General features: G+C 38.8%; 1 protein-coding gene across 4 annotated transcripts; it reads right to left on the bottom strand.

Moving 5' to 3' along the window:
* Nucleotides 1-28,766: 28,766 nt before the first annotated feature.
* On the bottom strand, nucleotides 28,767-187,070 carry LOC117411327 (disrupted in schizophrenia 1 protein). 4 transcript variants are annotated; one of them, XM_059025425.1, is made up of 15 exons: nucleotides 186,411-187,070; nucleotides 163,664-164,649; nucleotides 160,238-160,307; nucleotides 135,278-135,431; nucleotides 134,744-134,870; nucleotides 131,210-131,442; nucleotides 117,539-117,593; nucleotides 115,032-115,134; nucleotides 110,825-111,013; nucleotides 78,160-78,220; nucleotides 50,453-50,702; nucleotides 45,500-48,395; nucleotides 43,540-45,051; nucleotides 41,558-41,602; nucleotides 28,767-32,771 (listed from the first exon to the last, which is right to left on the bottom strand). In XM_059025425.1, the coding sequence occupies exons 1-11, from the start codon at nucleotides 186,514-186,516 to the stop codon at nucleotides 50,591-50,593; spliced, it is 2,196 nt and encodes a 731-aa protein (XP_058881408.1). In that variant the 5' UTR covers nucleotides 186,517-187,070; the 3' UTR covers nucleotides 28,767-32,771; nucleotides 41,558-41,602; nucleotides 43,540-45,051; nucleotides 45,500-48,395; nucleotides 50,453-50,590. The 4 variants fall into 4 exon arrangements, with proteins under 4 accessions (XP_058881408.1, XP_058881407.1, XP_058881409.1 ...); XM_059025424.1 differs by having other exon boundaries at nucleotides 43,540-48,395; XM_059025426.1 differs by lacking the exons at nucleotides 43,540-45,051; nucleotides 45,500-48,395 and having other exon boundaries at nucleotides 50,453-50,635.
* Between the last annotated feature and the right edge of the window lie 15,817 nt (nucleotides 187,071-202,887).

Genomic DNA, 202,887 nt, shown 5'->3' on the forward strand with positions numbered 1-202,887 from the left:
ATAACGGGCCCGATTTTCGAAAGGGGCTTCATTTTTGGTGGAAATGGCAAAAACCTGTTAATAAGTTAAAAAATATCCATCTATTTTCTAACTTGATCACATTTCATGCATAATTTTCTGTGGTGCTAAATGAATAAGAAGTGAGCATTTAAGCAGTGTTATCTGCCAAAATAATACTTCCGGTTTAATTGTGTTAGCAAATGCTACATAAACACAATCGAAAATTGTACCAAACCAGCGGAAAAATTAGTCAAAACGCAAATGCAAACACAAGAGCAAATTCTTATTTCCATTCAGTCTTACCAATCGCTTGTTTAATTAGGACAACATAAAACAAACAAACATGATCGGAACAGATTATGGAGTTATAGGTTTGAAAGGAGGTATAATTGCAGTGCACAAAAATGAAAATGAATGAAAACTTGTTTTTTGGATGTACACAAAAGGTTTAAATTAATAATTTATCATTTATTTCTGAATGCTTAATTTTTTCTCTTTACACAGATGAAGACAGGCCTGAAATAAATAATTTTTTAATCATGTAAACCTATTGTGTACATAATAATAATAATAATAATAATAATAATAATAATAATAATAATAATAATGAGGACCGTTCAAGTGACATTATTAGAAAGTCAAGGTCTTATTCGGCTTGTGCAAACAATTTACTTTACCAAAGACAACCTGAATTAGAACAAATACCAGAACAAGGTCTGACCACCCCTTTGTGTCAAAGTGAGACTAGTTTGAATTATTTTCACATTAGCCCCATATGTGTCAAACTATACTTTGGAAATACAAATTTTAAAAGTAATAAATACATGCATTGCAGGCATATGTTTTTAAATAAAATCATCAAATCCAGTTTATTTATTTATATATTTCAGAAGTACCAATGTGAGTATAACTAATGAACCAAACTAGCGAATAGAGTCCTGCTGTGTTTTCCACAGCTTTAGAAAATACTGAATTGGTGGGAAAAACAGGGGTGCAGAAAAAAAATAGTCAAAATAATGCGATCTTCCAGCGGATCTCCTTTGAAAATAACCCCCAGTATGTTATTCTGTGTCTACATTTCAAGCAAGTGGAATCCCAGGAATATTCACATGCATATTTTCTCTTGGGAACATCATTTTAGTTTGGAGGTCTAAAACTTTGAATTCCTTTTTTGCCTTTATATACCTGCAATTAACAATACATCTTGTAAGTGATTCATGTTGGGATATGGGGTGTACAGGGCATGGATTCTTTTATACCTAGGATTTCATTTTATTAATGGTACCATTCTCTTTTAGTGGCAAATAACAAAACAAGCAACAATGGTGATAAAAATAACTGATGATTTTGGACACTTTAAGCAGTAATAGCATTAGCAAGGGAAGCAAATTTGTCAAGGACTGAATCACCCAACCATGCCACAGTAGACCCTACTGGCCTGGAACTGGGAAGCTGAACTGGACACTTGCACTTGTCCTCTTGTGGCAGATGGTTTGTCGACATCTGCTGCCGAGCTCCTGGGAGTAAACAACTGATTGGCTTGGCTGTGGTGTTCAGTTCTCCTAAGCTGTTGCAGGGAGTTGCTGTGGTGAGGGAACATAAGTGGGCATTCAAAATTTGGGACAAAAACAGGGGTAAAATAATTGGGTACTCTAAATTATATAAAAATACAGCAGCATGGCTTGAACAAGGGATTTAAATGTACATTTACTGGTATTATAGTGGAATGTTGCCAAAATACAAAATCTTATGACTTACAGATTTTGAAAAGGCAAACAGTAAACGCTATTGTCTATAACTGATGTTTTATTGCTTTAACATTCACTAACATGAAGTGTGCTTCATGGTTGTTTCATGCCTTTTGGATTACACCCTGCTAAGCGTCAACAATATTTAAGTAAGTTTAATGTAAGATTGATGTTTAGCTAAGAATTAATTTCCAGTAGTAAGCAAGTATGCAGTGCAACTAATGGTAAATAGAACAGCCTGATACTTTTTGAAGGCTTTTTTTATGGATGACTGGTGGTGAACATACTGTATTTGGAAAATAAGACCATGCTGCAATAAAGGCAATACAGAATCTATGTAGATAGATTTTGAATAACTAAAATCCAAGTATGGGCATTGATAATCCTGCTAATTTAATTCCAAAAATATCTTCAGTCACAACATATGGGGCAGACCACAAGTGTACCTCTCACAATATACCAGTACAGTGTTGTTTTTCTTTTCTTTAAACATGCTTATACATGAAGGAACTCTTCAATACATCACTATTAGCTTATTATACTGTACATGGACATTTTACTTAGTGAAAAGTTTTAGTTGGCAAGTGTTTCTGTACCCCATACCCCATTGACCAAGCTGTTCTATTCCATGCTTCTGTCCCTTAAAAGGAGAAGATTCGTTTTTGATCCAGAGCGAATGAGATGTCTCCTTCAGGATACTTAAATTATGCTAATTTCTTTTTGCTGTAAACACACTTGTGGATACGAACCAAACCTGAGACTTACTGCTCACGTCCATGCCGCGAACTATTTAGATAATGGTCACTGTACCATGAAAAGTTTCCTTGAGAGAGAAACAATGTGATACATATTCTTTCCAAGAATGAATTAAAGAGCTATACCTCTCATTCCGATCTAATAACATTCTATAGTATTTATTCTCCAAAACGTTAAAGTTTACTATAGTATTCTATTTACTGTTGTATACTATAGTAAGCTATTGTGTTATGGCCACGACTATAAAAAAAAAACAAAAACACATGGGTTAGCTTGAAACAACAATCTCTCCAGTCATTTTGCTGAAGATGTTTTCCAGAATTTTCTCTTGGCTGATGCCCACTTTTCCTGGCACAACACAAATACATTTGTGAACATTCCTTTCTTTGTTCACTTGCTGTGCTGTTATTAGAAATCTGCCCGACCTGACCCCAGAGTCCCATCAAATACAAAAAACTATAACAATTTAACAATGGAAAAGGGCATTTTATATTTGTATCTTAGTCTGCAACATCTGAGCCTAATTAGATAAACTGTTGGTCACAAGTTCAAGTATGTCTAGTATCCCTCAATTCCTTTCCTGTTCACTAAATTCCCCATAAGTTAAATGCTCTTGCAATAATTCAGGTGAATTGCTTCTTGCACAGTATCTCACTCACAGATTTGTATTAATACATCTACTCATCATTCCGTAACTAGATTTACGAACTGAAGGCCTATGTGTTATGCATAAGTAAAGAAACAGTTTTCTTAACCTTAAAGTGAAAAATAATGAATACTCTTGGGTATGCTGGACTTCTCCCCTATAAAATTGCCATGGGGACCACTTCCAGAGTGCTTCTGTAGACAGTTGCCTCCAGCAATATAAGTCCATCAAAACTAATTATCAGGAATCCTAGGAATCAGTTTGCTGCGGAACAACGTGGAAAAACAGATTTTCTATCCTGTCAGAGAATTTTTTGTTTTACATTTGCAAAAAACATGCAAGGCTATAAAAACACCTACTCCGGGTTCAGACAGAGAGTTGTTGTGAGGAGAAATAAGATAAGGATAAAAAGAGTGAATGCTACCAAGCCAGTGAACAAAGGTACTTGTTTTATGTAGAGGAATTATTTGTTATTTACCTGTTTTGTTTAGCCAACGTGCCCTTTTCTTTGTGTTTTGTTAAACTGTTTGTTTTATTTAATAATAATAAATGAGCGCAGCCATAGCAACTCCGTTTCACCTGAACATTCTGTTGTTTGTTTTCATTTCCTGGTCTAACGTCACCACCCACATGCACCACTCTAGCCATCTGTGACACAGAAATAAAACTTTCACGCAACATCCTGAGGTGGATCACTGGGTCCTACCCAGGTACCTGGTTTCACACTACGTGGGATTGTGACCCGGTTAGCCAAGACCCAGAGTGCCAGTGTGAAAGGGGCTTTAGTCAACCCACCTTCATTGTTAAGGTGCTGGCTGAAGTTTCATGATGTTAAACCAAAAAAAAATTTATTTAAATTTATTAGAACAGATTTTGTAAAGGAAAGAGAGAATTGCTTGGGTGGCTTACAAATTGCAGGGCATGGAGAGATGTCACAGTTTCAACTAACTACATACGGATATAAAAAGGGTTGCTTAGAGTTTACTCTCAGAGGAACGGCACTGGTAGAAAACATCAGATTTCCTCCCCAGCCATTTATTTGAATCAAAAGCGATCTGATCATTTTGCTGAAGAACTTTCCAAGTTACAGTACTATTAATTACACTCAGTTACCTGCTTGGTCTCTTTATACTACTTCCCATTGTGAGTATCTCTTGTGAAATACATCAATAACTTTTGTTTGTATTTTGTATTTGTCAGTCACCAGGTTCACATTAGTCAATTGCTTGTTTTTCTCAATGAAAGCCAATCACTTTGAAAACCAACATAGTATTTATATCATGTTTTTCTAACACTTTTACAAACAAAAAGTACTGGAATTGAAAATTCATCATTTTGAGTGCATTTGTGTGACTAATAGTCATGAATTTTTGAGATCCATTAGGCCTTATATATATATATATATATATATATATATATATAGAGAGAGAGAGAGAGAGAGAGAGAGAGAGAGAGAGAGATCTATATATATATATATATACAGACGTGCTCAAATTTGTTGGTACCCTTACAGCTCATTGAAATAATGCTTCATTCCTCCTGAAAAGTGATGAAATTAAAAGCTATTTTATCATGTATACTTGCATGCCTTTGGTATGTCATAGAATAAAGCAAAGGAGCTGTGAAAAGAGATGAATTATTGCTTATTCTACAAAGATATTCTAAAATGGCCTGGACACATTTGTTGGTACCCCTTAGAAAAGATAATAAATAATTGGATTATAGTGATATTTCAAACTAATTAGTTTCTTTAATTAGTATCACACATGTCTCCAATCTTGTAATCAGTCATTCAGCCTATTTAAATGGAGAAAAGTAGTCACTGTGCTGTTTGGTATCATTGTGTGCACCACACTGAACATGGACCAGAGAAAGCAAAGGAGAGAGTTGTCTGAGGAGATCAGAAAGAAAATAATACGCAAGCATGGTAAAGGTAAAGGCTACAAGACTATCTCCAAGCAGCTTGATGTTCCTGTGACAACAGTTGCAAATATTATTAAGAAGTTTAAGGTCCATGGAACTGTAGCCACCCTCCCTGGGCGCGGCCGCAAGAGGAAAATCGACCCCAGATTGAACAGAAGGATAGTGCGAATGGTAGAAAAAGAACCAAGGATAACTGCCAAAGAGATACAAGCTGAACTCCAAGGTGAAGGTCTGTCAGTTTCTGATCGCACCATCCGTTGCTTTTTGAGCGAGTGTGTGCTCCATGGAAGAAGACCCAGGAGGACTCCACTTTTGAAAGAAAAACATAAAAAAAGCCAGACTGGAATTTGCTAAAATGCATATTGACAAGCCACAATCCTTCTGGGAGAATGTCCTTTGGACAGATTGAGTAAAAACTGGAGCTTTTTGGCAAGTCACATCAGCTCTATGTTCACAGACGAAAAAATGAAGCTTTCAAAGAAAAGAACACCATACCTACATTGAAACATGGAGGAGGCTCGGTTATGTTTTGGGGCTGCTTTGCTGCGCCTGGCACAGGGTGCCTTGAATCTGTGCAGGGCACAATGAAATCTCAAGACTATCAAGGCATTCTGGAGCGAAACGTACTGCCCAGTGTCAGAAAGCTCTGTCTCAGTCGCAGGTCATGGGTCCTCCAACAGGATAATGACCCAAAACACACAGCTAAAAGCACCCAAGAATGGATAAGAACAAAACATTGGACTATTCTGAAGTGGCCTTCTATGAGTCCTGATCTGAATCCTATCGAACATCTATGGAAAGAGCTGAAACTTGCAGTCTGGAGAAGGCACCCATCAAACCTGAGACAGCTGGAGCAGTTTGCTCAGGAAGAGTGGGCCAAACTACCTGTTAACAGGTGCAGAAGTCTCATTGAGAGCTACAGAAAACGTTTTATTGCAGTGATTGCCTCTAAAGGTTGTGCAACAAAATATTAGGTTAGCGGTCCCATCATTTTTGTCCATGCCATTTTCATTTGTTATATTATTTACAATATTATGTTGAATAAAAAATCAAAAGCAAAGTCTGATTTCTATTAAATATGGAATAACCAATGGTGGATACCAATTACTTTTGTCAGTTTCAAGTTATTTCAGAGAAAATTGTGCATTCTTCGTTTTTTGTGGAGGGGTACCAACAAATTTGAGCATGTCTGTATATATATATATATATATATATATATATATTAGGGCTGTGTGGAAAGGTGGTGGGTAATTCACTGACACAGGGGTGACAGAAAGGTGAACTTGAAACATAGCACAGGTGCACAGTTTTATTAATGGTGGTAGACAGGACCACAGTAATACCAGAGACGGTACAAAGTTCAAGGGAGGGCGCACTCACAGGTGCTCAAAAGAAATAAACAAAAGGTGAAAGGAAAAAGGAAAATAAAAGACAGTAATCGAAATACAAATAAAAGGTGCTGCACTCAGTAGCGTCACCCCGACCGTCGCTACCCGCTCTGTCCTACACTTGCTGCTCCCTCAGCCTGCTGTAAAAATACTTATGGGGTCTGCCCAAGGTTTTCCCCGCTACCACTACTTTCTTTTGTTTTCTTTTCTGTTGGATTTCTTTCCCGGCAGTTCTCGGTCCTGGACCAGAGCTTCCGCACGCTCAGTACGTCTCAGAGGGCAGACCTGAAGGAACAGCAGAATGTTATTTTATAGGGCCAGCAATCCCCCCAAGACCTGCCTCTCAGCCATTCAGAGAGAAGGAAAGCCTGCACACCCTCTCTCCCACCTCTCCGTGTCACTGCCATGACCAACAGCCGGATACTGAACAGCTGCTGCCCTCTTCCTGTAGCACTATGAATACACCAGAAGAGTCAGGAACAGATCGCCCCCTTGTTACAGGCTGTCAAGTGAAAAAATGAATCTCGATTAAAGAATTTAACCTTTGCTAATCTTGGTTTTAATCGCATATTTAATTAATACAATTAGTGCATCCATCTAATTCAAGTTTGCTTTATTACTGATGCTATTATTATTATTATTATTATTATTTTAAAGTTATTCTTTTTATTACCTATAAGGCCTTATATGATCTGGGACCTTCTTATCTTCGAGATATGCTGACCACATATGTCCCCGATCGTTCCTTCAGATCGGAAAATGCTAATCTTCTGACAGTCCCTAAAATCCATTCGAACTCTGTAGAAGCCAGGGGATTTAGATATAATGCGCCTCATCCGATTCATATCAGGAATGCTAGCACAAACATTTGCTTAAATTATTTGAACCAACTACTAAATCACAATGGAGTCAGTTTATTAATCACCTTGATGCATTTCAAATTATACTGTAGAGTGTTTCCTTTAAAAGAATATCCTTTACTGATGGTTTTCATTGCCGTTTAAAAAAAAAGTGTATTTTGAGAACTGAAAACATGTTTAGCACACAGGTGGTACTTCAGATTAGATGAAGCCTATGTTTGTGATACTGAAAGTTTCAATTTGACAGTAGATACGTCAGAACGTTTTTTTTTAAAATAAACTTCCCATTCACAAGTCCTTCACTTTTAGTACTTAGCTCCATAATGCAGTGTGATGGATATGCGGTCGAGTTTCAATTGAATAATGAGAATCAATTGAAACTTGGCCGCATAAAAACATCACCAGCTCCGCTCAGGAAGGGAGATAGGAGTTAGCGAGAGAGACGGAGAGACAAAGGAGAACGGGGATCGAGATCCAGATCCCGAGTAATTATATACCTATGCCTTTGTTTTGGTCATCGAGCCCTTTTGTTTTGTGTTCCTGTTTGTTTTGTTTGCTGCCTTTTCTTTTGTATGTTTATTAAATATGCGTTATAAAAACGCATTCCCCTACCTGTGTGTCTTCTGGGTCCGTCAGCAAGGGCTGACGTCATCACAAAACCTTCACCCCGCCACATATGGTTGTCAGAAATAGGAGGTAGCAGACCTTGCTGTACCGGGAGAAGACCATAGGCAAGAAAAAAAAGAAACGGGAAGGAAAAAGAGAAGAAATGCAAAGAAAACTAAGAAAAAGCCGGCCACAACAACCATAGCAACCAAGAGGGGGAGGAGCCCTGGGACATCTGGCCCGCGTGCACGTGGTGTGGCCAGGAAGAGCACCGCTGGAGGAGATGTCCAGAAGTTCCCCCAGACTGGTGCACCCGCTGTAATGGGCATGGGCACAGCTGGACGGATTGCCCCTACTAAAGACCCATCTCGGCAAAGCAACACCAACCAGAAGCAGCGCCGTGGTACCTTGCTTGTGCCGACTTCGTGCACACAACCCCCAGCTGCCCCTTCCCTTGCGGGGCGGTGGAACAGGTTGCCCGAACAAGGCTGGGCGAGGCACCAGAGAGGGAGGAGCCATCGCTGCCGTCCCACGAGCCAGAGGGGGAGGAGCCATTACCGCCATCTCCAGGGCCAGAGGGGGAGGAGTTTCAAGCTCACCCCCCTGAATTTTTTTGTGGGGGAGAAGGGCAGGATGCTGGTGTCCCCCAGCAGCCTCTGTTTATGCTGCTGAGGGGAGCACGGCGCAGACCAGCCCAGCCGCCACAGCAGAGGGAGCCAGCACTGCCACAGCCTCCCTCTGAGTGGCCAGCATTAGCCCCACCACCACTGCCGGAGGAGCTGGCAGCCTTTCCACCACTGACGGAGGAGCCGGCAGACTTTCCAGTATTTTTAAATACAATTAATTTGGATTTTAGGAGTAAAAAGCTTGCCCCGCTGCTGCTCTTGCTCACAGTTCATTTTTTGTTATTCAAAATTTGAACGAGGAACAAAAAAATAACGGGTTTGTTGTTCATTTTTTGTTATTCACATAACAAAAAAAGAAGGGATCCCGAGTGGTGCATCCAGTAAAGGCGCTCCACGTGGAGTGCAGGATGCGCCCTATAGCCTGGAGATCGCAGGTTCGAATCCAGGCTATGTCACTGCCGACTGTGACCGGGGGTTCCTAGGGGGCAGCGCACAGTTGGCCAAGCACTGTCCAGGTAGGGAGGGTCACTTAGTAGTCACTTGCCTTTTCCTTGTGTGTCTTGTTTTTAAATAATAATATACCAAATACATTCCGATCAGACCACGGCACAGTTTAACATCTAATTATCCAAGCCCCAAGTGCACAAGATTACAAGCCCATTCAAAATAGGCAATTGAGCATAATTGGTAGTTTTTCAAGAGGTCAGAAATGGATAAATTAAACTATGGGCAAAGAAACACTAGTTCAACACTACACAGAATCTAGGAGCTTTGCCAGCTTTGTCTGCACACGAAGGCTTTGAGTTTTGGTGCTAGTGTCAACTCTAGATTTCAGGGGCACCACATCTTTTCAAGTACCTTCAAATGTCACGTTCTTCTCCTTACCTTTTTGTGCTGTTTTCAATCATTTTTACAGTATTGAGTAACTGATATACAAACCACTCAGAATGTTAGTAAACACCAAACAAATGTAAGGGAAAAGAAAACAAAAACAAGGTTATGTTTAATTTGAAGCAATTTACTCTTTAAATGAAAATTATTCCTGCATCTGTTTTGCTTCTGTTCTCTGAATTACATTTGGTGATGGGACACTGCATAAGGCTGGGCAAAAAACACATATTTATGTAGCATACACTTGTTAATAACTGAAACATTTGTTATGCAAATAGAAACCCTGATCTGTATTCTGTAATGAATACTTAAGCTACATATTTCTGTTGTAAGTCAGCTTCAGTCATGATGGGAAAAATAGCAGATCTGACAGACTGAAAGAACACTGATTAAAACACTTGGCTTGTCAAACGGACATTAGTCACGGTGAAACATACAAATACCTGGATTTCTTAACAAATTGTGTGAAATGATATGGAGCGTAGAAGTGTACTTGAATATTCATCAATCAGGTATTTTATTAAACATTATTAAGCCACAGAAATACTGCTGTAAGGAATATGAGACACATGAGGAAACCATGAATTATCTACTGCACAATTCATTTTTATTGTAGTGGGACGATGGGGGTATTAATTTTTACCAGATACAGAGCGAGAATTGTATTCAAGTGTCATGTTCTGCTTGATTTGTTGTGATTCTAGGTGTGACAGAGCTGTCATGTCAAGTCTGTAGTCTTGGTGTATTATACAGTATGCATTTGGTAACTATAACATTGTTTAAAGAACTAAAGATAGCATGCTTTCTGATTTTGGAGAAACCACGACTCTTGTGAAGCTCACTGTTGTGAGATAATGTACAAAATCTAGCTTTCCATAATATAATAAGCAAAAGTCCACTTTTAGTTAAAACAAATATACAAAATGATTCCAAATGGCTATTGAAATGGCCTGAAAGCCAGTTACAGATTGCTATATTTAGCTTGAGATACAGCCAATCATATTGTAAAGCTAGAGGTAAGCTTGGAGCTTTTAGTGGTTGTCTGTGCTGCCCTAAATACAAATAATTTTCACAAACGTCAACAAAATGCTGCTTATTATTTATTTCTTAGCAGATGCCCTTATCCAGGGTGGGTTACAAGATATCACATTATTTTTTACATACAATTACCCATTTATACAGTTGGGTTTTTACTGGAGCAATCTAGGTAAAGTACCTTGCTCAAGGGTACAGCAGCAGTGTCCCCCACCTGGGATTGAACCCACAAACCTCCAGTCAAGAGTCCAGAGCCCTAACCTCTACTCCACTCTGCTGCTTATGTTGCTAAGCAATTATGTTGCTTAGCCACATAATTGCTAATTGATAATCATCATCAGTATTAGGCATTTCATTTTTTTCCAAGGTTCTTACAATTGACCCATTCATACATATTTTGAATTGCTTCAGCTTTACTGAAAGGATTTGTTGCACATTTTCCTATCTGTTTCTAATTCATTTTAAAATTCTTGCTACTTTGTTTTTGTGCAGATGGTATAATTAAGGATTTAACATTGAGAAAAAAATGTTTATAGAAAAATAGATTCGATATAGAAGAGGGCAGATGAATTTTACATTCAGAAAGGGAGTGTGGTTTGAATATTTTAGTATTATTTTGTCTATCTAGCTTCCAGCACATTCTCTCTTTACAAGTCCTGACTACCTGGATGGCCAGAAAACTACATTTTTATAACGTGGTCATACTGGTTGTTCCTTGCCACTGTCTGAGAAATTTGCAATGTTTACTTGGGGACTTCATTACACACCAACAGCTTGATATTATTATTATTATTATTATTTATTTCTTAGCAGACGCCCTTATCCAGGGCGACTTACAATTGTTACAAGATATCACATTATACATTATTTCACATTATACAGATATCACATTATTTTTACATACAATTACCCATTTATACAGTTGGGTTTTTACTGGAGCAATCTAGGTAAAGTACCTTGCTCAAGGGTACAACAGCAGTGTCCCCCACTGGGGATTGAACCCACAACCCTCCGGTCAAGAGTCCAGAGCCCTAACCACTACTCCACACTGTACCTTATGTAAGGGGTATTTTTAATAATAATCTTTAGACATTTACTAGGTTCCATATTAATAGCTCCAAAAAATGCTGGACTAATTAACTATTAGTCAATTAATTTATTGACTATTAACTAATAAATCCTGCTGTTAAAGTAAAAAAGGAATTGTGTTTTACCTTTTGTCGTTTTTCAGATTTGTGCACAACCTTGGACAAATGCTGCTTCACTCAGTGTGTATAGTTGTTAGTGTGTTTGTGTTTTTTTGTTTTTTGGAGCTGTTACGGACTGTGTGGTTTGCTAATTACACATTAGAAATTGAAAGAAATCGGCTGTCATTTTTCAATTTCTAATGTGTAGTTATATTCACATGCTCTTCATAACCTTAATAGTATTTAACTCTGTAATCCTACACTTGCATTTTTACACTCTGACGAAGGCACTTTGTGTCGAAACGTTGGTGATATGTTTTTATGAATTAAAGATATACATTTTTGGAGCGCAATTAAGTGTGTGGTTCTCTTTTTTTCTACATGAAAGTTATAACACCAGTTATTGCAAAGAAAACTTTGTCAGAGATATCAGTATTACAAATGCACGAGTCCTGGTGTAAAGGGGTAAAGATGTCAAATATATTTGTCACTTCTGCTAAAAATCTGGGGGAAATTTTAGGCATAATGTGAGCAGTATAAGTAAAACAAGTGAATAACATTTCCATTTATCAAACTTTAGACATGGGATAATGTTCCTGAAGATAAATACCAGATGTGACTGTAAACGAGGAGGGCATTTCCTAATGGAAACCCAACAGAAAAGTTGACATCTTGAGGATTCCGGGGCCTTTACATTGGAACAATAAAGAAATTAAAGAAACTTCAGACTGCAATAATAAATGCAGTATACAGTAACATTCAAGTACCAGGCCAGGACTAGACTATGAATGTGGTATACAGGCTTCCTTTGCCAAATCTCAATGTTTCCAGACTTCATCAGCTCTCATGTAACTGTTATTGCACTGATAATACAAGCACACGGCTGTTGAGAGCTGTTTTTTTTTTTTTTTTTTTTTTTTACTGTAGAATGTGAGAGGTGCTGATTCTGCTATTTAGAATCTTTATGAGACTCATTCAGACTGGTTGTGGTAAACCAAGGCACCAGGAAGGTGAACAGTCAAATATTTTACAGTAAATAATGGTAAAATGGAAAATAAAAGTGACGGAAATACAGGACAAAGCTTAAATGTTGATTTAGTTTTGTGATTTTGTAATATATGGGAGGGTGAGATGTTATGAACACCTTTAAAATATATAACATACAGTACTACACTGTACTGTAAATACCAGAGACTGAGGCCTGGTCAGCCAATTTTCTATGGCAAAAGAGCACCACACACAATATGTTGAGCATGGCATTTACTGTACATAGTTATTACTAATTTATAAACATGCAACTGCAATGTACTTACACAGTACTTCATGTATATTAGTTTGCTCTATTTATAATAACAAAATATGTCTGTGGTTAGCTGACTTAAATTGATCAAATTAGTACTTCCTCAGACTCCGTTACCAAAAACATTAGGAAAACCCCTTACTTTATTTGCAATATAGAGGGTCCCCTACATCTCATTCCAGCTCTGTGAAAGGCCTTCTGTAGACTGTTTTGTGAGCACATAGACTGGCGTTCCTAAAATCGTGTCAGTCCAGGATACATAACATCATCAAGAAGTCAAAGAAAGTACTTTATTTCTGTGGAATGGAATGTTTTGGTGAGTTATACAAAATATAAAAAAATTTATTATTTATGACACTTTAAAAGGAAAATGTCTGTTCAATTACATTTTAAAAAGGAAATAGCGAGTTTCTGTTCCAAGAAGAATGCACCGATTCCCATGCTTTTGGGGATTTTTTTGTTCATTATTAATGCACAAAAGATAAGACAGCAACTGCATGAAAAACGCTGATGTTAGAAAATAGAAATCATCTACAGGTCAATCCCATCAAGGCAGTGGCAGGAAAGCAAACCCAGAGACAGAAGCTGCAGTTTTAAGCGCTGTTGCACAGGTTTATTATACATCTAAGATCTGAGTGGCAATTACATTATTTAACAACAGGGGGCACTCTGTGGAATGCAATAATCCCACAATAAATGGGAAATTGCAGCTATGATATTCAGATTTGTTGCACTTGCTAATAATCCTGTTATCCATTTATTTATTTATTTTTAAACTGCAGTTCTCTCTGGGTCGCTAGGGGTCGCTATTTCACCGCTGCCACCATATGTAGCAGGGGAGCATTGCTGTCAAGGCTGCTCAGTGGCAGGTTTACTATACACAACAGAAAAACAAAACAGATCAGTTTAAACAGATACTACTGCTCAGGGTGGGTGTTGGCCTTCCCTAAACACAGTACCAGCACTTGGCCAAACCTCCACTTCCCAAACAAAGGATTTCTCTTGCTTTTATACCATGTGGCTGGGTCTTGATTGATGTTCAATTATTCAATCAAACCCATCCCTGCCAAACTTAAATAAAAAACACATCCCCACACTGTTTACATCGGCAGGGCTTCTGACCTGCCACAGAGACCTACTAATATACCTGTGGCTAACAGAGGAGAGGGCTGCTTCCAGCCTGCATTCAGATGTTACACAGTGAAGACAATTTAAAATTGAAGTAAACAAAGGTTCTGGGAAAAAGGTACTGCAGTAATTAAAGTAAATATTGCTACACATGCTATATATATAGTTTCATCATAAGAACATAAGAAAGTTTACATATGAGAGGAGGCCATTCAGCCCATCTTGCTCGTTTGGTTGTTAGTAGCTTATTGATCCCAGAATCTCATCAAGCAGCTTCTTGAAGGATCCCAGGGTGTCAGCTTCAGCAACATTACTGGGGAGTTCCAGACCCTCACAATTCTCTGTGTAAAAAAGTGCCTCCTATTTTCTGACCTGAATGCTCCTTTATCTAATCTCCATTTGTGACCCCTGGTCCTTGTTTCTTTTTTTATGTCAAAAACATCCCCTGGGTCGACATTGTCTATACCTTTTAAGATTTTGAATGCTTGAATCAGATCACCGTGTAGTCTTCTTTGTTCAAGACTGAATAGATTCAATTCTTTTAGCCTGTCTGCATACAACATGCCTTTTAAACCCGGGATAATTCTGGTTGCTCTTCTTTGCACTCTTTCTAGAGCAGCAATATCCTTTTTGTAACGAGGTGACCAGAACTGAACACAATATTCTAGGTGAGGTCTTACTAATGCATTGTAAAGTTTTAACATTACTTCCCTTGATTTAAATTCAACACTTTTCACAATATATCCGAGCATCTTGTTGGCCTTTTTTATAGCTTCCCCACATTGTCTACATGAAGACATTTCTGAGTAAACTCCTAGGTCTTTTTCATATATTCCTTCTTCAATTTCAGTATCTTTCATATGATATTTATAATGCACATTTGTATTGTCTGCGTGCAGTATCTTACACTTTTCTCTATTAAATGTCATTTGCCATGTGTCTGCCCAGTCCTAAATGCTGTCTAGATCATTTTGAATGACCTTTGCTGCTGCAACAGTGTTTGCCACTCCAGCTATGTTTGTGTCATCTGCAAATTTAACAAGTTTGCTTACTATACCAGAATCTAAATCATTAATGTAGATTAGGAATAACAGAGGACCTAATACTGATCCTTGTGGTACACCACTGGTTACCTCGCTCCATTTTGAGGTTTCTCCTCTAATCAGTATTTTCTGTTTTCTACATGTTAACCACTCCCAAATCCATGTACATGCATTTCCTTGAATCCCTACTGCGTTCAGTTTGAGGATTAATCTTTTATGCAGGACTTTGTCAAAAGCTTTCTGCAAATCTAATTAAACCATGTCATATGCTTTGCAATTATCCATTGTCAATCGAATGTATGGAGCAGCTTTTTGGCTTTGTGGATGCAATACTTCTGCATTATGGTACATAACTCAGCTGTATGCCTCAGGAGATGCAGTGTGATTTAAATATGTGTATTAAGAACCTAATATAAGTATGCGAGTTGTGAACTAAGCTTGCATCTTAGTTCACAACAATCCTAGCTTTCTCACATTGGTATACATGGCACATTCTTTTATGGATTTGCTGATATTGTTCAAAATTAACCTGAATCCCTATTATGATTTTTTTTTTCATATTGCTGACATAATAATATATAGAAAATGAAATTGTTTAGTAATTGTCTTTATACTTAATTTTTCACAACCCATCAAGACAAAGTGAATTGAAAGTGTAACCATAGCAACAGTCTGTGCAATGGCTCAGATTTAAACAATTTCATACAAAATTGATAGTTTATCTTGAATACACCTCTAGTTTAGGCTGAATATAGCTCTTTGTTTGCAGTTTAATTCTGTACAGGGGGTGCTTATTAGTGACTTGTTCTGCCCATTCCAATACAGGACCTGGTTTCAACCAGTAAGTAGCATCATTTTTTTTTTGCTTGGTCTTTGTTACGATGCTTTGACCTTGAGTTCAGTAGCTCTTCTGTTCTAAAGGCCAGCCACAGACATATGATATGTAGGCTACAGTAGATCCACCAAACAATATTTATATTAGTAAGCAGTACCATCTTATGCACAGCTGTGTATTTCCAGAAAAATAAACGGAAACGTGACTTTGAATGTTACATATCTGTATCTAAAAGTTCAGGTGACCAGACGTCCCGTTTTGGACGGGACAGTCCCACTTTTGGAACACTGGTCCCAGTGTCCCCATATTTTACCCCAAGTTGTATTTCTTTAAGTATACATGTTATGTTGTTTTTAGTAATAATGAAATACAATAGTTTCAGGTCCCCTGGTGCCAATTTAATTTAAAAATATATATATATTTACATTGATAGTTAAAAACGGGGACAGTTGTAACATTTTTTACCTTTCTCTCCATTATGCACAGATGATTTGAGCTAGTTTGACCAGACTTTGATACAAACAACTTACATCTGTTCTGTACCAATCCCCATAGTTATCCTGTTTTAAGCACTGATATACATATTATTATTATTATTTATTTCTTAGCAGACGCTCTTATCCAGTGCAACTTACAATTGTTACAAGACATCACATTATGTTTACATACAATCACCCATTTATACAGATGGGTTTTTACTGGAGCAATCTAGGTAAAGTACCATGCTCAAGGGTACAGGAGCAGTGTCCCCCACCTGGGATTGAACCCACGACCCTCTGGTCAAGAGTCCAGAGCCCTAACCACTACTCCACACTGGGGAATGGCAGGGTGAAACCTGTTGTCACCAGGGTCCAGGCCTTGGTGGACGGGGCAATCCCCAAAACCAAGGCTCAGGTGAGGTCTCTACTGGGGTTAGCCGGTTATTACCGCCGCTTTATCCCCAAGTATGCCACAGTGGTTAATCCCTTAGTTGACATATGGCAAGAGGGCTTGAAATGTAAGGTGTCCGATGTTACAATTGACCCCCCATGGCCAGGGTCAGTTGTATCGGGGGGTCGGGTCAGATATAACATTCTGTGAAGAATAATTAAATAAATAACAACACATTTCATTTAACTCAAGAATGTAATGTTTTATTAAGATCAATTTTCACATGAAGCAAATATGTTTGTTTTTTATTTAACTCAAAAACTGAATATCTTTATTGAAAAATAAAAACGTTCACATAAGGGATTTGTTTTGTTGTTGTCCTACTTTTAGAACCTAAAATTATAGGCCTTATCAAGCAAGAATTTGTCACGCTGAGTCACGATTGTGATATGTGAACATTTTGTTTCCTTCAGTGCAAGATTCATTTGCCCAAATATAGTTCAGCTAATGGTATATGGGGTCAATTGTAACACGTGTTAAAACTGGTCCCAACCCAGGGAGCCATTACCAGACCTCATGTTCCAGCAAGAAACAACAAAACTAAGAGCAATCAATTGTGTCAATTATAAGTACAGAGATCAGGGATGAGAATTCTAAAAGCCTGGGTCCATAAACTGGGTAACACAGGAATATAACACAAAACGAAAACTGGGGGAAAGAATGTACTCTACTAGATCAAAAATCGATTTTTGTAGATAAAATCTCAGGGCTTTGACACAGACAGCTCCTCTTCCACAGGCAGACAGAGACCTGAACTGAGCATGTGCGAGTGAGTGATGGCACTCTAGCTTGTTTCTGATTGGAGAAATTCAAGGTGTTACAACCGTACCGTGTTACAACTGTCCCCGGTCTCCCCTACTGTATATGATACAAATAGTTTAAAACAATTACAAAAAAAAAGAACCACATGCTCGTTTCATTTGACCTTTCTGTAAAAAAAGATGTAATAAGCTGCCTTAGAGGCATCTCTTTTTAATTTGTTGACCCCTTATTTTTATTTCTGTGTTAAATGTATTATAGAAGAAGTATATTTTATCCTGCAAAGTTTAAGAAGAAAAATAGAGACAATGGAGTAGTCATATTTAAGATGAATGCTATCTGTTGCATAGGTGTGATAGCTCTATAAAGTATTTTAGAAGTATTTTACATTACTTTTAGTTAAATAGAAGAAAAACAACACATTGATAAAAACATGTTTGTCCTTCAGTAAAAGAGGCAAATGTCAGGCCTCAAATTACTGGAGATCCCTTTAAGTTTCTACAAATAGTTTTATTTCCAAATTTCCTTTTTAACATGTTTTAAGCCAACAGATATCACTTAAAACAGAACGGATCCTGTTAAAAACGTGTTAATTGTATGGTGACATTTCCTGCCTTGTCTATGCAGTCTATATCAGTGATAATGAGAAAGCGAATAGGCAGGAAATGTCATCATGCAATTAACATGTTTTTAACAGGTTCCTTTCCATTTTAAGCGATATGCCCATCAGTTTACAACATGTTAAAGGGGGAATTTGAAAACACAACTATTCTGAGAAACTTAACGGGTTTACCTACATGGATTACTATTTACCATACTTAATAAGTACTTTAGAAGGAAATTCCTGTTTCTGCAATCAGGGCAGCTTCTAAACAAAACTCAGAAAGGCTGATTAGTGGGCTTCATTTATTGCACAGTCAAAAGAGGATATTTAACACATTTAATCACCTTAATAGTAATAGTTTAATAGTAGAAAGTGGCTAAAAAAATCCTAGTATCTATTAATAACTGCACACTAATGATCCAAGCAGAAACTGCAATAGAAAAAATATACAGAACAAATACCGTGTCATATTAAATGGTAAGAAATTAAATATTTTGAAAAAAATAGATTCTATGAAGTAACCATTCAATAAATAGAAATATTGAGATATGTAATGTTGTCATACAGGAAGGGCCTGGTTTGCAGATTGGACACTGGAGGACAGCATAGAGATAGAGAGAGAGCAAGATGCAGTAGAAAATCAGAGAGAGAAGATGCCGTTTCTTAGGCAAAAAAGGGACTATATTTGCAGCATAATCAGCAATAAAATAGAATCTCAGAATTTGATATTATTGAATTGCTACTGTGTAATATAATGACCATAACTGTTGTGTAGAAATGGCATTACAAAGACAGTAAAATCATTTATTCACAAAAAAAGTTTTTGAAAGTAAAAGATTCCACTCTGAAGATCACCTCTGCATTCACTTTCAATATGATTTTAGATTAAACAAAGAAAATAAAAGTCAGAGATCTTCCCCATAGCTTGGACATTGGAAGTTATGCACAATATGTCCATACTGTCCCAGTTTAAGGACTTAAAAATCTGGTCACCTTACTTAAAGTGATTGTAGCAAAGAAAATAATCCCATAAATCTTACCTGTTGTGCACTACTATTCTTTATATAGGTCTCAAATGTGCCGCTTTGAAGGAAACGTGTGATTATAAACATGCATTTTTATTTTAAAACATGTTGGCCCGTATTCATGACAGTATTTCATTGGGTGATGCATAAATGCTATTTACTGTCAAAAACTCACCGCAACGTTAGAATAACATGTCCTTAGAGACCAATTTTCTCATTAAACATATTATTCGTCTGATTCATAAATCTGTATCGTGCCGTTAACTGACCCTCACCGGCATTATAAATAACACGTGGCTCAGACCAGGTGGAGAATGCAATTTAATGTATGTGTTACAAATAACAAAATACTGTAATAGGCTTTCTAGGTCTTTCTTTACCTGACTTTGAGCATGCCAGAACTGAACAGGCTTCCTCATTTAATTGAAATTAAGTGACAAAGTGACCTTTCAGCTCAGCTGGCCTGATCTATCTCTCAGTAGAGTCCGGTACGTGGTGCCAGCAGAGTTGGAAGGCCACATTATTTGAATGAAATGAGGAAGTCTGTTAGAAGTTCAGGGCCAGGTAAAGGCAGATATTTAAGAAAACTGATAATAATACAATATCAGAGCAACATAATCCAAACCCACGCAGAATAATTGCAAACAGCACAAAACAATAAAAGGAATGTTAAAAAAAAGGAAATAATATATAGATAACTGATATATTTCAACCTGTGGTTTACTCTATTTTATAAATGATCTAATTTGACTTTTAATTTGGGCATAATGTGAATTTTTTTATTCAACCAAAGATCCAAATATTTGTAATTTTTCACTGAATATATACAAGATCCACCCAGTGCAAACAACTGTAAATGTTCTGTAACATTTGGTACATACCACCGATTCTGTTTATCGGAATTTACCACAAGGTTTAAATAAATCAGATTATGCTGGACTGAATTAAATGCAATTTTACTGATTTTATCCCGAGGAGCCACAGGTATGTGACATTTGCAAAGTCTTTTGTTTCCAATATTGTAAATGTAAGTTGTTAACAGAACCTGCCCAGGGGAAGCCCTTTGTTCATCTGTATGAACTCTTATACTCACCAGTTGTAATACTGTTGGTTTTGTACTTTGGAAACTAGCCAGTAGCTTTACATACCAGTCTTTGAATCAGTAATGCAAGATCTGCAGTGCCAAAGGCTTAAGAAAGGTCAGCAAAAGGCATTTTAATGTCATCGACTGCACTGCTTTCATGGCTGCATAGAGTAGATTAGTTACAACTGAACAACTTCCATATGCACAGAGCATTTTTGACTGTACCAATTTCTCAAACTGGGGTGTGAGGAGATGATGAGAAGATTTCAGGGGACCCTCAGCACATACAGTGCAGAAATATTCTCCCCCCACTGACCATGACACCTAACAAAACAACTTTCCCTAGGTTGGGCAATTCAATTATTTACGTGAAAGTTACTTAAGTTTCCTGCATTTCCAATATAACACTTACTGTATTGATATTGTATTTATAATCATTTTTTAGACCCACTTTAACAGTATGTACCAAAATGTCACATTTCTATGGATTCATAGAGTCCTCAGCCAAGATGCCTAATGTCATGGTGGACAATTACATTTTGGGAACCTCTGTAACATACAATATGTTTTGTATGGTTTTGTATTATTTTATTTTATAAATGGATCAGATGCTCAAGTAAATCATTTTTAATGAACTCATCCTTCAGTAGTAGAAAATATAGGCAAAATACACATTTGTTTAATATTGAAGTCAAGAACAGGACATCATATTTGAGACCAAATTGTAAATATATAAAATAATAAAAGTAAAAATCATCAGTCATCTTAAATCATTCATAATTTTCTGCTGGAAGCTACTGGAATTTGCAAATGGCAATTGCCATACAGTAATTCAAGTAATATTTTTTTGGTGGTGGGAGAGCATCTGGTTATTGAACAATACCTATTCAGCAGGACGATTTCTATTGCTCTTTGGTTTGGCTGTTTTTTGTCTTTTTTAAATTTTAATTAATTGGCAATTGGATTGTGAACAGTGATTAAAATGAATTAATTGGCAATTGGATTGTGAACAGTGATTAAAATCAAATTCAGTTCCTTGCTCAGAGAATAGCTTTCCCATCTCAAAGTGGTATCTGTGTCTTAAGTAGCTTTTGAACAGATGGTTTTAAATTTGCTTTCAAAACATCTACTATTTGATGGCCCTGTTTACACTTTTTCTTGATGTAATGAACACAGATGCCATACTGTGAAGTGTAAGAATGGGATCTTGCCTATGAAGGATATATCACAGCTGGCCAATTACGGTGAAACAAGTCAAAATGCCCTCAACCCTTGGCATGCCTTTGCCAGAAAAAGCAAATGGACATTTGTATAAATAAGCATAGGGTAAGTGCCCTTTGTATGCCACATTTTAAGTCAGTCATGTTAAGCTGTCACGGTGGAATGCACACACATACTAGACTGAATTCACAAATTTAACAGCCTGTTATTTGTATTACATTGTAGTAAAAACGATTCAGTACCATCAGCCAATCAGCTTCCAGCTCTAGCAGACTTCTGTCAGGCGGTAGATGCCCACTCCTACGTCACGGCATCAACTGTGAATCAAATTTAACATAAATCCTCACAAGTACCAGCTTTTTCATTTTGACTTGCTGTAATGAAAGCTCAGTTCACATCTATTGGACAACAAATACTAAAGACAGAATTGGTCCAAATTAATTTTATTATCCACCAAAACCAGCCAATCAATACTGTAAGGTTAGTTAGTTAACAATAATAAGTCAGTCTTCTTCAGGTGATCTTCAATCAAAAGAGTTTTATTCAGGAACAAATCAAATCCAAATACAATACAGGATGCAATCACAGGATCATACCGTAAGCAAAGCTACAGGTCTCAGCAGGTGAAATATTGAGCAACACAGCTGCAGGTCTCAACAGGTGGTCTTCGAGCCCCGAAACAATAGTTACAGACATTAATATACTGGGCTGGTTACTGCCCACTGGGAGTGGAGCTCCACCAACAGGAAGTGGATTAGAGCCAGTTTTAGCTGGGTTGATTGTGGTTTGCACCTGTGGTTAAAATCAGCTTTTTATGTAGAAACAACTCCTGCATAAACAAGAGTCATCAGCTCGAGGTCACAACTGCTCTTTGAGCCATAAAAAAAAAGTTTCTTATCATGACTCTCAAACATGAAGGCACCCCGAGCTGTGTGCAAAGGACAGGACAACATTAAGCAGTATATTTGAAAAGCCTTACATTAAACACAGGAAAATCACACAAAAAAATGAGTCGTTGCCAATTAGTTTTTATTGTTTTCTCCCCAATTTGAAATGCCCAATTATTTTTAGGCTCAGCTCACCGCTACCACCCCTGCGCTGACTCGGGAGGGGCGAAGATGAACACACGCTGTCCTCCGAAACGTGTGCCTTCAGCCGCCCGCTTCTTTACACTCTGCAGACTCACCGTGCAGCCGCCTCAGAGCTACAGCGTCGGAGGACAACGCAGCTCTGGGCAGCTTATAGGCAAGTCTGCAGGCACCCGGCCAGACTACAGGGGTCGCTGGTGCGCGGTGAGCCGAGGACACCCTGGCCGACCTAACCCTCCCTCCCCCCGGGCGACGCTCGGCCAATTGAGCGCCGCCCCTGGGAGCTCCCGTCCACGGTCGGCTGTGGAATAGCCTGGACTCGAACCGGCGAAGTCCAGGCTATAGAGCGCATACTGCACCCTAGCGAGTTCTTTTACTGGATGCACCACTCGGGAGCCCCAGAGACAGAGTTTCAATGATTTTTCACTTCTCTGCCATTTAAATGGGCACATAAAATTATTACAAGTTATATAAAACCTTGCCATATTTTGTTCCAACAAAAGCAACCAGTCCTGTACCCATAACTGATGAATCAGCCAGTCACAGCCAGTCAGCTCAACTGGAGCTCCTCATCTTTCAACAGTAACAATCCAACACATGGACAGTGCAGTAATATTGCTTCATTCACAACTCTGACAAGTAAAAAGTTATTTGTTTATAATGATTTTTTTCTCTCATTATGTATGTAATCCTTTATGAACATTTTCAGGTCTATTTTCCTACATTTTCTCTCAGCGGAAAGGTACCCTAATGAATTACTAGAAGTTCAAGGTAAATCTAGGGTTTGATGAGAAATAATGAGATATTTTCTAATAGCGATAGAGCTCTCTTTTTGTTTTATTTCAAAATTTAGACTGTTGTAAAAGCTTAATAAATCTGGCCTCATATGTCATTAGATAATTTGTTATCCACTTTTAGATACAGGACAATTACGTTTCTTTTTCCCCACATGGGCTCAGTCATTGGGATAAAACAAATGTTTCCTTTATAATAGAAAATGGGCTTGAGACTGTTACAGCTTTTTGGCAGTCGATTTGATATACTGTGCCTCCACAGCTCTAATCATCAGGAGTGTTATCAGTCCCTCAGAGTGGCTCTCTTTTATTATGTAAGTAAATCATTGTTTTGAACAGTACACAATACACAAAAATGTACCTTCAGAATTCCAAATGAAACCCACATTCCCTGTAAATATCTCAATTCAATCATAAGTTGTATTTTTCAGGATATAAAAACAATATCCATAAATACTAAATACTGATTGTACCGTACTTACTGGTTACAAATTGACATGCAGAACATGATTATTAAATGTGTTTGTTTGTTTGTTTACTGTTAAGGTATTATGACATACAGTGGTAGTACCCTTCATAATATTGCTCAATCAAATATTACTTAATTAAACCACAAAACGTAGTTAGTGTAATTAGTGTAAAAAAATACAGTTTTAGGGAATATCACAGAATGCCATATTTGACTTAAAGAAATATATAGTTTATAAGATTGGTATACTGTACACCTAGGGGACTGTGATGACCCCACAAGCTGGGTGATAAGCATGAAGCAAAAATAAGGTACCCATCAGTGGGTAAAATGTCATGGGAATTATGACAAAGGGCCCTAATCAGCAGAGGCAAAATAAAAGATTTTAATAATATAAAGCTAGCAAGAACCAACTTAGTTGCTATGGGTTGATAAATCATTGTCTGGATCAATTTTCTGCTAGCTCTATGTTGTTAAAATGGTTTTATTCCTTTAAAAAAAATGTTGCCCTTACACTTGTTGCTAAATAGGGCCCATGATGTTTGAAAGGCATAAGTGAGTTGGTGACCAATGACAACCATCTGCTAAGCCTGACTAACATACATATAAATTGTTTACTTATAAGAAATGTTACAGGTCATACATTTTACAAATCATAATTCCATTAATGTGGCGCATAGATTATATAAAATATATACAGTTAAAGTGTCCTTTTATATTTATATAAAATGATCACTCTTCTGGTAAAGCATAAAACATCTTACAATCCTTAGAATATTGCCAGCAACTCAAAGCCCTCCTCACCCCGTGCATAAGAAGCTAGACATTCTGCAATGTCATAATTCATTTCATGGCACAGTTTTGGGCAATGCTTCAAGCTTCTTAGTATATTGAGAACATTACTTAATCACAGACTGCTACATCTGATTTTGATTCATTCAAGTTTTGAAATAACACAGTGCATTGCTTTGCAGAACTGTGTAATCTCATCCTAGGAATGTTTATCCTTTTGCATTTATACAAAAAAGCTACCTGATACAAACACTTACACAAGGGATTATCAACATAGTGGGATGTGGTTTGAGCCACAAAGTGGTTACCGTCATCAAAATATTTAACTTTTTCAATATTTTTTATTTAATTTTATTAAGCATCCATATTTCAAGACACAGTACTGTTTCTTTAATCCATTCAAACCGTCTTCCAAAAAAAAATTCTAAAGGAGAGCCAACCAATTACATTTCTAAGCTTTTATTTGCTTTATTATCTCTATTACTGGCCCACCTGTTATTGTGTTCAGAATCTTTGGCTCTTTTTTTTCAAATATTTCAAACATAGATAAACTGCTGCATGGTGTGTGCCTTTGCTGTAGGTTACACGGTGGACAATTACAAAGAGTCTGAAATACATGAAGTGATTAGGCTGAAGCAGGAACCTTTCAGCTATAGCATATAGACTTTGAGGTATCTGCATTTTCCAAACTGAGAATCTAAAGCATTTCAAGAGAAGGGGGGCCAGTGATAATGTAGCTGGTGATAATAGGTTAGCACTCCTTTAATAACTAGTTTTGTGAAAAAGGCAAGATATTTCCAACAATGCTTTAAAAGACAACAACCAAATATGTCAGAACTATTTTTAAAATGTCGGCACTACACCTTTATGTTACACACCCTGAACTTTAAAACTGAAGTTTATACAAACGCTGTTCTTTGATCATTCATGCTGTACAGAATGAATAGATACATGCACATTAAGATACTCCAAGAAATGAGGCTGTATCATTTTATAGTGAGCCAATCCATTAAAAGAAGCAGAACTTCTGAACACACCAGCTGAAAAAGCCACAGTAAAACATGTGCTGGTGTCAGCAAGTGCAAATGATTGTGCAGGGCAGTGCTGTTAGACACCACGGCTCATTTTCTATATAATTGATTCAGCTGCTCTACCCGATGCTGGGTCAGGCCCCTATACTAGTTCCATGGGGCTTGAAAAAGCAGTGTTTAGTTACTAAAAACTGTCCCCTGTGCATTGCTATAAAATATGATGCAGTGCATTCATTCTCCCAGCCCCAGTCACCAGCTGTCACTGAAGAAGTCTTCCATCTCCTTTTCCCCTTCCTCGGAGGAGGCCTGTAACTGCTCCAGCATTGCCTGCAGAGTTGCTTTCACCATCTGGATCTCCCTCTGCAGAGACTGTGCTTTCCTTATTAAGGAAAATATCGGGAGATGATTGGCACTTTTTTCTGTTGGAGGTACAGTATTTAATGAATTGCTGCTCTGCCATTCCGAACAGATGGGAGAGGCTACCTGATTGTACTCTCAAACACTTCCCAATAATTCTGATTACATTTTAATCGCATGTGAAAGTGTCGGTGTGTGTATGTCATGCCATCCTTTAAAATCCCTCTATAAGATGATAGTTATGATTTATGATTTGATTTTTAAACATATTATTTGGCAGCATCTGGTGCAACCTGGACATTTTCTAACAGTGCCCTGAATCAGTGCTACTGTATATCTAAGAATAATATTGATTCTTATGACAGCTATTACAATAATCTTCATTAATTAAATAAATGATACAATGAACAACTGAATGAAAGTAATATATTGTATAACATTATATCTATATATTACACCTCTAAGACAGATTAAAGGGATGTTTAATATACTATTATTGTATGTGTGTTTTGTATAATTCTATATTGCTTTTTGTTTAGACCATTATATACCAGGAATAATGTCATTTTCCAACCTTTTAAAAATATTTCTAAAAGCTGAATTTATTTTATAAAAAGTTTGTTTAGCAGAAACAGGATATTAAACAGATAAATCTAGCGTTACACATCCCCATGTGTTGCTACACCTGTTTAAATAATGTACCTGTAATTTTTCTTTTCATTATTAACATCCTGACAACTTTTTACACTTATAACTGTGAAGTCTATTTCAAAGCTCTTTTCAAAATGGCCGCTCTAGTGCACTGATAGCATAAAGATTATTGCCAGCAAGAACGGTCCATGATGTGGTACGGAAAAGAAAAACCAGAGCACTTATGTTTATATTTATTATGTTTTTTTTATTTTTTATCACACTTCCTGCAGTGATTTAGAGAACAGATATCAAACCCCACCTTTGAAAGAGCTTTGAAACACACTTTAAAGTTATACGTGTAAAAAGCTGTCAGGATGCTAACATTGAAAAGAAAAATTACAGGTTTTAAACAGTTGTAGCAACACTTGGGGACGTATAATACTTTTCAGAACCCCGCTACTTACTCTTTCAGAAATATAATTTTCATCAATGTAGATGGCATATGGCAGGCCTGTCCTAGGGATGGCTGACTGAGCTCCAAACATCATGGTTCTTTTGATTTATCTCATTTAAGGCTGTTAATGGATTTGAAAAGACTGCAAAGGTTGGTAGAAGCAAGTACAGTCAAAGGTATACTCATGTGTTTAAACCTGCAACATGTTTAACGAATACAAAACTACTAAAGCTGTGTCAGCATGTACTATTTTCTACTATAGCCTTTAACCCCATTTACTGTATATACAGGCCCGAGAGGTTAATTCTGTGTAGAGTGGGGTTGAAATGACACAATGTAGGCACGTAGACAGAACACACACTCGGATTGTTCATGTCAACATACTTCATCATACTTGACCTACATGTCCATGTGCTGTAGTATCCAACCATCACTGTAGGTGAGGCGAACCAACCCCAGCTGATTTCCCTGTCTGGACCTTGGAAGTGCAAAGATCAATGCTGTGCACCCTGTGGGCCCCCAGCCAAAATCGACCTCCTGATCACATGACTCACCCCGCAAACCATGCAGCAGTGCATATATTAATAAGTGAGCCACTAGACACTGGGGGACTGTGACAGGATGGTGAGTCGTGTGACAGAAAGTAAACAAAGGAAAAGGCAGCAAAGGTAAGTACCCGGAACGAGACACGTTTGCGCTCTGCTTTTAATAATAACAAAATAATAAACAAAACACTTACAATACACAGAACAAAAGGGCTTGGGGGCCAAAATAAACCAACTAACAAATACCGTGTGGTACAGCGGTAGCAGTTGTTTCTGTTATCTATTCGCCAGCTCAACACAGTACTCCCGTCTCTGTGACTCAAATATCCCCCGATCAGCCTGGAGCGGGTTCTCTTAAGCTGTGGCTGGAGCCTTAATTATCAATAAAACAATTACCTTGTTGAGGCTCCAGTCACATTCTCACGGGTTTAAAAAAACAAACAATAAAAACACAGCTTTTTCGCCGTCATAAATACAAATAATAATACAGGGGCGGGGTGTACCCCGTCACAGGGACCCATGTGCAAACATTAAGGTTGCTAATACTGTATATAGCACAGACTATGGCCAGTTCTGAATCAGGTAGAACATTGCTGGATCCATTTGAAGAAGAATTTCAAATTCATCTGTTGAGAACAGTAGCAAAAATCATCTAAAAGCTCTAATAAATTCAAAGGATGTTATGCCAAATTTGAATAATTGAATGAGTGACAGTACTTTAAGTTATGTTTTTAAAAGTAAATTAAATACAGTATTTAATTAACTAGTATTTTCAGACAGCTGAAACTGCTAGGTGTCAACACCTATGCACACCACTGTATATTTATACTGTGCAGTAATCCTGAACTAAGCAGTATACCCCAATATATATATATATATATATATATATATATATATATATATATATATATATATATATATATATATAATCAATACAATGAATGTCAGAGACACCTTGAATGTTCTGTCCCTTTGGACATGAGTTAATTATAGTTTCACAGACTCAGCTGTCATGTTAATTAATACTGGTATATCTATTTTAGTTAATATTGTTTGCTATGATCAGTTTCAGATGTAATGTCCTGACTAATTAATCCATTTCTAACAAAAATCCTTATAAAAATGTAGGCGACAGCTTGGTTTAGTGGTTACTGGAAAAATAGAGTTCAGTGTTTACTATCTGTGGAACTATACTGTTAGAGTAACTAAGCAAAAGCTAGACCAAGTTGTAAACTAAAGGTGACGTTACAGTTGGCCTAACCTAGAAAAGTAACACATATCTTACCTCATTAGAACTACTTCAAAATAACTACATTTACAAAACAGTGTTCTTGAACAAAAGAGCTTCAATGACATACAGACACTTTAGGCAATAATCCATTTTTTTTTTTTTTAAATGTGTTCAACGAACAAGATACAAGTTGCATCAAAGAACCGAAATATTTCTGCTAAAGATGGTTCTGTCCAGTACAAGAAGGGGAGATTTATTGTTATTTATATGTTATTTATGTTATTATTTTGTTTGTTAATTCACTGATGGTGAAAATAGAATGTGGACATAAAAAAACAAAATATCAGCATTTACTGTTTTTCAGGTAAGCATTTAAATATTTAGGAACATTTGTTGTCTAATAACTCTAGAGAAAATTACACATTTTGAATGTGACAATGCTATTTTTTCTGTTTTAATAAATATTATGTTTAATCATGAAATATCTTGAAATACCTATATTTAGACCATGAAACGCTGTGAAATAAGCAATTTTTTACCATGAAAAAAATAGAGCCCTAGTTATTATTGTTATTGTTCTTTATGGCTGTGTTCAGATTGATTTCAAGGTTTAAGTTTTAGCTTCAAAAAACTGTAATTGTAAAGCACTGCAATTGTAAACCCATTAAGGAGGGATAATGAATATGACAGCATGTTAAATGTGGAGTCGGCCTTGTTTATGTGTTGTTAGTTGTTATGGGAATGTTTGACAGAATGTCTGGAAAGCAGCTGGAGGTTTTACGAGTGGGTGTTTAATGACAGTCATCCAAGGGCCTTTAAACAATCAGCTCTTTTGGTAGGATGGTGGGTATTTAGGTGCCTTTGTAAAAACTGTCATGCTCTTCCATTCATTATATAGGTCTCAAATGTGTACTTTCATTTTAAAATGTGACATTCGGTACTACAGTTTTAAAAAAGAGGTCACTGATTGCTAGATCTCTCAGAAGTTATTCATTGATAGATCAAAAAAAAAAAGTTCTGAGGTTGCTTGCCTTCCTTTCCAGGATATCTGTGTCACTTGCATGTCTTATATTACAGTATTTCCCATCAGCTGTATCTTAGGGGTCAAGCTTCCTACAAAGCATGTGAGATGTTAAGGGAAGCAGCTGGTTGGTTACTGACAGGGAACAAGACCCTGACAATCAAAGTGCAAGACTATCCGAAAGCAAGGCCTTCAAACAGAGATTTATTTAACCCTTAACCAGATACAATTTAAAAACATGTATGCTAAAACAAAACTGTATTTCAAAACTAAGCATTTGAGACCTACACAGTATGAATGAATGCCCCTGATGTGGAAAATGTATGAAAATATTATGTTAGTGCATCAGCTCATCCTCCCTAAAATAAAATAATACTTTCCCATAGTGTGGTTATTTCAAAACCAAGCACAGCATAAAGAACTGCATTCAAGATAACATTTACCAAATTAATCTTTTAGACTTTGTATGTGGCATACATCTAATAACTTTAAAATATGTGTTTAGGTCTTGTAGTGCACGCTTGGGGGCAGGTCCGGTCTATTGAAGGTAAGGATGTTGATGGCGCTAGGGCGCTAGTATATCCACACTTCAGTATCAAGGGGCAATAACTATATAGGGTAAATCTAGCCGCAGACACAGGACAGCCTGTAACACAATTATTGGTTCCCCTGTCTTGTCGGACCGAGGTCATGAGGCTGGTGCATGATATCCCTTTTGCGGGGCACCTCGGAGCTGACAAGACAAGGGACCGGATATTGGCTCGATTCTATTGGGTAGGTCTTCATACTGATGTGTCGAAATATGTAGCCACATGCCCAGACTGCCAGCAAGTAGCGTCGGGTCGAGTGCGCCCCGCCCCTTTGGTTCCACTGCCAATTATTTCCACTCCTTTTGAACGCATTGCAATGGACATAGTGGGCCCTTTGCTACCTTCTGACTCTAGGTATACGCATACATTAGTAGTGGTAGATTATGCAACACGATATCCAGGGGCAGTGAGGTGCACTGAGGTGCACTAGTGTTGCTGCAATAGCCACCAAGTTAGTACAGATTATGGCTAGAGTAGGGATCCCCAAGGAGATCTTGACTGATCATGGAACCAACTTTCTGTCTAACATGCTACAGCAGGTGTATAAAATATTAAAAATACGTCCCATCAAGATGTCTGTTTATCATCCACAGACGGACGGTTTGGTGGAACACTTTAATCAGACCTTGAAGTCGATGCTGAGACAGTTTGTAACGCAAGAGCAGAAACATTGGGCATCGCTTCTTCCCTAACTCCTTTTCGCAGTGAGAGAAGTGCCGCAGAGTTTAACAGGGTTCTCCCTCTTCACCTTGGCCCGGTCCTGCCTGATTTTCTCCAAGGCATTTACTGCCAGCGGGTCCCCGCCTCCTGTTATGGAGAACCAGAGGGGACAGTGGGTTGATTCCTGGAAGGCAAAGAGATCTATCTCTGCTCTCCCAAACCGCTCCCAAATGAGACTCACCACCTTGGGGTGAAGCCTCCACTCTGAGGTTCTGGGAACTCCCCTTGAGAGGAGGTCTGCTGCCCAGTTTGTCACCCAGGGCAGATTTACTGCCCGCAGTGAGAGGTTCTCGTGTACCCAAAGGAAAAGCTTGCGGGCCGCACGATGGAGACTGGGCAACCTGAGGCCGCCCTGGTGGTTGATGCAAAAAGTAGTTACCAAACCAGCAGCAAGATACTGTAGATGAGCTTGCAAGCAATCGCAACTGAAGTACATATCTTGGTCCTGCGCAGCGCTGCTGAGTGAAAAAAACACATAAACACAAAATATTTCTCCACAAAAAACTAATTCAACAATTACAGTTAGTAATATAAACGGCTTGTATTTTAAAATAAAATACCTCCAGCTGGAGCTCTGCAGGCTGGGGGGAGAGCACACAGTCAGCTGACTTATTTTGCTGGATCCCTGGGAACGAGTGACTCAAGCCGCTGGCTTCACATGGGGCACAAGGCCACAGTGGGATGTAACAAACAACAGGCTGTAGTGCACAAAGTACATGTAATTAGTAAAAATGAATACGGCGATGATTTTAATATCACATATAATTTGTGTAAAAACACAATAAATGCGAAATATATAGCAGAAAAAGTAACAAGTCCAGGCTCTCATGTCAGGCCAGTTCTTGAAAAGAAAAATGGCGCTGAGATTTGTGAGTGTAGTACTTTTATGCCCTCGGGGGCGGGCCATAACAGGATCTGCGAACAGCTTTGCTAGATCTTATTCAGGTTTCGGGTCTTTAAGAGGTAAATACCCATATGGTAATGGTTATATTTCGTACTTGAAACAAAACCAGGTGTTCTTTTCCTTTCCTGTAAACAGGAGTTATTTAAATCCAGGGGTAAACACTTATGGACGATTTGTATCATGTTGTGGAAGGTAGCCTTGAAGCAGTTTTATGTTTCAGACTGTCAGCCTACTGGTACAGTTAAACCTGCAGTTACTAGCACCTAAATTAACCAGCCAAGACATAATTATCTTCAATACATGTGAATGATAGAACAGCAGCAGATACACATGTTCACACCCTTTGGAGAAGTGGACAAACTGTCCTTTTGTTTGTACCTGGTTTAATGTGAAGGCCCTCGCTATTCTTTATTAAAACTGAAAGGATATGAGTAAGGTCTTCATCGCGGTGTAGAATAGCTGTTTGCAGCTGGTCCTCCAAGGAAAGCAATTTCTCGCTGATTGATTCACACTGCTCTGTTACATGGGCTGGGCCACAGCAGGCATCCTAAGAAATAAGGAGAGCAAACATTATAACATCTTTATTTTAAACAAATAACGGCTGGGAGCTTTTCCTAAACAACAACCCTATTTTTAATTTCTGTCTTCTCTGTGGGTTACGGTTTCTAATTAATTTACTGATTTTGGCCTTTTTATATTTTTGTATGCTTCTGAATGGTTCTGAATTAACAGCAGTGGAGACTTAAACAATCTGCTAATAGAGGGGGAGCTGTAATGAGGAACATAAATTGCAAATGGAATTCAAAACTTCCCTTGAGTACTCTGCCACCGTAGTCTCATAGTAATTCACAAACAGACCACAACCAACAATCCAGGAACAACATTCAGTAACACATAACACTTACTAATAAAAACGCTTGATATGACAACAACAATACAATAACAATAATACAATAATTAACAGCAATTTAACAGACAATAGACCGTTTCCCCATAACCCTGCAGTCCTAGCAACCTTTATATGCAAATGAGCTAATTGCTGCTGTTACTGATAACTGTTTTTGTTCTCATCATATATTTTAATCTATCAGCCAAGAAGAACATGCACAGGGCAGGGCAGAAAAGCCCTGCTTTTGATTAATGTGTTGGTGTGGGTTGATTTAAAAAGAAAGGGATTAGTTTCGAGGTGTGTTGAAATGATTAGTTTTATTTAATGTATTGTTTGGTTTGTGTGTTGGTAGTGGTTGGCAGGGATGGGGTTAATTCCTATCCTTGCCAGAAACATGTGAGAATGTGGCTGGAGCCTTTATTGAATAATTGATGATTAATTAGGCTCCAGCCACATGGGATATAAGGGGAGAAAAATTATTTGTCTGGGGTGGGTGTTTGGAAAAAGGTGTGTGAGTGTGAGTATGAGTGTGAGAAAATGAAACAGAAAGTAAAAAGTAAAACTATTGCTACGCGTGCAGGAAGCACGGTGCTTGTTGGGTGGAGGTATTATTTAGTGTGAAAGATTTGCTGTGTGCAAACCTGTTATTTTGGTCTGTGAGCTGTGTTTTTGTACATCCCTTTGATTGATTTTTGTTGTTTGAATAAATACGCACGCACCAGCGCTTTCAGCCCCACAAGTACCTGCCTCTGTGTCAGCTTCCTAGTCTGGGTACATCACTACTCGAGCCAACCTGTCACATATGGTGTCCACCGTGGGATTGTACCGCTTCCACGGACCCAGGCCAGAACAGGTACTGTGGGTATACTTTTTTTTATTAAGAATGAGGATTGTTTTTTTGTTGGAGAAAATTGAGAGATATGAGGGCTGGCTGAGGGACCCCAGCACCCCCCTGTGGCTGAGAACAGAGGAGAGACACCTACTGGGGGACAGCCACCTGGATATCCTCTTGGACTTTATTAGGCTGAAGCCAGAAATCCAGCTAAAGAAGATCAGCAGAGGATATCCAGGGCTGATGGAAGCAGTGGAAAGGATGCCCCCGGTAGTAGACGGAGTACGGCACACCGCTGCTGTTGCCGGAGTGTCCCGCACTGAGGGCATCATTACCGCTGCCAGTGCCACCATCACGACTGGTGTTTCCCGCGCTGAGGGCAGCATGGCCGCTGCCAGCGTCAAGGCCACGTCCGGAGTGCCCAGTGCCTCTGCTACCACCGGAGTGTCCCGTGCTAAGGGCAGCATTGCCACTGCTAGCGCCACCGCCACGCCTGGAGGGTGACAGAACGCTGTCAGCTTTTCCACTGCCAGCCGTGCCGCTGGCAGCATTTCTGCTGGAGGAGCCAGCATTGCTGCTGCCAGGATTGCCTTGGCTGGAGGAGCCAGCCGTGCTGCTGGCAGCATTTCTACTGACAGCATGGCCTTAGCTAGAGAAGCCAGCAGTGCCGCTGTCAGCATTTCCACTGACAGCCTTGCCTTTTCTGCTTACAAATGTGCAGAATCAGTATAATTATAAATACATTCTAAACACAAAGAACAAAAGGGGCTACACTCCTTATCTCTCTGGTTGTCATACAGAGAGCAGACCAGCTGCCTCCAGACATCTTTTGAATTATATGAACCTGTTATGTTCCTACAAGGAGTAACAAGCAATATATTGCAGAACTTTCATGGATTAACTTGAGCATTCCTGCACTCAAAACTGTACTTTTATCAGTCAACAATAACCTGTCACTTCCAAAATCCCCTTTCAAAAAGGAACGTGCCACTTTACAAACCCAACCAATATGGGCCACAAAAGCATGTCCGTCCCCCCTCCCCCCGCGCGCCATATCCACCAATTATATTGGTTACTTAACATAGGCAGAAAGAATCACACTTGACTTTACATATTTCATTAATGCGCCATGCTGTTTACATGAACAATATCAGCATGGAACTGATGCTGTAAAATCAAAGGAACACTATTTTCACTGTGGAAAACTAGATGTCATCCTGGGGAGAAATATGCACAGAGCCGGATTCCCTGTTATGTTGCAATTATGAACAGAATTGATTACCTCCAAGGATAGTTTCATTTGGAATTCATCCAGGTATGATTAAGAACCCCTGAAAATGAGTCTTTGTTGAGGGCTGGATTTTATATAACATTCAAATTAAGCCCTCTGCTGCTTTATTTAAATTGCAGGTTATCACAGCTTAACATAGGAAATTAGTCCTGAAATCTACAGGATATACATTCAATGACAAAATACAGTCCAGGAAGCAAGAAATGAAAACTGGAGGTAATTATACGACACTCAAGTATTCACTCCTTTACAGACCATGATTACTCTCTTCCGGTGTTTGTTTTCAATTGTTTGCAGGGAACTCTTAAAAAACCAAAAGCAATTTGGAAACAGAATCACTAAGTACCTAGGAGACTGTTAAGGGTTTCCAAGCAAGATTACTTTTTGTTTCCATTTTTAATTAACTTAAAAAATGAAAAGCTTCAACTCTATTGCCTGTTTCAGCACACGTAGCATCTGCATGATGCAATGCTGTTTATAGAAAAGCAGGACATGAATTATATTCCTGACTTGGCTTTTAAGACTTAAGACTTAAAAGATGTCTTTGGCTTCCAAACACTTGAACATACTTGGCAGGAGCTTTTTTAATACACAATAAATCATGTACTTCTGCGGACGACCTTTCAGAGGTGAGAGCACTGTTTCATTACTGCAACAAAAATAAAAACCCAGACAAATGTGGTAATACAAGCTCCTAAATGTACTTTTACATTTCAGAATGCTTTCTCCTGGAAGACTAAACAAGCAATTATACAGGCCTTCACTGCAGCCTGTGCAGAATGGCTTAAAGAATACATACAAAATAGGCTGACATGAGCATATGTCCTTGTAACCTTGCAAGTGAGAGCTATAAATATGAATGAGTTATTGATCCAAGTAATTAACAACTGTAATAAAATACTTCATTACAGGGAAAATGTAATACACATACAGCATAGGAAAACCTTTTGAACTGCGTTTTCAAATAAAAATACACAACTTCTATTTGTGTTGAAGATTTTATTTAAATGTCTCAATGAGACAAATAAAATAGTGCGGTCTCATGTTACCCTTTTACTGATTTTTGTGCAAACAGTCCTAGAGCAGGGGTGAGTAGAGCTAATGTAAGGGTGAAATTTGCAGTCCTCAAAACCCAAGAGTAGCAAGACCCCCTTATGACATGTTTTAGAAAAAGATGATAAAGAGCAATACAGGCCTGCAAAAAGTCAGTAAACTAATTTGGAGTTACCCCACTGATTCACAAGGAGTGCACAGGGATTTGTATATGTTGTGATCAGTGAAAGTAGTACAAATGTACTTTTAAATAAATCTGTAAACTGTTCATAACGCTTGCATAACATACTTTATATAGCAAATTGTTTTTGTTAATACATTTTAATAGCATCAGCTAATTTTCAACCCAATGTAGCAGCACTTCAATTGAGTGATTATTCAGTCAGTTCTTCTGGTCTCAGTTTTGCTTGTGTTCCTTTTTCCAGTCTGACCCCTACTGTATTTTTGCGTAGTCTAACACATACACACATGCAACTGGTAACGTGAAGAAGAAGTTGAGAACAGCCATCTCAATCACCAAGGTCAGGTGCAACACAGCAATGGTGAGCCATATGGCTCCCTATTAATCGATCCAAACTTCCTCGGACAGATGAATACATGCAACTGGGAATGGGGCATTTGTTGGTGGTTTTACAACTCTGCTCACTACGAATCTTCGTATTCCTGAACAGATAATTGTCCTGTCTTCAAATACAAGCATAATTTTTCATCTGCCCCACAAGCGCAGTGGTATTCCAAATATTATCCATTAACCCTTGTTCTTCATTCTACAGCACAAAATGAGTCTCTGCAACGGTCATCTCCAACACCGGCACCACACTGAATGCTGTAGAATGCTGTATATCTCAATGTGAGTTTACTGGATCTTCTCCAGGAGTCTTCCATTTCAGCATCAACAAACAATGATTTTCAAACAGACACCTTTTAGTTTTCATTTAAGAAAACTCTTTGCTACAGATGTAAGCATTGTACACACATTGCACAAATAAAAGTAGCTTTTTATTGTTTGCCAAGTTTGCTTTTTTCCCACTGAAATGTAAAGATTGGCGTGTAAAACAGCTAATCCAAATAGTGTCTGAAAATACCCTCTTTCCCAGAAGTAACTGTAAACATCAGTTTCAGCCAAACTTCCAAGTATTTGGACCTATGGGCCCATAACATTGCGTCATACAGTTTTGTGGTGGATGTAATTTTATTGTAATACAAAACTAAGAACTGAACTTCCCTAAATGGGAATAACCTCAGACTCAACCAATGAGTTCACCGCATTCAATCATATGACTGGAGACAAACATGCATGTATTCTCTATCTATTCAAAATATATATACAGTACTGTGCAAAAGTTTTAGGCAGGTGTGAAAAAATGCAGTACTGTGCAAAAGTTTTAGGCAGGTGTGAAAAAATGCAGTAAAGTAAGAATGCTTTCAAAAATAGACATGTTAATAGTTTATATTTATCAATTAACAAAATGCAAAGTGAGTGAACAGAAGAAAAATCTACATCAAATCAATATTTGGTGTGACCACCCTTTGCCTTCAAAACAGCATCAATTCTTCTAGGTACACAGTTTTTGAAGGTACTCGGCAGGTAGGTTGGCCCAAACATCTTGGAGAACTAACCACAGTTCTTCTGTGGATTTAGGCAGCCTCAGTTGCTTCTCTCTCTTCATATAATCCCAGACAGACTCGATGATGTTGAGATCAGGGCTCTGTGGGGGCCATACCATCACTTCCAGGACTTGTTCTACTTTACGCTGAAGATAGTTCTTAATGACTTTCACTGTATGTTTGGGGTCGTTGTCATGCTGCAGAATAAATTTGGGGCCAGTCAGATGCCTCCCTGATGGTATTGCATGATGGATAAGTATCTGCCTGTACTTCTCAGCATTGAGGAGACCATTAATTCTGACCAAATCCCCAACTCCATTTGCAGAAATGCAACCCCAAACTTGCAAGGAACCTCCACCATGCTTCACTGTTGCCTGCAGACACTCATTCGTGTACCGCTCTCCAGCCCTTCGGCGAACAAACTGCCTTCTGCTACAGCCAAATATTTCAAATTTGGACTCATCAGTCCAGAGCACCTGCTGCCATTTTTCTGCACCCCAGTTCCTGTGTTTTCGTGCATAGTTGAGTCGCTTGGCCTTGTTTCCACGTCGGAGGTATGGCTTTTTGGCCACAAGTCTTCCATGAAGGCCACTTCTGACCAGACTTCTCCGGACAGTAGATGGGTGTACCAGGGTCCCACTGTTTTCTGCCAATTCTGAGCTGATGGCACTGCTGGACATCTTCCGATTGCGAAGGGAAGTAAGCATGATGTGTCTTTCATCTGCTGCAGTAAGTTTCCTTGGCCGACCACTGCGTCTACGGTCCTCAACGTTGCCCGTTTCTTTGTGCTTCTTCACAAGAGCTTGGACAGCACACCTGGAAACCCCTGTCTGCCTTGAAATTTCTGCCTGGGAGAGACCTTGCTGATGCAGTATAACTACCTTGTGTCTTGTTGCTGTGCTCAGTCTTGCCATGGTGTATGACTTTTGACAGTAAACTGTCTTCAGCAACCTCACCTTGTTAGCTGAGTTTGGCTGTTCCTCACCCAGTTTTATTCCTTATACACAGCTGTTTCTGTTTCAGTTAATGATTGTGTTTCAACCAACATATTGAATTGATGATCATTAGCACCTGTTTGGTATAATTGTTTAATCATACACCTGACTATATGCCTACAAAATCCCTGACTTTGTGCAAGTGTACCTAGAAGAATTGATGCTGTTTTGAAGGCAAAGGGTGGTCACACCAAATATGGATTTGATTTAGATTTTTCTTCTGTTCACTCACTTTGCATTTAGTTAATTGATAAATAGAATCTATTAACATGTCTATTTTTGAAAGCATTCTTACTTTATAGCATTTTTTCACACCTGCCTAAAACTTTTCCACAGTACTGTATATATACACACACACACAAGGTATTCCATTGGTTTGTATATAATGTCTGTGTCGATAACTTTTGAAAACAAGCCCTCAGCCCCATAAGCATTGTACTGTTTAACTATTAGACAAAATATTTCCAGAATACTTAAAAACTGCTGCTATAGCCATGATAATATTAATAGCATTTTAATTAAATTATACCAAATCAGGTTTTTAGAGTGCTCTGGCATTTTGCAGGGTGTCAATAACCCTATTGGACAGACCCAGGCGGCTCAAATGCAGCCATTCAGGGGCCAGACCCAGTGTTGCAGGCTCGATTGGGTTGGGGTGCCATACGGTCCCCGTGCCTGACTGAGCAGGTCACGACGCTTGGGCAGTCTCCATGGCTGGCCGCTCAGGAGCTGCATCAGGGCTGAAAACCACAGCCTCCTGGGCCAGTAAGGAGCTGCTAAAATCACCCTGGCCTGCCTGATTTTCTCCACACACGCAGGAACATTGTGAGCGGTGGGAAAGCATATAACAGTTGCCACTGGTGTGCCAAGGCATCTATCGCCAGCAGGTTCCCACTTCCTATTATGGAGAACCAGAGGGGACAGTGGGTCGATTACTGGAAGGCAAAGAGATCAATATCTGCTCTCCCGAATCTCTCCTAAATGAGGCTCACCACCATTGAGAAGAGATCTGCTGCCCAGGCTGTCACTGACTGGGCGACCTGAGGCCGCCCTGGTGGTTTATATACACCACCACTGTTGTGTTGTCCGTACGGACAAGCACACGTCTCCCTTGAACCTCCTGCAAAAAATTCTGCAAGACTCGCTCCAAAACACTGATCTGGAGACCCTGCCAAGGGGGGTTCCACACCCTCTGCTCCCCCCCTGCCATTCCACAAAGCGCCCCAGCTCAGGTGACGACCTCCCTTCTGGTGACACTGCCCAGCGCTACACCGAGGCCAACAGAGTGTCTTTAGACAGTGACGAGACACTGTCAATTGGCGGTCGCGGTTCAATGCAAGCTGAAAAACCCTGCTGTTGAACCAGACCTGCAGAGGGCGCATACGTAGGAGACCCAAAGGGAGGATCGGAGAAGCTGCTGCCATCAAGCCCAGAAGTTTCTAGAATGTCACTACCGTGAGTACTCTGTTGAGCTGAAAGAGCTCTAAACAGGCAGCCATTCTCTGCACTCTGCCGTCTGACAGAGTGGACAGCATGGACCTGGAGTCCAAGCACACTCCTAGATAGGAGGCTGTCTGAGAAGGTGTGACCTGGCTCTTCGCATGATTCACCGTTAGGCCCAACCGTTGAAGGTGGCCGGTGACAAGTTCTGTGTGGGTGTCTGCCTGTGCTGGAGACTGGGCACAAACTCTGATGCCTTTGAGTCTCATTGGGGCCAGGATAGCTTTCATGCACTTCAAAAAGCCACAGAGAGCTAGAGAGAGGCCAAACGACAAGACCCGGAACTCATACACTGTTCCCTGAAAGGCAAACCGCAGGTACTTGCTGTGCGCTGGTTTTATGGGGATGTCAAATTTTACATTTTTTGTCAGGTTTTCATTATTATTTGGAAAATGACATAGCGGTATGTAATTCAATATGTTAACGTAACATTGATCAGGAGGCTTTATTTGACTTTATGAAGAAAATTATGTTCATTCTATAAGGTAATGCAAAACGTCTGGCCACAGCTGTATGCCTAATGTGCAGATTTATATTTGAACAGAGAATACATTAATGTTATTTCAGCACAATAATTTATATATTTAAAATAAACCAAGCACTATAAATATGTGTGTGTGTGTGCAATTTATTTTAACTTTTTCTAACCTGACGTCTTGATATTTCAGACAACCTGTCTCCAGACATGTCCCGTAGCCATAACGTGACTGTACAAACAGACGGTGAAGTAGGCGACACAGCTCATTTGCATACCTTTGGTTAGATAAAATCTCTTGGTAACAATCTGTGATGTTAAATCACATCTAAAACCATTACTGGCCAGTAAAATAACCAGGCAGTCATTTAATAAATCACACTTTAAATACTGCCCAGACATGTTTTGTTAATGGCCAGAAATTACTGCCATCTTTTATGCACATGGGCCAATGTCTACAAATAATTCTGGCAAGCCCAAGATTTTTTTAATGATCAAACTTTGACCAATCAACACAAAATCGTTTGGCTAGCCATTAGTTTTATATCGATAAGTTATCAGAGCAACAAATGTACCTTTCTACTAATGTAATGTTTTCCTTATTAATTTACCACAACAATAAATATTATTTTAAGACTAGTTAACATTATTTAAGCATTAACTATACATAAACTAGTATGTGTCACTCACCTCAGGATGATTGTCTTCTTTGCCGAAAATAAACCCTTCCACTGTCTGCAATAAACAATTATGATTTAATAAATATTCTGAGCTACCTGTTTGATATACAATTATACGAACCATAGAAGAAGTTTATATAAAATACTAAATACATTGCCAGTTAAAAACAAATACAGATGCAGTACTGCTCACATCAGGTATTATCATCAAAGAAATCACCAGAGTTGGTTTTAGCTCAGCTCATTGTATCCTATTCTAGCAAAAGAATGGCCCTTCATATAACAGAGATAATTATTACAGTGCATAACCAACTTATGTTTTGATAGCTTTTCAGGTTAATGTAATTGCTAAACAGATTGACATTTTATTTTAATGCGTTTATAATAAATTAATTACCAAATATAGCAATGTACTTTTTGTCAACTAGATCATTTTATCCCCAGAGAGCTGTTAAAAATAGACTGTTTGTGGAAAGCTATTCAAGTTCCAAAAACAGCTTGAATTATAGTATCATCTTTTGAAGAGCACTGCAAGGTAGGAAACTCTTCAAAGGAAAATTAAAGTGAAAGTCCTATCTACATTACATAGACCTCTTTCGAAGCCTGGCACTGTTATCACCTACCTCTTGGTTTCTGAATCCAAATCAACAGTTTTGCTCTGCTGTCAAAATCTCTTAATTTATTTCTGAACATGTCTTTGGTGAATGCATTTTGTGACAAAATCTTGATTTGTTGCCTTCTTACCATCTTAAAATGACAGTCTGCCGAAAGCTCTCCATAGACTGGATTTGCAATGTATTAGCGTGGGCACTGGCAGGCTTGTAACAGTGCAGATCTGTCATACTGTAACTGTCAAGGGCTATCCTCTTGCTATAGTGGATTGGTGTAGCAGCAGTGCAGGGGGTTGACATTTCAAATGGAGTAAAGAGATATGCTTTAATGTATAATGGACTTTTTTAGGCATTACAATTTATATTCTATATTGCATTTTAATGGTTGGTTGACTTTGAGAGTTTCTCGTTTAAATGCTATAAACTTTATATAAATTCTATAAACTAAACTACAGTAATCCGTCGCATATCCACCATGATCAGCCTCTTCAGCAACATTAGTTTATTATTGAACAGAGAAGATTAGTTCAGATATTGTAGATCCTGACAAAGTTTCCGTACACTGTGTTGTATGTGATCTGTGCACTGCCATTGCTGGTAGTGTCACATGACTTGTTCAGTGTGTTGACTTGTAAATAAATCCTGTTCACCTGGGGGGCGTAGCAACTTCAACTTCCATCTCGATCTCCTGCCTGTCACTCAGCAGCGAATGCATGTACCCACACGGCTACTCTGTCACAAGAATTAATACCCTGTATCTTTCTAAACAAGGGATTTAGGGGAGATCCCCAAAGCGGAATCTCAAAACAATAATTGTGTAAATATAGTAATTGTTACAGCTGTGTATAGTGGTATTTAAAACAGGATTCATTCATCTGACTTTTTACATATCTGCCCTTAGTCTGCTCGCAGTCGGATATGAGACGGATTATTGTACTAACTTATTTTTAATATCAAATCATGTTTTCTTTAACATTATCCAAAGTTGTTCCTGTTATTCCAGCAAACAAATTAAACCACTAAAGTAAGGTGGTTTGAAAGCTCGCCACTGCTAAAAACACCTTACTTCCGAAATTATGCTGTTAAGACTGAAAACATACATTTTTGCTGTCATTTTTGCATAGCAGAAACATCAATAGAGGTAAGAAATACAATATTTTGAAAAATGCAGATGTTATGAAGTCAAGAACTCACATGAATGTATTAAAAAGAAAAATGTTTTTTCAAATATTTTGTATTTTTGATCAATTGTACATTTGTAAGTTTTTTTGTGTGTGTGTGTTCTGTTGATTGTATTGCTCTGACGAAGAGCCAAGATAAAAAATAAACACGTATGAAACGTAGCAAGTGAAGAGAAGGTAACACCGTAATGGAGTTTTACCTTTCAGCTTTCCCCCCCTCACCTCCACTGGCTTAGAATTTAGTGAAGTTCCATTCTTCAGGAGGACAGAAAGAGGAGACATGCCGGACACACAGAAAGGGAAGGTGGTTACAAAGGCAGGGTCAAGTATTGCAACAGATAACAACAGTTATTTTTGGGAAATAGGAAAGCAAGTGCACCAGTTAGGCAGTCTACATAGTATAAGAAGAGAAAAGAAAACAGATAGATTGCATGCAAATACCCAAGGGATCAGACAATGTAGGACAAGTAACATACATAGCTCTTGCAAAGGATATAGATAACAAATGTGTTTCTTGTGTGTTGTAATCTACCTAAATTTTGAAATAATATATACAATCGCAGACAAAAGTATTGGCACCCCACACTTAACATAAGATCATTCAAGAAAATATGTTTAATAGAAGCATTAGCCAATAATGAATATGACAAAGACCAAAATACACAGTTTCTCGTAGTTTAACAAACAATCTTTATAAAAAAAAAAAAAAGCACTTAAGCAATTTCCAGTACAGTGTAACCCGCTTAATATCCCCATTACCGTGCAGAGTTATTTGGGGATATTATGCGGGTTGGGATATAAACAGGGTCTCATGTTGTCCTATGGCGCCACCACGCAGTATTGCAATATTGTACTAATATTACAGTACTGTAACATCAAATAGGTTTTCTAAAGAATGTTTACTTTAATTAAACAATAGCAGAAATTAATTATTTGTCTAGATAGCTCAAACAAACGCGAACAATTGCTGCATACTTTAATTAGCTAGCTGACATTATATCAGTGCAGGGGGAAACCAGTCCACTAAAACACTTACCGCACCATAGGCTTAAGTTTATTGCTGTAACTTAACATAATTACTGTAGCTAACAACTCAAACAACGCTATGTGTACAATCTAATAAAATCAGGAACAACAAAGCCAGCTACATTTACTATATTTAACGTTAACGTTAGTTACTGTTTCTTTCAATTTATTAGCTAGCTGTTGCTAGTGAAAATGATTAGCCTATACTAACGTTAAACACATTTAAAACCAATGTGTGTGGTTGGCTTGGTAACGCTGCAACATAGTGTACTTTACCATATAAAACAGTACAACAGATCCTACCTTAAATTTTTTGATTGTGAAAAGAGAACATTGGTTGAAAAACATATTGTCCTTATTTAAAAAATTCATGGAATGTTGCCTGGTGGGTGTTGAGGGGATAATAAGCAGGGTTCCTAATGATATTAAAAGAGTTAATTTAACATAGAAACCTATGGTGAGTGGCAAGTAGTTTTTTAAAAAAGGTGATAATAAGCGGGTTGGGATATTAACCGAGGGGACATTAACAGGGTTACACTGTATAAATGTTTTTGCTCAAACGAGCCAACTTGCGGGCTCCCGAGTAGCGCATCCAGCAAAGGCGCTCCGCGTAGAGTGCAGGATGCGCCCTACAGCCTGGATGTTGCCGGTTCAAGTCCAGGCTATTCCACTGCTAATTGGATATTCTAAATTGGGAGAAAATGATAAAAAATAAAAAAGAGCCAACTTCCCAACATTTTGATATGTTTAACATTCCTTTGTCAAGGGAAAGTGTGTTTGAAAACAAACAATATATATTATATACTGTATATATTATACAATGTAATTGGTTCCAGGGGTCCCTCGGATATGTGACAATATCATATCTCAGAGGGAGATGTTATACTATGTTGCAGTTGTTTTATTAAATTAACAATGTCAGGTACATCAGTGTGTCTAAAACACCAAAGTGCGGTACTGCATGTATACTATACAGTAATTTCATCATCCAAGCTCGCCATCTTCCAAGCATCTACAATAATGCAGTCATCCCAGCGGTACGTCTGACTCTCTGAGGAATCACTGAGAACCCCCCTCCCCCGCCCCCTGCATCTTCTACTAGACTTCCTATAATAGCTCCAAAAGCATAATTACCAGACACTGGTTCTCTTCCCACCTCTCTGCTCTTGTCACCAGAGTAGGTCTTTTGCTCCTATTCTACACCACACACTCCTTCAGGATTGGCGCAGCCTCTTCAGCAGCTACAGCCTGCATCAGCCATCACCTGATCAAGAACATGGGGCGTTGGTCCTCTTCAGCAGTCAACTCCTACATCCAATCGCTGCCATCTGATATCACTGCAGCTCACCAGTCTATAGCTAGTATGCCCGGAGTGGGGACGCCCTCTCCGCCAGGACCACCAGAGGTTTTCCCCTAATAGAGGGTTTTTTCCTCTCCACTGAGCGGATGGCCAACACATAGCTTGTTCCACTAACCATCTATTTTTAGTTGTTTTGTTTGTAATTGTTTGTCTTGTCATTGTTTGTCGCTTCTTGCTTTTATGTTTGTCTTCACAGGTGCGAGTTCAGTGGGGAGCCGGTGGTCCATCTTTTGGGGGGATAGTGAGTCTCACTTCCCCGACCTGGAGTTCCAGTAACTCTGCAGGTTCTTCGTGTGGTCAGAGGGGACCACTGGCCACAATATTCTTTCACAGCTCATGCGCCATATCTTGCCTCAAGAAAGAAGGCTTTGTCTTACTTCCTTCTTTACTCTCCAGGGATGTGGCCCTCTTACTCTTAGTGCTCGAGTCCCATAACTAACAATTATTTGTCTTCTTTCAGATTCTCTTTTCTTCCTTTCGTCAAGGCTTCGTATGAGCCATTCCGTTCTCTGAGGGTCGAACCCGGTCGCTAACTGGGACCCAGTCGCGAGGCCGAGCCTATAACGACTCTTCGAGAAGTCAGAGGACTGTCTTTTCAGGGGCCCGGAGGCCATTAGGGCTAGCCTCGACTCCATAGGGAAGGCTCTCTCGGTTGGAGTGCGGCATGTCCTCTCGCAGCCCTGGCTCCCGCCCCGTGGATTGATAATAATAATAATAATAATAATAATAATAGCTTGTTGTGAATGTTGTATGCATGTCAGTGTGGTCAGATACAGATGCAGCATAGGAGCTGGTTTACTAAACTCAGGCGAAACAGCGCAAACGCAACAGTGACTAATGTCTTTACAGACAATACCGCTTTGTATTGGCACAGTGTTTTCCTGCGAGTATATATGGAACAATAAAGCCAGACGCAATACATGTGCTAAATCATTACTTGTCATTTCATATTTTTCCTATTTTCTTTGCTTTGTGACAGTTTTGCTATTATGCTTCAAGAACGCGCATGTTGCTAGTAAATCTCAAACACTGGTATTAGCGTAAATTCATTGAATAGCACTGGTTGTGGCAGTTGATATATCAGCCCCATCGTATTTTTACATGTGTATGTTTTTGACAAGCCCTGCTTTGCATCTGTGCGACAAGGGGAGACACTTTTCTTGGTGCTTGCTGAAGTCACGTCCATGATTTGCTTTGCTGTATGGAGTGGTTCATTTCCAAGTGAACTGGAATACGTTTGGTTTCACATTGCAAAAAGTTGAAACAGAGTAAAGTGGCAAACGTACCGAGTCCACTTCCAGGCAAACCGATTTCAAGTGATCTCGGTTCCCTTGGTTTGATGTGAATCCTGGTGCGATTATGTGATGCTCAGAGGTTTCACATATCACTCAACAACACTTCAATCCACACCAAAGGGTCTAACAAACTAGGTGTGAAAGTACCCTAAGTGGGCAAGTACTGTTGAGTTACTATACATATTTTGACAGAAAAAAACTCAAGCATTTTGAAAAATAACCAAAAAACAATAATATCATACAGTATATAAAAAGCGAAAGCCCGAAATTGTTTTTTTACATAAAACTCGAAAATAGATCAAAATAAGTACTAAAAAATGTAATTAATAAAAACAGAAAAACAGAAGCTCTAAAATAACCAAGCACAGATGCTTGCCAACCTATAACTTTGTTATATAATGCTTTACTGAATTAAAAAATCCAGCTATCATTTTTTTATTTATTTTATAAGCAACCTTTACTTAGTTCACCGACATTTTCATTGAAAAGAGGGAAAAGGTTGATGAAGAGAATACTATTAAGTTGCTGATTTAAATGGCCGGCTGTGTTGTCACTGTTTTGAACTGACTTTGCAGCTAAAGCGAATTTTGATACTGAGAATAAAGCTGTAGAAACACAATAACGGTTAATAGTTTTTTTTGTGATGTGATGTAGCATACAACAAACTGGTGCTCTGATTGGTTGGAAGATCCTCGGCACTCTATATTATATTTAATACATAAAAGACACAGCTCTCTGTTGCAAGTCAGATGCAGTCACCATGGGCAAGGCAGACAGATTGAAGACTGATAGTAGGCTCTTGGTTGGCATATTGGAGACTAAACAAAAAACGGATGTTTCATGAGGAAATGTCACAAAAGTGATGACTCTATACTATGGGCCCTGGACAATAGGTTTGTTGAAGATGTCCACCCCCAACTTCCCTGAAGGAATTAGAGACATTTGAAGAGCTTGATAGGTCTAGCTGAGGGAATGGCATATGAGATCCCTTCAATACAGTTGATCTTATTTAAGGTAGATGTGGTGCTATCCTTTTTTTCCTGCCTCATTTGTCATGGGTCTGCAAATGGAACTTCAGTGCTGTCAAGATGGCACAGTGATTCAATGCGTGGGGTTCAGCAGCTATTAATAGTGGTTATAATGACTCACTCTCTGACCCTTGGGGGCTACAGTATGTACCTTCCAGTTGAAATGATTCTTGCGAAAATAGGATAAAGTCCTTCCTTCTTCCCCAAGGCATGCTAATGGATCTAAGCTAATAGAAAGATGAGAGACTTCAGACTAATCCAAAGATATTCTACTTCAATTTGCAAGCTGGTCAGTTTGCAAGCTGGTCTGGTCTTGGTTGATACTAAGATATGGTTTTCGCCACAAACTAGAAAGAAGTGACACAGGTGCATTTTAGAGTCCTATAAAATAATCTTAAAACAGTGTTTTCATACATTGGTTGTATATTGTAAATATTCCTATCACATATTCTCACCAATTTCCTTTTCTAGATTTGATTTTCACTTTTTCTCAGGTGAAGCCAATTCATCTTGCCACCTCACTCTCTGTGCAACAGGTATTAGGACTATATGCTAGCCTATACAGAGTCCTGGGGGTCTATTCATAAAGTCGAAATGTGAAAACAGGAGCACATGATTGGATTTCGTCCATAGCTGCCTATTTAACGGCAGTTGCTATTCATAAGAGAATTCAGATGCGTCGTTAAGCCCCAACGATTTTTGTCTATTTAGGCATGTTTTTAACAAATTGATAGAAAGGTTAACGGTGATCTCATTAGCATGAAGTTTTCATTGGTCCTGAGTGTCAAACTGCTATTCATAAGAGTGAACAACAGCAAAATGCTGTCGATAACTAGGAGTTATTGAACGCTTTCTACAGTCAAGTCTAAACAAACGACAGCCTTGGCAGACTATTTTTTTAAAGACATATTTTATTACTACACTTGATCTGTTATACAGTTTGACATACCCATGATTAACACTGCCTATTTTTAAAAAATAAATAAATAAATAAATAAATAATCTGTAGCTTTATATGAAGGAAAATGTTTAATATAAATATATACTCAAACAAGGACATATTCTCTGGCATAATCATTTTGAAACAGCGCTGTGAAGCAGACAGCAAGTGAGAGAATTGACAGTTATTTTATTATTATTATTTCTTTGCCGTGATCCACGGCTGACAGCGGTCCTTTTCTTTTTATTTATTTTACCTGTGTTCACAATAAACAGTTTGGACGAATACTGCTTGTGTGAACCTGTTTATTTTCATGGAGCGTTACAATATACAGTATACCAGTATTGCTGATGCAGTCGGTGGGAAATTTGGGCTTGCTTGCTATTGCAAAAAACACTGATTAAGCCTCAGTGCGAGGTTCGATCAGTGTTCGAAAGGGAGTCTTATTATTTTAATTTTTTTCGCGCACCACAAAACGATCCATTTTGTGTACAGTGTGAAATACGACTTAAACTTTCACTGATTCATAAACATAAACTCGCCCCTGATCGAGTCCCTGCTTTAAGCAGGGTTTATTATTATTATTATTATTATTATTATTATTATTATTATTATTATTATTATTATTAATAATAATAATAATAATAATAATAATAATAATAATAATAGTTGAGAATTTGTAAGATTAACATTTAAAGTTTTCAAAATTATTATTATTGTAATAATAATAATAATAATAATAATAGTTGAGAATTTGTAAGATTAACATTTAAAGTTTTCAAAATTATTATTATTGTTATTATTATTATTAGAATTACAGTATTATTCAAACGTCCTCCTACAGTGCTTTTTGTTTATTTATTTATTTATTTTTGGTCCTGCAGTTAAGAATGGAAATCTTATGTGTGCATATGGAAATGTGTTTACCAGCGTTGCCAAACAAAACGAAAATACTTTTCTTTTTCTAAATTATGACATCGGTAGTAGGCTACTGTCAGTGGATTCTGTTTTTCTTTTTGCAACAGCTACCGACGCCACCCAGGGAACATTAATAATGCTGATGATGTCATCAAAAACAGGCAGATTTTCATTCTTGAACGACTGTATACCCATTCATTAAGTGCTTTGCGACAGTCGCCCGTATTCAGATAATTTTATGAATAGCAATATGGACGACTTTCGTTAGTTTTAAACAAAATTTGTTTTATTACGGCAGTTAGCAAGTATTTTTATGAATAGGGCCCCTAGACTGGGAGTGTGAGGCTTACATGCTGCACAGTAAGGGGATGTATAGTGTGGTAGCAAGATACATTGCCTAAATCAAATGTGTTTTAATGCTTTAGTTATTACCTGCTCAAAATACAAATTAAAATCAATCAGACTCAATCACATTTTGTATTTTGTACAAAGAGGGATTCGACAAATGAAACAGTTTGTGATAATATATATAAAATGAATTATTACCTCAGTTAATTCATTGTGATTTTGTTCAAAGCATTCAACCGCTTCCCACACCCCCCGCTTTGGAAAATCACATTCTTTTTTGGTTTCAGTAACCGAGCATGGGTCATCCGTGGGCTCTGTGTCATCTGCTCGGCTCTCCTACCCCTCTGACATGCAGCACCCAGCCTCTTTCAGATGGAGCCCCTGGACAAGCAGATAACAGGCCTCCAAGTCAGCTTCCCACACTCTCTCCAGCAGCTGATTCCCACAGCTACAACGAAAGCCAAGAACACATAGCAAAGAGCAGACACAACAAACTTTGGATACAAGGTCAACCTATTTTAATGAATGCGAGGAAATTGGCTTTGCGTAACTGTTTCCTCAGTTATAAGTAACTCATCTTTTCCACGTAGTACATAAAAAATACATTATTTATGGACATTGAAGTAATGGGTTACAGTACCCTTTTGTACATTCATGCATTATTAGTGTTGAGTTTCCGATAAGAAACGCTGAAGTTTCCAAAGTGTATTAGACAGGAAATAGGGATTAATCAAGACAATTTGGACAAAAAAATATTTAGCTGCCACTTAAAATGCCAATAAGGCATTTTTTAAAGACAGGGCATCCTATAACAGGAAGGCTTAGGTTGGCCACAAAATATAAATTCAGACTATATAGGAGTACTGTACAACCACAGAAACTGCACTGCCACTATATAGTAGGTGTAGACTCTGCGAGAGTGTAAGCAACCCCAACAGATGTCCATAGTCATCACAACTGGGTAAGTCATTGTTTAAAAGTGATGACTCTGTACTATGGGCCCTTCTGGAGAACAGGTTTGTTGAATAAATAATTCTCCAAATATATGTAAGTATGGTCATTTTAGGGGATATGCACTGTTACTGGAGAAAACAAATATAATGGAATCATTGAGTCCATGCAATTAATCTAAACAGAGCCTGAACTGAAAAGTACCTTACTTTAAATGATTAAAAACGCATTACAAAGGTGGTTTACATACTTTAAAATACATAAAAAAACACTTTGATTTCCACAACCTTGGTATACAATTATCAAATGAATAGACTACAGTGTGTATCAATACTGTCCTGATTTTTATTGGTTGGTAATGTACATGTGCTACTGAATGTCAACAACAAGTTTCATCAACATTAGATGACCCATTCACTAGATACTGTATTCTACTGTAATTTGCAGGCAAAGTTCCATGGCCTGACTTCTGACAGCTCAGAGTTCTCCCCTCCAGGATCCTCCTGGCGGTCCAGGTGGTGAAATCTTGGGCCAAATTGTCTAAGACATTCCAACATACAATATACATCAACCATCGCTCTTCGACTACAACGAAAGTGATTACAGGCAACACAATTCTGCTTTAAAATCTGTAATTTCACTACAGTATTGGCAATGATGTACTTGGAAACAGGAAACTGGAACTACCTTGTTTAGGCTGAAGTCAAACCACCTGAAAACTATGTTGAGTCCAGTTCCTATATATTTGATGCATTGGTGCACTCATTTAGCTGGTTATGCTGTTTTTCCTCTCCCTTTTCCTTCGCACATGATTCTGAAGTGTGACATAGTTATTGTTTATACTGCCTTAATTAGCCTCATATATAAGAACTGGACCAACATAGTTGGGAGCTGGATTGACTTGAAAATAAAGCAGAATTACAGATTTTAAAGCATAATTACATGTCACCCGTAATCACTTTCATTGCATACTGTAGTTGAAGATTGCCACACACTGATGGCTGAGTGATATTGTACTGTATGTTGGAATGTTTTAGACAGTTTGGCTCAGTATCTCAACCTCTGGGCAGGAGCTTCCTTGAAGGGAAACTCTGAGCTGTCAGGAGTCAACCAAGGCCGGGTGATGGAACTTCGACCCCCACCCCCCTCTCCACCCGAAACAGAGATACGTCTACAACGGATGCAAGAGGGAGGTAGGAATTCAGGACATTTTGGGTAAGATAAGCTCTGTTATTAACCAGTAGGTTAAATCAATAGAAACCATGCAAGGGGGTTGTAGTCTTAATCACATTAAATCCTAAAGACTTTCCACGAGACCTCACACACTGGCTGACAAACAACCAGTATCTCCTTATAAGAGGCAACCAGAAAACCCAAAGGTGTTGGCGAGCTTTCAAACAAGTGTGTGTTGGAACAGCACAGCCACAACATATATTCACAACACATATACAGTAGATGTACAAGGCATATGAGTGACATTCTGATGCCTTTGCAAAGCAATCACATCAGGATTTTTATTTTTTTATTTTTTGTTGAAGTTATATTGAATATTATTGTTTATGTATGTTTTGCTACTGTCTCTGAACACGACCATCCCTGTCAGTATTAGACATTATTAATGGCTGATAACCCTGCAAAGGCATCTAATTGGATTGTCATCATTACAGTACAATATAAATACTTTTGAGAATCCTGAGTGACTGCTTTCATATCGAGCCCACTGCTGAATGATGTTTATTGATAGGTGAAAATACATTTACTCAAAGGCATTTTGCTAATCAAGCCTTGTTAATTAAACATGCCCTTTTGTATATCTTTCTCTTGATGGTCTTAAGCAAATAAATGAAACAACAGTTTTTGCTTCCTTTTTTAGGATGACCGTGTTAATTGAAGTTAAGGAGAAAGGTTTACTCAATACAGTATTTATCCCCTATATTCTTATACATATGATATTATACTGGTTAATCATGGAAAACTATTAACCCACAACGGTTAACCTTTTGTATTGCATACCTTGACTATGGAATATCCTGTCTCACAGTTAACCAAAGTAAAGTGGATGCTGTGGTTTACCAGATATTAGGTCTGTGTTATAAAGCACAAAGAGTACAGTGTGTATAACTAATACATTATAGGCTTTGTGGTTTTAAATTCACCCCAAAACACCTTATTGGGAGATTTAAAAGAAAGTAATAAGAATCTTGACTGCTGACAATGATTTTTCGACACACACCCACTCAGAAGACTTTACAGTTTAACTTTAATTAAAATTAGTAATGAAAGATGCATACTGTTTACTAGGTTATGCACTGACAATGTATGAAACCACCATTGTAATTCCAAAGTGACTGGACCTCCATATGTGACGTTGGGAGCTGAGAACTGCTGTTTGCTGTGTGTATTCTCACAAAAATAATTTTATTACATGAGGCTGTCTGTCTGGAAGCTGATAAAATGCTTTGAAAGTTCAAATGCTGTCTTGAAATGCATTTACTTCACACTGCATAATAACGTATGAATTTTGAGAAGCCACTTTTATTATTTATGAAAAAATTATAATTTAAACAAGATCACAGTGGTAAGGTTTACTATTTACTGTCAGAATGACTTCAGCTGACAATGCCTAACCTGAATGGATTCTGATTGACTGAGCTATATCATAGTTGCATCACAGAAGCACTCCTGTCAGATACAATAAATATCCAAAAAGGAATGAAGGAGATTGGGTATTTTCTTTTTAAAAGTTAACTTTTAAATGCTGGAAAATATCTCCAGGCTCACATTCTGGTTGGTTTAACCAAAACATTTTTTTTTGTCAATTCCCTTGGTACAATTTGTTCTTCTTGTATTAATATTTAACATTTTTGCTTTTCAATTATAACAAATTGAAAGAAATGAATGAGCCATGGTGATGTTAATCTTTTCACTTCAGCTGTGAAGATCTGGCAGGATATATAGCAGTAACAATATAAACAAGCACAAACTGAAGTAGACAGATTTGTTAGCATTTGGCTTGTAATGTTGTCTGTGAAATGTGTTATTTGTGAATAAAAATGAACCAGAGGTACAAAAATAAAACCATTATAGAATGGACTGACAGATTTTTTGTGATAGGGCTCTGTGACGGGGTACACCCAGCCCCTATGTATAGGTGCATTTTATTTTTGTATTATTATGGTATAAAGTATGACGGCGAAAACCCTGTCTTGTGTTTTATTTAACCTCGTGCAGAATGTGGCTGTATACAGATTGGATAATTGAGGGCTAATCTGAAGGCAGCCACATCTATAAAAACTGAGGTTTGGGCTGTGCAGGGAGAGAGAGAGTCCGGAGATGGCGTATTGTTGTGGTTCAAAGTAATTACAGAAAACAACTAATACCTGCACGCTCGGTATTTGTTTGGTGTTTTTGATTATTTAGTGTTTGTTTGTTTTGACCCCCACGCCGTTTTCTTTTGTGTTTGTTAAGTTTATTTTGTTTATAAATAAGAGCATAATTGCGACTCACCCAGCAACACTGCTGTCTGCCTGTGTGTTACTTCCTGGTCCTGACATCACCATAAGCCAACCTGCCACAGGCTCTTAGTAGAGCTGACACAGCTTACGGTACAGCAGGGTATTTGATCTAAACATTGGTGATTCTTAATAACTCGGCTCTAATAGTCCTGCTGGTGTTTCTCCCAAAGTTTAGTTTATTTTCCAACTTAACATTACGATGTACAATGAAATGCAGTGAAAAAGAAATTTGAAGACAGCTGTATATAGATCTGCCACTGTTAAGATAATTAAAATAGACACCCCAAAGTGTCATTGAGCTGGCCAGCGTAATCGCTACTATATTTTCCCAGTCAAACTGTATCTTAAGGGGTTGCTAAAAATGTGTAGTATTTAGTGAAATAACATAACAAGTATGTATTGTTTTCCCTAACCTGAATCACATTTGAATGTTATCCAAATGATGCAACATTCGTAACAGACCCATCATCCTCAGCCAAATGATGCGACACTGACATTCTTACCTCAACTGGCCAGGGACATTTTTTAAACTGTATAATTCATTTATGCAATATACATAACATTTGGCATTAATATTTTGAAAACTTATTTTAAATTCCAGCTGCAAGCCAACTTGACACAGCCACAGAACACGTGCATTAAAGATCTGATTTAGATCTGGTATTGAAAATATTGCACACTAAACTGGATACAGAGTTCCACAACCATTTACCACATAAATTGACTTACATTTGTCACACCAACCGAAACATTTAATTCTCTCATATGCTTATAGACAAAATAAGCTGCTCTATAATAGTTACCCTAAGCACCCCTTGGAATGCAAACAACTTCCATTAGATGTGTAGACACCGGCGTAGATTTAGCTAGGGACGGTAGGGACATGTCCCTACCAATGTCAAGGGACTGTTGAATTGTGCCAACCAATAATTTTGATAAATCTGAAACGTCTTTTGTCAAGTCATTTTATCCGCTCCACAAAGGGTTAACTCTCTCAAGATCCCATCATTGCTCCTCCCTCCTCCAAGAAAAAAAACAAACAAAAAAAAAATGCTAATTTGATTGGCTTAGGCCGTAGGTTCCTAAACGGGGGGGTGGGGGGGCGCGTGAAACCTTCCAAGGGGGCGTGGTGAACGTTTGAATAATAACGTACTAGTAATAATAACAGTGACGTGCTAAATGATACTCCCGATTTCGCCCTTTGAGTGCAGCGAGTTATTAAAGAGAGAAAAAGAGATACCTGTAGCTTTAAAAAGAATGGCACCCTGGTATTTGTAGGTGTTTGGTGGGGTTTTGGGGTGTAATCAGCAGACAAGAAAACTACAAATTCCATAATGCATCACTGTAACACTGACTCAGTGCGCGGCTGACGTCAGGGACCAAGGAGAGTGTGTTGTTTTCATTGAAGCGCGAAAGTGCACAAGGACTCGGGAGTGAAAGGTAATTATCCGGGTTTAAAATAAAAAAGATTCTAGTCATTCTTAAACGGTGTACATTGTGCCACAATTTTCACATTTATTTAAAAAAAATAAGAATACATATAATCAGTTTAATTCGATATTTAGTTTGTGTTTGTTGGTTAATGCGTTGTCACATTATTTCTATCCTCCTCCTTCCTCCCTTTGTAACTAACTTACTCCTTGCTTGATATTTTTGTATCGTGTGTGTAAAAAGCGAACACGAACATATGTATTTGATTGAATGGACAGTGTGACTATCCAGACGGCTAAATAGACACACTATATTATATAGGCAGTAATAAAAATATATATATTAAAAAGTCAAATTAAACAGGGGGGGGGGGGGGGCGGCGGCAACTATAAAAATAAATTTCAGTGGGGCATGAGTAAAAAAAGGTTGGGAACCGCTGGCTTAGGCTGGACTCTGGAAAGACATTCATCTGAAGCTGCCGCTTGCCGGTCAGTCTGATATGAGTGTGAGCCACTGACTGAATGAAAGCCAGGTGCCGGGGCTGAAGGTATTGTCAGGTTGTCAGCAACATAAGAGTGAATAAACCTACCTACCTACCTAATGGCTAGGTAAGTAGGTTTATTACGTTAGCGACCCATTGCTAGCTGCTAACCCCACATCCTTGGTGGCTAGCTAGCTTGTTTCACAGCTAAATCATTATATGTGTGTGTGTGTGACAGAGAGAGAGTGTGAGTGTGCGTGAGCATGTTTTGATATCGTCAACCAACTAATGTTAGCTAATCACTTCAGTTTGGCTTTAGGTGACTAAAGCATAATCGCAGCCAAAAAAAGAAAGATGGACATAAAGTTTTTTTTACAAAAAGTCAAAGTGTAAGTAGGATGATGTTATTAAAGTAATAAACACAATTGATAATGATTCTCATAGCAAATGTAAAAATAATTTACTAATGAAGTTAGCAGAGTGATACTTCCTCTCTAAATAGCATGCATCAATTTATCATTTTATCAGGCAAATGAAGCAGTGCAACCTGGTAAAAGCAGTACAGAGGCAGGTGGAGCAACAGGGTCGCAGGTGAGGTCTGTAATGACTTAGTGATTATAACAGTGAAAGTGTTAGACTCAGTTTTGAGATATATTATTGTTTGAGGCACATTGTGATATGATAGTAGGCTAATGCTGTATAGTAATACTCAGCAAATAAAGTTAGCATAGCCATATATTTTCTCTTTATATGGCATGCATCAATTTATTATTTTATCAGGTGAATGAAGCAATGCCCCCAGGTACGAGCAGCAGCACAGACACAGGAGAGGCAGGCCACGTAAGCGTGCATGTGCTCATGCTTGTAGCGGCAGGGGTATTGGTAGCTTACAGAAAGGCTGGGATAGGTTATAATTCAGGTTATTAGTAATTCTATAGCAGGGATGTCAAACCAGCTTCCAGGAGGGACACTTTATCATAGTGTTTTAATTGTATACCAGCCAACTTCATGTCAATCAGATTGTCCGCGATTCATGTCCAGCATTCATTTCAAGCCACCAGAAGTGACCATTTAACAGCTGTCTCCTAAAAAAATTCTTCCCTGGGGGGGCATGCCCCCGAACCCCCCTAGCAACCGCGACTCCGCCCCCCTAAAAAATGGTGTCCCCACCAATGTTCAAACCAAACCTACGCCCTTGTGTGTAGAATCTTCTTGTTAAAACTTAGCTGGAAACACATCTTTCATCCACATACATTTTTGGACACTACACACTATGCCTTAAGTAGTACAATTAATACTAATTAAGCTACACAATTTTGCCCATTTTGTTTTGCACTTCAAATGAATCGTTATCAGTTCTAAAAGGTAAATTGCTGACCATGCTGACTGCGTGATGCCATTTACTGTATGAAAGGCAGGACTTGCTAATTCTGTCACGCACACATGGCAGGTTACTGAACTTCTTAGGGCAGTGGTTCTTAAACTTTTTTGTTCACTGACCACCTACATTTTTGACCACACAATAAACATACAGCTTACTGAAAAATAAGTACATAAAAAAACACTATAATATTAAGAATAACCGTAGACTTACCTTTCTTTGTTTAAATACCATGTGTGGGCCTGTTATTTTAAGATTGGAGTTTTAAAGAATGGTTCTAGTTTACTTTTCATAACACAAATTTACCAAGAGGAAAAAAAAAACGGATTGTTTTATTTTTAAATTGATAATTACACAATAAATTGATTTATGTTAATTAATAATCTGTGAAGTTACATCCATGAGGTACCAGTATAGTCAGAGCTACGAATCTCCAGCTATAATCTTTATTTAGAAAACAGAATGTTTGGATGCTGCACGCTGATTGGCTGTTAAGGATTTTTTACCATGCAATTAAATACTACAATGCACGGCAGAACTTATTTTTTGCCGAAGCACAGTTCGATTAATAAATTAGCAATACACAACATATTAAACTGACAAAAAATATACACATTGTTGTGAGAGATCTTTGAAAGTTTTTAAAAATGAGTGACATTCCTTTCGTCACATTTGATCTTTTTGGAGGTATGTCAGTAGATAAGTGGCTAGAATTACACTTTTTAATTAATTACAACAGAAGGAAACATTGAAAACCTCCAGTTTAATGTTTACAACAAACAGAACCTTGTTTGAGGGGCTATTTTTTTCTCCAAAGCGGAAGGATATACAATATAAATATAATAAAATTGTTCTTTTTTTTTTTTTAAATAAAATTTTAAAAAAAAACATTTATTTTTAAATTGTGTCCATTTTATAAGTGGTATAACACACTCCAGGGCTTGTGCGTTGTGTGGCATTAAGATACAGCTTGGTTGGTTGAAGGCACTCAGCTTTGCTTTGTGCCTTCAACCCAATGCATGCCCTGTGACAGTAATACACGAAAACTCAAATTTTGGGTTTGCAATGGGATCTATAAACTTTGCTGCCACTTCCTTTCCGTAATTATGTAACCGTTCCACGGACCACCTGAAGAGAGCCGACGGACCACAGATTGAGAGCTGCTGCTTAAGGCATATCAGTAGTTTAATAGCTATCTTATATATCCCAATGTTGTTAGGTAATGCCACTTGTATGTGATCTGAAAACGTAAAAAAAAAATTAAATAAACTAATTAAACTTGTGTATAATAAAAACAAGTGGAGCTAGCTACTGTTTATTTCATTCCTGTTGTGAGTTCTCTAACCCGAGAATACAGTTTCTCATTTATCAATGCTTTAGTGCTGGTAATCTGGCACCTGCTACCCTAGATATTGTAAATTGTAAAGACACATATTTACATATTTGTGAACATGTTGGAATATGGTGTCAAAATTCCCCCAAAGTGTTGACAGCACTAATATTGTTATCTGTCCTACCATATCCACAACATTCAAATAGCCCTATAGCTAGGGTAGATACTAAATAATAAATGTACAGTCAAGCCTTCTTAAGATCAAGTCTCATTTAACACGATAACACTTGATCTAATGCAGGATATTCCATCAGCGCTAATCCAAACTAGGGTAATATACAAGTTACACAAATGCTGCAAACAGATGGCCGCTTCAAGTGTTTTTTTTTTAATGGTAAACTGGACTTGAAATTTAATGATGGATGCAATTACATAATACAGTATGATTTCACGAAGATTATTGGTACAATATCACTACAATATATGGTTTAAACTTTACAAACACTAACATTAATTCAATAATAAACCTTAGTTCATCTTAATAATTTCTTAAATTATGATGTTGCCTGGAAAATCTCTTAGACATCCAATCCCTGGATATGCCACTGTAGCCTAAAGACAGACAGAAGAACCTATTATGCAACAAAGTTCACGGTTCAAACAATCCTTTATCTGTTTTTATGTTGTGTTGTGTTTTGGTGTTCTCCGTGGCACCAAAACTAAATTCCCCGGGATACATGACGCGCCGTTTGCAAGTCAGTCTGATGCGCACATTTCAACCATAACACTTCTTGAAAGAAGCTCGACATAAACTCTGTTGGTCTGCCTTCCTCCATCCCCTCCGGAATTCCAACGACGCGCAGATTATTTCTCCTACTTCGGTTCTCCAGGTCGTCAATTTTAGCAAGGAGCTTGTTATTTTCAGAAGCAAGCAAGCTGCAGGCTGATTCAACCCCAGCAAGGCGGGCGTCAAACACATTCACGGAGCCCTCCACCTCTCTAACTTTTTCAGAGCACTCAGACAACGCGGCTTTAATGGGAGCAATTGCCAATTGAATTTCGGATCTAAGCATAGCAATCTCATCTCGGATAACTTCCCTGACGATCCTCCGGAAATCGTCAAGCATGGTGGAGCTGTAGCCAGGCCCCCCTCCGCTTTCTCGTGCAACAGCGCTCGGCCCAGGAGCAGGTGTACCTGGATCAGCAGCCATCGATTTTTTGCTTGACGGCTTTGGTGGCATTACAAAGTAAGTATGACTGACAGCCACGGATATATCAAATAAAATAGCAGATATAACGTTAAACTTATTAAAACAAACAAAAAGCGACGTTTTAAAAGAATGATTTTAAAGGATTGCTAAAGATTATTTTAAAAGATTCAGGAACTCCTGCTTTACACCTCTACTCCATATTAGGGCCCCTAGTGGTCCAGAATATGGTTATTTCTTGCAGCTACTTAAAATCCTCCCCCCCTCCCCCCCCATTAGAAACCTGTTTTTAATAACGTTGCAAATAATAACTGAATTACAAAACACAATTTATTTTTTTGTGAAGTCACAGAAATACAAAGCGCTAAAGTTATCTTACCTTTACATATGTTAAATCAATGCAGAAAAAATATGTTTTGTATAAAATTAAGCTTATATTTTGCTAAATACTATTGTAAATGAACATGGTCCCTGCATGTCTGCATTAAAGTAGGCTTTATGTTAGTTTAACCTCAGATAACAACATTAATATACATACAGTAGATCAAAAACAATATTTTCATCACAGGATAACAATTTTAATTTAAGAAAAAAAAATACATTTTACTAAAGACAATTAAGAGAATGTGTCATCATCATCTTAGCCTTTTTCAATCAACTGCTGGATGAAGGCCTTCCCACAATTCTTCCACAAAAGCCTGTCTGCTGCATCCCTCATCCACGTTACTCCAGCATGCTTCCTAATTTCATCTTGCCATCTTCCTGGAGGTCTTCTTCTTGGTCGCTGTATATCTCTTGGGATCCAGTCTAGGGTCTCCTTGGTCCAGCGATGGTCTTTTCTTCTTGCTACATGTCCAGCCCATTGCCATTTCAGTTTTTTCGCTCTCATAATAACATTGCATACTTTTGTTTGCGCTCTTATCCTTTCCTTCATTTTCCTGTCTATTCTTGCTATTCCCAGCATGCATCTTTCCATACTCGGTTGAGTCATTTTTGCATTGAGGGTCCAGGTCTTGCATTCGTAAGTTTGCACTGGCAGCACACTTTAGTCGAAGACTTTCCTCTTGAGGCATAAGGGTAGTTTCCCTTTTAGAACCATGCTTAATCTTCCAAAGGCACTCCAGCCCATTGTTGCTCATCTTTTGATTTTGCACATTTGGTTCTCTGTTGCCAAAACTAACTGTCCTAAGTATACATAGTTATTGACTTCTTCAAGCTTGATTCCATTGACTTCAAATTGCCTGTGGAGTGGTATATTTATTGAACATGACTTGAGTCATCAGCAAATGTAGGTGATTCAAGTAGGCTCCATTGATCTTCATCCCCTTATTTTCCCAATTCAGTGTTTTGTAAATGTCTTCTAGGGTGGCCGTGAAGAGCTTTGGGGAAATTGTATCTCCTTGACAAACTCTTTTTTTAATCTTGATTTTGTCTCTGTTTTTATGGAGTCTTACTGTGGATGTTGCATTCTTGTATATGGTGCTGATCAAGTCTCTGTACGTTTTCTCAATTCCTTGTTTTTTTCAGAGAGCTTAATACAGATCTTGTGTAAACAGAGTCAAAGGCTTTTTCATAGTCGATGAATCCCAAGCACAGTGGTAGTTCATACTCGTTGCTGGTATGAATCACTTGCCGTACAACTTGAAGATGATCCATTGTGCTAAATCCATTCCTGAATCCTGCTTGCTCATTTGATTGTGCCGAGTCAAATTTATGTTGAAGTCTGTTGGTGAGTACCTTGGTAAAAAATGTGTAGATTATAGGAAGTAAGCTAATAGGTCTGTGGTCTTCTTTATCTCCTTTCTTATGTAAATGTGTTGTTCCAGTCGTTTGGCACTTTCTTTTGCTTAATACAATCTGTAAAAATACACAACAGTATTTTTGTCACTTCTTCACCACCTTCTTTTACGATGTCAATCGTTATACCGTCTTCTGCGGGTGCCTCTCCTGTCTTCATATGTTTGATAGCAAGTTTCACTTCTTCCGGTAGAACATCTGGAACTACTTCTTCGGGTTGTGTTTTTTCCGTCTCGTCTTCGTCATCTGCTACGTTGCTCTTTTCATCTTGATATCATTTTCTGTAAAAGTCTTCGACTCTCTTCAAAATAAATTTGCGGTTCTTGATGACAGTCCCATCCTCTTGTTTGATTGCTAAAATCTGTTTTTTCCCGAACAATCAGTCTTTGTTTTGCTTTCTTCATGCTACAGTTGTTTTCAATAGTTTTCTCTATCAACCTACAGTTAAAACGACCATGTATCCTCAGTAATGCACTTTCTTACTGTCTTGCAGAGCTCAATGTATTCAATCTTTGACTTCAGGGCTGCTGTTTGTTTCATTTCCCTTCTTTTCTTCATGAAGTCTTTTGTCTCTTGCGTGATCTTCTGGTCGCATTTTGTACTCTATGTTTCAGCAATGTTTTTTTGCTATTTCTGCAATTACTTGCGTCACTTCCTCATAGATCTTGTTTCCCTCAATTGCTTCATCTTTTTGCAGATCTTGAAGAGCGCTGAATCTATTTTTCAGTTCCAGTTGAAACACCAGGCTTTGGTCCTGGAGCATTTCCACGTTGATTGTGTTGGATTTCATCATCACAAGTTTCGCTCTCTCGGGTCTGTGGTCACTTCCTTTGTTAAAATTGTTTGGTACTGAGACATCTTGTACGGGGTGCGTCTTGTTGGTGAGTATGTAGTCAATTTCATTCTTCACTCCATTGGGTCCTCTCCATGTCCATTTCGTGATGGGTTTCTTTTGGAAGAAGGTGTTCATAATGAATAAGTTCTTGTTCTCTGCAAATTCGACTAGTCGCCCCTCTCGTTCCTGTCGCCATGTACAAATTTGCCGACTGAATTTTCGTCTTCTTGCTCGGTTCCTATTTTGGCGTTGAAGTCAACGATGATGAACTTATAGTGGCTCTTCCCATTTTCGTGTAGTGCTTGTACTTCATAAAAATCTTCGACTTCTTCATCCGAATAGCTTGTTGTTGGTTCATATACTTGGATGTCCTGAAGTTCATACTTCCTTGAAACTTTCATTCTGACGCGCTGTCAATCTCTACTACGTTATTTTTGATTCTCTTGTGGACAATGAATCCAACACCTCCTGTTCGTCCATCTGTAGTGCCTCGGTAGAAGAGAAGATGTCCACTCTTGAGTTCTAGTAGTCCTTCGTCTTTTCGCCGTACTTCGCTTAGTCCTTTGATATCCCAAGTTCTTCTTCCAACTCTTGAAGTCTTGCTTCACCTGAAAGAGATCTGCAGTTGTATGTGGCCAGGGTCAGTGTTCTGTGGCAGCCTAAAATCGTAACCCGGTGATTCTTAGCACCCTCTGGCTTCATGCCTAACCGGCCGCAGCCTTGGTCAGTTGTCAAAAGTTAAGACATATTCGTTGTTTTTGCAAAAAAAATGAAGTGGGTATCGGTGTGAGTAGTCCTACAGTGAAAATGTGGTTGTTTGGCTGTGATACTCTCTAAAGCCCTTTCACACTGGCACTCTTACCCAGGTCCCGACCAGGGTTCTGGCTACCTGGGTCACAATCCCACATAGTGTGAAACCACGTACCTGGGTCGCAGCGACCCACCTCAGGATGTGGTTCGACACGCTTTGACCCGGGTTACAGTATTGGAGGTGAAACACTGTTTATGAAATTGTAGAAGAGGGCTGATTTCTTTACTTTACTAAGATGGCTCAGACATAGTGTCTAAGGCCAACATTTTGGTAAGGACAGCGACTCAGATGCTTCCAATCTTCACCTAGTCAATACGCTGATTAAGGGGTCCACCTGTCAAGTAGTGGTAGGTGCATCACTAATTGAGGAGATGGAGTTTGGAAGCATAAAAGGGGACTGTATTGGCTGAGAGAAGTCGATTGAGCTTGGGGCAAGATGGGCAGGAGGGAGCTGCAAAAAATAAATAAATAAATAAACCCCGGGACAAAGACAGCAGAACTAAAAGGTTGTTGTTTGTGCTTGTGCTTGTGATTGTGCCTGTGACGTCCTGAGTACCAAAGTTGACACCGGTGATCAGAGAGACACTGAACTTGCATGGTTTAAAGAAGTATCTCAGCTGAAAATTGTGCCTTCCCTGGCTTACGAAACTGTATATAGCTGTTTAAAGACATTTAAAAAACATGTATTTTTTACTATAAATACATCTGAAGTATCTTACAATCTTTATCTTAACAAGTTTGTTATGTATTGTTATTAAAGTACGCATGACCCATTTCAAGTAAACATAATACAGAGGGTAATACAGTAATAAACTAATACATATCATATAAAGTAAACTGTAGTATTTTGTTGGTTCTCTGTTTTAATGTCATATTATCAGACAATTGCACTTTTCATACTAGTACTTGTAGACTCTTATTAGCAGTTACCAAGATAAATATCTCGGATACTCTGCAGGAGTGAAACTGCCCAGATTAGATGATTGAAAAAACAGTATCAAGCACCGACTCTGAACTCTCCATCCTGTCATGTCTGTGGCTTCAGCTTAGTGTGTTTATGCATCCTGTTCTCAAGGAGCCAGCTAAATGACACTGGGGCCGTTGCGCACAACGTGCCTCTGTGTGAGCTTACTCAGGGACAGATGCGTTCACAGTAGAGCAACAAAGCCCTCACAAAGCCAGCTCTGGAGCAGGACACGTTTGTTATTGCTGGAACTAGGGCGGCTGCATTTGTGCTACCAAACAAAGCCATCCTAAGAGCTAAGCTGCCTCAAATATTATATTATATATATATATATATATATATATATATACACATACTGTATATATACACAAAGTCAAACCTGCTCATGCGACCACCTTTACTTAGTCCACTTTAAATTCCTCCCAATGATATTTGTGCTTTTATTTAACTGTATTAAGCGACCACCTTTCTAACGCAACCAGCAACCACAATTCTCTTACCCAGCAACGGACTCAAACCCGTATTAAGCACCCTTACACAGGGCTATTGTTATAAGTAAAATATGTTTTTAAATGGTACATCCTAAATTCAAAGGAATACGGTAACCATTTTAGCAGTCTTTTATCTGTAATCAATAAAACACCGGTGTTCTCTTGTAAAGGAAGAGAGAAAATGTGGAGAAACAAAAGGTCCTCCCTAGAGGACAGAATTAAAGTTACTTAACTTGTAAAGACAGTAAGTGCCAGAAAAACTGCTGAAGAATTCAGCACTAGAAAGATGCAGATACAGTATTTTGAAATGGAAAGAATGAGAGCTTGAAGTTTTAGGTTTTTATTTTTGTTCACGTGACCGTGTTTTGAGCCGATTAAATATCTTAATTAAACTTGGAAAAAGTTGTTAATTACTAAACAATGTCCTGGTTGACTTGCTAATTCTGTTTCACCTTCTTCATTATTCGAACACAAGAGCAAGCAATGACATTAATCACTTCCCCCAGATGCTACTTTAACTTGCATTTCGTTCTCACACTTGCCTGAGAACTAGGTCGCTTCCAATATGTCAGTTTTGTGTTGTGTTGTTCTTTCCCGCTAATTTAACAGAATGTTCTCATAATTAGTATGTAGCGGCTTAAGACTTCAAGGCAAACCATTAAAAGGAAAATAAACACTGAAAAATTCAAGCCATACTTATAAGAGCATGAAAATACAGAACAGCCCTAGGGCCATGGGAGAAAAAAAATAAACTAAAAATGTCTTCTTTAAAACTCGAAATTTTGACTTTAAAAGGCAACAGTTTGTGTTTTTAAAGGTGAAATTTCGTCTTTCAAAACACATAATACTTAATTTGCATTGCTCCAAACTTATGTATTTTTTCAAAGAGACATTTGTCTATGTAGTATAAAAATGATCAATGGGGCAAGACGCTCTTTATTGATAAAACAGCCTTAATTAAAAACTGTATATTGCCTAAAGAGAAACGTAGATTCATTATTGATCAATCCCGTGTAAAACATCCGTACTCCAAACTTCTGCTTTTTCAAACAGATATGATTCTATAATAAATGTGGGGAAAATGTATTTTCTTTATTAAAACCCGGACGCTTCAGGCAGCAGTGCTGTCAGCAAGATTTCCGAGTTCTGCCTCCTCCGGCGTTTCCCATGACCCAGCTGGTTGTAAAATGTTGAAATGTTGTGTTTCTAAAGGTGAAATTTTGACTTTAAAAGTCGAAATTTCGAGTTTCAAAGACAAAATACCTAGTTTTTGCAATGAATCAACACGTACCTGAAAGGCAGACACAGGCATTGAAATTTGCAAAGGATTTAAAACATTGTGTGACCTGAGACAGGCAAGCATTCATTTCTTTCACAAAATAATTAGGCTTCCAAGCCGTAGGCTGGGGAAGCCTATTGTTTTTGTTAGGATTATTAGGCTTCTAAGCCGTAGGCTGGGGAAGCCTATTGTTTTTGTTCGGATTATTTATTTATTTTTTTTCTGCCAAAACATGCTCAAAAACTCCCGAAATTCGGTACACTGGTAGATGCCTATGGATGAAAGTCGGTGATATTCAGCAAATTTGCGCAAGTCACATGGTTCGGCAGCCATATTGGAATTTGCGGAATTTGTTAAAACGCCTATATATCGGAAACCGCTAACTGCAGAGTTCTGAAAATTGCTATACATGTTGAGGGATAGTCCATGATTAACTGTTGTTAATATGATTGGTTCTGTGGTTTGGCAACCACATTGATTAATGACATAAAATTACCATAAAAATATAAGATCATCAAAATTCAAACATCTTCTTCTCTGAAACCGCTTATCCGATTGAAACAAAAATTGGAATAAAACACCTCAGTCTGGTCATCTGTTACGCTTGTTCAAGGGAAGTTGCTACTGTGAAAATCATGGCGTCCAAGCTGCATGACATCATCAACATACGCAACTGGCTATAAAACTGCATATAACTTCTTATCGGCTGCAACAAAATGCACAAAATTTGACACGGATGTAGAGGACTATGGGATGTTGTGTCGTGGTCAATATGGCGGCCTTTGGTCACATGGTGTGGCAGCCATCTTGGATTTAATGAAAAGTTTGGACAATATTCAAAAGTCTTCTTCTCATGAACGGTAATTAGTACAACTGTGAAAAATTTTGTACATAGTGCGCTCATGTCCACGGTTGATTCTACTTAAGGAAAAATGGATCGGTCACATGGTGTGGCAGCTATGTTGGATTTTGAGTAAAACACTTAAACAACAACTCCTCATGAGCCCTTTGACCGACATGTGAATCTTGGTTATACGTTATCTTTGTACTGTCCTCTAAAAAAAAATTGGTCAGGAAAAGTTCCTACATCAACAAACATGACCGCCATGAGCCAATCAATATGGGTGACATGCCAGTTTCACCAATTTTGTACCCTGAAATGACACATTCACACCACTAGGGGCAGCTGTTAACATGGAAACGTGAGTACAGTCTTGGAAAAGATATTTTTCAAAGCAGCCATTTTTCCCTGGTGTCTAGCCGATCAGTTTCACAAACTGGTGTAACTTAAACCACAGTAAATACACTGGAAAGCCTGATATTTTACACACACTACAGTATAAAAAGACACATATTGTAAACTAAGAAAACATTTTTTGAAGAACTGTTGCAGCTGCATCAACGCTGGGAAAAAAAAATGCAGCACACGCACACGCACGCACACACACACACACACACACACTCGTGCAGAAGGTGGCCATCTGCCGAGTTAGTTAATTGTTTAAATTGTTGCTAATCGGGAAATGGTCACCTGTATAAAAACCTCCAGCGCATCCAGTTCGTGCTGGGCTGTTCAGAGAAGGAACGACAGCGACAGTGGAGAGTAGATATAAAAGAAGGACAACACAACTTAAAAAGGAACCGTCAAAGCTACTGCCCAGCCTGACCTTAAAGGACCTGTGGTGTATTGTGTTCGTGATTTGTTTTGTTTATATTTTATTTTCACTCTGTGAGCAAAGTGCTTGTTTAACCTTTTATTTTATTGTTTAAAAAACTAGCACGCCGCGTCTTTTGCCTGCAATAATGCCTCTTTGTTTTTTTTTTGTATGTGTTTCTAGTATAAACCTACCGCCACAATGTGTTGACAAGTCAATGGGAAAATTCAAAGTCTCGAGATAAATTATACGCAGTTTGTAAAACTTATGAACAAATTTGTTTTATTAAAGCTACCATAAATATAATTTCGGCAGAATGTTAATATATGGCAGATGTCAGTTACGTTCTACCGTTTATTTTAATTATATTAAGGTGTATTTATAGGGCTGTGTTTACAGATAAATCGGCTCTGATTCAGTAGTATCTACATACGGAATTCAAGTGAATGGGTATACTGTACTGATACAGCGTCTATGTTATTATTATTTTTACTTCATAACTACATTCATAGTTATAATTAAGACTAAACTGATAAAACCACAATCGCAAATCCTCAATAGGTGGCAACAAAGCAGCCAGTGTATTTAAAAGACGTATGGAGGTTCTTTTTTTTTCACTTATCACAATATACATGATTAACCAAGGTGTGCAATATAAATAACTTACAGTGCCTTGCGAAAGTATTCGGCCCCCTTGAACTTTGCGACCTTTTGCCACATTTCAGGCTTCAAACATAAAGATATGAAACTGTAATTTTTTGTGAAGAATCAACAACAAGTGGGACACAATCATGAAGTGGAACGAAATTTATTGGATATTTCAAACTTTTTTAACAAATAAAAAACTGAAAAATTGGGTGTGCAAAATTATTCAGCCCCTTTACTTCCAGTGCAGCAAACTCTCTCCAGAAGTTCAGTGAGGATCTCTGAATGATCCAATGTTGACCTAAATGACTAATGATGATAAATAGAATCCACCTGTGTGTAATCAAGTCTCCGTATAAATGCACCTGCACTGTGATAGTCTCAGAGGTCTGTTTAAAGCACAGAGAGCATCATGAAGAACAAGGAACACACCAGGCAGGTCTGAGATACTGTTGTGGAGAAGTTTAAAGCCGGATTTGGATACAAAAAGATTTCCCAAGCTTTAAACATCCCAAGGAGCACTGTGCAAGCGATAATATTGAAATGGAAGGAGTATCAGACCACTGCAAATCTACCAAGACCTGGCCGTCCCTCTAAACTTTCAGCTCATACAAGGAGAAGACTGATCAGAGATGCAGCCAAGAGGCCCATGATCACTCTGGATGAACTGCAGAGATCTACAGCTGAGGTGGGAGACTCTGTCCATAGGACAACAATCAGTCGTATACTGCACAAATCTGGCCTTTATGGAAGAGTGGCAAGAAGAAAGCCATTTCTTAAAGATATCCATAAAAAGTGTCGTTTACAGTTTGCCACAAGCCACCTGGGAGACACACCAAACATGTGGAAGAAGGTGCTCTGGTCAGATGAAACCAAAATCGATCTTTTTGGCAACAATGCAAAACGTTATGTTTGGTGTAAAAGCAACACAGCTCATCACCCTGAACACACCATCCCCACTGTCAAACATGGTGGTGGCAGCATCATGGTTTGGGCCTGCTTTTCTTCAGCAGGGACAGGGAAGATGGTTAAAATTGATGGGAAGATGGATGGAGCCAAATACAGGACCATTCTGGAAGAAAATCTGATGGAGTCTGCAAAAGACCTGAGACTGGGACGGAGATTTGTCTTCCAACAAGACAATGATCCAAAACATAAAGCAAAATCTACAATGGAATGGTTCACAAATAAACATATCCAGGTGTTAGAATGGCCAAGTCAAAGTCCAGACCTGAATCCAATCGAGAATCTGTGGAAAGAACTGAAAACTGCTGTTCACAAATGCTCTCCATCCAACCTCACTGAGCTCGAGCTGTTTTGCAAGGAGGAAAGGGGAAAAATTTCAGTCTCTCGATGTGCAAAACTGATAGAGACATACCCCAAGCGACTTACAGCTGTAATCGCAGCAAAAGGTGGCGCTACAAAGTATTAACTTAAGGGGGCTGAATAATTTTGCACGCCCAATTTTTCAGTTTTTTATTTGTAAAAAAAGTTTGAAATATCCAATAAATTTCGTTCCACTTCATGATTGTGTCCCACTTGTTGTTGATTCTTCACAAAAAATTACAGTTTCATATCTTTATGTTTGAAGCCTGAAATGTGGCAAAAGGTCGCAAAGTTCAAGGGGGCCGAATACTTTCGCAAGGCACTGTATGTCTAATATACTTGATTAAGATGTGCAATATAACTGGGCTACTGTTGATGTGCAATAATTACTATTGATGTGCATACTATAATGAGTTTATCAAGTGTGCAATATGATGTTTTTGATTCAGCCGGATATAATGTTTGTTGGGCCAGATGGTTAACTATTGAGTGCTATAATATAACTTTGGATGTGATTTATTATGAAATAATTTGTTCTGTATTTGAGCCAACTCTCCAAAAGGTCTATTACCTGCAGAGCACAATAACTGCTCAATTTGTACTGTCTCTGGGTTCTGTTCCAGCTTCTCCTCTCCTCTGTCCTGTTTATAATTCCTCGGCATAGGATTCGAGTGGTGTTACTCATAAATCGTGCACATGTTATGTCCTAGTAGCGGTTTGGTCACAATTAAATATGGTGAATTGTGTATTTGCCAGGCACCCCTGATAGCTAATCGTTACACTATTATCACTTTCTATTGCTTTAATAACAATGCACATTAAATGATAGTGGCATTAAAATATACAAAAACCAATACATGCTGTAGACTTTATTTTATATTGCAAAATGAAGAATAGGGCACCACACGCTCACACACACGCACACACGCACACAAACTCAAACAAAGAGTGATCTAGAATTTAGAACAATGTTAGCCTCTTATATGCATTATTTTCAAAGTCTATATGACTGCATACTATTTAGAATTTTGTGTGCATCCAAATACAATTTAAATAGCCTACTAACCAATAATTCCAATATGTGGACCAAAATTGACACAGTTAGCACAGTTGTGATGATAACGTTTCATCTATAATAACCAATGCGCTTAAATTTCACGATAACTGCTTGGAAGCCGTAAAGTTGCTCACAACTCTAGTTTGTGTTGTAAATGCATGTTATTAAATTACATACGTCCTATTGTTTATATTACATCTTCTGTCTTTTCAGTGTAAGACATACATAATTGCAGGAAAGCATGTCAGAGACAAATAGAAAATTCATAATTTATAGGCCCTTGTGCCAGTGTGCCCCACCCCTGTGTGTATTTTGTGTTATATTTTGCATGTGATGTGTTAATGTTGGTGTATAGATGTTGGTGCACGGGATATAAATGGGTCTGTGTAACACGAGTGATTTAAACTATATAAATGTACTTAGACATGAGGATGGCTCAATCATGGGGAAGTGCACAAAGTAGTTCACGTGCAGATGTACCAAGATTCCAATTGAATGATTGATTAGCAATCGAGTCTCGGTACACCTGCATAAAAGACGCAGTGTTTCACTCACTCGGGGTTGTGTGTTCGGTGAGTGGCGAACGGGTGTGGAGAGGAGGTAAAAAGGATTCAAAATAACGATTGCTAAAACGTGCTGGCTTATAAACCAGCACAATACTTGTTATTGTTTATCGTCTGTTTGTTTGTTTGGCCAACGCGCCATTTTGTTTTGTCAAAGTGTTTAACCCTTAGCGGTCCTATGTCGGACCTGGTCCGACATCGCAATTTTCCCTTTCCGGTCCAATGTCGGACCCTGTCCGACATCATCAAAAAGATGCAAAAAACAGGTCTCTAGTCGTTTTCTCTCCGGAAAAAGCAGAGAAAACCATTCAATGGCCGAGTGAGACCGATAGGAGCAGAGAGAAGCCGAAAAAACAAAAAAAAACAAAAGGGCGTACGTGAATACAGATAGCCCCGACACCACATAGATAACACGGACATAAACAAACAAGATAGCTGCTTCCGCATCCAGCGCTCAAAGAACATCACAGACATTTGCAGAGCTTTTTTTAGATGTTATAGTAATAAAATAACGACTTGGATCGCATTATTGAGGAGTTTGGTGATAAAACGAGTGATCAAGAGATGATTTATCGGTATGTACTATTATTAAGAGGCATTTGAAAAATATAGCGAACAAGGGGTGGGGCGGGGCTGGAGATGCAGTACTTTTTTTGCATAGTACAATTATGATATTTTATTCTATTAAAAAAATGTAATATGTAACAGCGTAAAATGCACCAACACTATAATTGTAAAGCTGCAATTCCATTGCATCACATTTTTTCTTATTTTACGATGATGTCTAGAAAATGTAAGGCAAAAGCAATAGTCACTACATTGCTTTCATTATGCCACGCAAAGTATATCAAAGCACTAAAGCCACAAGGTACAGCCAGGTGAGACTATGGTGTAGGTGTATTAAAGTGTTGCGCCTGTCGCAATAGTCACAAACCATTTGCAAAGGAGTCGGAAGTCTTGGGTAAAATGTACTAAACAAACGCAATGCTATTTGTGACTTTTTAGGGAATGCTTTGCGGCAGCAGTTTCTGTTTGCTATTCAAGTGTAGATGAATATGTAATTATGGACGGCCTGCATAAATTCTCAAAAAGGGGCTGGTGATGAGGGTTCTCAAATATTGTAATTAGATGTACTAAAGCTGCAGGCAATTGCGACACTTACAATTGCATCAATTTGTTAAGAACTTTTGAAAGCATGTTTTAAACAGTGGCAATTGTTGCTGGCATTTCTCAGTCCGCTTTTTCTTGTGCGTTGCCAGTACTGCTCAATGCATTTTTTAGGCAAACAGCCAAATACCTATTTTTCCCTAAATGCAGGGTGTACTTACAAGCCTTGAAAACAAATTTCTATGACATTTCTGGCTTCCCCAACGTGTTGAGAGCAATAGACTGCACACATGTGCCGCTAACCCCTCCAGCTCATTCTGAACATCTGTATATGAATAGGAAACACACACATTCTATTAATGTGTAGGTGGTTTGTATTTGTGCACAATTTAGCACTGCACCCCTGTGACAGGCTGGCTTGTGGGGTGACATCAGACCAGAAAGAAGTAAATTTCTCAAACACAAAATAAAAGGCACAAGGGCAAAAGTAAAGGTTTCCACAAAATATAAATAAAAAATAAACACAAGTACCTTTGTGGACAAATAGGTAGCATTCGTTTTTTGCCTGCCTGCCTGCCTGCCTGCCTGCCTGCCTGCCTGCCTATCTGTTTCTCTCTCCAACATACTCCACCCAGACAAACGATTTCTCCAGACTTTTATAGTCTTTGGCTGGAGCCCAGTTAATCAATAATTAACAATTACTTAATTAAGGCTCCAGCAACATTCTCACATGTATTTCTCGCAGGGAGGAATTTAAACCCCTCCTTGATCTTAACACAGTTGTCCAATATATTATGAATCAGGTTTTTTCGCAGACCTCAATACATTGTATTTAGTGTTAATAAATGGGTCAGTAATACACCCCTGGGGGAAAACCCCAGCTGGATTAATATAGTGGAGTGGAGTGGAATGAAAGAAAGAGCAGAGGATATTATGAGCGGTAAGCAGAATTTTGTCACCACTCAGCTCACATTCTCTGCTACGTATAATAATATACATCGCCATGTTTTCAGTATTTGAAGGCTTTTATGAAGAGTTGTTGTTTTTTAATAATAAAGTTATTCAATTAGGTTGCTGATTGCTCCAATTTGGGTCATTAAAATAAACCCAATCAAGTTTAAATAAAAACAGCCTTTAGCAAAATGTAACTTTTAAGGTTACACTACCTGTTGTTTTAACCCAGCCAGTAATATTTTCACTATCATGGTATTAGGATCTGTACAAGGACATTTCTGAAAGGCATTTGAAAAACATTTCAAAGTTTTGCAATTTAGGAGCTAAAAGCAATCCGGTCTTGTAATCCTGTAACAAAAGCATCCTATCGTAGTGTCTGTTGTTCCAGATTAAACAATTAAACAATTTCTCATTTTTAAAATCTTGGGAAGAAAAAGGCATGAACCATGTGTGTGATTTAGTAAGCCTTTTCTAGAGCTTCTAAGCTTTAATGTATAATAATGAATACATTTTTCCACATACATATCTCAACTATCAATGCAGTTAAGCATGTATAGAGGTTTTTGTACAGCTATACAATTTACTAAATCTGTGACTAGCATCTTTACATAATTTATTACTGTATACATAAATCCAATTTAACAAAAAAAATATATATAAGTATAACTTTGGAAACATTACTCTGACAAATAGTATTCTAATAATATTTTCAAGCAAACAGCTTCAAGTACATTCAGTAGCAAAAATGACCATGTTTGTATTTGTTTATAAATTATATCCTACAAAGGAAAACAATGCATAAATTACATCTAATATAAACAATTATGTCAGTAACATACGTCACCTGTAATTTCATGGCTATAATTTCAAAACTACATCAACAGTATGTACAGAATAGTATAGAATTTGACATACAGACAGACAACTACACCCCTTATATCCCTAGAATTTGATACTCTCAATAACATATGCTAAACAGCATGAATACCAAATTTCATGACAATTGGATTCATGGTTCTTCAGATATATGGAGAAATCTGTGACGTGTGACATACATACTGTACGTATATATGTACGTACAACCACCTTAACTATATCCATTTTTCAAACTGATACGGTTTATTTTATTTCTGAGAGATTTTTTTTTCTGTAATATATTGCAAATACTTCTAAATTAATGAATATTCAAATATTGGTTTCAATTTTGAAAGAATATTTGAACATGAAAAACACATGTTAGTCCAACACTGTACTCAAAAATATATGTGGACAGACGTGCTCAAATGTGTTGGTACCCCTCCACAAAAAACGAAGAATGCACAATTTTCTCTGAAATAACTTGAAACTGACAAAAGTAATTGGCATCCACCATTGTTTATACCATATTTAATAGAAATCAGACTTTGCTTTTGATTTTTTATTCAACATAATATTGTAAATAATAAAACCAATGAAAATGGCATGGACAAAAATGATGGGACCGCTAACCTAATATTTTGTTGCACAACCTTTAGAGGCAATCACTGCAATCAAACGTTTTCTGTAGCTCTCAATGAGACTTCTGCACCTGTTAACAGGTAGTTTGGCCCACTCTTCCTGAGCAAACTGCTCCAGCTGTCTCAGGTTTGATGGGTGCCTTCTCCAGACTGCAAGTTTCAGCTCTTTCCATAGATGTTCGATAGGATTCAGATCAGAACTCATAGAAGGCCACTTCAGAATAGTGCAATGTTTTGTTCTTATCCATTCTTGGGTGCTTTTAGCTGTGTGTTTTGGGTCATTATCCTGTTGGAGGACCCATGACCTGTGACTGAGACAGAGCTTTCTGACACTGGGCAGTACGTTTCACTCCAGAATGCCTTGATAGTCTTGAGATTTCATTGTGCCCTGCACAGATTCAAGGCACCCTGTGCCAGGCGCAGCAAAGCAGCCCCAAAACATAACCGAGCCTCCTCCATGTTTCACTGTAGGTATGGTGTTATTTTCTTTGAAAGCTTCATTTTTTCGTCTGTGAACATATAGCTGATGTGACTTGCCAAAAAGCTCCAGTTTTGACTCATCTGTCCAAAGGACATTCTCCCAGAAGGATTATGGCTTGTCAATATGCATTTTAGCAAATTCCAGTCTGGCTTTTTTATGTTTTTCTTTCAAAAGTGGAGTCCTCCTGGGTCTTCTTCCATGGAGCCCACACTCGCTCAAAAAGCGACGGATGGTGCGATCAGAAACTGACGTACCTTCATCTTGTTGTTCAGCTTGTATCTCTTTGGCAGTTATCCTTGGTTCTTTTTGTTCACTCTGGGGTCGATTTTCGCTACTGTTGGCTACAGTTCCATGGACCTTAAACTTCTTAATAATAAGAATATCTTTGTAGAATAAGCAATAATTCATCTCTTTTCACAGCTTCTTTGCTTTATTCTATGACATACCAAAGGCATGCAAGTGTACATGATAAAATAGCTTTTAATTTCATCACTTTTCAGGAGGAATGAAGCATTATTTCAATGAGCTGTAAGGGTACCAACAAATTTGAGCACATCTGTATATTCTATAGGGGGTTATACTATAGGGGGTTATGTTTTGCATTAAAAGCATACTCTTCATTAACACATCAGGCCATGAGTGCAAGAACATCATCTCAAGTCAAGTTATCAAATTAAGCAAGACTGTTGACTCTAATTCTAGTCACAGCGAGTGAAATTTCAAATGTATTTTTCTCATTCAGACATAATACATACTTGCACTGAACAAGAAATTATTGAAACAAAATCCTGTATCTTGACTACTGGCAGACCTTCCATTTATACAATAAAAGATCAGGCCTTTTATGATAAAAAAAAATAGATTAGAAGAACAAAGAACCATATTGCATAGGCTTTCCAGTATTATTATTATTATTAATTTGTTAGCAGACACCCTTATCCAGGGTGACTTACAATTGTTACAAGATATCACATTATTTTTACATACAATTACCCATTTATACAGTTGGGTTTTTACTGGAGCAATCTAGGTAAAGTACCTTGCTCAAGGGTACAGCAGCAGTGTCCCCCACCGGGGACTGAACCCATGACCCTCCGGTCCAGAGTCCAGAGCCCTAACCACTACTCCACACTTCTGTATGGCTTGTTCTGTTATTTATTGAAACAAATGTATAACAATGAATTCTATTCTATTTCTAATCATCATAATGCACATTGCAAGAAACCCAAAATGAAATACTGGTAAACAGCACATTATGTTTTTCAAGTTTATGTGCAGGAAAATAAATATTAATCACAACGATACCTTTATTGTCAGTATGTCAAGTGGTCTATACAATATGAGGAGTTAGTGGCATCTATGTGAATGAATGCAGAAGAACAGGTAATTGTTTTTGTACAATACCTGTAAACTTAAAATCATGTTTAAAACATGGTACAGAAAACATCACTCTAGTGTTGTTCACCACAATAAGTGGAACATCATGCAAGGACTCTTTAATAATAAGCCTTCTGTTTGGTGTTTCAGTTCACGGGCATTCAGTGTCAGCAATTGACACAATATAATTTTTTTTCTTTGTTTAATTTTTTTCTGCAATGTATTTTTTATGCTGCCATAACTTGAATATTAAACCTACAGTAGATTCGTTTTTTGTCCATGTTCTTGCATCAATACATAATCAAAACTGATCCAAACAGAAACCATACTACCTATAGAAAAAAAGAATCAGGTGCTGTCAGAACTGTAGAAAAGAGATACTTTGAAGTAACGGGAAACCGAGAGGTTAATGACTGAGCTGTAACCTTGGCTTTGGCACTGAAAACTGGTTTTAATCCTTATTTCCCGTTTTCATTTTAAAATGTTCTATTACTAGTGTAAATATCCTAGCAGCATCATCACTCATTTATATTTATTGCATTTGACATCTAAGTAGCAGTGTAACATGGGAAATGAAGTGGCAGTTTAATACACACAGAAAAAGGGCACTGGGAGTTAAGCTTGCAAATCGGAGGCTGTCATTAAACATTTAAATAATGATTTACTAAAACTGGTCTGCATCGTCAGCAGGGGGTCTAGAAGGCACTGAAGCAGAACAATTGCTTGAAATAATTCATAATGCAAAAACAGAAAAAAAGACATCTTACCTGTTTAGCTTATCTTCCAACAATTCAATGTATTTGGCAGCACTGTCTTTCAAATTATTTTCTGTAAAATGAACAGGAAAAATAGATTAATGATACCTAGATATTTTTTTTTTTATTTGCATTTACATCTGCTAAGGGTATGTCATTCTTCCAAACTACCTTTCATTTTCAGTCCTACAAAACAGATAGTACTAAACTGGATATGGTAATACCTGCATCTAAACAAAATATATCTGAACTAAAATGCCTATTTAGTTAGCACACATTATCTACCCCTTTCCATTGAGTTTCCTGCTGTCTGAACCTCTGCTGTCCCTGTAGTTACAGTAATAACAACAATCCTATATTATAATTAGTTTGTAACTTCAAGAATGCAGTATGACAGTATCAACAATGCACTAACAGTCACATTATGGATTTATATGATTTATATAGATAATAATTTGCATAAGTATGGCCCTGTCCTGACCTTTGTCCTAGGGCTATCATCACCAAAATCGATGTCTACTACTGTATCTATAGCACCATATATATATATATATATATATATATATATATATATATATATATAGTGCTGTCACAAATGTTGTTGTCCTCAATGGATATGTTTTATCATTTGTTTATCTTACCTCTCTCTTAAAACACCCCGCCAGCCTATATATTGCAATGTTATTAGTGTATTTGTGCTGTTCTTTTGGCCCTGCACTCTTTAGTGATCATTTTTATTACTTCACTGAAGTAGGCACTTTACAAAATGTACTATCTTTTCTACCACAGTAGCTTTGAAAAACAGGCTAAAAAAAACAGTATTTATGTATGCAGGGTGATTCATAATTCATACGACATTGTTGTTTTGCATTGTTTAAAATTCTACTTAAAGGTTGAGATTATTGCACAACCCTCTGATGGCCAAACGGTGCGTCACAGAGTGTCTCTGTCATAGACATCTGTACTTTGTATATCATCCTCCACGCATCCTCCAGTTTTCATGATGCTCCGACAATGTAGTGCGAACTATGAATCACCCTGTACTGTATTGGGAAGATAAATATCCTTATAAATAATGCTTCTACTTGCCACTGAGTTATATTTTATTAATTATCTGAATAATTGAAGCAATAATCGATACATTAATAGACACGATTGATAGGAGTGTCATTCAGCAAATAAAACAAGTGCACATACATTGCTTTCACATTGCACCATTCATTCATTCATTATGACAAGGGATCAGCCTCAGCTATTCAAATGTGTGTTTCACTGAAATCCTCATTCAGCAACCGATAAAAGCCAATTTACTGATAATAAAATACTTTGCTTGTGCATGAAATCACTTTGAAAATCAACATGACTGCCCTTAATGATCCACCCCTTTCTTTGAACACAGCTGAACCACTAATAACATCACTGCAATGAAAATGGAAGAAAATGAGGGTCTTTATTACTTTTCATATTGATATGTTCCCTACTGGGAGAACTCCTCTTATATCTGCCACTGTTTAATGAAAACTGATGCTTACTAATGATCCCTTCAGCTCTGCATTTAGTCAAAAATGAAATAATTACTACATAAGTAGTTTCACCTTTAATGGCACTACCATGAGGTACATTTTAGAAATTAACTTGTCTATGGTTACATAGTTATTTTTTTCATGTGCATCAAATCCTGTGTATGCCCAGCTGTACAATTTTAATGTGTGAGCTTTTAATAATTATCAAACAATATACCGAATACTAAAGTTGGGTAAAGATAGCGGTCACATTAAAAATGGATGCAAAGAAGGAAAAATGACCCTAAATCTAGCTGAACTGCACCAGAGAACTTACATAGGATTTGATATATTTATTTTTTAAATGCAAATACATTAGTTAATTTCTGCAAATACATCCTATTGTAGTCCCTTTAACAGTGAAGCAGTTCCATATGAAAGAATAATACATTTATGATCATCTTCTGTATTCAAATCTAATTTGTATGTGAAACTATATTGTCTTTAGCTACGTACTTGCTTTCATTTTGAGGTGGATACTGCAGCAGATGTGTGTAAGGTGTTGCCACACATATATATTCAACTAAAGACTTCTTGCTGAAATACCAGGACACCTTCTTCAAAACCAGGACAGGTGACCACCTCAGGAGAAGTACATCTTCAACGGCTCAGTTACAGCTGGGTTTTTGTCAGCCGGTAAAATGTTGGGCACCTCTACAGTGGTTATATTCCAGTGCGGGCATTGCTTAGAACTAAGCATACGATTTTGGACATGGAGGTCACGGAAGTCGTGAAAATCGTGAATTTTAATAGTCTGTGAAATCTTGCAGTATGTCATGCACTGAAAAGACAAATTGAGTGCGAGTATCTGTAAATTGTTTGGTTGTGTATGCACGAAGCATTTATGTGAAGTTATGAGATGTGTATATTGTAGCTGAGCGAGCAAGCATGTAAATGAACACAGATTGTATGTTACTGTAAACTCTGAAACCAAAAATTGGGCTTGCATCTTCAAAAAATATACTTGCATTTTATTTCTTGAAACTGTTTTTTCATACAATGCAGTAGTCTGTTGAAAATAAATACTCACTCACTAAAACTAAACATTGCTAAACAAAATATTTCAGACTGCTGTTGAACATCTTTTTTTTATTTCTGTAGATAAACTGTAGATAAACGAGAGGTTTATCTGTTTTCTAGTATCTTTTTCTGATCTTTCTGATCCTTCTGCCCTGTTTCTTGGACGTGGTGCCTGCCTGTGTGCTTTGACCTTTCAACTCTGTTTTTTTTTTTTCTTTTTTTTTTTTTTAAAGGGGCAGTTCTCTGTAGGCTACTCAGATACCAATTTAAATGCCTCATTCTTATTATTGAAGTCAAAATATATACTGTTTCATTTTGAACACGGTAATAAAAACAATTATTTGATATGCTCATGTTTATATATTGTTATTTATATTTATATATTGTGGCAGGGCAGAGCCCTGTGTAAATAAAGTGTTGGTGTTGGTGTGGTGTTTTGGTGGTGGGTGGCAGGGATGGGGTTAATTCCTATCCCTGCCAAATACATACATGTGAGACTGTGGCTGTTCCCAAATGAGATAATTGGTGTTAATTGGGAACAGCCACAGAGTATAAAAGAGAGAGGCTACGTTCTATAACACACACGCACGCACGCATGCATATCTATATATTTTTGGGGACTCTCATTGACTCTCACTATATTTTTATTTACTATTTCTAACTCCAGTCAGACAAAACTCCACATAGTATGAAAGTCAACAACAAGCTAAATATTTTGGCACTTTTTTTTTTAAGGCATATTTAGTTCTTAAAAAGTTGTTTTATAAAGTGGGGACGTCCCCACAATGTTGTTTTTTCAGGAGTTACTATCTTTGTGGGGACATTTTCTCAAATTTTGTCCACATTCATAGTAATACCTGCCCACACACACACAGTGTTAACCTCGCTTAACTCAACTGGTGGATAAATCGACACTTGCTTAATTCAACAGAGTCTTGGTCCAGAATTTTCTCCACATAAAATATATGCATCCTGCCTCTTCATTTTTTAATTCTACACCATGCTTTACTCGACACTGTCATTTCACGTGACTGAACTGATCTCCAATCAATTCATTAGTTGATTAATCGTCCCGATTAATCTGTTAATCGGAGCAGCCCTAATATATATATATATATATACAGTACTGTGCAAAAGTTTTAGGCAGGTGTGAAAAAATGCTGTAAAGTAAGAATGCTTTCAAAAATAATAATAGATTATATTTATCAATTAACTAAATGCAAAGTGAGTGAACAGAAGAAAAATCTAAATCAAATCCATATTTGGTGTGACCACCCTTTGACTTCAAAACAGCATCAATTCTTCTAGGTACACTTGCACAAAGTCAGGGATTTTGTAGGCATATAGTCAGGTGTATGATTAAACAATTATACCAAACAGGTGCTAATGATCATCAATTCAATATGTAGGTTGAAACACAATCATTAACTGAAACAGAAACAGCTGTGTAGGAGGAATAAAACTGGGTGAGGAACAGCCAAACTCAGCTAACAAGGTGAGGTTGCTGAAGACAGTTTACTGTCAAAAGTCATACACCATGGAAAGACTGAGCACAGCAACAAGACACAAGGTAGTTATACTGCATCAGCAAGGTCTTTCCCAGGCAGAAATTTCAAGGCAGACAGGGGTTTCCAGATGTGCTGTCCAAGCTCTTTTGAAGAAGAACAAAGAAATGGGCAACGTTGAGGACCGTAGACGCAGTGGTCGGCCAAGGAAACTTACTGCAGCAGATGAAAGACACATCGTGCTTACTTCCCTTCGCAATCGGAAGATGTCCAGCAGTGCCATCAGCTCAGAATTGGCAGAAAACAGTGGGACCCTGGTACACCCATCTACTGTCTGGAGAAGTCTGGTCAGAAGTGGCCTTCATGGAAGACTTGTGGCCAAAAAGCCATACCTCCGGCGTGGAAACAAGGCCAAGCGACTCAACTATGCACGAAAACACAGGAACTGGGGTGCAGAAAAATGGCAGCAGGTGCTCTGGACTGATGAGTCAAAATGTGAAATATTTGGCTGTAGCAGAAGGCAGTTTGTTCGCCGAAGGGCTGGACAGCGGTACACAAATGAGTGTCTGCAGGCAACAGTGAAGCATGGTGGAGGTTCCTTGCAAGTTTGGGGCTGCATTTCTGCAAATGGAGTTGGGGATTTGGTCAGAATTAATGGTCTCCTCAATGCTGAGAAGTACAGGCAGATACTTATCCATCATGCAATACCATCAGGGAGGAATCTAATTGGGCCCAAATTTATTCTGCAGCATGACAACGACCCCAAACATACAGCGAAAGTCATTAAGAACTATCTTCAGCGTAAAGAAGAACAAGGAGTCCTGGAAGTGATGGTATGGCCTCCACAGAGCCCTGATCTCAACAACGAGTCTGTCTGGGATTACATGAAGAGAGAGAAGCAACTGAGGCTGCCTAAATCCACAGAAGAACTGTGGTTAGTTCTCCAAGATGTTTGGGCCAACCTACCTGCTGAGTTCCTTCAAAAACTGTGTGCAAGTATACCTAGAAGAATTGATGCTGTTTTGAAGGCAAAGGGTGGTCACACCAAATATTGATTTGATGAAAAAAAATTTCTGTTCACTCACTTTGCATTTTGTTAATTGATAAATATAAACTATCAACATGTCTATTTTTGAAAGCATTCTTACTTTACAGCATATTTTCACACCTGCCTAAAACTTTTGCACAGTACTGTATATATAAATAAGTACATTTCGCTACGCAGCCGTTGTGAAAGACTGTATCGTACAGTATTCTAAAAAAAGTTCGTGTGAAATGACCTTTAACTAAGATTTATACTCTAAAGTAACATTTAAAACTTGTCAGTAGTCAAAAGCAATAGTCTTATATTATTGGTTTTGGTGTACTGTTTAAAAGCTCTTGTGTATGTTGATGTAGCTAAAGCAACATTATTTGGTGACCTTTCTGGGAATTCCGTTTTTTTTTTCCCGCAACTCGTCCTTGAAATGTACTAAAAATGACCGTGCCAAAATCATAGCCTTACTTCTAACTGGTTAAGGAAATGCTGAGGACAGCCATTGTTTGGTCGAAACATGTTTGTTCTTCGTGTTTTTACCATAGAAAATAAAATAATATGAACTAATAATTATTTGAACTTGCTTCTTGATGAGTGCGGACATCCAATGTGAGGGAGATCTAACTATTATTGTTTCAAACATTACTAGTACCACACCTTATCAGAACAGCAGGGTGGTTTGTCATGACGGCAAGGTCTTAAACTAAAATGACCCTATTTTGAAGCAAGTGCAAAGACACATTTTCAGAGAGCAATTACTGTAATTGTATACAACTAGCAAGAAACCACTCTGGTACACAAAGGACCAGTTCACCACCCATTGTAATCAAAATTCTGCTTTGCCTTGTTCTGTTTAGACTAATCAGAGATTCTTATGTATTAAATAATACTTACCTGGTATAAAAGGAGGGCCCACACAGGCAGACTACTGGGGAACTTGAGAAAGAATATAGCAAGAGTGTGAGCTGTGTTAAAACGGCTAACATAACTGAGTATTACAAAGTAAAATTGTTGGTGTTTGTTTTCAGTGAGGGCAAGGATGCTTATCCCTCCCTCACCAATATATTAAGGGAAGGTTGGGAGACAAGAGAGTCACCCCTGTAGAGGGAGCTACTTGTTAATAGTTAAAGGAATTGTGGCTAATTTATTTATTTAAAGTGTCCTTTCCATTGAGAACTGTACCTCTGTGGGTCTTTTAGTTAAATAAACATGACTGATTTGAACTGTACAATACCCAACGAGTCCATTCACTTCATTCTCTACATCTACATCCTGACAATCCACTGCATCTACATCCTGACAATCCGCTGTGTCACATGGGGATAAAAAGTATTTTTGTATTTTAAAGTAAGTCGTTTATATGGATGTATTTTCAAGGTCTGTTGTAAACAAAGACAATATAATGTTAAACTTAAACATTCAACTCCAGTGCATGTAAAAGTGCTACGAATAAATACTGTTACTATTTCCACAATAGGGTATTTCTAAACCACAGTGCTTATGCCTTTTTTCTTTATTTTTTTTAACAGTTCAAGAGTACTTAAAAGTGATCACAGATATGGATTTCAGCTGTCCTTTCGCATTCCTGCATGAAATCATAGATTTGGAAACCAGATTTAAGCCAATAATTAAAATGTGTCTTTAAAGAAAGAAACTCATATTGCTTTGAAATCAAGCTGCCATGTTGACAATGGCATGAAGAAAACTGGAACAAATACCACACCAGATGTATAGAAAGATAAGAATAACTCTAATGAACACAAACGGTTTGAACAGCAAGAAACAACAGCAGCTGGTTAACAGGTGTCACAATTATATTTTAGCAGATCAGCGTCATGTGAAGCCACAGTTTTCTTACAGATGTCTGTGTGTGTTTGTGTGTGTTTGAGGGGGCACCTTCAGGGACAAAAAAAGTTTTCCTGAAACCTACAGTATGGGGAGATCCACAATAAGGTCTCATGCACCTTAGGCAGACAGACAATATCAGAACAGGGGATGGTTAAGCTATCATCTTTTTTTTTTAATACATTTAGTAGTCACCAATTATTTTTTGTATTTTCTCCCAATTTAGACTATCCAATTAATTTTAGGCTCAGCTCACCGCTACCACCCCCACGCTGACTCAGGAGAGGTGAAGAAGAACACACGCTGTCCTCTGAAGCATGTGCCGTCAGCTGACGGCTTCTTTTCACACTGCAGACTCACCATGCAGCCACCTCAGAGCTACAGCGTCGGAGGACAACACAGACAAGCCCACAGGCGCCCGGCCAGACTATAGGGGTTGCTGGTGCGCGGTGAGCCGAGGACGCCTTGGCCGACCTAAGCCCTCCCCCCCAGGACGACGCTTGACCAATTGTGCGCCACCACCTGGGAGCTCCCGTCCACGGTCGGCAATGGAATAGCCTGGACTCAAACTGGCGACGTCCAGGCTATAGGACGCATCCTGCACTCGACGTGGAGCGCCTTTATTGGATGCGCCACTTGGGAGCCCCATGCTATCATCTTGAAAGCAGGATAGGTATTCACCACTGTGGGTGGACTTGATCTGCAATAATAGTCAGGTACACATGGGACATTATTCAACATTCCAGGGGAATCAAAGAACCCAGCAAATGATCAGGACAGGTTGCATATGCAAATTGATGGAGGGTACAATTTAAATGTAGGAGGGAGGAGGGTCTTTGATATGTGGACAGTAAGTAATTATACAAAGTGAGTCAATATAATGTTGTCTTAAGAAAGCACTACAACCAAATGTAAACAAGCTTCTTATGTTTCCAACTAAGTTGGGTTTGCTGATGAGAGCTACTGTTTTAAAATCAGGTGTATCAGACGGGTTGGTTATCTACATTTCAGCCCTTCTACTGAAACTGGTTACCAGGAGGTGGGTGAACCCAATGTAATAACTATTATAGTGGCTGACAATGCTGAGGTCGTCACTACACACAGAAATTAAACTGGGCATGCTGTGTGGACAAAGCCATTGCTACGTTACTGTCTTATGCCTCCTAGTGACATTATGGAAAGTCTACAAGGATGATACTGTATACGGACACGGTCAGAAAATAGCTGCTGAAATATCCAAGATACTGACGATTTTAGAATAAATTACTCATCACATCCACTCATTTTGCTGACATATTCTAATATCTTTGGCACCTCTCAAGTTATACACTGCTTTTTAAACTAGATCCACAAACTAAGTACACAGTAGGGCTATCACCAAATAGTCAACTTGTTGAATAGTTGGGACAGTCGAACTCAGAAACTGATAGCTGACGTAGTTTTGGTTGCAATTAATTAATCTATTAACATACAAATTACATTTTAGAACAACAATAAAATAATTTAACAAAATTCCAAGCAGTTTTAAAATATAGGGCAAAACAGCACAGTGTTATGGAAGAGTACGTTTACAAATAGAGCATTAGACATTATCAAATTTATGATTTATTTATACTTTTTTTTTTTACCATTAGTCACTGTCAAATTAGTAGTCATTCTACCCCTAGTACACAGTACACAAATAAGAAAGGAAAAGTGATAAGGCATACATGTTTTTACATACAGTAATACATTTAATAACATTTCAAAGGGGGGAAAAAATATATGCATCTTTAAGCCTTTTAATGCACAAGACATTTCTGTGTTTTTTTTTTTTTGTATTTCCTTTGAAAACTCCTTAAGGTAGAAAGCAAAGTAATAAGGAACTGTAATAAGAGCTGTCATCATAAATGAAAGAAATAATCAGGGTACAACCTCTGAGCCCATGAGTTCTTCAACCAGAAACATCCCTAATGACCAGCATCAAACATATTAACATCTGCCTCCAGGAATTTGGAGGATCAGGGCTGTTCTCCCAGAAGCACAGAGCAGCAGATGTGCTAGCATTATTAGTACTTTTATTTGAAGATATTAATGCAGGGGCACCCTCTTTAAGCAAGCATGCTGCTTTCCATTAAGGTCCTATCCTTTTGATGGTGCCAATAAGCGACTCTTCAGCATGTGCTGCTGTGTCTTAAGAAGCATGATTCAGGCTGGACCTCACCTGTTTCATGCAAACCACAGCATCACTGTCAGCTCACTGCCCTGCCCTGTCCCTCAGTAGCTTCATAATAAGGTCCAAAGTTCCCTACAAGAGGATTCTAGTGATATTAAGAAAGTCTATTTGTTGACTATTGTATTTTGTTTTTATTTTGTTTTATTTTGTTTTACCATTCAAGCCCCAGTACCCCAAGTCCTCCCACTCTGATCCTAAATGATGATAATATTAGTGTAAATTACAAAGATAAGGACCATGGTAACTTTACATAGTTGTCCCTTTTTTGTATCTTTGGGTCCAGGTCACATAAATTAATTAATTAAGCTCCTTAACTCCTGGCAGGATAATTGGACAATTTAATTGTACCCTGAAAGAATAACCATGGCATTTGAAGCTACAAGAAAAACTACTGACAATATCAATAAATTATTTATACTGCAGCTGAAATATGTTCATAGCCCTTAAGCTGTGGGAGAGCATTCAAAGGTTGCCTTTGCCACAATGGTTTTTACTTGCCAACATTATAAAACAAAAACAATAACACAGCAAATAACACCGTGTAACAAATTTATTTATTTTTTTTGTTCCTGGGTAGTAAGTGTTATTTCCTAATTGCTTATGCCTCAAAAGTGTAGAAAATGGCTATTATTCTGCACAAACTTTGCTTTTGTGACCAGGACAGTGATATTTTGAAATTTACCTATTTTCCAGAACATTCTAGATAGATTCAGTGCTGAGTAAACTTGGAGTAACTTCTAGAACTTTCCAGTAATATAAATTAAGCCCACCAGTTCAGTTTAGTTCCAGCTGCCTAAGTGGATACATATCTGCATTTTTCTGAGATGGCATCAAGAGGCTGCAAGCATCCGGCAGACGCATTTTGCTATGTCTGCGGCCAATTTATCAAGACAAGAGCGAAAAAGTACTCCGTGGAAGATGTGTGAGGCCTACAAGGCATATTTCAGCATGCCTGTCGGGGATCAAGACAAACCCTGGGCACCTCATTTCACCTGCGAGCACTGCAATAAAACTCTGGAAGGTAAGGTGGACAATTGTTGCTCGGAATTTTATGTTATAAAATTTGTTAAAATTTTTTAAATTGTAAAAGTTTTTAATTTTAAAATGTTTTACAATTTTCAATGTTATTGAAAAAATATATCATATATGAAAAATGTAGCGAGAATCTCTTACACATTAGTCATGGTGAAATAAATGTATTTTTGTAGGATGGTACAGAGGGGAAAAGAGAGCCATGAAGTTCGCTATCCCAAGAATTTGGCGGGAACCCACTGACCACTCAAGCAACTGCTACTTCTGCATGGTGGACCCTTCCAAACGTCGGACTGGCAAGAATGCACCTGCTATCACGTATCCGGACCTTTCTTCATCCATCGCCCCAGTGCCACACTGCCATGAGCTCCCCGTACCCACTCCTCCGGAGAGAGAGCAGCAAGTCAGAGAGCGAGGAAGACGTTGTAGATCCAGATGACAATTTCAGAGGTGGAGCTGAGGAGAGAAACCCATACTACCCCAACCAAAAAGACTACTCACTTCTAAATCTTTTGTAGTCATTTTTGTATTACTTTAGTATAAATACATGTTAATTTGGATTCATATGTTGTTTTTTTTCTGACTTTATGTGAACGAAAAGACACAAATTCGCACGTTTTCTCATTGGAAATAGGTACATTTCAAAATATCACTGTCCTGGTCACAAAAGCAAAGTTTGTGGGGAATAATAGCCATTTTCTATACTTTTGAGGCATAAGCAATTAGGAAATAACACTTACTACCCAGGAACAAAAATTGTGTTACATAGTGTAATTAATGGGCGGATTCTGTGACATAAGATTTCGAAATCAAGGATGCTTAAATTTTTTATAAAGTAACAAGTTTGGAAATACAGTTCGTGCAAAGGTGTGTGTGGTGTAAAAATGTGCGTCGGGATAAAGCAAGACAGGTTTCTGAAGTCTCACACAAACAAGTTCCAAAATGGTAAAATACAGGACAGTCAATAAGAACACGCGGTACTGCATGAAAGAATACATGTTCACTTAGCAATTGGGAACAAAAACAACAAGAAAAGACCATTCAGATGCTAGATAATACCCTCCAATTATGTTAAAAATTTGGCTACATTTGTCATATAGACAAGAAACATTTTGGGTGATTTTCAAAGCTTTTTATATTGGGAGTGTAAATTAAACCATTTTAATAAATTAGTAACCATATTACTAAATAAAAAACAACAATAACCTAACTGTACTTAAAATGCCTTAAATGAAATGCTTGTAGAAAATAATAATTTATGTTATAAGTACATAATCACATATTTCCAACATGGCAGAATTAAGATTTTCTGTGTATACTGTATGTTCGTCACACAAAGTTTGGAAAAGTCATAAAATGTTATGATGAAAAAAATATGGGTAACCTCAACCTCAAATAAACCTAAAATGTAACAGAAAAGTTGAAAATGCTATGAAAGTTAGTATAAACTAAAGGACTATTAGAAAATTGTCAAAAGCAAGGAATGTAGTCTGAACTTTCAGTTTTGTTACCCCTACCTTCTACAAACTGCCTTAAATTGAAGTCAAAACTGAAGACAAACTGAAGAACGTTAGCTATTGTGGAAACACTGTAGACTAATATACCATATTTGACAAACAGAATGTTTGTTTTAAACTGAAGCCAAGGGAAATGACCGGCTTTAAATTGATTTTAAAAGTATGTATGAGCAAATGCATGGCTTTGTACTTCACATTTGGCTTTTCCTATGGTGTGAAACACCCATTTCTGTCCAAGCAGTACTATAAAGACTAATTATATGAGTTACAGGAGGACACACTTTAAAAAGCTCTTCAAAGCGAAGATGTGTGAAAGAAAACAACGTTTCAAGTCTAGTACAAAGCTCCAGGGCCTGAACCAAAGACTCTCAAGGTCATAAGACAAGAGTGCAAAGCAGCAACAGAAAGCCAGACTCAGTTTCCCTGCTAATACATCTCAGTGATGACCTGATAAAGGTAGCTGGCTCCACCGGTGACATTACTCTTTTTTCAATCTTCTCTGATTCAAAAACTGCCCCCGTTTTGTCAGTGTGTTGCATTCTGCTTGGTGCTCTTCGACACCATAAACTGGGGGGAGACCACATCCAACCTGCACTGGATCCACTCCTTCCTGGAGGTGATGTGCATTTACAAAGGCAGCACATTAATCAGATGCACCACCTTTCTTGTAAATAAGCTTCTTGTTCATCATAAAGGAGAATTGGCTTTATCTTAACCAGGGGTCAGCAACGTGTCCATACACGGACACGCATGTCCATGGCAAGAGTTATCAGTTTGTGTTTAGATCATTAAAATAGATTACAATTTCCTAATATTCAAGTCAGAAGAGTCAAATTCCTTTAACTGTAATGAAAACCAAAAACGACACAACTTAATTCCAGACAAACAACTTTGATAACATTAAAGCCGTTTAAAAATAATGCATTATAAATAGTGAAAGTACCACTCCAACTGCACACATTGAATTGTAGTTGTTTTGTTGAAAGAGCAGCTCAGAAGAGGTTATATAGATAGCACTGCTTTGCAAACTCATCAGAAATGCAAAATATAACATATCATTAAATCAAGGTTACAAATTAAATGTGTTCTTGTATACCTATTAGTGTTAAATGTGTTGTAACATATAGAATTCACAGACTGATATAGTTTTGAGAGTGTTACTATCATGAAATGGAATAATGCACAGATTTACTTTTATTTTACTAAATGGCTGGCAGCTGGAAGCATGTGCTTATAATTAAATAATAAATGTTGAGATGTTGTATGGACATAGCATAGGGAGTCTTTGAAAAATATTCATCCTAATGTAGAGTGTATTTGTTAAGATAATAAAGACGAGGAAGAGAAATGGGACAATTTAATAGAATTTGAAAACTGACAATGATTAATGGCTAGTCCTTTGCAGATTTTATTGTAGTAGCACAAATACAGCCAGAAGGTAGATTCAGATCTCATACGATATGGTGACTTTCATACAGAAAACTTTCATTGAATGCTGAAAAGTATTACAATCAAAATGGTATTTAATTCCTTAAACAAAACAAAACAAAACAGTTTTGAAAAGGAAAATGACACAAAACAGGCAGACAAAACAGACACTGAACAAACAAATATCGTGCTGGTTTAAAGCCAGCATGAGTAGCAATTGTTTACTTTTACAAATCTTTGTTTGTCCTTTATGTTTTACACAGTTACTAGGTTAATGACTAGCTCGGTTTCCACAATCTGGAAGCCATCTGTAAGAAAACGAATACCAGCAAGTTCAATACTTAAGGTGACCAGACAGTCCCACTTTTGGAACACTGGTCCCAGTGTCCCCAGAACCTTTCTTGGGATGCTCATTTCGTCCCGTTTTTTTTCCCAGAGCATCGTCGCGCTGGTAACAGAATATTGTATTTTCATGCAGGCTGCTGTGTTACTACCATACCTAACGCATTACAGTACAAACACTGGATGTGACTAAAGGGAAGGTTGAACAACCAGTAGCATTAAAAGTGGCTGCACAGCGCTGTGCAAATCTGGAGAATTACTGAACAGTCAATGTTCATATACCAATCACAGAGAATTGCAGGTGGGTTTATCCACTGACTGCTGATTAAACAAACTAGCGGCTATCCTCGTCTGAATCATCACCGTCCCTGCGTGAAGAGGTAAACTACTGTAGTCTAACAATAACGGTTCATACAGGTACCATTTGTATTGTGTTGGAATTATATTCTTCATCCATGACATTTGGATATCTGAGTGCAAGTGACTTTGCTTCGTGTGTAGCTATAGGCAAGAATTGCGGAAATCAACACTGTCATGGCACATTACTGTGCCATGTTTATAACACAGTGCATGGAAGTTTGTCGTGGTTTGAACTCTTTGTGCATCAAAATAGCCCATCACAATAATAGGAGGGGCTGCAAAACATGACAAAAGTATTTTGGAAACATTTTCTGTTGAAATAAGTCTATATTTACTTTCAGTTCACCACAGGTACCCTCTGAGAAAAGTAGTTAGTGAATAATACAAAATAATTTATGAACTAGTTATTTTCACATTTGTGAAATTCATATTGTAAAAATATTTTACAAGTTTCAAAACATTAATTTCTTTAAGTATACATGTTATGCTGTTTTTAGCAATAATGAAATATAATAGTTTCAGGTCTCCTGGCGTCAATTTATTTACATTGATAGTTGAGTAGGCATACTGTATGATACAGTTTAAAACAATTACCAAAAAAGAACCATGTCCTTGTTTAATTTTACCTTTCTTTAAAACATACGCAAATAAGCTGCCTTAGAGACAGGATACATCTCATTTTAATTTGGTGACCCTTATTTTTACTTCTGTGTTAAATTTATCCTGCAAAGTTTAAGAAAAAAATACTCATATTTAAGATCTGTTGCATAGATGTGATAGCTATATAAGGTACTTTATAAGTATTTTACTTTATCATAGCTATTAGTTTAATAGAAGAAAAACAACACATTGATAAAAAGCATGTGTTTTTCCTTCAGCAAAAGAGGCAATTACAGGGGGGCTGATCCCTTTAAGTTTCTCCAAATAGTTTTATTTCCAAATGTCCATTTTAACATGTTTTAAGCCGACATGTATCACTTAAAACAGAAAGGAAATGTGTTAATTGTATGATGACGTTTCCTGCCTTTTTCAGTACCAATCAATAATAATAAGAAAGTGTCTCCTGCTTATATTAAGGAAGATTAAATAGTATTCCTTTCGTAAGTAAAGAAGTGACAACATTTCATTTGATCAGAACAGGAATACGATTTAATTTTATTACACGTTGATCCATGTCTCAGCCTATACTGTTGACTCAAAAATATAAACTCCAGCCAAGAAATCAGCCTTGGTAAAATGCGTTGTTATCTATTATTTAGATTGTCAGAAGGCGCTTTCTCATGATCATTGATTGGTACCAAAAAAAGGAATAGGCAGGAAATGACATCATGCAATTAACACATTTTAACAGGTTCCTTTCTGTTTTAAGTGATGCCCGTCAGCTTACAGCATGTCAAAGAGGGAACTTCTAAACAAAACTCAGAAAAGCTGATTAGTGGGCTTCATTTATTGCACACAGTCAAAAGAGGATATTTAACACATTTCATCACCTTAATAGTTTAATAGTAGAACGTGGCTGAAAGAAAAATGATCCAAGCAGAAACTGCAATAGAAAAATATACAGAACAAATACCGTGTCATATTAAATGGTAAGAAATTCAATATTTTGAAAAAAATGATTCTATGAAGTAACCATTTAATAAATAAAAATATTGAGATATGTAATGTTTTCATACAGGAAGGATCTGGTTTGCAGACTGGACACTGGAGGATAGTTGACAGTCTCAAATTTGAAATGATTGAATTGTTAATGTGTAATGTAATAACTATACTTGTTGTGTAGAAATGACACAGTAAGATCATTTATTCATAAAAAAAGTTTTTGAAAGTAAAATATTCCACTTTGAATATCACCATGAGTCTCTGCATTCACCTTCATTATGATATTAGATCATCAAACATTGCCAAAGTGAAAATAACAACCCGAGATCTTCCCTGTAGCTTGGATGTTGGAAGTTAATATTTCCATACTGTCCCAGTTTCAGGACTTAAAAATCTGGTCACCTTACATATACAATACTCCACCACTCTGGTATGACTGAGAACAGAGGTATGTACTTCTTTCATAAGGATGGGGCCTAGATTTTGTTTGTAGAACGTTTGATAATAAGGTATTTATTAAATAAAATAAATCTTATTCAGTACACATCCCCACAGCCATCAAATGTGACCTTTTTATAACAAAATTAATTACAAACAAAACACCGGAAAGTAGTGGTAAACAGTTTTGTGTGTCAATTATTATTATTATTATTATTATTATTATTATTATTATTATTATTATTATTATTATTATTATTATTATTTATCAGACACCTGTATCCAAGGCAACTTACATGTGTTACAGGGCAGTACAGGGCTGCAATGCAAGATTCATATCTAAATACAGTATAATTTACAGTAATTGCAAATAATACTACTAAAATACAATATGAGGATCAAACATTATCCTTCAACATCAGTGTGGTGCTTGGCTTGGCAACCTCCACTGCAAAAAAAAAAAAATGTTTACATAAACAAATATTCCACCCATTTGTGATCAATGGGTAGCATCTGGGGCACCACTACACTTGTGGGAGAGATTGCTCTTTAAAATCATTGGCATGTGTTTAAAAAGGAGAAAAGGAGATTCCAATACAGTATGTTTAAAGAACTGGCAGCAAATGTACAACCCCCAGTGTCCCAATACTTGTTGGTGGAGGGTGTATTTATATTTAGATTTATATACATTTATATACATAAGAACTGAGAGACACATAATATTTATTATTTGTAATTGTGATGAACCTTATGATTTAACTTTACTAGAATTAGATTAGCACAGTGTCTGTTTGATATGAGTGTGTGTCTCTATGTGTTTATGTGTGGCGAGTTTGTTTGTGTGCTATTGGGTTTAAAGTGATGTTGGCTGGTTCTGCCTAAGAGCAGTGTGCTAAAAATGCCCTCCCTTTGTAGACCCTAACCTACCCAATCTTAAATAGTAAAGTGTAGCCAGAAGCTAGTCAAATTGGTATGCTGCAGTGTTTACCTCACTATCAGGCAGGGCATTGTTTTGTGCGTGTTTTTCTTGTTGGATGTGCAATTAACAGATCTCTGTCCGTTTAAATTAAGACCAGTCAGCCATAAACACCTTAAAGGGGAGAAGGAGCAAAACTGATTAATTATCACGGCCTTCCTTAACAGTGTCGGCCTAAATTCTGTAGGATTTTTATTTTTATTTAACCCTCTGGGCTGACAGCTAGACTGCCCCGTTGATTCTTAGCAATGCTGAGTTTAAATTTGCCTGCTTTGTGTGCTAATTAACATCTGAGCTTGTATCAGATCTCATTAGGCCTCCTCTCTTATCAGGTGAGTTGTAGGCTGCTATTTTCGTCAGCAGGCTTGCTCTTTTAGGGTTATTGCTCATCCTTGTTAGACAGCTTTTGGGTCTTCCAGTCCTGGGTTTGCCAATTACAAATGACGTTTCTCTGTACTTGTTGATTATGATTTGGATATCGCACCTTGAAAATCAAGTGATGCGAGCTATTTCACTCAATGTTTTTCCTTCTTTTATGCAAGTCAATTCTGTTACAATAGTAGAAAACACTAATGGAGGCTTTGAGTAAATTGTTGATGCTCATAATGCATCAGAGTAGAAAAATGCAACATGTCTAAGACTTTTGCACAGCAGTGTATGTCAGTGTTATACATACTCAGAGCCGTAACTAGTGCGGAGCAGCCGCCCAGGGCGCAAAAGCTGTAAGGGGCGGAGAAATGACTAAAATGCATTGCCACTTGAATAATAATTTTATTTTGCGGTTCTCAATGGTTTTCAAATATGATTGCCTGCCCCGGGCACTAAAACGCTGTGTTACGGCTCTGTACAGACGATACACTTTCTTGAATAGATTTTTCATCATGGCGTGATCATCGTCGGCACACACTTTCAGGAGACTTTATTTTAAATAGATTTGCTAGTCAGAATGGCAAATACTTAAATTAACACTCTACCACTCTACCTTATGAATCAACATAAAACTGTTTAAAAATGCATCATTTTTTGTTTATTAAGAAAAGAAAGGAGAACAGAGGGTGCATTTCACTGCTACAGCCTTCATCAACATTGGAGAAGTGAAATAAAGATTTACAATAATCGAATAATCGAATACTTTCAGATATACAAACGAATTCAACAAAAGTAGTTACTGTTGTTTAACAGTTGCTCATAATTTTAAAAACATGTCATACTAAATAAAAGGTTCCAGCTAGACTTTTATCGTATAATTGATTACTATAAATGGATACAGGGACTGAGGAGGATAAGTGTAATATTTTCTCTTGCAGAATGGTCAATCAACTTCTGAATTATTAACTAACTGAACTTATGAAGAGTTATGACAAATTTAAACTTTATGTTGCGAGCGTGAACACAAGCATGGCTTTAATTTTTATCTTCAAGGGTGTAACATTAAAAAAATCAGTATCTTACTAGTTTAATTGTGTACATTAAGAAAATAATTGTATATTATTTTTCTCTGTAGAATGGTTCCCAGAATTCACTGATATACATATTTTACTTTTAAATGGATTTTATATCACATGCCCCAGCAAACGACTATATTTTCCAAATTCCGTCATATTCATTGTTTTGATGGTTTAAAAGAAAAAAAAAGAAACTATTAATCAGGAGACTAAATGAAACATTTCATAACAATAAACTTACTTCAGATGTCATTCGTTCAACGAACAACTATCTTACTTTCCATTTCTTAAATAAGTAGTAGTCCATCAGGGGAGGGTACCGACAACATTATTGACCAATCATATTAATCCATAGGCGGATGAGACTGACCGATTGGTTCAATATTGATTGGCACCAAAGCTGCCAAATAACTACTCATGATCTTGTTACCAAGAACTATGGTAAATAGATCATCCATTGTCATTGGTTCATTTCGAGAATATTTTAATAATTGTTTAATTTCTGGGACAACACTGTTTTCTAACACAACAGTAGTAGACTGTGTAAAATAAACAAATGTAAGAGTGGATGGAATGCATGTGTGTTGGATGAAAAACAGATCAAATAAGTCCCGGTACCCAGTAACGGCATTAAAATAAGTCCCGGTACTGAGTACTGGTGAATACCAGCAGAATTTCACCCCTGGTTGTAACACTAAAAGAAACGAACATTCTTTGTCAAATAATTTTACATGCTAGTATTACTACATTGGTTATTTTTAAGCCTATGCTTCTTATAGTACTGCTAGTGTCGCTACCATTCCTTTCTGCTTGTTTGTTGAGATTGCCCCACAATGCAATGCGCAACAATCTGTTGGTAAGGGAATTTTTGACACTTTGTTTTTCTGTATGAACGGGCGGATAAATAGACTAAAGTTAATCTCATAAATAACATTTTCAATTTGTCAATTGTGGTATAAAAGGTTATGCAGTGAATCTTTATTGTGTATGGAGAATTATTCCACTCATGATACGCGTCTCAGGAGGTAATTAGTCCTCTGGCTCATTCATGGGATAATTCTCAGTATACAATGAAGATTCTATACATCACCTCTGATTAAAATAGAGTTTAGGAGCGGCAGTATTTATATCCACCACTCATTAAAATACATCGACCCCAATGACTGGAATGAAAAATCTAATTTATATAGACCGACATAAAATAACAAGTAGTGTTTCTTGACCTGTTTAAATTAAACATTTTGAGTTTGTGAGGCATGTTAGATCATAAATTATTTCTTACTCTCACTTGCAAAAGTCCTCTTTGGGAGCATGCAATTTCATATTTAAAAAATAAATCCTGGGTTTGTAAGTGGATATACTGTATAAGCTAGCCCATTCTCTCAAAGAAGTTTTCTGGATGGGCTCCAAGTCACCTTGGATGAGATATTTGTCCGCAGGGGATCATGGAACCATGAGGTGTAAAAGAAATTAGAGAAATGAATAGTTGCAAAATAAATATATTTGTCAGGTCCAATAGAGTGAATGTAAAACAGGGGACTTAAAGTGTCATTAAAAATATGCTAATAACATAATAACATAATAACAGCATAGTTTTGCTACATGGTAACTGAGACTGAAAAAACACTACTTCCTTAACCTCCAGGCATATCATACAGAAATCAAAGAAACGTACATAAAACTGAAGAATAACAACTTATTTTACAACACGCCCCTTCTATGAACACATTACAGCACGTTTGCGTGAATGCTATTACCGTACAGTTTTTACAATATCAATATAGCTTTTAAAATCTATTTTTGCAATTTTATCTTATTCAGAATAATGATTGCAAAAATCATTAAATAGTAATAGAATATATTCTTATCGCAAGAAAATCTCCGACGCTGAGACCGGTGTCATCTTGGTATTGTGACGTCACTGTCCCAAAGTTTTTTTTTTCTATTGTCATAGGGGTGGCATCTTTGTTGAGTGTAAGATAGCATTCAGGGCAGGCAAACTAAACAAAAAAACTTGAGCTCCCCAATTGTTCCTCAGTTGTCTCACTATTTGGAAGACACAGCAAATATACAAATATACAAATAAAAATGTCTTCCAATATGTAACAAATACAACAAATGTAATTGTAATTCTGAGGTAGTTTAAGTTATGCTACATGGTAATGATGGTTGTCTGTCACGTGGAAATAACGTCATCACACAAGGTGAATAATCATCATCATCATGAATCAAAGTACATGTCACAATGTATCACCAAGTGTAGCTGGAAATACATCTATAACTTCAAAATATAACACCTGGAAATACCGTAACCAGACTCCCAGCAAAAGCCAACAACCTAACCTTGAAATGGAATCTTTTGAAAGCACATTCTTCAAACTCAGTGTATCCTATTACATCTGAGAGACTACAACACCCTTTAAGAATAATTTCATACCACCAGCAATCTGCATGCAATTACTGGAACACTACTTTTAAATCCTCAAGTGACAATATAATGACTTATCTCAACAGGGCTGCCCCCTATCTGTCACCTCGGTATTGTCTTTTAATGCTCACTGTATTGTTTGCACCCACACATGCACTTTTTTCAGCAGGAAACCTACAATTTAGCTGCTCTACTGACGAGGGTGGGCATGCTTTTAAATTTCATTGTCAAAGATACTATTAATTCTTAACTGCTTCTTAATGGCTTTTCTTTTTCTTTGCGTTCCCTCTAATAACTGTAATCTTTTTTTTTTTTTTTTTTTACAGTTTTAAGTATAATAGATCTATTGCACTCTGGTATAATAAGTCAAAACTCCAACTTTTTTCTGCATCATAATATGAACTCTGCATTTACATTTTGAGGTAGGCAGAGTCCAATATGGAATGTTCAGTATTCTTTTTTGGTGTGATGGTGTCATTCATTTATATGGCTTTCAACGTTGTATGTGTTATAACGACAATATAATATATTAATATGTTCTTTCTGCATGGAAAGTGTGAAGAAGGGTGCAAACTATGGTAACATTGCATGAACTTGTGTGTGAAGCAAATCCTGGATGATGTAGTGGAACGTGTTCTGAGGATTTCTGGTAGATATTCTCTGCAATGCTCAATCTCAGAATACTGGTTTACATTAGAACTTTAAAATCAACGCTCTCAATGAGTGTGTAGTAAGATAGAAGAAGGCATCCATTTGAGATGAAAAATACCATTCATCGGCATAAATATTTACAGCACGCATTACAGACTAATGAGAGCACAATACTTTACATATTGTTTCTACTGGACTGTTTCTTTTAATTTTAGTTTAGGTAAATCATCCCAGGTTGTTACTTGGCCTACTTTCCAACCAGGGTTGCCATCTGGCTCCAGAATTTACAGACACTTTAAGCCAGGTCAGTTTTTTAACTCACCTCTCTAACCACAAATTCATTGATTTTACTGAACATGTAAAGTGAGTGTAAATTGTGTGAGCGGCTTCAATAAATGTGTTTAATTGTTTAATTGGCAATTCTATCCAGAGAGTATTAAAATCATATGGCTTGAAATGTTACATGGTAAACAATATATATCAAAATAGTGCAATTCCGTCGTTATAGAGAATTATGCACTGACCCGCACTCTTTCTCATTTAACCTTGGGGTTAAGTTTCTATTAATGTAATACTTATTTCTGCTTCGCACAGTCTCGCCCCAATCAGACAAATACAGCAAATCAGCAAGCTGTATAGGTCTGATTGATGGAAACGATCCTCACAGGAAGTAATTCCCGCCCCCAGACAGGTGTGTGCTTTTAGTAATAGTTATTTATTTATTTATTTATTGAAGCCGCTCACACAATTCACACTCACGTTACATGTTCAATAAAATCAATGAATTTGCAGTTAGAGAGGCGAGTTAAAAAACCTGACCTGGCTTAAATTGTCCGTAAATTCTGGAGCCAGTTCGCATCCCTGTTTCCAACCTACAAATTGTTCTAAAAAAGACTTTTTAGAAGTCATCTAACTACTGTATGCTAAAGTACAAACCACAAATATAAAAAGACATATGTTATAGACAACGTAAAATCCTGTCAGTAGCTATATTTTTGTCTGTCTTCGCTTTTTAGGCTTCCTAGGTTTTGAGATTTTTTATCTAGTTTTTATTCTTACATTGTTTACAAATGTATTTGGGAAATTCTGCTTTTATCTTGTTTGTATTTAAGTTTACAAAATTTATAAATGTGTGGACATTTTATTGTGCAGCGCCTTGGGATATCTGTATAATATTATTATTATTATTATTATTATTATTATTATTATTATTATTATTATTATTATTATTATTATTATTAAAATAGGAAGCTCCCAGGCTTTTTTAAATACAAAAAATAAAATAAAGAAACATGAAACCCCAAATGTTTTCTGCACAATATTACATTTTCGAGGCAGGCATACATGGACTGTGAGAGATGGTTATGCCCTATAAATTATGTAAATATATAGATCTGTTGCTATGTAATGTGACTGGTGTACAGCACATAATAAAGCAGTGCAATACACAATAATATAAACACATCCATTTCATAGGGCTGGCTATAACATCAACTGCAAAGTGTTTCCTAAAAGAGTATCTTTGAATTACATTTTAATTGCTTTTTTTTTTTTTTTTACATTTCTCTTACTATTTAATGATTTTTGCAATCATTATGGGTTCTATTTCTCCCACATTTAGATATTAAAATGTGCCCTAAGCCTTTACCTGGATTTGAGCTTGTGTGGAGTACCCTAATGTGCCTGGACTGAGCAGCCTTCCTCATTCCATTCCAATCACTTGCCTCTGCTGGCCTCCCCTACTCCCCTACTGATGGTGAAAAACATAAAATAGTAAGAGAAATAAAAAATCAATTAATCTGCTTACTCTTTAAGATTATAAACTTGGTACTTATTATTCTTGAAACGGGATACTTCTGTATTTCTTCACAGTGTAATAACAACGCCTGTAAATGTTCTCCTGATAACTGGGCTGATTAAAGAATTTTGAATCCAGATTTGTCAAATAAGCCTAAAATGTCCAAAAAAGAACCACTCAGATATATAAAAAAAATGGTCTAATTTGACAGTAATTATTGATATGCAGTATCTCAAGGTTCAGTTTAAAATCACAAAGAAGCTATTTTAACCTTAATTTTATCTTGCTGCAACAGTACCACCTAGTGGATGCTCCTCTTATTCTAGATATGACATTCAAGGAATCAAATTATGAACCACAATATAAAAACCAAGCAGTGTCAAAGATATGTTCCAGCAGTTTAAGCACTATTACAGACCTGGTCAATTGTCTTTGACTTTTACTTTTAATCACCACCTATGGCATAGGAGATAACAACCAAAGGTTATGCAAAAAGTCAAATGTATGTTTCCCTGGTAAAAGTTGTGCACAATTTTATTTTTACACATACAATCCATTGTAAGCAAGAAGCAACCCTTTAAGACCTCACTTTTATTACTAGCAAATCTGTTTTAAAAAATTATCCTGAAAACACTTCTCAAAGCTGATTGTCAGAAAGTGTGTGGGGAATTAGATTAATTATAGTAATTAATCTAAACAGAAACACAACACAGAAGCAGACAGAATATATTATTGTAGATAAGTAATAAGTAAAACAATATATGAAATAAAAGGGATATGTGTTCTAATCTAAGGCTATCAATGTAGCATGGCCAGGTCCTGTTGTAGGTGAGCACCCACGGTCTGAAAATTATAGGGATGATTTCAGAGAATACTATGGAAATTAAAATGTCTAAGTGAAATACATTAGAGTAGTGCCTGTTACATTAAACATTAGAGGGGTATTTCAGCCCCTATTGTGCATTAATTTTCTATACATTTTTTTTTTTTAAACAACACACCTTTTTAAGGATTTCTTGAAACAAAACTCCCTCTCTGCAGCAGTTACTGCATAGTGTAATGTGTATTAATGCTTGTCATTTAATGTTTAACTTAAGTAATACATGCAGATGGTACAACACTTTCAGTACTTTCAGCTTCCTTGTTTATGGTGAATTGGTTATAATTGTTTTTTATTGCTTATTTTGTACAAAAAAGAATGCATCGTGTACCAATATCTGTACATTTTAAAAGTATTTATTCATTGACACTGAAATTGTTTAAATTTCTTTACGTGTAAGAATATAATAGATAAACCACAGGTCTACTCCACCTGGCTGCGTATATGAGTACCTGCACTTTTTTGATGAGAATTTCCCTCTGAGCATTTGTGATCATTTAGAACCCTAGTATATACAAATATAACTGGCAACATTACTAAATCCACACAAGTATTTATCTTTTTACGTTTTTCTCCAACTTCTGAAATGTGCCATTATTCTGTGAGGTAGTTCAGGACCAGAAGAACGGGGCTTTAATGCATTTTCCATTTGTGCGGTGTACATATGTACATATCATGTACACTGCACTTAATGTAATTCAAACCGTTTATGTAAAAATATGACAATTCCCAACCTCAATGAAAAAACTACTGTAAATTTAGGATCAGAAGAACTGAATTTAATGCTTTTTGTATCGAGACATAAAAACATATATACAGCACATCACATTATAACAAAACTAATTTAAACCATTTATAAGAAAATATTAAAATAAAAAAGAAGCTATTTCAAAAAGAAAAACCCTGTCTCTTTAAAGTATGGGGATAGTGCGTGGTTTTGTACTGCTTTCGTATCACTACCTAGTCTAATGCCAACCAATAATGTTTTTCATTGGTTGCATCCCAGAGCACACATATTTCCAGCAGGAGTTTGTATTGCTTGGTGTCATCAGGGAAAACCACCATTAACTGTAAAACACCCATACACTGTAAAGTCATTCCTCTGTCTAATTTAACTCTCGGGTGAGAACAGGTTAATCCACTGCCTTTATCGGTGTGTACCATGCTGGTGCCAGACCACAAAAAATGAAGACATTTATTTTGGGACAGAAGCAAATGTAAACACTGCAACCATGCTTCAGGATAGATCAGATTTGTCCATAGCTGTTCCCAAAAAAGTATTGAATGTTATTTCAAGTTACCGGAATAATAGAAAAAAAGCACAGCAAGGTCCAATACATCTCACAGATATTGTTATAACTCAGATAAATTTTGGCTCTTTCATTTTACTTGCACTTTGGGTTTCTATTGACTTTCAGGCACAGCAATACACTGTTTCGGACAGATGTTATGGACAAACAAATTCAGTGGAATGACCCTGCAGTAAGTAAACCACCCTCCTTTACAACTATTACTGGTGCATGACTGGAAAACAGAACAGACGAGGGGTGGCAGTGCCATTCTCGCATGCCGAACTTCTCCCAGCTCTTGGCTTGTCAGTTCATTGCTGCTTGCTCCAGAGATAATTCACCTGTGAGTAAAAGTTGACCTTTTTATTAAATGAAGGACGGGCTACAAAACTAAAACACTAGCTGGTTATGTCAGAGATCTTTATTTTCTAGTAGAAGTCACAAAAAAAAACATACTCACAAATATGCATTAACTGCACCTTCTGTATTAGGCTGGAGCTGGTGTCATTTTTTTTATGGACAGAATCATTCAACATTGATAGGCTCAGAAAATACTATGACAAGAAAAGGGCCTTTTATAAAAAAGCTGCAGATAGTGTGCCTTTAAACATTTATCAATAAGAATGGAAAATGTCAAGTTACATCAGATCAAACGTTGCATAAACATTTTCTATGAAGTCCGATACACTGAACTACTATAGTATTAATTATGCAGGTTAACATTTTCTGACACACCTTAAGGGCCTCCGTCTGGAATGGGCTGGGTGGGGCACATATGTTCCACATTCTCCCATCTCATCCATTCTCCTTCCTTAGCCTGGGACGCCGCCATGACACACTTCATCCTCTGATGCGAAGGGCAGCTTTTGCATCTTCCACCATCATTTGCTACCCAATTTCTCCCATTTCTCACTACAGGTTCTACCTCGCTCACACATTTGTCACGCGATTCCATCAGTGTCATTTCCAGCCGAACCTTAGCACACTTGAATTCCTCAGTTAGAGCTGAGACTGGCAGTTGCATTTTCTCCTTACTGCAGAGTACTACCCTGTTAAGGCACCGTGGAACTCCAAGCTATCTCCTAATGTATGAACTAATCAAGGCCTCCACTCTCTCTACTGTTGATAGAGAAACCTCATACACAGTAAGCGGCCACAGCAACCTTGGAAGAAGACCAAACTGAAAGCACCAGACTTTAAGCTTGCCTGGTAGTGCACTACTGTTGATCCCTTTCAGCCCTTGCACTGCCTGCTGTCTTATCTCTCAAGACTCTTTACAGGCTTTTCTGAGACTGTTGGAATGGTCTCACCATCAATACAGAACACCTTGTACACTACTTTGCATTTGATGGTGGAGATGCTCCTGGTGGGCTTGAACTGCATACGTGCCCATCTGATGTTATCTGATAGTTTGCCAAGTAACCGATTGGTGCAGGCTATCGTTGTAGTCATGGCGGTCACTTGTCCATGTATGCCCTAAGTGGTAGCAGCCACATGCCAGAAGCCAGACGTTCTCCTCCTATAACCCATTTTGAGGCCCTAATAGTAACTTACATTGCCATGGTGATGGCCAGTGGAGAAATGGTGCAACCTGCCATGATTTCAACTTCGAAAAACTGCTAGTGGTATACTTTGGAGTTAAGAAAACAGAACTGCAAGTCCCCGAAGTAGGCTTTCACTAACCCTGTTATAGCACTGGGTACGCTGAAGAACTAAAATGCAACCCAAAGGAGCTTATGTGGCACTCGACCATATGCATAAGCTAAATCCAGGAATGTTACATGTTCTTCTCCATTTTTGCAACCTGAATCTGCTGCCAGATCACACTGACATGCTCCAAGCATCCCTGAAAGCCTGAGATACTAGCTTTCTGTATGGAGGTGTCAATCACGCGGTTCTTCAATAGATAGGTTGACAACCTTTGTAACAGGGAAATTGGTTGGAATTGGCCGAAGCTGGCAGATTATTTTTCTTTGGGGATAAAGACCCTCTTGCACTGCACCATGCCCTTGGGGCTACCTGTTTTACCCATGCTACTGTCACCAACCTCCGCAAGATTCTTAGAACCCCAGGTGCATTATTGTAAACTAGGTGTGGTACCCAGGTGATGATGAAGCCTGTGCTTTCTTCACGGCTTGCTCCACCTCCTTCACTTAGGAGCAGAGTCCTCCATGTGGTATTCCGGTGGACTACTAGGTGGAATAGCAGAGGGAATCCACATAGGCTCCCCTTCTTGGAGGAGGCTGTGGAGTCCAGTGGTTAAAGAAAAGGGCCTGTAACCAGGAGGTCCCCGGTTCAAATCCTCGCTCACTCACTGACTCACTGTGTGACCCTGAACAAGTCACTTAACCTCCTTATGCTCCGTCTTTTGGGTGAGACGTTGTTGTAAGTAACTCTGCAAATAATAATCAGTGTGTGTCTCTGCAAGATATCTCTCCAACTCAGGCTTAGTTAGTGTAAGTATACCATTCTTTTTGCTGGTGAATAAGTTCTTCACAAGCTTGAATGGACCTTTATAAAAACTGGTTCTTGCACGCTCCGTTTTACTCCGCTTTGCACAAATTCACAAGCTTCTGTTTTAGATCATTCTGCAGAAATCTGAGAGCCTCCTTCTGACTTTCTTCAGCTCTCCTCCATTGCTTCCTCAGTTGCCTCCTTTCTCTAACCACACGTTTAGACTTCTTAATTATTTGTCACCTTCTATCTTCTACTCCAAACCTCTTACACCCATAACTGTAGATGGTATCCCTGAACTTATCCATCTTCCGTTCTACTGTTCCACTTAACTTCTCCAACAAAAAGCTGAGATTTGTGCTGACCGTGTGCCAAGCCATTTTCTCAGAGACTCTTGGCCACTTAACCCTCGATTTGTGCCCACTGAGGTTCCTTTCTCTCCTAGGCTGTTTAGCTGACTAGGCTCGCCAGGATCATTGGTCTCATTCCTTACTGCACTCCTATTAGAACTGCTACATATGAAACAGTGGTGCTGAATACTGAAAACTGTGGTTTGCATCACACTGCAGATCTAGAGCTGCACCATTGGGACGTTCATTCATTGTAAAGTATTATTACAAAATGTGTGAAGAGAAATATAAAACAGGGAAGAACACGGGCTTAAGCCCTCTGTATCCCTTGCAATGTTATGTTAATGAGTTGGAATTGTTCTGTTTTTTGTATTACTAATATTTACACTTGCTTGGGAAAGTGATATATTTAAATGAGTTTACATGGGGTTGCTATAGCAGCTCCTCAGAGGTGCCCACGTGTGTGTGTGTGAGAGTGTCAGTGTGAAAAAAACTGCTGTACTGTTGGATTTTCAACTTGTTAATCAGTAGCACTGAAGGTGCAAACTTTGTCTCCTGAATGTGTGAGATTAAATTAACACAACACCCAGAACACGCTCCCTCAAGTGCATAACAAGTAGAATTGGTGGGGGTTTTTTTATTTTTATTTGGAACATTGCTAAAATTAACAGTATGATATGATGTTAAAGGCAGTTTAGTGTAGGTACTAATCTGGAAACCAAATATGTTAGTAACATAGATTCCCTCTTTGGCTGTAAATATAAAACTACAGTTATCGGTATCTTAAAAACATGTACAAAATATAATTGAGTCACATACAGTATAAATACACTCCCTCAAGAATATACAGACAACGTTTGTTAGTCACCATGGTGAACAGCTATATGAAAGTAGCAAGATTACTTGTCTCCCTTATGTTGAACATCTCTTGGTTCTTTGATCGTATTTGGAATATATAGATATTTCAAAGACAACCCTATAGATGAACTTTAAGGGTTGTAGCTCAAAATTACTCTTATGGTCAAGCTGCAATCATACCATGTGTCCTACATCAAAGATACCAGAATGCATGACATTTATATACCTGTACATACATGTGCTGTACTGTACATACCAGAATTAACTTTTTATGTTTATTATAAAGGGGGGCAATAATAATATTAATAAAGATAATGAAAATACATATTTTAAAGCAATGATGAGCACTTTTAAATATGCAATAAGTCAATGCCTTTGCCAACTGCACAACAAACTATTAAAAAAAGACAATGGCTCAGGTGAAATGTGTCATATGCTCCCTTATTTAATAAATGTGTCAGCAAAAAATATACTTAAGATGGATCTACCTTCAAATCAAGACCCAAGGTGCCCCATCCAGCTTACATACTCCATTGTTTACTGAATATAAAGCACTGTAATGTCTTAGCAGATATTATAACAATAACAGTAGGTAGATGATTTGCATAATGTGTGCAGTTAGACCATAAATACCCTTCACAGTCAGCGGAAATTATTCCTCTGAATAAAGTAGCTTGCAATATACAGCCTACAGCAGATACTAGATGCTAGACAAAATCTTGCAAGTAAAAGGAACAGTGATCCAAATGGAGACGATTGACAGGATGCCCCTCTGCCCCCTACTGCCTCGCTGCATACCCATAATGTTGACCTTCTTATGTCACCTTGACAACTTTTTAATACCTCCCTCCTGCTGTATTCGTAATGTCACCCTGCTGAGGTCAAGCATTTTTTATTTTTATGTCTTGAGAAAAACAAATCAGAAAAGTATATTGTGCAGTTCTATATTAATGGTACGAAATAGTATAGAATAAGAATTTGCAATGAAATGTTTTGTCACAATTTGACAAGCGATTTTCAGATATATGAATATCTGCAAAATATCTTGGTGCATCATTTTTATTTTATCCTCTCTGTGAAACATACAAACCAATGGATGAACAGATAGAGAGACACATCCCCTAATACAGAATCTGACACTCAATAACTTGAATAATGTTTATACCAAGTTTCACGACAATTGGATAAGCAGTTCACCAGATATATGCCTCCCCTATATCTCCTTTACAGGGGTGGTTCTGTGCAACATACAGTATATGGCTAATTCAGTTTTTCCCAACCTTTTCTGAGCAGCGGTACACTTTGATACATGTAACTTTTTTGAGGCACACCAAACATATATTTTATGACAATTTACCATTATTGTGAAACCTGGGCCTGTCTGAATGAGCAGTTGCCTGATCAAGGGTGGAACAGTCGCTAAGGCAACTCTTAGGTCCTGCTCCACTGACTGTCGGTGCTTCCTTCTGTTGTTCTTTATACAGGCTAACGTGGGAAAGCCCAACTCGCACAAGTAGGTGGTGGGAAAAGGCAACATAATTGAAACAGCACGGTCTACAATAGCTGTATTCTTTCTTTCTCCACAAGTGTCCAAAGGCATCTCTGCAAACGTCATTTTGAATTCCTATGTTTATGTTCATAAAACCATTTCCGAAGCGACTGCAGATTGAGGCGATTCTCACGGAACCTGTTAATGCAAGCCACAGCTGAATACGTGCCGCCAAACCAACAAAGGCTCAGCACGCAGCGGCAGCCCCATATGGTGTTACGTTTGTTACAATTATTTATAAAAAAATCGGAGTCAATTTTATTTTTATTAGCACAAATGCACAATTGACCTGTCATATGTAACACACACTTGTGTCCCTCATTAGGCTGTTTCTTTTGTTAGTCTAATAGAATCTCTGACATGTAATTATATAAAAGCTGTATCTTGTTCTTTCGATATTTCACAATGAACAAGACAGCAAATCTGACCATGTTTGATAGAGAGGGTATGTTCAGTGCTCAGTTGGTAGGTGTTATGCTTCATGAAGAACTCAAATATAATGACTATAGGCCATTCTATTAAAAATGGGAAAAGAAATGTATGCCACCAGAACAATTTAAAGAGCTGGCAGAATGACATAGAAACACCCAGGCCATGGTGGCCCTCCAGTCTATAGACAGTGTCATGGTAGGGGTTTCTCATCATTGTCTAACTCTGGTAGAGGGTTTGATCAATTGGCCACTTTTTGGAAAGCACTACTGCAAGAGATTTTAAGCATGTCTGTGGATATGCAGTATTTCTTCTGTTTTTAATGTCCAAATGAGATAAGCTCTCCTCAAAACAAATAGTGACCACACTGTCATAGTTACACTTACAGGACTCACCAATAACCAGTTCTGTTAGCCTTGTTCTGCAGCAGTAGAAAGTAGAAAACTGACTTTATAATCATCCTTGAATCACCTTATAAATAAATATTCTCCATCTTGTGCTTTACAGACTGCATTTCATGATAATTTCAATCCTACCTAGCCTACCATCTGAGGTAATTCTTATTACCCCACCATTCATAAGTCATTTTGTAATCTATGTTTTTACCCAGGTGATGATGTTATTTTGGAGACTGTCCTACAAACCACATTACTGTCTTCAGGCAAGCTATCCTATGCATCATTCTTCAGTTAGGGTTAGGGTTAGGGCAAAACATCTTGGTGCATCATTTTTATTTTACAATATGCACTATACACTTGGAACCATTTAACTTCTTTTTTTGGAGGGGGGGGATTCAAACGTTTCACTTTAGGTAGATGTTTAACCACCTGCTCACTATTAAACAAAATGGCTTCGAAAAAAAACATTTTGAGTAATCAAAACAGGCATTACTATTGCTGTCTAAGGGGAGGGAGTAGTGATACAAACACAGTAGTGATACAAACACAGCTTGTTTTTTCGTAGCTTTAAAATTGCTTTTTAACTCATGAACTATGTAAGATAAAAGATGGCCATGTGATCTTGAAAACAAGACAATATCTTAATTAACCTCCCCTAGTAAATCAGCACACATACAAACCCCTACAGTACACTGCTTTGACTACAAACCATCTGCGGACTAGATCTCCTAGTACTGCTTTGGCGATAGTGGTACTAAGATGCTCCTCAAAGTTGCCAACAAAGGCGGCTTTCTTACATTGTTGTTATTAGATGTTATTACTAAAGTCATGGTTTAAACTTCCAAATCTGATACTTTAAATTGAATCTATGTAAGAACCTGTCTTTAAGGTAGGTGGTAGGCGGTATGCTGAATATTAAACTTGACAAAGCATCCTAGGATAATGGCACCTGTCATATAATGTAAACATGAAGTAAAACTGGCCTTGCTTTAAATGTGGCCCAGTAAATCAGTAGTCTCAGATATGACAAGAGATTAAAATAAATGTCCCTCAAAATGCTTTTCACTTTTACTGGGTGATTTACATAAGTGAATTGGCTTTAATTCTGTATTAATAATGGAAACAGTTCATGAGTTCACATACTTGGGGCGATTGTTAGATCCTACTATTTCAAGAGTGCCACATTGCAAATGTACATATGAAACATTGCATAAGTAAAACATACTGTAATATAGATAAGAGCAGCAAAAAAACTATCAAAGATGCTTACCAAACTGAGTCTTCTTGAGCTCCAACTCTCGTTTCACCCTGATGTAGTCCTCTTTGGTCATATCAAACGATCGGTCATTACCAGTTCTCAAAGGCTGTAGTTTCTTAATGAGCTCTTCCAGCCTGTCTTTCTCCAAGCTCAATGACCTCATCTCTTCCTTCAGGTCCTTAGCAGTGGAGAAATCATTTCCTGTGAAATCAAAAAAGATTGACTTGATGATTTGGAAGAGATTATGTTTAAATGGACTGGCACATCCAAAATCAAAATATTAAAAAGAAAAAAGGGGGGAGGTGATTATCAATGGTAGTAATCCCAACACAACAGACCTCTCTTTAATGTGTGTGGAGATTACAATAGTCTATAAACGTGTAATGAACAATCATATTTCATTCCTTCAGTGATTTGAAATGGTTTTGCCAGGAACACACAATGTGAATATTGTTTAGTGAAAAAAAAACACCTAAGGCAATCCAGTTTTTGTAATTTTTCACCATTTTGTTCTGTGTGTAAAAGTAATATGATATATATATATATATATATATATATATATATATATATATATATATATTATATACATTTTTCCAGTTTTTATTGAAATTTACGCAGTTTAATGTCTCAATGTACTCTGAAATTAAAGCATAGAACAAATAAACAATTGGAGATAAAAAAGAAATCATGGAATCGTTTTGTTTAACAAAATTTAATCTAAATTTTTGACTCATCAAAGTAGCCACCTTTTGCAGATATAACAGCCGAACACACTCGTGGCATTCTTTCTACAACGGAAATCAAATATTGTTCGGAAAGTTCTTCCCAACACTGTTGCAGAAGTTCCCACAAATGTGTTGCACTTGTAGGTTGCTTTGCTTTCACCCTTCTATCCAGTTCATCCCAAACCAGCTCGATGGGGTTTAAGTCTGCAGACTGTGCTGGCCATGCCATGATTTGAAGCCTACCGTCTTGTTCTTTTCTTCTAAGGTAGTTCTGACATAGCCTGGAGGTATGTTTTGGGTCATTATCTTGCTGTAGGATGAACCCCTGACCAACTAGGCGTATACCAGAGGGTATTGCATGGCGCTGCAAAATGCTGTGGTAGCAGTTTTGGTTCAGGGTGCCACTCACTCTGTGCAAGTCGCTGACTCTGGATCCAGCAAAAGAGCCCCAGACCATCACGCTTCCTCCTCCATGTTTGACAGTTGGTGTCACACACCGAGGAACCATCCTTTCGCCTACTCGACGGCGTACAAAAACCCTGCGTGATGAACCGAAGATTTCAAATTTTGATTCATCGGTCCATAAGACCTTCTTCCAGTCTTCAGTAGTCCACTGGTGGTGCTTCATGGCCCAGTCAAGCCTCTTTTTCTTATTTTGCCATCTTAGCAATGGCTTTCTTACTGCCACTCGACCTGTCAAACCTGCAGCTCGAAGTCTTCTCTTCACAGTTGAAACTGAGACTTGCTTACTTCGACCAGTGTTAAGCTGTGCTTGAAACTGTTGTCCTGTGAGCCGCCTATCACGCAAGCTGTTGACTCTCAGAAACTTGTCTTCTGATTCTGTTGTGGCTTTGGGTCTGCCAGACCTCTTCCTGTCAGAGTTTCCTCCAGTTTCCAAGTGCCTTTTGATGGTGTAAGAAACTGTACTCCCTGACACCTTGGCTTTCTTTGCAATTCCTCTAAAGGAAAGACCTACACTTTTAAGGGTTATAATGGTCTGTCTGTCTTCCTTTGTTAATTGCTTTTTTCTCGCCATTATGAGAGCAATATACTACTTCCTGCAGTACAATACTGTCCAAATAATGCTTAAGAGGGTGTAGTAACACAGTCTGTTCCAACACTGCTTTTATACAGACAGAGGGTTTGTAAGTAATCAACAAAAGTTGGGACACCTGTAGGAATTGTTAGCAGCAACTTTCAAGGCTTAATTTACTTCCATTGCTGCAGAACAGCTGTAAGTTGTTAACCCATTACTTGTTCCCTGAAAAAGGCCTTTTTGTATAACTCTGAAATGTACATTATTTTTCAGTTTTTGGTAACCTAAACTTTTTTTTTAAACCTTTGGCAGTTTACCGCTTACCTTTGTACCATTTCAGGTTATTCACTGGACTTGAACTGCTTAAATTTCAATAAAAACTGGAAAAATGGGGGTGTTCTAAAACTTTTGACCGGTAGTGTATATATATATATATATATATATATATATATATATATATATATATATATATATATATATATATATATATTGTGTTTGTTCATGCAACTGCTGCAACTCATATAAAAACAATACCACAGTAATTGTTCACAGCAATTTAACAGTTTACTATTAGACAGTCGACTGGCCAAGAATTAGTGAAATACCTTATCTTAAATGTATGCAAATTTATGTTGTCACGTCACATGGTATGTGGTCCACTAGACCTGTATAAGCTATGTGAGAGTTGTGAGCTACTTAAGTATCTCTGTAGCAGTGATAGTGGGTCCCTTTGTAACCAGCTTCTTATTTAACACAGTGGCTGCAATGACCAACAAATCCATCAAAACAGTCTCCCGGGTGTTCAGAAAACTACCACAGGAAACTACAGTTGCAAACAGGCATGAATGTTTGAGCCCACAGACATGCACAACATATTAAGCGCTACAGATTTTCTGACGTAGCCTAAATCACACACACTTTTAGCACAAGCCAGGACACACCTGTTTTCACTTGAAGACTGGAGATTTGGTTGCAGTCAATTTTTTGGTTGGTCAATTTTACTTATATATATATATATATATATATATATATAGCAGATTACCACATGTCATTTAATGTTAGTGTACTTCAAAACATGCCATTTGGAATGCAAATGGCATGTTTTGAAGTGATAAAGCGAAACACAGCTGAAATCATAGATTTTATAGAGGGCTGTGGCAGGGTGCCCTGCCCCTGTGCTGATTTTGTATTTCATGCTGGATGTGGTGGGTTATTGTTGGTGTATATATATTGGTGCACGGGATATAATGTGGGATATGTAGCACAAGTGATGTAAACTGTATATTTGTATTTAGGCACAGGGATTGCACAATCACTTCACATGCAGATTAAAATATGTAGTAGTCCGTGAGCACGGCGATGGCACAAATTAGTTCACATGCTGGGATTCAAGTGAATGATTAATTATCAATTGAATACCGGCACAGCTGTATATATAGATGCACGAATCATTCACTCAGAGTTGGTGTGTTCGAAGTGGAGAACAGGAGAGGAGAAATAAAAACAAAGAGAAATTAAAATAACAACTGCTACTCATGCTGGAAAGACCAGCACAACACTTGTTTGGGGTTCATCCACTGTCTGTTTTGGCCAACATGCCATTTGTTTTGTTCAGTGTTTTGTATTTTGTTTAAACGTTTTATTTGTTCATTTAATAAACCGGCGCAAGCAACGCATTCACTCCACACCTCTGTGTCATTCAGCTCCTGGTCTGACATCACCACACGAGCAATCCGTGATATGGGCCAATAGCAGACTCTCTGTATGAAGTTGCCGCCATACTCCAGACTTTACAAATTATTGATATTTCAAGAGAAACAGTCTCGAAAGTGATGACTTTGGAGAACAGACTTTGCTGCATATTTCTACTCCTTGTCACGCCCAATAATAATGATGTGCTAAATCTCAGTATAACAGTATAAAACATAATGCATTTTTGGGAATGATGATATTGTTATCAAATAGCTTCGGAATATTCTGTTTACATTTAACTAGCTTTTGCTATCACTGCTGGCAAAGGCTACATGATTAAATTCTAATTATTAGGTAGTATTGTTCCTAGTCCCTATCTTATAAAAAAAACAAATTAACTCCACATTGATAGTCAAGTTTAAAAAAAAAAAGTGTTATCTAACATTTTAAATGATTATTATTATTTATATATGTATGTATATGACGGCAAAGCCGTAGTTTGTTTTGGTTTTGCAGCGTGTATGGGAAGCCCCATCCACATTAAAAACCTTGTGCAGAAGCTGACCATCTCCCAAGTTAATTAATTGTTGTTTCTTGGTAGTCTTATGATGTCAAAATAATGTTTTCCTTTCAGGAAACTTGCCTTTCCCATTTCACTTGCTTCTCAATAGGGCCTTGTGTTTGCAGTTGTCTGGGTATGGAAATCGGGCTCCACATACAATACTGCACTTCTAATAGTAATATTTAGAGATGACAAAATGATTACCTGATATGGATACCATTTTGGCTTCGTGTAGGGTTGGTAGTTGTGTCTCGATATCACTAACTTTCTTTCTTAGACTGCTGCACAGTTTCTGACTCATGAAAACCTAGATGGAGGAAGACAGACATGCAACATTATTTATTTAGGTGAAAAAAAAAGAATATTTAAAGCGTACTTATCTGAAGTACTTTTTTTATATAAGATGAAAACTGGAATTGTTTTCTCAAAATAGAACTGCTGTTTTTTTATTATTATTATTATTCCAAAGTCAAGATGATATAGCAATAATATATTGTTGTATTTGACAACAGGCTGATGACACCTTATTGCATCAGCTCTAAGAAACTGGACATTTGCATAACAAGTTCTAATGTTGTAAATATGTCTTGCTTTGCTTTGTTTTTGATGCCCTTAATGATTGTTATTAGCATGGTCTGCCTGCTGTGGATCTACATGTGGTTCAGAAATATAATCCTTGCCCCCAATAAGAGTCTCTACTGACAGCAATGGGTGTTACCAGAGTAACCACAGTAACCAGAGCTTCTGTTTTTCAGTGTTTATTTTTTCCCCATTTTAATGTTTTTGTTTATTTATCAGGCTATTTGTCAAAGAACACATTTTTGTGTTTACCATGTGTTTACCAACTTTTTATATATTATATGAAATGAGAAGTGACTCTTTCTTACAGTTTCTGGCCAAAAGTACTGCTGGAGTTTGCTGTGTTGAAGCATTCTATAAGCTACTCAAATCAAATATCAGCACCACTGAGATTATAGCGCAGGCTGTGCCTCATGGGGCAGCAGTGTGGCGTAGTGGTTAGGGCTCTGGACTCTTGACCGGAGGGTCATGGGTTCAATCCCAGGTGGGGGACACTGCTGCTGTACCCTTTAGCAAGGTACTTTACCTAGATTGCTCCAGTAAAAACCCAGCTGTATAAATGGGTAATTGTATGTAAAAATAATGTGATATCTTGTAACAATTGTAAGTTGCCCTGGATAAGGGCGTCTGCTAAGAAATAAATAATAATAATAATAATAATGGGTTACTGTATTTTGTATTGCAACAGAATACAGCAATTTATGTATAAACCTGTGAACTGAACACAAAATTACTATTAGAAAATGGATCAGAGATTTCCTTTAATCTGATTGGTCAATAATGAATGTTATCGTTCAATGTTTTTATCTTTAATCACTGTTCCAAATCAATCTGCCGGAAAATACATAAATACAGTATTTGTGTATTTTACCTTTTTTCTGCTTGTTCTTGTACACACTCTCTCACTGTTGTCTGTCAATGTACATTGTCAGCTTCCTCACGCTCAATCAATCCATTTAAATTTAGTATAACAAATTAAGTTTAAAAAAAATTGAGAATAGTTTTTACTGTCAGCGGCAATACAGTAAACACAACAGCAACTAGTCTGATTTGAATGACGAGCTGAAGAAATCAAACCACTGGATGCAGTCTGATTACTTTCAGCAACTTTATTTCAGCATATAACAACATAGGCCGGTGCTCTCTTCTCCAACAAAGAGAAGAAGGCAGCTTTGAATAAACTTTATGAACACACTGTGAAAAAGTTACGGAACAAACAGCATGAACAGCATTAACACATAGACTACTAGATATTTTTAATTACTAAAACTAATTTTTTTCTTTTCGCTAATACATTTTAGGACCTAACGGTAGCTTAAATACTGAAATTTACGGGACATTTAATGGCACAAGGCAGGCTTTACTAGACGGTAAAGCCCTCTTTTACGGGTTCTATTGTTTAAATAGTTTCATGGACCCCTGAAAGGGAAACATAGCTGCAAAGTAGGGGAGGAGGAGGAGGAAAGAAACTTCACGTTAGAAGTTTGGTGATCCAAATGTTTGGGGTAAACCAATGAGGGAAGAAGAGGAGTTGTCGTCTTTAAAAGTGGATAATAAAAATAACTAGATATTATCGATGCCAGTGACAGGGAAATGTGATTACAGATTATGTTTTTTTATTATGAATTGCCAATTCCGAACTGATAATCAGTCCATCCCTACAGGAAACCTTGTAGAAACCTATTCAGGAAGTTATAAACTTGAACTTGAAAAAGAAGTACTAGTTGCAGTTTGTATTTGGACACTGTATTTTAGTTTTTCAAGAGGTATGGAAACTCATGTTTGATAACACTTCACTAATATCTGTTGAAAACCATTTGTTCATAATACATATTAATTGAATACATTTTGGTAGTTTTCCTTGTCAATAATTCCATTGTGGAACTACATTTTACTGCATAGTTACAAAAAAACATTTCATTCAAAAAATACTGTTTTTCTTATGGAACAGTTTTATATCTGCAATAAGACAGCTAGCAGTGCAGTAATTCCACAACATTGTACACCAGTCGTGTCTTACTGCTTAAGTATTCAGAACAGATCATATTCACAACTAAAAGAACCTGTTATTTAACATTTGTTTCGAAATTGAGAACTACTCTAAAAGGATATCATTAGTGAAACACACTTACTTTTGCTGTAGCCTCTTTAATAGTTGTGCTCAGTGATAGTTCCCTTTCTTTGAGGCTGTAAAATACAAATGCAACACATGTTAAAGTTATCTGGCACAATAATTCTTCAACCCACAGGATATACAGTATTGAGCTTGAGTCAAGCACTTTTTTTCATAAAAGTGCTCTTGTTGCAGGCAATCTCATACCTCAGTCTTGCGTCAACCGGGAGAGTGACGTTCGGGCAATGCGACCAGCTGGATTTCAACTCTGGTGACCAGTCTCCCTTTTGATCATCAGACATTCGCATGACTTGAGAGACTACAAATAGCCCTCAGCAATGGTTGCATGTTTGAAGTATGAACTGGCCTTAATGCTGTAGATTCTCTTGATATGTTTTTTTTTTTAAAAGGTCTTTTCTGCAACTAGTCGGAGATCCAATGATTTTTATTGGAAATGACTCCCTATGGGGTGAGCCCCTATTTTCACATCTCACAATGAAGGGGCTCTGAAACCAAGGGCTCTGAGTTCAAACAAACGTTTGTTTAGTTTAGCATCTCACTGATGAATAAGGTTGGTAATTGGTCCCAGTTTAGTCCAACAAATGTATTATGAGTGTATTAAGAGATGAACTTTCAACCGCACAACAACCAAGAAGCACGCAAACCAGGACATTAGGGACAGTATATAAACTAAAAATGCAAAAGGGAATTTCAAGATACAGTAAAATGGTTAATTTAAATTGTAATAACATTTAATAAGCAACACTATCTGTGTTAAACAATAAAAAATTGGTAATGCTCCCAATAGCATTTTTTCCATTTGTTAAAATGGTGGCAATCAACAGGTTAAAACCCCAAATCCTGCTAGACATGATCAGAGCAGTCTGTAGGCAGCTTTAGGGGCTATTGTTCTTGCCTTTTATTGTTTGTCTTCTATCCCTGTGAAATCACCGCCCTCAGCCATAGCCACTGTTGCCTCAGCTGAGTTTTGTACATACTTTAGTAAGGAGACTAATACGGAATGTTACAGATGTTTTTTGTAATGCATGTTGACATGTGGTTATGATGGATTTCAAAACAGAAAACAACCTCAGATAATTTTCTTTTTTATTGGTTTACCTCGTTAGAGTCTTCTTGACATTGCAATGTTGGCATACAGTCTCAAAAACCCTAGAAGACATTTTTTACAAATAAAGTTTAAAACACCTCCTATTTCTTAGGGCAAAATGCCTAAAAAAATAACAGTTCATTAACAGATATTTATCTTTTCATATTGTGTAAATGTAATTAGGCTTCCAAGCTGGCTTGGGAAGCCTAGTGTTATTGTAAGGATTTTTATTTATTTATTTATTTATTTATTATTATTATTAATTTCTTATCAGATGCTCTTATCCAGGGCGACTTACAATTGTTACAAGATATCACATTATTTTTACATACAATTACCCATTTATACAGTTGGGTTTTTACTGGAGCAATCTAGGTAAAGTACCTTGCTCAAGGGTACAGCAGCAGTGTGCCCCACCTGGGATTGAACCCACAACCCTCCGGTCAAAAGTCCAGAGCCCTAACCACTACTCCACACTGCTGCCCCACAAGCTGGCTTCAAGTTTGCGAAGCAGAATTTGCTGCAATAAATTTTACTATCAAAATGGCTGCCACCAAATTCACCAAAGTGTACCCCAAACATCAAACTGCTTCTGTTTGCAAACCATTTAACCAACTAACTCTGAACTTGGTACGCATCATCCTGGGGACAATGGAATTCAAATATGGCAAAATGGTGTTCTTTTGTAAAACAAGATGGCCACCAGACCTACATTTTCTTCTTAAATTTAAAACCGCTTCAGTTGAAAAATTGTTTATTTGATTCACTCCTAAGTTGACAAGCATATGACTTTGTCAATACAAATGACTTTTTCTAAAATGTGCGTAAACCAATATAGCCACCCGACGCATTTGGTTGCGATGGAACACATATAGGAAACCATATGTGCTCTATCCAAAAATTACTTTGCCTGCAACCTTTGACCTCTCTTTAAGTTAAAATCTATAGCTTATACCTCCATACAGTGCACATAGGTTGATGGTTACTATACAACACATTTAAGAACCCATATATGCTCTAGTCAAAAATTACCTTGATTGTGACCTTTGACCTCTTCTTAAGGTTTAAAGTTACAAAGCATCATGAGATAATTAACTAATGCAGTATTTTGAATTGAAACTGCTCCATAAAATCTGTTGCTGACACTTGTGCTGCAATGCTACAGCTTGCCAAAATTTCCAACTGGTACTGAGCTTGGAAACCGTAAAACTGCATGGCAGTTCTAGTTCTGTTTCAGTTTGCAAATCTTTGATTTTTTTCAGTTACATGCTTTATCATCAAAATATATCTATAATGTATGTACTGATGTGCCAGCTAATCTGCCACTATGACCTATTCCCGCATCATGAAGAACTGCATATCTTAAAATGAAGCTGCCTTGTAAAGTTTACAAAGTGTTACAGGCTGCTTTTAAAGATTTTGCTCTACTCCATTTTGTGTACGTCAGGGGTGTCCAACCTTTTCTTGGGCATGAGACTCTTTTAAAATTCAGACTAAGTCGCGAGCCACAACAATAGATTTCACCGTGAGGCTTGTACCATACCCATATTTAGCACTTAAAATAATAACACACACAGCAGGGTAGTGAGGGAAACAGCGCGACCTGGTGGACACTAACAACAGCATGAGTACTATGCAGCCAGCTCAGGCACTTTTAACACATTTCAAGGTTTTTATATTTTATTTGTTTTTCACTAAGCACCGTGCTAAAACAAATAGCCCCACGTCCCTTTTTATACTGCCATATAGTCAATAGTGAACTCAACGTATTGTAGCGGCCGGCTGTGTGTGTGGGGGGGGGTCCCAAACGGGTGAAGGCGGTATTGTAGCACTGCTGTTGTCAGGTCTATCACGCTAAGGAGTCAGGCAGTCACCAAATAACTCTTTTACTGTTTATTGTGCAGGCAGAATGCAAGTCAACAGCAGTACACCACCCACACTCACACTAACACAACCGGTAAACAGCCACTCCCCCACCACTCTGCACAACACAAACATTAAAGAGCTATATAAACACTACAACAAATACATAACTGCAATATAAATAGTATCTCATGAAAACAAAATAATAAAACTTCTGTGTCTTAATAGAAATTGGAACATGTCTGCCGTTTTGAGTGGTGTCTTTGCCGCACTGCAAGCAGTCTTTCTTTACTGTATGTCTTCACTGTTGAAAGTGAAGTGCCTTCCCATTTGACATACAGACACACGCAGAACAATGACAGCTGTCTTTATAATAAATTATAAAACTGTTTGAACACTTGCTTTCTACCTGCTAATCGGCTGTTGAAATCCTGAACACAGATCGTATGTCACTGTAAACTCCCGGTTGTGATCTTCATATTATTATTTATTTCTTAGCAGACGCCCTTATCCAGGGCGACTTACAATTGTTACAAGATATCACATTATACATTAATTCACATTATACAGATACCACATTATTATTACATACAATTACCCATTTATACAGTTGGGTTTTTACTGGAGCAATCTAGGTAAAGTACCTTGCTCAAGGGTACAACAGCAGTGTCCCCCACTGGGGATTGAACCCACAACCCTCCGGTCAAGAGTCCAGAGCCCTAACCACTACTCCACACTGCTGCCCGTCATCAAAATATATCTATAATGTATGTACTGATGTGCCAGCTAATCTGCCACTATGACCTATTCCCACAGCATGAAGAACTGCATATCTTAAAATGAAACTGCCTTGTAAAGTTTACAAAGTGTTACAGGCTGCTTTTAAAGATTTTGCTCTACTCCATTTTGTATACGTCAGGGGTGTCCAACCTTTTCTTGGGCATGAGCCACTTTTAAATTTCAGACTAAGTCGCGAGCCACAACAATAGATTTCACCGTGAGGCTTGTACCATACACATATTTAGCACTTAAAATAATAACACACACAGCAGGGTAGTGAGGGAAACAGCGCGACCTGGTGGACACTAACAACAGCATGAGTACTATGCAGCCAGCTCAGGCACTTTTAACACATTTCAAGGTTTTTATATTTTATTTGTTTTTCACTAAGCACCGTGCTAAAACAAATAGCCCCACGTCCCTTTTTATACTGCCATATAGTCAATAGTGAACTCAACGTATTGTAGCGGCCGGCTGTGTGTGTGTGGGGGGGTCCCAAACGGGTGAAGGCGGTATTGTAGCACTTACAAGTGCTGTTGTCAGGTCTATCAAGCTAAGGAGTCAGGCAGTCACCAAATAACTCTTTTACTGTTTATTGTGCAGGCAGAATGCAAGTCAACAGCAGTACACCACCCACACTCACACTAACACAACCGGTAAACAGCCACTCCCCCACCACTCTGCACAACACAAACATTAAAGAGCTATATAAACACTACAACAAATACATAACTGCAATATAAATAGTATCTCATGAAAACAAAATAATAAAACTTCTGTGTCTTAATGAATAGAAATTGGAACATGTCTGCCGTTTTGAATGGTGTCTTTGCCGCACTGCAAGCAGTCTTTCTTTACTGTATGTCTTCACTGTTGAAAGTGAAGTGCCTTCCCATTTGACATACAGACACACGCAGAATAATGACAACTGTCTTTATAATTAATTATAAAACTGTTTGAACACTTGCTTTCTACCTGCTAATCGGCTGTTGTAATCCTGAACACAGATCGTATGTCACTGTAAACTCCCGGTTGTGATCTTCATATTATTATTTATTTCTTAGCAGACGCCCTTATCCAGGGCGACTTACAATTGTTACAAGATATCACATTATTTTTACATACAATTACCCATTTATACAGTTGGGTTTTCACTGGAGCAATTTAGGTGAAGTACCTTGCTAAAGGGTACAGCAGCAGTGTCCCCTTCCAGGGATTGAACCCACAACCCTCTGGTCAAGAGTCCAGAGCCCTAACCACTACTCCACACTGCTGCCCATCTTTAAAAATGATTAATTAATATTACATTTTATTTCTTGAAACCTTTTTTCACACAATGCAGTGTACCCAAGTAGTCTGTTGAAAACTCACTTTCTCCAAAACGAAACATTGCTAAACAAAATACGTCAGACTGCTGTTGAACAGCTTCTTTTATTTCCTACAAACCGATGATAAACGAGATGTTTATCTGTTTTCTAGTCTTTTGTTTCTAATCTTTCAGATCCCCATTTCTTGGACACTGTACAGGTGCCTGCCAGATGCTGTGACTTTTTCAAATCTGTGCTGTAGGCTAATCCATTCACAACCATTCATAATTTAAATGTCTCGGTCTTATTATTGAAGAAAAAATATATACAGTTTAATTTTGAACACGGTAATAAAAACAATTGTTTGCCATGCTGATGTTTATATATTGGTATTCACATGTATTACATTCATATACAGTATATAAATATATATATATATATATATATATATATATATATATATATATATATATATATACCGTCACCTTCAAAATTATTGACACTCTTGATAAAGATGAGCAAAAAAGGCAGTACAAAATAAACAAGACAGATAATGAGCTATATTTTATGCTCAGATATATGGGAAAACCATATTCTTTTATTCTAATACAATTGCTCAGAGAAAAAGTTTTTTTATTAACAAGTAATAAAAAATGGTCTCAAAAAGATAGGTGTCAGAATTATTGGCACCCCTAAAGATTCTTATAAATAAAATCAAACAAAATTAAATCTGCATTCACATTCTACTTCTTTAAGTTCATCTCAGTCTTAAGGAACTGTATTGTGGCTTTCCATGGCTTCCTGTTTCACTGGGGTATAAAAATGAGGTAACACGCATATGAAATCCATTTGTCATCCATCACCATGGGGAAAGGCAAAGAACTCACAAATAAAAAGAGACAAATGGTTGTTGACCTTCATAAATCAGGCAATGGGTAAAAAACAATAGCTAAAAAACTGAATATACCACTTACCAGTATTAGGGCAATAATTAAGAAGTTCAAAACCACTGGAACAGTGGTAAACTTGCCTAGTAGAGGACACAAGTGTATCTTGCCCCCACGCACAGTGAGGCAGATGGTTCGGGAGGCAAAGGGAAATCCAAGGGCCACAGTTGGAGAATTACAGAACTTGGTTGCATCTTGGGGTCACCAAGTCTCCAAATCTACAATAAGACACCATCTGGGGCAGCAGTGTGGCGTAGTGGTTAGGGCTCTGGACTCTGACCGGAGGGTCGTGGGTTCAATCCTTGGTGGGGGACACTGCTGCTGTACCCTTGAGCAAGGTACTTTACCTAGATTGCTCCAGTAAAAACCCAACTGTATAAATGGGTAATTGTACGTAAAAATAATGTGTAAAAAATAATGTAATTGTATGTAAAAATAATGTGATATCTTGTAACAATTGTATGTCGCTCTGGATAAGGGCGTCTGCTAAGAAATAAAAAATGATAGTAATAATAATCTCCATGCCAATAGGCTATTTGGAAGGGTTGCCAGAAAAAAGCCTTTACTGAGAGCAACCAACAAACGTAAGTGCCTGGAGTTTGCTAAACGGCATTGGCACTTCGATTGGAAGCGGGTGCTATGGTCAGATGAGACGAAAACAGAGCTCTTTGGCCACGCACTCCAGTGGTGGGTTTAGCGTCTAAAGAAGGATGTGTGTGCAGAAAAGAACCTCATACCTATTGTAAAATATGGTGGTGGATCTTTGATGTTATGGGGCTGTTTTGCCTCCACTGGTCCTGGGGCCCTTGTTAAGGTCAATGGCATCATGAACTCTACCCAGTACCAGGACATTTTAGCCAAAAATCTGGTTGCCTCTGCCAGGAGGCTGAAACTTGGCCTCAAGTGGATCTTCCAGCAAGACAATGACCCCAAGCACACATCAAAATCCACAAAGAAATGGTTAATTGACCACAAAATCAACATTTTGCAATGGCCATCTCAGTCTCCGGGCTTGAACCCCATTGAAAACCTGTGGTTTCAATTGAAGAGGGCAGTCCATAAGCGCAGACCGAAGGATATCAAGGATCTGGAAAGATTCTGTATGGAGTATATTGTGAGCTGGGAAGCTCTATTTTGTTAGGATTGTTGACTGTAGTGCTGCAGAGCCTGACAGGAAGCAGTAATATCAAATCAAAAATGACCTTTTATTTGATGATGCACAAATAAACAAAACACTTTCTTTAAAGAAAGCAAAAGCCTAGACCACTCATCGGGGCCGTATCTATACTTCTTCAAGTCTAACTATTTGAGGTTGGCTAATCCAAACTCAAATAAAACATTTATAAAGAAAGTATCATCAACAGAAATCTTCAGCGATCCAGTGATCTTTCAGTATTGAAGAAGCATTGCAGTGCTTCAATCCCTCTTTGGTATTGTGCACAGGTTAGTCGCAGTAAAGTATTTCCACTGCTTTATATTTATTTAGTTGTTTTCAGTCCCAGGATTAACTTCTATTTATTTATACAGGTTTCCCAGGTAAGTTGCACTACTGGCCACTTCAGGCAAGTAAAGTACTGCCAGTGATTTTCTGTCCTTTTCCCTTTTCAGGGTTCTGGCACCATCTGCTGGCCTGTATTAATTACACACAGAGGGCTACATTCGCTAAACGGTGGTAACTGACCAGAATTACCGCGTGGCAGGGGGAAGCCACACCGCCCACAAAAAATGAAGCAGTGGTTGCTCTATTCACTAAGCTAATTATATGCACAAATAAAGCGTGCTAAATGATTCATTTGCAAGCTGTCACAGGCAAGTTGTAACGGGAATTATGCACAAGGTTTACGCACATTTTTTATAGCATATAAGACGCTTGAATGAAAAGGTAAGTACAGTTCTGAGTTGGTCACAATAAGCGTAGGAGGAGGGGGGAGGGGGTGTCTTGTGTGCCCCAAAGACTCACACATCCTGCAAGACAGTCAAAGTGGAGAAAGTAATTGTTAATGGAACATTTATGTTTAACTCTGCAAATCAAATAAATATTTGTTTCATCTTGATCTCCCTCTGATTTATTTTGTAATATTAATCAAAAGTTAGTGAAGCACTCGCTCAGTCAATTAAAAGTTCAATATTTACATTTCAAAAAGTGTTTGGCAAAACTTCACTTTTTCACATTTACTGGACCTTTACAGTTTCCATAATTTTCTTTTGTATATTATAAAGTTATTTAAAGCATAGTGTCACAGGCGGTTCTGGCACGTCCCTTTTGTGCTATAAGTCATTAGATCCTTTTGCATGAAAGGCCTCAGTTGCAAGGGTGTGCGGTTCTTTGATGGAGCCAGATTCAGTTAAAATGTGTTTGCCCACTGATGATGGGAATGGGAATGTAGAGATGGGAGCCCAGCTAACAAGATTTAAGTTTTTGCAGGTATCAGGCTTTTAAAGACTGTCACCCACACCTGTGAGCAGAAACTGACTCAATGAGAGCAGAATCTGACCCAAGACTGTCACAGCTACATGAAGGTCCTCGCAGAAGATATGAGACTCGATGATGGACCCTGGGATGAATCCCGAGGAGGCCCTCCCAATGGCACTCAACCTGCTGTGGGCCAGAGATGGGAAGCAGTGGGAAGACTGGGAGTGACAACATCATCCAGCGTCCCTCCCAGACACCGCAGCCATGGTGTTCCATTACCTGGCTGCAGATATGGGAATCGAACTGCTGATCCCACCTCCACAGGCAGTAGGCACGTCCACGCCAGAGACCGAAGGAGAGCCGCACCAGTCCCCAGCAACCGTGGAAGAGCCGCGCCAGTCCCCAGCGACCAAGGAAGAGCTGCACCAGTCCTCAGCGACCGAGGAAGAGCTGCCCGACTCCCCAGCAACCAAGGCCGAGCCAATGATAGAGGGAGTGATAGATAGTCAGTGATAGAGGGAGAAGACTACCCGCTTGTGGCAGTGTGACCCCGCCTTGTGCGTATTGTTTGTTTATATGTTGCATGTAGTGTGTTAAATGTTGGTGTATAGTCATTGGTACACGGGATATAAAGCGGTCTGTGTAGCACGTGTGATAAAATGTATATTTGTATTTAGCCACGAGGGTTGCACATCAGTTCACATGCTGATTAAAATGTAATACTATGTGAGCACAGGGAAGGACACCGAGATTCTAACTGAATGATTGATTAGCAATCGAGTCTCGGTACAACTGCATAAAAGACGCACATTGTCACTCAGTCGGGGTTGGGTGTACAGAGAGGTACGGGGAGATAGAGAGGAGACAGAATCTAAAAATAACAATTGCTAAAACGTGCTGGATTAGCCAGAACAACACTTACTTGTTTGTCTGTCGGGTTTGTTTGGCCCTTGTGCCTGTTTGTTTTGTGGTTTGTATAAAACCCTTAATTTCATTATTATTTAATAAAGAAACCGAGCGCTTTCGCATCTCGGTTTTAACCTGCAGCTGCTGTGTGTTTGTGTTCTTCCGGGACGGTGACGTCACCACTGCAGTCATCCTGTCACACCACTGCTCCCACCTCCGCCGCCAGGAGAAGACTACCCACTGCTCCCACTTCCGCCGCCAGGAGGAGACTACCCACTGCTCCTGCCTCCGCTGCCATGTCTGTTAATATGCCCCTCACTAGCTCTCATGCAAAGTGGACTGTTTTCAGTTGATAACTGCCTAGTTTTACACCACAGCATACAATCCTATGGTTTATATTTGCTCTGCCAAACAGGGGTCGCCTGCTCGCCGTCACCTGGGGTCGTCTGCTCGCCGTCGCCTGGGGTCACCTCCTCACCGTCGCCTGGGGTCGTCTGCTCGCCGTCGCCTGGGGTCGCCTGCTCGCCGTCACCTGGGGTCGCCTGCTCACCGTCGCCTGGGGTCGCCTGCTCACCGTCACCTGGGGTCGCCTGCTCACCGTTGCCTGGGGTCGCCTGCTCGCCGTCACCTGGGGTCGCCTGCTCACCGTCACCTGGGGTCGCCTGCTCACCGTTGCCTGGGGTCGCCTGCTCACCATTGTCTGGGGTCGCCTGCTCGCCGTCGCCTGGGGTCGCCTGCTCTCCGTCACCTGGGGTCACCTGCTCATCGTTGCCTGGGGTCGCCTGCTCGCCGTCACCTGGGGTCACCTGCTCACCGTTGCCTGGGGTCGCCTGCTCGCCGTCACCTGGGGTCGCCTGCTCGCCGTCACCTGGGGTCGTCTGCTCGCCGTAGCCTGGGGTCGCCTGCTCGCCGTCGCCTGGGGTCGCCTACTCACCGTTGTCTGGGGTCGCCTGCTCGCCGTCGCCTGGGGTCGCCTGCTCACCGTTGTCTGGGGTCGCCTGCTCGCCGTCGCCTGGGGTCGTCTGCTCGCCGTCGCCTGGGGTCACCTCCTCACCGTTGCCTGGGGTCGTCTGCTCGCCGTCGCCTGGGGTCGCCTGCTCGCCGTCACCTGGGGTCGCCTGCTTGCTGTCACCTGGGGTCGCCTGCTCACCGTCACCTGGGGTCGCCTGCTCGCCGTCACCTGGGGTCGCCTGCTCACCGTCACCTGGGGTCGCCTGCTCACCGTTGCCTGGGGTCGCCTGCTCACCGTTGTCTGGGGTCGCCTGCTCGCCGTCACCTGGGGTTGTCTGCTCGCCGTCGCCTGGGGTCATCTGCTCACCGTCACCTGGGGTCGCCTGCTCACCGTCACCTGGGGTCACCTGCTTACCGTCACCTGGGGTCGCCTGCTCACCGTCGCCTGGGGTCGCCTGCTCACCGTCACCTGGGGTCGCCTGCTCACCGTTGCCTGGGGTCGCCTGCTCACCGTTGTCTGGGGTCGCCTGCTCGCCGTCACCTGGGGTTGTCTGCTCGCCGTCGCCTGGGGTCATCTGCTCACCGTCACCTGGGGTCGCCTGCTCACCGTCACCTGGGGTCACCTGCTTACCGTCACCTGGGGTCGCCTGCTCACCGTCGCCTGGGGTCGCCTGCTCACCGTCACCTGGGGTCACCTGCTCATCGTTGCCTGGGGTCGCCTGCTCGCCGTCACCTGGGGTCGCCTGCTCGCCGTCACCTGGGGTCGCCTGCTCGCCGTCACCTGGGGTCGTCTGCTCGCCGTAGCCTGGGGTCGCCTGCTCGCCGTCGCCTGGGGTCGCCTGCTCACCGTTGTCTGTGGTCGCCTGCTCGCCGTCGCCTGGGGTCGCCTGCTCGCCGTCGCCTGGGGTCGCCTGCTCACTGTTGCCTGGGGTCGCCTGCTCGCGTCGCCTGGGGTCGCCTGCTCACCGTTGTCTGGGGTCGCCTGCGCGCCGTCACCTGGGGTCGCCTGCTCACCGTTGTCTGGGGGCGCCTGCTCGCCGTCCCCTGGTATCGCCTGCTCATCGTTGCCTGGGGTCGCCTGCTCGCTGTCACCTGGGGTCACCTTCTCACCGTCACCTGGGGTCGCCTGCTCACCGTTGCCTGGGGTCGTTTGCTCGCCGTCGCCTGGGGTAGCCTGCTCGCCATCTCCTGGGGACGTCTGCACGCTTCCGGCAGGGGATGCCGTCTGCATGCTACTAGCCGAGGTTACCAGTATGCCACGGCCTGAGTTGCCACTGGGAGGCCAGGGGAAGCCTCCGCTCCCACCCCAGAATGTGGACTTAGACTTTTAGATTTTTAAGGGGGGAGGTGGCCGTTGAGGCCATGTGTGCTTTGCACAAAAGGGGGCATATGTGGCAAGGTGCCCGCCCTTTTACTATTTATGTTTTGTTGTTGTTGTCGTTGTTATTATTATATTAAATTGTATTTGTGTGTGGATGGACGAAAGCCGTCCAACATTATTATTTATTATTTGAGACCGGCGAAAAGCTGGTCTCGTACAATGTGGTTGGCATGGATGGGGTTGAATCCCCCATCCTAAGTAGCTCGTGGGAATGTGGCTGGAGCCTTAATAAGGTCATTATTTAACGGGTAATTATGGCTCCAGCCAGTATAAAAGACCCACTCTGAGCTCAAAGCGGCAGAGAATTTAAGAGAGTTGTGAGGAGAGTTAGAGAGACCAAGAGCAAATGCCACAAGGTACTTGGTTTTGTAAAATAAATATAGTTTGTGTTTGGTTTGGCCAATGTGCCCTTTCTTTTGTGTTTTGTTAAAACTGTTTATTTATATTATTTAATAAATATACTGCTTCGGCACTTTCAGCCCCGTATCCTTTGTGTGCTGCTTCCTGAACCTGACGTCACCACCCACACACACCACTCAAGCCATCCATGACAGGTACATTAACCATGTTTAGTACATGTCCAATGGGGATTATTGTTTAAGTATGTTAGTAAGGAATGCAAGTGCAAGTACCAGGGGAATGTCATTAAAGTACACAGAACTAACAACAATATTCCAATAAATCTTATATAATATTGTAACAAAGCTCCAATTGTTTGGGTTACTTTTCCCGAGACCTTCCACGCAGCATTGTAGGGGACAAATACTCAGAACACAGAAGATTTTGTTAAACAGGGTAATATCTGTAACACTTTTTAAGGTAGCACAGTTTGTTGTCGGGGTCACAAGCAAAACTGGTCACTACACAAAGGAGGTTTTCATACAAGCAGAAGTCGATAATCCTTTCTTCGTCCTCAGCCAGAAAACTATTTCAAACACAATACTCCCAGGTCTCACTCCTCAAACTCCCCAACCTGAATGAGGCTAGAGACTGCCTTATATATTCACACAGATAACAAGCTGCAGGCGCTCAGCATTATCCCCTGATTGTTGAGCAACACCTGTCCTGCAGCCCAATGCATCCTGTTTTTTTTTTTTTTCTTTATTAATGTCCACCATTTTAAAACCATGTGGACTACATTTTCTTGTAACCCATAACCACATACAAATTTCATAAAGGATAGGGGCTTCGCAGAATATGCACCCTGACGTACCAGGACTTTACCCCACACCTTACCACAAATATATATTACCGTCACTTCATAGATCCCACATTTTCCTATATGAAAGATGCACACATTATGTTAAATGTGTATTTGATTTTTAATGTATTTGTTTCATAGCATTGTAAACGGGCAAATATATTTTACAGTTTTTTGTACTGTATAAGAGAAAAATGGGATCCACAGCCATACTACCTTATATCCAGTTCAATGCATACTTATTATCAGAGTGCTATATAAATACTAGAATTGCTGTAATGTGGAAAGATATCAGATTGGAGTGACCTTCACAGTGTCTGCCTCAGCAGGATATCTACATAACTTATTGGGAAAGCTTGGCCCTGTGCATTACCCTACTGTGCAGCCACATCCCACTGAGGGACCGTGCTTTATAATGTAATTTTAACCACCTGGCTGCTGAACTTGAGGAGAGAAAATTACACACTTGCTACTGGCTGAAAAGTTCATTTAGACCATTGTACATCTACTACATGTATCCCTTTCTTTCAGTTGAGCCATCTTATATTTTTGGAATATAATTTACTGAAAGTGCTAAATATCTTCCCATACAATGATCATTGTATTTTAATGGAAACGAACTGGCTGAATGGTTAAAGCGCAACTTGGTATGGCTGTGAAATATTAGAGCTATCTTAAGTAATATAATCTTCTTCAAGTACATCTAGTACACAAGAGTTTAACCATATTAACCTGTACCCCTGCAACACCCTGCCTGTAAATACCAAACCTATTTTAATTCAATAAAATGAATACAAATAAACAGCCTGTAACATCATTGCTTTAATCCTTACCTCTTTATGTGATGGGGAACCTCAGTGAAGAGGTAGTTTCGATGGACAAAGCTCCCCATTTCATCCAGGGCTTTGTACATATCCTGCAGCTCACCGAGAGGCGTGTTCAACAAGGAAGGCACTTCACTGTCCTGGGACTGAATTAGTCTGTCTTCCTCCTTAATTTCCATACTTAACTGATATTCTTTCACTTCGAGCTCTGCTAACTGTCTTCTGAGGTCCTGAATTTCCTTCTGTTTTGGTAAACAATAAATGAAAAGAGTGGCTTAAATTTTCAAAAGAATTTCTAGCAATGACAGAATGAAAACAATGGAAATCAATACTAATGCAGTAAGGGCTCTATGCATAATAAAAACTAGCAATTTGTAAAAAAAGAAAAAATAGCAAGAAGTTAGCAAAGAAAAAAAATACATCTGAATTGTTTCTTGTTAGTTTTACAATGCTAAAATTGTTTTGTTGGGGCTCCCAAGTGGCACATCCGGTAGAGGCACTCTGCATGGAGTGCAGGATGCGCCCTATAGCCTGGACGTCGCCGGTTCAAGTCCAGGCTATTCCACTGACGACTGTGGGTGGGAGCACCCAGGGTGCAGTGCACAATTGCCTGAGCGTCGCCAGGGGGGGAGGGCTTAGGTCAGCCAGGATGTCCTCAGCTCACCGCGCACCAGCAACCCCTGTAGACTGGCCGGGCGCCTGCGGGCCTGCCTGTAAGTTACCCAGAGCTGCATTGTCCTCCAACGCTGTAGCTCTGTGTTAGCTGCATGAAAAAAGAAGTGGTCGGCTGGCGGCACATGCTTCAGAGGACAGCGTGTGTTCGTCTTCGCTGCTCCCAAGTCAGCACAAGGGTGGTAACAGTGAGCTGAGCCTAAATCCAATTGGACATGTCAAATTGGGAGAAAAACTGGTCAAAATTAATTGGTGACTACTAAATAAAAAAAAAATTATAATTGTTTTGCTTTTGTTTTTTTCAGTAAAATAGGGACAAACTTTTCCTTTGTTACAATAGGGCCAAATGGACATTACTGTAATTGTTTGGTCTAAACATTAAAGTTATTGAGTGTGTGACAGTTGTAAATAGTGTTTGGTTGATGATCAATTATTCAATCATTCCACACGTGTGATCGGCAGGGATGGAATTAACTCCATCCCTGCCAAACTTAAATACAAAATAATAAATCTTTAATACCCCCACAAACACTATTTACAAGTGCAGGGCTTCTGTGTGTTACACATTTATAATTTTTCTTAACCGACTGTCAAACATGCATATGTGTCGAATATAGATTTGATCATTTTAGGTCTTTTCAATTTATCTAAACGGTGGCGCTACTATTAGACAATTAAAATGTAGTGCTACCAATTGTGATGAAACTTGGATGTAGGTTTACTAAAGTGTTACGGCTGTCGCAATAGTCGCAAACCAGATGCAAACGAGTCAGAAGTCTAGGGTGAAATGTACTAGACAAGCGCAATGCTATTTGTGACTTTTTAGGGATATGCGGTTCAAGCGTAGATAAATATGAAATTATGGGCGTTCCTGCATAAAGGGGGCGGAGATGCAAATGAGGGTTCTCAAATATTATAATGAGATGTACGAAAGCTGCAAGCAATTGTGACACTTACAATTGCATCAATTTGTTAAGAACTTTTGAAAGCATGTTTTAAACAGACGCAATTGTTGCTGGCATTTCCCAGTCCGCTTTTTTCCCGTGCATCACCAGTTGTGCTCAATTTTTGAGGCAAACAGCCAAACACCTATTAATGTGCAGGTGGTTTGTAATTGTGCACAATTTACCACTGCACCCCTAAAATAAAAACAGACAGTATAGTATTGGCTTATAGGCTACTAATGATAATACGAATTAGTGGTATAATGCAAAATTTGTTGCTGGTCCTTTGAAATTCGTATTAACGAGAACTGACCGTCCTCCTGTAAGTATTATAACTTGTCAATGCGGCACCATGATCTATTTTGTGTTAATTGTCTAGGCTGCCACTGGCTAAAGTAAAAAGAAAGTGCGCTAGGTGTTCAAATGTAATTTTACTATTGTACTGTATACTGTATAGGCATACTGTACAGATTTATATTTTTACATAATGTAATGTGCAGCCTAGCCAAAACACATCAGTGTTATTTCAGCGCAATAATTTATACATTTGAAATACATAGAGCACTATAAATGTACGTGTGTGCGATTGTATTGTAATTTTTTTTAAACCCGACACCTCCTAATGTCAGACAAACATATCCAGTTTAGCGAGGGGCTACTCCTGTATGATTATGAAAAGCTTTTTGATAGAAACACATTTTTAATTTGTGGGTGAAGGTGGGGGCCCCACTATAGATTCTGATGAGATTAAACTGCCTTTATATATATATATATATATATATATATATATATATATATATATATATATATATATATAACAGTATTAAAATAGGTATAATGAAGCCGGAACAGAATGCATTGTACAGATGACTTTTACATCTAACAAAAACAATGTTATTTTGATTCTTGCACCCTTGCATGTATAGACGTTATCCTTCGGGCACCTTCTGCTGCAGCAAACCACAACTCAACTCCCACTATTAATTTGAACAATGTTGCACGACTCTCGCAATAGAGATCTCACTAAGAAGATGCAACAGATATTTAAATTAGTATATTGCGGCTCTTTTCATTAACATATTTTCTCTTAGTACATACGACAAAATGTTTACTTTGCTAAGTGTCGCAACGAAAATGAAAATTGCAGTATATTTCGCTGCGACTGGCCCATCTTAGTACACCTACCCTGAGGTGTTAACAGGTGGTGACTGCCAGGACACTGAATGTGGTACTAATCTTACGTGAGTGCAGAAACCCATTTTATAAGGGTAAATGTATAACAGTTAGGGTGCCACTGCAATCTATTGTTTGTTTCACTATGGTTGGGTTCAAATATCAACCAGTGCAGGGTTTCCAGTATTTTTCAGAAAACATAGTCATGTAAACCACTTTCCAGAAAACATTGGAATATTTGTATTTGAGTAGCTATTCCAAGTCATGTTACTTAAAACAGCACTAATGAGTATGCACTGAATGTTATAAAGCATATGGAATATTATTTAAAGAATGTTGTTTTGATGGATTAAATAAAGTTTGATATTCAAGAAACTGTGTCAGACTGTCTATAGAAGCATACACAGTGCAACCCCCAGGTTGTGTATGTAAGCAATAACACACAACAGGGTGTGTGGTAGGACATATCTTCCTGCACGCCTGAGCACGTTGTGTGCCTTCAACCACCCAGAAGTGGGTTATTGCGCTTATAAAATGAAAACAAAATACAAATAAGAATTGAAATTTTAAATGAAGTTTTATTGAATGTATCCTTCCACCAGTACAAAATAGGTCCCTTTTGTGATCTTATGCAGCCAATAACTGTTTAATTTATCCAAGCCATTGTATAATGGTCTCATAATGTGTAACACAGAGATTCCAACAGATTTGCAGCAACACACTAAAAAGAATATGCAATCTCCATAACCATTACCTGTAACTGTTGCTTTTCTTGAATGAGTCGGTCTCTTCTGAATATAGATCCCTGTGTCTTTTCTTGACCTGAGCACGTGACCTCCTTTTCTATCTTTTGTGAATGTTCAATATCTTTATTATTAGACCTTAAACATAATGAAAGCAAGTTTATCAAGTGTATGTAAAACACTAATTACCCTGCAATACTGTATACTCTTTGATATATAAATTAATCTGTAGTGTATTATGGTTCAGTTAACTGAGAGGATCATTAAATACAACTACTGTAAGGACTCATTACCCGTGCCTTAGCTCTTTATATAAAGCTGGCTATAAAGACAATATTTTCTGAAATGGTACAACAGATTTACTGTTTTAACTCATCCTGGCACCCCCATAAGAAGTGGGGTATCTTGAATAAATAAATCATAAATAAGTAATTAAGAAAATAGAATTAGCAAAATTCAGTAAATGATGCTGCTCTGGTCAAATCATTTTTAAAACACCTGATAAAAAAGCTAATAAAAAATCTAAAATGTATCATTTTACTCACCCACAGTCACTATAAGCTTGCTGTAAGGCCAATTGTGCCTGGTCTTTCAGTTTTTCTAGAAACCTAGAGACTGCAGGATGTCTTGATGGCAGTCCAACCTTTAGGGTACTTCTCTCTCTTTTGAGCTCTACCAATTTCTTTAGGAATTTGTCAGCTAGAGGATACAGTAAAAGCACAGTATTTCAAAAGATATCAGAAGCTAGCAGTTTGGTTTTCCCATTTCAATTCAATTCAATTCAAACCTTTATTTAACCAGGTAAAGACATTGAGAACAAGTTCTCGTTTGAAATGCCGACCTGGCCAAGATGTATTTAAATATAAAATAATGATAATGCTTTTCTAAAACAGCAGAATGTAATTCAGACCCTATGGTACAGAATGCTGAGGTATATTATAGTGATTGTTTTATATTTCCCATGAAACTGTTATACCTCTGTTGTTTAAGTGACCATATACACATGCTGATCGTGTCAAGATACCCAACTTCAAGACTGAAATAATGCAGTATAACCTTCTATTAACAAATAGGGTCAGTTATACTATTCACTACTTACTACTTTATGAAACTTGAGCACATTAGAACTAGGGAGCCAAGTTAGTCCCAATGGTGCCATCATATGGCTTATCCTTGTTTGTAGATGCCACATTTTTATACAGTATGTTTGTACATGTCCTGTCCAGAGAATATGGTTACCATAATGTGGTAAGGACTCTGTGGTACCCTCCCAGCTGTTCATTACAATATGACCATGTTACCCTCAAAAAGGCCAATCATTATTCACCCAACAGGCTCCCCTCATATCAAAATGTTTGGTATCCAGACTACACTATCTTCTTTAGTACTGTGGCAAGATAATGAAGCCACATCATACAGTATCTTTGGCCACATGTTTCAAGTGCCTCCCCACACACGTGAGAAGTTTCAATACGGTGAACCACAGAAGTAGGAGGGTCTTTCTGTATCGTCACATCAACACAAGAGAATGCAGTACCAGTGCAGAGAAATGTAGGTGCGTCACTCCAACGCTAATTCCACGAAACACAAGCTGGTAACACAGTTCCTAATCAAAGAAGAACCTTTTTAGTATCGATCCTCATTGCAGAGAAACAAAACTTACATGTAGATTGTTTTAAATTTGCTTTAGATGCATCATAGTGCTGGCCAGCACTAGCATTCAAGCAAGCTGTAAATTAGGTCTATCAGCTGTGTCACATCGAAGGTATTCTATCACTGTAACATAATGAAATTAAAACCACCGACCACATATTATCTGTAAAAGCTTCTAGATGATCGATCCCGAGTGAAAAAACGGTAATCTGGCGTTTATTTTTTTTTTAAAACATGTTTTTAATTAGGATGTTCCTGGTACATTAGGCAGCACTGAGCAAGCGTTTTTGAGGATGTACCAGATACGTTAGGCAGCATAGAAGTGGTTAACAAACGTGTGCAACAGTGCTTTAAACTGCATCTTCTCTGAATCTTATTCCTGGCGCTATCCTGCTCAATGTTGAATAAAAATATATTTAGTATTACCCATTGTTTTTGGAAGCAGTCTATTAGTGAAGTGAAAATGTATATTCATGTTCTTCAAGAATTATCCTTTACAACTCAAATTTGTAGAAGGGGCTGAACTTCTCTGGATGTTAGAATAATCCAGCATTTGTGTGATAATAATGTATTTCTTTGTTTTATTTGATTTTTGTGTATTATGTGTTCTATAAAGAAGAGACCAGCAGCACTGGTTAGTATCAGGTAGTGTGTAGGCAACTGATATCAGACTGGCGTGACCTTCACAGAGTCTGCCTCAGCAGGATATCTATATAACCTATTGGGAAAGCTTGGTCCTTAGCATTAACCTAGCAGCCAAATCCCACACATTGTAACCACTTGGCTGCTGCATAATGAGAGAAAATTACACACCTGCTACTGGCTGAAAAGTTCATTTTAATTATTACTACTACAGGTATCTTTTTCCTTCAGTTGAGCCATCCTCCGTGTAACAGGGCGAGGTGCCCTGCACATTGATTTGTTTATTTTATTTTAGAACAGGGTATTTAAATGATGGCGAGAGCCATGTGCCGTAGGTTTTGTTATTGTTTTATTTAAAACGTGTTCTGTCAGAGGTGAGATTGGTGCTCGTCCTCTGCCAGGAATAATGTAAAAACCTCGTGCAGAAAGTGACCATCTCCCGAGTTTAATTAGTGGTGTAATTGTTGCTACTCGGGAGATGGTCACCTGCATAAAAGCCTGCAGCTCTCTGCACTCAGGGTGGGTGTTCAAGAGGAGGAACGAGAGCGGAGAGGGAGAGAGAATGAAACAAAAGGAAACTTAATAATAATACAGGATCAGTGAAGGCTACTGCCCAGCCTGACCTGTATTGTTTAATATTTTTGTGTTTGTGACTTGTTTTTGTTTAACTGTTTTATTTCGCTCTGTGAGCAACTTTCTTTTTGTTTAAACCTTTTATTTATTTTTGTATTATTTAAATAAAACGGCGCCTCCGCGTCTTTTGTTTTGAATTGCAGTATTTGGTGTCAGTTTGTTTCCCTTCCTGTTCTGGCCTGACGTCACGACTCAGCCATCCTGTCACACTCTGTTTCATATTTTTGGAGAATAATTTACTGAAAGGGCAAAATATTTTCCCATACAATGAATATTGTATTTTAATGGAAACTAACTGGCTGAATGGTTAAATAGCAACTTGGTATGGCTGTGAAATATTAGAGCTATCTTAGTAATATACTCTTCTTCAATGATATTTACATTTAATGAATACAAACCTATTCTTATTCAATAAAATAAACATCCTGTAACACCATTGCTTTAATCCATACTACTTTATGTGACGGGGAAGCTCGGTGAAGAGGTGCTAATTCCCATGATTCCCTATCTGACATCATTAGATAAAAGTCCTGCTTTGCCTAACTTTTGGGTAGCATTTCGTAGGTCATCCCACCTGCTTAAATGCCTACTTTCCTGTCATTAACGAGCCAGCTGCTTCCAGGGCCGGATTAAAGGAAGTGTGGGCCCTACACTAACCCATATTTTGGGGGCCCTATGCATATTATGGTGAATGGTGTTATTGGCATATTGGTTAATCCGGCCCTGTGTTGGGGACAGAGAGTGTGAGAGGAGAGAGACAATTGTATATGGAGAGGGGGAGTGGATATTTCCAGTCCGCTCTTTCACAGCACTGAGAAGAACTGAGCACGGTTTTATTTTTCTTAAATACATGTTTGGCTATGGAGTTTGCACAAAAAAATAAAAAGGAGGTGACAAATACAGATGCAGTCACTGTACAGTACTTTCCATAATACCTGTGTGTGGTAACCTTAATTTTCCAGTTTCAAACCAAAATTAGGCACTTCACTGTATTTTCTAAAAAAAGCTTTTATATTCAATGTGATTGTTGTTGCATTTTATAATTCAGTATGGAGGGGAAAATATATATTCCCCCGAAAGTGGAGCTGCCATATAAAAATGTGAGAAACGTCATCCGTGTGTCCATCTGTCTGCAGTTATTACATAGCCTATATTGTTCTTGTATAGTTCTACGGTTATGCACCAATACACGCTGTGAACACGGTTTATATTTTCTGCACTATTAATAGTTCAAACACTACAGGATGGTCCGTCAGCCCCATTGAGACTCACTCATATGTGTCTGTGGGTTGCTTTGAGCTCCCTATGAGATATTCAGATACGAGCAAGCCCAGTATAAAGCTAATTTGATATGAATCATATGCAAAGTTTGAAATAGGTGAACATACCGTGCACGACATCGTAGGAACCTGTTAATTGCAAGATGATATTTCCTAACTTTTACTTTATTTTCAATGATGCATTTTTTCAGCACCAATGAATAATAATGAGGAAGCGTCTGAATTAAATTTTTTTGGTCAGAGGATGATATGTAAGAACAAGGGGAATATGATTGTTGGTATTCTCTGTTTTGGTTTTGTACAAGGCATCCTTTCTGTTTATTGTTGATACTCTTAACTGAGCTTCTCTAAGTATAGTGTCTGGAAAACCACAGTTTCTGAAAAATGCACACGTGTCATTTGTTTTATTCAAAAAAATCACTATCATTACTGCAAATGCATCTCAGTCTTAGTAATTGGGAGTATGGAATGGAGTTGCGACAAGCTTTGTGATGTGAGGAGTCGTATCTTAGATATGAATGAGAGTCTGTTTCTTTGTAAAAAATTGTAGTATTGATGGTACAATTAGAAACAGTGATGGCAATGTCTAAGAAAGAAATTTGTTTAGCAATGTTCCATGTATACTTTAGAGCTGGATGAGACTGGTCAATAAAATGTATGAAATCCATTAAATCTTCATTAGTGTTATCTAAGATGCCAAATATGTCGTCAATGTATCTAAGACATAACATTGGTGTATGTCCCTTGTACTGTTGAAAAACTTTATTTTCGATCCATCCCATAAAAAGAGGGCCCCATTTTTGTTCCCATACACACCTCTAACTTGTTTATAATAGTCTCCATTAAAGGGGAAACAATTCAAAGAAAGGACAAGTTGGGCTAGTTGCAAAAGAATATCGGTTGAAGGTTCTTTTACTGTCTGTTTATCAAGGAAGTATTTTAGTGCTTGTAAACCGTCACTGTTGGGGATAACTGTGTAGAGGCTTTTGACATCCATTGAGAAGAAAGTTATATTTTCACTGTTACCATTTAAAGAAAAATGGTCTATTATTTGCAAAAAATGGTTAGAGTCTTTAACGTATGAAGGTAGAGATTCCACAATGGGTCTGAAGACATCATCAAGGAACTTGGAAATAATTTCCGTGGGGCAGGAACATGCTGATACAATAGGACGGCCTGGGTTGGTAGGCTTATGAATTTTAGGAAGTAAATAAAAACGGCTACAGCAAGAGTTTTCAACAATAAGATTATTTGCAGATTTTGGTAATAAGTTATTCTAGATGGCAGAATGGATAGTAGATGTGACTGTAGTTTGTAACAGTTGGGTAAGATCATTTGGGACTTTATATATATTTATTTACATTTTTTTTCCAAACCTGTTTGTAGATTCCTTCCTAGAACAAAACAATGTAGTTTAACAAAAAAAGGGAATAACTTTTCTGTCCTTTACTTCTTTTGCGGTTTTCTTTTGTAGCGAGAGAAACAAACACTATGCAGACATCCACATTTGAAATTCCTTCAGCCTCCCGCATTGTACACGTTTACCTTTACCCACCTTTTATTCTAAAATTCCAACCCCCAAATGAAAAAGGAACATTTCTAAAATGTAAAGAGGCATACTGTGCACATTTGAGACAGGACAGGTTTTTAAATTGGCCCTAAAACTGAAATAAATCAATACGTAAACTGAGCCTGATTCATGCATTTTATCCTGCATACTGATCCCTCTGACATAGTAGGACTAGGGATGGGTCTCTCCCAGGAGGTAGAGGGCGTGGGGCATTTGGTATTGTACATTAGCAGGAAGCTGCTTGCATGAGAGACTCAGAGACCAGGTATGTGTAATTGAGAAAAAAATGCCTAGCCGTTATAAAAAAACTAAATGAACCAAAAGCTAGCTTCTGTGCGCCTCTCTTCCTGTGTGTGTGGGCCCGTCCACCAGCATGCAGTTTTTGTAAAATGTCCCAAACAAACAGCGAACTCGCGGGGGCCCCCATTCTGCTGGGGGCCCGACACGTTAGCGTAATTTGTGTATAGGTTAACCTGGCCCTGGCTACTTCCCCCTAATGGGTGACACAGTTGGCAGCCCAAAGACACGGCAGAGATCAAATGACCTAAGTAGTGAAGCAGTAACAGGAAACCTAAGAGTAAGGCATGCAAACTGAGAGCTTGCTTTTATTTAGTGTGATACCAGATATGTTATAATAAGTACATAATGGGTTTATGGAATTATACTACAACCTAGTTTTAGCTCTTCAGCACCCACAAAATATTTCCACCCTTTATCCAAATCAAGCAAAACTGGCTGGTTCCTATCTCACATTCGTCCCAAAGCTTTCTTCTTTCATTATGTGGAAATGTAAGATCCCCAGAGTTGACAAAGTTAAAAAGGATTATTTAATAAAATATGTTAGGTTGCAATACCATTGCTTGTAACAGCTTACAACAATGTCACTTCAGATAAACTTTGATATTTTTTCCTTAGGTTAAACCAGATGAAGTAACTATACATGACTTGGATCACAATTCTAGTTCATGGGAGCATGATATATATATATATATATATATATATATATATATATATATATATATATATATATATATATATATTTTTTTTTTTTTTTTTCTTCATAGAATTATCTACATAAGATATCTGGGAGCAGGGGGAAGTGGAGTATGTCAGTCAAGTAAGACTCAACATTTAGCGAAACCACTTCTGCTCTTGTATAACAGAAGGGTATCTTGTAACAGCAACAACTAGTAGAATACATTATTTATGTACTGTAACTGCTTAAAGAGTGTTGTTCTGCTGTCCTAATAGGACGCTGGCTAGCCTAATCTCTGAGCAGCCCACACCTCAGGCAGCGATGGGTTCAACAGACCTGTAAAAACTACACGCTGTACAGCAGCATACTTTAAAGGGCTATATTTCAACACATCTCTCCTTCCAAACAATAAGCTCCTGACACATCAATGTGCTGTCAAATCTATCAATGCCCAATACTCCATGCCAGAGCATCCAGCAATGTATTGCACAAAGGTCAAGTGGAAAAATGTCCATTCCACTTCATCACTGTCACATATTTTAAAGGTCAATATTAACTAAAAAAGTGAGAAAAAAATAACTTTAAAATCAGCAGAATCTTCCTTCAATTACCCTCCTAACAAAGTTAATGCTTTCCTGTAATTAGAAACAAAACATTGAAAATGTTTTCATAGATTTATTAATTGCTGTCATGTTTGATATTTTTTTCTTAAAGATACAGAACACATAACATGATTTCTAATTAACTGCGACCTACATTATAATTAATTGTGTTTTATTTTTAAGTTTTTTTTTTAGAAGTGAATGTGCTTTCATCAGAGTTCAATAATTACTATTTAGTTATACTTGTCGGACATAGGCAGGTGTAACTTAGGCTAGCTCAGCCAAATTTTTGTAAGAGACAGCGCCATCTAGTGATCTGCCAGGTGTAACCTACATTACCCTTACACTACATGCCTATGGCAGGTAACTACAACTGAAGAGAAGCTCCTGAACTAATAGTTAAAGTCCCTTAACACATCAATCATCTGTATTTAATAATTGCAATATGACACATTCAGAATGATTGCTAACGTCATGTAAATTATGTTGTTATTGTTAGTTGTGTTATATTGCTATTGCTACTGTTGTTATATGTATTTACATGTGTTGCAACCATACCACCTACGCAAGGTTAAAGCTGGTCAGCTGGGGGTCTCAGATCCCAAATGCTTAATCAAGGAGTTGAAATGCACTACTGTATTCTGTAGCATCCTTTGGATCATATGTTAAAGAGCAACTTGGTATGGGTATGAAATTTCAGAGCTATCTTAACTGTTGTAGTCTTCTTCCTGTTTACATTAACTTTGTACATTTGTTCTGTTTCAGTCATGGATGTCAAAATACATAATTAAACAATACCATATAGCACATCCACAGGGGGCACTGTTGCAGGGGGACAGGTAAAATGGTTATAGGTACTAAGAGTTAAACATGTTTGAGAGTTCTATAGAAGCCACATAGGTCCTTTTAACTTCTGAAGTGAAGTGATTAGAAACCTCGAGAATAATACAGGACATTAGTTAAGATAACTATGATATTTCACACCTGCACCATGTTGCTTTTTAAACTACTACTCTGTGGATATTAAGGGCATCTTTCAAAGATCTATCCTAAATGTCTTTAACTAAAAATAATAATAAATCTCATTCAACAAAAAATAAATTTATTGAAACATTCGAATACACATTTAAGATGTTTTCTGGGTACAGGTACATTTTTTTGTGTGTTTTCATACGGTCGAGGGTATGATGATTTTATCTTCTGACATTTAACTAACTCTTTATTCTAACATGTAAAAACAACACAGTAGTAGATTGCAATGATTTCAGTTCCTCTACTGCAACATTACTATTCCAGATTATGTCATTTGGTCTTGTTACCTACAGGCACAGCTATGAGGGTCATTGGTCTACGCAGTCATCTTGATGTATCTTTGTGTGCTGTATATATTTTTTCTAAGTTAAATCAAAGACCACTTGTCACTTCACCCCACATTGAGATCCCATGAGTAGGGCCCTGCGTTTCACGTGACCTGCTTTTTTATGCTGCACTTCATTCCTCCCACCGCAAGGTGGTCATGTAGTCTGCTTAATTAAACCACTTATTAATTAATAATCTCCCGATTCCTTTAATAATCTCAATTAGTCATTCTATTAACGCACATTGGCGCGTTGATTAGGCAGCAGCAGCTACAGACATTTATTTATTCAATATTATTTCTTAGAATGTGTAAATAAATCATTTAAATATTTCAGTTTACTAGTCGGAACACATAATTTGTCAACAAAATATTTTAAAAAACAGCACTGATTCCCGGAACAATTTATATAAAATACTGAAATCATAACATCAATGGTGTAACATATACAGTACACATATAATAATAATAATAATAATAATAATAATAATAATAATAATAATAATAATAATAATAATAATAATAATAATAATGCAAGGTTGTTCTCAAGCAGCACATTAAGTGTCATTTACAGTTTCATGAAAGAAAATGTCCCATGCATTAAATGTTGCTATTAAACTTAAGCATTGTCAGTTGGTTAACCCTGCCTTCTTTCATAGATTGACATTGTTCTGTAAAAACTTGGCCATAAGAAGAAACATTTCTTTCAGCAAATACAGAATTGGTAACAACTGACAAATATATTTAGCCTTTCGTGTTAAATTGGGAAATAATTCTTCAACTTTAATCCAAAATTCATTCAAAGTCATTCTACTGCCATTTTCTTTTGCATATGGTAGGTATTTGTCCATTTCTGATTTACAGTCTGCATCAAATCCTGAAATAGAATATAATGGGAGGGCTTCCAGATCCAAACTACACACTTGTTGTGGGTTGAATATCCTTACTGCCATCAGAAAGTTATGAGCTGGTTGAAGAAAACGTGGTTTCTTATTGCATTGATCAGGGTTGTAGTAATTAGTCAGTTTTTCAGAAACGTCATGGAAGGTTTTTACACATAGTTTGTTTATTGCGGCATCTGTGCTATGTACCTCTTGTGCCATTGCTCGTATGTATTTATTAATTCTGTCCCATCGTGTTATGCATGGCTCAGGTGCCAACTTTATGGGTATACAGCCTTCTTGTTGGATTGCTTCTGTCAGGTGGTCTTTAAAACATAGTTTTCTGCTTGGGCAATGTTTAAACAATTTAACGGTTGCAACCAGCTTGTCTGCTTTCCTAAAATTATTTGCCCAGATATTGCTGGCAAAGGCTATTATGTGGGCATTACAAATCAAATGTACTGAATTTGGCAGTAAACCTCGAAGAATGTCATTGTATGCCTTGATCGTGTAACTGGCATTATCAGAGACAAATCCAGTCATATTATTAAAATTAACATCAAATGCATTTAAACATTTCACAACGCCCTGTGCCACCGATGAGTAATTCACAGAGTGCAGATTAACTGTATCGGCTAATATTACTTTCAGTTCAAAGGTATTCGATAGTCCTTGGAGAACAAACAAAATGTGCAAAACATACTGATCTTTTGCATTTGTAGACTCGTCAGTAACCACAGATACACTGTCAGACATCTTTAAGTTGTACAATTTTCATCTTGTGCAACTCAGCAATTTGGGGTAGATATTGTCTTCTCAGTTGCCCTGCTGTAGGAACTGCTCCCGCATTTATTTGGGATTATCAAATTTTTACAGGGGAATATTAGTACAAACAAATGCCTCTGTCAAATCTAAAATAACATCTCGTCAGCGTTCAGAAATTTCGTTCCCCTTACGTTTTTTACTGGAGGACGCCATCTCATAGCTGTCAATCTCAGCCTTTCATTTTCTGTCACAGAAATCGTGAAAATTGTGGATTTGAAAAAAAGTCAGTGAAATCTTGGAAAAAGATGTAAAAACACTCCCTTTATTTCCTATAAAACATGAAGTATTATGCACTGAAAATATAAATATGTGAGTATCTATACACTGTTTGATTGTTTCAGGCAGCATTTATGTGTAGCTATAGGTCAGCGAATGAGATAGCTGAGCGAGCAAGCATGTAAATCGGTGACAGCTAAAATGCAAAAAAAATGAGTGAGCTGTTTTCTGTGAAGACAGAAAAACAAATGCATCGCAGAACAGAAGTTTACCAACTTACAGAGACTTTCTTTACAACATGCTGTTTGTTTCAGAATCGTAGAAAACTCTATTAAAGCCTGGTTCATGCAGCACTTCTGTTGCAGATTAATGTGATACGTCAAGTGTAGACAGCTAAAAGCTGGGCAGCTTCACTATTTGCTGTACAGGACGCATCACCGCAGCCCTTTCGACTGTGCAAAGTGGTCACAGATGTGGTTCATATAAATACAATACATATAAATACAAACTCCATTTGCGTAATTGGATACATTTACATTTAAGTAAATGTGCTGAGTACCTATATAAAAAAATTCAAAAGCGACATCGTTACTCCGTCCTCTCAACCAACAGAGAACCCGAAAGGGAGAATTTCAAACATTATTTACAGAGATGCAGGTAAGTGACAGTGAGAGATATTTGAGGTATTTTAGAATGACAGGTGAAAGGTTTCACGCACGTAGCAAGAATGTAGATTATGTACTTCTGACTTTTCACACAGGGTCGGAGACCCTCGACTCCGACCAGAAATTATGTCTGAGTCTTATTATTATTATTTATTTCTTAGCAGACGCCCTTATCCAGGGCGACTTACAATCGTAAGCAAATACATTTCAAGTATCACAGTACAAGTAATGATACAATTAAGAGCAAGATAAATACAATGACTTTGGTTCAAGCAAGTACAAGTGTGACAAAATACGGTTCAATAATACAGCAGATAACGGTGTCAGTGATAGTTACATCAGGATATGATTAAATACAAAATACTACAGATTAAACACTTGGCAGATTACAGTACTCTGAAGTACAGGATTAAATGCGGTAAAATAGGGGGCAGATAAGAGCAAGTAAAGTGCATTTAAGGAAGGGTGATAAGTGTCCCAGGGGAAAAACAGAGGAGTTCTACAGGTGCTTTCTGAAGAGGTGAGTCTTGAGGAGGCGCCAGAATGTGGTCAGGGACTGGGCAGTCCTGACATCTGTAGGAAGGTCATTCCACCACTGCGGGGCGAGGGTGGAGAAGGAGCGGGCTCTGGAGACAGGGGAGCGTAGAGGATATCCCATCATGCCTTTCTTCTTAAAGTACAGCCTCTTACATGACATAACCCCCCCAATATCTCTGACAAGGCCCTGTATGGGTACATAGTTTTATGATGGCATAACACACACACACACACACACATATATATATATTATATATATATATATATATTGTAAAAGGATCACCCTCACTCGGGTTCGTTGCCCCTTTAAGAATGCGACCCAGACACGAGAAATGGATTTTTTTCAGCGCTTACGCGCTATTTTTTTAATAAACACAACAGTAAAACAAAGTACACAAAATAAACACCTAGCTCTTCTGAACATTAACTACACACGCAGGAACCTAACTGTCACAGGACGGCTAAGCCGTTTCCCTGTTCCACAAAACTTAACCACACAGGCTTGCACTGTACCTTTCTCTCGGGACTGCCAGGAAGCAGAGCACTCCTTTCTGCCTCCTTCCATTCAGCAGCCTCGAGCAGACTGCTTGCTCTCTTTTTAAACCCCCGCACCTGGGCTTAATTTCCAATAACGCCCAGGTGCGGATGATAATTAACAATAAAACAATTAAACAATTTAAATGAAACAATAAAGCAAACAACCAAACAAAGGTACATTCTCTCGCAGGGAGGTTTTAACCCCCTCCCTGCTGTTTCTCATAACCCGCTATTTTACACATCCCCCCCCTTGTCTTTACAAGACACAGGCCACGAGACGGCCACCTCCTCCCCTAAAACATAACCACCCACCCTCAAGTCCATAAATGTCCTTTCTTGCCCTCTTCCACGGGCAGGCTTGAGGGTGGATCGGTCCACGTCCCGGCTCAGCCAGGTAAGGACCGCGCACCGGCGACAAGGGGACCCAACGGATCGACAGGGGCGACCGGAGCGTAGACCGTGGCACTGGAGGATGCAGCAGTGGGCAGAGATCTTCCCCTGGGAACCGGCGCAGTGATGTCCGATCACCCAGGGGAAGCGAAGCAGCGAACAGGGGGAGCGACAGCGACGTCTGGCAGCAGCCCAGCGACGTCTGGGTGCTCGGGAAGAGCGGAGCAGGGAACCAGGGGAAAAGCTGTGGCCAGTGCTGCACACTCCTGGGCTCAAGGTCCAGCGCAGGAAGGTCCGGGAAGACCGGCCGGGTGTCCTGGAGCAAGGGGTGAGGGACTGGACGCAGCGGTGCCGGACTGGACCGTAGGGGCGGTGGTCGGGGCTGTGGTGGAGGTATACTTTTCACCTCCCCCCTGGGCTCCGGAAGCGGTGGCTCCTCCCCTCTGGGCTCCGGAAGCGGCGGCTCCTCCCCTCTGGGCTCCGGAAGCGGCGGCTCCTCCCCTCTGGGCTCCGGAAGCGGCGGCTCCTCCCCTCTGGGCTCCGGAAGCGGCGGCTCCTCCCCTCTGGGCTCCGGAAGCGGCGGCTCCTCCCCTCTGGGCTCCGGAAGCGGCGGCTCCTCCCCTCTGGGCTCCGGAAGCGGCAGCTCCTCCTCTCTGGGTTCTGGCAGCGGCGGCTCCTCCCCCTCTGGCTCGGGAGGCTGCGGAGCTCCGCTAGCCTGCTCCCATTCTTGGAGCAGCAGCTCCAATTCGGTTGGCTCCCTTCTCTTCACTGGGGCCAACCCCATCTCTCTCTCCCATCTCCCAAGTTGCTCTCTCTGAGCAACGGCATTTCTAGTGATCTGCCCAATCAGGTCCCATAAATCCATATTTCTCTGGGTCGTAGGGGCGCCCACACTCTCTGCCACCATATGTAAAACGAACTCACCCACTCGGGTTAGTTGCCCCTTTAAGAACTTGACCCAGAGACAGAAATGGATTTTTTTCAGCGCTTACGCGCTATTTTTTTAATAAACACAACAGTAAAACAAAGTACACAAAATAAACACCTAGCTCTTCTGAGCATTAACTACACACGCAGGAACCTAACTGTCACAGGACGGCTAAGCCGTTTCCCTGTTCCACAAAACTTAACCACACAGGCTTGCACTGTACCTTTCTCTCGGGACTGCCAGGAAGCAGAGCACTCCTTTCTGCCTCCTTCCATTCAGCAGCCTCGAGCAGACTGCTTGCTCTCTTTTTAAACCCCCGCACTTGGGCTTAATTTCCAATAACGCCCAGGTGCGGATGATAATTAACAATAAAACAATTAAACAATTTAAATGAAACAATAAAGCAAACAACCAAACAAAGGTACATTCTCTCGCAGGGAGGTTTTAACCCCCTCCCTGCTGTTTCTCATAACCCGCTATTTTACAATATATATATATATATATATATATATATATATATATATATATATATATATATAATGTGTGATATACAATATATACAATGGATGATAAAAATTCAGTACTGTATTAAAAAAAGTACATGCTTCTGGGATATTCATTTGTTAAGTGTGTTCAAGAATTTTTTATTTTTTTTTGCTTATGAGTTGTATTGAATTGATTTGTACTATGGGCTAAGTTTTGAGATGATGTGTTTTTTTATAGAAATGTTTTCATAACTTTTGTACTTGATAACATTCACTTAGAAATCCAGTTGATACCGATGGTTTTTGTGACTAATTTGAAGCTATCAGTAGGTTTTAATATTAACTAAATCGAGTCATTAATCAAACTGATTAATCTTGTTACATAATTGATTTATTAACATGATTGGATATATTTCGTTTGGAGTTACTTCACTAGTTGATTACTGTCTTGTTCACAGTCAAATCAAATAACGTTAGAATATGTTTTCTTGGAAAAAAAAAAAAAGGTTTTTGACTGATTCAAATTTTGCTGGTCACGTATTTATTTTCAAAAGGTTTCTTTAGGTTGCACTGTAGCAAGTTTTTTTTTTTCTTTTGGGGGTGGTCTACTTCACAGTCTTGCACCGGCACTGGAGGAGTATGTATAAGGTGACCAGACGTCCCGTTTTGGACGGGACAGTCACACGTTTGGAACACTGGTCCCAATGTTAGACTAGGGTAGTCTAACAGTAACGGCTCATACAGGTACCATTGTATTGTGTTGGAATTCTTCACCCAATATTTCTATATCAATGCTGTCATGTCACATCACCATGTCATGTTTACAACGCAGTGCACTGAAGCTTGTCGTGGTTTGAACACTTCTTTGTGCATCAAAATAGCCCATCACAACAATATGAGGGGTTTCTCCAAGTAGTTTTATTTCCAGATGTCCTTTTTAACATGTTTTAAGCTGCCAGATATCACTTAAAACTGAAAAAAACTGTTAAAAATGTGTTAATTGTATAATGGCATTTCCTGCCTTGTCCATGCAGTTTTTCAGTACCAGTCAATGATAATGAGAAAGTGTCTCCTGGTAATCTGAAAACTTTGCTGCACATTTTACAGAGGCTAATGCTTATGCTTATATTAAGGAAGATTAAATAGTATTCCTTTCGTAAGTGACAACATTTAATTTGATCAGAACAGGAATACGATTTAATCTTATTACACATTGATCCATGTCTCAGCCTATACTGTTGACTCAAAAAAATAAACTCCAGCCAAGATCAGCAAAGAAATTAGCCTTCATAAAATGTGTAGTTAATTTAGATTGTCAGAAGACACCAATCATTGATTGGTACCGAAAAATGGAATAGGCAGGAAATTTCATCATGCAATTAACACGTTTATAATAGATTCCTTTCTGTTTTAAGTGACGCCCGTCAGCTTACAGCATGTTAAAGGGGGATTTGGAAACACAACTATTGTGAGAAACTTAAAGGATTTGCCTACATGGTTTACTATTTACCATACTTAATAACTACTTCAGAAGGAAATTCCTGTTTTTGCAATCATGGCAGCTTCTAAACGAAACTCAGAAAAGCTGATTAGTGGGTTTCATTTACTGCACAGAGTCAAAAGAAGATATTTAACACATTTCATCACCTTTAAAAGTAATAATTTAATAACAGAAAGTGGCTGGAATTCCTAATATATATTAATCACGGCACACTAATGATCCGAGCAGAAACTGCAATAAAAATATCATATTAAATGGTAAGAAATGTAATATTTTGAAAAAAACGTATTCTATGAATTAACCATTTAATAAATAGAAATACTGAGATATGTAATGTTTTCATACGGGAAGGGCCTGGTTTGCAGATTGGACACTGGAGGATAGCATAGAGATAGAGATTTTTTGAAAGTAAAAGACTCCCGTGATATTCACAGTAGAAATAAAAACCCTACAGCATCCCTGTAGCTTGGAAGTGAATCTGTTTAACATATTCCACATTGGTGTCCAGTTACGTCAATAGGCTAACGCCGGGTCCACAAAAATAAACATGGAGAGAAAAGGAGAACAGTTATGTTTGAAATGTAATAATTAATAGTATTGTTTGAAGTCTATTGTCTTCATTCATATATTGTTATAAATGTTGCTTTTGATTTATTATTATGAAAGAAAAAATACCTTTGCCACCTATCAGTAGTGTCAGGACAGGGCTCTCAATTTGTTTTTTTTAATGCATATCAAACATTTAGATTATTACACTACATTGTTTTTTCATTTACTGTTTTCTTTTTTTTTTTTTTTACTGTTAGCAGTACAGTGAAGATTTATTTTGTTCACAAGCAGCTTCAGCTACTGCTCTCTTTATACATTATCGTGTTTCGTATTGTTTCATTCCATTCATATTCAGATAGCCTAAAACTTAATTCCCTGTGTGTTGTATAAATCCAACATTACAAATATTATCATCTATGTATTTAATTACCTTAAGAGTTATTTGAAGTATAATAAGTTAATAATTTCTGTTGGGCAGGGACATCGAATTGTATTTTGCTTATATTTACTATTAAAACGTCAGTTTGGGTAAAGGCAGCAGCTAAATAAATATGTCGTCAAGTTACCCATTATAGTATGCAAAAAATGAGTAATATGCTACTACATTTAGGAATACTAACTTATTTATGAATACCTTCAGTATCAAAAGATAAAAATGAAATACAAAGGATAATCTCTTACATAATATTTAAACTATTGATTATATATGGATGTTAAAGCTCCTTCATTTCACTAATGGAGTACTTGTCAGACACTACAAGCAGACGACTAATAGTCCAGCACATGCTAATGTTAAATTATAGATCTAAATTATGTTCATTTTTAAAAAAAAAAACATTTTAATATTATGTCTCAATCCTAAAATTCTAGGTGATGCAAATCTTTTAGCCACAGCCAGAACTAGACAACCTTAGTTACCCTGAATGGTGAGTCAACTAAAAGAAAAAGCTGAGGGTTTATATACGGTATGTTATTTCACAAATTTAGAGGAAGTCTCTTTTGTTTAATCCCTTAAGGACCAGATTTCTCTTGCTTGACATCACTGTCAGGATCATTTAAAAAGAGGCGAAGAAATGTCTTTCACTTATGGATGAATTTTGAATTAAAGTTCAAATGTAAAATAAGATTAGTGGTCAGCCCATAAACACCATGCAATTTGGCATTGGGCATGCAGATAAGCAGACTCACCAAAGGCCAAGGAAGGAATGGGCATGAAAACTGCATTCTTAAGAGGAAGAAGGACAGGCTTGATGAAGGTGGGGGAACAATAGTTAAAGCAGCTGTTACTGGTATGCACTGCTACTACCAGTAACTCAAATCAAACCAATATATAAATACTATACAGTTTTAATTACAGTTCAGTGCCATCTACTGGATATAGCATGAGTAGCATAGATTACAAGGTGTACCACAGGTTTTGAATTTGTCTATACTCCACACAAGACTGGGATGATGGTACCATACCAGGTATGGAAGCTGCCTCGCACCAGTCAAGACAAACATGGCGTTTATGTTTATTTCAAGGCATTTAAATATGATTCTAATTCCAATTGCTACATCCTCACGTAAGCTGATATTTGGAATGTTACAGCGTATGGTTTAATAACTTTATTTTTTTTACACTTGTGCTTTATCTTAGCACAGAAACTGAACAGAATGAAAAACAAAATAATCCTATAATAAAATGTGCCATACCACATATCAATTTACATTGGAAAAAGTCCTTAATAAAGCCAGGGGGGATAAATATTATATGTCCTTTGACACTGAATGAAGACCAGGTTTTTATTTATGTATTTCTTTTTTACATTTTAAATGGTTTTAATTTAAAATGTGTCTGTTAAACACAGTGTTATACAGATGTGCTCAAATTTGTTGGTACCCTTACAGCTCATTGAAATAATGCTTCATTCCTCCTGAAATGTGATGAAATTAAAAGCTATTTTATCATGTATACTTGCATGCCTTTGGTATGTCATAGAATAAAGCAAAGAAGCTGTGAAAAGAGATGAATTATTGCTTATTCTACAAAGATATTCTAAAATGGCCTGGACACATTTGTTGGTACCCCTTAGAAAAGATAATAAATAATTGGATTATAGTGATATTTCAAACTAATTAGTTTCTTTAATTAGTATCACACATGTCTCCAATCTTGTAATCAGTCATTCAGCCTATTTAAATGGAGAAAAGTAGTCACTGTGCTGTTTGGTATCATTGTGTGCACCACACTGAACATGGACCAGAGAAAGCAAAGGAGAGAGTTGTCTGAGGAGATCAGAAAGAAAATAATAGACAAGCATGGTAAAGGTAAAGGCTACAAGACCATCTCCAAGCAGCTTGATGTTCCTGTGACAACAGTTGCAAATATTATTAAGAAGTTTAAGGTCCATGGAACTGTAGCCAACCTCCGTGGGCGCGGCCGCAAGAGGAAAATCGACCCCAGAGTGAACAGAAGGATAGTGCGAATGGTAGAAAAAGAACCAAGGATAACAGCCAAAGAGATACAAGCTGAACTCCAAGGTGAAGGTACGTCAGTTTCTGATCGCACCATCCGTCGCTTTTTGAGTGAAAGTGGGCCATGGAAGAAGACCCAGGAGGACTCCACTTTTGAAAGAAAAACATAAAAAAGCCAGACTGGAATTTGCTAAAATGCATATTGACAAGCCACAATCCTTCTGGGAGAATGTCCTTTGGACAGATGAGTCAGAACTGGAGCTTTTTGGCAAGTCACATCAGCTCTATGTTCACAGATGAAAAAATGAAGCTTTCAAAGAAAAGAACACCATACCTACAGTGAAACATGTATGTTTTGGGGCTGCTTTGCTGCGCCTGGCACAGGGTGCCTTGAATCTGTGCAGGGCACAATGAAATCTCAAGACTATCAAGGCATTCTGGAGCGAAACGTACTGCCCAGTGTCAGAAAGCTCTGTCTCAGTCGCAGGTCATGGGTCCTCCAACAGGTTAATGACCCAAAACACACAGCTAAAAGCACCCAAGAATGGATAAGAACAAGACATTGGACTATTCTGAAGTGGCCTTCTATGAGTCCTGATCTGAATCCTATCGAACATCTATGGAAAGAGCTGAAACTTGCAGTCTGGAGAAGGCACCCATCAAACCTGAGACAGCTGGAGCAGTTTGCTCAGGAAGAGTGGGCCAAACTACCTGTTAACAGGTGCAGAAGTCTCATTGAGAGCTACAGAAAACGTTTGATTGCAGTGATTGCCTCTAAAGGTTGTGCAACAAAATATTAGGTTAGAGGTCCCATCATTTTTGTCCATGCCATTTTCATTTGTTTTATTATTTACAATATTATGTTGAATAAAAAATCAAAAGCAAAGTCTGATTTCTATTAAATCTGGAATAAACAATGGTGGATGCCAATTACTTTTGTCAGTTTCAAGTTATTTCAGAGAAAATTGTGCATTCTTCGTTTTTTGTGGAGGGGTACCAACAAATTTGAGCACGTCTGTAAGGATTTTAAAATGTATTTGGGTCTTGATCGACAGTACTTGAGTGGTATTTGGCGTTTATAATATTTTACTTGTAGTCTATATGCTGCCGTTACGCAAGATGATGACAACATAAAAATCACTTCTAAACATTTTCTTAAGCGAGTTTGGCAAAATCACTGCTGTAAGAGAATTGGACGCCCAGACCTCAAGGGCACTTACCTTGAAGGGCTTTTTCAGTAATGCCCATATCTAGTTTTAAAATAAACTAAGCTGTTTTGACACATATCCATGTTTTGTTTTTAAAGACCATCAAAAAAGGTTATTTTCCAGGCTTGGCTTCCGGCAAGCATGACACTATTTTGACTCACTGCACGCTATGAAATGTAAGTTTGCAGTCTAGTTCAGATCCTGCAGTACCATTTATCTAAAGATAAATCCTGGCATGGTAATATTTTCTCCAAAAAGGCAAGTTTGCTCTTCTGTGGAGCCATAACACTGGACACTTGAAAGGGCTTAAGGGAGACCAGTTTTATGCATACTACAGCAATTACTCCTGACAGTGAGAAGCCCACAGCAAACCCTCCCAGACCTGTTCTGACAAAAAAAGGATTTCTGAGCTAACCAAATTGTGTACTTTAATTAAGGCAGCAGTATGATCAGCGAATAGGGGAACAGTCCCTGGGCAAACAAAAAATAACATTGTGATGAAAAGACATGAGCAATAAGGCTAGGTGGCCAGAAGAATGTTCAGCCTAGAAACAACAGACTTTCTATATAATAAAAAAAAAAAAAATGGTCATCTGGGTTTCCTGCAGCTAACTGCATCAGAAAGAAAAGTTTACATCCAAAAATCTTTTTTTCTGCAGTGGATGACTATGGAACTGCTTCAAAATCAGAGTGATTCTTCCAGTGCAGGCAAAGGTCTGGGCTACCCAGAACAGCAGTGTGGCAAACTGGCCTGAGCGGTGACGTCAGACCCGGAAGAAACACACACAGCACTGCGAGTGAAATGTGAATGCACTTGTTTGCTCATTTAATAAAATATAAGGTGACCAGTTGTCCTGTTTTGGATGGGATAGCCCCACTTTTGGAATACTGGTCCCAGTGTCCCCAGAACCTTTCTTGGGAAGCTCATTTCGTCCCGTTTTTTAATTTATTTTTTTAATTTTTCCCAGACTATCATCGCGCCAGTAACAGAATATTGTACGTATTTTCATGAAGGCTGCTATGTTACTACCATATCTATTATTACAGTACAATGGTGCTTGTTGTGCCTAAAGGGAAGAATGAACGACCAGTAGCATTAAAAAGCAGTCATCTTAAAGTTTTTGCAAGAACTGCTTGATGCTGGTAGGCCACCTTCCACTTTGAAGGTGTATTTACAGTGCCTACAGAAAGTCTACACCCCCTTTCAAAATGTTCACCTTTTGTTGTCTTATAACCTGGAATTAAAATGCATTAAAATCGTTTTTTTTTCGTGTATCTATACATGCATCCACCCCTCTTGTAAGAGCAATCCTAAATTATCTCAGGTGTAACCAATCGCCTTCAAAATCACACACCAAGTTAAGTGGCCTCCACCTGTGTTAAATTGCAGTCATTCACATGATTTCAGGATAAATTCAGCAGTTCCTGTAGGTTCCCTCTGCTGGGTAGTGCATTTCAAAGCAAAGACTCAATCATGAGCACCAAGGTGCTTTCAAAAGAACTCCGGGACAAAGTTGTTGAAAGGCACAGATCAGCAGATGGGTATAAAAAAATATCAAAGGCCTTGAATATCCCTTGGAGCACAGTCAAGGCGATTATTAAGAAGTGGAAGGTGTATGGTACCACCAAGATCCTGCCTAGATCAGGCCTTCCCTCTAAACTGGATGACCGAGCAAGGAGACTGATCAGAGAGGCTACCAAGAGGCCAATGGCAACTTTGCAAGAGCTACAGGCTTTTATGGCCAACACTGGTCAAAGTGTGCATGTGACAACAATATCCCAAGCACTCCACAAATCTGGCCTATATGGTAGGGTGGCAAGAAGGAAGCCATAACTCAAGAAAGCCCACCTTGAATCCCGTTTGAAGTATGCAAAAAAACAGGAGATTCTGTAGCCATGTGGCAAAATGTTTTGTGGTCTGACGAAACTAAAATGGAACTTTTTGGCCTAAATGCAAAGCGTTATGTTTGGCGCAAACCCAACACAGCACATCACCCAAAGAACACCATCCCTACTGTGAAGCATGGTGGTGGCAGCATCATGTTATGGGGATGTTTCTCATCGGCAGGGACTGGGGCACTTGTCATGGTAGAAGGAAAAATGAATGGAGCAAAATACAGAGAAGTCCTTGAGGAAAACCTGCTGCCCTCTGCAAGAAAGCTGAAACTGGGATGGAAGTTCACCTATCGGCATGACAACGAACCAAAGCACACAGCCAAAGCTACGCTGGAGTGGCTAAGGAACAAAAAGGTAAATGTCCTTGATTGGCCCAGTCAGGGCCCCGACCTAAATCCAATCGAAAATTTGCGGCATGACTTGAAGATTGCTGTCCCCAAGGAACTTGACAGAGCTTGAACAGTTTTGTAAAGAAGAATGGTCAAATATTGCCAAATCTAGGTGTGCAAAGTTGGTAGACACCTATCCCAAAAGACTCACGGCTATAATTGCTGCCAAAGGTGCATCCACCAAGTATTAACTCAGGGGGGTGGAGACTAATCCAATTATAATCTTTCAGTTTTGTATTTTTAATATATAATTTTTTTCTCAATACATTTTTTTTCCCCTTAACAGTGTGGAGTATGGTGTGTAGATAAGTGGAAAAACATCCTCATTTAAATGCATGAAACTCTGAGGCACTGACACAACAAAATGTGAAAAAAGTTCAAGGGGGTGTAGACTTTCTATAGGCACTGTATACAGTTGTGCCGGGATTCCATTACTAATCAGTTATTGCCTTGAATCCCAGCACGTGAACTAATTTGTGCAACTCTGTGCTCACATAGTAATACACATTTTATATGCACGTGATTGTGCAATCCCCGTGCCTAAATACATAGTGCTACATAGACCAATTTATATTTCGTGCACCACTATATCCACACATAACAGAAACGCACAGGGGCAGGGGCACCCCATCACAAGCAGTTACATTTTTTTGATCCCCAATGTAGTACTTGATAAATCTGTAAATCTGGAATTACCTCTTGCAGCACTGCAGACCTGTATACAAGTACAGGAAGGACATTAATACAGGAAAGTTAACGACTCAAAAAATGCAGCTGTGGCTTAACCCAGAGGGGTCTAGGCTGATGGAATCAATGAAATGAGCATGGAGCTGGGTAATGAAAGCCAGAGAGCCCTCACAAGCTACAGCAGCAGCTGTGGACAAGTAATGGATGCAGTAATGTAAACTTCCATAAGAGGGCAGCACCAGTCATTGTAAGATACACTGCTATAGTACAAGGCATGTTGCTTCACAATAGGAACTCTAGTAAAGGACTGTTTCACTAGTTAAGCACTGATTAAAAATGCCTTTTCAAATTGGATATTTAAAGACAATCAGTAATTGCAAACGAAAAAGAATAAGGGAAGACTAAATATCAAGATATTCTATTGAGAGCTATACTAATTAATGTACTTAATTTTATAAAAGGTATAACTGTTTTTTAAAACTCGTTACACTTCTTTTCACAATAGGAAAGTCAATAAAAGGGTAAACTAATCCATTGTGATTTATGATACCAGTATGTTAAGAAATGTATTAACACTGTCATTGTTCACAAGAGATGTATTTCTTGTGCCCATAGAAGAAACAAAGTCAAAACAGTAATAATAGCAATAACAGCTTATATATGGCAAACTCAGTTGTAAAAATCGAAATGTTTGTTGTTTTTATTTTCTCCTTCCGAAACACAGCACATAATAAAGGATTTTATTAATTATAAAACTGAAACTTCTATTTTTTTAACTATCCACCCATGACAAAACTGGTGTGTATTTCAAGATTCAATGATGTTGCCATCTAACTGAACGTGAGAATTTTTTAAGGATCAGTTACCAACTGCGACAGCCTTTCACGCTTCAAAGGGTAACCATATAGTTTCAGAAAAACCTTGGATGATAGCAAGAAAAAAATGGTCTATTCTTAGTAGTAAAGTTGGGCGCTCATCAAGTGTATGGTTTAAAAAAGTTATATACTAATCCAAAACAGTTTGAACCTGCGTCGGGTAAAATTAGTAATTCGTTCAGAGCAGTGATTAATCCTAATCCTTATCACACGAAAACAGCCTTGCCGAGTCTTTATTTTATGTGTTTGCAGTTCTAACAACTTTGCAAAGACTCGGATGTGAATGTTTTTGTAATGCTTAATATACCACAACCATTTTAAAGTTGTCCATTTTTTATCAGCAGGCAATTCATTATAACAAAGTGGTTTGGATTACAAGTCAACTCAAAATACTGGGGTCTAAATTAGTGCTTTTATTTAGAAGAATGAATCCCAAATATTGAGCATAACTCCTGAACAATAATGTGGGAAAGCAATATGTAAGGTGAGCTTGAGTTTACTTAATTTGCAATAATGTTACTATAACCATTGGAGCTAACAAAATAGTTTTCTTTTTTTTTGTTGTTGTTTTCTTCTCAATCATGCACATCTGAGACAGATGTGCAGTTTTGACAGTAACACATGTTATAGAAAACATGTATTTTCATTTTAAAACAAGATATCTGGTACTTCACTACACTAAAGAAGACTGGAAGACATGCTCTTTGACTGTCTTGCACTTCCTGGGTCATCTCACAGAGAGTGAAACTGCCCCCACCCTTTCACTGGCAGTCTATGATCTCCCTTTTTACAGTAGGCGACCAACCGCATCAATCTGATCAGCTATCTTCGGCCATACTTTTTTTCAGACAACCATAGAAGCCATTGTATTTAAGAACAGCTGACCTGCAATGACGTTTTCTTTTAATACAGTGAGTTCCTGGGGAGTGAATTTAGGTTTTCTTAACCTCTCACTCATGTCCAGCACTTTTTTTAGTACAGTACTAGTCCCTCGCTAATACAACGTATGTCCCCCTATAATAACCAATTTAGTGTGACGCTGGTCACTTTGAATTCCAATGATCCAAAGAGACAAAATGAAAAAAAAAAACAGTTTTTATACTGACACCAAAGACTGAGATGACTGTCTCCCAACATGTCCGGTTTAGAGAGGGACTACTGTAGCCATAACGTGACGATGTAACAGACGGTGTAACAGGCAGTGTGTGCCACCGATGTCTTAAGTAGAGGATACAGCTCATTTGCATACCTCTGACAATTGGTTAGATACAATCTCTCGGTAACAATCTGTGACAGTAAATCACATCTAAACCCATTACTGGCTGGTAAAATTACCAAGCCTGTAGTTTTATAAATCACCCAGTAATTTATTTTTAATGGCCGGAAATTACCGCCATTTTTTATGCATATGGACCATCATGTTTTAAAATTAAAATACATGCGCGCTATAACATCACGGATTTCCATCACAGATTTCTTTAAAAACTGCATAATTGAGATCTATGTAGTTAATGGTAGTACAAAATGGCTAAGATTTATGGAAATATTTTGTTAATTACAATTACTTTAACAGCTGGCTACATATATTTCTTTGGTTTCCTGACTTCACACCTGATTAAAAAAAATAATGCAAACATACAGTTTTTGAAAGAAGCCTGTATTTTGGAACTGTGCCTTTGGCAGTGCTAACTAGATTATTTTCACTAGCTCTGCATCATTTAATGGGTGTCTAGTGGGTTTCTAATCTCTAATCTCCCTTGATTTACCTCGGTCATAGTCATCCTCTCGTATTGCCTTCTCCTGAAGTTTCTGGAGCTTTAACAATAAAGACTCCATCTGAAAACAAAAAAAGCAATAATTACATCTACAAACATGCCTTTATATTTTAGTGCTAAGAAGTGAATGAGCACTTGAAATTGTGTATTATTTTAATTTACCTTTCATAAAATTTAATTCATTAATTACAATTAACTAGTGTTATTTTCGGAATATTGCGGCACACTGTAGTAAGGATTTATATATATTTCAGTGGAGTAAAACTAAACTAAAATTGATAATATAGCAGGGTTCTTCCCAGGAATTCTGTATAGCTGGGTGGCACAGCATTAGAGCACTTTTAACAGAAAAATAAAAATGGCCTTACCTTAAACATATAATAAGACAAATAATTTGAATAATAATAAGACATTGAATAATGAATAATAATCCACTTTTTAATTCAGACACAGGCTACACATTTACCCTTTGATTCTTTGCAATCTTTTTTTGTGTTTCTGGCAGAGCTTGCACATCATACCACCCAATTCCTTGCTGTAAAAAAGCCATTTCCATTTTTTCCCCCCACATATCATCATACCCACTATCACAATGTCTCTTTTTTTTACGCACTAGCTCCTCTTGCGTTTCTTCCAATTCACTTTCTATATCGGGTTGCTCTTTTTCATTTTCTACTTTTTCTTTTTCATCATTTCGGATTGGTAATTTCCACATTCACTGTCACTATTATTGCTTTGAAAATAATAGGTTATTTTTTTAGCATAATTTTAACGTTTCAGCCACACTAAGTGATTAAAACGGAACACCCACCCCTTCAACTCTCTGATTGGTTACATGTAGTCAAGACGTAACACAACAACACAGCTGTCATGAGGGTAGAGTGTTATACAAGGGGTGTTAAATATAGCTGCTCAGTCACACGAACACTGCACAGGCTGTGCATTATATTCCAGAACTTACGGTACTAGGAAGATATGTCTGTTTTCCTTATTAAAATAAAGGGTAAGTAACTGAGGGACATAACCCGGTCCTGAGGTTCAAAGACCAATGCATGGTCTGCTCCAACCATCTAACCAGCACGTAAATAAACTACTTTAAGTTTCACCACTGCCACATAACTTTTGGGGGTGCCATCAACAGCCACACAGTTCCACAGCTTTATGCACTCAGGGCATGTTTAGCATTTAGGCATCCTTGCCTGTTTACTGCATATAAATAGGAATATTGTATGGTGGCCGAATTAGGCACATTGCATGCTCACATTTGATTTACCGTAAAAAACGTTGTATAAGTTGATTTTCTAGGCATTTTTGCGGGGCCCTTAAAAGGGGGTAGAGACTAATACACTGGTGCGACTTATGCGCTGGTGCGTGTAATATTAAACTACTGTACCAGTGCCACAATGGGATTACTATGGCCACGGTTACACAAACTTAACTGTCAACAACCCGATTATTTTTTCAGGATCTACGGCATTCAGGTCATGTTGCTAGGTAGAAACACAAAACCACTGTTCTAATTAAAAGTTTTAATTTGTTACTCTCAATACCCTTAATCATTTTGAATGTGAAACGCAAGCTTTCAGACTCTTGACTGACCTCCTCTAGACCCAAACATGTGCGTACGTGGAGAAAATAAAAATAATGGTTAAAGTTATCAATCTTCAGAATATGAAAACGTCACAGCTATACTGCTTCACTATTAACACAAAAGCTGTCAGTCTCTGTGAATTTCCTTATTCCCACCCTCCCGAGCCATTGATTTGTCAACATTCAGACTGAACCTGTCCCTGGGATCCATAGCAAACAGCTATTGGTTAGAAAGCAGAGTAGTAAACTTTTCTTCCATTCGTTGTAACTGCAATGCTATAATAATGCAGGTGAATTTGAGTCTGGATAAAGTAGGACAGTCAGACAAAAAATGAAAATGCTACCCAACAGGTTTGAAATTGCACATTATTGAATTTGCTGAAATACATGTTAATCACAATGCTGAAAAAACAGTACATGACTGGAGACGAAACAAAGACAAACTTAAAATGGTGAAAGAAAAACGAGCTGATAGAGGAGGAAAGTGTTTATGGCCCGATGTAGAAAGCATTTTGTTTGAATGGAGTACTGTGACTGGGTGCCCACCTCTTGTGTACATTTATTTATGTATATGTATTTTCATTTGTATTATCTTTGTTATTATTATTATTATATTATTGAGTTTGTGTGCGGGCGGACGGGAACCGTCCGTCATTACTATTTATTATTTAAAACCGGCGAAAAAAGGTCTTATAAAGTGTATTTGGAGTGGATGGGGTTAAATCCCCATCCCGATAAATCTCGTGGGAATGTGGCTGGAGCCTTAATAAGGTAATTATTTGATTCATAGGTAATTAAGGCCCCAGCCACAGAATATAAATAGACTCTGAGCTCATTAAACGGAAAGTGTAGGAGAGCTTAGAGAGCTTAGGAGAAAGACATAACTACAGAGAAAGAGAGAGCGAATGTTACCCGATTGAAAGGTACTCGTTTTTAGTAACATCATTATTGTTTGCCATTTTAGCCCCGTACCTCAGTCTGCCGTGTACTGCTTCCCTGGTGTGACGTCACCCCTGTAGCCATGTCTGCCACAAGTACTTTGAATGACTTTAATACATACTGTAACTTGTTCTATATGTCAGTGTAACACAGTGGTACACTTGTAAAGTATGTGTATGGTTATGGTTCTGATTAACAAAACAAAATGAATGTATTTGTAGAGCTGGAAATGTAATGCAATTGTACTGCACCGTATGCAACACTAAAATGTTTTGTTAACTGGTTATTAGATGGTTCGCTGTAGCACTGTTTAATACTTTTCTATTAAATTTGAATTAATACAACACATTTGTAAAAGCCAACATAGCTAGAATTATTGTCTGAGCATGGTTTTGGAAAGAAATGTTCAGTAAAGCAAAGAAGGTATGTTCTTTGGGATAAGCTCAAATAAAATAGGTTAATACAGATGTGATGTGGGATATATAACTTGATTTTACCCTCTGTTAATTCTTACTTTTTAAATTTTAGAAATTTTGAAAAACGGAATAGTTTGTAGCAGTATAATAAAAAAGTGTTTAATGGAATAAAATGTTGCAAAAAAGGGTTATTTTGAAACTAAACCTGTGTATCTTTTTTTATTTATTGGTGTGAGCATGTAAGAAAAAAAATCAATTGTAAAAAAAGTATTTTAAACACAAAAAAGGTGTTTTCCTAAAACTGAAGTCTCAAAAAGGGGGGAGCAACTTTTACGCCAGTGGGACCTATACAACGATTTTTACGGTCCCCTCTTGTGCTGCCAAGCTTCTGATATACTTGCTGAAGAAACCTACCACCAGCTGTCTCAACCACAGTCACACTTGGACAGAAAGTCTAGGATTCAGTACTTGCCTTTATGTTAGATCGGTTACTTTGCAGACAGTCTTGCAGGAAGTCATCGTATTTCTTCAGCACTGCGTCCCAGGTGTGATCAGTACTGGTGCTGCTCTCGTAGCCCGAGGTCACAGAGGATCCGGTGGACGCTGCATTTGAGGAATCCACAGAGAAGGAGAACACAGCTTCAGTGTCAACGGAGAATGTGTCCGAGTCCTGCATTCTTTGTTTCATGTCTGCATCTGTGATTGGTTGACTTTCGTCAATCAGATTGTACTGCCAAGACATGCTCGCAGCATCTGTCCACAGGACTTTGCTGAAGAAATTATCTGTTTTATCCATTTTGGAAAAACCGCAATCTGTCTCATCCTGTAATATTGTAGGTTCTTCCAGGCCAACTGCAGGCAAGTGTTTTGAATCATTTCCTACAGTTTCCACCTCATGGCTCGAATTCAAAGATATCTGTATAAAACTAAAGCTTGAGTTGAAGGTGTCATTCACAGAATCCCGAGAGTCATTATCGTTTTCCTTAGAAGGTGTACCAGGCATTTCCTGCAATGCAGGTTCCACTTTCACACTCCTACGTTTCCATTCAAGAAGTTTGCTATTCTGTTGGTTAGTCTGACATTCACGTGGCCAAGGTCCCTTCCAAGAAGCATCTGAAGTGTCGCAGTTTCTACAGCTGCTGCTTGTCAAGGATTGCTGGATAAATTCTGGTACATTCACAACTGAATCGGCAGCTGCCTTTGGATTGCTATATTGTACAGTGTGGTGGTCGAGATCTATGGACTCCTTTAGGTTGAGCATTCGACAAGTCTCAAGACCATATTTCTGAATGTCCGTATAAATCTTATTACTCATCCCAGGTCGCTGGCAGGGTCTTTTGCTATTTTCTTCCACTGTAGACTCTAAACATTTTGGTTGCTCTCCTCTCATATAACCCGGTCTCCTGTGAAGTCTCTTTTTGCGGGAACTGGCCCCAGTAGGCAGTATCACAGGCTCATCTGAAAAGAAAATGAACATGCAAGTATTAGCAAATCCATACACTGTAAATAAAAATGTACACTTGTAAATATTATTCTGCCTGTCTGTCTCCAGAAAACCTACCATGTCAAGTTTAAACACGCCAACCACTACCAGTCGTGTGTTGGCCACCTTCACTAAAGGGTTGTGACATTAAATTTCTTAGTCACTTACAGAGTAAAACGAGACCTCAATTTCGGTTTTCAGTGGTACAGCCTGAGATCTGAAAACAGGAGTTTATTTATTTCTATTACGTTACTTTAGTAGAAACATGAATAATAATAGTTCTGAATAACAATAGTGGGCATTTCTTGTACTAACTGCAGATATCAATGCAGATACCATATCAATCAAAAAAGGACCTGATTTGACAAACCAGCACCACTGTATAGAAGATAATTTTTCAAAGATGCAGAATTTGTGAGGTATAATTCAGAATCAGTTTCAATCCTGGCACCAAAATAATCACCAGTTTTATTGGCTCACTGAATTCCAGCTGATTTGTCATGGCTCAGGGGGAATGTAGTTGGTGAAATAGTTATAAAACCTAAATCTACAAACACGTTTTTTATCGATATGATCAAATTGGAGGTGAAAATGTGTGTGTGTGTGTTTGATCAAGTCAAGGTGCTCTTTGGTTCTGAATCATAGTTCCTTATGGCACTTTCAGTCTATAGGTACTGCAGGACTAATCCATTTCAAAGGTGAAGCAATATTGTATATTGTTTGGACTGTTAAGGGGTGAATGCAACTTTATTCCATATTTTATCTGTATTCTGTTAGTTACTGCAAAAAATATAATTCAGTATGATCTAGCATAGTTGAAATACTTTAGTAGAGAAGTACGTGAATATGTTTTTTTTTTTTTAAATTTTTTAATCGGCAATTTGATTTTACCACGTTTTTCTCCCAATTTGTATTTTTCTTGTCCAATTGTATTCTAGGCTCAGCTCACCGCTACCACCCCTGCACTCACTCGGGAGCGGCGAAGACGAACACACGCTGTCCTCCAAAGTGTGTGCCGTCAGCCGACCGCTTCTTTTCACTCTGCAGACCCGCCATGCAGCCAACCCAGAGCTACAGCATCGGAGGACAACGCAGCTCTGGGCAGCTTACAGGCAAGCCCGCAGGCACCCGACCAGTCTACAGGGGTCGATGGTGCGCGGTGAGCCGAGGACACCCTGGCCGACCTAAGCCCCCCCCCCCCGGGCGGCACTCGGCCAATTGTGCGCCACCCCCTGGGAGCTCCCGTCCACGGTCTGCAGTGGAATAGCCTGGAATCGAACAGGTGACTTCTAGGCTATAGGGCGCATCCTGCACTCCACGCGGAGCACCTTTACCGGATGCATCACTCGGGAGCCCCCGAATATGAGTGTTTTACTGGGTATTTGCTTATACCGTGTATTACTTGAAGCAAAAATGTTTGGATATCAAATTAGAATACTATAAAACGTAATATAGTATAATGCTATTTTGTTAGGGGACACAATTTGTGTCCCCTAACAAGCGTTTTTTTTTTTTTGTTTTTTTGGCAACACGCAATAATACAGGAACAAGTGAGCTGATTGGCTCAGTTGACTGGCCGAGCTTTCATTCTGACCAGATTTCAGTTTGGCATGAGTCACAAACTTTCGCTTAGTGCCAGTGCTCATTGTTTGATCAATGAGAAAAGGCTTTAGTAGTGCGATATGAAAACAGCAATATGGAGTAAATGTTACCTATAATGATCAATGTTTTGTTTTGTTGTGATCCTATTTTCTGTTATGAGGAGAGTAATAAACAAAAAACAAAATGTTTTTTGTACAACGTTCCCTTTTCCACATTTATTTTTTGAAGACTTTATTTAAGTTAAATTTGACAGTTTTTACTTGCGTGCACAGGTAAAAAAAATAAAATAAAAGCTCAAGTAAACCTCAATAATGCTATTACTTTATGAAAATGTGTCATTTGCCACTTTGTTTATTTTGAAGAAACTACAATGACAGGGATTGTATCATCAGTAGTTATTTCTGAGATGTATTGGTTGATTGGTGCAAGTGTAATGTTGCATCGTTCTGTTACTGTATGTAAAGTGTGATTGGATAGTCAGATTTTCATGACCATTTAAACAACCCCCTCTCCGGTATATATATCATGAACGCCCTGTGCCCCCCAAGGTTTGGACATTGCCTTATCTGGCCCGTCAGAGAATGTAATTGAATGCCATTGGCCTAGAGAATAGTTTTTGCTTCATGAACAGGCCCTTTGTTTCCAGATGAATCCCCTCATCAGTTAGAACACGTAATTCCTTATGTCACACAACAGATTCAACTCATAGCCTCCCACAGCAAGACAATTTTAAATCCATACAAAAAAAACATAAATGGCACTATTGTTCAAGCCACTGAGAAAGAGATTTCTTTTATTTTTGTAATTCCAAATACAGAATGTCTCATACTAGTGGGACAGAGTACAGTTCATTATTTGCAAAGCAGCGCAAAGTATGATAAAGTATAAAAGATTGTAAACTATAGAAAATAAATGGTATATTTAGTTGTATAGGAAAAGAACAGGAAGTTTACCATGGCACGCTTTCAAAGGCTTGAACTGGTGTTTTCAACAGAACAAAAAGTCTTGAAGGGGTGGAGTTATAGTTTGTTTGTTCCCTCTAAAAAATAGGTTGCACGCTGTTCATTTGCACAGCTCTGAATGGTTTGAATTTACAGTACCACTGCACTCTCCAATTTCACTGGCAATCTGCATTGACACTGTACTGATCTTTACTGTAGCTATTCAATTCACACCTTTCATATATAATTGTTAATTTGTCCATTAGGAAAATGGTTTTAAAGGCTCACTCCATTGGATGGATTTAATGTTTTATTGACGTTGATAACAAATACAAATATGTATTGCTAATGAGTGCAGCAATTCATCTCAGTGTTTTTTGTTCAGACTGACATTCAAGCTGGGTCATTTCATCAATGCCTCCCCACACCATGATACTGCCTCCACCGTGGTGATCACCGTACCACTCTCCTGTGTCTGACCACACAAAAGAGATCAGAAGTGTCTCTGGTGATGTTATCTCTCTCAGTGTATACCAACATTTATCAACAACATTTGTATGCCAAAACAAAACACTGATACACAATGAATATAAAAACTCTATAATGACTGATTTCAGTAATATTTCCTACCAAATGCATTTGGTTGTTGCCTAATCCCGGTTTCGTACAAACCTCTGAAATCAGATGATTTCTGCTGACATATGTGGTAATTTCTAACTGCCTGGGCAATATCAAATTGCTTTATTGTAAGCTCATTTACAAGGGATTGAGGCTTATGTTACTTTTACATCTGGGAAAGCCTTGAGGAACAATAGCAGCAAAATGTCCTACCCCCAGGGTCTGAAATACAGCAGCGATTCAAGGCTCATGTTCCAGAGCTTGCACCATCTAGACTAGCCTTCTGTCTCGTCCCTCAAGCACATGTTCACCTAAAATGTCAAGGAAGGCCAAAACAACTTGAGCTGGTATCTTTCATCTAGGCAAAGCACTTCTATGTTATCTCAATTCTAATAACATTAAGTATTTTTATGTGCAGAGCTGGAAGGAAATGGTAAGTCCATTGTGAAGAAAAACACAATTCTTCTGCTATGTACTGTATGTTTCAAAAGTGTGGTATGCCAATGAAAGAAAATAAGGGTCACTTCATGGAAACAAGTTACCAATGTATGGCTAGTAAACTTGTGTACTAAAATTACTACAGTTATAGTTGTAAATCAGTAAGAGTATGTCATATTTGAATAAACATAATTTCTATAAAAAATGCACCGTTTATACAGAGGGGAAATGTGACATACTAAAATGCCTGATTTAAATGCACGTCTTCACCAATAAGTAATGTATATTGTCATAAAAAAAACATCTACTTACAGCGATGGCCAACATTTTTACATCACCTAGAATGTTAGGATTGAGGCATAATCTACAATGAGACATTGGGCCATATTCACAAAGCTGATTTAAGTCTAAGACCAAAAAAAGGGCTTTCTGTCCTCGCGCGACATATCTTCACTATCTCCTGCTCATGAGCAAGCTGCTCGCTGCCTGAGGGAAAATTGTCAGTTTGGCACTTTCACTGAGATTATAAGGTAATAAATATAATCGTAAGAAAATGTACTGTAAATATATACAATAATGTCAAACTAATAAAACAATTTGGTAGTTTTTCCTTTCAATTGTACAGTCTTCTACTGCAAACATTTTTGTATGTTTTTATAGTTTATAATTGTACTGTTTTGTTTAAAAGAAAATTGACAATTTCATTTATTTAAATAAGTTTGAGTGATTGTGAAGATAGTAATGTACCGTTTTCATTTAGCTGAAACAGAGGTGGAATTGCATTGCTTCTGTTGGTTGAGGGAGAAAGGTCTGTATTTAAAAGACTTCAATATCATTTCAATTGACCTCTCAGTTCAGTCTCAGTAAAAACTTCAAAGGGTTTTCCCTGTTTACAAAAACATACGTAGGGCAATTTTCCACATCTGGGTCATCTTCAAATAAATTGTACAGTATCATCTGTTGAGCCATGTTAGTTAAAAATAGCTGTGGTCAATAGCAAATTAGGACTTAAGCCTCGTCCAGGGTAGTCTTAAAGTTAAGACCTTACTTAAGACCAAAATTCTATTAAGACTTGTTCGTGAATAAGACTTGAGTCCAAATTGACGACTTATGACCAATATTAGACTTAAGTCAGCTTTGTGAATATGGCCCCAGATAACGATTTAGTACCATCAGCCAATCAGCTTCCAGCTCTAGCAGTGTTCTACTGTATCAGACAGTAGATGCCTGCTCCTACGTCACAGCATAACCCGTGAATCAAATTTAAAATCAATCCATGTCAGTACTAGCTTTTTCATTTTGACTTGCTGTATTGAAAGACACACCTGTTTCTGCTGCCTCCGATTCAGGATTGCTACTGACTCAGTGTGAGCGGCAGCGTGTGTGGCAATCATGTATGAACATCAGGAAAGGACACTGGCTGTGTTGGGGCTGTTCTGGGATGATTCTGTGTTGTTATTTTATTAGTTAGTTGTGTATTTAAAATGTTTATAATTCTTCATTTGCTTTTATATGTATTTTTTTGTTATCTTTTTATTTTCTGTTTCTCTATCCCCTCAGATGTCTTTTACAATTATTGGTGTATACAGACCGTCCTCTGCAAATAGTGCTTTTTATGAAGACTTTATTATAACTATGTCTTTGTTTAGAGGGAATAATTGCATTGTTTGAGGAGATAACTTAAAAGTTATTTAAACTGTCAATTGCAAATTGCTCCCTTCTGTAAATGTTACTTTATTGGTATTATTTTCTTTTTCAGTTTTTGTGTTTGTTTATTTATTTTCTTCCTTTCTGTACACCTGCCCAGGAACTGCCAATGAAAATCAGCTCATAGCTAAATCTGGATGCAATACATCTTATGACATGTCATTAATGTTAAAAATGGTATGTTGTCCCTGTCAAATAAATACAAATAAATAAATAAATAAATAAATAAATAAATAAAAAGCTCAGTTCTTTTGGACAGCAAATACTAAACAAAGCCACAATTGGTCTAAATTAATTTTATTTGCACCGACAAAAGCAACCAGTCCTGTACCTGCAACTGCCAAGTCAGTCAATCACAGCCTGTCAGCTCGACTGGAGCTCAGCATCTTTCAGCAACAACAAAGCTAGACATGGACAGTTCAGTAATATTACTCCATTTAGACATCTGGCACTGTCCAGATAAACTGTAAGTAACTCTGACAAATAAAAAGGTTTTTTTTTTTTTTTTTTCTTATGTACAGTATGTGATCCTTTATGAACATTTTCAAAACTATTTTCCTAAAACTTTTCTCAGTAGAAGTTTACCATTAAAAGTTCAAGGTGAATCTAGGTTTTAAAGGGTCGTTTTAAAGAAAATAATGACAAAACTTGTTTTCTAACTTTGGCGGCGTTTACATGCACAAGTCATGACAGTTTTCCTCATGACCTTTTTACTGTACTTTTCAGGAAATGCGTTGCTGTGCATTTCTGATTTAGGAAACAAAATCGGCCATACCAATGCAGAGTACTCAATTCATAGTCATTTAGGGGAGGGGATATTTAAATGTCCGTGTCTGCTTACCAAGTAGGAAAAGAACGAATATCATGAGGAGAGCTTCATGCGTTGCCATGAAGATAAAAACATTTAACAAGAGAAATGAACTCACGTGTTGTCCGCACATTCTGAATTACGCGCATTAGCTACCTGTTTGTCTGGTTACCTTTCCAACACACACACACAAAATTATATAAAATATAATTTCTACTAAGTACAAGTTTTACCACTTAGAACTTATATTTGTGTGTGTGTGTGTGTGTTTGTGGAAAATCTAAAAGTTACATTTAATTAACACAAGAACCGCCTTTTACAATACATATTTTTATTTTGAATATAACCTGCAATAGTCTATTTTTTATATATATACAAGCCTGTTGTTATCTCTGATGGACCTGGCAGCTATCAATTCCTTCGTTTTGTACAAGGCATGCACCAGGGAAAATATCAGTAGGAGAGATTTCATCTTGAAGCTAGCCACAGCACTTTTGCAGAAACTGCAAAGTTGCAGGCTGCAGCAGCTCAACCTTGATTCTGTGCTGCGAGTGACACACACGCAAGAGAAAAAATTTAGATTAAAAACTACTTTTGTTTTTACAGTTTTGTATGTACATAAACCTGTTTATACACTTTCTTTTGAAATGTTTATTTTATTATAGTTTTTCATTTTTTGAAGTAGTGCTTTATATAGGGTAGGTTAATAAACTCTTTTATGTTAATTGTCCATTTAAATACGGCGTTTCGGCTGCGCAGTTGTTTGATATGATGTGCTTGAATAAAACTTTTGAGTTGTATCCAATGGTTTGTCTTTCATTTGAATATTGATGTTGTTTAAAATGTACCGTGATAATGACTGTCGTCGACAGTTGTAGGTATGAGTATAACAGCGGCGGTTCTAGTGTTAAAGTAGTCCGTAAATGTACATTTTGTGTGTGTGTGTGTGTTGGGGGTGTGTGTATGTTTTGTACAGCCTTTCTGCTGGAGATTATGTGAGATTGAGTCAGAAGAACGGGATTTTGATTATTGAAATCTCGTGAGACACAAGCATGATTCCTGCTCCAGGTTACATCGGTTTTTACAGCTCTTTTTATCTTGAGAAAGTGGTTGACCCTGCCCTTAAAGTCGTGCCGCCAAAAGGACGTCCTTTTGCTGTTTCACGATGTATTCGCGTTACAACGTCACACAGTCATGACTGTAAAGTCGAGTTTCACGTGCATGTAAACTAAACCAGTGATAGCGCCCTCTTGATGAAGTCTTTACTGTGTTGTAGTTTATCTTGACTTTGGTTACCGCCCTCGCATTCGTCTTGGGATGCAGTCAACTACCACATGGAAGAGCCTTCATTGAGGGGCACTATCGCTAAAATATAATGTGCATTTCTTGAAATGTTATTAACGTTTTATAACGATTTTAATGTATTTTTGTGCCCTTACAACCCCAGAAACATTGTGCCCATTTTCCTCAGTCCTCAGGAAGTAGATTATCTTGCAGCATATACCATGACTCCTCTGTGGGGTACCGTCATGTAATTAGCATATTAACTTTGTTCAATTCTATATTTAACATATAAGCCATAATGTCAAACATAATTCGAGGGGAGCACATTTTTTAAACATATTTAATATGATCGGCAAGTAGTAGGGAGATTTAAAAAGTAGAGGTGTTCCGAAAAATATAGCGTTATACGTCCCCACATGTTGCTACAACTGTTTAAATAATGCACCTGTAATTTTTCTTTTCATTGTTAACATCCTGACAACTTTAAAGTCTGTTTCAAAGCTCTTTTCAACTACAGTACAGCCAAATAGATAGTGAAAAAAATCTATTAAACTTCTGAGCCATTTCTGTCAACAGCCGTTGATGTCTTTCAAACACAGCTGCTTATGCTTGGGAAGCAGTCAGCAAGAAAGCCTGAAATAGGTTTCAAGAAAACACACAACCAAGTACAGGATGTCCCGTGAAAGGGACGCAACTCAGTGTAGGTTCAGTCCTTCAGTCCCCTCCTATCCAAGATATTTCCAGGTCCATGTTTTCCAGTCCTCCACAGCAGGAACTACAACGCAGAGTATGCACACGGCAACATTCTGAAGCTTGCACCTCACAGCTGTGTTACCTGCATGATTTAAAAAATTATAAAAATAATAATCCGTGGTGGGGCTGTCCATGTCAGACGGACAAACGCAAGTGCCGGGGACACAGACAACTGCAAACCTGAGTCCTAACAATCCATGTGTCCCCGAAAGTCTTGCTGTACAGTATGTGCAAGTTTACAGACGTACATACAGGCCACATAACTATATTCACATGAGCTTGTTAAAACAATCTGCACTTAAAAATGTAAGAAAAAATGTATATATTTGCTGAGGAATACAGTATTCAACTACAGTTCTGTCAGAACAGTGAAGTAGTTTTAATCAGCAGATGTTATAAGCCACATCACATAAAACTTACATTTACTTGCTGTAAGATAAAACCGACAAGGAAACACCAGGGATCCTGCCCAGGGATAGCCTCCTGCTGCTCAAAAGAACATCAACAGTGGGGGTACAATTCGCAGAGGTATGTGGCAGCCATTTATTTAAATAGCAAACAAACCTGGACTGTGTACATCTGTGTGAGTCTGAACTCCACCACCAGTACCACCACACACATTCCTCACAGTGAAGCATGTGATATAAGGAAGTGAAAGTCATATGTTACTAGCCACCTGCCTTCTTGTGTTCTGTTCACAAGACTGCTCCAACTCACTGGTTCACTGACACATTAATTCTCCTCAGGGTGTTCTTTCAAGTTTAATCTTTATTCTATAAACCAGACTTTAAATTTCACCCACTGTAATTTACTTGTTTTTTTCACAGATCAAAATCAGAATTAACTCAGAATTATACGTTTAATGTCAACTCCATTGCTGTAAAAATTAAACCTTTTTTATAAGTTATTATCTAGTCTTGTGATTCGGCACACCCCAAGAAATAACTGCAGTGAGAGTGCTGAAAGACTGCAGTTTAACTGCACTGTACATATTACAAATAAGCTTACAATAAAATTCTCAGTCGTATTCAACATTAGTATGTCTTCGTTAGTAGTGAAATGTAACCAAGCTAATGGGACGTGCATGCAGTCTGGATAGCTGGTTTCCAGTGTCAGAGAATATGTGTTACCCCTTGTAACCAGGTAGCGTTAGCAATGAGACTCAGAGACCAGAAAGCTGCAGTTTACAGCACTGATATATATATTTATATATCTATATATATATATATATATATATATATATATATATATATATATATATATATATATACAGTGCCTTGCATAAGTATGCACCCCTCTTGGACTTTTCCACATTTTGTAGTGTTACAACCTGGAATTAAAATGGATTTAATTGGGATTTTTTGTCACTGATCTACACAAAATAGTCCATAATGTCGAAGTGGGGAAAACAATCTACATATTTTTCAAATTATTTACAAATAAAAAACTGAAAAGTCTTGATTGCATAAGTTTTCACCCCCTTTGCTGTGACACCCCTAAATAAGCTCTGGTGCAACCAATTGCCTTCAGAAGTCACATAATTAGTTGAATGGAGTCCACCTGTGTGCAATTAAAGTGTCACATGATCTCAGATTAAATACACCTGTTTCTGGAAGGCCCCAGAGTTTGTTAGAGAGCATATCTAAACAAACAGCATCATGAAGACCAAGGAGCTATCAAAACAAATCCGGGATAAAGTTCTGGAGAAGCACCAATCAGGGTTGGGTTATAAAAAAAATATCCCAAACTTTGAACATCCCCCAGAGCACCGTTAAATCCATTATTAAAAAATGGAAAGAATATGGCACAACCGCGACTCTGCCTAGAGAAGGCCGTCCACCAAAACTCAAGTGACCAGGTAAGGAGGGCATTAGTCAGAGAAGCAACCAAGAGGCCAATGGTAACTCTGAAGGAGCTGGAGAGATCCACAGCTGAGATGGGAGAAACCGTCCATGGGACAACTATAACCCGGACGCTCCACAAAGCTGGGCTTTATGGAAGAGTGGCGAGAAGAAAGCCATTGCTGAAAAAACCCCATATCAAATCCCGTTTGGATTTTGCCAAAAGGCATTTGGGAGACACAGCAAAATGTGGAAAAAGGTTCTCTGGTCTGATGAGACCAAAATTGAACTTTTTGGCCTTAGCGCAAAACGCTATGTGTGGTGCAAAGCCAACACTGCTCATCACCCTGAGAACACCATCCCCACGGTGAAGCATGGTGGTGGCAGCATCATGTTATGGGGATGCTTTTCATCGGCAGGGACTGTGAAACTGGTCAGGATTGAGGGCAAGATGAATGGAGCCAAATATAGGGAAATTCTAGAGGAAAACCTGTTTCAGTCTGCAAGAGACTTGGGACTGGGGCGGAGGTTCACCTTCCAGCAGGACAATGACCCTAAACACACAGCCAAAGCTACACTGGAGTGGTTTAAAAACAAGAACTTGAATGTCTTAGAATGGCCCAGTCAAAGCCCAGACCTCAATCCGATTGAGAATCTGTGGCAAGACTTGAAAATTGCTGTTCACCAACGGTCCCCACCCAACTTGACAGAGCTTGAGCAATTTTGCCAAGAAGAATGGGCAACAATTGCAGGATCCAGATGTGCAAAGCTGGTAGAGACTTACCCAAAAAGACTCACAGCTATAATTGCTGCCAAAGGTGCTTCTACCAAGTATTGACTCAGGGGGGTGAATACTTATGCAACCAACAAATGTCTTTCTTTTTTGTTTAATAACTTTTGTGTCACAATAAAAAATATTTTTCACCTTCAAAAATCACAATTAAATCCATCTGAATTTTAATTCCAGGTTGTAACACTACAAAATGTGGAAAAGTCCAAGGGGGTGAATACTTATGCAAGGCACTGTATATATATATATATATATATATATATATATATTCATCCTTGTGTTTCTCTTGGTAGACTGTCCCTTGTACCTTAAAGGATTAAAGAATATATTTCAGCTTTTTGTATTTTTATAATACAACTAATCTATAACAATAATGTGTGTTGAGTCCATAGATATTAAAAACAGAAATGGTGAATTTTCACTAAAATTAATCTTTGATTTCTTAGTATATTTTATTCTCGAAATTTCCCATACAATGCATGTTATTAATTGCAGTTTGGACTGGATTTTTTGCATAGGAAATGGCACTCGAACATACTATAAATAATAATCTTCATCAAGCAGTCAGGTATAAAGCATTACATGTATGCAGAACACATTGTAAGGATGTGTTTATTGTCTTGTGAACATATACTATTTTATAGCATATGGATAGATCTCACTTTAATGTATATTTTAATAAAGAGTTTTATTAAACTTATAATACAAGATTCAACCCATGGTTTACCATGATAATTTTGCACATATGCAAAATTATGGTTTACACATATGGTTTACCATGATCATTTTACATATGCATTGTGAAAATAGATGGATTCTGACTTGTAAACATTTTCTTGTAAACATTTTCTGTGACTTGTAGTGCGAATATAATTGGACCACATGATTTCCCCTGGCTTTTATATTGATTATTTACATTATCTCATAGTTTTCCCTGTATTAATTTTTAACATCGACAGGACTTAAACTAATATTATCTGACATATAAAAGTTAAGGGGAATCCACCAATCCACACAAAGCATACTAGCAAGCTGGTGTAGCTCTTGGTGCAGCCATCTTGGGGAGCGCACGTGTTTACGTCAGGCTTTATTATAGAGGGGGTGGAAATATATCCTTTAGCTGGGTTTTTAACTATAGTATGCTTAATTGGTGAGAGTGGGTATATAATGTTTAAACAAAACAAAAATTTTAATACGTGTGAATCAGTTAAATGCAGTGTCACAAAGACGGCCAGAGTGGGTGGCGTCATACCAGAAGCAGGGAGGAATACAGACAGATCGCGCTCAGCATTTAATATTTAACAGCACAGAAAATAAAAGGTTTGCAACAACAAAACACAGGACACGGCACTTGCGCCAAAATAAACAGACATACAAAACGGACTAACACTAAACAAACGGTGCACGGACAGACAAACAGACACGGTGAGAACAAACACTTTACGTTTACGATCTTTCACTATTTAGTTTCTCCTCTCTCTCTCTCACCCGTTCTCCTCTTCCGAACACCCAACCACGAGTGACTAAACGTGCATCTATTTATACTGTTTGTGCTGGGATTCAATTACTAATTAATTATTCACTTGAATCCCAGCACGTGAATTCATTACGTGAAACCCCGTGTTCACATATTATATTTTAAATGCACGTGCGTGATGTGCAATCCCGTGCCTAAATACAAATATACACTTTTTAAATACACGTGAAACACAGACCCGTTTATATCCCGTGTACCAATGACTATACACCAACATTAACATACGCACGCATACATACAACATAGAACACATAAATGCACACAGGGGCGGGGCACTTTGCCACATATACCCCCCCTTGTGCGCAGCACACATGGCCTCAACGGCCACCTCCCCCCTTAAAAATCCAGCAGTCCAGGACAAAGTCTCGGGCTGGGAAGGGAGGCTTCAGTAGGCCCATGGCTGGCAATGCTGTCAGCTCCCCTGCCGGTAGTGGCACGGCTGACAGCATGCTGGTCCCGTCCTGCAGAGAAAAAGCTGCGGGGCGGGTGGTCCCCCGACCTCCCCCTTCTTTGTAGCCGGCAGCTCCCTCCTGTGGGGCTCCGGCCACAAGAACTCCTGCAGCGAAACTGCTGCTGGGGAAAGTGGTCTCCAGACCTCCTCCCCCTTCTTCGTGGCCGGCAGCACCCCTTTCTGGGGCTCCGGCCACCGTACTCCCTGCGGAGGTACGGGCAGCAGAGGCAGCTCCTGCTCCTCTGCTCCGGGCGGTGGCGGAGGCAGAGGCAGCTCCAGCTCCTCTGCCCCTGGCGGTGGTGGAGGCAGAGGCAGCTCCAGCTCCTCTGCCCCTGGCGGTGGTGGAGGCAGAGGTAGCTCCAGCTCCTCTGCTCCTGGCGGTGGTGGAGGCAGAGGCAGCTCCAGCTCCTCTGCTCCTGGCGGTGGTGGAGGCAGAGGCAGCTCCAGCTCCTCTGCTCCTGGTGGTGGTGGAGGCAGAGGCAGCTCCAGCTCCTCTGCTCCTGGCGGTGCTGGCTCCCTCTGCTGTGGCGGCTGGGCATGTGCGCGCCGTGCTGCCTTCAGCAGCATAGCGAGAGGCTGCTGGGGGACACCAGCATCCTGCCCTTCTCCCCCCCAAAAATTTTCAGGGGGTTGAGCCTGTAACCCCTCCCCTTCCGGCTCTTGGGGCTGAACCAGCAGGCATTTTCCCTCTGCTGGTGGCTTGGGTCCCAGGGCTGTGGAAGCCCCGACTTGCCTCCCTTTGGGCTGTGGACGCACCGACTCCTCCCTTTTGGGCTGTGGACGCACCGACTCCTCCCTTTTGGGCTGTGGACGCACCGACTCCTCCCTTTTGGGCTGTGGACGCACCGACTCCCCCCTCTTGGGCTGTGGACGTTCGGGCTCCCCCCACTCAGGCGTAGGACGTTCGGGCTCCTCCCACTCAGGCGTAGGACGTTCGGGCTCCTCCCACTCAGACGTAGGACGTTCGGGCTCCTCCCACTCAGGCGTAGGATGTTCGGGCTCCTTCCACTCAGGCGTAGGACATTCAGGCTCCTCCCATTTGGGCTGTGAAGGCAAAACCAGCAGGCATTCACCCTCTGCTGGTGGAGATGGGGACAGCAGGTACTCACCCTCTGCTGGTGGAGATGGGGACAGCAGGTACTCCTCTGCTGGTGGTCCTGCTACCTGGGCTGCTGTTCCATTTATGGTTGCCTCCAGGTAGCTGAGGACAAACTCCACACCTTCCTCCAAGGTGTTTGGGATGTGTTCCTCCTGATAGGCCTCCCATCTCTCACTGTCCATCATCCACAGGGCCCGGACGACCATGGGCAGAGACTGGGCCTCCAGCCCAGCATTCTCCAGGAACCAGCCCCGCAGTTTGATGGCGTCTTCTGCCATTGACTTTTTTTTTTTTTTTTTTTTTCCCCAAAACAATATTTGTAATCCTTTATTATTATTATTATTATTTTTTTTTTTTTTTTTTTTTTTTTAAACACAAAACCCCTCCTGGTCTGACGCTTGGAGGCGCGGCTATCCCACGATGACACCACGTGTCACAAAGACGGCCAGAGTGGGTGGCGTCAGACCAGAAGCAGGGAGGAATACAGACAGAGACTTGGATTTTGGTTAAGCTGAGCGCGTGATCGCGCTCAGCATTTAATATTTAACAGCACAGAAAATAAAAGGTTTGCAACAACAAAACACAGGACACGGCACTTGCGCCAAAATAAACAGACATACAAAACGGACTAACACTAAACAAACGGTGCACGGACAGACAAACAGACACGGTGAGAACAAACACTTTACGTTTACGATCTTTCACTATTTAGTTTCTCCTCTCTCTCTCTCACCCGTTCTCCTCTTCCGAACACCCAACCACGAGTGACTAAACGTGCATCTATTTATACTGTTTGTGCTGGGATTCAATTACTAATTAATTATTCACTTGAATCCCAGCACGTGAATTCATTACGTGAAACCCCGTGTTCACATATTATATTTTAAATGCACGTGCGTGATGTGCAATCCCGTGCCTAAATACAAATATACACTTTTTAAATACACGTGAAACACAGACCCGTTTATATCCCGTGTACCAATGACTATACACCAACATTAACATACGCACGCATACATACAACATAGAACACATAAATGCACACAGGGGCGGGGCACTTTGCCACATATACCCCCCCTTGTGCGCAGCACACATGGCCTCAACGGCCACCTCCCCCCTTAAAAATCCAGCAGTCCAGGACAAAGTCTCGGGCTGGGAAGGGAGGCTTCAGTAGGCCCATGGCTGGCAATGCTGTCAGCTCCCCTGCCGGTAGTGGCACGGCTGACAGCATGCTGGTCCCGTCCTGCAGAGAAAAAGCTGCGGGGGCGGGTGGTCCCCCGACCTCCCCCTTCTTTGTAGCCGGCAGCTCCCTCCTGTGGGGCTCCGGCCACAAGAACTCCTGCAGCGAAACTGCTGCTGGGGAAAGTGGTCTCCAGACCTCCTCCCCCTTCTTCGTGGCCGGCAGCACCCCTTTCTGGGGCTCCGGCCACCGTACTCCCTGCGGAGGTACGGGCAGCAGAGGCAGCTCCTGCTCCTCTGCTCCGGGCGGTGGCGGAGGCAGAGGCAGCTCCAGCTCCTCTGCCCCTGGCGGTGGTGGAGGCAGAGGCAGCTCCAGCTCCTCTGCCCCTGGCGGTGGTGGAGGCAGAGGTAGCTCCAGCTCCTCTGCTCCTGGCGGTGGTGGAGGCAGAGGCAGCTCCAGCTCCTCTGCTCCTGGCGGTGGTGGAGGCAGAGGCAGCTCCAGCTCCTCTGCTCCTGGTGGTGGTGGAGGCAGAGGCAGCTCCAGCTCCTCTGCTCCTGGCGGTGCTGGCTCCCTCTGCTGTGGCGGCTGGGCATGTGCGCGCCGTGCTGCCTTCAGCAGCATAGCGAGAGGCTGCTGGGGGACACCAGCATCCTGCCCTTCTCCCCCCCAAAAATTTTCAGGGGGTTGAGCCTGTAACCCCTCCCCTTCCGGCTCTTGGGGCTGAACCAGCAGGCATTTTCCCTCTGCTGGTGGCTTGGGTCCCAGGGCTGTGGAAGCCCCGACTTGCCTCCCTTTGGGCTGTGGACGCACCGACTCCTCCCTTTTGGGCTGTGGACGCACCGACTCCTCCCTTTTGGGCTGTGGACGCACCGACTCCTCCCTTTTGGGCTGTGGACGCACCGACTCCCCCCTCTTGGGCTGTGGACGTTCGGGCTCCCCCCACTCAGGCGTAGGACGTTCGGGCTCCTCCCACTCAGGCGTAGGACGTTCGGGCTCCTCCCACTCAGACGTAGGACGTTCGGGCTCCTCCCACTCAGGCGTAGGATGTTCGGGCTCCTTCCACTCAGGCGTAGGACATTCAGGCTCCTCCCATTTGGGCTGTGAAGGCAAAACCAGCAGGCATTCACCCTCTGCTGGTGGAGATGGGGACAGCAGGTACTCACCCTCTGCTGGTGGAGATGGGGACAGCAGGTACTCCTCTGCTGGTGGTCCTGCTACCTGGGCTGCTGTTCCATTTATGGTTGCCTCCAGGTAGCTGAGGACAAACTCCACACCTTCCTCCAAGGTGTTTGGGATGTGTTCCTCCTGATAGGCCTCCCATCTCTCACTGTCCATCATCCACAGGGCCCGGACGACCATGGGCAGAGACTGGGCCTCCAGCCCAGCATTCTCCAGGAACCAGCCCCGCAGTTTGATGGCGTCTTCTGCCATTGACTTTTTTTTTTTTTTTTTTTTTTTCCCCAAAACAATATTTGTAATCCTTTATTATTATTATTATTATTTTTTTTTTTTTTTTTTTTTTTTTAAACACAAAACCCCTCCTGGTCTGACGCTTGGAGGCGCGGCTATCCCACGATGACACCACGTGTCACAAAGACGGCCAGAGTGGGTGGCGTCAGACCAGAAGCAGGGAGGAATACAGACAGAGACTTGGATTTTGGTTAATCTGAGCGCGTGATCGCGCTCAGCATTTAATATTTAACAGCACAGAAAATAAAAGGTTTGCAACAACAAAACACAGGACACGGCACTTGCGCCAAAATAAACAGACATACAAAACGGACTAACACTAAACAAACGGTGCACGGACAGACAAACAGACACGGTGAGAACAAACACTTTACGTTTACGATCTTTCACTATTTAGTTTCTCCTCTCTCTCTCTCACCCGTTCTCCTCTTCCGAACACCCAACCACGAGTGACTAAACGTGCATCTATTTATACTGTTTGTGCTGGGATTCAATTACTAATTAATTATTCACTTGAATCCCAGCACGTGAATTCATTACGTGAAACCCCGTGTTCACATATTATATTTTAAATGCACGTGCGTGATGTGCAATCCCGTGCCTAAATACAAATATACACTTTTTAAATACACGTGAAACACAGACCCGTTTATATCCCGTGTACCAATGACTATACACCAACATTAACATACGCACGCATACATACAACATAGAACACATAAATGCACACAGGGGCGGGGCACTTTGCCACATGCAGATACTGTAACATTTATAAAACCAAACTTTAATGACGGGGTGTAGTGGATTAGTCCTAGAAAGGGGCTAGTGATAAGGAAGGGTTTAAGTACCTGTGTAGAGCTCATTTTTGGGGGATATGATTTGAGACTCCAGTGAGGCTGGAGTGACTGAGTAGCTGTGTACTCAGTGTATAAAGTCTGTGTTAAATATAGGCTTATGGATTTGTTTTGTTAATTATTAGTGTTTTGTACTGCCAATTTTCACAAGGCTTAAATAAAAAGGTTACTTTTGGCATTTTAATCTTAATTTCTGACTGTTTTCTGCCACCTGCAATAACCACTTGACCGCGATACTTAACAGCTTATATACACGTGGCCATTACCCCAATTAGCATTCACTTACACAATTAGGAAATGGCCACATTCCACCCATGATTGCCACCCACATAACAAAAAATAGCAAAAATTGTCCATGATTTTTACCACTCAGCATGGTCAGAAATGTCAAATTCACTTTGTAGACCTTAAAAAACAAATGCCATTACTTCATGGACGAGGGTAGGGAGAAAATTCTGCAAAGACAGAATCTTTAAATTTACAAAATTGAACCAGTGAAATATTCGCATAACTGTCATGCCATCACAGTAAAGCAGTGGACCTATGTTTAGGTATATCTGTATCTTCCCAAGGTGGAGTCTGGCATACCTTCAAACCATAATCAGTGGGTCTAGGTGCACTTAAAAAGAGACACATGATCGTCAGACAGTCATCAACCAAGATGGCACTGGTGCATCTTGGAGAAGTCATAACCCAACAAAGACGACTACACAATGTTCCGCTTGTGATGAAGAAGGCTGTTTCTGAGTTTACCAAGGACGTCACTTACAGACTGTCTCCTTTACAGGATTGTTTATGGCACATGCTTCCTGTGTGTCTTGATCTGTTTTAGAAAAATCTGAAAGTGTCTAGCGGGAGGGCTTTTGTTTTAATTGATAAAATAATTTGCAATTGCTTTCCTGTAAATGTGCTTGAAGTGGTTTGTCACTAAGGTTCATTCTACATGTAATATATTCAAATGAAATGAAGTTCAAAGTCAGTAACATATATACCCCACACTGAGAACATCAATACCACAATACAGCTATCAGAATCATGGAAACATAGGTCTACGTATTCAGTAGAATAAATTATAATAGCATATGATAATAAATGCCTAAGTAAAGTTTTCATTACAATTGGAAAATAACTTATCATGGTGTTATTTTTATAAGCTACTGCCTATAAAGTACTACTCCCCAACACTAAGGGTTAAAATAAAATTAGTCATACGGTAGTGGTTGGAGGAGTTGTCATTCTCTTTAATGTCTGCTTCCTGAGCAGTTCATTACGTCATTGAAATTGGTTAAATATAGAGTTTTCAAATGGCCAGAATTCCTGGTAATGAACTTTCATTTCCTGTATAGCGCTGCAAGAAACAAAGAAGCGCTGACGTGACTTTAAGAATAATGAAGTGTGACTATGATATGGGCCTGCCACTAGGCATACAATAAACTAATGTTAATCCCAATCTTGCTGTTAAAATAATAGCATATCATATTAAAATTAAGGGTTTTAAAAAAAAAAGTTTTTACTAAAGATTTACTAAAGATCTGCTCAACTGCAACTTTATAAAGCAATATATTTAAATACAAAAAATACGGATTATCTATGCCTCACTTAACCCAACCTATGAGGTGATATAGTACATTTTTTTTCTCCCAGTTTCACTATATCAAAGAAACAGTGTTGACTGTTCCTCCCATTACAGTTTTCAATACATAAAACCAAAGCCTAAACTTTATCTTCATACCACAAAATGGTCTAATTTGTACTTTGTTGAGTCAGGTTATAGCAAAGTAACATTTTTTAAGGACGGCCAAGTGAAAACTTCACTTAATGATATCCTCTGAGTTAAAAGACTGCAATGTTTTATCAAAGACAGCATACACTGTAAAAGAATAAAAACAAATTCTACCATTAAATACTGCTTAACATACTGTGTTTACAGTAGTTCATAACTTTAAGATGATAAAATTATATCCTAACTCTGAAAAAATAATACACGTTTCTCCTTTCAAAACCCGACTGAAAGAAATACTTCCATTTTTTATTTACTGCAATGGCAAGAAACTGTTTTAAGTGAGCAAAACAAGGTTGCCACTCATATCCAGTAAGAATGTTGATGCTCCTTTATTGCAGGTCATGAGTCTTTGATCTGAGCAATTGTGTCAATGAAGCACTGGAGCAGAAAAGGTAATTCATTCAGCACAGTCAGCCACACAATGCCATATGTAATTGGAGTTTCAGTGAAATTAAACAGTCATCAATTGCTATATGGATATTTGTTAATGTGAGGAGTACCTGGAATGTACTATATGTTCCCATTAAAGCTCAAATGGTGACCTTAATTCTAATGTTTATTGCATGACTGGGGTGATGGTGAGAAAACACAGACCTGCAGATAAAACATGTTTGAAACAAGACTGTGTTGAACAATAAAAACATGTTTGTCTTCAATGGTGTAGTTTGGAAAAGTACAGCTCAAACACAGTTGTGTGGTGTACTTTGTTTCATTTACCTGTGTATACTATTTGAAGTCATCAGGATAATAATACTGTAATATATATATATATATATATATATATATATATATATATATATATATATATATATATATATATATAATAATCACGGCACACTAATGATCCAAGCAGAAACTGCAATATATATATATATATATATATATATATATATATATATATATATATATATATATATATATATATACAGTACTGTGCAAAAGTTTTAGGCAGGTGTGAAAAAATGCTGTAAAGTAAGAATGCTTTCAAAAATAGACATGTTAATAGATTATATTTATCAATTAACAAAATGCAAAGTGAGTGAACAGAAGAAAAATCTACATCAAATCAATATTTGGTGTGACCACCTTTTGCCTTCAAAACAGCATCAATTCTTCTAGGTACACTTGCCCAAATCAGGGATTTTGTAGGCATATAGTCAGGTGTATGATTAAACAATTATACCAAACAGGTGCTAATGATCATCAATTCAATATGTAGGTTGAAACACAATCAATAACTATTACACAGTTTGTACTATAGGTGTTACAAAGGCAGGTAGTCGAACAGACAGACACCTCTACACACCCCATATTAAGCTACACTCAATAACTTGTGCTAAAGAATGTCATCAGTAAGTTTCATCTCAATTGAACAAGTGGCTATCTAGTTACGTGTAAAACTCTAAAATGACAAAAAGACAATCGGACAGACCGGTAAAGGTAAACAGCCTCCCTATACAGTTCCTTGAAATTAATTCAGTCATTTGTGCTACAGTCCTAAGCAAGGTTTATCACAAAGCATGATTAGTTTTCTAGTATATATACACAGTATATGTTGTCATGTATCTAGAGAAACCATTGTCCAATTCTGATTAAACCTATTTAGGGGTTATACAATTATGGATTCCAAATATGAAGCATCTAATTATTGGACCTAATGGTTCTATTTGGAACCCAGTATTTAACCTGCAAATCACTACATAATAACGAATCTTTATAAAATCCAGAGAAAGGCCAAAGGTTCTGATTAGAACGCCTGTTAGTATAGTAGATTTAATATTGTTTTATTATTATTATTATTATTATTATTATTATTATTATTATTATTATTATTATTATTATTATTATTATTATTATTTGTGTTCATTTTCAGCAGCAAATCAATTTACGTAGGCTACCACATCTTAAACTTTTGCTGCACCCACCCTGTACTAAAGCTGGGAGGATGTGAGGACAGCTGTAATGAATAATGCATTTGTTCCTGCGTTGCTTTCACATTTGTGCAGTTATTATTTTATTTGCAACAGTAACGTTTAACAGGGCATTTAATTTCAGAGTGACCTGGTATGCCTACTATTATAATAATAATAATAATAATAATAATAATAATAATAATAATAATAATAATAATAATAATGTGTGCGATACTATTTCAGGACAGGACAGAGTCTTTTCAGTCACTGAATTGAGCAAAAGGACTTTACAGTGAGCACCAAATTCATTTGGCTGAACTTCCTGCTGTACTGACGGTTCGTTTTTCAAACCAGTGATATTGTGTACTAGCAGCAGCACATTTGTTTACAATGTAACTAACCCAGACAGTATTGTTAGTTTTATCATTCACATTCTTCAAAGCTTTTGTCACAATTGGTGGTAACTGGAAAACATGACTTCATCCCATATGTTAATACTACAAACAAATACTGTACGTGATACTAAATTCAAAATTGTACCAGAGATTTTAAATAAAGAACAAACAATTATAGTGTTTTCTGCATGTTCACATACGACAGTGTTCAGAATGTACGTAAATCAAAGTAAATCTGCTTTAATCAAAGGGTATTTTCTTGTTAGAATTACCTTCCAGGCTGCAGCGAGCCGACTGTCGCTGAAGGCTGTCTGTTCTGTCATTGCTGGAACTGGAGGAACAGCTCAGGCCGTCCAACCTCATCATGCCGGTAAACATCTTATCCAAAATGACATACAGAAGAATGTTGACATCTGTTTAAATAGCTTGAACGACTGATGCAGGTATCCAAAAACAAAACTATCAAAAACGAGGTTGATGATTTTGGAGCCAGTTCTGTTACAGGATGCGTTTCCCTAAAAATACATCCTTTTACTTTTTATGAAGGCATACTGTAAATGGCTACTTCCTATTCGTCTCATGGTTAGCCTAACTTCAGTTTCACAATGTAATGCATTTGTTCATTTTAAAGCCGCTGTTCCCTCGTTGCAGCTCGGTAATTTGTTTTGAAGACTGTATATGCTTATATATAATTTTTTCTTGGGAAAACTATTTACAAAAAAACTTTTTAAAAATCCTCACATAAAATACCAATAATACAATTTGTTAATGAAAACAATCACTTCCAAATCGCTGTTTTTATGTAATCCGTACAGTCATCGTTATCAGCAGCAATAGCGCTTTGTCCCGTTATGTGTCGTGTTGTAATGTAGGAGTTTCCTTTCCTGCTCCCTGGACGGAGGTTGACTGCATTCATTCCTTTGCCTCGGTACTCGTAGAACTGTGCCAGAGAAAGAATACAACACAGGCATGTAGGGAAGTAGTGATCCTTGCATTCTCCGTGATCCACATTCTGCTAACAGTAGGCTACTGTATGTTGTCGTGGGAGTTTTGCATTTTAGGTTGATACACACTTCAAGTTTATTTGTTAGTGTTTTGATAACAATTGAAATGTACATTTTAACATAGTTACCCTTACAAATACACAAATAAACAAACATACGTCTTGATAAACAAAAAATAACATGTAGGACACACTTTTTAATAAATGATTGGTCTGTAGAAGGTGCTAGTTTCGGGCTACATTAATAAACTGTAACAAAGACACCATGATTCATATACACCGTCTATATTTTGATAATATTACCAACATGGCGGTGTCACACAGTCTGGATCACAGAATTGTACTTCCTATATAACAAAAACCTCAGATAGATGCAAAGCTAGACTGTCCTTCCTATTGAGACATAAAACAAGCAAACATGTACACAAGCAGTGGATAGCCACAGTATCAGATGAGCCTCACTTGATATGCTGCCTTTGAAGCTGGTGTCACATTACAAGAAACCCAATTGTCAAGAGTTCATTTCAGAATGGGAAAGGCTTGTATTTCCTTTATTTGCTGTGCATGAATTTCGGGTTCATTTATGTTTGCACAAATGTTACCGCAACCAAAGACTATTGTTCTGAGTGAATGTAACATGTTATTCTTAAGGATTATGGATTGTATCCAGCACGGATATTCTTCCAGTACAGTTGATGGATTCATATTTGTAAAACTTGTGGCTATTGGCAAATGGGTTATTTTAAAGTCAAATATATGATAAAGAATATTTGCCATTTGTTTGTTTTAGATATATACAGTACCTACTGTAGTTACAATTAGTTAAGACTTCTCAATGACAATAAAACCATTTAAATCATTGTATAAGTTATGCTGTAGAGGCTAGAGTCTACCTCCTGTGAAACAGCTATTTGCATGTGTTTTATGAGAGGCTGATTATCTGTTCAGAAATTATTTGGTACATTAGGTTTGAGTCAGGTAAAACTGAAAAATGATCACACCCCTAAGGACCACAAACCAGCAGGGCTGACCCCAAAGATTTTGTTTCCACTGTTTGTCAGTAGCATGCATATCCCCCACAAAGGATATCAATCACAAAATATAGATTAATGTGTCATAGAAAAGTAGGTCATCTATATCCATGGTATGTACAGTAGAATAGCATTACATAACAAATGCCAATGGAAAGTTTCAGAAAAACCAGCTCCCAGAATCAGCCAAGCCGGTGTCAATATCATGAAAAATAAAGTCAATGTGATCTCCATGTGTTGGGCAAACAATTACAAATACCTTTCACAGTCCTGTCTATGGCATGTTGGGCCCCTAGTGTGACTTGCAAGGTATTTAAATTCCTCAGTTTTGTTTTCTCTCTCCTCGCTCTCTGCTCTCACTCCTAATACACCCACCCAGAGGGTAGAGAGCTGCAGGTTTATATACAGGTGACCATCTCCCGATTAGCAACAAATGAATCACTTAATCAACTCGGGAGATGGCCACATTCTGCACGAGGTTTTTAATTTATTCCTGGCAGAGGACGAGCGCCAGAACACGTTTAAAAATAAACAAAACAATAACAGACACGGCGCATGGCTCTCGCCGTTATACATTTTTAAATAAATACAAAAACACATGGCGCCTCGCCGTCATATAAATACAAATATAATAATAAATCATAAAACAAAATAAATACAAAATAACGCACTGCACAGGGGTGGAGGGGGAAACCCTGTTCTAAAAATAAATAAACAAATACGTACAGGGCTCCTCGCCCTGTCACAGGGATATTTGGGGGGATCTGCACAATGACCTATAGGGTCACTGCGTTTGAGACAGTTTCTTCTGAAACATGATCATTTGTGTACTGGTGCACCTGCCTTTCAAGGACCTACTAACAGCCCTCAAAACCTATGTGTTTTCCTGCCATCGTAAAATAAACAGGTACTTTAGTTTTTTTTGTTTTTTTTTGTCCAGCCCCAATACATTTTCAGTATGTGCAATAACTTCTTGTAACTCCTTGCAAAGTTGTATCAACCTCAGGCAAGCAGTTTTCAAAATATAACCTGTAATAGCTCAGCTAATCAGGTATCAGTACAATGAAAAAAGACCTGGACTAAACTGTTAACTGGACCTTTTGCCACTGACGAGTTGTCCACTGTCTTAGCTCCTTGGTCCACACCAACTGCCTACTCATCCTGGAAGTGTCAGAATACCACGGTACCTCAGAAGAGCTGCTGGTTTTTTATATCAGCATCACATAATGTGCTGTGCTTTTCTAAACCAATAATAAATAAGCTGATCCCGGGCTGGGGTGTATTCACACATGGCCTGCTCTGTCAGCTACAGTTCTGGAATGTACTTCTCAGTATAGGAGCCTAATTAACATCTCACTCTCCATCTGCAGACAGTCACCATTCTGACCCTGGAAAACTGTGTATCCCTCATGGAATCCTGTGCAACATGCTGGGAACCTTTTAATCAGGGGTGAAATTCTGTCGGCACTCGCCAGAACTTATTTGATCTGCTTTTCAACCAACGCACATGCATTCCATCCACTCTTACACAGTCCACTAGTGTTCTGTTAGAAAGCAGTCTCATCACAGAAACTAAACAATCATTACAATATTCTCAAAATGAACCAATGGCAATAGATATCCCTAGTTACCTTAGTTCTTGGCAGCAAGATCATGAGAAATTATTTGGCAGCTTTGGTGCCAATCATTATTAAACCAGTCGGTCAGTCTCATCTGGCTATGGATTTATATGATTGGTCAATAACATTGTCAAAATAATGTGCTGATGGGACCCTCCCCTGATATTGACTACTAATTCTATGTTGAAGGAATGGAAAGTAAAAGACAGTTGTTCATAGAATGAATGACATCTGAAGTAAGTTTACTATGATATGTTTAATATATATATATATTTTTTTTTTCTTATAAACCTTCAAAACAATGAATATGATGGATTTTGACATATATAGCCGATTTCTGGGGCATGTGAAATAAAATCCAATTAAAAGTAAAGTACAGTATGTGCATCAATGTATTCTGTCTTCAAAACAAATTACCGAGCTGCAACGAGGGAACGGCGGCTTTAAAATGAACAAATGCATTACATTGTGAAACTGAAGTTAGGCTAACCATGAGACGAATGGGAAGTAGCCATTTACAGTATGCCTTCATAAAAAGTAAAAGGATGTATTTTTAGGGAAACGCATCCTGTAACGGAACTGGCTCCAAAATCATCAACCTTGTTTTTGATAGTTTTGTTTTTGGATACCTGCATCAGTCGTTCAAGCTATTTAAACAGATGTCAACATTCTTCTGTATGTTATTTTGGATAAGATGTTTACCGGCATGATGAGGTTGGACGGCCTGAGCTGTTCCTCCAGTTCCAGCAATGACAGAACAGACAGCCTTCAGCCTGGAAGGTAACAATAATTCTAACAAGAAAATACCCTTTGATTTAAAGCAGATTTACTTTGATTTACGTACATTCTGAACACTGTCGTATGTGAACATGCAGAAACCACTATAATTGTTTGTTCTTTATTTAAAGTCTAGGGTCTCGGGTCTCGACCCCCCCCCCCTAGTCCCGCGACCCTGAGGGAAGGACAGTCTTGAAAACAGCCTGGAAGCTGATGGCCCCATTGTAAGTCGGCCTGGATAAGGGCGTCTGCTAAGAAATTAATAATAATATCGGTTTCGACCAAATAATAACCGGTATTATTTGTAATCCCACCTTGTCTCCTGAGTCCTGCTTCACACTAACCTGACGAACGCTACAATATGTATATATAGAAATAACATTATCATATGTTTTTAATTTAAATGTAAAAAAATGATACAAATATATATATATCCAGAATCATTTCTCACTACACCCCCTCTCGCCCCCTTTGCTCCTCCACCACCGGTCCCTGTTTGCTCAGTCCCTGACCACCTTCCGGCGCCTCATCAAGACACACCTGTTCAGACAGCATCTGTAAACCTCACAACTCTCGACTATACTGGACTATATGGCACACAATTGTACCAGTACTTGCATCAGCTTATACTTGCACTGAACTGCTCCATGACTTCTACCACTGCTCTTAATTATAACTACTTCCTGTATCTTGTATTTGATTTTACTCTTATAGGTATCCGTATTGACGTTTTTTGTAATTGCTGTTATTTGAAATCATTCTCATCCATTTATAATACTTACTATGTGCTATTACTAGACTTTACTCGTATTAGCAAATATTAACTGCTCCTAGTCGAACTCGCTCTCAAATGTAATTATTTACTGTATTCTTTAGTTTGCTCTTATTTGAATTTGATCTTATTTGCTACTGATTTTATTGTACTTTATAACTGCTCTTATCTGTAATATTACTCTGTAATGTGATATTTTGTACTGTGAGGCTTTGGACTGTGATATTTTGTAAAAATTGTAAATCGCCCTGGATAAGGGCATCTGCTAAGAAATAAATAATAATAATAATGAGAACACATTATATTTGATTGTAAATACTTAAAAAAAGAAGCAGTTACATTCGTGTACCCGTCTATATCCTCGTGAGAACTCATAAACACCCCCTTTTTTCATAAATACAGTAGTACACCCTCGCTATAACGAACCTGTTGAGGTCCAAGCCTTTTGTTCATTATATCGATGGGTTCGTTATAGCAAAAGGACAATCAAAATGAATGATAAACTGCTGGAGTAAGTTAATGTGATGTGATTGTGAATAAAAGTAGAATTACATGTACTTGTTCGTCTCATGTATGCAACGCATAAAACGCATTGCAAAAAAGCAAAAATCCAGACTTGAAGCTGAACTTTTATTCAAAATCAATCTGACATGAATCATTTCAAAGTGCACCAAATCATAATCCAACATGCAAGAATTCCAAACTAAGTTTTTATTCCAAATCAACCCGACATGAAAAGTTAATCAGATTTTGTTGTTGTTTTTTCTTCAATCAATTGTGCTTTGCTGAACAAGCCAAAAAACTTTTTTTTTGTGCTTTTTGAAAACCTATATTCACCACATGCCTTTTTTCAAACGATCAATATAGTTTCCAGCTATGTTGCAACATAAAATGATTTTCGTTTCTGTATAGTTACACAGCGCGCACTTTTTATTAAGACAAAAGAGTTGACTTCACTGCGGAGGTGGCATCCCGTGCGTACAGACCGGGATGTTAACAGTGTGTGTTTATATTATATTTTTTAATTTTTTTTATTTGGGGTCCAGAGGCCAGGTTCGTTATAGCTGAAGGTGTGTTATAATGAAGGGGCATTATAACGACGGCGTACTGTAAACTTGTCCTTAGCGAGGGCTAAAAAATGAATTTTCTGCACACTTCTAGTTTAGACGTCCGTCACATTCTGTTACTAAATTTGTGTTTCAGGATTGATTTTATCCAGAAAAAAAAAAAATACATAGCTTATTTTTAAATCAGTACAATACTCGAAAATTCTAAGTTCTGGTTAATAAAATATATAATCCTCCTGAATCGGGGCCACCTTGACTGCTTGGGGCCCTAAGCTTTTGCTTAGTCTGCTTATGCCTAGCGCCGCCAGTGACCCCAACCACCACCCCTGGGCAACAGCCCTCGACCTGTGTTCCCTGAAACCCGACTGTGATGGGGTGCCAGCTCGCTCCTATAATTTGTGTTTATTATTGTTATTTTTACTGTTGTTTTTCTTAGAATTCTTGTTTGTTTTGGATTGGCAGGGAGGGGGTTAAATTCCTCCCTGTAAAATACATGTGAGAATGTGGCTGGAGCCTTAAGTGTTTAATTGTTAATTATTAGTTAATTGGGCTCCAGCCACAGACTATAAAAGGCAGGTGAAACCCTTTGGGTGGGGGTTTTTTGGGTGAGCTTGTTTGTTGCTGTGCAGTGCAGTGCAGTGCAGTGCAGTGCAGTGCAGTGCAGTTCAGTTTAGTTTTTTTGAGAAAGAAACTGTAGTGAAGGCTAATGCCCAGCCTACATTTCTGTATTTTGTTTAAATCTTTTGTTTGGGCCCTTGTGCCTATTTATTTGATTATTTTTGTTTAATAAAGATCATTATTTTGCCCCTTCCACTGTCTCTGAGCCTCAAACCTCTGTCATCCTGGCACACTTGGTGTCAGAAGTGAGATAGCGCCACCTAGAGGCTCAGAGCAGTATTTTTTTAAATTTTGAATTTTTTTGAATTTCTGGATTTTTGGAGGGTTTTTTCTGGCGGTGCGCAGAATGGGAAAAAAACAAAGGCAGCGAAGAAAGCAGCAGCAGCAGCGGCAGCAGCGGCCGCCACCACCAACCCAAACCCTGTGGGAGGACCCAGCGAGCTTGTTCCTGTGGTGCTCCTGGTGTGGGAAGGAGGACCACCGGTGGAGGTCCTGTCCGGATGGGCCACCAGCTGACTGGTGTGGGCGCTGTGAGCTGGATGGCCACAGCTGGGCAGGATGCCCCCACAACCCGGACCAGGAGCAGCTACCAACCCCGTCCTCGGCAGCCACCCCACCAACACCGCCTTCACCACCATCACGGGAGATCTGGGAGTGGTTGGTGCACCCCAAAGCGGACCTCTTCCACGACCTCCCCACAGCCCTCAGCACGCTGTGGCATCGAGATGGGGAGAGGTGGGAAGAGTGGGAGAGAGAGCGCCACCCGGGGTCCCTCCAGGAGATAGCCGTCATGGTCCTGGCATACTTGGCGATAGACATGGGGAGATCCCCCTCCTTGAAGAAAAGGGGGTGGAGCCGCTGCCGTCGCCCAGAGTGGGGGAGCCGCTGCCGTCGCCCAGAGAGGGGGAACAGCCGGAGCTGTCTCTTCCTCCACCGCCAGCAGAGGGGGAACAGCCGGAGCTGTCTCTCCCTCCACCGCCAGCAGAGGGGGAACAGCCGGAGCTGTCTCTCCCTCCACAGCCAGCAGAGGGGGAACAGCCGGAGCTGTCTCTCCCTCCACCGCCAGCAGAGGGGGAACAGCGGGCGCTGTCTCTCCCTCCACCACCAGCAGAAGATGCTGGAGGTCCCTCCCAGCCTCTGTACCGGCTGCTGAAGGGAGCGCGGGGACAAACTGCCCGGCGGCTAAGAGGCACAGCACCGCCCAAGGATGCCTGCCTGTCCGCATCGCCTGGGGTTGCCTGCCTGTCCGCATCGCCTGGAGTTGCCTGCCTGTTCGCATCGCCTGGGGTTGCCTGCCTGCCCGCATCGTCTAGAGAAACTCTCAGTGTGCTTTCTCCTAGGGATGCTGGTCCGCCGTCGCCTGGGGTCGCTGCTGGTCCACCGTCGCCTGGGGTGGCGCTACTGTCCCGAGCGCCAGAGGGGCCAGAGGGTCCAGCGCCGCCAGGGTGTCCAGAGGGTCCCGCGCCGCCAGAGGGTCCAGCGTCGCCAGAGGGGCCAGGGGGTCCAGCGTCGCCGGAAGGACCAGCGTCGCCGTTCCCGCCTCTGCCACCAGAGGGAGACGAGCTGCTGTTCTCGCCTCCGCCACCAGAGGGAGACGAGCTGCTGTTCTCGCCTCCGCCATCAGGGGGAGACGAGCTGCTGTTCCCGCGTCCGCCATCAGAGGAGCTGGAGCGGACTCTACCTCCTGCTGCCAAGAGGGAAGAGGAACTCTGGCTACTGCCACCCTGGCTGGAGGTTCCTGCAATGTTGGCCACGCCCAAGGATGCCTGCCTCGCATCGCCTGGGGTTGCCTGCTGCTCTTCTTTTGTTCCTCCTAGGGTCGCTGAAGGTCCTGCTTCGCCTGGGGTCGCCGAAGGTCCTGCTTTGCCTGGAGTCGCCGAGGGTCCTGCTTCGCTTGGGTTTGCCTGCTGCTCTGCATTGCCTTGTTAGCCACCGTTTGCAGAGTACGAGGGAGAAGTGGAGCTCCCGCTGCCGTCTTCATGGCCAGGGGCTCCCCTCCCGAGCTTACCTCCCGAGGGTCCGCTGCCGCCGTCGCCTCCCGAGGGTCCGCTGCTGTCGTCGCCTCCCGAGGGTCCTGCTTCTCCTGGGGTCGCTGCCAGTCCTGAATGGCAGCAGGAAATACTGTGGCCGGAGCCTCACAAAGGGGAGCTGCCGGCCATGAAGAAGGGGGGGGGAGGTGAGGAGACCACTTCCACCACAGCCCCGACCACCACCCTTGTGCCACAGCCCGGCGCCTGGGGGTTGGATCCCTCGGCCTGGGCTCCCGGACACCCAGGCTCCATGTCTGGACCTTTGGTCGCTGGGCCTGACTCCCAGGTCGTCCGGGACTTTGGGACAAAGGGGGGAGGTGGCCGTTGGGGCCAAGTGTGCTGCGCACAAGGGGGGGGGATATGTGATGGGGTGCCAGCTCGCTCCTATAATTTGTGTTTATTGTTATTTTTACTGTTGTTTTTCTTAGAATTCTTGTTTGTTTTGGATTGGCAGGGAGGGGGTGAAATTCCTCCCTGTAAAATACATGTGAGAATGTGGCTGGAGCCTTAAGTGTTTAATTGTTAATTATTAGTTAATTGGGCTCCAGCCACAGACTATAAAAGGCAGGTGAAACGCTTTGGGTGGGGGGTTTTTGGGTGAGTTTGTTTGTTGGTGTGCTGCATTCATCCATAGCTATAGAACAGTTATAAGATCTGTAGAATATTTCAAGAAACAAGGGAGAAGGTCAGAGAAAAGAATGAACAAATACTATGGAGATACTTCTACAATAACAGTGAATTACCCTGAAAAAACTCTAACACAACCATTATCAAACTACAGCATAACCAGCATTAGCACACACTGGATTTGGAATAAACTGATAAACAGTGGTACCATGGTACTGTGTTTATTGGTTAATACCATTGTGCTTAGAATTCTGCAAATTGCTCTTACCATTGTAGTGGTCACACCAGCTGTCAAAACCATTGTCTTTACATCTCATTATTATTATTATTCATTTCTTAGCAGACACCCTTATCCAGGGTGATTTACAATTGTTACAAGATATCACATTATTTTTACATACAATTACCCATTTATATGGTTTTTACTGGAGCAATCTAGATAAAGTACCTTGCTCAAGGGTACAGCAGCAGTGTCCCCCACCTGGGTTTGAACCCACAACCCCCCGGTCAAGAGTCCAGAGCCCTAACCACTACTCCACTATGCTGCCCATTTGGGTTAGACATGTTGTTCAAAAACTCTGTAATTGATCATACATTACTACATTACTACAGTTTATGTAAAGATTCTGTATATAGGAGGTCTTTGTGAGGTCAAGAAATGACATGAAATGACCTTCATTAGCCTGTATTTTGTTCTCTTGAGCTATAACAGGCAAGCTCTTCTAAAGATGCTGCTAACAAAAGTGTTCAGAAAGTTTGTTGAAGACATAAAAATATTAAACAAAGGTGGACAGAACCTTGGCACAGAGCAAGACTCAGTGCTGCTAGCTATCCAGGCCTTTATGCGTAACCCGGCAAACCCAGGTGAACTTTATCAACTGTTGAAGCCTCGGGGTGTTGACCGTGGCAACCCTTTCTTAAAGGGACATCTGAGAATCTGATGATGCAGCACTGATAATTGTGATGGGGTAGTCCCCGCCCCTGTGCATATTATGTTTTGTATTTTGTATTTGTTTTATTATTATTTAAAACATATTGTTTAATTTGTATAAAAAACAATGTTTTGTTATTGTAGTTTAATTTGGAGAAGGTCACATGTATATAAACCCGTCTCTTTGGCTGATCGAGGGTAGAGTGTTCAGAGGTGGAACGAGAAAGCGAGACAGTAAGAACTAGAAACAAATATAAGCAATTGCTTTATTTTGTGTTTTGTCTGTTTGTTTTGGCCCGCGTGCCGTTTTGTTTTGTAAAATGTTTGTTTTGTTAAACTTTTTATTTACAATTAAAACGTGCAAGCAGGGCATTTATACCCCAGTCTGCTATTGATTTCACCGTGTGACAATTTTTTTTTTTTTTTTGGTTCCTGGGTAGTAATTGTTATTTCCTAATTGCTTATGCCTCAAAAGTATAGAAAATGGCTATTATTCCTCACAAACTTTGCTTTTGTGACCAGGACAGTGATATTTTGAAATTTACCTATTTTCCAGAACATTCCAGATAGACTCAGTGCTGAGTAAACTTGGAGTAACTTCTAGAACTTTCTAGAACTTTCCAGTAATATAAATAGTAGTATAAATACAGGGGCCTTAAGCCCACCAGTTCAGTTTAGTTCCAGCTGCCTAAGTGGAAACATATCTGCATTTTTCTGAGATGGCATCAAGGTCATAGGAGACTTAAAAATGGTGGCATTCCTGATGGGTCTCCAAGGCGGTTTTACCAATTTTCCCTGTTATCTTTGTCTTTGGGACAGCAGGGACACCAAGGCGCACTACCACAGGCGGGACTGGCCACAGCGGACCGAGTTCTCTGTGGGGAGGAACAACGTCAAGTGGGAGCCACTGGTGGACCCCCGGAAGGTGCTGATGCCACCACTGCACATCAAATTGGGCCTTAAGAAACAATTTGTCAGAGCTCTAGATAAGGAGTCGGCAGCCTTCAAGTACCTTCAAGACTTCTTCCCTAAGCTGTCTGAGGCAAAGGTCAAAGCCGGTGTCTTCGTCGGATCACAGATAAAGAAGATCCTGGAGTGCAATGAATTCCCCAAGAAGCTCACTAGTAAGGAGAAAGCGGCTTGGAACAGCTTTGTCGCAGTGGTTTGGGGCTTCCTGGGCAATCACAAGGCCGAAAACTATGTGGAGCTGGTTGAGACTCTGGTGAAGAACTACGGCACAATGGGCTGTAGGATGTCCCTCAAAGTCCATATCCTTGATGCTCATCTTGATAAATTCAAGGAGAACATGGGAGCGTACTCGGAGGAGCAAGGCGAGCGCTTCCACCAGGATATACTGGACTTTGAACGCCGCTACCAAGGACAGTATAACGAGAACATGATGGGAGACTACATTTGGGGGCTGATTCGTGAAAGTGATTTACAGTATAATCGTAAATCTCAAAAAACTACTCACTTCTAAATCTTTTGTAGTCATTTTTGTATTACTTTAGTATAAATACATGTTAATTTGGATTCATATGTTGTTTTTTTCTGACTTTATGTGAACGAAAAGACACAAATTCGCCCGTTTTCTCATTGGAAATAGGTAAATTTCAAAATATCACTGTCCTGGTCACAAAAGCAAAGTTTGTGGGGAATAATAGCCATTTTCTATACTTTTGAGGCATAAGCAATTAGGAAGTAACACTTACTACCCAGGAACAAAAATTGTGTAACATAGTGTTTTCATTCATTTCCCGGTCTGTCGTCATCCACAGTGCCATCCTTCACAACTGATTATACCATTTTTTATTTACATTTTCTGGCAGTCCCAGTGTGGCTCACCTGGTAAAGGCATGTCCGCATGATGTGCAAGATAAATCATACAGTCAGGGGAGTGCAGGTTCACGTCTTGGCTGTGTAAGTTGCTGAAGTGGTGTTTGGCTCTCGGACAGGGTGGTTAAAATCAGGTCACCAGGTCACAAAATGCAACTTGAAATTTGAGTATGGCCAGTAGATTTTACTATAAACTCGCCACATTGGTGACTAAGCATTTACTGTACATACAACAGAACTACATCTCTATATTAAAAGACTTTCTGCTTCAAAACTGGCAGAATCTGCACTGCCCCTTTTGATCTTGCAGAGCCAATCTTTTGAACTTTTCAACCCCTTTTCTGCAGTTCTCAGGATTTTGGTGACCAATATGGCTAGCACACTATAAATATGTGTTGGTGTTACTGTATACATTTAATCCAATTTACATTTTACAACTTACTCTTTCAAATGTGTCAGGGTTTGTTAGAAACACTGACTGCCAATGAGATTGACATGAGTTATGTATCTTTTTCCTCTGCTAGTCACAGTTAATTACCCTGAGATAAACAGGCCTTGGGTCAGAAAACATACCTTTATACAACAGTGCCCCCTGCATGATAACATTCAAACTACAGTGTGACGGGTGCGAGTGGTGTGTGAATAAATAACAGTCCTGAAACAGTATTTCTCCCAAAAAAACGTCTGTGTTTATTAAAATAAACCTCCCCTTTACTAGCGAGGGTATTGGGGGGAACACAGCTAGCTGACAAACAAAAATACAAAAACAAACAGAACGTGTCCACAATGAAATCCCGAGTGTCCTGTGCATGAGAGTGCTCTGTAATCCACACGAGGTGTGCTGATGTTGGTGAAGGGAAGGTAGTGCTCTGTGGTCTGGAACTGGCTCCGTGGCTGCAGTCCCGCGCTCCTACTCCGCCTCTGAAAACACACAACAAACACACGTAATCCAAAAAACACAACGCTCCGGCTGGTGGCTCCGTTTCTCAGTGCAAGAGGAGGAATTGACGTAGCTGCTTCCCCTTTGTACCCAGCAAACTCCTCCCTGCAGTCAACGCGTCGCCATGGTTTCTCCAATAGAGGGCTGCCCTGCAGCTGACTGCAATGGAATCGTCCTGAGTACTTGCAGCTACGCGCCCCTCCTAATATGGTCACCTTCCGGTTTCCACCTACCACCGAGGTGGCAGATTTAGGAGGCAGCTTACCTTCCCCCTTACACAGTGCCCTTTCTAATCGGGGGGGGGGAGATTTACAGCATTGATCCTTTCTCTCTCTATTACATACAGGCTAACTCTCCAGAGCAAAACTTGATCTCAGAATAAATAGGGAGGTTAATGTTTTTTAAGTAACTCCTGGGAATGAAACCGTCAGATGAATCAGATCACTTTATCAAATTATCTTCACCAGCAAAGCTGAGTGGAACTTAAATAACAATGCAACTGGTTCTGTAATAAGAAGCAGTAGCACAAAGGCTGCTACAGTGGTATGAGATGTAGAGCTCTGTTCACAAAACTCATGAGCTGTTTAAAGAATGTGTTTGAAAATAAAATCAAGGTTGATATTTATGAAACTGCCCTTCACTGTTGTTAATGAAACCATCAATAGTCCTGAACAGTTTCAATATTTATTCATAAAATAGGACAAAAAACATTCAACCAATACTAAGTTCAAATACAGTACCATATCAGCACCATTGTTCTACTACACCTATGGTATTTTTCAATGACATTTCACTGTGATCAACTGTTATTTTGTAGTTGCAACATGTCCCATTATTTGTCTTCGACAGAGAGAGGGGCAGAATAGGTGCTGGTGCAAACCTTATCAGCTGAACCTAGGCATGGTTGGTCTCCAGTTGCTAGTGTGTATATAATACATAACTGGTGAATCGCAAAATACAATGAGGATGCTGCAGCAATCATAATGGCATGCTTTATTCAGTGTGGTTAAAAAGTTACTTGGGGATCAAATAGCAATGGTTACAGAGCACTGAATGTTGTATGTTAGAGCTGTAGCATGACATCTTCCACTGTGGTTCCACCGGGGGGCACAATTTCCATTCAGAGATTCCAATTCACATGTTATTCTTGATTCCCATAAACTGAAAGGTGCAGTTTGACTGCTCTTGTTTGAATAATGAAGGGGTATGATGCTTATTCACTGTTTCACGGTCAGAATTTTGGCTCTGCTGAACACTACTAACTTTTGCACTCAGACTCATCTTTTATACTTTTGTAGTTTATTCCAGGGGTTTCCAAACTTGGGGCAGGGGACCTTAGGGTGCTGTTAGATGGTTTTAGGAGGGCAGTAACACATACAAAAATGTTCTGTCCCAAATAACCATGACAAAGCAATGTTCCCTAGACCAGAGAATCAATTAATTTACATTGCTGCTCTTTGGTGTTTGGGGTTAATTTGAATGTAAAATCAATGCCAGCTTCTACCCACACTAGCTGTATGTATAATTATACAACAAAAGGGGGTGATTGTAAATAAATAAATAAATAAATAAATAAATGCAGGATTTCTGCCAATGTAAGATTTTAGTAGAAATTCTTGATACATTTTCTTCACCCCACATAAATAAAAGAAACCATACTGTTCCCGCTTACCTTTATAGGCTGGTTTATGTTACATTTGCAGTCAGACAGAGTACAATTGAGTTCACTAATTATGATAGGATGCCTAATGTCATGGGGGGCAGTGAGCAAAGAAAGTTTGGGAACCCCTGATTTATGCAACTTTATGTAAGTTAAAGATGCATATTACCCCCTGTTGGCCACAGTGGAAATTGTGATAATGTAGAGTACATTATGTTTTGCTACCAAATATCATTGCTGTAATGTTACACATTTTCTTAGGTTTCCCCATAGTAAGATTGTCCAATAATAGAAATATGTTTACTTGGATACCCACATGTCAACAGTATCTTTCCTTATTTTTGTATTTCTAAATGAACACTTTCATTTTAAGTACATTTCAAAGATATACAAAACTTACATTCCAAGAAGTGACATTTAAAGCATCAAACACTTTTAAATATACAAGAGGTAATGCAAAATGTGAACCACTAGTTCTTTTAGAGTTTGTATACTTAATTGCAGAGCATTTTATCCACAAAAAAGGATGCCATTGTACAGTGTTACCACAAGGTGTCAGGGATGAATTGCTGTTCGCATGATATGTGTGGCAAATATTTCTCAGAAAACTGCAGAATCAAGTTACAGTATACACAATTAATACTCGTTGCCAAATATGATTACTGTATTTTAGTTTCCATGCAGTTAGAGCAGTGGTAACCAATGCTATAATATCCATTGTATTACCTCTTATCATCTTTATTAAGATTATTAATGTCTACTGTGATGCTACACATCTCTCTATATAAGTCCCTCTTTGCCAACAGCAGAGGAGTGATACATTATCTGCCTATTTATTGTTACAATAGCCACTCGGGATGAATGTTCGGTTGATAAAGCTACTTGTACCACACAAAAATATTAATAGACAAAATAGTGTAAAAAAGTATTTTAATTTATTTATTTATTTTTATCATATATAGTAAATAAAACTTGCTAGTTAAATATTTACCTGCACCATGGTTTCTGTAAACTAGGATGAAACACCATGAAGCAGAGGTCTAACTGTCTGCCAAAAAAGTTATGGGGTACATTCTTGTCCACCAGTTTTCAAGAATAATATTTGGAAATGTATATCCCTGTGTGCTTTGTGCCAGTGACTGTGATGGGAAACAGGGTTACCCAACTTTATTATTATATTGCAAACTTTTATTATATAATGCATTACATTATGTCATCAAATGTATCATGTTCCCAGGACTGACACAGCAGACAGCTGTCACCCCAGATCAGGTTATTACTGTAGATACTGAAATAGATCTAGTGGAGACCCTTGAATGAGCCGAGCACCATCTTAAAAACTAATTCAGTCCTCTGTATGATGTTTAGCATTATGAGATGGGATGAATATTAAAAGATTTTGTTTAAAAATGACACAGACATTTAAAAAAATGCATTCAAAGTAGGAAAAAAGCAGCAGCAAGTGGGCCTACATACATATGGGACTCGATACATATGGAAAAAATGAAAATGTGTCAATAGAAAAGTACATTTCTGCTAATATACCCCATGGTAGTTCCATTAAAGGTGAAACAACGTCCATATTAACTATCTAATTTGGCCATCACTTGTAGGCAAAATTCTGGTTCATGCAGAGGGACAGATTTGAAACCAAATCACTGACATGTGAAGATTTTTGCCAGTGTCAAGCTGAGTAAATTTGACCACTGTTTCAAAAGTCAATTTTTCTTGCTTGTAAAAGCATAACCAAAAATGTGGAATTAATAAAAGTATACTGCTGATTTCAAACCAGGGCAATTTAACAACTCCCAAAGAAAAAGAAAACAATTCGAGAGAGA

Source organism: Acipenser ruthenus, chromosome 6, assembly GCF_902713425.1.
Source record: "Acipenser ruthenus chromosome 6, fAciRut3.2 maternal haplotype, whole genome shotgun sequence".
Lineage (NCBI taxonomy): Eukaryota > Metazoa > Chordata > Actinopteri > Acipenseriformes > Acipenseridae > Acipenser > Acipenser ruthenus.

Excerpts from the sequence above, each read along its gene's own strand:
- LOC117411327 (XM_059025423.1), bottom strand. The coding sequence starts at position 186,516 with ATGTTTACCGGCATGATGAGGTTGGACGGCCTGAGCTGTTCCTCCAGT. Across the intron at positions 160,308-163,663 it reads GTAACCGATCTAACATAAAG|ATGGAGTCTTTATTGTTAAA; the intron begins GCAAGTACTGAA and ends TTTTGTTTTCAG. Across the intron at positions 78,221-110,824 it reads GCTCAAGAAGACTCAGTTTG|AAAATAATTTGAAAGACAGT; the intron begins GTAAGCATCTTT and ends TTCATTTTACAG.